The 244,309-nt window shown below is 36.0% G+C and overlaps 2 protein-coding genes and 1 long non-coding RNA gene across 35 annotated transcripts; 2 read left to right on the top strand and 1 right to left on the bottom strand.

Annotated features, from left to right (window-relative positions):
• Window positions 1-4,035: 4,035 nt before the first annotated feature.
• LOC124171618 lies at window positions 4,036-7,108 on the top strand. The gene is made up of 3 exons (XR_006867875.1): window positions 4,036-4,138; window positions 4,704-4,779; window positions 6,738-7,108. It is a non-coding gene; the product is annotated as an uncharacterized LOC124171618 (long non-coding RNA).
• Window positions 7,109-11,633: 4,525 nt separating this feature from the next.
• On the top strand, window positions 11,634-18,551 carry LOC124171463. Its single transcript, XM_046550636.1, has 2 exons — window positions 11,634-11,843; window positions 17,749-18,551. The coding sequence occupies exon 2, from the start codon at window positions 17,753-17,755 to the stop codon at window positions 18,128-18,130; it is 378 nt and encodes a 125-aa protein (XP_046406592.1). The 5' UTR covers window positions 11,634-11,843; window positions 17,749-17,752; the 3' UTR covers window positions 18,131-18,551.
• Window positions 18,552-33,863: 15,312 nt separating this feature from the next.
• On the bottom strand, window positions 33,864-241,721 carry LOC124171601 (twitchin). Of its 33 annotated transcripts, none has more exons than XM_046550781.1 (157): window positions 241,291-241,721; window positions 239,265-239,286; window positions 214,247-214,409; window positions 208,940-209,081; window positions 205,209-205,362; window positions 204,261-204,464; window positions 196,907-197,208; window positions 196,101-196,327; window positions 193,982-194,293; window positions 192,844-192,934; window positions 192,587-192,759; window positions 191,089-191,280; window positions 187,582-187,661; window positions 185,626-185,792; window positions 184,636-184,652; window positions 181,813-182,421; window positions 180,194-180,247; window positions 178,725-178,778; window positions 177,356-177,403; window positions 175,415-175,462; window positions 174,191-174,238; window positions 173,715-173,762; window positions 171,668-171,730; window positions 168,700-168,756; window positions 168,562-168,618; window positions 168,419-168,469; window positions 166,726-166,797; window positions 166,463-166,531; window positions 163,952-164,023; window positions 162,386-162,472; window positions 161,958-162,032; window positions 159,721-159,777; window positions 159,367-159,447; window positions 154,122-154,181; window positions 152,803-152,844; window positions 151,271-151,390; window positions 149,753-149,938; window positions 146,180-146,230; window positions 142,539-142,686; window positions 142,343-142,407; window positions 139,408-139,579; window positions 132,610-132,746; window positions 127,353-127,478; window positions 127,018-127,162; window positions 126,774-126,913; window positions 126,523-126,667; window positions 126,165-126,306; window positions 125,963-126,087; window positions 125,556-125,694; window positions 123,987-124,201; window positions 122,563-122,769; window positions 120,258-120,398; window positions 119,894-120,061; window positions 119,647-119,771; window positions 119,350-119,527; window positions 119,121-119,271; window positions 115,670-115,806; window positions 114,948-115,111; window positions 114,700-114,841; window positions 114,288-114,590; window positions 113,579-113,863; window positions 112,534-112,845; window positions 112,322-112,451; window positions 112,055-112,227; window positions 111,838-111,965; window positions 111,602-111,755; window positions 110,884-111,183; window positions 110,624-110,790; window positions 110,301-110,436; window positions 109,524-109,805; window positions 108,793-109,098; window positions 108,585-108,689; window positions 108,132-108,329; window positions 107,650-107,774; window positions 107,036-107,192; window positions 106,615-106,914; window positions 104,747-104,921; window positions 103,171-103,298; window positions 102,931-103,075; window positions 101,967-102,103; window positions 101,414-101,598; window positions 99,737-99,851; window positions 99,002-99,137; window positions 98,386-98,552; window positions 98,001-98,282; window positions 97,762-97,902; window positions 96,571-96,729; window positions 96,109-96,411; window positions 94,207-94,488; window positions 93,774-94,073; window positions 93,066-93,201; window positions 91,547-91,713; window positions 91,197-91,329; window positions 90,889-91,069; window positions 90,178-90,322; window positions 89,603-89,725; window positions 88,920-89,501; window positions 86,789-86,929; window positions 85,287-85,451; window positions 85,063-85,198; window positions 84,764-84,930; window positions 84,366-84,647; window positions 82,779-82,962; window positions 79,878-80,029; window positions 79,679-79,778; window positions 79,301-79,464; window positions 75,984-76,265; window positions 74,762-75,061; window positions 74,051-74,232; window positions 73,486-73,606; window positions 73,105-73,383; window positions 72,395-72,500; window positions 71,640-71,845; window positions 66,693-66,865; window positions 66,405-66,534; window positions 64,465-64,622; window positions 63,910-64,147; window positions 63,342-63,638; window positions 62,966-63,160; window positions 61,948-62,135; window positions 61,583-61,855; window positions 61,187-61,462; window positions 60,952-61,099; window positions 60,679-60,865; window positions 59,986-60,101; window positions 59,612-59,896; window positions 58,302-58,444; window positions 57,322-57,605; window positions 56,256-57,025; window positions 55,879-56,157; window positions 54,759-55,061; window positions 53,773-54,075; window positions 53,512-53,623; window positions 52,333-52,505; window positions 51,585-51,754; window positions 51,377-51,494; window positions 50,841-51,006; window positions 50,267-50,427; window positions 48,831-48,896; window positions 48,430-48,727; window positions 48,211-48,344; window positions 47,920-48,127; window positions 47,621-47,773; window positions 46,993-47,219; window positions 46,593-46,883; window positions 43,104-43,300; window positions 42,555-42,732; window positions 41,199-41,255; window positions 40,851-41,014; window positions 40,483-40,603; window positions 37,850-37,995; window positions 36,388-36,544; window positions 35,914-36,039; window positions 35,245-35,442; window positions 35,038-35,151; window positions 34,699-34,930; window positions 33,864-34,612 (listed from the first exon to the last, which is right to left on the bottom strand). In XM_046550781.1, the coding sequence occupies exons 1-156, from the start codon at window positions 241,601-241,603 to the stop codon at window positions 34,728-34,730; spliced, it is 27,114 nt and encodes a 9,037-aa protein (XP_046406737.1). In that variant the 5' UTR covers window positions 241,604-241,721; the 3' UTR covers window positions 33,864-34,612; window positions 34,699-34,727. The 33 variants fall into 33 exon arrangements, with proteins under 33 accessions (XP_046406737.1, XP_046406736.1, XP_046406764.1 ...); XM_046550780.1 differs by lacking the exon at window positions 239,265-239,286 and adding an exon at window positions 239,430-239,451 and having other exon boundaries at window positions 241,291-241,699; XM_046550808.1 differs by lacking the exons at window positions 146,180-146,230; window positions 239,265-239,286 and adding exons at window positions 147,238-147,282; window positions 239,430-239,451 and having other exon boundaries at window positions 205,209-205,344; window positions 241,291-241,699.
• Window positions 241,722-244,309: the final 2,588 nt, after the last annotated feature.

Raw genomic sequence — 244,309 nt, 5'->3', positions numbered from 1 at the left:
TAAAATTTTAAAATGCTCCGTGAAACATGAATGATTGATTTCAAATCCAAAATTCCTGATAACTCAATATATATAAATTTAGCCAAACTAGTGCGTTACCAATGTCTTGATCGCGTGAAGGACTATCAAAAAGAAGAGGTAACTCACTTTTTGAGAAGAGAACAGAGACATATGAGGAGATTTAAATCCTGATGTCTTTCGCCATCTTCGATGGGAAGACGGGAAAATACTATCCCGCACTGCTACTAATTTGTCGCGTATTTGTTACAAAGAAAAGGTGAAATCCATATTTATTTATTTGTAATATCTACCTGAGGTTAAACAAATTGCAAACTAAGGAAGTATTCATATCATTTTTTTTAAATTTCACATATCCACCTTAGTTCAGACAAATATTACCAGCAGTTGAAAAGATGAGATTTCTCCTTCACAGTGAAGGAGGTGGAGCCAATTGGGGAGAATTAGGTAAATATCGGGGTCTGATCCGTAAGGTCATGGCCTCCTTGAATACAGGCCGGAGCATGCAATTTGGCGACAGCACTTTACGTGACGTCAGTGGTCTTACTTCACATCGCCTGGGGTCCAGAGGATCGGCCTCTCAGCTGTCAACATTGCGTGATGTTGAGACGGATGGACCTCCGTTCACCTTACGTAAAGTTAAACTAAAAGCTACCGTAGGGTTGAGTTATTCGAGTGGTTATATTTCGAATTAAAATAGCTATTTATTGAAATTAATTGTGAGAACTAATAACAAGGCAAGGGATACGAGAGAAAATGCACGGAAATATTTCTAAGTTCTTAGATAGACGACCCAGAAGTTCATTCAGGCCAAGAAGGAAATACCGTTTAGTTTACTACTTAAGCTATTGTTGGTTTGTATAGAAGAGCACCCTATAAAATTTATTGACTTAGAAGTATAGATCGCCTCTAAAATAAACACGATTTCACCTACCTGAATGCACTTCCGTGAAAAACCCAAAAATTAACATGTTAAAAAGTCTTGCGCTATTTTCCAGCAAATTTCGCCGCGGTATTTCAGGAGAGAAAATTTTTTCACAGTTTAACAACATTTATTTAAAATAAAAATCAGATATAAACATTTTCCGGTAAAAATTCCATGTTGAAGAGGTCGCATTCCACTAAATTTATCAAACATCTTCAAAATGTCACAAGACATGGCCATCAAAGCGTAAATATTTCTCCAGAAAGTGGAATAAATGAATCTGCCGAAGATAATTAATTTTAATTTCAGCCGGAAACAACCTCCATAGAATTGCGATTTGAGGTTCACTGATGAGCCGATACCAGCAACAGCTTTCAGAGTTTCACAGGCACCACATTATCTGAAGGAAAAATTTATTGAAAAAAAACATGATCAATACAAATGTAAGGGCTAATAAGAAAAATTTGTGAGATATTAAAAAATAGTCTTAACATCCTTTAAATTAGACAAAAAAATTTAAAAAATATGAAGCTAGAAGGAAGATAAATATATTATCAATCTAATATTTTTAAACGCCAAAATCAGAATAATGAAATAAAAATTACTTCCGAATTGGATAAATATCTCAATAAATAACATTATCCAATAACTCAAGACTGATTAAAAGAAAAGAAAATTTTACAAACGAGAGGAAATTATTGAATTAATATGTATAATGGTAGCCACAACAGGTGCTCCATAATTAATTATATGAACAAATTATCAAGGTTCTCTAATCTCAAAAAGAAGTTTTATCTGCAGAGAAAATTATTATGTTGTTCCAAATACGACATATAGATATGATTACACTCAGCACTCATGGATATACCTACTGCATTGGATGGCGGCTAGGCGTCAATTTACTAAGTATTTTCAATTTGAGAACATATATAGTAATTTCCTCGGCAGTTCTTTCATGGTCCACTAATTCATACAATATAAGTTCATTTCATATCCAAGAAATTCTTCATCTTTAGTCATTTTCACATATATTCATGCTTCACTGATCGCAATAAGTTTTTCCTGCAAGAGAAAGATGGATTAGCTCAAAAATACCACGTACGGATATGATATCACTCGTACCCTTGGATTTTCCAATCTACCTACAGTTTTGGAAGGCGGCTTGATGTCGATTTACGATGTCTTTCGGAAATACGGACATACATTTTCGTTTCATCAGCAGTTCTTTCACGTTCCACTGATGCATACAATATCAACTGATCTCATTTCTTAGAAGTGCAACATATGGACTTATGTTCACAGACTTTCACAGTTCACTGATCATAATAAGAAAATTTACCTGCAAGACAAAGATGAATTAGTTCAAAATACCACGTATATATTCCATTTCGCTCAGCAGCAATGCATTTTCCAGTGTACCTTCAGTATTGGAAGGCGGCTAGATGTCAATTTAGGATGCCTTTCGGATATAAGGACATACATAGTCACTTCATCAGCAGTCCTTTCATGTTCCACTGATTCATACAATTAAAAAAAACTCATTTCTTAGAAGTAAAACTCCATATGTTCACAGATTTTCATGGTTCACTGATCACAATAGGAAGCTTTAAGAAGGGAGGGACTGAAACGCAGTGGGAGTAGCACCAGGGGACAAACTTTGGGCGATCTGACAATTTTTCACTTCACCGTTCTTATCAGTGTAAGTTACACAGTGTAAGATATCCCGCTTAGAAAAATGCTTGCCGCAAACTACTGGAAAGCTTGAAGAAGGATTCCAATCCTTCGAGGTATATTCTTCAGCAATTACTGTCTACTACGTTTATCTTTGGTGAACTGGAACACAGTCACATACCCCTTGTTCTTGGTGGATAGGTAGTTGCTTCTGCAATATGGCACACAAGAACGCTTGGACATCTTAAATGAAAACAATGGAAAATTGCATGAATAAAAATAATTCCGCTGATCACAGCAAAAGTAGTGCACTCATAATTAGTTTGAAAAATATGATAAAAATCAGTACTTAGAAACATTAAAAGAGTTAATTAGTAGCCATTCTTCCTTCAGTAATATACGACCTTATAATAAACACAACTACACGCGGCTATTCATAAGGCACACCAAATATAGCAATCACTGTTAACCCATGAATAATAATATTACGAAAAAGATATAGCATTCAAATGCCCGACAAATACTCTTCGTTTCATTTGTGTACTCTCAATGTTCCTTCGTGGCCGGCCGGCAAGACGCAATGCTTTGGATGAAATACTTGTAAATTTCCACTCACAATTCACTGGGAATATCTTTAAACTATTTTACTTACCTTAAGGTAAATCAAAATACAGAAAAATAATTCCTTTTCTGCCTTTTACACAGCATTGTTGCGCTCTCGATTCCCCTCCATTAATGGCCGGCCAGCATGTGATCGCAACACTTTTGAAGAAATAATCGTGATTTCCCTCCTTCAGCTCCCAAAAATTATCTTAAAACCATTGTACGTACCTTTAGCCAATATGATATCAAAAAATAAGTCCAGCTCTGCCATTTTAACAAGAGATTTAATGCTTCTTTAGTCACACGGATACGATTCACGCATAAGTCGCCATGCTCTCAAATAAAAACAATAGGACCCCACACAACGTTGCCAAATTTTCATGTTCCGGCCTGTAAGGGAGGCCATGGAAAATAGAAGAGATATGTGTGATTTTTAAAGTGTTTCAGATGGTCATCATCGCGTCCATAAACTCTATGGTCACGTCATACAAATGTAACCATGGAATGAAAATTACAACCAAATGACGGATGAAACGACGGTATAAAAATCTCCCGCCAAAACAATGATTTGGCGGGAATCCTACTGCTCCCGCCAAAACATTAACTTGGCGGGAGATCGAGAGGAGAAAGGTCTTAATTGAATCAGTTAATACACAGTGAATCTCTAGAAAACTGCCATTTCATTAAATAATTTAATAAATAGCAGGTAGAGACGTAGCTAGTTGCAGGATAAGGAGTGCAGGATATTGGAGTGAGGCGTAACGACTTTTGCCTACGTCACTACGGTTTGAATGTATAAAATTTCTCAGTGCCATCTACTGAGCTAGCAAAAAAAACAACATTATCTATGTTATTCTAATTATTTGATCATTATTCCTGTTGGAACGATCAGTCTTCCTGTTCACATTGAAACGCAGTGAGGTATGTAAATTCATTATTACAATAATTTATTGGTCGTGGAGTTTCATTATAAATTAATATTAAAAAATATATTATAATAAAAGTTAATATCACAAGGGTTCAGTGAAAAATAAACCCGTCATGTAGTAATTATGAAAAGGAAGTATGTATTCGGTTTATTTTTATAAGCTTCTTTATGTCATATACTTAAGTGTATTAATGTTCAATGCTAGTCTTCATTTTTAATTATTAATAACACACCGCATGTGCCTAATATGAATAATATACCAAACGTTCAATATTCTGGATGCGTTTTCATTTTCCTTAGTTATGTAGGTAACACTATTGCCACAAATGGGAAATAACTTAATGAAACGAGTAAATACAATTCAATAAATTTAATTTCGGGATGTGGATGATTTCTGCTACAGTTATTTCGGGATAAAATAGGAGTTGGAAATTAAACGTGAGAAAGACACTTGATCACATGTAGTGCATTTCTGTTCGGACGACACACCATAGGTGTAGTATTTTTTTCAATTTTCGAACGTATTTTATCTTTATTTTTCTTGATAATTCTATTCAGTCGAACCAGAGGCCAGCGGGAATTACAATTTATTGTAAAGTGAAGAGTTGTTCTCTATCAAGTGGACTGCGGTGAGGTATGTACTTTCACTGTTACAATACTTTATTGGTCGTGGAGTTTCATGTATACATATATCTAATATTAAAAGTGTTCACCGAGAAGGAAATCCGTCTATGTCACATATTTCTTGATAATTCTATGCAGCTGATCCAGGGGCCAGCGAGAATTACTATTTACTGACAAGTAGTAGCAAGTTAACTTTTATCAAGGATAATCCATTTTAAATTTGAAGTGTCTCTTCAACATTGGTAGGAAGTTCCTGAATTTCAACAATCGTGAACCTATTCTTGACAGCACGCAACATGTACAAATTGGTTTTCATTAGTGGTATATTATTAACGTAAGTGATATACGCTAAATCCAAGAGGTGAATTCCTAGGTTGCGTTGCCTTTTCATTGTTTATTGAAATGATTGATAGCTGATAGTTTTACGAGGCTAATGGTTTTCGACCGCTGGATGTTGACCTATGCATACGTTACTAGATGTTGAAGTACGAAATGCCTCATCGCCATTTACTGAGGAAACAAAGAATAAGAACAACAATCTCATCGCTGCGATAGCATAAATTTTTATATTAGTTGAAGGTATCGCCGCTGAGCTTTTATTCTGTATGATTAATTAGATCGTAAATGTGTGTGTTTATTTCCTCGTTGCAACATTTTAATGTTATTGGATTTTATATGTAAGTAGTTCTTACAGCATTCAGTAAAATATAAAATATCCTTCACTTATTAGTCATCAAAAGGAAGGACACCATGAAATAAACATTTTTAGCAGTTTTATGCTTAAACTGTACCTGACGTGAATAGGTGAAAATAAGGACAGAAATATACATTGTGTGCCTATCAATCGCAATCCTCTGTATACCAAGCGTTTGATACTGGGGTAGCTGGTTCCCTTCCCGTTGTAATCCCCATATAAGTATACCTGTAGGGAATCAACTGCTATGGTATGGAAGTTATAACCCGTTCAAAATTATTGGAAAATTAGACGCAGCTGTAATGGAATATATTTTTAAATTAGCGAATGAATAAGCAGGATTTCTTCTCGTGCATGACTGTGAAGTTCGTGAAGACATGTTTTTGTCTAATTTCTAAAATAAATAGCATTTTGTGTATTTAAATGCACGCATGTCGTAAACCATAACTAGTCCAATTAAAATAAGAAATATTGTTGATAAATAATCATAAAAAATATGCTAGCCTCATGCAAGTCAAGTTAGTCGCGTCACCACGTTCAAGGGAATTTATGAGTCAGCGTCGCTCGCCATGTTGCAATGATTCACAACCCATTGCGGCCGTAGAGGAACTGTAGAATGAATAATTACGAGATATAATTATCATGGGTGTTTAATATGTATCTAATAGTTGAAGAATTTCTATGCTTTAAAAGTCATCTAAATCTAATTTGTGGTAATATTCATTTATAATTGCATTTTAAACCTTTCTGTCATAACCAATATTCCATTAACTCCCAACTCCTTTCCTTATATAGAAGCATTAATAATTATCTTAGAGACCATTAGATGCCAAAGGATCCTGATATTGCATATAGTAGACGTTCTCCTTATTTTCTTATCTCTTTGATATCACCAATGAAGAGAGAGACTAATCCTTAAAGATATAAATCATTAAATGCGTTTTTTCTAGGAATTCATTCATAGAATTATTAGGAAATTCATTCATATTTAGTTTCATATTTCTATTGGTGGATAGAATCATATCCTAGTTATTAATCTCTGATAACAAAGTTTTATAGAATCTAATGCATACCAAAAATTACATATCTGAGTATGTTAACTTATCCTTCAGGATGGTAGGAAAGAATTGCAATGATACATCGGCCAACATGAACCATCTGTATCGGTGTATTGCCCGAGGATTGTTCATCAATTTTTACCCAATTTTAACCGTTCATCGAATAAAAACGATTACACGTTAATATCGTGAATCTGCCTACCGTCTTCAATACAGAGTATGCTGCAACCGGGAGGTGGCGGTCTGCCAGGCGAGCCACCATACCTGCATGGCATGGGCCAGGTTCGTCAGTGGAGGAGAGCTGTTATGGGCCGCCTGGCCTTTAGAGCCGGTCGGCCCCTGGCTGACGTCCGTCTGCAAAACCTGGTGATGCAGAACCCCGGCGTGGGTCAGGGTCGTGAGGAGGAGGGAGGAGGTGGGGCGGGCCTGGCAGAAGCCATACAAGAGGCACGTCTCGAAGAGTGGATTGAGATGAACAACTCGCCTATTCCACAGGAGCGAGGAGGGTGAACGCTAATGGCTAATTGAATGTTTGATGTAAGGCAGTACGTCATAAATAAATTCAGCCCCGATTCAATTCCTTTTCACCTGTCATTCCTTTCCCGATGTATATTTAGTGATAATGGTTGAGGTGAAATGATGAACGCGTGTATTTGGGGCAAGAAGGTATTCACATCCGTGCATTGGGGAGACAAGGGAGGAATGGGGCAGCGGGAGGTATGGGACAGTTCAAATTTCACTCTCTTGATTTAAGTTTTTCAGCTCTCGCTTTTCTCACATGTATGAGAAGCAGTAGCTGCATTTCCTCCTAAAATGGCTCCTGGCTCACATCTCTGATTGTGAATTAAGAAGAGGATATTGGTTTTCACTCCAATTTTGGTAACTTTCGTGAGATGCTTTAACTTTAAATTTCTATTATTTTAATCATGACTTTCTCTCGCTGGAAGGACTGATGAAAATACATGTCCTTAGAGTTTACAACTGATAATTTTAACAACATCTAGTTGCTTCTTAAAACCTAATAATACATGTGAAATACAAAATGGAAAATATAAGGGAGGCCTGGTACAGCAGATATGTGGGAAGCATGGGACAGTGTCCCACTCCTTCCAAGCACTATTATTTTTTTTGAAGTTTTACTTTATAAGGCATTTTAATTTTTAGTATTAGGTAATTATGCCTCGTAAGTGTTCCAGAATGGCAACAGTGAAAAAAATCCAGATATGAGTCCAGTACGAAATTGTACCATTTTGTACCAAATTGTACAACAGTGGGGTGAAATCGAAAAAAGCTGGCCAAAAATCGCTGTAGTCTTAAGCATTTCTAAATGAATTAAAGTTTTTGTCAATTGGTTATCCTATGGACACAATGAAACTTATTTAGGTAAGTATGCCTCATAAGTGATCCAGAATGGCACCAGTGAAAAAATCCAGATGTGGTACCAATACCAAATTGTACCATTTTGGAAGCTGTGAAAATGGTTTGTGATAAAGCATTGGCGGATCTAGGGGGGACACGGGGGCACGTTGCCCCCCTAGAGCCTTAAATAACATGGAAGTTTTTTATACGGTCCCATTATCATTGCGTTCGTTTTGTAGTACGAGGTATCCTTGTGCCCCCTAGAACAAAATCCTGGATACAGCCTTGGTTGTATCCTCTCCCCCCCCCTCCCCCCCCCCCAGAAATAAATCCTGGATCCGCCCCTGTGATGAAGTCAAAAGAGTGAGAGAGGAAGCAAGGGTAAAGAAATCATCAAAATCTGTATTATCAAGAAATGCAATGAAAGCATTTGCTTCGAAAGACAATGACAGTGTAATTTTTCAAAGTAGTCTATTATGTGGAATGATTTTCCTCTTTTGCACCTACTAAACAGGGAGAGGTTTTAGTAATGAGTATGATGATGGATATAATGTAAAAATCACGTGAAAAGGGGAACCAATTGAAAACTTTTCTTCCCTCAACAAGAAGACATTAGTTTCATAGACAAAAAAGAAATTGCTCTGAAACTGAATATTCCAATTTTGCTTAAAGACGCTGAAGGAGTGAAATCCTTGCTTACATTTACTGCTGATGCCGTAAATCGCATAAATATGATCAGAAATGATTACAATATCTATAATTTACCTATTATGAATTAATCATTTATTTTTTCTTACCATTTTTGCACGCATACATTAGTGTCCCATTCCTCCCAGAGCGAGGGAGTAGGTACTCACCCATTCCAATTTTTCGAGGAGTTTTCTATGGAATTTAGAAGAGTCAAGGCAAGTATGAATTGCAAAAAATTGATTTAAGCCGCTAAAATTTTCACAAAAAAATTGTATTCCTAAATGTGTCCCAGTCCTCTCTAGTCTCCCCTAATATCTTCAATGCACAAAATATCTTCAATGTGTTGGATATTTTAAATAATTTTATTACCTTTTTTAATTAATTCTTTTACCTGTTTTATTAATCTATTTGTTGAGAATAGTAAGAGAGCAATAAAAGTAATTTGAACTTACTCAGATATAACATGCAATGGGGGCTCCAAAATATTTCTGCCTCAAGAAAAACTATTCCATGGGCTTGATGCACAGGACCTGATTTCTCCTTTAGCGAGAAAAAAGAGATTTTGCTCGGGAGAAATGTAAGAGGAACGGTCTGTCTCGAATCATGTGGGTGAAAGAATAATTTATATCATGGAAATAAGACTGATCTTCATCGCAACGCAAATACAAAAGTAGAATGAAAATCATGGTATTATAAGTAAATAATAGATTACAAACCCTAGGTACTGCTTCACAGACAAACTATTGAGCTCCTCCTGTGAATAAATTTTCAAAAGTTCAGAGGAGGACTTATCTTGTGCCATGTGGAATTAGTGGATATTTTTGGCGGAGCAGAAGGTGATGGTAAGGTGTCTTCTCGGGATTCTTCCTGAATACTGAAACCTAACAGGCTGATGGGGGTTTCCTCCTCCGAATCCAAATTTGAAGTTCCCAGAGCAGCTTACAATTTTCTTTTAGATTCCTCAAAGGAGTCTTCAACATTATCAATGAATGTTGATTCATTGCCTTGCAATATAGGTCTTGAAGAATTTTAAATGCAAGTTTTTGTCAACGTATTTAAACGCCTTCATCAGGGATAATAATGGACATGAGTACATCACTGTGATACATGAACGGTTACGGCAATTTTTGTTACGATGGTAAAAATATTTAGTTGTAAACTAATTAAAAAGCAGAGACTAAAATTTTGACATACCTTTTATTCCACTGAATTGGATTTGTTTATTTATGGTAACTAAGCGGAGACATTTGATAGGTACCTATCAAATTTGATTAATAAAATAATAATACATTTTTGCTTTAATGGTCGATGTCTGCTCTTACATCACACAATTTTTGTTTTTTTGAAACATGCATCATTTCTTTAAATAATCGTTTTGTTAAATAACTTTCAGCATCTAAAATTCCGGCATTTTTGAAGGCTAATCTGTGGCCATACTTTCATAGAATAAACATTTTAGACATCTAATAGATTTTTAAAAAAGAAGCTATCGTAACTTTAAACCGCTCTTATAAACATTTGCCAGAATAGTTGCATTTGCTTTTTTAGTGCACTTCCTTACATGAATGCTACTTTCGCTACCAGACGCTACAGACGGAAGTGCTCCGGAGCTCCGGTCCATAGGCGCTACGAGAATTTCTTTTCGGACCGGTCAGGAGCGAAGTCAAGATGGCGGAAATGAACGAGGGCGAGCAAACTGGGATTATGAAATCGAATATATGGTTTTAATTGCGAATTGAGGTGATTATGGTAATTGAATATTTATAAATATATTCGAATATCATTTAAATGAATTATATTTTCCAATATCGAGGTTCCACTAAGTAAAGCAAGAAACTTTGGACCGTATTTCTCGCACCTACCCTCGCCTACCCCTTCTAAATGAAACTCATTACCCTAGAAAAGGAAAAAGTAGGTACTCTACCGTTTTCTCAGTTGAAACGTGTCAACTTATTATGGCTAAAGACTATTAAAAACATTAATCCATTTCATGTAAATCCTATTTTTCTTCAGATTTTAATTTATGGCATGAGTTGATTTGTCGTTATGTGTTCTTACAATTCTTTCTTATATAACATGCCCCTTTTAATAATTTTTTGTTGCCTTTTGTATGTTAAGGCTGCTTCCAGAGACATTAGAGTTCATTTTGGGGGAGATACTAGAATGTTTGCGGATAGATAGTTCTTGCTATATATTTATTTAAATCACGATTAAATTTACATCTATTTACTAAGTGCGTCTACTCCGTTACTTCGTAGTCACTTTTATAGGAGAAAGGCGTCCACATTCAGCGTCCAACAACTGCAACGAGAGTAAACTCTCCATTGCCTCAGTGCATTCCCTTCGAATTTCCACCAAAAATTGACTCGCTCCACCGCTGACTCAAGTTTTCAGGGGAGCGTCTGGAGCTGGTTGGAGCGAGTCGGGAAACGGGTGTATGACGTTTGCCGTGACGTCACAGCCTAACCTGTAGCGCTCCGTAGCGACGGACCGCTTGGTGGCGCTCCGAAGCATTGGTAGCGTTCAACGGACCGCACCCTAGATATTTTGTGCAATGTGGGACCGTACCGACGAGCCATCCCTAAATGTATCTCTTTCCACGAAGTTATTTACAGCAAACGGTTGCAGACTGTTTGGCTAGTACCCATTCAGTACCACGCCCAACATTAAGTGATCCAAATCTACCAATGACATGCAAATAAAAGAACGATGGACATCAAGCAATTTCTCCCGCCAAAACATTGAGTTGGCGGGAGATCGATTCTCCCGCCAAAGCAATCAGTTGGCGGGAGATTTATGTGCCTAAAAACATGGAATGCCAAGTTGCGTATTGAAGTTGACAATAATTGCTGGATAAACATTTTGGCGAATGGGTTTCTTTTAATAATAATATTTATGGAACTCTAGTGAAAAATTTTTATATCCCATCTTATCTTACGGGAGTGTTTCCTTGAGTTTGGACGGCTTACACACTAGAGGAAACAACCGTACGTTTCTGCACGCCGCCGACCGGTTCGGCAGCGAGCTTCAGTCGGCGCAAATCTCGAAATCGTGAAAATAGATGAGAGGTGGAGATTTTTCGAGCCGAAGGATAAGTTTTTGTTGAGCGGATTTACCACCTTTTCACATGTCGCCAGAGGTGACAGGTATAAAAGCTCTCAGCGCCACCTTCTGGGAAATGCAAGAATAATGACAACATTATCATATAACTTGAAATTAGTACAGGGCATAGCCGTTAGGTATTTCTTCGTCGATTACTTGAAGATCACGGAGGTATGTCTTTTTTCTCGTTATAATATTTAATTATGTTCGGAGAGTAATTTATATCAAATATAAATAGGGTTCAATAAAATAGGAAATACTGCATGCTTTAATAACAAAAAAGAAGTTCTCCAACCGTTTGAATCGATTTAATTTAGCCACATATTTAATAGGATTTAATACTCAGTTCTTGTCGCCATTTTGTAATGGATTCGAAGGGACTGTGGCTGGTTTCAAAAGAATTGCGGTACGAATTATTAACATATAAGTTTTAAGAATAACATTTATCAAGTATTTCAAGTAATATATGTTTTAAACATGCCCTTGGCGTGAAAAGGTTGTAATTAATGACAAAAAAGTGCTTATTGTAGGTATTTATTAAAAACGGCCAATTTACCAAAGGTTAGATACCTATCGTGTTAGCTGGTTCCCTTCTCACGGTAGTCTATCTCACTTTTCAGCAATGTGAAATGCCAATTTTTCGTCAGTTTTGATAATATATTGTATTTATATCCCAAATAAAATGTATCTGGCGAGGAAATTATCATGTGTGGGAATGTGGTAGGTAATATCTAGTTACGTTAAAAATGTCTTTGGCAATGGATCTCCGTTTGGACGATACTGAATAAGTTAACTATTTCCTACCATTAACGATATTTTTTTTTAAGTATACCGGGACTAGCCGCGGTGATAACTATTACGGGAGTCACCCGCAACGCACAATCGTGCGAAAGATCCACAGAGAAAAATTCCATCCACCATGACCTTCACCAGTCCTTTGGTCAATACATCTGCCACCATATCGCTAGTTGGACAATATTTCACGATCACCTTGCCATCCTCAACCAATTTTTTAACAAGTGGTATTTGATGTCTATATAGATGATGTCAAAGAGCGATCGATTGACATAAGGAGAGTTGGCATTTTTCACAGCAGATCAGTGGCGCCGACTCCATGGGGCCTGAAGGGGCCCGTGCCCCCTCAAAAATTCGTTATGCATGTGAGGAAAAAATGCATTAGGCTTGCGGATTTTCCCCGGAGAGTCGAGATATCGATATTTGAGCTATCGGAGTTCTAATGTTGATCATATGACTCTTCTAAAATGCTTAAAAAACTTAAAACTCACCCCATAAACTTTCCTGTGACAAGATCCTCCGCTTGGTCCCCCCCCCCCCCAATATTTTTTGTAAGTCGGCATCCCAGTAGCAGATTGATTATATCATTGAATAGTAGGTACCAACTTTCCACACAACTCTTCAATAGCATTCAGCTCACTGCCGTTCAAAACAGCTTTTTTTATTCACTTTGCACATATGTTCTAGAATATTATGGAGAACAATAGCCTTTTTGGCACACAACTCAAGGCTAACATACTCTGCTTCAGCTGTTAATGTGGCAACACAGTCTTGTTTTCTGCTAGCCCAGGCCACTGCACCTCTAACAAATTTTATCACGTAACCAGAATAGGAAACTCGCTCTTCTTTTTCACTAGCCCTGCCGTCAGCATCCACAAACCCTTCAATTGGCTTTCCACTCCTTTTGTACACAATACCATAGTCAATTGTTGCCTTCAGGTAACGGAAAACCCTCTTTGCATACTCCCAATGTTCCATGGTGTAGCAGTTGTTATATCTACTTAATTTACCCACAGCAAATACAATGTCAGGTCTAGTGCAAACCATTGCATACATCAAACTTCCAATTAACATTTGGTAAAGTACATGTGGACGTTTTTCCAGATCACCTCTCTGTAAATTGTTTAAATTTACCTCTACAGATGTTGAAATGGGGTCATAATCTAACATTTTGAACCGAGTTAACATACCCTTCATACATTCCTGATCAATAGAAATTTCATCACCATTCTTTTGATTCTCAGACCAAGTACATTTTTTGCTTCACCAAGTTCTCTTATTTCAAAGTGCTTGTTCAGTGCATTTAGTAAATTTTTGCAACATTGCTTTGACCAAAAACCAAAAAATCATCAACATATACAGCAAGGATACACAGAGAAACATCATTGCCACAAATACTCATAACAAATAGACAAGGTTCAGTCAAAAAATATTAAATCCCAAATCAGTTAATACCCTTTTACACTTATCCCACCATGATTTTGAAGCCTGTTTCAGTCCATAGATTGCTCTTTTAAGGAGACACACTTTGCTCTCTACCCCTGGTTTCACAAAACCCTCAGGCTGTTTCATGTAAATAGTTTCCTTTAGCTCACCATTTAGAAAGGCAGCTGTTACTTCAAAATGGCATATCTGTAAATCAAGCTATACTGCTAAGGCAATCAAAAGTCTAACAGTATCATAACTTACTACAGAAGAAAATGTCTCCTTGTGATCTTCCCCATACTTCTGTCTACAACCCTTGGCTACTAGCCTAGCCCTGTATCGCACAATTTCCCCATTTTCATTCTTCTTCTCCCTGAATACCCACTTACAGTTTACAGTGGATTTCCCCTTGGGAAGGTCAACTAGTTCAACAACTCCCTTTTAAATCAAAGAATTCCATTCATCTTCCATGGCCTCCAACCTCTTATCTCTATTCCTAGAGAGTGCCTCTCCAACAGCTTCGGGATCCATACAACTATAGACAGGGTCACAAGATTCTCCACCCATTGTTGTCAGATATAGAATGAAGTCAGTGTACTGTGTGGGTTTGATAACTCTCTGAGACTTACGAAGTACACCTCTGTCTCTGACTCCTTCAAACCCTGTATTGCCCTCACTAGACTCAAATCCTACATTTGTCGTTTCACACTCACCTTGACCCTCACTGAACATGCTATGGTCTACACCATCCGACTCATTGGGTTGTGTCAAGAAAACATCAATACTTGCACCTCAATGTTCCACCACTGAGGTACTTAGGGGCATTAGCACAGCATTGCCAGAAACTCTGGTTTCTGTTTCCTTAGGGGACCTGAAAACATTTTCAAAAAATACAACATTTCGATACTTTTTAACTCTGTAAGCCTTATCGGGGTCCACAAAAAGATAACCCTTGGACTCTTCACAATACCCTACAAAGTAATGCTTTTTAGAGGTTGAATCAAATTTCTTCCTAAACTGTTTTGGAACATGCTCTAATGCAACACATCCAAAAACCTTCAGGTGACTCAAATCAACCCGCTTTCCCGACCATTTCTCTTCTCGTAAAGCATTGACCAAAACCTTAGTGGGGGACCTATTCTTCAGATAAACTGATGCCCTACATGCCTCCACCCAGAGACCCTTAGGCAAGTTAGCACCCTGAAGCATAGAGTGAGCCTCCTCAACTATTTATCTATTTGCCCGCTCTGCAAGACCATTTTGCTGAGGTGAGTGTGGAATGGTAGTTTCATGCCTGATTCCCCACTTTTTCAGCTCATTTAACATTGCATCATTTACATATTCAGACCTATTGTCCGTACACAAACACTTAATTTTTTCATTGGTCTCATTCTCAACCCTCATTCTAAAAATTTTAAAGGCTTTGCATACAGAATCCTTGCTCTTTAAAAAAATAAACGTTTTTCTGGTAAAGTCATCAATAAATGTTTAAAAATACCTATCACCGTGAATTGAGTCTACACAAGTCAGAATGAATTAATTCAAGGACTTTGGATGTCTACTCTAGACGAGGACTGCTAACAGGAAATGGTTTCCTCCCCTGCTTACCCTCTACACAAGTCACACATGGCCCAAATTCACTATCTTCACCCAAATTCATTCCTTCATCTAACTTTTCCAAGACATATTCTTGTGTCCTAAATGGCCTAGCCTTTCATGCCACAACTCAACGGGGTTCTCATTCTGAAATGCTGTAGCAAAACAATTTTTATCGGGCTCATTTTCAGATTCTTTCCTCCCTTCACTGACATCCAAAGTGTAAACACCACCATCAACAGAACCTGTTGCAATTAAATTTCCCTTCACACTCAAGTTAACAGATTCATAGATTTCTCATCCCTTTTCAGTGAATAAAACTGAGGCCTCATTGTTTGTCAGGCAACTCACAGACAAAAAATTAGCTGACGAATCTGGCACATGAAATACATTGGAAATGCTTTGCACTCCACCTTGTGTCAGTCTTGCAATAGCAACCCCTTTGCCTGCAACACCAGTCTTTGCATTGTTTGCTACAGTTATTTGCATGTCTGTCCCAGCATTGGAATCAAAATCAGACAGCCAATCTCTGCACCTCATCATGCGAGCTGATGAACAAGTGTCTATGCACCATTTTACAGGCCGTACTTGGCATGACATGGCTGTGAGCCAGGCAACACCTTTCTCTCTACCCTCAGAATTTGAAGATTTCGAGCAACTCAAAGTATTTACATTTTTACTCACACTTTTATCTGGGCAATCACGGCCAAAATGCCCATATGTACTCGTGGCATTTATGACATCTGACCTTTATTCTGTCGAATCCCAATTTCTTTCGACAACCTCTTTCAGACTTCTCCCCACTAGACGACGGAAAGGTGATCTTGTCGTCCTTGTGCTTTGTGGCAAAAGCAACAGTTGATGCCTTCATGTCAGTTGACATTCTGTATCCCTCTTGGAGAAGCTTATGCTTCACTGTCTCCACCTTCAGCTTGTCCGTCGCAGCGTTTTCCACAGCCATCCGGAATGGCCAGTAGTTCTCCGTTAGGCCTCTCAGCATCGGGACTGCGAGGAGTTCGTCATCTATCTGCTTCCCCATGCTCTTTAATTTAGTGTCTATCTCCGTGAATTTATTCACGTATTTCTCCATGTCAGAGAAATTCACTGACATAACATCGAACAACTGATTGATAAGGGCAATATGCTGGTGAGCACTTTTTTTCTCATACGTGGCTTTCAGATGCATCCACATAGCATAGGCCGTCTGCTTACCCGTCACCTCCATTTTAGGTCCAGACTCGAGAAGCATACAGGTTTTAGCTCTCGCTTCTTGAGCTAGCTTCTTTTCTATTGCCGAGGCACCAGCAGACAACTCTTCACTCACGAAGTCCCACATATCCTCATAGATGAGATACATTTCCATATCCATGGCCAAAGTCTCGTAAGTTGCTGCTCCTCGCAACTTCTCCATCTACCGCAACGAACTCGCGCCGTAGTGAATGTTCGTGATGGATGTTGCAGTTTCTTTGCCCATTTTCAACACTTTTTTCGACATTTTCGAACTAGAAACACTTAGTTTACCACAGGGTGGTCTCATGACGCAGGCTAAAAAAATTAATTTTACAGAAATGTGCACGAATTACTGGGAATAAACATACCCACAGACTTTAGTCCAATTTTCGGCCTGAACCCATTAACCTGTTGGGATCATTAAATTCGCAGTGGATAAATGTGGACTTGTAAAGGGGAAAAGAAAGAACTTTAGAAACCATTACCGGAAGACTACACTCTATATTATGGTAAAACTAATGGTACATGAAATGGTACATTGCAGGCGAGTGCGCCAAAATTCATATAACTTATTTCAGCTCGATTACCTACAGAAATAACACTCTGCATTACAGAGATTCCATTGTGTCACATAACATCTAAATAGGCCTCTCACACTGAGTCTGTCACCATTTCGATTCTCATGCTTTCCAGCATGATATATGTTTTCATATTTGGTATCAGTTTGAGTTGATGTTTATTTTAGCGAGCTAGTCTAACTTTTATATATAGCCTAAGCTCTGACCCTCCTCCTGAGTTTCGACTTCTAAACCCAGCAATGCAGAGGCATGATAACTTAAATTTTACTCTCACTCCACACCGTTGAATAGTAAATAACATACTGGATAACTTATTTTGAATAAATAGTGCATCGTAGTATAAGTCAGCCAAAAAATACTGATGGCAATACCATTATTTTTACTATTTTACCATATAGGTACCATGCCTGAAAGATGAAAAGTTATTATCATGTATCTCCTTACTCTTCTAGGGATATGGATGGTAGAAGAAATCGGCGCAGAGCGCCCTCAAACTCAGTACATGTGTACAGTCCGGCGAGATGGCAAAGATTGCGGGAATTCGCGGCGGCCCGCTTACGACACCGGCGCCAGGCCCATCAAATACAGCAGCTTCTCGTAGACCAGGCAGAGGCCAATCGCCCAATCCATGTCCCAAATGCATCTGGTGACGATGGTGATCTTCAACCAGAAGGTCCTCAGCCCCAAGGAGTTGTTGAGGAAGGTCAGGCGGCTCATCAAGCAGAAGGCCAACAGCAGCAAGCGAATGGAGAGAACGAGGGGGGAGTGGTGGTGGTGCAGCGCAACACGCCCAACAGCCCAGGGGGAGACCCTGACAGACAGATCCAGCAGTAGAACCGACAGATTTATGTAATATTTTCCAGGCCACATGCAGTAAACCTCATTTCGCCATGGCATAGTCAATTCCTTTGACTCAGTTTTATTGTGCATATGTTAGAAACATTTTTGTTCATGGATAGTGCCAATGTGAAGATCCTCTAAGCCAAAATGGATCATTATTTATTAGTGATGGAGTGTTATGCCTCAAAATGATATTATTAAAAATAATACAGCTTAAGGGACAGCAAAATACACAGAAAAATCTGATGTGACCAGTGTATAAAATATTGTGGATATGGTAGGTAAAAAATAGGCATTCGGGCACCTAATGGTGAGGAACTATGAAAATTGACCATAGATAAATATCCTGGAAAAAAGGATTAAGGCTACTGAAAAATAAGTACACTGTCTTCATGTATTAAATATAGAAGATAAAGCTTGAAAAATGTGGAATTTATTTTAACTTAATTCTAAAATAATGGTGATTTTCGCAATTTAGGCATTTGAAGGATAAAGTTTTAAAAAAACCTTCTAAGTGGCATGGCAACTACGTTACCTTGCAATTACATTTTTTTTCATTCAATTGGTTATTGCCCATTGACAAAACTGTCACAAGACATTTAATTAGGTAGTGTCATGAAGAATATTAATATCAGACCCCTTAACATCATATATCAGTCGGCAAATGCAAGGAGCTCTCAGCAAAACATAATTATATATAGGTACCTATATATAATTTTGTTTTGCTGGGAATTTGTATGTGGAAATAAATAATATATTGAATTTGATCACTAAAATATGTGAATAGAGCACAGCAATTCTCTTACAAAGGACAGGTGTACAACCTTGGTGTACAACCAACCAACCTCTTAGAACAACAACCTTGTAAACCTCGGCACATGAGAAACATATTCTCTGCCTCTTCAGACAAGATGACCGAAACGATGACTCTCCCATTCTTCTGCATTGATCAGTATGACTGAAATATAATACATAACTATTGCTGCATGCAGAGTGCTGCTGGTCCTCTTTGTGGCATTGCTTTGTAACATACTTGACCAACTTGTGAAAGCGTATCATATAACCACATAATGACTTGCCTTAACTAAAATGAATTGGTGCAAATCAGTCAGTATTGAAGAATATGTTAGCCTTGAACATTTACATAGTATTTTTTTTTCTAGTTTTCTTTGAACATAGTCTGCGATTTTAAAATGGTCTCTTTCTGCCTCTGAAGAGGTTGACCCATCTTCAACTGAATTCTCTCTTTTTTTGCTGCTTTAGAATAGTTCCAAGGTTTAATCCCTCCACTTCCAAAAATAAGCATTTTCTTCTATTTAAATTCACCTTAACAGACTGGTAAAATGATTGATTTGTATATCGTTTAGAAGATTCTCTTTCCTGCACTTTTTGTAGTTTTTTTATGAGGCTTTACTGCTTAGGGAAGTAAATAATAGATTATGGTGGGAAACCAAGGAGGGAAGAGAGGCTGGGAGGAAAAGACAGTGTGGAGACACGGAGAAATATCGCAAGGAAGGAGAGATGGGTGGACTATCTGCCAAGGTAAAGTTATTATGGGGAGGTGAAGGAGGGCAAGGCATGCCAAACATTAACCCTTTGGCTGCAGTAGTGTATGATTTTTGCTACCAGCCTGTGCGAGAGAGTGTCTTGCAAGGAGTGAACCCTTATAAAACCAGGGCGACCGCTCTTTCATTCTCACCAGCGGATGAGCCTACATTTGGGCACTTGTTGTAGGCATAATAAGAGCATGAAGGAAACAATACGAAATGGACACAATGATAGGAAATGTGGAGAGGCGCCCCCTGCACTAAGGGATGGCCGGGCAGAGTTAAGCAGCTTTAGTGATCCCTACAGTGGATCCTAAACAGGTAGCTATAAAATTTTTGGGAAACTGGGGCAGGTAATTGATCAATGATCAAACATTTAAAAACATTTTTCATGCAGTCAGCATGCAAAACATTTTAAAACATTCCTGCAGACTAAGGGTTAAGCTAAGAGTGGAAGGATGCTTACAGAGTGAGGTGAGATTTACACTAGAAGCAATAAGTGGAGGATAGGTATGACATATACTGCTCCTGCATCATGATCCAAGCAGTCACTGATGATGCAAAATCTCATGGAAGACACATTATCATCAACTTTATGATAGATAACAATTGGATGAACTGTTGCCTAACTGTTATCCCAGAGAAATCCTTAAACTGAATCAGGTGCATCGAAAGAGAAATTCTCTGCAGAGTCAAGTAAAATTATGAGCCAAGTGATATTCAATACTTCATAAAAATTTTGCCTGAGATACAGCAGTAAAATGATAAGTAGTAAGGTGATCCACCATATAGACTAGCTGGTGTATATAATCATGTACATTTGCGTGTACATTCTCAATTGCTGTAAGATCTGTATGTGTCCACTGAGAATAAGTATGGGTTACATCATCTGATGCCCAAATTACTCCATACCCAAATGTTTGCATAGCAATTCACGCAGTTGATTTTTACCAGGGCACTGCTCACACCTGTGAACCATACACCGATTGTCATCTATGTCACAAACTAGGCACTTCATTGCATCTTTGCATTCCATTTTGACTGAAGGAAGTACATCTAGCATAAGCTTAACATAATGGAGTTCCATATAAACACATACTGAATGGGTAGCTCTTACTCCAACTATCACACACTATTTGGGATGCATTTGGCAGAATTTTGACTAATGTACTTTTAATTGGGGGATTTGCTGCCTAAAAATACTGTTTGACTCTGAGAGGTTACACAAAGTAGTCTTCTCTGTATGTTCGCTCCCTGGCCTTCAATAGCAACACTCACTGTGCCTTTCTTTCCAGAAAAAATGTGTTTAAACTCATCACTTTCATAAAATTTAATTACACCTTTTTTGGCATCATCAGCTTGCTGTTTTCCTTTTTTCTGGGTCACATCAGGAAGTATACCTTTCCTTTTCCTCAGATCTTGAGCTTGCTTCATTTGGTACTCAGTTATATTGAATATATACTTCTGCTGTTTTTTATGTAGTCTAACTTGTTGGCACCAGCATAAAAATAGACAACTGCTTTTCCTGGTTTGATTCTTTACTTTTCTTTATGAGATTCTCTATCATTGCATCGAAATCAGAACAATTATCACATTGCGACTCTGTCTAAATCATGGAAACCATTCCCTGGAGCATCTGAGCATGTGCTCACTTTTACTACCAAAAGTGAATTGACTGCTTTAATTTTGCTCCTGGCATAACTTAATCTGTTAGTTTTACTCACTTTTGAAATTTTGATAGGGGGACAGCTTAGACTTTCAAAACTTGAATTAATACACTTCAAAGTATCTTCATGCTTAATGCACTGTTGTGGGCAGTATGCATCTTCAACCTTAATGTCCTCTAAACTTGAAACCAAAGCTACACATTGAGGGCATAACTTTTGACCAGGATTAATAGATTTTCTGCCATGCATTTCAATTTTTCTTCCTGTCTGCACAATAATTTTCCTTAGCTTTTTCTGAGTGGTCTAGAATGTGCCTCAAACGGGTTGCAGCATTATCATCGTAAGAATGTGTAAGCACTGAGCTTAACCTCTTCCCTATGCAGGGCGTGATTTCACGGCCTGAATTTTCTTATGATAAAGAAGATTATCACGGCTTGACGTTTTCGAAGCAAAAGGCCAAAGGCCGTGTTTTCACGATTTCGCGGTCAAGCATGCCAAGTGGGTCCCAACCGCCATTAGGGTCTCTCGGCGTGAGAGGTCCGACCCTTTCCTATTGTCCGCGTGGGGATTATCTCGGCCCATCCCGGCACTTAGTGACCCACTCAAGGAAGGTGCTCATGGTCACTTATTTGTTTATAAGTTAAAATAACTAAAAACGTTCATGTTGCATTTATTGAAAATCAATGCAAGGAATTACATTCTGTATGTTCTGCTGATTGGTTCCAAATTTTAAACGGAATTCTAGCGTTCATATTAATGGAGTTGATCATCACCTAGAACAATTTTTGGAGACGCTAAGGTTAGATGCTTAGCGCATTAATGTTTAATTGTTATTTTTACAACTCACTAGCAAGTTTGTAGGAGCGATATTGTAATGATTTACATCTAAAAATATACGTTATTTTGTTAGCTACATTTTAGATGTACATTTGCGGTGAAATTCGATAGAATATTCGATTTAACTTCTATGAAAAAAAGCCCTCGTAATGTAATAAAATATGATTCTCTCAGTTCTTTGTCGTTAGCCAAAATTACAGTGACTATTTTTAATAACCTCTTACCAACCTTTGAATACAACGGTATTATAAACGAATTTCGCTATAAATACTGATTAATGCATATCCTAAAAATTCGTAAATTTAATGTACGATAATGTATGATAAGGAATGTTTTACGTAGACACATGTTGTGAGAAGCATTCCATACCATTGCAGGAAAGACAACTGCTCTACCCAGGTAGTTACTCTCATATCTTGGATCTCTGGTCAGGTTGCACCTCACAGAGTTAGTTCAGGACACATTAGTGCATTAATGTTTTCTTGGAAAAACTTATTATCCTCCAACTGGAAGACCCAAGAGTATATTGGTGTAAGTATTCTCCTACTGAAATATGTACAAGGAAGGTGATAACCTCACTCTTCTCGGAACAGCTCATTTTCTTTTCAAAATTTTCTTGGCGTGTATTCAAATTTAGCCGTTAACTATCTGTACGCATTCTGCTACCTATACCAGGGATGGTTTCTGTGGAACCCTGCTGTGCGATGCAGCCCATACCATGAATGAAAGAGAACTGCACCACCCAGGTAATTACTCTCATATCTTGCTTCTCTGGTCAGGATTCTGGTGGTCTGCTTTGTGCCCCTCATGGGCTTATTTCGGGACACATTAGCGCATTAATGTTTTCTTGGAAAAACTTATCATCCTCCAACTGGAAGACCCAAGAGTATATTGGTGTAAGTATTCTCCTATGGAAATATGTACGTGGAAGATGATAACCTCACTCTTCTCGGAAAAGCTCATTTTCTTTTCAAAATTTTCTTGGCGTGTATTCAAATTTAACCGTAAATGTTCTGTATGCATTTGTATGATTCAAGTAGTTTTAGGAGAATTTTTCGGGAAAATATTCTTCTGAAAAAATTCTAAATGTATCATTCTCATGTTTTCAGAGAACTGGAGAGCAGACGCAAATGAGGAGTGTGGATTTTGGCATCATGGATCTAAATTATGTTAATATCATAATTCGTAAATACCTAGAAGTAGGCTAGGAACATTGAAAGATTTCATTCCCTTTAAAGTATTTGTTGGTCTATGATATAATGCCGTTTTGCTGAAAACCCTAAAAATAACCGTAGAACTTCGTTTAAAAGTTCTACAGGCATTGCAAAATGAAAGGAATACATTGATGAACTGACATTTAATGCAACAGTAACAATTAAAAAAAATTAAAATTGCACTGGTAACAATTAACTGACCGCAAAAGTACGCCGGGATGGGCTGCTCTCGGGGAAAAGGGTCGAGGATTATCCCCACTAGGAAAGGTCATTAAGGGGAGGAAGCGACTACCTGGTCAGTCCCGAGCCGAAAAAAAACTCCGTACGGGGCGAAAAAGAAAATCTCAAACCCTTCGTAGAGCCAAAAGCAACTTCCCACGAGGGAGCTCGGCGCGAAAAGGTTAATAGTAATGGCCAGGTTTGGAGAAGGCATAGTAAGATAACTAGTCGGACGTCTGGTTTAACACCTTTTAATTCGCACACAGCACAGGTACATTGTTCTCTCTGACACACAGAGCGAGACATCCCCAGGTTCCTTCACACTCCAAGCAGCCTACAGCACTCGCATCGTCTCTTGACCCTCCCGCCATCTTCCTATTGGCCGGTATTGTTTGCAAGATTTTGCATTACCCCTTTGAATTGCACCTTCCCACGATGACCACATCCCAAGACAACATGTTGCAGCATGTTAAATGGCATAGAGGGGTACCGGAACACAGAGACCGGTCGCACACCAAGAGGTTGCAAGGTATGAGGGGTGTCAGATATTAGACTCTCACCTGAATGTGACTTGGTATCCGTATCTACTGTCACTCCAAAAGCAAAACCAAGCTGATGCGAGAACAGCGAGCGGGCACTCTTACAAATGCATATTTTTCCGAATATGCACACTGGTGGAGGAGACAAACCTGTGAATCTGGTGAGACAGTTACTGTAGAGGAGATCCCACTTCTCCATAGTACTTCCAATTCCAATGGAAGATCACTTATGTAGCACAGTCCTTGTTCTTGAGTGTAAGAGAGGCATTTGTCATCCAAAAGTTTCCCAATAAATCAGATATAAATACCCTCAATTACATAAGACACAAAAATTCAAGCTAAAAGATTTCACAACTTCCAGGGATGTCAAAATTCATAGTCAACACACCAGAACTCTATCCTTCAATCTCAAAGGCTGAAAGTCTAAATGATGTCTACTTCGTGTTGAGAGCTAAAGCATACCAACATTGTAGTCTCTGAAACTTGGGAGTCCAATGAAGGTATCAAACACATTGATAGTGCTTACAAAGTGTAAACTTAAAAGCAGATTGAACTCCTAATCAGTCTAAATCTCTCAAGTTCCCATATATTCTCATCATACACCTGGAAATTATATTGCAGCTGTTTATGACAGCAGATGGTATATTGGCTGCATTGTTCAAAGAGTTGAGGATGGTAATTCTTGTGAATTTCATGACGCCTGATGGTATGGCTAAGTCATACATGTGGCTGAAACATTTGGATGAGTGCTGGATACCGTCAAATGACGTGTTAATGCATGTACCAATGCCTAAGACCATACCAGGAAGGGAGTACACCTTGCCAGATTGCACAGTCACTGCAATTGAGTAGGCCTGGAAAGCTTCATCAGGCTTAGAGGCCAGAGGTATGCATTTATTCTTGAAATTTTTAACCACTTTTTTGCCTAATTGCGATTATCTAGTAAATCCATGTATGTCTTTGCTGAAATGTTACCATTTTATGCTCTTTGGAAATTAAAAAGAGATTAGCTGCAAAAATTAAAGAATGATAGGAGTTTACAGGAACCTCAGCACTCAGAATCAACTCACCTTTTGGGGGAAGCCCTGAAACATAAATATCTTAGCCCACTATTTTACAACCATCACTAAAATAAATTGTAGAAGCACTATCAATCATGGAAACAACTTCAAGTTTAATTTTCCTAAAAGAGGAAAGTTAGTGCAAGTTATATAATAAAACTCAGTCTCCTAATTGGTGTCCCTTTTTTGTAATTAGAAGTTGAAAAAGTGACATTTTGCCACAAAAAAATGGTGATTGTTAACAAGTTGGTGGTTTTTACCATGTCTACAGATATTTTTATGGTTTGCGTGCAATATATGTGAATTTTACATGTGTCTGCAAATGTCACTTTTTATGGAAAATGTTCAAACTGCAATTTTTGAACATTTACGGAAAAAATTTTCAAATGGAAATCATTTTGATAACATTTTTGAAAACTATAGCTGTATGTTTATAGCCTCTAAAATTTTTACCAACTTTGCTACTTTGATTTAGGTTTTACAGGGGCACAAATATAGCAGTTTTGAATAATTTGACTGCTATGCAGAATTTTTTTGTGTGCCTCATTGAATTCAAATATGTACTCATATCTTGGAAAATACTTGCAATGGGTCTTTAATAATTTGGATTTTTCTTAACTACGGTTAAAACTAAAAACAAGGAAAAATAATCAAAATCTGAGATGGTGGGCGTGGGACCCTGGTTGAGTTGTCATAGTTGACTATGTCATAGTTTGACCCATAGTCGACTGGGCAAAATCAATAGATATTTCCAAGAAAGTAGATATAGACTGGATGCTTGGGCATCTCATTTGTAACCAGTGCATATACGTAAGTCCCAGACAGCTTAAGTGAGGGCAGCAAGCAGTGAGTGAGGGTGGGCAAACATTGGTGAAGGTGTGAGTCAGGGGTGTCCAATGCTCCTGTTGGATGGACTGATATTTAAATCAGGTTCGCAATCAGATAGGATGCAATCTTGACAAGAAAGTGCCCTCGCAAAGGGGAAATTTGGTATAGGGTGGTCATAAATGCATGAGTGTGGAATCATAAGAATAACAATAAATAGGTACAGGATTGATGGGATAATAATTGATATGATTTTCAAAATTTGATACTTCAGAAGCAGTCTGGTCATATGTGCACCCTCACCAATTGACCAGTTACAATAGTGAGGTAGTGGATGCTCAGTCTAGGAATAATAAAATTGATATGTATTTGGAGGGGAATTGGTGTGAAAGTATTTTGGTAAATCCCCAAATTGGCAATTTGAGAATTCTGTTTCTTCGTAAATATGCCTTACACCAATTCTGAATGGTAGAAATGAAGAGTGAATATTGGAATACATATTTATTACCTATTTACTTTTTGAAGGACCTTTTCCACTACTAATTCTTTTAGCTCATCCAAATGTAGATGGTAATGCTGTAGTTTATTACAATGGCAAAAAAATTTAAGGCACAGTTTATAACATGCCTGTCTGAATGCAGCCACCTAAGGTACCACTTGATGAAATCCATTTTTTTCTATGCATTTCTTTTACTCAACTCCAGCATGCCCCTGAAAACAGCACACGATGGCCCTCGACGTGCGTGGGAGGTATAACTAACAATGATGGACAGCCAAAAACACCCATGCACTAGGCAGGGGTCACCTTCCCTGATGGGACTTGAACCCAAGACCTTTGGTTTGACAGGCAAGGACTTGACCCCATTGCACATAAGGCTGCACAATTGTCGTATACAAATTTGCTCAGTTAACGTTAACATGCTTCTGGGAATTTTCAAACTAGATACTGTTTCTTCCTGTGACATTCATTCGATTCATAAAAGATCCATTTATGAGTTCTATCTCCAATTTTTTCTAGTCATGTTTTTACCCATGTTTCACCAGAATGGGATTTACTGCCGCTGGTGTATTTGTATATGCAGTCCACACACTTGGCTTTGAAACAGCCTGGACTCCTTACTTCAGATGTGTGGTGGAAAAAACGCCAAAGGATCTCAAGGTCTACATATCAAATGCTAGTGATGGATGATTGGATGCTGCACTCATAATGGGAACATTTTTATGGTCATTGAGATCTTTAGCTATTGTTTATTTGCTGGCAGTCAACTCCTTCAATGAAAAACCATTTGAGGAATTAATAGAACAGTACAATTTGAATGTCAATGACAATTTGCAACATCCATCCCCACTTCAGTGCCCATAACCATTAGCTGAATGGGTATTATATCATTGCCCAATACTGCCTTAATTTTATTTAGACTCAATGTTGAGCTGCTAAGTTAAGGCCGATTTGTAGAAAAATTTGCAACAAATTATCCATATGAAGCACTTGCGTGAGATTCCAGTGACCATGTATCAATGCATACACAGCACACTCAAAATTTATACTGTATAGAAGTTGCATAAATGAATTCGCATAATATGCAAATAATATTTTGTCGATTATGAACATAATATGAAAATATTATGCCATCAAAAACTTTAAATAATATTCAGATAATATGTACATATTTTCTCATGGATAATAATAATAATATTTATTTATCTCGAGATCTTGGTACATACGTGTTCCATGATATACAGCACGTCAATGTTTACTTACAAAAAAGAAGTAAAAAATAAAAAATACCCATACAGAACATATTTACAGAGTTAAATATTCATCAATGGAATAAAATAAATTTATCATGAAGTACTCCTTCACCTTAAATTTAAAACTTGTCATTTTTTCCACACTCTTACTGTTTCTAGGAAGCTTGTTATGTACTAGGAGTCCCATGTCATTGGGGGAAAGGCTGGTTTTACTGATTCTGATGAACTTAACATGTAGATTGCCACAGTTCCTGGTATAGTGGTTGTGGATGCTATCGTTGGTAGCATACAATACAAAATTGCATTTGGCACAAATGATTGCACTCAACATGTAAACACACGGAATTGGAAGAATGGAGAGTTCCTTGAAAAGAGGGCGTCATGGAGCCCTAAGGGGTACACTAAGCTTCAGTCTCACTATTTTCTTTTGTATTTCAAAAACAACATGAGCACAGGGTAAAGGGCCCCAAAAAAGGATGCCATAAATTACATGGGAATATAACTCTCCATAATAGATTGAGATTAGCACTTCATTTTTTTTCTTGATTGAAGCTTTCACAGCTCATTTTGATTAAAAACAAGTGACGTATGGGTGTATGCCCCGTGTCGTAATGGAGATTGCCCCGACGTTTCGCGACCGACTGCTGGTCACTTCTTCAAGGGAATGATGCTGGGATTTGGTTTTTGCTGCCTTTTTTTTATGTTTCAGGTGGGAGGGGTGGGCGGAAGGTGTGAAGAGTGAGGGCTGGATTCCATGTACAGCTGATTCTCAATCCGGTATCTCTGTTATAGTTGTTCTTCTTTGTTTCAATGGCTTCACGAATGAGTCTTTAAAATGTTTTACCCCCGTGATGACTCTTGATTTTTCAAAGTCAATTGATGTCCGGTGGCTTGGTGCTCTGCTACGGCGTACTTTGAAGAGTAACCCAGTTGAATATACAAATGCTCTTCTGTACGAGGTTTTGACCCTACGTTTCTCCGATGTATTTCTTCTTGCACGTTCCACAGGGCATTTTGTACACTCCTTCAATTTGTAGTGGCGTCCTATCCTTGCCATTTCCCAGGAGGTGTCATACTTGGGCGTGTGGTTTAAAAATGGCTTTTATGTCAAATTTCTGCTAGATTTTGCCGATTTTATCTATCGTTCCTTTCATGTAGGGGAGGAAGGCTTTCTTTTGGCTAATGATGTCTTCTGTGTCTTTGGAATTGTTCCTGTTGTCCTTGTTGATAATCTTTTTAAAATTGCGGGATATAGCTCCGTTGTTGTAACCATTAAGACGTAGGATGGATTTCAGCTTAATAGTTTCTGAAGAGAGATTCTTCGGGTCACTCAGCCGGATCGAACGCTCAATTAGAGGGGTCATCACAGCGTTTAATTGAGCAGGGTGGTGATGAGAACTGGCATGGAGATACCGATTTGTTGACGTCTGTTTTCTATACACGACGTGGCCTAGGCTTCTGTTGTCCTTCTTTTTCACCAAGACGTCGAGAAATGGCAGTTTTCCTGATTCTTTTATCTCCATAGTGAATCCGGATTGAGAATCAGCAACACTTGGAACCCAGTCATCCACAACATTTCGTCGTTTTCCCCCTCCAGCCCTCACTCTTCACACCTTCCGCCCACCCCTCCCACCTGAAATATAAAAAAAGGCAGCAAAAACCAAATCCCAGCATCATTCCCTTGAAGAGGTGATCAGCAGTCGGTCGCGAAACGTCGGGACAATCTCCATTACGACACGGGGCATACACCCATATGTCACTTATTTTTAGCACTTCATTATTAACTGTTGACCTAATCAAGCGAACCAAAAAGCACACTGAAAAGTTTTTTTTACATAGACTATAAACATGGCTATCCCAGCTTAGTCTACTATCAAGGGTAACCCCCAGGAAGGAGGCATTGTCGCTCCTTGGAATCTTTGTACCCTCAAAAGACACTGAAATATCTGGTAAAGGCTTATTTTTGTTTACAAAGTGAAGTCAATTTGTTTTTTCTTTATTAACAAGAAGAAAATTATTACTACACCATTCTTGCAAGAGGTTAACAATACTGTTAGCCCTTAACACGGGCTATCGATTGAAGAGGCTGACACCAAGACATTTTTGTCATCAGCATACAATATGGAGTGTGTATTAGGCACGGAATGCAGCACCTTATGCCAAGTTGCTGAAGTTTCGACAGTAATATGTGGTGATTGATACAATCAAAGGCCTTTGAGAAATCGAATAATAAAACAAGAGATTCTAGTTTACTGCCTAAGTCGGACAATATTTTGTTGATGCTATGATAGGTAGCGGTTGATGGTTTGATAGGTAGTGGACATGGATTTTCTAAATCCACGCTGTTAGGTTGTGAGATTCCAAGTATGTATAAAAAGCTGTTTCAAAGATTTTACCAAATTGATTCGGTATAGATATTGGTCTATATGAGCTCATATGCTGTTTATGTACTGCCTTTACCTTTATAGAGGGGGATGACTTTGGTACTTTTAAGGGGTGATGGAAATTGGCCAAGCCTTAGAGTATTATTATTATTATTCATTGGCTAAGAATAAAAGAGGGTGTTTAATGGCATCAAATGATTTTGTAATGATGATGAGAGGAATGGACCAGTGGTGTATTTATTCACCATTTGTGAAGGATATTAGCTAATTCACTGTCAGAGCATGGGAGAAGAAATAAAGAATTAAATTGGCTTGATGATTGTCTACAAGTGCTTTATTGAGCCTCAATGAAAAACTGATGAGATGTGAAAAAGTCATTAAAAGCCATGGCAATTTCAGAACTGTACTCAAGTATGTCACCTTGGGAATTCAGTAATTTGAGATTAGTGGTTTGTGATTTTGGAAATTTTGACTCATTGATAATTTTCCAGATTTCTTTTGATCTGTTTCCCGCATTACATATTCTGTGATCATTAAAAGTTCTTTAAGCATCTTGAAGAAGACGTTTATATTTCTTTTTTATTGACTTGTATTTGAGCATTTCAATGGGGTCCGAACAGTTTTTGCAAAAGTGGGCCATGTTTTTCATGAATCTAGATGCATACTGGATTTTGTCAGATACCCATGACTTTCTGCCCACAGATAGAGACGAGTTTTTAATTCTAACATGCAATACAGGAAAACAATAATCAAAATAGGTCAAATAAATAAAATAATAATATTGAATAAAAACAATTAAAACCATCTTCAAAGGAGCTCATGGAGTAAACATTGGACCAATCATGTAACATGAACAAGTTACCGAGGGTATTCATGTTCTCATCAGAAAAATTTCTTTTGCATTGCAATATCATCTTGTTTGAGACATTTAGGGAGAATGTAGAGATTAATGCATAGTGGTCCGAAAAATGAGATATTATAACATCAGTTTTCACAAATTGATATTCAATATGTGAAAACTGATGTTATAATATCTCATTTTTCGGACCACTATGCAACTTTATTTTTCGTGTGAGTGTTTCCTTTTTTTATTTCGTGTCTATTTTTAGTGACTGTGTTTTTAAACATTCGTATTATGTGCTACGTTGCATCGCATTTCTGCAAAACATTGAATATGTATAACAATCCATATACATATCTCATATACATATGTAGCAAAATGTATCCATAGCAATCGATGTTTATACATCCTCTGTGTCATAAAATGTGAAAATTTATATTTTAATATCACCAAAAGTTTCCTATCGTTCCCAGTTAACTCTACAAATAATTTTTTTTCTTATTTTCCACATGGGCATATTGTGGCCTAGAGCAGTAAGCTTCGTACCCATTTAGCCATTAATGATTGTGGTGAATTGAACGTCTCTTGAAAAAACTAAGATAAATGAGGAAAAAATGGGTTCATGGAAATGTATTGAGTCAGGTTACTCATCTGGAAACACATAAACAAAAATGAATGATAAACTTCAGGGTGTGAAGAACAGGACTTTATTTAAAACCAAAGTAAGTACACGTGAGTAATTGTCGTCTGCCATTGCGGTTGCCAGCAAATCTGAAGTTATTATGCTCCTACTTTTGTGTGTTAATTCCCAGTATTTTAATTAATTCTTTAAATACCAAAAATGTATATATTATGACGATGCTTTTTCAGTCAGAGTCCCAGCTTGAAAAATGGAGGAAGGCTATTCCAAGGAGGGATGAAGTTTTACTGTTCAAGTGTGTGAGCTACACTTTCACCCTGAAGATATCTCGGATATCACATAATTGATCATTTACTCATAGTGAGGTAAGCAAGGAGGGGGTGCGAGCAGCCTCTTTCTAAAATCCATTTTGTCACAGACATTATGGAAGAGAAGCACGTGTCCATAATTCGCACACCTATCTAGCCACTTGAGAGGCCTTTTCATAGACTAAAGAAGGCTCCTTGCCTGCATTCTCAGATCTAAAAATATCATGATCATTACAAAAATTATTCATCACTTTTCTAAAAGTTGGAAATGTCGATTTTTTCTAACGCCGCCGAGATGCCAAAAAGTAGTGGCAGTGGAATTGATTGTTTGGGTGTGTCGACGCTTAAGTGATTCTGCCTCACTGCTCAGTCATTTGATTCAAGTCGTTTATTCAAAGGGTCATATATGCGTAATTAATTTACATAAAATAGATAGGAACTTTTATATTTTACTAAACAGGCCAATTTCCCTGAGAAATAATATTACATTATTCAAATTAGTAGGGTGGTCTCCTAGAAGGGATTCCCCTCTATTGAACCGTGTCCACTCGTCACAGTATTTATCACACATAAGGATATGTTGGAAACTTAAGGAGCACCTACACTAATCACACTGAGGAGCTTGCTTCTCTTCGGTAAAGAGAAAGACATGAGTCAAAGGGCAGTGCCCTATCCTTAGCCGTGTTATTACTACTTCCTCTGTGTAGTGCCTACACAACAGAACTTTTCGCAACTAAGATGGCTTTGGAAGCTTTAATTGACTATGATGGCTCCTTCGTCACATGCATTGACTCCCTTAGCTCACAATAATGTATTTCTGGCTTCTCACCCATGCACCCAATTGTTCAAGGCATTCACTCCATGCTGCTATCCCTCATGAGAAAGGGAGTAAATGTTTGTTTTCTCTGGGTTCCGGGACACGAGGGCATAGCTGGGAACGAAAAAGCAGACGTCTTGGCCAAGGAAGCTCTAAGTGATGAAGAGTATACATAAACGCTAGTTCCCTACAAAGACTTGAGAGCGTCACTAAGAAAAGCTGTACTTGAACAGTGGAGGGAGTCGTGGAGGACTCTGAACGATGGCAAACTACAAAGCATCAAGGCAACAACGTCAGCTTGACCCTCCTCCGCCAGGAACAATCGAAGGGAGGAAGTAGGAATTACACGGCTAAGGATAGGGCACTGCCCTTTGACTCATGCCAAAAAAAGGGAAAAGTTGCAACACATTCTTTTTTTTTACCTTCTACCATCTGCCGATTTATATTATCAAAGATAAGTGCCGTTCTAACAGTACATGCAGGATGAATTTTGCAGTATTCGGGGGGTGGGAGGGATGGGCATTTGGAGAGGGGATGTGAGCAGCCTGCGTGGGCGTTTGAATATTTTCTTAGCGGACATGCAGTCCAATTTGGCATTTTGTAGCTTAACGGTTGCAGATTTGTCAAAATGCACAAAATTCTTGTAATCAATGGCAGTAACTCGGCAAAAACTATAGGGAATCCAGTCCATACTCATTTTTACTATGAATAAAGTAATGATGCTAATTTTACGGTTCCTCCTAATTTATTTTTAATTTTTCTATTAAACTGGCCTTTAGTGAAATGAAATGTACCTACCATGCTTCATTACAGTAAATTTAAGTAGATGTAGTAAGAATGATCTCCATAAAGAAAAATAAGAAAATAAAAAAGGTCTGGATATCACAAGTTGTTGATGGACAGTCCATTGAAGAGAAGAAAGGAGCAGATTGAAGAGATCATGAAATATTGTATTCCGTCATCATAATCAAGGCACTTTAATTACTCCTATTCCTCTTCAATCATCAATGTCTTCCATTAGACTTGATCAGTCATTTTGCACCAAAAACTATTATCAACTTTAAATAAAATATGGCTTGTTTATCACTGTAATATTTATTATCAGTCATTTACCCACAAAAAATATTGAAAACATCTTTTTATACATTAAAAAAAGGTATAAAGGCCAAATTAAAAATTCATGAGTGATAACAAAAGATGCAGGTCATTATTTTGATGCTTTCATCACCAAAATAAACCCAGGCACTTCTTCACATTGATCTTATAAAGATAATGAACACATGAACTGAAGTAGCCTCATTATAAAAAAATTAATTTGCCTGCAATGTTACGAAATGTATATCATTTCATGGCTAGAATATACCTTCTCAAAAAAAATATATAAAAATTTTATTTTCATGACAATTTTGAACAAGCAACATTCATGAAGGCATGAAATACATTTCAATTACATTAACAGTAACTTATTTTGCAAGATAACTTACACGAATGACTCTAAACAATTAGCAAGATTAACAATAGAGATAGGCTTCCAAGATTTGAAATAGATCCCCAATGACAATTTTGATCTTGGTCGTACTGTTACTGTTGAGGATGCTATTATTTAACAATTGCCACTGAGGAAATATTTTGGACTGGAAGCCACAGTTGAAGAAACAGAGTTAATATATGCATTGCATTAGAGATGAAATATTGAGAGATAAAACAAACATTACGTGAATATTTATACATCACATTTTTTACAGAACATCCTGACTACATCCATTTCTTTTCTGTACAATAATAGATTAGATTTTCAAGTCAGGAAGCCACTTCTTTGGAGAATCTGAAATACAAAAAATATCAATGACAGCAAGCAGCATTGAAAACCATAATAACCACTGCAATCAACACATGAATATGAGAACAGACCTTTTTTATGGGAGGACTTTGCCCATCCTTCATTGGTCACCAGAGGAGCTTACATTGAGAGCAAAAGCTGCCATCGTTTCACCTTTCTTTCCAATTGCTTTGGCAGTGTACTGTCCAACATCAGTAGCAGAACAGTTTGTGATTTCAAGTTTAAATTTCTTCTTTCCATCCATTGTGAACTTATACTTCGAGCTTTCTTCATCTATGGGTTTCCCATCCTTCAACCATGTCACTAATCCAATAATGATTCATTTAAAAATTAGCACGATAATCACAAGTGTTGAGAGTACAAAAATGGAGCACTGGAAAGCACTAAGGATAGTAAGGATTAGTACTCACCTTTGAGTGGTACCTTCTCTATCTCACATTCAAATTTGGCACTTTCTCCCTCTTGCACAGTGGTGGACTGGGGGAATGTTTTAAATACAGGGCTCTTTGGTTCTTCATTAGGAACTGAAATATAAGTTTGATTACGTAAGCAAAGGATTCAAGCACCATAGACATGGTTGCATCCCCTGCAAAGAAAACCTACACTAGATAACTTACCAAGAACATTCAATGTGCAGCTGCTAAAAGACTCGCCAGCATCATTGAATGCCTCACATGTGTATGTTCCTGAGTCTTCAGGGAATATTTCAGCTATGTTGAGCTTGTAAATATTAGCCTCATTGTCATACTGGAAATCTTTGCTAGGCTTGATTTCCTTGTTGTTATGAAGCCATATGACATCAAACTTCTTAGCACCTGCACGAATTTAATAAAAATATTAGAATGAAGGCAAATTAAAACAAAAAGAACATCCACATCATGTACCACTTGCATTTCAACTATCACAACTTATCTACAATTTAAACAGAAAAAGGCCTATTAGATTAAATTAATATGATGAACCAAAATTTCTAACTGTACGAAAACTGACACCATGAAAATTGTGGCTGCATTGTTGTTTTTATTTAATCTGAATCCATCTCTCAAAAAACCCTATTCCTCAGAATTTTATCTACATTTCACCTTCCCTTCATTGGTATAGTTTTTCAATAACTTATTCTTCCTCATCTATCCTGAATTTCAACATAGTTCACATTGAAACACACAGAAATAGATTGGTTATAAAGACTTTGCTATTGCAAATAGAACTAGCAGTAGCGGTATTCAAACCTCTGATCCATGAAGTAAATCAAATGAGTGATTGAAGAGTAAAATATTGTAACTTACCTATGATTCTACATGAAAGGGTAACAGGTTCCCCATCCTTGACAAACATAGATGTAAGGTGGCTAACTATTTTTGGAGGAGGATCTCCAGCTTTTCCTTTGGCAGCAGCTGCAGCTGCATCCATAGCTGTTTGCAAAAAGAAGGAGTTAGGTAGCTCAATAAATCTTGCATAAAATATTTGTAAACATTGGCAGCCATGACTGCAGTCAAATTTTATAACTTAGAGAGTGGACAGGACACCCGTATACAGTAACTGCATCAGCAGATACAGAATTGAATGTAATAGTAAAATGTAAGCAACATCAAATTTTACAGGGATTTACAAGCCTTACACAGGCCCCTTCCATGCCAACAATCAGGTGGGTTATTACAACGATGGATGACCTCAAATTATATTTTAAATATTTGCATTTGAAAACAATATCCCAGCATTTAAATATCACCCACAACTAAGTAGCACTTGAAACAACTTACGTATTACTTTGAGGTGGCACTTAGTCTCAGCTGATCCTTTAGTATTCACTGCTTTGCAAATGTAATCACCCTCATCTTCAGGGAACACTTCACTAATTGACAAGGTGGCAATACCATTTTTGTACTTAAGGTCTATTACATCAGATGAGCTCAGTGGCTGTAACAAATTGTAAAAATGAGTTATTTTTAGTAATTTAGGTTCCAACATGATTAGTTACACACATTATTTTTCACCCCTAAAACATAGAGCTATTTTAATAGTTTTATTCTCTCATTAACCTTGAAATGCTTAGCATACCCACATGGCCGCAGGAAAAAAGCTCCACTTGGTGCCTGGTGTGCCCCTATGGGCACTCTAAATTTAAGGGTTTCAATTACATCTGCCAAGAAGGGCAATCAATGGGCATTAAAATGCAGCAGCTAAAGGTTGAAGGGACTCTCATGGGTTAAATTTGAAAAATATTCCCGACTGCAATTTTCGTAAACTGAATTTAGGAAGGACAATTTAGAACTTTTTCTAGTGAAACAATATCTTCATGAATCCCATGTTAAACCAAGAGGTATTTTTAATTTAAATTAATATTTTCTTAACTCATCACATCATTCACAAACATTTATCACTATGGACCTTGACTTTTAACTTTCCAGTCAAGAAAAAATTTACAATACTTCACAAGTGATTTCGAATAGTAACCAAATGATCCACAAACGCATTCATGTATGTTAGCAAGAAATAGGTATTTTGTAATCAATCCTAATCTACTTCACACTAAGCACACACTTCTTTGATCATATCTCCCATCAACTGGAATGTATTTAAAACACATTTTTATGAATAACAAATTGAAAAACATTATGACCAAGTATAACTCAACCTTTAATGATATTCCATCCCTATTGATTTAAATATACACCAAACAAGAACCATATTTCTCTTAATATAGTTCCCCTCTGAATAGCGGCCCCGCATCCATAATTTTGAGGATTCACTTTAGGGAAAAAATGTTTAAAAAGTGTAGCAATATGGTCCCCTCTTTACTTTCACCACGGGAATTTTTGAAAAAAAAGGGGGACACTATATTCACATAAATATTGAATACTACACGACATTCTGATAATCTTACTTCCACATTAGTCTTCTCATCATTCTGGGAATGTCTTCGAACAACCCCTTTAGATAATGCAATGTGGGCATCAGTGTGAGATTTATAACTACATATTTGGTGCAAACAATTGGCATTTACACAATGCACATAATTTGAAACAGCCATGATGTGAGATGAGATAACATAACGGAATCCCAATATGCTCCAAAATCAAGTTATCATGGTTATGGACAGATGCAAGGTATACAGAGCAGCATAGTATGATCAACCTAAGCGCTATCAATCTCTCACTAATGGCACTAAAAAGCCTATTTTAATAGTAAACAGATTAAATTAAGATTGTAGAAAGAGCTTACTTGGGCATTCTTAAACCATGTAACTTGGGGATCTGGGTCACCCTTGATCACACATTTAAGGTTAAGCTGCTCTCCATCCTTAACGGTCAAATCAGATAACTTTTCGGTGAATGAAGGAGGGCACATGAGAGAGTCATCTGGAGGCACTGTAACAAACAAACAATCAGTGATTTAAAAAATAAAATTCTTCAAAGAAATTTGCTGGCATATCTTTTCAGTAGAGATGGGTCCAATAGCAGATTTCTCGAACTCGAATATCGAATTCGAATATTAAACCATTGCTCGAATATTCGAGTGCCTCGAATTTCGAATATCTCGAATACTAAACGATGAATGCGGGAACGTTTGACTCGGTTGCCTATGCAGTAGGAAACACACGATTTTAGGGAGTAATTTTGATTTCCTTTAAAGGATTCAAACAGGAATTTAGCTGATTAATGGAATATTTTAATTTTATGGAATCAATTGGGCATATAGTTGATTCAACTAACATCTCTTTCAAATTTTCTAAGGGGACACACCACCTCGCAAAAAATGATTGCATGCCGTCTCGGCATTTACACTGCTACGATGGATTTCTGTCTGATTTATACATTCTTATCTACCAAACCCCATTTCAGCAGCATGTCCAACTTCTTATTTTCAACAGGTAGCTCGCTTTACCCCCACTCCTGCTGTCAAGTGCTAGCGGACAATCTGAGGCGTTTTGCAAAATACACTCGCTTCTCCACCGGATTTTTTTCAATTATTTTCAGTCCATCTTTGGAAGTTCTCATGAGATAAGAAGATGCATTTGAATTGCTATCAGGGAGAAACCAAATATCCTGAGAAAATATCCCTTCGTCTCTGACTGTAATAATAGAGATTTAGAGCACAACTCACAAATTATAACTTGATATATGTTTTGGAAAAAAAATACCACATCAACTTCTGAGAAGCTCTGCTGCTTATATCGAGTCTCGCCAGAATGCTAAGTCCCCGTCGTATTGTGACATTTATTTCCTCGCATAAAATGCTTAAATAAAGTCAGAAATGCGTCGCGTTTGGTCTTATTCTTTTTTAAATTACGTGCACATTACTAATATTTCAATCCAATAAAGGTGCCAAGGTATCAATTGCCAAAAGTCATTGTTAGACACCTTTTGGGCTTATAGGTGATTCTTGCAGCAGTTGACTTCCAGAAACTGGGAACTTTGAAGCAGGTAGGCTGAAAAAGGTCAGTGGGTGGGAAAAGGGGGAGCGCGAAACACGTTTCTATTGTTCTCGTGTAACTTGATATTTTTTTCGAAGCTAAGGTCTTCATAATACGCTCCCTGTGCAAGCTGGGACCTTTTTTTATTTCAGAGAAGAGGAAAGCCTCAGAGGGGGGGTAGTTCTGAATGGAGGGGGATAGCGGATCTTGGGAAATGTGCTAATGTAACTATCCCACGGAACTCATGCAGCAGTTGACCTCCAGAAATGGGGAACTTTGAAGCAGGTAGGCAGAAAAAGGTCAGTGGGGGAGAAAGAGGGAAGGGTGAAACACGATGCTATTAATCTCCTGTAACTTGACATTTTCTTTTGAAGCTTTTCATTCATGGTCATCATCATATGAACCCTGCACGAGCTGGGGCCTTTTGTTTGATTTCGAAGAGGAGGAAAGCGTCGGAGGAGGGGCCGAGGGCTGATGGATGGAGGGGGAAGCGGGTTTTGGGAATTGTGCTACGTAGTTACTATCCCTCGGCACTGAGGTTCTCCTGGTGGGGAAACTGGGGACTTTCGGATTTTTTCACCCGATCATTTTCGGTTCCCCACGTCAAACTCTTTTCACCACTCTAATCCACGAATTTGATATAGTTCGTCAACTTGCCTATAATGGCGCTGCATGCACTAAACGGCTAGAGTTCTTTACAATTTTCTGAGTCAACTACCAATGACAGAGTGCGACAGTGTACGGCGCAAAATTCAAAGTATTCGAAGTATTCAAGAGCGTACCTTTAGCATAATTATTCGAGACCTCGAATATTGAATACTTTCTAGTATTCGAGGTATTCGAGTATTCACGGATACTATTCGCACATCTCTACTTTTCAGCAACATAAGTTTTTGATGTCGAGACGACCTTAACATATTTTAGATTATGTCATTGATATTTTTCAGTCAAACTGAAATAAATGTGTGATTGAGGTAACGAGTTGTATAGAAATCAATTCTATAGAGCAAACATGACTTGACCATCACACCTCTTAAATAACTTGTTACAAATTATTTCATTAACAATCATTCATTCTCTTGAGCTTTCTTCCAAATTCTGGGGCTAAATGTATGAATTCCATGAATTCACACGTGGAAAACAGGATTGAATAGTTGAAATAAGCAAAATACATAAATAATACAATAAGGAAAAAATTATACAGAAAATAATTGGTTCCCATGAATTTTACAGCGGAAAATGGATCAATTGGCATACATTTTTAAGTATGTAGGGCTTTATGTGGCATTATGTTTTATTTTTGAATGACAAAATCATGTGAAAAGTATTTCCAAATTAGTGCTGTTATATTTATTCTTCAGTTTGCAATGATAAATAGCTACAGATGACTTTTGCTGAGCAAGACTTATTAAGGGGGAATATTTACAGATGAATAACTCACAGATAAGTTCCTTGGTGGCACTCCTTGACCTTGATGGGCTTTCTGAGGCATCAAGCTTTCCACCATACTTCTTAATTGGTCGCCTCTCTGACGTTTCTAAGGCTTCAGCTACACTGGATGACTACAAATAAATAGAATCAAAGTGAATCATTAAAGCTGAAGGAAAGATGAATATTTGAAGATAATAGGGAGAACGATGGTAATAGTCAATATAAATCTCAATGGTGTGAACATGAGAGGAAGGTGGATGTGGCATTCAAATAAAAACTACCGTAAGAGAGGATTTTCAGTAGAAACTTGAATGATATGGGCCAAAGAGCAGTAAGTGCACTCCTACAATAGCATATCATTTACTTTTCTCAACTGACCTTTATTGTGGATTGCTGATGGGTTGACGAACTGTACTTTGATGTGCTGCTACTGGTGTGTGAGCTGCTTGTGTGAGAACTGCTCTGGTGACTGCTGCTGGTCGTTCTAACACTTATGGCAGGAGGTGGAGCTGGACGGCTTGGAGGCTCTATGTATCGCCGATCTATAAAAAGCTCAAAATTATTGTTCTGCCCAAAAAGAATTAAAATTTATTGTTAAAAATCAGGTGTTCAACTACTCTAATTTTTTTGATAATTAGACACTAAATACAGTGCAATTCAGCAGAAAGTGCAAAATATCACAATCGGTCTTAAAAAGCACTAAACTAAGGTTAATTTGCGAGTTACCTCCAGAATACATCAAGTTATGAGCAAGTTGAGCCTGTTCAGCAGTTTCTCCAAATCCTACAGACAAAAGAAAAGTGATAAAAGCTTCTACTTAAAGCATTGAAAAATCTACAGAACACACTGTGAAATAAATGGTGCTGGATTAAGTTGAAAACACTATTTCCATCTAAATATATATATATATGTGTACTTGATCACACATTTGTAGAGACTCTGAAAAGTGGCAAATGAACAGGTGGTAGAGTAAAATAAAAATCACATCCAAAATGGATTAAAACTCTCAAATTTCATGGACATTCATTAACTTGGTAACATATGAAATTTCAGTGGATTTTGCTAACATTAGAACACAAAATGTTCTAACACGTTCACTCATAGGTTCTTCAAACATCAGAATTAGTGCTTTCACTCTTCTAAATCATTCGCAGAAAATTCCATTCATAAACTTTCAGAGTCCCTACACAACAGCAAATGACTACTTGAAGCCATACCATGTTATGTAGAGAAAAATGGAAGCAATAATACTGTATGCAGATCAATAGTATTCATCCCTCCAGAAGGCAATGTTGATAAAGTAGTGTTTTCCTTTCATCATTCTTGTAAATTAATATTTTGTAGTCTTTTGCTAGTTTCTATTTGCTATATGCTTTGAGGTATCAAGTGAGATTCACATCAAACTATTTTCAATTTTTTTATGCAGAAAGAAGTATCGTTTGAAGATTTCCTCTTGTAGATACATATACGTACTTTGAATAATAAAAAGAGCTAAAAAAGACGTGTCAGCATTTAGCTGTAGTGATAAAAATAATAACCTTTATAAATAGTGCACGATCATTCCCTGGAACTCTTCTGGAGGGTAGTATGCTACAATGCAACAATCGAAAAACAGTGGGCTGGCTCTACATTGCCAATACCTCACCATCCAAATGGCAAAACAGCAAATCTCTTAGCACATTCAAGGCAGGACATGATCCTCCTCAACACAACTCCTGAGCACACGCCCCCCTTTTTTCATTATCCCAAAACTACTCCAAATCTGGGTCCTAAATAGACCACAAGCAATGACAGATGGGGGAGCTAATACAAGGTCAAACTGATAGACAGCACTCATCGAAGCAAGTTTCTCAAGCATATGAGCAAGCTCTACATCAATGGAGTGGAGAAACACATCCCTTGATCAGATCTGCACTGAATGTGATAACTATGTTTCACCAATTTAACCTAATACAAAAGTAGTTTGCGTACAAGAAAATATCTCTAGAAAAGGCTTCAATAGCAGACCAATAAAAGAGAATAAAGGACAGCAATACTGAAGATAGCTACCTACTTATTCACTAGTACTTATCCACACTTTACCTTCTACAATGACAACACAATTTGTTTCATCAGTGCCATGAACGTTGGTTGCAACACAGCGGTATTTTCCGGAATCTTCTGGTTTACAGTCAACAATTTCCATGGTTATCACACCATCCGCATGAGTCATTGTGTACTCATATCGGCTAAGCTCCCGTTTCTCCTTGAACCATTTTACCTTATTTAAAAGAAAAAAAATCAGGACTATCATTCAAAATTTCATTAACTTGATTTATTAACATAGCACCAAGATATACATAGCAGTTTTGGGAAACTGTTGTATTTGATGCGAATAAGAAAGATAATGCTTGTAACTTAAAGGGAAAGCAAATGAATTCAAAATTAGCCATAGGATTCATTGAGAATAAATCCTTGTCAAATTAACTCGTAGTATAGGTACCAAAAGAGTAACCAACACATGGGCAGGTATTCATTAAAAATGACCGATTATAAATTTCCCATGAGCAGAGTTATAATAGACTTCCATCATATGACACAAAAAATTCATCTTCTTTGAGCCAAACATGGAATAGAACAGAAAACACTCACGGTTGGCGTTGGCTTCCCACTGAGACAGCACAAGAGTTTGCAGGTCTGATGGATCTGCATGACACGTGGCCTAAGAAGGAAGGTGAAGCATGGAGCACACTCCTTCTCCTCTTGCCACAACTGATATCCCAAAGCCTCTCGCCTTCTAATCGGTGCTGCAGCTTCAGGGCGGTATTGTGGAACTGCCTTTGGAATAGCTGTAGCATGCATACCAAGTAATACGTAAATTACTATGCAACAGAAACATGAAGCACTGATGAGATATTTTCACCCCATAATCTCATTAATAAATAGCAGCAAAGAAATGACCTCAAGGAAAATAAATTAAGTTTGCAGGGTTTGTAGGTCAACACAGATAAAGTTTTCTTTATTGGAGTGGTAAAAAAGATGTATTCTTACATTAAAGCGTAAGTATGAGCATTAAAACAACAGTCACTTGATAACCAAAATGATGCATTGCTTCAGCCGTAATGAGAAAGAACTTGTTAAAGCTCAATAAGGAAATAATAATTTTCCAATGACTGTATCATCTCCATAAAAGATTTCATTGCAAATGCAACATTCTTACTGTTAATTATTTCTGCTGAAGAAATCTCATTAAAATAAAATATTTAACAAGGTTATGCAATATCTTCATAAAAAAACAGAAAATCTAACACTCCAAAATTTTTTAGATGGCTGGAAATTATGCTTTTACCCTCTCTTCTGGATTTTGAGAAATTTTCTCTTGACATAGGGAAGGAGTATGGCAAAGGCAGTATGTATATCTACAACACACAAGCAGCCAATGGGAAAAGGCACTGAATCGTGTCTGGATGATGCATAAATGGAATTCGAATGTTACTGCCCTCCATACGCTCAAATGGTTATTCAACATTGGAGTTGGATTTAAGCAAGTAAATAGGAGCATGGTCAATCTTTCTATGGACTGCATGATATATGCAGATGACACCACTCTGGTGCAGAAATGCAATACTCCTAGCCAAGTCAGACTTCTTACAAAAAAGGCAATAGAAGAATCTCAACTCTGGTTTACAGCCAATAATCTCTTTCTGAACAATGGTAAGACACAACATCTTACATGCTGTCTTAAAAGTACTGAGCTAAACAATGATCCTGTCAGGCTTCTAGGCTTCAATATTGACGCTAAATTGACATGGAATTCACATGTTTTCCTAGTCAGCAAAAAACTCTCTAGGGTTTTGTACTTATTGAGGAAACTTAAAACCTGTGTCAATGAAAAGTACATGAGATTAGCCTATTTTGCTTTTTTTCATAGTATTCTTGCCTATGGTGTTCGACTCTGGGGACATGCAAATGAAACCAAAGAAATTCTAAAACTGCAAAAAAAAGCAGTGAGGATTCTGAGTGGTGCTGGGCCCCGTGACCACTGCAGGCCAATTTTTAAAAACTTTCATATCCTCACCATCTACAGCCTCTTTGTGTTTCGCAGCATTATGCACATTAAAGATAACTTAGATACCTACCCCATACGATCCACCATCCACTCTCACGACACTAGGGCTAAAAATAGCCTAAATATTAATTACTGTTGGCTGTTTAAGACCAACAACCAGTCTGACAATTTGGGAGTAAAATTATTTAATAAATTACCCAGCAAAGCCAGATCAGTGAGCATCACTAGACTGAAAAATGTGCTGGAAAAGTGGCTGTGCAATTATCCACTGTACTCAATTCATGAGTATTTTGAGCTGGACTTTTCTTCTCTTTTATTTTAAATGCAATCTTTGTAATGTATGTGTTTCTAATGTTTTGATCCAATGTACATGTTTTGTATGTTTCATTGTATCGAATGTTTTTATAAATGTGTTGTATACAACATCCGCGAGGGCCAATCCTCGCCGTGGATGAATAAAGAATGTATGTATTTCATTTTCTGGACTTCCTGCTCTGGGTATTGCATCAAGTGATAAACAGCCAATTAGTTAACCAAATTCTATAACTGACACTGGTAAACATACACTTCATTAAGGCAATATCTTTTAATCACAACATTTCGTAATTTGCTATTTTGCTAGTGCACCAATTGGTTAATCTTGTAATATGATGAGGGATGCTACGAAGAAAGTACGAGTATTACATATCTCCCAATTAGCAATAATTCAAAATGGTTGATAAATGCTAAAAAGCAGTTTACAATTGATTTAATTGCTCATGCCTTTTGAGTAACAATCTGTCAAACAATTTCATTACATGTTCCAGGGGCCCTACGTGCAGCCTGAGTTCAACCTATAGGTTTGATAGAAATGTTGTCAATCACTTGGTTTTTGTTGCAGCTACTTTCTGAGAAATGATCAAAAAGATTCTTCTGCTTTCTGAGCTGCTTGATGGCTTCTATTGCCAAAATTTAGAGCCTACTGGCATCCACCTTACGTGCTGCCTGAGTTCACATCATTAGTTTAGATCAGAACGTCGCTTACCAAATGTTTATATTATAGTTACTTTATCATAAATTATCCTTCAATCAATTCAACCATTTGAACAATTACATATTCTATTAGTTGCCCAACAGCCAACCAGTTTTTATAATATATTGCACAACTTGATTTGAAAGTTCTGGCCATTATATGTCCTAGCTTTTTTTTTATCATTAATAAAGTTTTCAACCACTTTCAAAGATTTTCAGGACTTTACCAACCTATTCCAAATACTGCACATTTGGCAATGAATAATTCTTCTTTTCTACTAGCATACTACATTATTTCTAGCTATGAGATGATGGTTCAAAGAATTATATGTGCTCATAATAGCAAGGTAGGAGATACATCTGTTAATATATTTCATGGTTAGTAGATATTGCAATTATGAAGTGTCGGTTTCCTAGATGTTGCTTATGGGGTATCGTTCACAAAGAGGCCAGTTACCAATTGCCATGGCACACCTGCTCTATTCTGCAGTTTTAGTAAACAGAAAAACAGTCCACTTTTCGAGCAGAGCATCCCAGAGACTATCACCAATCTCGCTTGATCTGTGGACTCCAAGGTTTCTACCCACACACCCACAGCTGCATTACCCACTTTACCACTGAAACAACTATGAGCTCAAACAATTCATATGTCAAATATGCCCACTGCTTTCGTACATACTGCAACAATGTTAATGCCATTCCAGGTGAGACATAGGCAAAAACATAATTCAATAAAATTGGAGGAGGAATTCAATGTTGTATATTTCATGAGTTGCCATATTGTGATGCATTGATTGAATTTCACCTACAGAAAATGGGATGAAGTTTCAACATTCCCAGCTGAGAACCATAGGAGAGAACATTTTTTGAAGACAGTTCAAGTGGCTCCCCAGCTCGTCACACTTTGATGTCAATCAGCTATGGATGAGTTAATTTTTTTCCACCTCAGAACAGCCTTGCACAAAGCTGTTTCAAGTATTTCATCCATGCTTTTTGTTAAAGAAAATTAATCCAGCCATAGTAAATGTGTAAAATATAATATTGCTTCAGCATATACTTACGTTGAACATTCAAGAAAACAACTTCTTCTCGGTAGCCATAGTGATTTTCAGCTCTTATCACATACTCTCCTCTGTCATCGAGTTTAACTCGATTGATTATGAAGGTATAGTCATCACCATTATACCTCTTCATAAACTTGACACTTTGCCTAAGTTCAGCATTATTATGGAACCATGTCAAAGTAGGAGTAGCAATGGCAATGACACGGCATGAGAACTTGGCACTCTGGCCTTCATAGGCAAAAGTACTTTGAGGTTTGATGACAAACCTAGGAGCAGCTTGTCTACGATCTGCAAACAGCCATAAAATATCATTAGACAGAACTTAGTATTGTTTTAGGCATGAAAGAAAGTTTATGATTAAGAAATAAGTTGGTTGAAATTGGTCATCTTGACTCACCGAAGTAAGTGTCATGAATCCTATACTTTTCAACCATGAGTTTTCTGAGAGAGCTATACTCAGATATTCTACCAATGGGAAGAATAAATGCATCCCAATCCGGATACTTGGCCCTAATCTTATCCCTAATGTTAGCGTAGCGACTCTGGCTGATGACCGTTGTGCGGTTGCTGTGGTCTCCCGTCAACCATGCATGCTGGAGGCATTCATGGGCAGTCATTCTCTTCCTAAAATATAATAAAGAACATGTCTTCAAAGGCTTAGTTCAATGTATCTTTGCATATTAACTTTTAGGAATTGCTCCATAATGAAAATGAGCATAGATACTTAGCTGTTCCACATAAACACCCCGCCCTACCATCAGTTACCACAACATACGCCCCCAGGCCAGAACTTGCATGTGATAACACACCCTCCCCTCCCACCCCTGACCTTGCTCGACTATTTCAACGGCAAGAGACTGAACCTAATGATGCTGATGCTCAATAAAAACCAGGTGATGTGATTTTCTTAATGGAACAACTAAGAATCAATGCCTACTGTCTTTTTCAATGATGAAACTTCATAACAATAAATGCATGCTCGCGGAAATGTAAGAAATTAAATTCCCCAATAGAACAAAACTCACTCTTTGTTTTTCACGAGTAGCCTCCGAATGAAGTCCTTTCCTTCTTCAGAAACAATGGAGAATGCTTCTTCATCAAAGTCCCAATCACATGCCTTCACATTCTTCAGAGTTTCAATGTCATTTTCTCCAGCAAATGGAGACAAACCACTAAGCCTAAAAGAAAAAAATTGAATTAACTAGAGGAAGACCATTTTCTTTTATAACAGGAGATGTTAGGAGGGTGATAACAGAGAAATTTGACAAATAAAGAAGATGCGCACACTTATTGAAAACTTTAATAAAATTAAAAAGGTACTTACAGGACATAAGCTAACACACCAACAGCCCACATGTCAGTATAAAAGCCAACTGGTTCTCGTTCAACAATTTCAGGAGCAGCAAATTCTGCCGTGCCAGTTGAAATCTTGACTACCTCATTGGGGTCAAGTTTGGTGGCCAAACCAAAATCGATGAGTTTTACATTGGTGCTGTTCCTTGTTTGGCACATAATATTTTCTGGCTTGATGTCTGTAATTTTCAATATGAGCCATTAGTTAAAAAGAATCATACAATTTTGAATGAAAAATTATCAAAATACAAGATAAACAGACCTAGGTGGATGATATTTTTCTCATGCATATGCTTAACACCCTCACAAATTTGCCTCATGTAGTTGATAACTTCACTCTCAGACATCATGTATCCTTCAGCAGTGATGCGCTCAAATAACTCTCCTCCAGATAAACTAAAAATAAGATTTGATGATAAATTAGTCTTTTAATGCAACATGCATGCAGCAAAAATGTAACCAAAGTCATTCAAAAACCTACAATTCAAATATGAGGACCATTTCATCATCATCTTCAAAGGCATCATGTAAGTTGATCAGCTTGGGATGATGCAATTGATTCATAATGTCAATTTCTTTCCTAATCAGTTCTTTCTCCATCATGTGAGAAACTGGGATGAACTTAGCTGCAAAAATGTTTCCAGTCTTCCTTTCTCTACATCTATGTACGACGCCAAATGCTCCAGTGCCAATTTCTTCTAGTATATCATAAAGATCATATACACTACTAGTCTTGATATCAACTGGTTGAGGAACATACTTGGAATAGATGTCAAATACTGGAAAAAAATTTATTTTATTCATTCATATTATCATTAAATCATATTAAATGCTACCTCTTATTTACCATTAATAATGAAAGAACATTGACCATATACTAACCATAGTTGTCATAATCCTTGATTTTGTCATCTGGCTTTCCTCTGATTTTCTTTCCATGCTCATCAACTGTAATAGAAATAAAGTAAATATTAGAAAAGCTAAGAAACATCTGAGGAGTGATATAAGCCTAGTGCAGATAAAATTAATTTTGAATACAATGCGGACAAAGGAGAAAAGGATAAAATTAAGTCATTTCTACATAAAATAGGTCACATAAACAACATTTCATTTACTTCATGGTATAGATCACAACAATATAATGTAGATGAGAGAGGTCATCACCTTTTCAAACCTACAGATTCAAACTGGCATGCACATGTGGGTCACAAATAATGGTTATTCTCCATTCCTTTTTTATTATATCATGGATAGTACTCTTAACGCCAGTAATGTACGCACTCAAAGTGCAATTTCATTGCTCTATAAATAAAATTACTTTTAACTATTAGCTAGCCAGCCCATGGTCTGAATATGACTGACCCATGGTCTCGTTGAAATGCAGTTTTAAAGACACTAATCATCCGTATTTAGGCAGAGACAACAGAAAAGAGAAAAAAACCCTTTCCTGCCAACACCTACTAGAGGAAGATATTATCTGCGCTACAAGTAGCATAAGAATATGTTAAAACCTCTTTGTACAGAGATCTTTTTTGGGGAGGAGTAGCCCAGATATTCTTGTACCACCAATTCGGGACCCAACTCAACTGGATGCCCAGTCAATATCCCGGCCACTGAAATACGTTCTGCCACCATATCTTAGCACAAGTCCACAGTCAACTTAATGCGTTACCAGTGTTTTTTTAAACCATATATTGTGTTTGAGTTTCAGTAATTTACAATTCTATAAGAATAACTAACATTTTTCAAACATTGTAGACTTTTAAACAGATTTCAAGCGTTGATAACAAAGTTAGTTAACACAATGTACTATGATTCTAAATCCAGAAGTGGGTTATAAGTAACACTAAAATTTTGTTTAATGATTGTACACACACAGAACAAATAATTCATTTCAAAGTATAAAAAAATTGTAGTGTGCAACAAAATGTATCATTGCAAAAACCACTGAAAATATAACCACTACGTAGCGAGGATGATCATTTATGAGTGGGAGGGTCGGGCTTAATTGCCAAGGAGTGGCTCTAGGGTCTCATTAAGCTGGGTCTCAGGCAGGGCCTAACCATTGCCACTGACCATTGCGACCTCAGCAGTCACTTCCCTTTCCCTGCAGCAGCCGTATCTGACACATCTGGTCTTTTATGTTGAAAAATGCACGTCCACTACACCTGACATTAGGCCTTCTGCAGATGAAAATGCTCATTGGCTCTTCCCGATGTTTGGTAAGAAAGGCTTAAAACCCTTATTTTTTCTCTCCACATTGAAAATGATTATAAAATTGGTAGTACGACATTTTGGGTAAGATAAGTTCCACATACCTTCATACTGCTTTTTCTTGGCAACCTTCTTGCCAGTATCCTTTGTGGTAATAAGGTCAGAGACAGTGCTGGGGTCACTTCGTCCATAAACATTTTCAGCATACACACGGAATTCATACTGGTGTCCAGGGCTCAAGCCAGTGATAGCCATGGTGTTGAACCTGAATAGTCAGTTGATCAATCAGCATGCAACTATTCAACTCATGTATTGACTAAAAATTGCTAACCATAGACAAATGCCAGGTTCTATTTTAGTACAATTGTAGCAATAAAATTGAATTATAAATGTAATAATCTTTCTAGAGTTTCCATTTCAGGTATAGCACTGATGATTGGAATTGATAATGAAAAGAATACATTTTAAAACTCCTCTCTTCACTGATTTATTTGTTCCCATAACTTCCCAAAAGCATTCATTATTTGAGCACTGTTTATGTCAAATTTACAAAACAAAAATTTCAGCCACATTTCCAAAACATTGAAATCATTTCTCACTAGCAAATTATAAATGCACACAGCAATTCATCATGTTTAGGCCCAATGCAGTTGAATCTCCCACAGCCCCCCCCCATACCTCGTGTTTCCCACTCGTATCCAGCTGGTCATGGGATGCTCTCTCTTCTCAACCAAATAATTAGTGATGTTGCTGCCACCATCCCACATGGGCGGTTTCCAGGTCAAAGCCAAGGAGTCATGTCCTATGTTTTCAACAGCTGGGAACCTTGGTGGATCAGGGCGATCTGGAATTGAAATCAGGAGTAGAATGTATAACGAAATGTAGTATGAAAACTGTTTACATTTTTTTATAAGCTGAGAAATGAAAAGAAAAACAGAAAAAAGTTGAGTGCTTCAGAAGTGAGGTAGAACAAATTTTTTACAAAAAACATTACACCATGAAACACTCCAAATACCTAATTACAGTTGAAATCGAATCATAGAACAAAATATTATGCCAGAGAATTCAAGGACATGTGATTACATAGATTGAAAATTAATGTTTTAGTCAGGCCTTAATAGAATATTCTCCATTCACTTACAATGAATATTATAATCATACATGAACGCAGTTGATATTATTATCAAAGTATTTTCAGTCAATAAATCACTTACCACTAATTTGAACCTTAATTATAGCTGAATCCATTCCTAGGTCATTTTCAGCCGTTACTCTATACGGCCCGCTGTCAAGCTTGCTACCATCACGGATTGTGAGAATAGCATGTCTTTCCTGAAAGACAAAATTGGCAATAAGTATATTGATTTTTCAGTTAGGTTCCATGTAGTAAATGTTCTAAGAAAATTCAAAGTCAAATGTTACCTTCACTTCCACAGCGTAATGACCACCAGACTCAATCGTTTCTCCCTCCCTAACCCATGAAATCCTTGGTCTTGGCATGCCAGTGAATGGAATTTTGATAATAACATTTTCTCCCTTGTCAAAGAATGCTGTATCACGGAACCTTGGAGGCACATTGAGCTTGGGAGCAGCTGAAAAAATATACAACCTTGGTCACCACATATTTTAAGAATACCATTACTGCTAATGTTAAAAGCACGTACAATAATTGTCAGTGACAAAAGAAATATGAACATGCTGAGAAGCAGAATTAGCTGTGAGTAAATGCATATACCAAACAAAACCACACGTGGTTGAATAGAAATTAATACAGAATTAAAGATATTCAGACCCTTACTGCAAAAAAATTATGAATCACTTTATTGAAGTAATGGATGCTTTTTGAGAAGCAGTGTGGTAATTGAACAAATTCCCCTGACATGCACATGCAAAGAGAAGTTAATTTAAGGGCAGGAGCCAATGCTCTTTCAATTTTCATGGACCATTTATTACCTCTAAGAAGGCAAGATACCCATAATCCCATTTATAAAACATTTGGGGAAGCAAAACATCCAGGCTAACATAAAATTCAGCCACATCAAGTAAGTTTTGATTGTAAATTCATAATAACACCAATTTTACTGAAAATAGCCTTGATTCCATCAGGATACAAAATGTGAAGTGAATCTATACATGGTGGACCAACATGCAAGTTGACAACAAAACTTACTCATAATCACTAGTTCTGCTCTCGTAGACTTCACTCCAGCCTTGTTCACAGCTCTGCACACATACTCATCTGCATCTTCACCAAAGACATCATTAATGACCAATGAGTATGTTTCTCCTTCTTGGAGCATATTATATTTAGATCCACGAGTAAGTTCCCTAGCCCCCTTGTACCTGAAAGCAATAAGGTAAAAAATTCAGAGTTGCTATGTACTAAATCCATATAAAGTAGTTTAACCCCTTCCTGCCGGCGCCTACGAGAGGAAAACAAGTTCTGTGCTACGAGTAGCATAAGAATATTTTAAACCTCTCTGCAGGGAGCTCTTTTTTGGGGTGCACTTATCCTAGTATTCTCATCCCTCCAATTTGGGACCCAACTCAACGGCACCCGTCCCTTACTCCGCCCACTGCACTAGACCCTCTAACCCTATCTTAGCCAAGTCTTAGTCAACTCCACGGTCAACTTATTGCGTTACCAATGTTTTTTCAACCATTTATTGAATTTGATTTTCAATAATTTACTCTTCTATTGAAATTACTAACATTTTTTTAAGCATTGAGGAATTTTAAGCTTATTTCTTGCATTGATAACAACAGAGTTAGTGAACACAGGGTACTAAGACTATAAGTCCAGAGGTCCGTTATTTGTAACACTAAAATTTTGTTTAATAATGCTTATGCACAGAACAAAGCAATGAATTCATTTCAAAGTATAAAAGACATTGTAGTATGCAACAAAATGTATCACTACAAAAACTACTGAAAATATCACCACTTCATAATGGATTCCTGCAGTGAGGATGATGATGATTGAGTGGGAGGGTCACGCAGGTCAATTGCCACAGAGTGGCCCTAAGGTCTCGCTAAGATGGGTTCCAGGCTGGGCCTCAAAGTATCCAACAAATGAAAGTACCTCAGCCGTCACTTCTCTTCCCTTGCGTTGAAACATCCATGACGGCTATAGCCAACATTAGGTCTCCTGCGCATGAAAATGCTCGTCGGTTCCACCCGACATTCAACACGAAAGGGTTAAAAAATGAAATACACAAGTTTATGTATATTGAATGAATGCAAAAAAAGGGACGCTTATCACACAGATAAGCCAATGCTTTCAGGTGTGATCCTTAATACGAGTTTGCCTATTGATGCTGAAGACTTAGCCCAAATAATTGTTTCCTACCATGTAATGGTTGGCTTTGGAGAACCAGTGACTTTGCACTGGAACTGAGCATTCTTGTACTGGACGGCCATAACCTTTCTAAGAGGAGTAACAATCTCAGGAGGAGTGGCAGCTGAAATGAAATTAAAAATACAACAATAGAGTACAGCACAATTAAAATGCAATGCAGAGCATAAAATAAATAAAAATAATCATCATTAAAAATACATATTATTACATGAAGGGATCTAAATTTAAGATATAAATGTGATTATTTTTTACCCTTTGGATCCTTAATCTTTACTGAGGTGGATGCGGTTGATGGTGGACTGAGGCCAGCTTCATTTTGAGCAAACACACGGAATTCATACTGCCTGTCCTCAATCAAATTGCTGATATTGATTTGAGGTGTGATGCAGATGACTTGGTTGACACGCTGCCATGCTTGTGAGCCAGCCTCCCGCTTGTCCACCCAATAGCCTTGGATGCGAGATCCTCCATCCGACTCTGGCTTGTCCCATGACAGATTAACAAAGTCTCCGCCAACTTCAATGACCTTAGGTGTTCCAGGTGCAGAAGGTGGATCTTTGCAAGAGAAGATATTACAAAATAAGTGTTACTAATTCACTAGCTTCATGACAGTCAGAATGCATGGTCAATGACACAAGGAATACATAGGGGTGAAAAATAAAAATAAACACTGCAATCAATTTATTATATAAAAAGATACACTATAACGGTATTGATACTCATCATGAATGCATGAAATCCCCCAAAGTAAAGAGTAAATATGTATTGAAAACACAAAATTGCAGCTCTAAATTCATTATGTACATACTTTCTGGAAACTATGTCCACAAATCTCATCAAGTAAATCTAATTTTCAATAGAAATAAATTTTTAATCACTCATTCACTCAGTAAATTAACCCTACGGTTGGTATGGATAAATGAGGGTAGACTAAGCTCCAGACATGTGAAATCACTAATTCAGGGTAGGGGTCCAGCTCCTTTCTCTCAACCACATCGCACTTTGAGGACTTTTTTTATTGTGGGGTGTGCGAAGGCTTCACCCGGGACTTGAACCCAGGACCACTCAATCAGCAGCCAAGTGCTCCACCCTCTACGCTACCTAACTACCCAAATTTTTAATAAATAAATTTGAAAACTTAATTATGCAATTCATAAACTGATCTTTCATTTCACAAATGTAAGTAAGTGAGTCAAGTACATATTTCACTACCACCCACGTAGACATGTAGAACTCACCGAAAGGTGCCTTTGCCTTGATGGGATTAGTGCCTTCCAGAGGAGGTCCCATTCCATTCTCATTCACAGCCATGACCCGGAACAGATACTCCTGACCTTCTGTCAAGCCCTGCACCACAAAGGTGGTCTCTTTGCAGAAGCTTGACACAATGATCCAGTGGGTAAGGCTGATGTCTTTCCTCTCGACCACATAGTGCGTGATCCTCATGCCACCATCGTACTGAGGCGGCCTCCACGAAAGGGTACATGTGTGCTTTGATATGTCAGATACTTCCAAAGGCCCTATTGGTGGTCCTGGTAACCCTAAAAAATAATAAAATTGAATGTACACGTGTAGTTTGTCAAAATAATTATCTGAAGCCAAAACAGACTAAAAGTTATTCCATCATGAATCCCAGCAAAATATTTGTATAGAATATTGAGCAGAAATATACTGCCTCTCTTTGCCATCCAATGTGAAAAAATAATGGCCAAGCATTACGAGTAAAAAAAAGATAAAATTTGCTATAAATAATTTTCCATTAATTATGACTATCTCCATCATTACAAGCTAACTTCCCATCTCATACATAAAAGATGCATACTAAGCTAGTGAGTATGTGAAGAATACCCTCTGGTCTCATGTCAGAGGCACTAAAAAGAAAGACTAAATTCTGAACTTGCTCTTATTTTATGAAGCAAGTTGGAAGTTGGAATCAACAAAATAAAAGAACTTCTCACAAAAGACTCATGGCCAAACAGACAACCAGGTACATGACAAAATTAATAGAAACTGTCAATAAAATCGTAAACCTATTTACATTTTTACAAAAAGCCAATTTTATATATCTAATTGACAATCTGTACTTCTTGTTCCTGGCCAATGATTGCATCTGTAGCTACCCCACTATAAAAGTTACCCACTTCTACCAATGAATCCTAAGCTAAAATCAAAAACAAAAATGAAAAAAATGTGATACCAATCACATATTCTAGTGAAAGACAGCACTGAAATTTTGGAACCTAACAATTTATTTGACAATATATTTAATGAGTGTTTCTTTAGATTTTCAATCAACATTAATACAACCTGAGAGGTAACAATGCCAGGAATATTCTATTTAAAAAATAACAAAATTACCTGTTATGTGAACAGTAAATGATGCAGAAACACTTCCACTATCATTTTTACAAGACAATGTGTATGCTCCAGCATCTGCTTTGGTGATTTCCTTGATGAATATGATGAGGTACTCATCAAATACTGTATACTTAATGTGGGTTGATTCAACGACAGCTTTGCCATCTTTGGAAAGAACCACCTCCATTGGCTGGTCTCCAGAATAAAATATTTTCACCTTAGTATTATCTCCCTCAGGCAGGTATAAATCGCCAGGCATTCTCTCAATTCTTGGTGGAGCTAATGGCAAGAAAAAAGTATTTTTTTGTGAAACAAAAGAAATGAACCTTAACCAAATAACACCGATCGCAAATCAATATCTGATTATGTTAACTTACATCCTATCTTGAGTCTTGCAGAGCAGGTGACCGAGCCCACAGCATTGCTCGCTTCACATACATAGTCACCTTCATCTCCATCTCTTACGTCTGAAATTACCAGCCTGAAAACTCCATTTATCTGTTCACTCCTAAATCTTCCACCCAACGTGAACTCTCGTCCATTCTTCAACCACCTTGAAGTGGGTGTTGGTCGGCCAGAGGCCTCGCACTCCCAAACCAGCTGCTTGCCCACTGGCACGGCTACCGTGTTAAGTGGCCGTACAAATTCAGGTTTAATACCACCCTCCACTTCACAAATCTTAACAGGGGTTGTGCAGGAGCTGGGCTCACTCTTTCCGGCAGCATTCACAGCAAAAATGCGGAATTCATAGTCACCTTTCTCGATGAGATTAAGTACAGTGTATTCACAGTCAGTAACATTATAGTCATTGCACTTAACCCAAAAGGCACCTCCAACCTCACGCTTTTCAATGATGTAGCCTGTAATCCTACTACCTCCATCAGATTTAGGAGGCTCCCATTTAAGGTCTACATAATTCTTTCCGACCTTAATGACCTTTGGTGTACCAGGGGGTGAAGGTACGTCAAACTTTCCTTTGAGCTTGAATTTGGATGATGGTGGGGAAGGTTTGCTGAAACCAGCCGCATTCTTGGCCTTGACTCGGAATTCATATTCTCTGCCCTGGAGCAGGCTGTGCACAATGTAAGTGGTATCTTTGACCAAATAGTCATTGGCGGTTCTCCACTGTTGGTCCTCAACAACATCCCTGAAAAGATCAAGAAAGCCTATGAATATAAAATAGAATGACCACCAATACCATAAAAGACAACAGATAATGTCACAAAAATACTACCCTATATGAGAATATAGAGTTAAGGCAAAAAAATAATTTGGGCTAGTGATACTAACACTATGATGAATTGATGGTGGATTTCTATAAGAATCCTTTATTTAACTTCCTTCCCAAACTCCTTTATGTATATAACTGCAAATGATTTATTCCAATTGATCTACTAAAAGCTTGTTCTAAATGAATACAAAACATAATGCTCAAAGAAGTACCTATATTCAATTTTGTATCCCTGGATTCTTGCTCCTCCATCGTGACGAGGACGATCCCACGTGAGCGTGATGTTGGTGCTATCCCAGTCGGAGACATGGGGCTGCCCAGGAGCATCTGGCACTGTGAATGGGAATTTGGCCATGATGGGCGAGTCCGTCTCCAGAGGATCACTCACACCATACTGGTTTTCTGCCCGGGCACGGAAATTGTACTTTTTGTTGGGCTCCAAGCCTATCACATCATAGTGACAGCTTCTGACAAAACTGCTAACCTTGAGCCACAACTGAAAGTAAACAATATTTCATTGGGAAATTAGACAAGATAGGGAAAATATTGTATACTAATACAAACATGAATTTTTCAATTTCCTTCCAGTAGGGCATACATAATGCTTGAAGACTTCATTACCAAGGCTTAGTAAAAACATTAGACCAATGCGATTGTTCACTCAAGCCCAAAAAAATTCACTATAGGAATTTGGCACGTGAAAGAGAAAGATATGTAGCAAAAAAATAGAACTCTCCTCATTCAGCCACTCTTGAATTCAAAATAAACAACTTCAAAAGTTGATGCCCACTTTTCATGGTGTTGTCATTGTTGCTCTGGTTCATTGACTGATTCAAGGAGAAGCGCTCATTGAGAGATGGAATTGCTTGCATGAGTATAAGCAACAATGAATGACGTGAGGCCGATAAGTGAGCCTGAGGAGTACTTGAGAAGCAATGACCCACTTGGTAGGAGTATGAAACATCATCAACTCATCAGAAAAAGAGTTGAGGCTATCAATTTTTTACAGCAAATAGCTTGAGAATCGGGTGCCGGGTCAAAAGAAGGTAAATTGAGGGTCTATATTTTTTTAACTCTATCACAATCAATATTGAGAGAAAATTGGTGAGTGAGTTCATCACATCTGTAAAGCACAGATGAAATCCAGTCACAGTGTGTAGAAAAGAAGTGAGGCAATGTTAAGATGACTCACTCCTGATGATGGATCTTGTCTTTCCACAATGTAATTTGTGATGGGTGAGCCACCATCGTCATGAGGTGGCCTCCAGGACAGGGAGCACGTTTCTGGGGTGATGTCTGATACATCCAATGGACCCAGAGGAGGTGACGGTTTGTCTGAAATGAACACAAGAGAGTGCAATTCATATGATATTGATGTAATTGATACTTATACTGAAGCCTCCAAAATATATTTTTTAAACATACGGTCAAGTTTACAAATGGTTGAAAGGAGTTTAATATGGATTTTTTACGCAAGTCAAAATAGCCAAACAAAATGGAGTACGATCAGAGAGAATAAAGCATGGAAATCATCAAGTTATAGCTACTATGAAGAGGCAGGCAAAATTATGGCAAAAACATAGTATGTTACAATATGTCACAAGAAAATTTCATTTTTTGTTTCAGCTCTCAATCATATCTTGGTACAATATGATACATATTTCCTTTCATTCTTAGCTACAGTCCTCGGTCAAATGAAGCCAAAATCCAACAGAATGCTCAAGAACCCAAATTTCCCACCCCTTCATTATGAGCTTGGCTAATTACAAAGAGCCAAAGAACATAGTCCAAGACAATAAAAATGACTCTTTTCTTTCGAACCCTCTCATGGGCTTCCTGGAAATTATGGACGACCAAACAGCACTGCATGCAACATATGACTTTGTGCACAGTCACGTGCACTGGCGCCAATTTATTCACACTCAGGATATGGATAAGAAAATGCCATAAACCAAAAAAGCTGCCAAGACATATGCTCCACTGCATTCCCAATGATATATATCTGGCTTCGTTTCGATACTTGCCAACGAAAACTCAATCAACTTTTACTAACCCTGATATTTCAACTCCAGCCCCCAAATAATCAGCAGATACCCAAGACACCACATTCAATGGCATAATGCACGCTAGAGTAATTATAAACAGGAGGAGGGGAGGGAAATTCGATCGAGTTGCCCAAAAGCACACGATTGGTGTCCGGACCATCGCGTGGGTTTCACCCATTAAATCGGCCGTCACAGATCCTCATCCCTCCTGAGGTGCGCTACATGAAGGGTGACTGTATTTAGCAATGTTATGCAACATTTTGCTCGCTAAATATCATATTTCAATTTTTCAAGAATGTATTCGATACTCCATCTAGAGTAGAGAAGTAAACTGCCAACTCTATTCTGACATCATGTCTGGAGCTTTCATGAAAAATATAATTGTATACCAAAGAGCTAAGGAGACCCATGATGAGTAACTAGTTACATTCCATGAAGTATTAACTGAAGCTCTTACCAACAACAAGAACTTTGCATGTAGCTGAGTCTGATCCTTCACTGTTGCTAAGTTGAATGGTGTAGCTGCCGGAGTCGGAGCGCTTGGCACACTTATTGAGGAAGACAGTTGTGGTTGCAGAGGTATCGAACTTGATTCTATCACCCTGAATGACTTCTTCTCCATTTATTGTCCATGTTGGCTTTGGCTTTGGAATAGCAGTAAATGGAACAGTAATGGTGAATTCTTCCCCAGCAATGACAGTCATATCACGTATACTCAGGTCACTGGTAATTTTAGGAGCACCTGAATTAAAAGATACATATAACCATTAATTTTCATAATAATTTAAAAATATTGTTTTCAGTAAGTCTTCAGCAAATATAAACTCTTACATGGTGGAGGTCTGCACCAAATGGAATCGGATGATGAGCTGTAAGGACCTTGTCCAGCAGCATTCACAGCAGCCACCCGGAATTCATACTCATGATTCTCAATAAGGTTAATTACCCTATAAATAAGAAAACAAGATAAGATGCAATAATGGGATGATTCAAAATAGATGAGCAAAGCTTGTATGTAGTTGAATACTGTGTCCGGAGGATTGCCTAATATGAGTCACCATATTCCTATGCAAAATACTAATGTCTGAAGAAGTTAGGAGAGAAAATGGCCACAAGATGAAAAGAAATTTGCAAAGATGTTAGTGGAATACCTACTCATATCATCATTTCAAGAGGTTAAAATTTCTACTCTTAAACAATGCAAAATAAATAAAATTATTGACCTGATTCCCTAATGACTTTAAAAATTAATTTAATGTGAATCTCTACATTATATATAGATCATTAAGGCATGTGGTACCATATTTCATAGTTCCATTTCATGCTCAACTATATGGTCATTAGATTCTCAATGATCCCACTATAATTATAATCCTTAATTACTGCTAAGAGGCAAGCATCTTCTCCTAACTCATAATCCTCCTTGCATTGACCTGTGAATTTTGGTGGTATGTGCAGACAGTTGGTCACCTATTTATTGATCTATTGAGAGCAATGAAATGACTGACGAAGCATTTCACTTACTTCATAACAGTGTCTGGACAATGGGCATGAGAAGCTTTAGTCCATTGGTCATCGCTGATCAGCCTCTTTTCCACAACGTAGCCCGTGATTGGAGAGCCTCCATCGTGCCGGGGTTTGCTCCATGAGATGGTAATGGAATCTTCAGTTGACTCAACCCCTCTCGGAGCGCCAGGAGCCCCAGGCACGTCTATGCAATAAAACGACCACATCATAAAGTATTCAAGAATACTTATAAAAAAACTATGGAGTTGAGTAATAACCTTCAATACTCACCAAATGGATGCCTAGCTCTTACAGGATCAGATGTCATGGCTGGATCTGATACACCATATTGGTTCTCAGCCATCACACGGAATTCATACATCCTTCCAATAACCAAGTTACGTATTCTACAGAACGGAGTAGTGATATAACTACTCACCTGTTGGCAAAAATTTATATAGGTAAGTCATTTGTTCAACTCTAAACACTAAACTATGTATTTTCATTTTGGAAGGAGCACCCTTACCTTCGACCAAGTCGGTGTTCTGGATTCTTTCTTTTCAACTATGTAATTAGTGATGTCTGATCCTCCATTATCCTTTGGTGGATTCCAGAAGAGAGTAAGAGCGTCACCTGCAAACTCATCCGCTCGAAGATTTTCTGGAGGTCCAGGACGATCCAGAACACGAACATTGATGGTTGCAGTGTCAAAGCCAGATTGGTTCTTGAGCTGCAGCCTGTACTGCCCAGTGTCAGATCGCTTTGAGTTCTTCACAACAATGCTGGCATAGTCATCAGCAAGCTGTGGAAATATAGAAAGAATAGTAGCAATATTCATCAGTAGTAAATATTCCCACCTTTTTAATAAGAATAGGATTTGAATACTTTATAAGAGGAAGAAACATGGGATGTTTTGACAAACCTTCTGGAACACTCGGTCGTCCTCTTCCAGCAAATTGTCGTTGGCAAACCAAGAGGCCACAGGCTTGGGGAAGGCGGTGTATGGCACATGAATGGAGAAATCTTCACCAGCCCTGACGGTGATGTCGCGGACACCTCCCAAATCCATGCATGGTTTATTTGGTTGCTCTTCAATGAGAATACTTGGGCTGGGGCGACTTGGATCAGAGGGGCCAACATCATTGACAGCAATGACTCGGAATTGATATTCATCACCTTCTTTCAAGTTAGGAACCTGCAAGTCAGAGAATCATCCCATAATCTCCATTCAAATGCCAAAACTGAGGATAACTAGACATTTGCTCAAAAAAGAGAATTTTTTATTACTTTGAACACATTAGCTGGGACAGGAGTATCGTTGACATTTGACCAATCAGCGTCTCCCTTTGCTTTCTTCTGGATGAGGTAGCCCTTAATTTTAGAGCCTCCATCACTGCGTGGGGGTCTCCATGAAAGTGTTACACTGTCCTTGGTGATTCTGTCGGGCTTAGGTGGCTCTGGAGTGTCAGGTTTGACTGAAATATGATGGTTAATGAATCACTCATGGCAATCAAAGATTATCTGACAAATTTAACAAGACAAGAAGAATGCTGGGAATTAGGGATGGATTAGTTCTGCTCTTTGATTCTCCATTCAATCAGTATGTGACGTTGGAATTGAAATCAATGCCAAACAGAATCAGTGCCAAAATACATGGCGGGAAAACTTGTTTGAGCCTTGAACACGAGTTGAAAGTCAATGTTTTGTAAAGAAATTGTATAGTGACACACCAGTTGACGATCTTAAATGCAGAAAGCAAAATTTTTCTAATAAACTAAAATTTTCTGGGATTCTGTATACTTGATTTTTAAAATCACTCAGAGAAGGCAGAACAGGCATAAGAGCCATTAAAAAGCCTCCTCTTTGTGCAGTAAGGCTTCAAAAGTCATGCAAAAAGAGAATCGTATTTCTAGCATGCAAATACCTATATTCACAGGTGATTCTACACAATGGCAACACCAACAGGCCTAGTCTTATTTCTTGAGCTTACGCCCTTCAGGTCAAATGGAGGTGGGGAAGTTACATTGCTCATGTGACTCAATGATCATCACTGACTCACCTGTATCCCGAGCGATATGGGGTTGAATGAAACAAAGGAGCATTCTCAAAAATGCAATTAAGATTTTCCAAGTTAAGCATAAAATTAGAAAAAAAAACTCCTTTTGCTACAGAGAATTGAGCGATCTGATGGAATCAGAAGAATTAAGAACCAGAACTGAGAGTGATACTGGAATTAATACAGAACGGAACTGACCCATCTACACAGGGAATAATTAGCCCCAATCAGCATAAATATATTACTCACAGCGCTGTGCTTGAGCAGTTATTGGCTCAGTGGGTTTGCTTGGTTTTCCAGGTCCAGCCTCATTCACTGCAATAACCCTGAACTCATAACGAGATCCTTCCCTGAGATCTTGAACAGTGAAAGTTGTATTTGGTGTAGGGTAGTTATTGCACTTGATCCATTCACCGCCTCTCTCACGTTTCTCAACATAGTAGCCTAGACAAATGCATCAGAAATTCATCAGAGAGTGCTTACAATTGAAGATGATAGTGAATATAATCTCAGAAAAAAATATTCCGACTAAATATAAAATACACATGTATTTTGTTCACGTAATATAAATTTACATTACAGTAAGGCATCCTATACTTCAGTATCAGAAGGTGAAACTGCCTACCAGTAACGGGTTTTCCTCCAGTAATTGTAGGAGGATTCCAAGACAGACTACAGCTGTTAGGACTATATGCTGTGATTTCTGGGGTTGATGGTGCATCAGGTGGATCAAATGGACTCTTAGCAACCACTGGCTTTCCTTCAAGAGGTTCTGAGACACCATAAATATTCTCAGCTCTGACACGGAATACATATCGCTTTCCATCGCTGAGACCTTTGACGGTAAACGATGGCTTGGGGCAGAAACCAGGAACTTGCCTCCAGCTGTCTACTCCAAATTCAGTCATTTCCACTATGTAACCTAGAAGAACAATGTGATTTCACATTAAATATGAAGAAGAAAATGAATCCACCTACAAGGCATTTATAGTGCTATAAATTTAGAGTGCTGGTGTTTTAGTGCTAGGGAAGATAACAAAACCAAGGAGAGGACAATGAGCAAGCTATATATTTCTAACACCGCATTACCAATTTTACTAATGAATTGTTTCAAGTGAGCTTCCCATATAATTTAAATGTCGGTTACAACCCCTTCTTTCAATAAAAAGTTCCAATAAGTTTAGAATATTTACCAGTGATATCACCACCACCATCATCCGATGGAGGACTCCAAGACATTGAGACACTATCTTGGGTAGTATTTGTGTAAGTAATAGGACCTTTGGGCATTCCAGGTTTATCGACAACAATAACTTCAATGTCAGCTGAATCTTTTCCAAAGTCATTCTTGGCTGTAATGGTATACTTTCCAGAGTCATTTCTGTTTGATGCTTCGACTCTCAAGTTGGTGGCCTCACTATTTGTCTCATACTGTAATAAAAAACATGTGATCAAATTTAAGAAACCAATAAACTATAAACATAAATTTTGAAGAGGCTCAGTTAGAGTAAGGCAATGAATTAGAATATTCAAACGCCAGATGGTGCTATAAAAAGTTATTTCTTATCTTTTAAGACACAGCAGAAAGTTAATGCCCATTCAGTATAAAATTTTCAATACATTCATCTCTTGTACTAAAAAAAAAAATCCACCTAATTTCAGTTTTTGACAAACAAAGAATATGAATAAAATAGATGAAAACAGGAGCATAAAAATGCTAGATAGGTCTCTGAATGAGAAATACTTACTGATACTCTGTTTGAATCAGGCAGATGGAGGCCATTCTTGGTCCATTCCACAGTGGGTGTTGGGGCACCAGTCATTGGAATATTCACAATAATAGGCTCTCCAGCACGAACCTTGATCTTCTTGCCAATAATTCCATCGAGATAAAGCTTGGGCTTCTCTGCAATGCGAATTATTTTTAATGAATGTAAATCAACAAAAACCAAAATATCAATTGAGCTACCAAAACAGTCCCAATAAGTCCATTGTGAATGGCAATAGCTCATCCATGAACCAACTTTTTCCATTGACTACATCATTGATGCATAGAAAATAGATTTTGAAATGCTAAGCCTCATAGTTAAAATTTTTCTTAATCTCAATTGACCACATTTACATTGACAGAAATGGTAAGCTAATTCCCAGAATTTTCAGTCGTTTTCTGATTCCACCCACAAATAGACTATACTTGAGCATTTTTGGAGCCATATAAAACACTGAAGATTAATACAGTTTAAAATAAATACCCATTGACTACAGAATGCATATTTTCCTCTAACTGATGTTTTCAAGTGATAATTTACCAGCTAAATTTCCATACATAGGGTGTTTTAGGATCTCTTCAAATTCATCTTCACAGAGGGGAATCTTTTGTGCCTGGCAATCACCATCCTCTGATGAATAGTCTTGAAGTCGTGAATATTCATTCCTAATGAAACACTAGCTCAGCAGTATATGATGCAACAGATCACTTAGCAACAAACAGTGGATAGTTCAATATGAAAGGTATAAATGTGTCTACCATGATCACAATTACATTCATGGCACAGTTCCAGTCAAAAGTAAATAACCACCTCTGTGCAGCAAAAGGCCAAGAATTTCTCTGAACCAAATCCTGTTCACCATAAAAATTTCCCCTCCAAAACGGTTGTCTTCCAACCCAAAAGAGAGCCATTTCCTTGCAGGTGCATTGTTCAAGGTGCAACCGCTCCTCCACAGATAAAGGGTGGGGATGCAGCATTGTAGCGTTGTGGCCGCTAGCAGAGATTTTAAGAGTGGAACCCTCAGCCCTGGCCCAAATGATTCATTATTTTTTTGAGGAGGGACTGAACATCCATGAATCCATGAGGGACAGCCATGAATCAAATTTCCACAAATGCATTGAAAATGAGCTCATGCAACTCTCCAAATTTTTAACATTATACTTTGCTATATTCCTCATCACGCTGCCAAAAATGGTGAGCCAACAAATGAAATTCAGTATGAAAAGTATATATAAAAACTGACACAATTATCTGTGGAATTTATTTCAGCCACTTTTGAGAGATTCACCTGAATTCTTGATGATGCCAAATAACTAAATTAAAGTAACGTAGAGCTCAGACTTTTGTTTCAGTTTATATATTATCACTCCCTCTATGACCAAGAAATTTGATGTCTCTTACAAAGGAAATGATTTGTCTGAGATGGATTATGTCTGTCACGGATGCAAACATATTTTGCCCACGGTACATGCAAAAAGTAATAGATGCAGGTGCACGACAGCATTCTTCCATCAGCTAGCACTACTCGTCATATGATTATGTCAGACAAGAGACACCAGAATTTGGTAAAGATTACACAGGTATATTGTTTAAAAAGGTTTGACAGAGGATTCAGTTTTACTATCATAATGGCCCAGCCCATCTTTGCATGAACTCCCTCCAAAATTTGCACTTGCTTTTATGACTATGATGGTATTTTCACATCAGAACACCCAGATGAGGTAAAAGAAGAATTTTTTCATTTAAATTTCTTCTTTATCCTGACCAAAGTATCTTCCATTCTTAAATAAACAACATTAAAACCAATAATATGCAGTAAAAAGACTGTAACTCATAAATATTTGTGCATTAATTTAGGGCAGAAAAGTTGCCGTTAGAATACATATAATATCACAAAAGGGGGAGTGAAGAGAACCAACCTCGCATGGGCTTGGCAGCAAATGGATGTGAGGTGTCGCTTGGCTTTCCAGGACCAGCAGCGTTCACAGCCGTCACTCTGTACTCGTACTGATGTCCCTCAGTGACACGGTCATCAAAGTATTCCAGGTGCTGAAATTAATAACCAGATGTTAACCCCCAAGCTATAGGAGTATATGTACCTATTTTCAACTGACTACATATGTATCCCAAATATTTTTAACATATTTATACAGGCTTTTCAATAATGAATAGTAATTTATCTACTGATTGAAAATATTATTCACTACCTTTGTAGGATCCTTGGTGAGCTTCACCCAGCGGCCAGTCATGCGCTCACGCCTTTCAACTTCATAACCAATGATTGGAGATCCACCATTGCTGATAGGTGGTGTCCATTTGATCTTAATGTGATCCTTATCACTGTCCACTGCATCAGGTCTGCCGGGACGTCCAGGAACATCTTTAAAATAATGCAGGATATCATGGTAAGAATCATGGCATGACAGGAAAATATACCAAAGGAAAACTTTATGATACATACATAAAGTATCAAAAATATAATGCATTATAGTATTCTACCGATTAAGGTAGGTTTCCATGGAGTACGCAAGAAGTGATCTGGGAGCCTCCCTTTCCTTCCAGCACAGACGTCTTTAACTCACAGTAAGGCCTACTCTCTTTCAATCTATCTAAAAATCCTATTCTTCTCCTTCCCCTCCCTCGTTTCCCTAACATTCTACTCTCTAGCACCATTTTCAACATCCCCTCACCACTAAGCACTAACTCCATCCATACCTTCTGTCTCCTCCATATCTCATCTCCGTAAAAGCTGCCTCTCCTCGCCAACCATATCCAGCACTTCGTCGTTCCTTTTCCTCTCCGTCCATTTCACCCTCTCCATTCTTCTCCATACCCACATCTCGAATGCCTCCAATCTTCTCTCGTCTTCTTTCCTCAGTGTCCACGTTTCCGCACCGTAGAGAGCTACACTCCAGATCAAACTCTTCACTAACCTTTTCTTTAAACTCTTACATAACGATCTTCTTAGAAGCTCCTTCCTGTTCATGAACGCCTCCTTCGCTAATGCAATTCTCTTCCTGATGTCCTTACTACTGTATCCATTTTCCTCTAACGTACTGCCTAAATAGTTGAATTGCTCAACCTGCTCAAGTTTTTCACCACCTACCTTTATCTTAAGTCTCACATTCCTCGCTCGTGATGCTTTACAAAACCGCATTACCTTAGTTTTCTTGTGATTAATCCTCATCCCATATTCCTCGCAACGCTCGTATAACGCATCTACTAGAGCCTGAAGCCCCCTTGCTGACTGGCTAATCAGCGCCTGATCATCCGCGAATCTCACTGATTTGAACATCATTCCTCCCACTTTTATTCCAGCTTCTAACTCATCCCATGCTTCCCTTACCATCTCTTCAGCGTACACGTTAAAGAGCAGCGGCGATAGAGGACAGCCTTGCCTCACACCTCGGCCAATGCTTGCCCACCCGGATTCTCCATCCGCTACCCTCACTTGCGCAGTCTGGGCCATATACAGATTACGAATCAGTCGTCTATCCCTCCAATCTACACCTATTCTCTTGAGAATATCCATTAACTTTACCCAGTTCACCCTATCAAACGCTTTTTCAAAATCCACGAAACACGCATATATGTCCTGGTCGTATTCTAGGTTCCTCTCCATGAGGGACCTCATTATTGCTATTGCATCGCGAGTTGATTTCCCCTTTCTGAAACCAAATTGATCTTCGCCCAAATACTCGTTTGCCCTCGCCTCCATTCGTCTGTTCAATATCCTCAGCACCACTTTCGCCGCGTGCGATATTAAGCTGATAGTCCTATAATCTCCGCATTCCACAGCTTACTTCTTTTTCGGAAGCGGAATTAAAACCGTCTTCACGAAATCTTCCGGCCAGCATCCCTCCTCATAGATCCTCCGCACTAGTTCGAAAAACCTTTTCTTACCTTCCTTCCCTAGATTCTTCAGAAGCTCACACGGGATATTGTCTACGCCTACTGCTTTCCTAGCCTTCATATCACGAAGTGCTCTCTCTATTTCCGAATCTAATATCCCCGGCCCAAGATTATCCTCCTCCACTGCACTTTCCTCCTCTAGAGTCAATCTCTCTGGTCTGTGCATTCCGTCATACAGGTCCTCCACGTATTCCTTCCATCTACTCTGTACCTCTTCTCGCTCGGTTAGCAACCTCCCATCTTTCGCCTTAATTTTAGACATGGCTTGTCCTCTTTTGCAGCCCGATAACGACTTAACTTTGGCGTACAACGCGCCTATTTCTCCATCCTTCTGGAACTTTTCCATTTCCTCACACTGTCTTTTCCACCAAGCCTCCCTTGCCCTCTTAGTTTCACGTCGTAATCGATTATTCAGTTCCCTATACATTCTTTTTCCCTGTTCTGTGTCTACGTTCTTCCACTTCCTCCTCTCCTCCATTTCCCTTATCATGTTCTCCGTTATCCACGGCTTCTTTATCCTTCTACAGTCAACGTAACCAATTGACTTCTCCGCCGCTTTGACTATTCCCGTTTTAATATTATCCCATCTTTCCTCAACAGTCTTAGTACTTTCAATCTCCCGTATACTAATGTCCACTAGTTCCTGATATTCTCTCCTCATACTCCCCTTCAGGGCTTCTACGTTCCATTTCTTCGCCTTCCTAACTTTCATAAGTCTTTTGAATCTTACGTTGCATTTCATGAGCACTAGATTGTGGTCCGAATCAGCACCCGCTGCGGGGAAGCTGCGCGAGTTTTTCACACTATTCCTAAACCTCTGTCTTACCATAATGTAGTCTATTTGATATCTCCCCGCATCCCCTGGACTTTTCCACGTGTACCTTCGCCCTTTATGATGATTGAACCACGTGTTTGTGATGAATAATTTGTTTCTCCTACAAAATTCTGCTGCTTTCTCTCCCCTGTCGTTTCGTATTCCTAGACCAAAATCTCCTATTTCGTGCCCATCCCTCCCTTCCCCCACTGAGGCATTCCAGTCCCCCATCACTACCAGATTTTTCTTACCCGGTGTGTCTCTAATTATTTCCTCGAGCTGTTCATACACCTCATCTACTTCTTCTTCCCTATGATTGCTAGTGGGCATGTAAACTTGGACCACCACAAGGTTGGTGGGCCGCGCCTCAATTTCTACCACCAGAATCCTATCGCTTACCTGGTCTATACCTACCACATGCTTACCCATCTTCCCGTTTAATACTAAAGCTACCCCTCGCTGACTCTCTTCCCCTCCACTATATAAAACCCTATACCCATCACTCCAATAGTCCCCGCCATCCCTCCACCTCACCTCGCATAATCCTAAGATATCTATCCTCCCTTTATCCATTTCCCTTTTGATATTTTCTAACTTCCCCGCCCTCATCATAGTCCTCACATTCCACGTCCCTACATTAATAGCCGACTTCTTCTTTTCCATCTTCTTGGTCTTCTTTTCTTCCTTCTTCATTGCTGCTGCAGCTGATGATGATGATGATAAGTCTCTGCAAGGATTTCGCATGTTGGCGACCCCGAGGACCTTGCCGACCTCGCTGCCGTCCCCGACACCCGCCCTTTGCGGACGGGTCCCGGGCGATGAGATTCCGAGGCTCATTTGGTTGTACTCCATGTGTTCAGGGAAGAGATAGTTGGTAGGGTTTCCCACTTCCATTCCAACAGTGTTTTTCACGTGACACCATCACGTGGACTACCTTTCGTCTGGCTCCTACCCTTCGACCTATCTGGCATGGGTGGCCCTACCGGGAATAATTTAGAATTAATCCCGCCAGTGCAGCTCTAGGGGTCATAGGAACGCGCAAGCCTTTCCACCGCGACAAGGTTGTAGCCCAAGGGAAAGGATATAATGCATAGTAAGTAGTAAATGTCAATATGAGATATTGCATTGCTTGAAAAAGTAGAAAAAATATAAAGACCAACAACACTAAGCTCTTGACATATGGTGGCAAATTATTTTTATGTATGTATGGATGTCATGAAGATAAATTAGGTGCTGATTAATTTTTCTAAAATTCCAACAAAATTATGGTAATAGATAGTCAGTATTGGACCTATTTGGTCATTTATAATTCTTGACATTGATAAGTGATGAGTATCACCAGGTACTTTAAGTTCTACACATATATTCTTGGTTTTGTAACTGAGGCAAGCCAAAATACTGGCTTTTACGTAGTGAGCTAAAGTATAGTGAGGTGATCTTTTGACTCCTTTTAAAACTATGGCAATGCATTATCAAACAAAAAAAAAATGCAGTTAAATTTCAGGAAATGTTAAATAGGTGCCTCATTGTAAACCGATTTAATCTCGATAAAATAGAAATGAAAACAGATGACTAAAATAATCACTCAAAAATATCATACTTTTCTAAGGTCCAACATTTTCTTAAACGCTCTCCATATTTATGTTAAGCATCCCACAGGAAGATTTGGCACTTAGAGGGTTAAGGATTATGCTACGGACATGGTCACATTAACATGGTAAGGGGAGAATGTCTAACAGCATCAGTGGATTACTTAAAATAGCATGTAAATACATACCATGTCATTTTGTAAGGGTTACATAAGTATTTTTGCACCTTAATTTCTTCTTCATCTTTACCCAAGTATTTTCAACTCATTTAATATACATTAATAATACTGCCTATATACTGTAAACAAACAGTGAAAAATTATTTATGTAATAATTTAGGGCAACAAAGTTGCCATGAGACCCCATGAAATTTTTATGATAATAATCACATTAGGGTTCACATTTTTCCCTCAAAAATAAGAAAATGGGTTCTGACAATATTTTGATCAAGATAACTTGGGAACAGAATACATAATACCAATTTACATTCCTCCAAATGACATATAAAATCCACAAAAAGTATTCCCAAATCATGCCTAAAGAATGACTCAGAAAAAATATAATGCTACCAGGATATCAATGATTGAAGGTAATTACAGTAAAGCTTTTAAGCTGACATTGATTCTTTTAGCACTAAATAATGAAACATCATATCAGAATGAAATCCCATGCCTATTGAATCCCTATCTAATTTACATTCTTTCCTTTCCCCTGCTTCCCTCTCCTTCAAAATGCAATTGCAAAAGATTGCAAACTTTCCTTCCATCAAAGCAGTGATAAAACATAATTGAGCAGGTAATTACATGATGAAAAAGAGAAGAATACAAATAAATGCATACCGAACTGGTTCTTGGCAACGACGGGCTTGGATGTGACAAGAGGATCAGATCGGCCCTGAAGATTTTCAGCAGACACACGGAATTCATACTTTGTTCCTTCAATGAGGCGAGGGACCGTGGCATGGTTGTACTTTGGATTGACATAAGCCACAGCTGGAACCCAGCCACCACCATGAGTGAGGTCCCTCTTCTCAATCACATAAGCACTGTTGGAAGAAATTGTTTAACATTTAAAATTACACTTGCATTGGAACCTATAATTTATGGAGTCAAAGGGACCAGAAATTTTTAATTTTGTAAAGCAGAGGGTTTGTAAATGGGCAATTTGAATTCCTGTGCTGTGGGCTGCACACATTTTCCACCTGGTGGGCCTGTGATTACCGAAAAAATATCACACCTCTTACAGCAAGTATTTCAGTTCAAATGAGGCAAAATGAGAATATACCTCATGCAGGACATCAATTGAAGGTGATAACTATGTATACTTTCAATGGAATTTTTAACTGTACAATGGAGGCATTGACAGATGAAGCCGATTCAAATACAGTACAGCAATGACGACTTGACATTTAATTAACCGAAAATGGGATTATCAACAATGGGTTATTCAAGCAATAAACTAGCCCTTATCCCAGTTTCCCTTGCTACCCTACCCTTCCTTCCTCACATTGCTAAGCCCCAATAAGAACCCTCTTACCATTAGAAACTCCATAATGTCAAATCTCACACACAAACTTAGATAAAATTTCACTCACGTAATTTCACTGCCACCATTATCTTTGGGTGGTTTCCAAGATAAAGTGACACTTTGAGATGTGATCTCTTCATACTCCAGAGGAGCCTCAGGAGGTCCAGGACGGTCTGAAAAATATACACATTTTGCTCAAGATTAGAATTTTCACTGTAGATGACAGCTTGAATGTATACTAGGGGAATTACATTATAATCAACTGAATGTATTAAAAGGTTTGAAAGCTAATTTCATAATAAATTATGTAATAACTTCATAATAATGGACTGAATCCAATCCCAAATCCTTAAATTTTATAGGGATCTGATAGAATGGTTAAAATCCCACGCCTTTCCCTACTTGAAATTAAGATGTGATGAAGTGCTTTTGATTCTTCATAACACATTCCATTCCTTGTTTGTTCAAAGAGTAAATAAATTCTCCATCAATTGCAAGTACAACATACAATATTCCTCGACTTCATGGAATTAATAACATTCAATCAAATCCTTGGTTCCCTGCCGCATCTCAAAATACCAACTGGACCTCGGGTCACACGCAAAATGGATGCTTGTGAATGTTCAACAGTAGCTTGTTGCTAAACCCCGACATAAAGGCCAAAATACCACTGTTATTGGTAGTGTGTCAAAAAGTTGATATTCCATCTCTCACAGAGATAACCAGTACTTGGTGCTTCAGGAAGAACAAAGTGTAACCCAAATCCATGATACTCACCTAAGACAATGACTTGGAATGAGCCCTCATCAATGCCAGAGCTGTTTCTCAGCATCAAGTTGTACGTTCCACTATCAGTTCTCCTGGCGTTGACAGTATGGACAATGGTGTGGTAACCAATAGATGTCAGAGTGGTCCTCTCATCTGTCTTAATTGGATTACTGCCAACAGTCCAAATAACTTCAGGGATAGGCTCTCCAATGAAGTCAATGTCAACATGAATAATTTGGCCAGACTTGATGCGTACATCATTGAGAGGTGTCTTGATTTTGGGTGCCACTGAAAGAAAATTTTCCATTAATCATAAGAATCCTGGCAAGAGTAGGAAAGTAATCCAGTGAATTACACTTTCAGGTATATAAAATAGTTCCCTTCACTCACAATATCTTTCCTTGGCAGTGACAACATCAGATGGCTCACTTGGCTCACTTTGGCCAGCCTTATTAACAGCAATTATTCTAAATTCATAGTCCTGTCCTGGAGTGAGATCAGGCACCGATCCCTGAGGAAAGAAATAAAATTACTTATGAGCTTTTCCTAAGCACTAGGTGTCTAAGCACCTTGGTAGATGAAGTCATTCAATTTGTGTGACAAGTTACCATTGGTTATTTAATTGTGACATGAAAGAGTCAAGATTGGTAAGCTCTATGGGGCTGTTATTATGCTTCCAAAAATAAAAAAAAACTGCATAATAATATCAAAGAAAGATGTAAAATTGAGGTTTCACCACTACAATTCCCAATGCTTCCCACCCAGACTTGCATTTTGCTGAGTAAAATAAGACATGACATAAAGTCAAGGTATGAAAAATTGAAGTTTTCTTTGTACCTTATAAGAACACATATGATGCTTGGAATGGAGTAACAATTATTTTCCCCATGTAAGATGACCTTGAAACAAATCCCTTCAAAGTTTTCACTTCAAAATCTATCATAATGCCACTTACACTGGTCTTTCCAGCAGGTGCACTCGCAGCATTCACCCAATACGGACTGCCCTTCTCCTTCTTCTGAATGATATATCCAGTGATTGGAGAACCACCATCAGACTTTGGTGGAGTCCATTCGAGATCAACATGATCTTTATCCCAGTCTGTGACCTGTGGTTTTCCAGGTGAGTCTGGTTCATCTATAAAATAAATAATCAAAAAGTCAAAACATTGTGTTTTTAGGTGTTTAAAACACCAGAAGGTCATCAGGCACAATATAATATTGTAGTATAATATGTAGTACACTACAATCATTGAATGGTCTATCACAAAAACGCATCTCCTTGCCGTCAATTAATTCTAGCTTAAGAAAATTGAGATTAAATTTTTATATCTTAACAGTGAATAAGTTAGAGTCAGAATTCATAGAATTAATACCAAATTGAATATAAAGCTAATTCATGCATACGTAAAATATTTGAAGTCAAGGCAGATAATATTATTTGATAAGCAATGATTTCAGGCAAACCAGTAGTAAGCCTTAATGGAGTAACATTCAAATTTAATCAAAATAAAAAAATACACAGATATTTATTGCTTCCTTTTACTCACAATAAGTTACTTTATTTACCAGAAACAATATTTAAAACATGCAACAATAGCTGGGTTCCAGTAAGTTCTGAAAATTTTTCTTTTGTCAAAAAATTATAGAAACTATAAATTTCATACCGAATTCATTTTTAGCAATAATGCTCTTGTCAGCCTCCAGAGGTTCTGATTCTCCAATGCTGTTAACTGCCTTAACACGGAACAAGTACTCCTTACGATGAATCAACCGCGTAATGTCAGCATTCAGAGACAGTGACATTCCAGCATCAGCCCATGTGCCTCGAGTCAGGTCCATCTTCTCGATGACATAGTGCAAAATTGGACTGCCACCATCGTCAAGTGGGATCCTCCAGCTGAGGTGGGCACTCTCCTTGGTAATATCTGATATAGCCAATGGTCCCTGAGGTGGTGATGGACGATCTGAAAAAATAACATTCTCCATCAGAATCAAACCAATGAGTGTCAATCAGCACAATAAATAAGGAATGGCCAAAAGTTTTAGCTATCTCTGTAACTCCTTGTATTTGAAATACATAAATGACACAACCCTTAGGATGATGCTGAGCACAAAGTAAGTACTTTCACAGCAGGTCACTTAAAATGACCTTTAAAGCCTTCTCACATTGTTTCAGCTGTTCGTAATTATGAAGAATGAATACGTGCAGAAAATCAGTAGTCCCCATAACATCCCTGTGGTCCTTCATGATGTAATATATGTATCTGTTTCAAAGCAGAAGGTTTAACAATGTGATCTAATCCCCCTCCATTTGTTCACAGACAGTCGTATATCCCCCCTGGAGTCACAAATACATTATTGCACTTCACAGCATACTAGATTGATAGGGCATGATATTTCATTAACTTGTTATAACATCTTTCATTCAACTATTTTTAAAGCCTCACACCCCATCCAATAAAGCTGTAAAAATTTATTTCTCCAAATGCTTGGACTAAATTAATATCCTTAAACCAGGAGAGGGTGTGCGGCAAAATGTAACATTAGGTGCGTGGGGTGTTGAAACACATGAAGTGCAAGAAAATAGCAGAAAGCTTTCTTGACACAATACAAGCTACATTACTTCATGTAAACACCCCCCGTCAAAAATCATGTCTTGAGAATGAGAAAAGTTCATAAAATTTACATAAAAGTCAATAACTTCAACAGCTAATGACTTATCATAAAATAATTATTGGTAGCACATATTTCAACCACACAAACTAGCCTTCACTGTCATTGGGGAGACGACAATGCAGAGAGTTTTCATAGAATCATCCTAATACATCACCACAATACCAGCTTGAAAGAATAAAAGCAAATGAATTAAATAAATTTGCAGCTTACCAAGGACTGTGACATGAGCTGAAGCAGAGCAGCTTCCAAGGTCATTCTCCAGCTTGATGGTGTACTTTCCAGTGTCAGATCGGACAGAGAATGGGATTTCAAAGAGTGTTTGCTTCTCAGTCACCTGAATGTCAGCTCTTGTTCCAGGCAATATTTGCTTGCCATCCACCGTCCATGTGACTTTAGGTCGTGGTGAGGCCTCGATTGGTATTGTGTAACTGATTCTTTGACCAGCACGTACCACCAAATCTTGCAAGAAGGTTGTGTCCATCACAGGAGCCTCTGTGGAATACAGATATTGAGCGGTTAGTTCAGTTTTAAAGTTTCATTTTGAAAGCTACTCATATTTTTTTCCCCTAAAATGAGGCAAATGCTTGAATTCTCAAGGATCAAAATGACATAAACATTAATGATCTTAACACATCTTGGTCCGGCACCCTTTAAACTAGACTAGCCATTGGGGCCGGTCATATTTTATGCCATAGGCCTCAATATATCTTCAAACTATTATAACGTCGATAAAAAAGACGTCAATAAGAAAAAAATTTCACAAAAACAAACAGTAAAGCTACCTGAAGACGCACAAACCAGAACTAGGTCGAAATAGTTCCAAATAAATCCGTAGAGGTCAGCAGGAGACTGCACTGCATGAAAACGTGAAAACGTAAAAACGCGTGATCGGCACATAAGCGCTGGCGGCGGAAACACGTAAAAACACGTGTGCGGACCATAATGTGTTAAAACAGCCGATAACATATAAAGTGAGAAATTTTTAGGTCAAGAGTTCTTTAGGGGATACTTTTATCAATTAGAGCAAATCTAACTCTTTGTGGAATAAAAAAAAACTAATACAGAACTATACGATACAATAAACTATAAGATACTTAAGAAAAAAAAACTTGTACAGGATGAAAGCAAGGATTTTTTGAAAAGTTTTTTTTTCCCAAATAAGGAACACCCAATCGCAGGCATTTCCAATGAAAAATCTAACTTTCAGATAATCCAAATAAGCAAGCTCATCCCCGAAGTATCTGTTCTGTAACGGCATAATATTTAAAAAAATACGTTTTTTACGATAAATGACCACAGTTGTCAAGAAAAAGACAATTGTAAGATGACCAGGAGAAAACAAATCCCCCTGCATTTATGCCACCCACTGTGCGCGTGTGTATTACGGTGTTGCCTAATGTTAGGGATGTGCAGCCAACTCATAAGTCTACATCTCTTTCGCTGAAGAAAAATCTCAACTAAACCATTTTTCCAAAACTGAAGTCCAGTCAATACAGATAGCGGTTGAAAATAGTACTATCCACCCATTAAAAACTCTGCCACCCGATTTTGAAGACAAATATCTTTAAGGCTGTTCATCCAATTTTAAAACAGAGGTGCATTACATTAAATGTCGCTTATTTGCTGATGGGACACAAATTATTTCGATTCTAGTAGCAATTTCATTGTAATCTCAATGCAGAATTTCAGTTCATTTCTCTAGTTTTCATGGAGATGCATCACATTTACAGCTTTGTAGCAACAAAGTTGAATGAGACAAAAATTTCCTATCTATATCTGTAGATATTTTTTATGTTATATCAATTTACAATATGTTAAATCAAATGGTTAGATTTCCTTTATATTTTTTCAGAAAAGGCACCAAATTACTGCAAGGGTGGAAGTGATCACTCTTAAATCTTCTGGTGGCCTCTTCAATCAAGCTGCTACCAATGGTCCCCAGATTCCATAATTGATTACATCACTCAGATCTTAAGCGCCACTGATGAGCACAAACAGCACTATGTGACACCATTTTGAGTCCCACCGACTAATGCACAATGAAAAGGTGACTGGTTTTTATCCTCTTGCAGTGAATAGTAAGCCTCAGACTACACAACAGTGCACTACTATCCCTCAGTAAACTTTCAGCATCTCAGCACACGTTAACTCCAAAATAAACTCTAAATGATATCAACTTGCAAACAGCTTGCATAAAGATATTATTAGTGGATTGAAAATGATTAACCAGAGAGCAAAAATATCACACAAACAGCGATATTATTGGGTACATGGAAGGGAAAATAACACAGTTTAACACTTAGAAGAATAAATAAAATACCATTAAGGGTAATAGCATGATGAATTATATGATAAATTTTAAAGCCTTTAGCTAAATACAAAAGAAATTATGGTATCTGAATCCGTTTTGTCACAAAAAAACTGTAAATGCAATGCACCAGAGTGGAAACCAGGAAAATGCCTTAAATTCCACTTTGAACTACACAATGACATTATTATAACCAGTCAAATAGTTTGAATGCTATCATTCTCCACCAAAATAAAATCTTTAAGATGATTGCCTTTGATTTAAAATACAATTAGCAGTCTAATAGATCCTGAACCATAAACTTGGTAACAGAATTGTGCAGCTGATAGCAAATGCCTAGACAGTAGACAATATTTCTTGTAAAAATGTCCATTTTTTTATTTAGAGACATTTTATTTTTTACAGGAAATTTAACTCCATTTCTGTCATACTGACAATGAGCCTTCTTTAATATACCAGACTTTTTCATGTTTACCAGACAAATTCGAAATGCTTTAGTTTTGTAACAGAATTTATTCCCCCAAAGTATTACTAAAACACTTTTGAGGCATGATACACACACAAAAGTATTTCATTTCTTTCTGCTCATTTCAATTGTGTGATGAGAAATCTATATTTCCAACAAGTAGCGCAGGAATTACAGAGGATGATATTTGAAATGTAAGCTATTGCAACACATGCGATCCTTTCGCTAATACTCCCAAACTTAAGAACAATTCATTTAAGAGAAAGGAGGAGAGGATTGTAATTACCGACTGAGGTTAGATGGATTAATGGGTCAACAGTTTGATGGTCTGTGATGTTAGCTTTCACAAGGTTTCTAATAGTTATTATTCAGCAGTATAACTAAGAGAAGACAAATATTCAAGAGAAACACTGATGTCTACTGATGGTTACTACTTTCAATACTTTGGTGAGGATGCACCAATTATAACAATATGTTCATTTATCTCTCATTGCCTTTAAAAAATACAGTGCAAAATCGCTTATGACTCTCAATCATTACAAAATAAACTGCAAGAATTGCTAAGTTGAAAACACAATATGGCTATGAGAATGGCATTAAAGTGATATAGCTGTTTGTAATGGTTTTATGTGGCTGCAAGCAGAGATAGTGTGGAGAGAAGATAGAAAATAATGCAGTCATAAAATTAATTCAAAAACAAGTTTCACAGCATACTAACAACGAAAGCAAAAATATGCAATAAAAATAACTTACGGAATTTTGGCTTTGCAATTACTGGTTTTGAGGCTTCACTTGGCTCTCCAGGGCCTCCCTTGTTCACAGCAATGACTCTGAATTCATATTCCTCTCCCTCAGTGAGATTAGGAGCAGTTCCCTTGGTAACATTTCCAGGGACTTCAGCAGCCTTTTCCCATGGACTGTGGATAATATCAATCGAGACATAACTCAACAGCCTTAGGTAACAGAACTTAATTCAGAGATAATTCTCAATACTCCATTGTAATAATGAAAACTTTGTATAATATTACTCGTATAAAAGAGAGTAATGTATATGTGACTATGTTCAGCATGTTAAACAAGCGCAGCCAAAAACAGACAACATTCAAATTAACACGGAGTATGTTATCTCACCCAAAACGAGTCCTCTTCTCAATAATGTATGATTTAATGGGAGAGCCACCATCCTTCTTTGGTGGAGTCCATTGCAAGTCAACATGATCTCTGTCCCAGTCTTTTGTGGTCCATAGAAATGAATACAAAATATAATTTGAATTGGAATTCATACTTTTGGTTCATAAATCACATAACCAAGTATTCAATAATAACTTACCAATAGGCTCTGGAGTTCCAGGCTTATCTGGCTTTCCAAATGGATCCTTAGCGGTAATTGGTGATGTTCCAGTGAGTGGCAATGATTCTCCTTGCTTGTTAACAGCCTTAACTCTGAAGTTGTAATCATGTCCTTCAATCAAATGGTCCACTCTATAGAGGAAAACGAAGCAGGAATATTGGTGCACGTCACATTGAGTATTTTTCAAATGAAGATGAGGAAGCCATTTTACTTTGTTACATCAGGTTTAGTCATATCTTGGCCCCATAAATAAATTAATTTCAATGCAGAGTAAAAACTCAACACAAAGAACTCCCACACAACCAAATTTTAGGGAAACCTCCCTATTTTGAAGTCCAATGAAAAATACATGCAAATAAAACAACTTGAACAAACCTCTGAAGTTAAGAATACCTACCCTGTACAATGAAGTCTGAACTTGGGCCAAAACAGGAAAAGAGTGTCTATGTACGGAATTTTCATAAAACAAATGCAGTGTATTGGAAAGCAGGTAATTTTTAAAGTAATCATTGGTGTAATAAGAAGGGGGTAGAACCACAATGGAGGGAATTGCATTTTCACTGCTATGCTCAGAGCTTTACTACCCGCAGCACTTTGCTGGTATGCAATACCTCACAGTAATACACAATACTTCTGAAGTCTGGTATGGTTAGACAAGCGGTCGTTAAATATTCAGCAATAACTTTTAACATTTTTGTTCAGCTAGAGAAATAAAAACTTAGTGGAAGAACCACCTTAAAGATTGGCATCTTTTCTATTGATCTACAAGTGATGGGAAGCCACCGCTCCCAGCCCCCCACTTAATCCACAGCTGCCTTATGCCATCTCTCGGCAGGAAAAATGGAGGAGAGGGAAATTTATGTTATCAATTTTACTTTCAAATTGCAATAATTAAAGCAGATAGTAATTTATTGCATAATGGCAATGCATTAATTTTAGTGATACTTTAATTTCAGACAGTAACTAGAGAAAGCAATGAGGCCGGTTGGATGCAGAAAGCAATCATTGCAATTAGAAATATGTATGCAGATTCAAAATACCCATGGTATTTGGTTGTACATATTAACAATCACTGTAGGAAAAGTTCTTGTGGTGAATGAAACAAGATGAAGAAATCTACTCATCTTTCATCGAATAACTTTTGGAATAAACTAGAGATGGGTCCAATAGCAGATTTCTCAAACTCGAATATCAAATTTGACTATTAAATCATAGCTCAAATATTTGAATATCTCAAATTTCGAATACCTCGAGTACTAGAAATCGCCAAAGCATATTAAATGTTATTCTTCTATTTCACTTGATGAATGTATAAATAAAAAGGTATATATCAAATAACTTTTTTATTTTTAATAAAGTCCCCGCATTGATTGTTGTTGCTTTACATTAGCTCTTTTTGGTTGCACTTTTCCTATAGTATCTGTTTTTGTTGGGTGACACTGTTTAGACAGACTTTTCATCTCCAAAGCCAATTAATTTTTTATCATGTCAACATTATTTGAATCTTGGAATACACTATTTTGAATCATGGAACAAGAATTGTGGTGAAAGTGAATGCATAATTGTGTATAATTAATGCATATGCAATGCATAATTAATGTTTTTGCAGAAATTCATATTTAATGGATAACAGCAAATCATTGACGAAACCTTGTAGATGACTATGCGAAAACTTCTTAAATTTTAGGAAATTAATAATGCTATTCACAAGGGGGATAACTGAGAAAGAGTGTCTGCACTTCCACTAGCAAGCAATGTTGCTTCTTCAAAAATATCCAGATTAAAACTCAGGTTAGAGGCAGCTGATATTATTGCTTGCTTCTATTCCAGAAGACTTCTCATCATTTGCAAAAGGGATTTCCATCCTGTGGGTTCATCCTGGATGAGCTTAGAATGAGAAGTGGTGAAAATACTTTTTTGAATGTTGATGGTACCTTCAGCTATGCTCGCTAGGCTAGCGCCCGCTTATGCTGTCGTTGAAATCACCAACAAGACCACATGTTTTTTTTACCACTAAAATCAAAATTTCGATCCTTTTTCAACTTTGAATCGTCATTGCGGAGCCTTGTTTGGCATGAAGAAATAAACCCAACACTAGGGGAAGCCTGCATTCTTATAATGTTCGAATCCATGATGACATTTCTGATGAGTGGAACGGTTTGGGAGCAGTAGCTGAATGCTTGACGGTAGATACCCCAAAAGTCGATTTCCCCCCCGATATTTTCAATTTTTTTGAGAGGGAAACCGGGGATTTTTGCATTTGTTCCCCTCACCACTTTTGGTCCCCCACATCGAAAAATATCTATTCACCACTCTTATCCGTGAATTTGATTTAGTTCGTCAACTTGCCTTAAAGGGCGCTGCATGCACTAAACGACTAGAGTTCTCTACATGGTTTCCAAGTCAACTACCAGCGATGTGTGTGCGACAGTGAATGGCGGGATGTATTCGAGATCGTACTTTTAGTAATATTATTCGAGATCTCTAATATCAAATACTTTCTAGTATTTGAAATGTTCGAATATTTGCAGATACTATTCGCGCATCTATAGAATAAACCTACATCTGTACTGCCCCACAAGCCACTTCAATTGGTGATTGGCAATACTTGGGTGACCTTGAGAATATACAACCCGATCATCATATCCCTACACTTAAGCATTTATTTTTCCAGTTCCAACAAACTCATTGTATGGATATTTGACTGAATCTCAGAATAAGATATTTTTAATGCTAACATAGCTTACTACACACAAGCTCCCTGACCGCAAAGAAACAGATGAAACACCTAGATATTCTAATCTGATTCTGGGGTCATACCTCTGTAAATGCTATTATTGTAGTGCTTGATTCAGCAAAAACTTGATGATTGCAGCTTACCTCATGGAAGTGGCATTGCACTCTCCAACTGGAACCCAGCGCATATTTTCTGTGTCCAGTTTTTCAACTGCATAATAGCTGATTTCAGATCCACCATCATCTTTGGGTGGCCTCCAGTAGAGGGTGCATGAGGATTTGGTGATATTTTCAGGTTTGAGAGGGCCTTCAGGAGGCTGTGGCACATCTATAAGTTGAGAAAGTTCAATGTGCAGAATGAGTAAAATGCAGGGATTTTTATAATGCCTTTAACTAGAAGGAAAATTGAGTAATTGTAAGTCTGACTGTAAAAATGTAAGTTAACACAAATAAAATATGTAATTATGAGGCCACAGTTTTCATAGAAAGTTAAAATAAGGCTATTAAGGACCAGTTAAAATCTTCACACGACAAATATGATCCAAAAAAGACTAAATACTAAGCCACTTCAATGCAATTTTTACTCTTTTTGTGTGGAATTGGCTGGGCAATAATAAATGTTAGTAAGCAATTGGAGAAAACTATACAATAAAGAAATTTGCCTGAGAAAGAGCAATATTAAGGCGACAATGACATGGATACACGTCAGGTGATGGATGACAATCAGCCCAGTCATCACAAGGTGTCAGGTACTTTGCCGACGTACAAGGATAGACGCCCACAATATGGGGTCATAACCAGGGGGGAGGATCCACTGGGGATCCAACTTCAGTACGCCAGGGACAGCAGCAAGATGAATATCCAGTTAAAAAAGGATCACGAAAGATATTGAGGTAAAAGGGACGGTAAGGACTCAGAACCCAAATTTTTAAAATGCTGATTGGCCTAACCTCCCTACAATGACTGATTGCAGTGCTTCTGGCAGACTGAAGCTGAACTAGTTGAAGCAGATATTCTACTTGGACACTGGATATGATGGCTAACACTTTCGCTATTAGGATGATGTTATAAGCGATAAATGGGCATCCCAACAGCTCCACTTTCATACTCCATGTGTTTAATCAGATATTCATATTTTACATAATATACTATATGAGATTTTTGAAGTCACTGTCGTAGGATATTTTACTCTAAAATGGTCAGCTCAATCCAAAAAAAAGGTAAACAAGTATCGGCCATGACAGAAAATGCTAGCCTGGTTTAAATCATCCATCTTATGCAGAAAAGTAGATATATTTCCATAACAACACTTATTACAGGTTTTTATAAACTGTGCTATCATGGAAAGATTGAAAATTACTTTGGCTATGCTCTTCAACTTTGAGCATGACGTAGATAACACTGATATACTTGATATCCTCAGTAGATCCCCATGGTACTAAAAATTCTGTATCCCTTATGCTGGCTGGGAAATTTGAAACATTTGGAAACTAAGTACAATTTTCCAACAAGATGCATATCACTTAGATTCACCACTCATGTTACTTTAATCCTACTACAAAATGGATTTATTGCAGAATAAATACTTTTCCTCTAATAGATTCAATTAAAGCGATCAAAACATATCCATTCATCAATTAAGAGCCAGAATAAGTGATTTTCTTAAGATAGCATCCAAATAAGCATATAAATTTATAAATGCAAAATTTTTAACCATTAATCTACACTTACCCAAGACTGTGACATTAACAGTTGCAGTGTCAACACCATTGATGTTCTTAGCTGTTAGAGTGTAGGTACCACTGTCAATTCTCTTGGCATCAATTACTTTCATCTTTGTGTTGTAGTTTTCATTGATGATCTTGATGCGGTCAGTGTTGATGACCATATTGCCCTTGAGTGTCCATTCCTTTGATGGAGGAGGCTCACCAATGACGGGCACATCAAAGTCAAAGTTCTGGCCAGCACGAACCTTGATATCAAGCAAGGCATTGCGGTCGATACGTGGAGCCACTGGACAGAGAAAATATGTGATGATTAAAATGAGAGAAATCAAGGCACAATACCAACTCATAAATCATGCTTGAAATAAATGATATTGACAAAAAATCTGAAGAGAAAGAACTTACAGTTCTTTGGTCTGGCAATGTGCGGTTTTGTGGGATCGCTTGGCTCTCCTGGTCCAGCCTTGTTCACAGCACGCACTCTGAATTCATACTGGTTACCTTCAATCAGGTCAGGAACTTTGCCTGTTGTAATATCACCATCAACTTCTGCACATTTCTCCCAGCTGGGACTGTAAAAGGTAATTAATGGTGAATATGAACAAAAGGTATCATGTGTCTTGAAAATTTTTATAAAAATTGCAGAAATAATCATAAAATCCAAATATCTATGGCGACCACCATCACTGTGATTCAATACTCACTTATACTTGTCCTTCTTTTCAATAATGTAGCCAGTGATTGGAGAGCCACCATCCTGTTCAGGCCTGGTCCAAAACAGTTCAACAAAGTCTTTGTCATAATCCTTGATTTCAGGTGTACCAGGTTTGCTTGGTTCATCTATAGCCAAAACATATGCAAATTAATAAATAAGTCTTGCCACAAAATTGTTCAAGAAAGAAACATGATGACAATATACTACACTTACCAAATGGATTTTTGGCTTCAATAGCTTGAGCAGTGGTGAGAGGATCAGACTTTCCTTGTTTGTTGACGGCTCTCACTCGGAATTTGTATTTGTGTCCCGGAGTCAGCCCATCAACATTGAGCGAAGTGGTTGGTCCCTCAGTCTCTCCCGCAGGCACCCATCGCCCTTAATATCAATCAAATCACTTACTCATGAATTTTTTTTCACAACAAGGAGACAAAACCTATTCTCTGCTAAATGGTATGCCTTAAAAAGTAATCTAACAACATGCCTGATCTTAAAAAAAATACTACATATAATTTGCTCATTATACATGTATTGAACATATAGTCTTAAATGATATTAAATGAAGAGTAGACAGGAGCTTTGACCCATTCAAGCCCCTGAATGCCCAGGATTTCAAAATTATTTTTTTATGATACTTATGAATATTTAGCTTAGAAAATTTATTTAAGCCACAAAAAAACATGACACTCATTTTAATTGCTAAAAATATTTTTTTCATTGAGGTCAAAAACAACCACTTGGGATAATAGGGTGTGAAATCACATTCTTCTCTTTATTTTCCCTAACATGTTTCATTGCAGTAGTTAGAAAAGATGTTTAAAAATTGATTCTGTAATGCATTAATAACTGTTTCCTAAATTCTAAATTACCTCTGCGATGAGAAATTAATAGCTAAAAGGATAAATATCCTGAAAAATTATTTCTCAAGTTTTTAATTACAGATAATAGGCAGCCTCGTTGTTTTCGACAACTTGGGCTTAAATGGGTAAATTTAAGAGTTAATAATTACAAAACTTTGTCACCTACATTCTGGATACAGAGTTTTTAAGTAGTTTAAGTAAACTTCCTGTAATTCCTTGTTACCGGCAATGATTATGCACGATAAAAGGAAATAAAAGTTGATTTCCAATGGACAGAAGATTTGAAATTGATATTTGATCACCAACACATCAATGGGCACCCCACTGCCCTCTGTGCACCATGTTTGGTATTTTTTAGCTATCAAAGAAACTTGTGGGGTGCACTTCCCATTAGTCTGGAAATGTGTACTTCATATTGTGCGTGCACCGTAAGGCAGCTGTTATACACAAGATATTGTATGATTAGTTCCATTAAAGTGATAAAATTTGAGCTGTCAGGTTTTGGCACAATCCTTGGAGTGGGAGCCCAAGGTGGGCACTCTATGTACCATACCCAGTCATTCCTGATTTTACCATAATTAGGTAGTGCAAGTTAATTGTTCATTTGATGCCATTAATTCAACTTAGAAAACAGTTTCCTTCAGTGTAAATTAAGGTTAAACTGCTGCATCAGTCATGCTGCACTATGCATGTGTAGCCAATGCCCACCCGCATGAACTCACAGACCACACCCAACAGCCAAAAACCCAAATGCCCAAAATAATGATAAGAGTTTTCAACAGCACATAATATTTCATGGAGTTTCCCATTCACAGGCTGTTTTTACCAACTAAAGCAACACAAGATAATGCATACCAGTAGCTTCATCCATTTTTTCCACAACATATTTCTCAACTGGCTGGCCTCCGTCATCAGCTGGTGGGTTCCAAGAAAGCTTGCAGCCTTCAGCAAACACATCAGACACCTTAAGTGGACCACCAGGTGGACTTGGTTTGTCTGTGAAGTAATTCATACCATTTAATTAATAAAACATTCCAAATGGCTAAAGATGGCAAAGCATGAGGTGATGGCAGATATATTGTAAGAATATTATCATTAATATTGGTCTGAGGATTATATCCCTGGCCTTATTTGCCCCTGAATTCCTACAAGTCATAGCTTGTGCAGTGGCGGCTTGCCCATGAGGACTACTGGATGCCACTCCTGCCAAAGATTTGATAAAGGAAAAAAATTAAATACCCATTCGATTATAATTATACACCTAATTAACCAAAGTTTTTTTTCAATTGCATGCATTGAAACTGTAGGAAAAACATGCAAAATTAGCGTAGAAATTTGTATTTGTAGTCGTGGGGCACTGGCCAGAATGTCCCACCATGCAGTTATAAGAAGAGTGGTAGTGGTGGGGGCTGCTGGTGCTGTGACGCGTCTAAGCTTGTGCCTCATGGAAGTCTTGGAAAGCATGTGCAGAGTGACGTATCTAGTGAGTTGACATCGCCACCACAGCCGAATCATCTTGGTGTAGTAGAATACCTTGTTTTGGTGACCAGTTGACTTATTGCGTGTAAATTATTTTATCGACTCAGTGATTGGTATGTAAATAGGCCTAGTTGTAGTTGAGTTTATCGAGTTAGTGATTGTTAGTGTTTTAGAGTTAGTGATTGTTTTGTCTATTAGTGAGTCATAATGGTCTCGTGTGATTCCAACAATGTGAATTTTATTATTAGTAATGGAATTAGGACCTGGAACATAGGATCGAGCTCAAGAATTACGCCCCCCTAGGCCAATACTAAATATAATTCAACAACGAAAGGCCTCTAGAGCACAAAACAGTTTTGTTTCGAAATTTTCCAATAATTTGTACAACTATGCTGATTGGTTGTGTGGGTGCACAGTTAAACATTCTTTTTTTTTCTATCCTTGTTTGGTAATGGGAGTTGCATACCGTGCATGGATGGTGGATGGTGTTCCAGATTTAAAACATTTAAATGATAAAGTCAAAAAACATTAATTGAGTGAAAAACATGTTAATGCTAGCATTGAGTATGCCATGTTGGGCAAAGTTGACATAAGAGTGCAATTAGATAGTGTGTACAGATTAAGAATTCAAAACTAAATGAAGAAGGGTAAAAAAAACATCACATATTAAGTAAATAGATAGATAACAATAGTATATTTAAGCTTTAGTATATCTTATAGTATTTTTAATCAAGCTTTATTAGGAAAACTAGGTGTTTTTGTTGAAAAACAGAACACATGGCATCACAAATTTTATACCTAGATTGCCTTAAAAACTCACTAAAATACACAAAATATTTTAAAAATTTGACCCTCCGGTGGCGTGTGCCCCCCAGCATTTGACTCATGAGCCGTCACTGAGCTTGTATTTGGGTACTTCAGGGACAAGACCAGCAGAAATTTACACTTTTACAATTTGAAATTTGTATTTTTAATCACTGAAAATAATTTATTTATATATCTAATGTGCATCATCAAAAATAATTCAAGAAACTATTAAAGAGATGACACAAAATCATAAGCTTAATAAAAGAATCCACCCATTAAAATGATGGCTTCAGTTCTTCTAGTGTTAAAACGTCATTAGATCCATGCTTCCCTTCAAAGGCTCTTGATCACATTACGTGCAAAGAGCATATCTTAGCAGATTACATATTTCCTCAGCAAACTGAGTGATGCATGATTCAAAACTCTTCAATCAAATAGAATTGTAGAGTAAAGGGAATGTTTTTGATAATTAATTAGAAAAAAATAATAAGCAAGTACTTTTTTACTCATACTTAAATGGTGCTCATTAAAATGACATAATTATCTCAGATAACATCAGCAGAAAAAAGGCAAGAACTAATTACAAAAAATAATGAGGCAGATTGGAAAGATGTTGAATTCTGATCATCAAATTCAATTAAGTAATACAAGTAAGATTTGGTATGGAGACAGGACAAGGCTTGTGGATAAATCAACTTACCCAAGACAATAACATCCACTTCAGCTACGTCTTTGCCATTGATGTTCTCAGCAATGATGGTGTACTTTCCAGATTCAGCTCTGGTTGCCATCCTCACATTCATCTTAGTGTTGTACTCAGTATGGAGGACTTTGACACGGTCAGTGGTCTTCACATCCTTGCCACGCAGCTGCCACTTAGTTGTTGGAGGTGGTTCACCAGACACCTTGACATCAAAGCCAAAGTTCTGACCAGCCTTGATTCGTACTTCAATGAGTGTGCTTCTATCAATCTTGGGAGCCAGGTTACGAGGCTTAGCGATAATTGTGGGCGTAGGATCACTTGGCTCTCCAGGACCAGCCTTATTAACAGCACGTACTCGGAATTCATACGCCTGTCCTTCAATGAGATCAGGGACAGTTGCTGTCAGCTGATCAGCAGGTACTTCCACGGCCTTTTCCCAAAGACCATACTTATCACGCTTCTCAATGACATATCCAGTAATGGGAGAGCCACCATCTTCTTTGGGTGGAGTCCACTTGAGATCAACATGGTCCTTATCCCAGTCGGTGGCCTTGAGATCTCCAGGCTTCCCAGGTTCATCTGTGAACATTATAACATCCCATTACGTATTATATTGAAATTATGTTATAAGACCATGTTGCACTAAAGAATATAGGAAAGGTTTCAGGAAATGTGCTCACCAAATGGATTCTTGGCAATAATTGATGTGTCCGCCACCAAAGGCTCTGAATCACCTTCAGAGTTGACGGCCATGACTCTGAATTTGTATTCTTTCCCAGGAGTCAACCCGGTCACCTCCATACCTGGGAAACAAATGACACAAATGAGTCAAATTTGACAGATTTGTAATTAACAGACTAAACATGTGACAAAAGAGCACATCACATTACGGAAGGCCAAACTCACCACTAGCTATCATAATATCATGAAATTTATCAATCTTAAGATAAAATAAAAACAACAATCTATGATGACACTCTTTCCCTCCAGGACCCATGTCCACCAGACAAGTACAATGTGTTTGCTTAACAAATAAAAGTGAACGCCTGAACTACAATTGGTTTGCATGGTCAGGAGTAGGAAAGAAATGTGAATACAGGTTTGTAGGTTAAATTTAATTTTTTGTACTATACTTTAAAAGTATGAAAATATTTTAATTAAAATGGGAGTAATGAAAATCTGTTACATAATAAATTACAAAGTTCTCAATTTAGTAAGCCTGCACTATGCATAACAAACAAAAATTTCCAATTACCTGGTTCCTGAGACCTTCCACATGGGACCCATAATCCAGACTCTGGGTCCATTTTCTCCACTTGGTAGTACTCAATTGGAGTGCCACCATCATCCTTTGGCCTCTTCCATTTCAATTTGCATCCTTCCTTGTGGACATCTGAGATCTAAATGCCAAACAAAATGGGATAATTATAAATGAGGAAATTTCCTAAAAACAAGACCATTTTACATAAATCATACTAAAACATGAATTATTATTATTCATAGAAAATAAAATTTTTAAATACTAAAATTCACAAAGAGAGAGACATCTTATAAGCAAACATCTCTAAAATGTAATGGATGCAAGGTTGAGTGATTCTATTTTGAGTCCTGGGTAGATCTCAGGTTAATAGCAATTAACTTTATCAGACACAGACATGATATTTTAGAGAAGTTACTTGACAAATATTCAACAGAAAAAAGATTTCTGCAACAAAATGAATAAAAGATGAACCTCTAGCATTCATCTGGTAAGTCATGCCAGATTGAACATAATATTTAGCTTGTCATTACATAGGTACTTCATCATTAGATCTGCTACACGGATTAGTATTTTTTTAAATATTCATACTCTTGAAACTAAATATAGCAATAATCTGATACAAATTTTAATTCTAATATCTCCACTGAAAAACTATGGCAGAAGTTGAAATATGTATTCAACTCCATGATGAAAAATGCAATTCACCTGTAGAGGTCCCTCAGGAGGAGTGGGTTTGTCAGTAACGGTCACATTCACAGTAACTGTGTCCTTTCCTGAACTGTTAGAGGCAATAATGGTGTACTCTCCTGAGTCGCCACGCTGCACAGGACGAATGACCAGTTTGGTGTTATAATCAACATTATCAATGTGAACAGTTTTAGATGACCTGAGAAATAACACAAATACAAGCATTAAGGAAAAATCAATGAATCATCATCATTAAATCTTATTTACTATCATGCATAATTAAAATTAGTTCTCCCGAAGAAAAAACCTATGCCCAGAATAATTACCGTAGAGTCCCACTGCCAGACCTCCACTCAATGCTTGGAGGTGGCTCTCCACTGACATTGACATCATACTTGAGGGTTGAACCGGCAGAGATTGTAACATCATGCAAATTGCGCCGGTCAATCCTTGGAGCCACTGAGGAGAAAAGCAGAGAGATATCAAATTATTTCATGAGATACTGAAAAAAGTCTAATTACTCATATTCAATGTATTAAAAATGCAGGCATTAATAAGAATGTATCTTTTTTATCATTAATTTAGTATGCAAACGAGATCAAAGATTATAATGATACATTCGAAGATTTGGAATAAAAATAATTTCATTGCATAATATCATCAGAAATTGACTTACGGAAGCGAGGTTTGGCAATTATGTTCTTGCTTGCATCACCAGGCTCACTCTGGCCAGCCTTGTTGACTGCTATCACTCGGAACTGGTATTCATTCCCTTCAATGAGACCACTCACGACAGCCTGAGGAGTGGCACTATTTGTCTCTACAGCCTTTTCCCACATCATGCTGAAAGGAAAGGACAATCAACATTTGTCACCAATTATTTCATTTTATTGATTATTTTTTTTCTAAGTAACGATCATTCAAAGGAGTAAATGAAAAGTATTGAGTGAAGAATTTGATCACTTCAGTCTGGTGCAAATTCAAACAAACATCAATATTATAAGAATACAAGGGAACGGTATTTAAGAAAATTCTTACCTGTCATTTTCATCATTGGAAAATTATAAGCCATACATTTAGAACACATCTAGATGAGCACAAATAATGATGTGTAACAAGAGTACACAAAAGGTTTTCAATGATACGTGCCATAATTTTTACTGACAATTATTATTTAATGAGCATAATTTACAAATAAATTTAGGCCCTCAAATAAAGGATTGATTATTGATGAGCTTCCAGTTATTAAAAAACAGTGAGGACAATCATATTTCATTAGGATTAATTTTTCAGAGCTCATTTAATTATAAGAGAGGACAATTATGCACTACAAACATATATGCACAAGTATTAGTAGATACTACAGCACAACAATACTTTTTATAAATTTTGAGTATACAGAGATTGGTATGACTTCCTTCACTGAGTATACATGTATCTCCGAGTATTTCCTTTTTCACCAATCTTTATGGTATAAAGGCAGTGACTATGGAATAAGGGGACCGGTAAGTTCACTGCCACATGGCTGCCTATTCATTTCATTTGTTGGTGTGAAGAGACAAGCCAAGGAATTTTGCTATACTACCTCTAACCACAAAATCTAACAATGCCTGCCTTAAAGTCACAAAGATAGTTGAAAATGGTAATAATTAATCTTAGTTAAATTAAATGATGTTATTTAATGGAAAAGGAAAAAGTATGGCATTCAGAAACATTTATAATCCCAACACAGGGAATCTGTATTCAGTGAATTTTACAATCAACATTGCATACGCCAGGCTCATCATCTCCCAAGCCCCAGACCCATGGGAAACTTTGGGAGATGAAAATCTGAATGTCAATCAGAGTTCCACTCAATTCATCAATAAACCTTAATAACAATGCAATCCAGAAAATAGTAGACCCTAATGATCATTTATACATTTTTTATAGATCTTAAAATCACAGCCTCCAAAGAAAACATAAATATAGTTGAATCTAAAGATCAATGTATTAATTATGTAACTATCCCATCATAGCCAAAGAAATGTCCCCATGTTTCTTTATAAAAGAATTTCTATTTTATCTTATAAAATAAATAATTTTTGTTTCTTACTGATGAATTAATGCTTCTGCACAAAAACTAGACAGATTCAATATGATATTCATACGGACCATCCTTTAAACATTTCCATGCACAAAATTCAAATTCATACCTGTACTTATCCTTCTTTTCAATGATATAACCAGTGATGGGAGAGCCTCCATCAGATGCTGGTTCTTTCCAGATGAGATCAACATGGTTCTGACTCCAGTCAACGGCATCGGGAGCTCCAGGAGCACTGGGAACAGCTAAGACAAAATTTGACAGTCAATTTTTAGACAGATATAATCCTCATAAAATATCACAAAAGAATCATTAAAAAATGGTATAACCTCACATAAAAATTATGTATTAGGTAGCGGTATCTTGCTGACTGAAGGGATTTACTTTGGCAAACAAAAGTATTCCTATCCCAATTTATGACAAAATGGGAATTGTTAAACTTAGGGATATGAGAGCATTTTTTCTGAGAAGGAAGTACTTTCAACATTTTTTAAAAGCCATAGGGTAGTAAGTTGTGTCCAGACTATACTATTTACAAGCAATGGAGGGACATATTTAAAAGAATATCAGAATTATAAACCCTCTATTTCAACTGTGCATTAAAAAGGAAAAAATATATGAATTTTCTAAGAGGAGATATAATGGCATCGACATAGGTAGATGACTTCTCTAATAACATTCCAGAAGAGAGCAAAAGGACTTATCACAACAGCAATCCACACAATTGAGCCGGAATGCGGCAGAAATATATGTACCATTTTATAGAACTACTATCTACAAAGACTAGAACACAATCTATCTTTGTGCTATCACTTACTGAATGGATCTTTAGCAATGATTGAGGATAGTGTCTCCAAGGGTTCCGATTCTCCTTCCTTGTTGATTGCTTTTACTCTGAACTGATATTCATGTCCAGGAATAAGTCCCTGCACTTCCATTTCAGGATCTTTAGAGCGTCCTACTGGCAACCATATACCCGTATCAGGATCAAACTTCTCAACAAGATAGGTTTCAATTGGTTCACCACCATCATCCTTTGGTTTCTTCCACTTGAGTTTACATCCATCTTTGTGAATATCACTGACTTCCAATGGACCTTCTGGTTTTCCAGGCTTGGCTATGGAATAAAATTTAAATAATAAAGCTTTCGTTCGAGTAAATTTTGAATAAATGGCAGATGGCAGAAAAAATAGCATAAATTGGGTCTCTGAAATCAGAAATAAACACATAAGGTAAATAGGAATACTTACTGACGACAATTACTTCAATTTCCTCTGAATCAGATCCCCATTTATTCACAGCCTGGATCTTATATAATCCACTGTCTTTCCTCTCTGGATTGTCATTGTAAAATCTGCTATTGTAAGGCACATTCTCAATCCTCCTGACACTAGTTTCTTGGATGCTCTTATTGTTAATGGTCCATGTCACATCTGGAGGAGGTTCACCAATTATCTTCACATCAAACATGATGGGCTCACCTTCACGAACAGTAATATTTCTGAGATTTCTGCGGTCAATCTTGGGAGCCACTGCACATAGAAGGAAGTAATTCATCATTGTCATCAAATACTCAAAAACAGCATTATAAGAGTTCAGTCAACCATTTAAAAGCCACAGTTGCCCTAGGCAACTCTTTTAAAAATCTTTACTATCATAAAATAAGTTTACCATAATGATGCTTTTTGATTTCTTTCATTAATGAAGACTTCTCAGTAAAGAAGAGTGCTTTTCATACCCTGTAAAACTTTCAGACACTTATCATAAGGATTTCTTTTAATAGTAGCCTGCCAATTTTTGCATGAAATTAGAAAATTTTGCATTGCAATCACAGGGTTCACGTGAAACAAACTAACAAATAATTGGCAGCGAATCATTTGGCAAGAATAAATGCAGAAAACAGCTCAAAAAATTAAGATATGACACAATTGTCATCTCACCTCCAATTATTGATCAGTAATTCTACATGAAGTAAACCCACTATTTTGTGTGCATGGATTACCCATGTTGTGGATTGTGAGTGCACGAGTTTCACCTTTCTTTGATTTTTTCCGCAATCTTTATGAAGAATAAAATAGGATGCAAAAACACCAGGATTATCGCATTTTAATGCAAACACAAGGCTTTTTATTTTCTTTAATTGCTGACGAGGAATGTTTCAAGCTGACTCACATGTCTGCTCTAGTATAGCAGAAGATGATGAGGGGTGCAAAAAACTTGGTTTATTCAGTAAAAAATAATTCTTCAACAATATTTCTTCAATGGATAACAATCATAAATTAATAAAATTTTATCTACAATTTAAATGAGTATTTTTCATATTGCAAAAGTGTAATTATTGCCCAAGCCTCACATGCAGTTGAATACAGCCCAAGGGAACCAAGGATTTTGTACACTCAGGTATATTTATGGCACAACCAGTCAAGGAGAGGAAGAGGGTAGTGGAAGTGAAGTCAGTAAGGGAAGGGGAAGCAGACACAAAGGGAATAGAGATTACTTGAGTCACAGCCAGGTACAAGCCTGAGTGGACAGTTTGCTGAGGTATATGGAGCGGTGGAAATACGAATACAATGACATTCACCACTGAAAAGATCAGTGGTCACATGAAGAAACCTCTCAATGAGTCCTTGAAGCAATCTACAATAACATATTATGTGCCTAAATAATAACATATTGTACACTCAGGTATGTTTATGGCACAACCAGTCAAGGAGAGGAAGAGGGTAGTGGAAGTGAAGTCAGTAAGGGAAGGGGAAGCAGACACAAAGGGAGTAGAGATTGCTTGAGTCACAGCCAGGTACAAGCCTGAGTGGACAGTTTGCTGAGGTATATGGAGCGGTGGAAATACGACTACAATGACATTCACTACCGAAAAGATCAGTGGTCACATGAAGAAACCTCTCAATGAGTCCTTGAAGCAATCTACAATAACAAATTATGTGCCTAAATAATAACATATTGTTTTACTTATACAATGTATGAATATTATAAGAAATAAAAGTGGAAGTTTGGTTTATCTGAGCTTTCCAATTATCCGTGCCGCCTCCAACCATCACTTTCCCAGATAATTGAGAATTAATTGTAAGAGCATCGGCCCAAATTTCTGCTCCATAAGAAAAATATTAGAACATATTTTGGTGACTTTCACTTACATTTCCTGGGTTTGGCAGTGATTGGCTTGCTCGCTTCACTAGCCTCACCAGGGCCGGCGGCATTGACAGCTCGTACTCGGAATTCATACGTCTGTCCATCTTCTAAGTTATCAGCTCGTCCTTTGCACTCATCTCCTTTCACTTCACCAGCCTTTGTCCACCTCGGGCTTCCCTTTTCCCTCTTCTCAATGATATAACCAGTGATTGGAGATCCACCATCTTTAGTTGGTGGAGTCCATCGAAGGTCAACGTGATCCCTATCCCAATCAGTGGCTTCTGGAGCTCCAGGTGCACCGGGTTCATCTGTGTCCAAGGAACATTTAATCATAAGTTAACCGAAATCCACCAGCAAACATCAAGTATTCAAATCCCAAAGGGAAGCAACCATCATGCATTCAGATCCCAAAGGGATTTGAGGTTTTATGACAGCTACGTTTCATTGATCAAGATAGACTGACATACCAAATGGATTTTTGGCAATGATTGCCTCATCTGCATCCAGAGGTTCAGACTCTCCTTCAGCATTGACAGCCATCACTCGGAATTTGTACTCTTGTCCTGGCTGTAAATTCGTGACATCCATTTTTGGTTCTTTCGTTCGGCCAACTGGAACCCATCGCCCTGTTAGACAAAAACATAATTACATGAGCAAGAGTGATTTTATGTAGAAAATTATTTTTAGCAACAGTAAAAGCCACATGAAAACGGGTACCACTGATGGAATATATGCATCTGTCAGCGATATAAGAATTCAAGGTAGTGCATGAGTGATACTTGGCATTTTGGTTGATAAACTATGCTGTGTAAACCATATTACATGGTGAGAAAATTACTAAGATACAATTATGTAAACGTAAAAATATTATTTTTACCAAATATTGACTAGACAGGCTGCAAAGGTATATTCAAACATATGAGAAATAGTCATTACAGTGGAAGAAAAATAAAATGGAAATGAAAAAAAAAACACAAAAATAATTTAAAATTGTTTAAAATTAATTGTTAATCATATGATTTTCATTTCAAATTTATTTTATCAGTGGTGAATATTAAGGGCATAGCAGGTACATAGTTGCTTCTTCAACTTTTTGGACACTCAGTAGTTGATTCATAATAATGACAATTAATGACGAATTCTAAATAAGCATGACATTGGAGGATATAAATTCATGAAAATTAAAAAGTTTAGCATGCTGACAAGCCTCACATTAATTCTACTCAAATTTCATCATGCTACCTGCAATTGATCTTTCTGAAATGTTTCAGTGATTTTACCCCTTCCTAATCATTTCCATTCATATTTCAAATCACTCATTTATACTCAGAAAGCTGTCAAAATAAAGAAAAATTTTGAAAAAAAAACTGATGCCAATGAGCATAAATTTCAGACACATGTCTTTGTGTGTGTGCATACTAGAAATAATGGAAAATCCCAAAGACCTTGAACAGATCAGCCCTATGTCCATCACAGCAAAGAAACTTTTCTCTCACACACATCCAAGCATCCTGAATAGTTAATAAACTGATATACTAAATGAAACTGCATTATAGATTTTCCATCAAGTTAGTAGCTGTAATAGATTTAGTAACAATAAGTTATCTAGACCTAGGCCATTATTAATATTGTCTCACTGGCAATAGTTCTTCTCTCACCTGTTTCTGTATCCATTTTCTCAACAGCATAATGCTCAATTGGACATCCACCATCATCCTTGGGAGGATTCCATTTAAGACTGCATCCCTCCTTGTGAATGTCTGATATCTTGAGTGGGCCTTCTGGTTTTGCAGGCTTATCTGAAGTAAATTATTCAATCATGTTCGTTGTCATTGTCACCAGTTTGACCTTCACATTTTAATTACTATAATTAGCATAATTTAACATCAAAACTCACCTAGCACCGTTACCTCAACAGTAGCCTCATCTTTACCAGTACTATTTTCTGCCTTGATCATATAAGTTCCAGTATCTTTCCTCGAGGCAGCTGTGACTATCAATTTGGATTTGTAATCTTCATTTTCTATGCTTAAATTGCCCTTGCTGTCCAACCGAGCTTTGTTTAAGAACCATGACTTAGATGGAGGAGGTTCACCAGTAATTTTGACATCAAACCTAATGTTTTGTCCAGCCTTTATGGTGAGGTCCCTCAAGGTACTACGATCAATATATGGAGCAGCTGGAAAATTAAAAGGAATATATTTCAATACAAATTTTTATTTTATTCACTATCACAATCTTCCCATGCTCAGGGAGATCAGTGTATATATGTATATACTCACCATATCTTGCCTTGGCTGTCATTGTGTCACTTGGGTCACTAGGCTTACTTTGACCACCTTTGTTCACTGCTTTCACTCGGAATTGATACTTCATCCCTTCCACTAAATCAGGAACTTTAGCTTCACACTTGTTACCAATGATTTCAACTGCTTTCTGCCACTTGGAACTGTAAAGACAATTATTTCAATCAGTCATGCCTTTGAGCCTCAATTGTACAGGAGAAAAGCCACTCTACCGCATATTAACACCTTGAGAGACTTTATACTCAGTACCAAAGAAACTCAACTTAATTTTTCATCATAATAGAAATGTGACTGAGTAATTATTTACACCCAACAAATTTTTACTGATATATTTATCTTCTCATAGGCCAGTAATCAATGATCCCTGTTGAGTGGTTAAAAATACTAATTCACCACTTAGGTGCAAAATAAATGAGCATATCTGCAACATATAAATGTACATGTAAGTATATTCTATCATGTGATATAACCAAAGAAAATGAGAGATTAAATCCTCAAGAGAGTAATTTATGAAGAATATTTCAAAACAATGAATGAATAGCTATTCAGATGCCACAACATGCTTGAGCATGAAGTTTAATCACTGACTAACCTATATTGGTCTTTCTTTTCAATGACATATGATGTGATGGGAGCGCCACCATCTGATTTTGGTGCTGCCCACTTCAAACTGGCACTGTGCTTATCCCAGTCAACAACATCTGGTTTTCCAGGTTTGTCAGGTTCACCTGAAAAAGATTAATTTTTATCATTGCCATGTTCAATGATAACACCTCATTCTACACGAATAAAAAATACTGAGTCCCATTTCCTACGATCTCCCAGTAATTTTCACCAACTCAAATCTTCTTTCAAGAAATAACTAATTTTTTTCTCAAACAGGAGGATTTCATGGTGTGCTTGACTGGAGATCATCGTAAGATGAAGATGATAAGACCAATAGCTGAGGTTATCGACAATGAGAGAAGGGAATCAACTTAGGAGACAAGGCTGGAATGGGCAATCCCTTGATGAGAGGAGCCATAAAGCACAGGATGTGGTCTAACATTCTCTCAGGCAGACAGAACTTCAAGGACTTCAAGTACTCTCCACAGATCACCCCATTAAATATCAGGATTCCTCAGGCAAATTTATCCCATTGCCAGGATTTGCACCCACACCCTGGTGATAAAGTGTAACCGTAACGATGCAATACTCGAGAGACCACCACACCAACCTGATAATCATTCAACAGCTTAGAAGATATCATGATTTAAAAAATAACTAAAAATATTCTTCAGGCTGGTTAAGAATTTTTAGATGCAAAAATAAGAAAAATACCACTTACTGTATGGGTTCTTAGCCAACACTGGAAGGTCAGTGTCCAAAGGTTCAGATTCTCCCTCCGAATTAACTGCTTTCACACGGAAGAGATACTCTTTGCCCTCATTCAAGCCTGACACCTGAAATTTCATGAAAAGAATGAGCAATTTTTAATCATACGAACAAATGAAACCTATCAATTTCTAAGCTTTAGGACAATATATGTACTGCATATACTTTAATGCCATAGAAGGCAAAATTAGATACTAAAGTAAACTCTCATTAAACAACTCTGGTATGGTATTTGGAGAAGGCAATCGACAGCTGCGTTCGCTTTGACCAAGAGGGGGGAGTGGGGAAGAGAGAGTGGGCAAGAGAGAGTGGGGAGAAATCTGGCAGCAGAGTTAGCCTCATTTCAACAAAAGGTACCAATGGGACTGAGGCTTTAAGTCCCATCCACAAATGGACAAAGTGCTGTGCTTCAAGTGCCCCCCACAAAGCACTCAAGCAGATTGGGCATTCTGTGAAAAATCTATGCATCCACCAGGATTTGAACCCAGATCCACAGATTGGGTCGCCAACAGACTCCCTACCACACCAACATGATCCCCTTAAACAAGGTTTTTTGAAATTTTTGTTGTCTCTGATTTTTTACTACCTTTGTCTACATGCATCTTTGCGGTGTGTAGGCTTCTTTTTGTCCAAAATTATATTTTTGATGATGTGCCACAACACTAAGGGGAAATAATTACTGCCTAAACAATAGAAAAAATGTCCTTAGGAATGAGATTTGCCGATACAACTTTTTAGACAAGGAACAATGGAGTACACGATTTTCCCACAACCCCTGTGAATGCATTTATTGGCATCTGCCAGTTTGTTATTTGATTGGCAATCATATCTGCGAACCATAATTTATCCCACATCTACATCTGTCATAAATAAATAAATAAATATATATATAGCATATAAATAATTTATAATAATAAAATGTTAAAAATCATGAAGAGCAACAAAGTATTTGACTGATAATTTTTTGAAACTTGGTTGATTGGCAATCATATCTGCGAACCATAATTTATCCCACATCTACATCTGCCATAAATAAATAAATAAATATATATTTATTTATTATAGTATTCTACCGATTAAGGTAGGTTTCCATGGAGTATTCGAGAAGCGATCTGGGAGCCTCCCTTTCCTTCCAGCACTGCCTTATAGCATATAAATAATTTATAATAATAAAATGTTCAAAATCATGAAGAGCAACAAAGTATTTTGACTGATAATTTTTTGAAACTTGGTTGTTTTTCCAACATTTCTGAAATGAAACCAAGTTTGTTCGCAAAGCCTTTGATTTTTTGCACCCATGAACTTCATAAGAACAAGACTCTACTGAAGGTTTTAATCTTAAACAAATTCAGCAGCAAAGACTATAATAGTATTTCAAGGAAAGATAATATCAGATAAAAAGGGAGATAATTTAAGGAACCATATACATATTTTAGTGTTTTCATCCATTTTTACTGTTACTGACTATTTTTTCGAAATATTGGTATAACCAAAACAACTTTGCAGGGGGGGATACCAAAAATGGTGTGAATATACTTTAGGGTGCCTAGTTATTGGAGATAATTAGAAGAAAGAAGCACACAGCTTCAAATTGTTTGATGCATGATTGTGTTTTGGATGTTTCACTTGCCTCAGCCTCAGGAGTCTTACTGGTACCGCAAGGCACCCATCGGCCAGTTTCCGTATCCATGCGCTCAATGAGGTAATGGTCCACAGGCTCACCACCATCATCTTCTGGTTTCTCCCATTTCAACTTGCAGCCATCGGCCTTGACATCGGAAACTTTCAATGGCCCCTTTGGTTTGCTGGGTTTACCTGTAGATTAGGAGTAAATTACCAATACATATTTTCAAGAAAAGTGATCATATACACAACAATGTAGCCTGATGCTTAGTAAGGGAGTATCAGACTATCAATGTGAAAGAGCATTCAGGTAAAAGATTTCCAGGCATTATTTAAAAAGATTATATTTTCTGGCAAAAAAACGTGTCTTTACCATAAAAGATTGTGCCTTAGAATGGGAAACATGAATATAAAATAGGACAAAACTCAAGGGTAAGTTGTACTGAAATTTCAGGTAGCAAAATATTTAAAATGATTACTGATGCTAAGTTAAGGGGTAAAAAATGAATGAATGAACTGTTTTTTAATCATAATGTTATCTGGATAAAAACAATCCTTACTTAGTACTGCTATTTCAAGTTCTACTTGGTCTTTTCCTGAGTCATTCACAGCTAAAATAGTATATATTCCAGTGTCTGATCTCTTGGACTTTTGAAGAATGAAAGTTGTTTTATAATCTTCATTTTGGATGCTCAATCTGCAATAAAAGTCAAGAGTGCATTGGTTAGGATTACTAAGGCAGAAAAATTAAGTTTTCAAAATAAAATGACAAAGTAAGAGGCTGTACAAAGTGTCTTTGCTAGACTCATTAACATGTCTCATATAGATTTGTGGCAGGACAGACAAAAGCTACCCAATTATGTACTCAGCTAAACTCGATGCTTCCCACATTTTCCATTGCTTGAAGTAAATAATCTCTATATCATTTTAACCTAAAATGAATAAAATGCTAAAATATTGCCTTACGGGTAACAGGAGTGAAATGCCAAAGTATATTAAGCCACAAGGGATATTTACTTCAAATTCCGAAAAAAAAAAAAAAATTGGTCCCAAAATACATTACATACTCTGGATTCAGCTGATAGACTGATGAGCAAAAAAAGTAGAAAATGATTTAAGTTAAGATAAGCAGTCACTGATATTGAACCAGGTTATTACTTAGAGCATAACAATGACTTTGATCAAGTGGCATAACTATGGGGGGGACGAGGGGTATAGATGCCCCCCCAAAGCCTCAAAGAAATAAAAAAAATATTTAAAACTATTGTCTAATTTTGACATATAATAAATTTTAATCTAACCTCTTAATGAAATCTAAATTTTAAGTGCCAATATGATGTAAAATGTATTTCCAGGCATGTCATTCTTCAAAAATTTTCCCAGACCCCTCATCCTTCCCGAAACATATTCCTAGTCATGTCACTGCTTTGATTCATATATCGATTTTATATGAATTGCTTAAATGTTATACATAACAGGAGTCCCAGCTGTTATTTTAATTTAAATTTCAAAATTCAAGTTTACCTTTCATGAGAGCGCAAAACTTGATCCTTCAAGCTCCAGGTAACCTTTGGAGGAGGTTCACCCTTGATGTCCGCTTCAATCCTCAACATTTGACCACTGTGCACAATTTTCTTCTGCAAATTCTTCCTGTCAATGTATGGAGCCACTATTTTGGCACAAAAAGAAAGACATTAGCCAATAACATACATAAGCAGGGATTTCAAAATGAAATTTTAACATCTTTTAATGGAAGATACTTACGGAATCTTGGTTTCGCAATGACTGATTTGGAAGGATCACTAGGCTCACTGGGTCCAGCTTTGTTGACTGCAACAATCCTGAATTCATATTCATGTCCTTCCTGGACACTTGTCACTTTGGCAGCGGTCCTGAATTGAAGAGCAATAACACTTGAAGGTATAGTATCAATATAAAACAAATCCAAATGGACCCACTAGTAGTAGTGCTCCTTTTCTGCGGAAACCACAGTTAATACCACCAAAAGATTTTTCTGAGTACACAAAAAGCAAGCAATTTAAAAATTTTCAATGAATACAAAGATTATAGAGATTGATCAACTTACACAAGCCATATTCATTTAAACACTTTCTTCACAATGCCCAAGCAGAGTTTGTGTGGGCCAATTTACAAAGGGCTCATGCAGCCTGAACATTTTCTCACCAAGGCATAGAATTCAAATTTTTATATCCACAACAAGAATTCATATCTTTCATAACCTGGAGGAAGTCTGGGAGTATTGCTCCAGTTTTTCACATTCAGCATTCTGAAATTATCTTTATTTTGACTGACTAAGAATATATCTGTCTGGAATACACTTGTTACAACTCTAAGAATCACAGAAAATTTTCAGACTCATTGATTTCTTCTAGAGCCTTGCAAAACTGCCGCTGTACTCAGATGTAATTAGTCAGTCCAAAATGAGTCATAGCCTTTGCTGCCCTTTTGATGGAGAAAGACATGAAGTGCTCTCACACACAAACTGAGCAATGGAAACTCAGGGATGAGTGTATAATCAATGATATATTAATACTCGGCTGACTACATAAGAAATTCTACCTTACTTTATTTGCTATGAATATTCCTTTTTGGATTTCATCTCATTCTATCCGTACTCACAGGCAGGAAAAATAAATAAGTGATAATCTCTCAACAGGAATATGCAAATGTACAGAAACAAAGTATGTGGTTTCAAACATATCCAATGAAAGTAAGAATATGATGCTGTAGACAATATGAAGCTTAATAGGATAGGCATGAGTATACATTAAGCTGAGTGTACTAACAAAGCATTTTAAAAATAACCATCTAGCAAAACCATCTTATAATCCGCTCAAAAGTTATGTTTTCCCCAATTCTTTCTAAACAAATTTATGAATAATACTAGGCAATGAATAAATTTGTTCCTTCACATTTGAATGTAAGTTCAATTGGAACCGAAGCAAGTATTCATTACAGAAGTGCAGTTGAATACTCATCAAAAAGGATGAAAAATATTGTCATTCAAAATATCTGAATATTTTATCCAAATTATTTCACAGCAATTGATGTCAGGTGCATACATACAACATTTTTAGTCTCAGACAAATAGAAATCTTAAGTAGAGAAACTGTGAAGTGAAGTCACTATGCTCAAACTAGCCAAGGTGGACACCCAAGCAGTTGGCAATGGTCTCAGGCAGACTGAGATGGTAAGCTCAGCTGTTGACTCAGGACTTGACACTGGATTTCAAAGGCAGCCAAAGAGGATGAGTACAGAGAGCGCTTTGTGGGGCTCTGCTCACAAACATTCAAACAAACAGACTTCTCTTTTGGCATACCTATCTCCAGGAGTTGTCATGGCATCAACCCAGTTTCGGCCTTCCTTATCGCGCATCTGTACAATATATTTCTCAATGGGAGCACCACCATCACTCTTGGGCGGATTCCATTCCAAGTCAACAAAGTCCTTGTCCCAGTTACGAATTTCAGGTCTCCCTGGTTTGCTGGGTTCATCTGCAAAGCAGGAAATGGAGGAGAGCATAGTAAAAAATATGCTATGCATTAAATTATGGAAGATGATGGAAGACATTGAGGAATGTATCTTTCATAAGAGAATGATAATTAAAACTGGGAGATTTTAATTTAAATTGATGATAAATTTGTTAACATTTTTTAAAAATTGGTTTATCTTGACTGGTTTGTTTCACTGCCATAAATGATATTAAATATTGTATTTTTATAACAGTACATGGCAGAAAATGTAAGTATAAACCTATATAAATAATGATTGAAGAAAGTATTTTCAAAGTCACATTTGATACATCTAGCATACACAGCTGAAAATGATACTTTAGCAATGACGTTGATAATCATTATCCTTAAATTAGGCTTTTAATTTACTTTAACCAGTGTTAGAGTCTGAATGAGACCTAAAAAGTATTAAGACACATGGTCCATAATTTACTAAGGCAAATAAAGATGCAAAATCTCTGCCGAGATCTGTCGGAATAGGACGAGGGTTTATTAACCCTTGAGAGGGCGCACTGGCATATAAAGTATGCCAATCTTCGAAAACCAAGGATTTCAACATTGTACATACGCTCTGGTCTAGAATGGCCTCGTGCTTTCTTACATTGAACTTTGATTGTCAATAGTGCGACTTTTCAAAGCTCGAAGTATTGTAGCTAATTAATTTTTAGACCAACAAGAGGAAGCGACACCTGTGGCATACAAAGTACGCCACGCGACTGGCCCTGTCCGTCGTGCTTTGCTTTTCCTGAATGGCTATAGCTTGAGTTTTTAAAGCACAAACTATTGTAGCACATTTTTTTAGATCGCCAAGAGGAACCCGCCAACCCGACACCTGTGGTGTATAAATTATGCCACACGATGAGCTGTGTACCACCTGTGTACCTTTATATCTTTATTGCCTATTGATGTACAAGCTTGAACTAATTTTTACAAATAAAGATAAATTTTAACAAAACTCGAGTGTTATCATATAAATGCATATATATCATAAATGTATCCGTGTATCGCGGACAAAGTACGCCACACGCCCGGTCGTGTAAAAATATCAGGCTCGAGGGTAAAAAATGAATAGTATGCAACCAGCGTTTTACGAATGTCCTTGCTGGTTGCATGACACCAAGGATTGAAGCTGTGCTCACTTTCATGAGCGGCACCAATCGTTGATTATCGTGAAACGCCACATAAAGAAAGTTTTGACCCTTTCAGTGCCACCTCCTAGTCGTAGTATTATCGAGAAACACCAAGGCTATTTAAATAAAATGTAACTCCTTTAGGAAAAAAAAACTTGTTTTGTTAATTTCTATTATGTCAATATGATGTTTCTTTTATTTTACTCTTATAATATTATTTGTCAACTATAAAATTTATGCTGATTTTTTATTCAAAAGGGAGGTTACTGCATAATAATAAAATAAACAATAACCTTTCAACAAATTCGATATATTGGCTAGTGGCAAATTTTGGCTGAGAAGCAAAAGTCAGTATAATGGCCCAGGCCACAAGAGGGTTGAGACTAAAGATATGTAATGGTAAGATGATAATGGAAAAGTACAAATTTAAAATATTCATTGAAATTTTCATGAAATCCTTATCCACCACTAGTCTCATCAATGAAACCCCATGCTATGATAGTCGTTGCATATAGTAACCAGAATACAGGTTTTCCATGACCTACCAAATGGATTTTTGGCAATGATAGACTTGTCAGTTTCAAGCTCTTCCGACTCTCCCTCCTTGTTCACCGCTTTCACTCTGAACTTGTACGGCTTTCCTTCCTGCAGACCAGTGACGTTAGCTTCAGGCTCTGTTGACTTTCCACATGGAATCCATTGGCCGGTGAGAGGGTCAAGTTTCTCAATTTCATAGTACTCAATGGGAGAGCCACCGTCATCATCAGGTTTCTTCCATTTGAGCTTGCAACCATGCTTGGTGACGTCTGCAACCTCCAAAGGACCTTTAGGCTTTCCAGGTTTTCCTGTGACATTAAGAACACATGAAATTTAGTTCAATTACAATGCTACAGACATTTCTCCGTGAAAAAGGGCACTCATTGGGCATTTTTGCACACACTGCTTGAGGTAAAAATGAATACATACCAAGAATAGTGATTTCAACCTCAGCAGTATCTTCACCAACTGAGTTCTTGGCATTAATTATGTATTTGCCTGTATGCTTCCTCTGTGCTCTCATGATGAAAAATTTGGTATTATAGTCAATGTTATCAATTCTCAACTGGTCTTCAGTTTTCAGTTCCTAGGCAAAGAAAAAAATGAGTGGCATCAAAATCATTTGATGGAATTAATGCTATCGATAGCAGTCTTCAAATGTAAGGAAATGTGAAACACATATGCAAGAATAATTTCGCTCGGAACATGCATCGACCTCCAGCCTTCTTATCCGAACTTAAACATACAATCTCTGAGAATATAATTTCATGTCTACATTTAGAAAAAAGAACATAGGATATACATAGTTCTGGATAATTATGTGAATTTGAAAATCACATCATAATTGAATTAGTATTGAAACACAAAACCTCACTATGTATTATGGTATATGTAATATAGGAGGCATACTTATAATTGAAAATTACCTTTTCATTTAATGTCCAAGTTACAACTGGACACAATTATACAATTATACAATACATACAATTATAAGTATGCCTCCTATATGTAATATAGGAGGCATACTTATAATTGAAAATTACCTTTTCATTTAATGTCCAAGTTACAACTGGAGGGGGTTCACCGATGATATTGATGTCTAGGGTGACTTGCAATCCAACCTTCACAACAATTGGTTGCAGGTTGGTGCGGTCAATCCTTGGCTTCACTGTAAATGCACAAAACAAGTCATGAACATCATCATATAATCATCTTGATAAATATTCAAAACCAGTATCACAAAAAAAGCTCTTTAAATATTTCTTAGCACAATTATTTTTAAACAAGGACATAAATGAGGATTCAGTGATCTATTGATAAAAAAAGTATAGCATGTCAATTGACCAATTCAATCAAACATTTGTAGCAGCAATTGCTTGAAAGCAAACTATTGGTTTTAATTTCCAATCCTACTGCCTGTTCCAGGGCATCTCAACAGTAAATTCAATACCATTAAAGAAATATACATTGAATTAACATTCAAGAGTATTAATAAATCTTAGATGGCATAGAGTAAAATACTTACAGAATCGAGCCTTAGCTGTGTGTGGATTAGTGGCTTCACTAGGTTCACTGGGTCCAGCTTTGTTCACAGCTCGTACCCGGAACTGATACTGATTTCCTTCCTCAAGCTTATTCACTTGTCCTTGGCAAACATTTCCTTGCACCTCAGCACATTTCACAAAGCCACCTCCATATTTATCCATCATTTCAATGATATAGCCTGAAGTTGTGAAATTAAAATATCCCAAAATCAAAACAGGACTCTAAGAATTTATTAAAAAAACCAAGCCCCCATTAGGGCATGAAAAAGGTTTGATTCTTTTGTCATTTAATTGAATTTCATTAAAAAAATTGTATCTGTTTGGATTTGACAATCATCATTCCCTTCAATTCATCCGTGTAAATAACATTAAGAGGGTGATTTCTCCAAGGTACATAAAACAATGTCTTTAGAATTGTTTACTTGTTAACTTACCAGTAATGGGAGCACCACCATCCCTAATTGGAGGTTCCCATTTCAACTTGACCATATTTTCATTCCAATCCACGAGCTCAGGCAATCCAGGAGCTGATGGTGGATCTGCAAAGGAAGAATCCATTTAAGTGGGGAAGAATAGGGAACAAAGCCATCGGGCATTAAAGAGAGTGGCTTGTATTTTGAAAAAAGTGAGCATAGCACTCACCAAATGGATTCTTAGCCAAAATGGCAGTGTCTGTCTCCAGAGGCTCCGATTCCCCTTCCTCATTGACAGCCTTGACACGGAAGTTGTACTTATGGTTTGGCTCCAATCCCTTCACCTCAAGCTCTGTTTTGTCAGGGTCAACGACACCAGCAGGGACCCAACGTCCAGTGGCAACATCCATTTTCTCAACAACATAGGATGTCAATGGCAGACCACCATCATCCTTTGGCTTGTTCCACTTGAGTTTGCACCCTTCTTTATGCACATCACTCACTTCCATAGGGCCTTCAGGCTTTCCAGGCTTGTCTGTGAACAGACATTTTATCACATCAACACTTGGAAAAGTTTCACAAACTTTGAAAGAATACAGTAATTATGTAAGATTTCAAAGTAGGCCTGGAGCAAATGATAAAGACACAAAATTGCAACAATTTAATACCTACTCAACTTCAGAGAACCTAATCAAGTAGTAGCAAGCATCATCAAGGACAAAGTATATTCCCAACAAGACCTTTTTGAGCTAAAAATTCAAAATTTTTCATTCCAACAAAGGTAAGAATGGGGCTTGGGTGCATTCAACTTGAAAATAAAACTCACACACCCACCCAGTAAAAGTGATGCCACTATACTCAAAGAGCACATTTTCATCACACTGAACAAATGTCACGGCACATTTCAATGCTAATCCAAATTCAGGATTGGTCTATGATAATAAACAAACAAAAACTCACCAAGAATTATTATTTCAACAGTAGCTTCATCCTTTCCAGAATCATTTTCAGCCAAGATGGTGTAAATGCCTGTGTCTTTCCGGGTGGTGTCAGACATGGTAAATTTCGTATTGTAGTCTTCATTTTCTATCTTGTGATGACCCGTAGATTCCAATGGCTTCCCACCAAATATCCACGTGACCTTTGGAGGAGGTTCACCCTTGATGTCAACATCGTACTTGACAAATTGTCCAGCACGAACAGTAACTTTCTGTAGTTTTTCTCGGTTGATTATTGGCCTCACTGAAAATGAGTGATCAATCAATCAACCAATCTTAACAAAGGGAACAAAAGGATTACAACAGGTTACTGGAATACCCTGATCCTCATCAGTAATTTCTAGCTAAAACGTTTCAAACTTAAAAACTAACAGAAGAAAACATTTCGGGTATTAATACGATAGTATCATTAAAATATAAGAACGATACTGAGACAATATTTTTTGGAGCAAACTATGACTCAAAATATGAAACATAATATTGTTTCTTGTACATTGCTTTGTAAATTTATCCTTACTTTTAAGGTTAACAACACTGCAATTTTTTAAATTCTGAATTTCATTTTGACTTTGAAGCTTTCGAGATTCCAAATCCAATCAGTGAATTTGCTTTAATATGCCAATGAAACCAGAATATAGGAAAATCCCATCATAATATTTTATCACATTTGAACATGCGGAGAAAATTTCATGGACCATGACAATTTAATTTAAAAACTCATAAGTGGAAATGAACTTACAGAATCTAGCCTTGGCAATATGAGGCTTTGTTGGATCACCAGGCTCGCCAGGTCCAGCTTTATTGACCGCCCTGATACGAAATTGGTATGTGTTGCCTTCTTTTAGACCAGTGACACGTCCAGTTGGGTCAGGAGACTAAAAAATGCAATAGTCATTAAAATGAGGAAACCCATGGGAAACCAATATAAACCAGGATGAAATACAATTGTCCGGTAGTCAATAATGACAACAATATAGGTATTTCACAAACCCATATAATACCACAAAAATGTCTTCTCACACAAATAATAAAATATTAGCTATCATGCAAATGAGAACTTACATTTGTGACAAGTACTTCATCCCAAGAAGTGCTGAACTTTTCTTTCTTTTCAATGATATAGCCAGTGATTGGAGCTCCACCATTGAACTTTGGTGCCTCCCATTTTAAGTCCACACGGTCAACATCCCAATCGACTAACTCTGGAACACTGGGCTTTCCAGGAACATCTGAACACATAGCATAAATCAACATGTTTAGAACTATCTCATCAAAAAGATATGATAGCTATAGCCTTGAGTATGCAAAACAGTGTGACCTACCATATGGGTTTTTGGCAACAGTTCCACGCTCAGTCTCCAAAGGCTCACTCTCACCTTCCTCATTGACAGCCTTGACTCTAAACTGATACTCATGTCCTTCAGTGAGCCCGTGAACATCCATTTCAGGCTCTGAGGAGCGACCAACTGGCACCCATCTACCAGTGGCCTTGTCAAGCTTCTCCACAACATAACCGGTGATTGGCAATCCACCATCATCTTCAGGCTTCTCCCACTTCAATTTACAGCCATTCTTGGTAACATCAGACACCTTGAGTGGTCCCTTAGGTCTAGATGGTGCAGCTGCAAAATAAGCACAGGTATGAAGCAAAGCACACGAGGATTGCTTTATAAGTGTAGTCATTACTACAGCCACATCAAATGACAGTTGGGAGTCAAGTCCAGCTGGTGAGAGCACCAGGCTGAAAAGCCTTTCCACTAGCTGCGGCAATGATTTGTTAGGTAATGTGAACACAAAATTTGCTCTGATCCATTCTAGGCATACAAACTGGATGTAATTTTTTCAGGATTTCATCAAGGTGACCCATTCCATGATTTTATTTGTCCCTCATTATGAGGGACATAAATCTTGAAAGAATTTCTATTTTTACTCTCCATATTTTAGGAGGAGCATATTAAGAACACAACTATGACAATCCATCAAACACTGGCTATAATAAATAATGAACGTATCATCAATCTCACAGAGAATAATGCTTACCCAAAACAGTGATTTCAACTTCAGCTTCATCCTTTCCATGAATGTTCTCAGCAATGATTTTATACATTCCAGAGTTAACCCTTTTACCGTCATTGATGATCAATTTTGTGTTGTAATCAACATTGATGATTTCAACATTGCCTTCCGTTACAACCTGTGAAAGGAAGGACAAACTTATTCTCTGTTATTTTCAGGAAAGAAACAATGGGCGAGTGACAAACAGACCAATCACTCACCTCTTTCTCTTTCAGAATCCATTTCACCATCGGAGGAGGTTCACCCCTGATATTAACATCTAATTTGACAGATTTTCCAGCACGTATGGTAGTTTGCTTGAGGTTGGCACGGTCAATCCTTGGTTTCACTTTAAAGGAAATGCATTCAAAGCAATTTAATAATATGCCCCAAAATATATAAATAAAATCCCAATTTCAAAACAGGTAAAACACTTACAGGCCTTGTGCTTCACCATGTGCATATTTGTTGGCTCAGATGCAGGAGATGGACCTGCTTTATTCACAGCAATAACCCTGAACTGGTATTCGGCTCTTTCTTTGAGATCAGCCACCTTAGCTGCAAGCTGGTCCCCAGGAACTTCAATTGCCTTTTCCCAGTCTGGCTTATACCTTAATTTCACAAAATAAAATTTTGCCAATGAATCACTCACTTATGACGTGAAAGCATTGAAGATCACAAATGGGCATCAAATTTTATACTTACTTGTCCTTCTTTTCAATGATATATTTCTCAATGGGAGCTCCTCCATCATTGTGTGGTGCAGTCCATTTGAGATCCACGCTTTCATTATCATAATCGGTAATTTCTGGTGTGCCAGGCTTGGAAGGCTCATCTGAAAAACAAAACACAATCAGAGTAATTTCCTGTCCCACATGATAATCTGCATTAAACAAAGGCGTGACAAAATTCCTTACCAAATGGATTCTTCGCAACAATGGGGATTTCAGTCACAAGAGGTTCTGAGTCACCTTCATCATTTGTTGCAATGACTCGGAACTTATACTCCTGGCCAGGAGTGAGGCCAGTTACCTCAAGCTCGGGCGGCGCCCGGTCACCAGGCACACGACCCACACGCACCCACTTGCCAGTGGCCGTGTCCATTTTCTCCACCTCATACTCCCGGATTGGAGTGCCGCCATCATCCTCTGGCTTCTGCCACTGCAACTTACATCCCTCCTTGTGCACATCAGAGACCTTGAGTGGGCCCTTGGGTCTACCAGGCTTGCCTGAAAACATCAAAGACAATTCCAGGTTACCACCAAACCATTTCTCAATATTTTCTTATTGCACAAAAAAACCTTTAAGTTTTATTTTTTTAAATTATTCTAAAGTTATTATTCCTGCATATTCCATTGAAGGGGCTTCCTTCACAACTAGGATAACTCATGATTATTTTAGCTTTTTCTGCTGCATGAGTGCATGGTAGCTTCAAATTCGCAATAAAAACATAATTCAGAAGCACATCAAATCTGTTGATTTGAAAAATATAATTAAAGCATCAGCTTTGCAATGGTTTAAGTAGGGGTCTATCATGCTAAGACAGCATAATTTCTCTAAGTTACCACAAAAAACAAGAAACTTCTATCAGCTTTTCAAAATACATGCAATCTAGTTTCTCTGTGGTGATACCCTCTACAACAATATTTTCTCTTAAATACTATGCCTCTAAAGTCTTATAGTAAGTATGTACAACGTTGTTTTATGATAGTAATTCATTGCTTTCCAATAACAATACATACATTCTCTATGATGAAGAAAAATTTTGTCACTCAAAAATCTTGAATATATAGCATCTTGGATGAGGATGTCAATGGAAAGAGACTAATAAATAGATCGGAATATGTCACCAGATGCCATGCCATATTGCGGATTCTTACTTGATAGCATTATTAATAAAATATCATCACTATCATTTTTTCAGGTAATATTGTCATAACCAAGTTATATTTATTTACATACCTAGAACAGTAAGTTCAATGGTTTCTTCATCCCTTCCGGAGGCATTTTCTGCCACTAAAGTATACTTTCCAGTATCTTTCCTGACAGCATCCTTTACAGTGAAGTCTGTATGATAGTCAACATTTTCTATCATTAACCTTTCTGTAGAGGTAAGGGGAATATTATCTCGCCAGACCCAGGTGAGTGTTGGAGGAGGTTCACCAGAAACATCAACAGACCATTTATGAGTCCTTCCAGCCTTAATGATAATGCTCTTCATTGTTGTTCGGTCAATTCTTGGCTTCACTAAATTCAGAAATGGGATATTTTTCAAGGTTTGCACATGCAATGCACAGTGATTATAAATACATGTCTTTTATTTTAACAATACTCTTAAATGCAAGAATAATTGGAAGTGACTCGAAGAAATGAGGATAAAAATAGTTTTATGAGGACCACAAAGTTTTACTTCATAGGGAAGAAAATTTAAATTTTTGGCTCTTAAATATAGGAACTTATATTTCAAATGAGAAGCAAGTCTATTTATTGCTTCACAAGTTGCACAAACAAAATATTTCCTTCTTACATTTCATTACATACTGAATTATACACTTAAATAGAAGCAGGATAAAGAAGAGAAGCTAAACATAAAAGAATGAAGTAAATACACCTCTAAGTCTTTCTGATAAAGCGACACATATATAGATGCTGGATACACAGGGATACTCACAGTTTCTGTGTTTGCAAATGTGATTATCAGTTTGTTCACTTGGTTCGCCCATTCCAGCTTTGTTGTGAGCACGAACTCGGAACTGATAAACCATTCGTTCCTTCAAGCCTTCCACCTTTCCTTCACATGTAGCATCCTCTGTTTTAGCTACTTCAACCCAGTCTGGAGAAAACTTATCCTTCATTTCAATAGTGTAGTGAGTAATAGGCCTTCCACCATCACTTTCCGGCTTTATCCACTTCAAGCTAACACTCTTGTTATCATAGTCGAAAATCTCAGGTTTACTTGGACGGCCGGGCTCATCTATAAAATATGCCAAAATGTGATTGTATTCTCACATGCAGAGTTCATAAAAATGCTTTCATAGAGAAATTATTAATCCAGGAACATGATTCACTACAATGAAACTTACCATAAGGATTGCGAGCCAAAATTGCATCTTCGGTTTCAAGTGGTTCAGATTCACCCTCCTTGTTAACAGCTTTCACTCGGAATTTGTACTTCTTTTTAGGAGTTAATCCATCAACTGTGAATGTGTCTTTGTCTGGCCCAACCTTATAAACAAATCAACACATCATTAAAACAAACTCGGCAATTTCACGATGAAAGATCAAGAAATTCATGTCCTGCATGAATTTAATTTCATTGAGAGAAAATTACCTCGCCTGCAGTAATCCAGCGGCCAGTATCAACATCCATTTTTTCAATGACATAGCCAGTAATTTCACTGCCTCCATTATCTTCTGGTTTCTGCCATTTCAGTTTGACATGATCGGCACGAATTTCCTCTGCCTTCAGGGGACCCTTAGGCCTGGAAGGCTTGTCTGTTGATATTAATAATTGTATAAAGAATAAGGAATAGGATTATATTAAACACAGAGCCTCACATTATATTACATAAATTATAATACCAGTAACAAGTATAGTACTTATAATTCTTATTTTTAAATGCAAGCAGGGAAACTTGCAGCTTGAATCATCATCGTTTCTTGCACTTATGACATGAATGGTTTTTTTTCTCTATAATGAAAAGCTTATATTAGATTTGGTAAAGAACATGAATCAGTGCAATCATACACTGCTTTGTTACACTTGAATTACTACAGACAAGAAAAGGCTTTCATTTGATGATATCCCATCTTAACACAACTGTAGCTGCAGCTAAATAAAAAAAAGAAATTTCAAAGACGCATGCTATATTTTACTGATTGCAAAATATCTAACCAACTAAATACATATTCTCTAATTGATACAAACGATAAATTTACCACCTAGATTATCATTAGACTGAATTTGGCTCACAGTGAACATGTCAAAAATAATTTTTAACCTCTAATTTCACAGATGCTACAGTTTATATGCAATGCAGAGAGAGTCCTTACCTAAGACAACAACTTCGGCCACTCCCTCACATACCCCAGAGCTGTTCTTGAGAATCAACTTATAATATCCACTGTCAGCTCGAGTAGTTCTGCGAATTGTGAGGACTGTATTCCTTTCATATTTGTCAATAGTTATCCTGCAATTACATGATTAAAAAAAGAGATTAAAATAGCAGTTATTAGCATGAGAGATTTCTTCACAAAACACCTTCTTCTTCTTTTCAAAGGAAGAAGCTGCTTCAATTTGCATTTTATAAAATGATTTCCACTAGTATACACAATGATGAAAGTAACAAGAATTCCCTGTAATAATTAGAAGATATATGTATGTGAATATTTCGTAATATTTTAATGTTAATGCACATATTATTGCACGTCTTATATTTTCGATTTCCTTCCATTTATGACACTTAAAAAGTTTACAGATAGTGATTTGCAATAAAATTCTGACATGATCGACTAAAAGTAAGGCCATTTTTGGATTCAGTGCACAATAATATATGGAAATCCATCAACAGAACTTGAAAACCATGGTAGAACCGTAAAAAATCAAGCCTGTGTTATAAGTGGTACACCCAAAGAAGACAAGATGGACTAGAAAACCAAACTGAATAAATGACTTAGCTTGTCCGTTTCTACCTTGAAAGTAATGACATAAAAAAATAGCAAGGTCAGACGTGCTCATCCCTTGACTCTCTTGTCCGAAACATCTCCAGTGCCTCGCTGCTAGGACACTCCTTCCCCTCCACGGCCCCTCTTCTTCCCATGCCTCTGCTACCAACCCCTTCCTCTCGCCGAGCAGTTGAGTTGGTCTAGTTGCCCCAATGCATTGCATGCAATGCCCTCCAAAGGGTCATATTTTTGATATTCTAGTTATTTATTTCATTACTTAATGCATACATATATCTTGCTAACAAACCTCATTTGACAATTAAAGTAGTAAAAATATTCTTTCTTTAAGATTGGTATTCACCAAAAACCATGTGTTCAGTTAATGCCAACATGTTAAACTCAAATTATTATTTCTATCAATTTGGATACGACAGTAAAAAAGAATATGCAGTGATTTATGTATATATGCGAAGGGTTTATGTATATGAGCGAAGGGTTCATGTTGATAGTTTAACAATCATCACAAAAAATATGAAAATCGTTAGCTGAGCAATCACCTTTTGCATTAAGGAAAACTAAGTAACTCGTGCGAAAATTTCGCACTTTCACGCTACCAGGGAATAAATATGTTAAGGAAAAAAAAAGGAAAAAAGGTGAAAATGGATTTTAAATAGAGAAGAAGGGGTATCATTAGGTACTGTCTTCATACTTGTTTTCTTACAAAAATATACAAAACATATGAATACAATACAGACAAGAGAGCTTGGTACCACTAGGAACAGTCATGACGTCTGTTATGGAATAATGGCATGTAATTTACAAAACTTCTTTAAGGCCAATGTTAGAAGTAACAATATTGTCGTCCGTAATTTTTTGATTATGAGTTTCTTCAACACAAACATAAATATCATGGAAAGAGCAAACTCTAGAAAATGCTACACTGCATTTCGTACTATTTTCATTTTTTGTGGTCAATTCCTGTTGATAATAATTCTTGAATACTTTCAAGTGCTTACAGTATTTTTATTTATTTGTGACACACATTACCTTTTAAGTTCCTTGCCCATTATGTCTCTTTTAGAGAACGTTAAACATTCTTCATACTTCTTGTACTTTATTTTAAATATTTTTGCCAGCTTGTGTTACATTTCTTTGGTTTATTTATGGATTAAATGGGTTTTTGAACCTTACTGTTGAATTTTAGAATAAATAAATGTGTGGAGTTGAAATACCTTGAGCGAGTAATCAACATAGAAAAATCAAAACTTTTGAGTCAAATTAATGGGTAAATAGTGAAATTTGAGATTTAGGTAGTATTTTTAGTTAGAAGTATGTGATTCAACATTTTAAATGATACCTCATTTGTCATTGTAGGTGCAGTATTAATGGAGCATATACTAAATGACAGAAAAAGACCTTTCTGTAATTATACATGGTGCATTCCATAAGTAATGCAACCTAATTTTTCCTGACATGACTGTTTGCCAAAGGGTGTTCTAACCTACCGGGCTAGGTGGAGGGGAACGTTCGATTCAAAACGCACCATATCTCATTCGGTTGTGAGCTGCAAGAGAATCAGGACGTGTATTCCTGTTAACCCTGTTTTGGGTTTGTGTTACACAGCACAATGAACGTTGTTCTGTGGAGCAACTATACGCCATCAAAATTTGTGTTACACATGGGAAGTCCGCCACCAAAACGTTTCCATTAATTTGACAGGCCTTTAGGAGTAATTGCTTGTCCAAATCACAAGTTTTTCATGGAAGGCCGAGGGGAGATCACCAACGAACCTCACAGTTGACAACCATCAACCTCAATTGCATGGATCAAACAATGTTCAAAACCATGCTCATTGTCTTCTTTGACGTCAGAGGTATTGTCCACCACGAATTTGTACCTACCAGAACCATAGTGAGCTTAGCTTTGTGCTCATGGAAAGAGCACAAAAGACTGAGAAGGAGGGTCGCACGCTGTCGTAGCAATATCGCCGTCGCGTGGAAAGTTCATCACAACAGTGCACTGAGTCACAGCGCCTTCATTGCCAACGACACCCTGACCAGGGCCCACACCCAATTGGTTCCCCAGCCTCCCTACAGTCTTCACCTGACTCCCACTGACTTATTTTTGTTTCCTCGGTTAAAAGGAGTCATGAAAGGAAAACATTGGGATATGATTGAAACCATCCAGGCACATGTGACCTCGGCTCTAAGGGCCCCTGCGCACTGGCAACTTTTGCAAAGCAACTAATTATGTAGTTGCTTTGTGGAAGTTCAAATGAGACACATGAAATTAATTGAGGCCTCGTGCACGGGTGACTTTTTAGTTGCCACAACTAAAAAGTCGCCCGTGCACAGGGCCACAGTCAATGCCGTGTGTTTCATTGGGACTTCCTCAAAACAAATGAATAGTTGCTTTGTAAAAGTTGCCAGTGCGCGGGGACCCAAAAGGACATTCTGGAAATGGTCTTCCAGGATGCTTTCCAGGCATGGAATCTATGCCTCCAGAAGTGTATCCATGCAAGAGGATGCTATTTTGAAGATTTTTGATTATTTGTACGAATGTATTTGATAAATGATTTTTTATGAATTTGATTGCATTACTTATGGAATGCACGCTCTTGTATAAATGATTATTTAAAATGATAGAGTCTATGTGTGTAACATAAACATTCAGAATCATTACATACATCCTATGGGGAATTCATACCTGTTTTTTTTTAGCCTAAAGTTAGGTTTTCAAATAATATTTGATAAAAGAAACAAGGTTTTGATAGTGATTTCTCTTGAAGCTTAATTCTAAAAAAATACTATGAATGCATAGTGAAATAATATTTAGTTACCTTTCTGCTTCATCCTCCTTCACTTCTTTGCCATCCTTGTCCCAAATGACTTCAGGTTCTGGCTCACCACCATACTTGATGTCATATTTAATTACCTGTCCCTTCTTGATGACCATATTTTGCAAGTCATCACCAATGATGAATGGTTTAACTAAAAGGAAACATTTAGATGTTAATTACTGTCTCAAATATGTAGAAAAAAATGCATGCGATCATTAAGATGTCTCACCAAATCGAGCCTTAGCAATAATTGGCTTGGTGGCGTCACTTGGTTCTCCAGGTCCAGCCTTGTTGATGGCACGGATTCGAAATTCGTATTGAGTGCCTTCCTTGAGACCATCAATAGTGGCAGATGTCACATCCCCATCAATCATTTTGCCAGGCATCCAATCCTTGCCAAACTTATCCTGCAAACACAAATGCAGTTGGCCATTCAAGGTGTTTTCATAAAGCTCATACAAATTAACTCAACCATTAAATTTCTGATTATGATATTTTAAATTCAAAGCACCAACACTTTGCTTACCTTGAATTCAATAATATACCCAGTGATTGGTGCACCTCCATCTGATTCAGGTTTGGTCCATTTGAGATCTGCATGATCTTTGTCCCAGTCAACAACTTCAACATTATTTGGCTTGCTAGGTTCATCTGTGGCAAATAAGACCCCAACTCCGTAAAAATGTCTATCAAACCATCCATGACACAATCAAAGATAGAAATGTGTAACATTAGCGTTCAGATTATTTTTTTTTTTCAGTTAAATAACTTACCCCAAGGATCTTTAGCAAGAACAGTCTGTCCATAAAGAGCTGGTTCAGAAGGCCCAAGTTTGTTCACTGCACGCACTCTAAATTTGTACTCTTTTCTATGAACAAGATCCACACATTTGAAAGTTGTTGGCTGATTAGATGGAACTTCAGCAACACTCTGCCATCCACCTATTATAACAGGATATATCATCATACAGTGAGGTAATGCAGACTTTAAAAAAATCCTTTCACAAGTAAACACAATTTACATTGTATTAAACAAGTTTTTAGGTTTTCTCGAAGAAAATAACTGCCACCTATAGTTAGCTCTTCAACACATAGGCTGAATGAGAATATACTCAATATTATCAAACATTTGACTCACCTTTAACACTAAGATCTTGGCGTTCTATCTGATAGTGGATAAGAGGAGAGCCACCATCATCTTTTGGAGCCTTCCATGTGATAACACAAGAGCTCTGGAAAATCTCAGAAACTTTGAGATCAAGTGGAACTGATGGTACATCTAGAGAAAAGAAAGAACAAATGGTTTTAGCACAGCCTAACATCACAACCAATTTCTCCAAGCATCCCAATTTTACAAGCATTACAAAGCAAGCTTAAATCCATTCATTTTAATGCAACTATGCAAATATCATGAATGCAGGCTCAAGAATTTAGAACAAAAATTATAATCAGTTTTGATACTACACTGACTGCTTAGCACCTTATTAGTCACCAAATATTGCATGAATCATGTGCCATAGTCAAAATCCCACCTCTCTTTTCACCATTCTTGAGAAACAAATTCAGTATTTTCTGGTTATTAAATGTGAAGGATCAGGTACAAAGTTATTATGAAATCAATAAATAATTGAACATTGGCTAAGATAAAAGGCCAAATATAATTCATATCCCAACACACAATTTAAATTAGAAATATTGCAGAAAATTATCAGTATTGTTTCTTCACCAGAGTTTCTTTAATGGTAGACCTTAACTTACATCAGAAAGTTTGAATAAATATTCTTTCAAAATGGGCTAAGATCATTGTAACATAATAAACCTCAAATTGTTGGAATTCCACATCATATGTATCTTCAGAGTTAATATTAAAGCCATTACATGCAATACATTTTCATAGTTAAATAATAATTATAACAATGGCTGGTTTTTTTTAAATAAACAGGGGGTTTCAAGTGAGGAGATCCACCATTGGGTGCATGACAATGAAATAGAAAACTGTGTGTTGCTCGCAAAGAATATACTTATCGTAAATGTGGCATTGAATTCTACAATAAAATTAATGGGTCTATTGCATTTATTGTCACTACCAAGATAGTAAAATTATAAATGCCTATTTACCTACACTCTCCCTAGGACATTATGAATCGTATATCAGGTGTATGACAAAAGCAGCAAAAAATAAAGTCACTCAGGCTGCTTACAGGTTTCACAGAGGTGAACTCAAAGCAAATGAAAAGTTCTTTGTTCTCAGGAAATACCTACATAATGGTTCTACTACTCACACATTACTCCAATTAGCACTTGAAGTTCCTATCTTAATTATGGCCTTCTAAAATACTTAACCCATAATGCTAGCCAAGAAAATGAAAGGACAGAAGGATTTTGCAATTTAACTGCAGTAAATTACAATAAGAAGTTAATTTAAATGACAATAAAACCATTTTAGGACGTACGTAGCCCCACAAAGCTAAATTTTACAAAAAGCTTCTCATAAAAAAATCCTAGTCACAGTCCCAGGCCCTTCCCATGCATGAAGAAAATCTCACCATAACAATACTCTATAGTTATGGAATCTCCCAATCATGTATTCTGCATGTGAGCTACAATTAGGAAAACAACCTTCCAATAAAATTTTTCGATTAGACATTATTTTACCATATGTTAACATGCAACTTTACTTTCCAATTCCACATTATCCCATTACTTTCTATTTACAGTGACCTTTAGCCTTGATTTCACACATCTAACTCAGCGTTGCCATCAAGCTTTATAGCTTAAAGATGTCAGAGCTCCATCATGGCCTCTGTTGCTTTTAATTCGCCATTTTTCAACCTACCATGGACATTGGAGCCATCAGTGGACTTAAAGTGTGTAACTGAGATTTATGACTTTTTTTATCCCACAAAATTAATAATTTAGGGGCTGAGGGTACATAATCTGAATATGTTAGCAAGATTACTGAAGAAATGCTGTTGCCATAAGACACACTAACACAGATGAAAGCCATGGGATGGGCCACAAGCATACTTTTGATGTTAGATGAACTGAGATGAACGAATGAATTCAATATTTGCACAATAAAACAAATATGGTAGGCAGCTTTTCCGCAAAATTCATAATTTGTGGCAGAATCTGGAGTTGCCAGCAAAAATTATAGCTCTACAGCTCTTCTGGGAATGATTGGCAATTTGTACCATCAGTGAGTCAGTCAGTCAGTCACACAAGGGGCATAATATGCTATGGACATGCTTTACTAATTAACACAGTCAGATTTTATTTTCCTCTCAAATGTCCCAATAGGAGTCCACTGCAGCTGCTACATTGGAGAATCACATCTTCAAGCCAACCCACAAAGAACATCCATATACCGAACTCCCTCACAACAAAAGTCACCAAGGGGTTTCTTTGCAGGATTTATTGCACTTTGATAAAAGACTACATACCTTGCATATTAATTTTGATATCCTTAATATCCTCCCCTTGGCTATTTGACAGCTTTAGCTGATATGCACCAGATAATACTCTGAGAGGCTTCTTGAACTTGAAAGTTGCCTTATCTTCAGCAACAATAATCTCCACTTCCTTGAGGGGCAAGGACTTACCATCCTTGATAAGTTTTGCTTCAACTGGAGTTTGACGAGTACCTTCAACTGCAAAAAGGGGATATTTTTAGGATGGGTAGAAATACAAGTATGATTTATAAAGATGAGGGTTTTTACTACAAGTAAACACATCAGTCAACATAAAAAAATAATATCAAGGCCTGTAGTACTGCGATTTCACATTGAATATGAATCTTTTAAAGTTTGTTAACTCGGTATAGTAAAGAATAGAAAAATAATGCCCTGCGGCACAAGTAAATGAAAAGATAACATGCTAAATTACATGGGGTGTACAAGAATGGGAACAAGAGTAAATTATAGAGTAATTGCCATTAAGACAAGTTATTTTGAATGAACACCTTTGTCGTATGAAATGGAAATTTACAGTTATATTTTCCAAAAGTTTCCTCATCTCCAAAGCAAGATTACTTTCCATAACTCCATTTCTCATTCATTCAGATAATTTTACATCCAACAATTTAGTAACCTAATCATAAAATATACAGGATTTTGCAAAAATTCACGTCCATCATGCATATGGTACTGCTTTCTGGGAAAACTTCAGGGGCTACTATTTTTCATCGCACAAAAAAATACTAAAAGCCATGGTCAGGGTATCTATTATACATTCAGGCCAACAAATATTTGGAGACCTCAGCATGCTTCTTCTTTCCTGTATTTATATTTTACAGTTTTCAAAATTTGCAAATAATTATCCTCCTCCTTTTCCCATGAATAGTAGAATGGATATCCATAGGAAATGGGGAAAAGAGAATGCCTGTACAAACAGTCATAATTTCATGAATGCTAAATGAGGCTCTCACCATTCTACATCATAAATTCATAATAAATTGTTGAAATATGTATTTAAAGAATATAGAATCCTTCACAATCTTCAAGCAGAGACTCAAGTAATTTTTTGTTAAGCTATTATTCAGTGCAGGATTCTTATAATGACAAATTGTAACATTGCCCTAAGTCATGTGATTCTGAGCTTCTTTTATTGTACTTTGTTTCATCAAAAAGATATAAGTTACAATTTCATTTCATATTGCCTCCTTTTTGTCCACCTTATTAATCACTTTGTTTTGTTTTCAGTGCAAGAGCTTTGTATTTGTATATATTGAACACTACATTTATGATGACCATATTCTAATTCTTTCTTGAGTGACAGAACAATAAAGAAGAAATAATACTAATCGTACAAAAAGAAGGGAAAATGACAATAGGCTACTAGGAGTGAAAAGACACAATTAAGCACTTGCCTGTGTATGGTACTTCAAATACAATTGGTTTACTGCAAGGCCCTTCAACATCCCCAGCAAAGTTGATAACAGGCTTTTCTTCACCTTTCTTGACAGTAATTTTACAGGATGAAGAGAGCTTTCCAGATTGGCACACTATCTCACCATCATCTGTTAGCTCAGCATTATTGAATATCAGCTGGTGTTTACCACCACCAAGATTTTTAATCACAACCCTGAAAGATAAAAAATATAATAAACCAACTTCATGATGCACAAATCTTCACCTACATTGGGCATCCTATTTTAACAAATTTTTACAAAGAGACTACATTCAAGCCTACATATTAAATGGGGAAATTTGAAAGGCTATAAACAAAGAGACTCTGATTTAGTTACATCTATGTAGTTGAGAGCATATTATAGTGCACTAGACACAACTAAGCTACCCACAGGCCTACACCCATCAAAAGAAATCATCATTCTAAAGAGTTGATTTATTTTGATTGAAAAAATTAAGTTATTTTTCTTAAGCTATCAAAAGTAGCTTTAAATAAGCTGAATATTTAACTTTTTCCTTCACCACTAAGACATCCCTCATACAAACATGGTTACACAAATCAACCATATTTTTCAAATTGAACCATTATTTCACATTAAAAAGGAGCATATCATGCATACAAAGAAGATCCGCAGACTCATGAAAATATTTTAAGTTATGACTCTATAAAGAGAGTAAAAACATAAATAGTGAATCCCTAAAATAATCACTGTATAAATTGTTGGTATAGTATGTATGGACATTAAATTTTAGAGAAGGTAATATAGCAAAGGAGTTTATTGGTCAAACCTACTCACTAGGGGAAGAAACAAGGCTAGGTGAGATTACTCAATATAATATTGGAGAAAGAGTTAAAGAAAGCACATATGTAACTGAAGAGAGAGAAAAGAAGACACCCAAAAACATTGTCAGTGGAAATTAGGAAGGAATTGTGGATGAGGCTCACATGTGCTCTCAAATGAAAGCCAAAATGAGTACAAGATGCTATTCAAATAGAAATTAAGGCTACACTGAAAAGGAAAATAAAATGATGGAACATTGCACACAATACCCTTTGAATTGATAATGAAGAGAAATGTTAAGAAGAAAAGCCTATTAGATGAGGAAGAGAGAATGTCAAGTGATTATCAGTAAGAACTTTTTGTTGGTTAGGCAATAATGGAATGAAATGGTTGGACAGAAAAGGAAACAAGAAACTCGTGAGTTTATGTTGAAAAGAAAATAAGAAACCGATACCAATAACTGGTTCTCAGAGAAAGAGAGATTTAGATATAACAGCAAAATAAGCAAAAGGAGCCATTAAAAATAAATTATCAAAACAGTTTTGTAAAGCTGGCACATGCATAACAAATTGTTTTGCTCACATCAGAAGAAATTAAGGCAGTGGTTATTTTGTCGGTAATTGAAAAAAACAAAACAGAGAAAAATGGAATTTTACGGTAACCTATATGTACAATTAAAGGAGAGAATACTAAGTGAGTAAAGTTAACATTTCTAACACATATCCACAAAATAATATATCAATTAACCTTTCTGATTCTTTGATTGGTTCACCATTAAATGACCAATCAGCTGGTGCTGTCTGATCTTGCAATTCCACCTCCAAAACAAGCTTCTCTCTTTCAACAATGGTTGTGTCCTTAAGCTTCTTATTAAAGCGATTTTGATCTGTAATAGATAGTTGATGTAAAATTAAATCAGGAGTGTCATCAACATAACCTTGATACATGAACATGTTTAGCAATAGGATGAAAAATAGTGCCTTAAATAATACAATCAAAAGATATATTCTTAAAAAGAAGAAAACTTTAACTTATTTTTTTTTAAATACCAAACACAAACATTTTGTGAATTAACTATACAGAAAGATTAAAACACTACATTCTGGAAATGATAAGGTGATAATAGATGGGAGACAGTAAATAACTATACTCACAATCCACAACAAGTTCAGCCTCAGTTTTATCAGCATTTGAGACGCAAGTATAAATGCCTGCATCCGTGACCTTAACATCCTTAAACACTATCTTCCTTTTCCTTCCATCCTTCACCACTTGCACCCTGAAACAATTACGTATTATAAAAATCAAGAAAATTATTTAGCATCACAGCATATGTTATACCTCCACTTTTTGTACCTCTTATCGGGCTTAAATGGTTCTCCATTCTTTAACCATTGCACTTCGCCACCAGCATCATCCAGTTCACAGATCATATTGACAGCATCTTTCTCGGTCACATGCTGACTCTTCAGCACCTTCACAAACTTGTAAGGATACTCTGCAACATTATTATGAGATGAAAAAAAATTATTTTAGTTCAAAGCAATTCACTATCTAAGTAAATACCTATCATTCCTGAAGTCTGATAACAAGTGGCATTCATCTTTCATTATATTTTACCAATGTTACTAATAGAATCAAATAAAAAATATCAATGCAGAATATAGCGAGTATGGAAATGTATAGTTTTGTCACTCCTCAAATATTTACTGACCTACAATGGTACAATGAGTAGATGTTTTATCTTCCTGCTTATCAATTCGGCATGTGTATTCACCAGTATCCCCTAGCTCAGCACATTTGATTGTGAGCTTGCAAACTCCAGTCAGATCCTTGGATATTTCATATTTCGGCCCATCCTATGACGAAATTTGATTCAGTGTAGATTTTAGAAAAGCATTAATATGGAAATTAAAACAGGTAATGATAGCATTTAATTAATTACACAATTAATTTAAGTAATACCTCAAGTTTATCTGATCCCTTGTACCAAGAAACAACAGCCATACTGTTGCTCACTGTACACTCCATAGTGCATTCATGGAGAGTAAAGCCATCAGTCTTCTTGGAAAGAGGCCTTACAAAATTGTAGACTGGATCAGGCTCTGAATAAGTGAATGTTTAAATTCACATTGAATACATACTGCCATGAGAGAACAAGCACAAAAATTATCTTAAAAATTTACCCTGATAAATTGTGTCAACTTACCATCAACAGTAAGATATGCTGTGCATGAAATACCAGCAATTTCAACTGTATATTTCCCAGTATCTTCCACTTTTGGAGTACTGATAATCAACTGGTACACATCATTCTCATTCTTGAACTTATACTTTGAGCCAGGAAACAGTTCCTAAATACAAAGCGAACAATGAATAGCAATGTGAAAGATATCAAGTGATAACAGCAAAAAGTGAACTTCTGAAAGAGTCAACTTGGCACTTCAAAAATTGTCTTCAAGTGTTGGGTCTAAAGCCATTAGAGCAGGACAAAAATATAGAACAAATTTATAGACACTGGAGAAATAATTAAGTTTTACTCACATCTTTTCGAAGAAACCATTTTGGTTTGCAGTTAGGCTTAGAAAATACAGCTTCAAAAGTAACTTTCTTCTCTTTCCCTTCTTTTGCAAATTGATCCACTAAGGGTTTCAGGAATTGTTCTTGCTTCTGTATTACAAACATGAGATAAATTTCCATTATTACAAGAAATACATAAAAAGAGAACAAATGTAACCCATCAATCCTACAAGGATGGATAAAAGACTCTGGAAGAACCTGCAATTTCATTTACATGTCCATTTTCGCAACTGTAGAAAAAAAATGAAATTTTTCGTTGAAGACAAAAAATGGGAGAAAAAATTGCACAATTAATGGACAGAGAAAGCAAGGATAGATGACAGGTGTAGAAGATATTTTTTTCAGTTTAATAACTGCACAAAATAAGAAATGAAAAACATATAATTTTTGGAAGGCCAAATTAATTTTTTAAAAATTAAAAATACAATATGAATACATATACAGGAATGGGAACCACAAAAAGCAAACAGAAAAATACATAAGTTTGCAAAAAATGCATGTTCTAGGGAATTTCATCCAAAATTATACCTTACTGGCTATAAAAATAATCTTGATAACAAACGTTGGTGGTAAATTCAGAGTCACTAGTAGGAGTATTAATTTTTAAATAATAATAAGATAATGAAATGCACCATGTTATTTACTCTGATAGGATATGACTCTTATTTTTGGAATAATTAATTCATAGAAGCCTACTTGAGTAATTCCTTTGCTTTGTGAAAGCAAAGCTCTCAAAAGCAAATATTTTTTCAATCAATAGAATATAAAAATATGAAAGATTCTGATACGTTGGGATGATTAAATTTACATCACATATATAATAGTGGTGACCAAGTAAACTACAAGAATTAAAACAAACTACTGAAGAGAAAAAGATTCACCAAACATGGAAGATGAAAATGTACAATCATGCAATATGGTCTCCATTTGAAAGAAAGACGATAGAGCATTTACTATAGTAAAAGTTCAGATACCATAGTGGCCTACAATTATAGCACATGAAAAAGTTCTAAAAGAAAAGGCTTTTGTAGAGTGAACAACAAATTACAAATAAGAATATAAACAAATAGCAGAATAATTAAGAATAGTAAATACTTCTAAAGAAAAGGTGTTCCTTAAACATCAATTTCAGTGGGTACTTTAAAAACTTTGCCAATTTTGACCATTATTACAAAAAATAATTTCAGTGGGATAGCCAGTCACTGCATAAAGAGTAGTCAGATACCTAGTTAAGACGGCCATCCTGTACACTCAAGCTAACATGACTGGATGGCAATCAGAAATGGGAGTGCCAAATAGGCATGCTAGAAAAAACCACAGGAAATAATAGGCAGAGGATTTTCCTCCATACCCACACATGAAATGATTGAGGGACACCAGAAGTGAAATGAAATTTTACATCAGACATGCTTTCCGATGAAATTTCCCAATGTCTCCGGTCTGAAAAATACAAGAGTGCAATAAAATAATCTCTAAATAAGACTGAATGTGTAGAGTAGATGCTACAAAATTAATTATGAAGGAACAGATTCATTACAAACATATAGGACGTTAGTAGACAATAAAACATAGAAGGAACCATACATAATTCACAAAGCACATAAAACATGAAACAAACTGAAAATGACAAACAATAGAGAGCAACGGCATCAGAGGAGAGAAATAAGTCCCAGATGAAGAGCAGGAATAGAAAATAGAATGACAAGAAAAAAAGGTCATTTTAGTCCAACCTCCTTCTTCTCAAAGTGATGGAGAACCGGCCAATCAGGAATAAGTTCCGCTAACGATGGCCTCCTCGATGGTGGTTTCTCACTACTCTAAAACACAAATTAGAAATCTGTCAAACAAAAATTCAGGATATGAACAAATGGGAGAGGAGAATGCGTTGTTAAATGTAAAGTAAACCAGAAAGGCTGAGCTATTTCAAGCTTTTCATGCATTTAACAGCGGTTAGTAAGCATTAAGCGAGTAGGAATGAGTAGTGCTTTGGCTTGTTTTCAACAACAAAAGGTACTAGGTGTAAGGAAAGTTTGGCTAATTATTCAATAATTTCCTGAATAGTCTACATTCAGAAATGAATAAAAAATGATATTTATTAAAATAAAATGTATGGAAGGTTTATATTTAAACAGGGTAGTTTAAAAATTTTCACCAGCAAAGAAAAAATCGTAAATATCAATGCAGAGTTAAACGAAAAATGGGATTCAAATTTTTGAAATAGTTAAGGTTTCAAGTTTAAAAAATATTTATGCATGTTTAACAAAATGAGAAAGCAGTGCGAACCTTCAGTAACTCTTTGTCCAACATTTGAAGTTTGGGCCAATCTGTAATTACATCTTGCAGAGATGGGCGTCTCCTGATCTCAAATACATCCTATGGGATTCGGGTACAGAGAGAGCCTTACTTCAATTATTTAAATCAACCATATTTATAATGGAATTCTTTAATTCATGTTTATTGTCTCCAAATTTATGAGTAGAGCAGTAATATTTATTTAGGAGAATATCTCCAAAAATTATGACTTCATTCAAATAAAATGTATTTGAGTATATTACCAATCACACTAAAGTTGGAATTTAATTGATACTGTAAGTTAATATTGATAAGAAAATCGCCACTAAAGTCCCTTCATTTGAAGCAAAAGACAATCACTTACTGTCAGAATTTATGTGAATTTCAGAGATTTATTTACAGAAAATTTCAAATTCTTTATGCAATATTTAACAGAATTTATAATATTTAGGAATTGTTAGGAGGGGTAGAGAAATTAGGACATTAAGGAAGAAATTGTGAGAAAACACTTTTCTATTTAGAATGATGGATTTTTTATTTCTTATCTAAGAAGCAAGGGTTTAAGGATGAGCCTCCCAGGAGGGTATGGGTCAGAGGTGATTAAAATTTACATCAGGGCAAATGCTATTAGTAGAAAAAATTTAAAAAATCGCAAAGGCTGTAAAATTGTACACCTAATAGAAGCAATTTTCACAAAGCAGAAAACAACTCACAACAAAAAGTTAAATAAAAATATTAAAATTAATTTTGCTTCAAATTAACTTCAGACCTCTGCACTTCAGGAATCTGACTGGCAAAACTATCATTTTCTCCTTTATAGATAATCTTCTTCCAGGTCATGAAATAAATGATGGGTAATGCTATGAAGCATTGTCGCATCAATATCCAGATCCCATACTTCCAAGTAGTACAAACAAAAACATAAGTAGTGTAAAAAGATACAGATGACAGATGGTATAAGACAATACACCACAAAAATAAACAATTTGTTAGTACATGTTCATAACAGAATACAAACATGATTCCTTTTTAGTGAAAGTCCAGAGGGACAAAATTCTGAGGCAATATCTCTTGTGGAAAACCTTGCCTAGGTTGTGACCTATGCTGTTTTGAGGGCTTTAAAAGAGGAAAAATTAGACTATCAATGAAATGAAAACAAAAATTGCAAATACTATTATGGAAGATCGAAAACTTTAACTGACATAATTTAGAGTTTTTACGGTCGCAGAGTTAAACGATTTTATATGCCAGACCCTAGCAATACCCAAAAAATAATTAAAAGCAAAATAAAAAAAACAGAGGTTGAGTTTTAAAAGACTACTGTGTGTTACAAAATCCACTTGGACTTTAAACATAATTAATCTAAATGTTTTATTAATGTAGGTATACTAAATTGTTCACAAACCAGAATTACATATGGGTTGTTGGAAAGTGGTTTATTTGGTTTAAACCTCTACTGCAGACTTGAGAAAATAACAGAATAGACAAGTATTAAAGATTTCATTTTTATGGAGATTATCAGAGGAACAATTATTTAATGATTTCATTCCCTGACACGGATCCATTTTCTTATTTTTAAGATATTTAAACTCCATGGAAAGTTGTAGCCTAAATACAATGCTTAATACATGAATAGGGGGAGAAAATTATATGCCTCATTATTTGACACACTGTATCTTCCTGCAATTATTTAGTGTATGTCCATTTTAAATGATAATTTTTCCCAGCATAGCAAGCAGTCTGCAGTGGAGTCAAGATAGGGTTTAGCATGGAGACTCATCATTAAGGCCCTTGTCTCTGATATTACATAAACAAATTAGGCTTTACAATCACGTCAATTAAATTTTCAGATTATTTGAGATTTATAGTTAATTAATTTTATATTTTAGAGCATAAAACCTGTCATTTTGTAATTCAGAGACAGAATAAACTGTTTTAAGAGGATGATTTGTAGGAGATTTATGAATGTTTAATATCTCCCTTTTCTACCTTCAACCAACTCCAATATGAAACACCTTTCTTAGCAGCAGGGATTTTACAGATTTCTTCACCTTCCACTCTCACAACAATCCACCCCTGCTCTCCATCTTCAAACCAACCCGTTTCTACGTTTCCTGGGAGCTGTAAGGAATCATTTAGATGTCAATTGAGCATTTAATTATTCGCCCTACTAGTTATGAACCACTGAAATTTTTAGGAGCTTACCGCAGACAGAAGTCTACCGCCACACTATTTTTTAAATGTGAATCGACTTACTTCAGCAAAGTTTTTATTTAAGGTGTCCTAAATTTTTTTCACACATTCAATTTACACGGACCACACTGAGGAGAAGGACGATAATGGGCAACGAAAGACAGTATTGTATTATTTCAAGAGAGTATTACTTTAAGACAGAAGAGCTTTGAACAAAGCATTATCATGATAACTGATTCATATTGTACATGCATTAGCAACAACATAAACTAAACCCTAGGCAAGGTTCTTTGAAACATAGTGTTCTCTTATTAACAAGGAGACAAACATTTATAGAGAGTAGTATTAATTATCAGAGACATAGAGGCTGATACAGCCAACATTGATGAACTATCACATATTTCAAGCCACGAGTTTAGTTGTATGATTATATAGGTATTATTCTAGGGAAATAATAATAATATACTTGATTGTTGTTCCCTTCAAGAGACCTTTTTATTCACAGCTCCATTACTACCTGAAGAAAAGACTCAGAGCACTTTTAGATAATCATAGGATACATTTAGTAATACTTCATTCAGAATGAAAAGATAGATAGCATTTCTACACATTAAAAGCCTATGCTCAAGATAACCATTAAACTATTTCTGAGGAGTAAATTCTTAACATATACGTGAGACTTATCTAGAGTAAATGTCTCAAATAGCTCACGGAAAACTGCGAATTCTACACTTACCCTCTCCACCTTCTTTAACTGAGGAACAGGTTTTTCCACTTCTTTCAAATCAGTCCAGTCAGGATCTTCCTTGTCCTTGCCCCATTTGGCATATTTACGCTTTTTGAGCATGGCACGGAAATCCATGCCACTTGCATCTATAGTTCACGAGTGAATAAACAAAACAAATAGGCCTGTCATCATGATGGAAATAATAAAAATTATTTTAAAAGGGAGCAATGTATCATGCATAAACACTCTCAAATAAAGTCAGCATTGATACACGAAGATGGTTTCATGAGTCAAAGAAACTGCTGTTCCACCACCTTTGTAAATAGGAAGATTTTTCTCTCTCTCATTTCTCTCTCTTAGAAGATCTCATCTTTTGAAATATCAGTAAGAGAAAATACATCCTTGAACGTGGGCTACACTGGGACTATTCCCTTTTCGTATTTTTTAAATAAATAATTTATCAGTAAGGAGTAAGTAACTTAATTACTTGGACATTTATTTCCATAATATTTTGATTAAACACTTTATCAAACATAGACTATTTCATATCTCACTTCAATAGGAAATAAAAATGATTTTTTTATGCAAATTGTTAAGGGATATAAAATTTTTTTTTGGCTTAATGGTGATAAAAATGCTATGGCAACAGGAAAAGGTACCTCTTCACCACAAAGTACCTCTGAATTGGAAGTGGAATTTCCTCATTTTTACATCCCATTAAATGGAAACTGAAGATATTTAATCCATTCTACAGTTACAAGAATTAGGAATATATGGTGAGTTGTTTCAGAATGTTTGGATGAAGATGATGACAGGCCAATACAAGGAGAACTTTTTAATTTCTAACCACTATTTTTTATCGGTAGAAGTCTATTTTCTCATTCCCAACCTATTATCAAATCTCCCCAACTAGTCATAATGTTATGTATCTGGAATATGCATGCGTTTCTGGTTTATTCATATAGCAAAATGTTCTTGTTTAGGCTGACCACACATTTCTTCAATAAAATTTAGAATCGCCAAATTCTACGTAAATTATTTAATCCAAAAAAAATATTTTCTCAACTGCCGAGATCCTTATTTCCAAGCCACCACCAAGCACACACCGGTGGACTGTGGGCTACCTAATAACCAGGGGTAACCGAAAAGGAAAAATAAAAACTCCTATGACAACTATTCATTTCTTATTACAAGATAGCTTCAATATAGCTTCAGACCTCAAATGAAATATCAAATCATAACAAAAACTGATTTTCCGCAGGTATACATTATGATTAATGTAAAAAAAAATGCTTAAAGGAGCATATCAAGATGAAAGTGGTCCCAAGAGGAGACATTTTTTACTTAAACTAAGATTTTTATGGTAAAGGGAACACAATCATTAAGTGTATTGTCACAAAAAATCAATGCACTTGTTGTAATTAACATTTTCTAACGATAATATCAGCATTAGGACAAAATTAATGCAAGATTTCTGATTTTAAATGCAATTTCCAGAATATACAAAAGGGAACCAAATTTTTCATCTTCACAGGATGAATAACAATTAAAAAAAGTGTATTTTGGATGGATCTCCTTCATTGAGGGAAAAATGATAAAAGTGCAAGACTAAGTGAATGATTTTTCCTGGCAGCAATGGAGCCAGGGGAAAGTTGCTCACATGTCAAGCAGATCAAAACTGACTCACCTTGTTTCTAAGCAGGCTTAAATAAAACATGGCTGGGCCTTGAATAACTATTAGCTTAACTCTGAAAAGTGAACAGCTTTTATTTTCAAAAGAAAGGAAATTAATGTGAAAATTTGTCAGTGCCTTCAAAGTTAAGAAATTTTATTGGTTTTATGCTATCAGAGGTCAAGTTAGACCAAGGAATTCCTGCCAGATTTTTGTATTTTTTGGCAATAATCTAGTTAACTGTGAATATGCGGTGACTTTTTTCCATAATGAGCCAGTGATTTAGATTGATAGATGGTGATTCAGTCGATGGAGTTTTTATTGTCATTTTCTTTTGACATTCTATAGCACCAGATAATTATCCTTTGATCAACACCAGTTCTAAGAGACATCTGCATGTTGTTATATGGTATCAGTGATATCTACCTTACGATGTCACATGATGTTTATTCGCAGAGAAAGAATACTCTCGCTCACCAATCAAAGGCATGTCAGGCAAAACACTTCCTCTGTTATTTCCTGATTCCTCTGAGGAAACTGACCTTGGAATGTATTACATTAAGAATATTTGGGTGAACTGCACAAAAAATACTGCGCCTTCTCTTTTGAAAAGGGAAAGTAGCAGACTGGATAAACATTGGGCACACAATAGACTGCCCTCCAAGAGTTGAAAGGGGCACTATCCATAAATGGAAAACATTCCAAGAAAACATCGTAGTACTTGCACTTGGAGGATAAAGCGTACCATCAGTTGACACGTAGTCATTGAAGTTAAATTCAAAAAAAAGAAAAAGAAGGTAGTCACTGGTGATTAAGGAATGACTTATAACAGCACCATTAGATCTAATTTAATACAAAAGTGACTGGAGTCACAAAATTGACAAATCACCCAGCTTAAGAGTCAAAGGTCCTGGCACTGCATTCGTGGAAGAATGCTGATGAAGAAGCACTACGTTTCTTGCTAAAATTTCATTTCAAAATATCATTTCAAAAAAGTAATTCAAAAATTTGCATGTTCATTTGCATGAACCATCATGAAAAAACATTAAATTGGATAAAAATCGTATGGCAGAAAAAGTTTTACAACCTAAAATGTGGGAAAATGCAAAATGAAAAAACAGAAAATAAGGTAAATTTTGAAATTTCTTTCATAGGGAATGAATCTTGAATTCAAAAGATGAATGTTAAAAGTGGAAAAGCGTTAAAGGTGAAGACTTTAAAACTGGATCCAACTGTATATTCTTTAATATTATTCAAGGAATAACCTGTGGACTGGCCAGCAGTGTATCTTTACAGAGCCAGCTGCAGGTGCACATGAAGTACAAACATTCTGCAGAGGATAAACTTAACTCATTATTTAAGTTTATTGCTGATTACCATCCTATGATATATGATTCAGTATGCTGTTAATTTAACATTGTTAGTGTTAAATGTATAGGAGTCGAAATGCCTACTATGAATGAAACCATCAGCTTTGGTATGTATCACCAGGATTTTAAAAATAGCATTAGCCATGAAAGTTTTCATGTACCATTTTCCTAAGCTGAGAATTCGTAAATATTGATGTTATTTACTTTTTTTGAGCATAATCAGTAATATTCCCTAAATCAAACCACATACACTGTACTGAAGGCAATAAGGGTTTTCTTTGCCACCATGCAGGTTGTGCATTGTGAGTGTCATATTTTCTGTCATCTGCAATGACGATCCTTTGATACCAATGACTTGCTTCAAACATATATGTATCATTTTTGGCCAATTTTATGCAAGATGGTAATTTTTAATTGCATTTAAAATACTTTTCTACACCTGCTTATGTGTGAGAAGCTATTCTAGTGAGCTCACACAGGGTTCCCACTCTACCTAAATAATGAAATTCACGGTTTTTTCCAAGTTTTCACGTTTTTTTTTCAGGTTTTCACGGTCTCAATGTCAAATTCATGGTCCGCTTATAAGTCAACAATAGGACAACCAACGGCCGTATATTAACTAAAAATTAGCGTACCCGTCATACACCGTGAATGTAAATGCAGCAATGAAAAGTGATAACTGTTATGACGTCAACGTTTGGAAAATTCAGGGCCAACTAAAGGCCCAACCCAACTGCGCTCTCGCCCGGACGCTGAATACCATGGCCTCCTTTAATATGCGAATGCCCTTCTTCCGTCTGAACCCCAGAAGTCCTTTTTTAATTCCTCGCCGAGAGATTGTTTTTTTGCGCTCGTTGTTATTACCGCACATTAACCAAATTTCCCTTACCCAATCTTTCTGAGATCGCGGAAATTATTTATTAAAAATGTTTATAGAATATAATAAATCAATTTCATATAATTACAGTGGAACCTCGATCTATCGTTTTTTAAGGGGGATGGGCGAAAAAAACGATGAATGCGGGAATGTTTGGATGGGTTGCCTATGTCCCAGGAAACGCAGGATTTTTGCGAATTATGATATTCATTAATGGATTCAAAGAAGATTTTAGCCAATCACAGAAATACTACTACTTTATCAAGACATAAGGCCATATTGTTGAATCGAATAATATCTCTTTCAAATATCCTAAAGGAACACGCCACCTCACTAAAAATGTTTGCTCTCCACTCGGCATTTACCCTGCTATTATGGATTTCTCTCTGATGTAACAATCCATGAAACGCCATTTCCAGTAAACGTATTCACGAGAGCCACGTGCATGTTATGCCTAAAGCAACCGCTTTCGCCGGCGCAGCGTTTGGTTGTGAGATGGATCACATAGGCCAAAATTAGTCCATTATTTGTAATGTTCCCGTCTAATAAACATATTTTTCATGTAATTTAGGCAATGTGTAAAGCGTGAACAACGTTGCATCAATCGTCAGCGGCACACCCGCCTGAGCCTCGGCTTCATCCCACTTCTTGTTTTCACTGGTAGCTCGCTCTACCCCCTACAATCATGTGCTAGCGGACAGCCCGAGGCGTTCTCCAATATTCACGTGCTTCTATCCCAGATGCTTTTCTTCATATTCAATTATTTTCAGTCCATCTTTTAAAGTATGTACTCACTTTTTTTTCGGAAAGGCGATAGTCCGAAGACGGATAAAAATAAAACTAAAAAAAAAATGAAACCTTACTTTATCAAACCCTCATGAAAAATACTCCCTAGTTTGAAGTCAACCCACATTGAAAAGTACGGAGCCATTTGTGCGAGATGAAGTTCGGAACTGATGCTATCGCGTACGTCTTACGCAAAACATACTGCAGAGGGTGAAGCATAAACATATGACTGCGCCATGAAATTTTTTGTTTTAAAGAGAAGGCAACTTACACATTCTTTTCTAATTATCGTAGCGCCAGATGAGTAGATGAATTCGGATTGTTAGTAGGGAGAAACAAAATATCTTGAGAAGATATCCCTTCCTCAGTAACTCTTACAACTGAGACTTATAGTATAACTCGCAAATTTATAACTGATGATAACCTGATATCCTGTTTTCGGAAAAATGCCACATTAACTGCCGAGAAGCTCAGCTACGAGGATATCGAGTTTTGCCAGAAATCATCATTGTATTTTCCCAACTATTTTCTTGTTTTAAATGCTTAAATAACATTAGAAATACGTCGTGTTTGGTCTCATTCTTTTTTTAATTACGTGCACTTTACAAATATTTCAATCTAATTGGAGTATAATGCCAATTGCAGAAATTCATTGTTAGATACCTTTTGGGCTAATAGGTATTCTCCAGAAACTGAGAACTTTGAAGCAGTTAGGCTGAAAAAGGTTAGTGGGTGAGAAAAGGGGTGGGGGCACGAAACACATTCCCATTGTTCTCGTGTAACTTGATATTTTTTTCGAAGCTAAGGTCTTCGTAATACGATCTCTGCGCGAGCTGAGACCTTTTTTTTTATTTCGGAGAAGAGGAAAGCTTCAGGGCGGGGGGGGGGGGAAAGGCGAGTTCTGAGTTTTTTTTTCAAGCGAATTTTCGTAAATGGTTCATTCTGGGTCCATTAGAAATGCAAGTTATTTCATTCGTCCTTTTTCGAATACACCATCCCAAGCTATCACTGAAATTGAAACACTTAGACAAAATAGCAGACTTCCTCCATTAAAATGGAAAATATCGGTCAGTGTGTCGTCATATATTACGGACCAATTACTACACTTCGAATATTCATGTGTAGAGAAATGCGTAGACTAAGAGTCTCCGCGTGCCTGACCATGAAACATGATTAACATATCAAATTTGATCAGTCAATCGTAGTATTATTATCAAGATTGAGATATTTTTAAGGTTTTAGGACGAAATTCACGGCTTTTTCCAGGTTTTTTCACGGTAGACGAAATTCACAGCTTATTCACGGTTTTAAGGTTTTCACGGTTGAGTGGGAACTCTGTCACAAGTGGATTATTTGATGATATCTATGATTTTATTCCTCACTCAAGATGAAAATAGCATTGCTTTAATTATATAAATCTAAAAGATACTGCATTGCTTTTTGGTTTCATTTTAGGCATTCAATGAAAGACGCACTTGTATCCAAAAATATCTGATGATCCAACAGCTGAAATCAAGGATCTGGTCCGTATCTGGATCCTAAAAAATCCTGTATCTGTCCATCCCTAATTGAGACATTAAGTTGCCATATGACAGTCTCCTTTTTTAGAGGAAAATAATTATTAAGATATTAACAGGCTTAAAGTCATGAACAGTTTTATTCTATGGTTTCTCCCCCACCTCATCCTACTTCGTCTTCCTTAGTTCCAATTTTTTTACCTAGATACTGTGTAGTAAAAAGAATATACAAGCATTTCAGGAGGACTAGCAATAGGCAAGCCCTGAATGCTGCTAGCAAATAGTTTTGCAACCAATTGGTCATAACCAATACAGATGTATAGGACATAAATGATAGAATTTTTGTTCTCAAAGATCTAGAGAAATGATGACACTGAGAACATAGAAACTTTAACTGTCCACAGTGCAAATTCATCTATAAAAGTCGACATTTCATATGCACATAACATTTGCACCAAAGATACCCCACTTTACGGCATAACACCTGATGAGAGTACTTTTTCAGCATCTTCACTTACGTAAGTATTAAGTCAAACCTTGAATTAACAACTATCGACCTCTCACATGTTACATGAAAGATCTTACCTGAGACATAAAGCTGCATTTCAGCAGAATCTTCACCATGCTCATTGCTGACAACAATTTTGTACTTCCCTTCATCATTAGGCTTCACTTTCCTAATACAGAGGGTTATTGAATTAGTTTCCCCATCGGTAAGAAACTTAAAACGACCTCCATCAATAATCTCCGTCATTCCCTGAAAAAACAAAGCCAATGAATATTTCTCTTAGGTACAAAATCTCCCACCACATTTGTTACACAATGTTACCCAAAATAGAATGGACACTGTGAAACTGTTAGAATTATTAGACAGAAATCAATAATTAGATACAATCAGTGATTATAAATGAGCACTTTGGCTCGTTCTAAACCTAAACTTAAAAAAAAGTGGTTAGCTCCTAGATATTATATTATGTAGTTTGTTAGAATAGCTGGTACGTACGTTTACATTTATCTAAGCACACAGGTAATAGAACAAATACTATCTGATGGTTTCTAGCATAAAATTCTAGCCACATACTAAATCTGAATTTAGGAATCATAGTTTGCTCCATTCACCCACCTGAGTAGCATAAAAAGCTAATAATTTGGTGATAACATTTTCATAGGTATCCCAAATATAAATAAGATGATTAAAAGTATTCCATAGCTAAGTGAAATGTTCAGCATCATCATACCACAACCAATTATCACACTAAAAATACAAGTGACACTGAATAGCATTTTTGGAAGTGAAGCAAAATGCAAACATAGCATTAGTAATACTGATTCACAGTTAAAGAAGGCTGTTCTCAAACTCACAGGATATATACTTGTACAAGCACAATTAATTATTTTCAGATACACACAAAAACTTCTAATACCTTTAAACCTGACTAAATTTTCCCCTTTTCCACCCAAATTCTTTCGGAGAGAAGTATTTAAGATTGGGTCCAATATTTGAGCACAAGACTTGGGTGACTAATTAGGACACCTGAACATCACCTTCAAGGTAAAGATTAGGGTGAGGCAGACATAATCAATAACTATTTAACTATTTTTGATGCTTACATCACTGTTAATGCCAACCAGTCTACTTCAGTGACGTTATGTTTGCAATCCACTAATTTTGAAGGTGTGACTTCAATAATTGTAAGTAAGCCCATTGTAATCATGGCAATTATTTTGCTTCTGTAAAATAACTTCTTCTAAATAGGTACTTTTCAAATTTTTCAAACCACCCCAAATCATACAATCAATTCAGCTAGTCATGATTTAAAAATTATTTCCTTTTTACAATCAAATTTAATCCCAAGACCAGTCTTTCTTGCAGGCAGTCCAAGACTATTCTTTATTTCCAAGCTCTTGCTACTGCAGCAGCTGGCATTAGAAATATACTGAGTTGTTCTTTTCAACTAATTTTTGTAATTAAGCCCAAACTAATAAGAACTTTCTCCATAAGACAGATTATTTATGGGGAGAAAACACTCCCATTTAGATCAGCTACTGCCTAGCTTCAAGTCTCTCAATTTAATCTGCAATGTTATCTCTCATGCCCTGTTTTGTTAAACAAAAGAATAACCAAGTATACATCTATTCCCAATATAAAGCTGATGCTAGTTTAAAATCAATGTAAAACACCTTATTGTTCCTATAATTTCCTATATATATATACTGTGAGTTCCTATTCTCAAGAAAACCTTGAGACGATAGGACAAGCACTTCTCTGGAATGTTACCATGCCTAGAAAATGTTACAGGAGGACAATGTCAGCTCACATCCAATCAATTAAAGTTGTAAAGTTCAGCATTTGGAATTATGTTTATGAAAGCAATATCTAGCTATAATTCTGTAAACACAGAGAAAGTGGTGGAAAGGAGACCAATAAAAAAGAGTGCTCTTCTCTTCTTACATAAATATTACACCTTTGAAACCAGAAAAACAATACGAATTTCTGGTTTTTAAGGCACTCAGATAAGTGATTACATGGAGTTAGAGGAGAAAACAACTACTTTTACTCCTCTCATCCTCAAGACTTTACTGAGAAAATTAATAATAAAAATATTAATTTCAGATGCTAAAAATAAGATGAAAATGACCGGAATTAATTCAAAATGAATTTATTAAATGAAACTCCATTTAAAAACATCAATAAACAAATAAAGCACTGTTTATGTTGATATGATAATAAATTTATTCAGATACTCAGTATGGGCTCAAAAACTACTGAGTATCTAAATTTACGGCTTGATTTTTTTCTAACGAATTTTTTCCCAAAAGCCTAGCCTCAAAATGTAGGAGGAAGGTATATTTTGTAAATACAGAATTAACAAATTTATTTACCCTGAACTACTTTGGAGTCAGTAGATTTTAAATAATGTGCACCCTGAATTTAACAAATCTTGTCCAATGAGCATTTGGCTATGCATAATGGTTAAATGAGTAAATATTTTATAAGATATCAAATAAATTGACAGAAACAACAAATGAGAGGATCCATTGAGATGGCAGTAGGAACCATAAATTATTTTCCGAGTCAAATATGTAAAAGGGAATGAAAAGGGAGTGAGTGCTAGAGTTTTATAATCCACGACACACTCAACAGAATGCTAGGGAGATGGATTTCCTTCTATCACCATCAATGCCTGGAAGATGTTCCAGAAGCCAAACCCAAATTCCACACTTCTGTGAGATGGTAATTTTGAAGAATTGTACAAAAGCACTTTCTGCCAGATACGAAGTGCAGCAGCTGCAAGGAGCAATGGAGAGGGAGCACAAGGAAGGGCAGGAGAGGAAATATAGAGCCTTGGTAAGAGGAGTTGTGGAGGAACCATTAAAGATAATCGATACAAAGAATGGCTGACAGAAAATCGGATATTAGGCTTTCTGCTCTTTCTTGGCCTTATCATTTCAAAGAAAATTAAGAAATTACCAGAACACCCATCACACAAAAAATAATACTATGAACTGAAGGACTAACCTTGTAAAATTTGAATGTCGGGGCAGGATTACCTTCCACCTGCACAGTGATATATCCTGTTTGGTCTGAAATAAAAATAGAATTCATGCCTGAATATGAAGACTGTTTCCATGGGATTCACCAAAGATAAAAGAAGTATGGGAAGAAATGAAAGTTGATCACGTGGAGTTGTTAAGATTATGAGGGCTAGCTTTACCTTCAACGGCCTGATAGTTTTCTTGCACATCAACAATAGCTGGGGGTCCAGGATTACCAATATTTTTCAATGGGGTACATGGCTTGTCTATCTTCTCCTCAAGTTCTGCTACACTTGGACGTCTCATGTCTGTACTTGGTCTCCTTCGCTGTTTTCAAAATAAAAATATTTCTGACTAATGTGGCCTTAAAACACAATAACTGCCTTCATAAATTAAGCCAATATAATCAATGATAGAAGATGAGAAAATTTAGAATGAATATAATATCATCATTAAATTTTAATTTTTTCAATTTTAAAATGATTTCAGAATTTTTACTCACATGCATTCCATTGTTCATGTGAAATTTGTGATAAGTAAAATGAAAATAAAGGTTGATAACAAAAAAATAGGTTCAAAATTATAAATTGAAGAAAAAAACGATGATTTGATGAATATTTGGTAGAGATGGGAAAACTTAAATAGGGGTTAAAGAAAATGTGAGGAAAGAGAGAGGCAAACGACATAAATCACACCAATGAAAGAAGCAAATAAATTAAATAGAGATGGTAAACAGAAAAAGTAAAAGCAGAAATAAGATATATGTCCAAACACAAAAGACAATAAATAAAAAATAACTTAGGTAAAGAAAAGCTGTGGAATATAGTTTTAATTCAAGAGTAGAGTAACAATAGTGTGTGCCATCATCATTTGGTGCATCTCCTCTGCTTCACTTAAGCTGCATCTAGCAACAGTGCATAACTGCTGACATGAAATAGGCCACTTGCTCTTCCCCACACACAAATTTGTTTAATCAATCACACCTGTGTAAGCAGATAGTTATTGTTAATTTCAAAGTGATCCCTAATAAAGCAAGGTTAACTGTTCACCCCAAAAATAAACAATATCCACCTTAAAATATACCTCTGAATTACATCTCCTTTGAAAGGCATGGCAAATAAGAAAATGGAGTGCAATGAAAAGAACAGATTCAAAAATATAACTGAAGTCATTCAACCCATTTCTTTATGATGACTTGGAAAACTAATGATGAAACAGAGTGAGAAACTATACCGACTCAAACAGCTGATAAAGTTGCCCACATTCATTTCAATCAAACCTGCAAAAATTCTTAAATTAGGCAGCTCAAGAAAGGAGAGTATTTAATGCCAGAATTGATAACAATCACTAAAACTAGCTTCACTTAATGCTCAAATAGTTAAACCTTAAGAAGAGAAATTTATTTTACGGTATGAGAAAATTGTAAGTATAACCTTTATATATGTATATATGGAAGTAAAATCTTTCAGTTATGCCTAGCACTTGATTAACAACTAATTTTTGGGCAAAAGCCTTTGTAAAATATCTCACTAGCCAAATGGTGAACAAATCTTGCTTTCATAAGGGTTCAACATTAAATTCAGAGAAAAATAGTTACAGGACCTGAGCATGCAAAAATAATTCATGAAATGATAAACTCCGAAACCTGTAGTAAGAAACTTAAAGTATAACAGGTTCATTAAGCACTTAGAGGATTATTATTTAGTATTAGAAATCAGCTTGGAAGGGCTATCATCCAAAGCCTTCAGAAATAGCAAGTTGAGTAAATAGTAAACATATATATTATTTATACAGCAGTTTAACACAAAAATTTAAGTTTACCAGGGCACTTAAAAATTACTGTTTGAATTTTCATTATTTCCTCCAACAACACAGGTCAGCTGTCTCATATCTATAATGATAGGTGTCTCACTTTCACAGTATATATCTCCTTGGGCATTAATGAGCAAATTTTATTTATCAGAATTGCTTGATAACGCAGTTTCATTAAGAAAAAAGATAAATATAGCAATAGGGTAGTTTCCTTCATCAAAGAAAACGAAAGGTATTGATTGCGATTCATTACCCACCATTAGTGTATTCATAATACACAAATTATTTGGTTTTTGAAATACCGGTTTAGACGAATGGCAAGGGTCAAATTTTATCCTCATTTGAAAAAGGCCAGATTGGCGCCCATGCGATTCCACTCCGCATGACGTCACAGGGACCTAGTTTCTACACGAGAGGATAGGAGTTATACATCGTCTGAGGTTACCAATGCATGCATGAGGCACAGAGCTCAGGGAAACGTGTCTTAATAATCACCTATTAAAACTGGCTAAGTTCGGAAAGTTTTCTTCGTTTGATAAGGTATTAATAAACCTTTTTTAAGCCAAGCGCTACCTTTCAGCAAGGTACTCAGCTATCCGCTAGCATCCTGCGACGTATCAGCGCTAAGCCTCGCCTCAAGGTCACCTCACCGGGCGGGAGGGGGAACCAGAAATACGACGTACGGGGATATTTCCCGACATTCATACTTAAGCGTCGCGTTTTCGCGCGCTTGAAAATTTTCACTTTTCATTTGATCGCGAAAAATAGATGTTGTCGTTTAAAAATCTAAAACCGTGAAATACGTACTCCAGGAGTAATAATCTTTCGATTAAAGCAATAAAAAAATAATAGGAAACCACCCTATTTTGTGTTAAAGGTAATTTAGAACAATCTACACTTACGAAAAATATATGGAGAAGATAATGGACGTAATTAACTACGCTGACTGCATGAATAAAATATCATGTTCAAGCACATATTCCCTACAGAAAATTTCAGGAATGTATACTTAAGCATGATTTCCGATGGACATAAGTGCATAAAAGCACATTACACTCATTTTATGTCATTATAACCCTGCCATAGTTCAAGAGAATTATCAAAATTGTGAACTCAACTGCAGAAAACTAATAGTCATACCATCATCCATACAAAAAATAATTTTACATGGGTGAAGGTGATTCAGTTAAGTTCGTCCAGAATGAAGCCATAAATATTTTTGACTGGTACAGAAATTTATTATGTGCATTTTAATTATTTTGCCATTTTAAACTTCATCCTCTAAAAAACATATGTTGTAATTTCGGTAAAATTTTAGCGTCATTTAATTTTATTGGCAGACATGATAAAAAGGCCATTGCAGATGAAAAAATACCACTGCTTATTACTTTTAAATTAACTTCCTACTAACAGGGAAAATAACAGTTTTAATTAAAAGGCAAAAATAAGGGATATTTTCAAAGTTTAAAAGTTTTAGCTGAGAGATAAATATAAGGGATGGATTCAACATTATGATATCTGTTCAAAGACTTGATATGCGGCTCTTCATGCCCATTAGTAGTGCTGCCAAAGACAGCCAAATATTAAAAAAAATACAAAATTCTTCTCTTGCATGTGAAAAAGCAATTGAAAAATATTAGTAATGACATTCATGATCTTAAAAATTGTAATGTCATGATAGAACACAAGCAGTTTTGCAGCCAGTAAAAAATGAGCATGAGCACTTAAAAAGTTTAAAAAAATCAAATGGTTAAGTGCTTTTCAAAAAAAAAATCGTTCAAAAAGCAATATTCAAAATCATAAAAATAACATTGGCAAAAAAGCAAGAAAAAAGTCCTTTGACCGACACAATAAGAGAAAAAGTAAGACCACACATAATGTTAAAAAAGCTTTTCAGCCCAAAAAATTGTGATTGTATGAGGATTGCAAGTGACATATTCATTAAAGATCTAGGCAATGTAGCATGTAACCCAACCCTGCAGCGAGAATAGATTCCCCAAAATCTAACCTGCTTATTCTTCTCTTCTTCAATCAATTCCCCGGGACGTGCACCTCTCTTCTGTTATTTTGTGAAGAGAAAAGCATCAAGGTAAATAAAAAGAAAAATCAAATGAAATCAAATGGAGAAATGCAAAACAGTAACAAAATAAAAACAAATATTAAGAATGAAAAGAAATCAAATGAAATAAAAACTTGCTGTAATTCTTTGGCATTTATTTTTTGAGAAAGAAGAGGATTCAACCATTCAATGCATTAAGATGATAATTATTAGGAAATTATAAAGAAAAATTGAATGCTGTTCTGAGCATGTAAAAAAACAATAGTATTAGCAATGAGTGCAATCTGCAATACTTTAGTAATGTTTGAGAGAAATTTGCAAAAAAAAAGTTACATTCATTAGATAAGGAATCAGAAATTGACAAGCAATGGAATGAAAAGAAAAAGGTAGAATCAAACGCAAAACATTAAGTTGGAAAATTAGTGAATATGGAAAACATATTTACAGATTACTTGTATTACTTTGTTAAGGAAAAGCTGCCATGTGATTAAATATTTTCCAAAATAAATGCCAAAGAATCAGGTCAGCTTTGTGCAATTTCACACAAATCTCACCTTTGAATCTAATACCTCACCAGGCCGCAATTTTCCAACCTGCAGGAAAATAATGAAACAAAAGCAATTTAAATGAAATAAGAAAGCAAGCAAGATGAAAGAAAAGCCCTTAGTAAAGTGTTGTTGTCCAAAATAAACATTGTGGAGCACGAAAGAAACCAATTATAAAAAACACACAAAAAAAACCTGTAAAAATAAAGAATAAATTATGCAACTTTAAAAATCAGAAAATGAGAGCAACTAAAAAATAAATGACAGAAATAAAATACTTACATAACAGTTATTAAGTCAGCAAAATAATCTTCAGAAAATGTTGGACAAAAAAGAAAATTTTCGTGCATAAAAAGAAAATAACTGTAAGTAAGATGGGATAAAATTAAAAACAAGAGTTGAAATAATACAGCATAGAATTCTGGCTGAAGATGAAATGTGCGTCACTGTGTTCTCTCTCACCTTTTTCTCTTCAAGGACTTCACCAGGCCGTAGCTTCCTATTTTCCTAAAAAGTAGAATTAAATCAATGAAGCGGTTAAATTGAAGTCACTTTCATTAGTTTTGGCCAGGAAAACCCTCATCATAAATTTTGCAATTCACTGATGGCCTAATAAATAAAATAGCTAAAAAAGGATGCTGACAGAACTAATTATCCATAAATACATTAGGTAACCTCAAAGCTAAGGTAAAAATACTCCTAAACATTCTACATCTTCCAGATTTTAAGAATAGTATTGGTCCAAATATTAAAACAGACTTTATCGAGTATTATCCTCCATTCCCTTAACTCCAGTCTAAGATAACTTGAAGGGCATTTTAGAAATATTCAATAATCAAGTTAACTTGATTTTCAGTTCACTTGAAAGTCAAGGATAGCCATTACATACACACTTTTTGAACTCCCTCCAATCCATGAGACACCTAGCAGCCATTGCCACATTGAAAAAATGAGTATCCAAGTGCAAATTAGATATTTTCACCACTGGATGGTTGGAAAAAACCACTAAATGTGTCCTCTGCGTGAGGTACCTATTTCAAAAAGTGTTATAATGAGAATGTTGCCCTAGATTTTCAAGTGAGCTTGATTGTTAGCACTTTTGAAAATACCCTCCCGTAAGGTATTAAAAATTTGCTCTTCAACATCATATAAAAAACAAAAATTGCAAAGAATTTTATGGAAATAATATGAATTTAGGTGTACGGCCAAATAGTGCTGGTAATTAAATTTAAGTCATTAAAGAATATGGAAATGCTAAATAATTTGATTAATACAAATGTTACTTCAAAATAATTTTATCATTTTTAGAGAGAATTCAGTCAATAATGGACCCGAGGAGCAAAAACATTTCTAGATTACTATTTAAAACAATTCTAGATTCTAGTTTAAAATGATCAAAGCAGAGAATTTCTTGCAATGAATACCCATTATAAATGAGCTTGAATCACACATGTGAATATTCTTAGATATTCTTATTCTTTAATACACATAATTTTCAGGTCAACCATAAGAAAGTCCGTACGTATGGTTTTCTAGCAACTTTACACTTAGTTTGATTGACCATAACAATTTATTTTAGGATTCCTAAGTAATTCATCAAAAGTCTTTCTGTAACCATTAAAAAAACTTTGTCTGTCCTACACAAATTATCTCGGAATAAAGAGATGCCAAGAGCACCTTCAATAATAAAAGGTCCACAAATTGACATACAAATTAAATAAAACTTTTTTCATAGTTTCTTCATGGAAACACTTGCCTTCAATGTTTGTAATTCACCTTTGAACGAATAAAAAAATCAATAGAAATGCTTCAGCAAAAAGCAGTGCAATTTTAAACTTACACAATAGCAGGTTAAGGAGCATAATGGCCATAATTAAAGAATTAGGCTTTGAATCTATGAATAAAAGGCCTAGAAAAGCCAGCCTTTACCCTCAAGCATTGCAGATACAAGATCACTAGCATGACAGTTTCCTGTCCTACAACAGTCAAATTAAATTGTAAGTAATGCCACTGTCATACAACTGCAAAAATCATAATAAAAACAGGAAGTTAACGATGTATTTTTCTTCTAAAACTATCGAAGAGTTCAATGGACAAAATATTAGAGACCTTTTTAAGGTGCACCACCAGTGACACACCATTCCAGTAGATGACTGGCCAGGTAGCATAGAGAGGTTAAAATTGAAAAGGAAACAGGGATAGCAATGGCACAATGTCCTCCAATTCACTAAACCTATCTTCAACATCTTCCATCAAAGTCCTCAATAAAAAAATCTGAAATTCAATTTAGTTTTAAGTTGGCTGTAAAATAAATAATCAACATCAATGAAATACTACATCAAATGTATCAAACAACAAAATATTCATTTTTAAGGCAAAACATTATGGTGATGAAACCTAAGTTTAAGGATATCCAATGTGAATGGTAAATGTCGCTATCCACAAACATGAGGCCTATAAGTACAATTACTTGATTAATGGGAACTGGTGCAGCTAACCAGGTACATCAATACATAAAACGATTGGTTTTTCTCAAAACATTTTAAGTAAATGTAAATGATTAAGCAAGTCATTATCAAGAATAAACAACTATAGGAGTAAAAACAATAGATATGAAGAATCAGGAAACATGAGTGAGATATTTTGAGTGTCACACCGGCATGGTTCACTGAAATCAATTGGAGACATTAGCAAATGGAGCTTAGGATAGAGAAAAGAAATTATGAATGTGGGATAGGGACTTAAGCTTCAATAAGAATATGAGATTAAGGGAGAATAACTATGGGAAGAGAATCTACCTAAGTCCATTAAATGCAAACAACAAAATAAAGATTTGAGCGAATGGCAAATATCACAGGCAAAATGACTTAAACTTCCCATAAGAGCTGAAAAAACTAAGAAGATGTGAAATTCTTAGGTAAAATTTCGGAGCCAGAATGTTTGCCATATGGATTCCTTGATAAGCATATTCCATTACCTCATCACTAATGATAAGACTTGGCCGACGAGGCTGATCTTCAGGTGGAATTAGGGAACCTCTCCTGCTTGAAGTGCCAGACCCAGGAGCAAGAGATCCCTTCCTATCTTGGGCTGGAGATTTCTCTCGGATAACTTCAATCTTTGGCGCCTCAGGTGCTTTGATCTCAGGTACTTTAATTTCTGGCTGCAATAGAAAAAAAAAAGAATATTTGCTTAATGATATGTACAACAATATCAATCAGTGTGAAAAAATCCAATGTAAGTTTTCCATCCTTTTGTAAGCACAAAACTTTCTAGTACAACTGACTACACCTTATCACAAACCTGATACTGTATGCTGTACTAATGCTGTACTGATGAGGTATTTGATTAAGGACTCAAATACAGAAATTCTCATATGAATACTAATAATCACCGATTTTGAAGAAAACTGATTTACATGAGCACAATGGACAGTTAATAAACAATTACAGATAACAAAATTTGAATTTTTTTAAATATAAGTAATTTTAATTTAATTTTCTTTCATTTGATGCAGTGAATTATTATGAAGAGTTAAAATTATCATGAAATAAAAAGAACACAACAAGGAAATGAATGAACTCAAATAAAATATTAAGCCCACTAACACATCCAGCACATTCCAAATAATATAGTACAGCTAAAACAACAACATAAAAATAACAAATATTGCAGTAAAACTTGTTACACTCATTATAACATTTTATTAAATGACTTATTGTTTATCTTACCACATAGCACCTAAAACACAAATAAAAAAATTATAAAAATGAAAAATAATCAAATGAAGCATAATAAAACATGGTGCATCATTCATAAAAGAGTGACAAAGACATGGAAACTAAGATTTGTGCTCAATAAAACACTGTTCCAGGCACTAATAACTTTGGAGGGACCATGGCTTTTCTATATAAGTCAATATCCAAAAGTATTAAGGCATTATAGCATGCTATAAAAGAAAATTTTAACACGAATTTTGCAAATACATTTCAAATCAGCTAATGATGGAATCCTGACTCAAAGAGAGAAACTCATTTGCAAAATTAATAAATATCACTATATAACCTGATTGTACAATGTCACAAAATGTGAACATTGCATTTTTCAAAGAATATTAACAGTGAACTCAAAACTGAGATATTACATGAGTTTAAGTACTTATTTGGGCTAAATAAAAATAGGTATTTAAACAGAACTTGAACTATTTTCCTACCATTAAAACAAAGATTCTATGGGGAACAATTTATGATGATGATGGCCTATGGAACAGAAACAAATAAATGGTGCATAAGATGAACTAAAATAAAGAAAACCATAAACATAAAATTGCGGAACTTAAAGAGTAAGCAATAATAAATGCGAACTAATGCAATTACCGATGTTAATCTGCTTTCATAAGTCTGATGAAGCCAAATTAATATAATTTGCTATATCAGTCCAAAATGCCAACTTAGCAGCTCAAAAACTACGAAAATGCTGCCAACCACAACCTCACCTTCCGAGAACCAAGTCGCATATCATTTACATTGTATGTGTCAATTTCCTCTTCCTCCTCCTCTTCACTCTCTTCATCATCACTTGGCACAAAGGCCAGAGGATTGTATTTAGGTTTCTTCTATTCATAGAAATGTAAAAACACATCGTGAAGGTTTTACATGTGCAGGAAAATAAGCAATTTGCAAAAACCAGCTGCACATCAAAATACTTGGGAAGCTCCATTCAAAAATATCCTCATCATAAAAAAATTAACTTCCAAAACCAAATCTTGGATGGTATTATTACAACAGGCGCTCTCTAAATCAAACACTTATGATGCATGTGAAATTTTCCCTAGTTTATCATATTTAATTAAGATCTTATGACGGAAACCTATGATCGATGATTGGTGAAATTTGGAGACTCAACCACAGCTACAAACCTAATTCTGCTCCTTGTTTTATGGAAAATAAACCAACTTTAGTCTTAGATTACATGTAGGAATATCAATTTCTAGGTATTTTAGGAATTTCTGTATGAGTTTGAATAAGGCCCACAAGATAATTTGATAATGTGAAGGCCTTATCAGTTATTTCAGTGATGATATTAGTTGCCCTATGGTACCTAGATAGACGCTGCCACAAATCCAATGTTAGTTCTGTAGTTATGCAACTAGAAATTTCACTATACAGATTAGTGTAACATTGGATATGATCCACACACTTCAACCTCTTCCACTATAATCCCACAATTGAGCAGAATTAAGGAAAATGTGATCAGGCTGAAACTAATTAGCATAATTAACATACTAGCTGAAGTCAAATGGAAGTAAAATGTGATAGCTTCACCCAAATGAATAAAGAATATATCAACCTTAAGTAAAACAAGTTAAAACTATGAAATGGCCATTTAACAGAAGCTCAAACTAAAATGAGGTGCATCTTCATGACTTCAGTTACATAGAATATAATATGCCAAGAGGAAGAGAGTGACATTATACAGTTAGAAAATCTTACAATAGCAATAGACACAAGGTATTTATAATGAGATGAAACACATAAAATTAGAATAAAAATAAGTCATAAGTCACACCTTATAAAACAAAAAAAATAAACCAACTGGTAGTCTTAGATTACATGTAGGTTTAAAATATTTCTAAGAAATAATCTTATTTCTATGTGCAAAAAATTTAATTGAAATTGTTGAAAGTGGAACCATTCAATATGTAAAAATATCATTACATAAAAAATTGAGTGGATTTGTTATCGTGCTTTTGTAATTGTATGCAATTTTCTTTGAATATAATTTACATAGGAATCATTTGAAACCATGAGCTAGGTTTTCCTAAATGATAGTAGAAAACTACCACCAATAAACACTTTGCTAAAAGAGACATTTGCCTATAACAAAGCTAAGCTTTGAAATTTCTTTGATATTTTTGCATGAAAATTTTTTCAACTGAAAGTAGGAAGATAAAAATTATAGTACTGAGCTGAGCAAAGTTAAAAATAATCATAAATTGAGATATTGATTGGTAATGGATATTTTTACCTTTTCAGGCTTCTTCTCAGGTTCCTTCTTCGGAGGCACCTCCTTCAGACAAATAACACAAATAATTAATAAAGTGTAAATATGCATGTAATCCAAATAAGCTTGACTTTTAGCAAATTTCAAATATAAAAAGATATCTATATATAAATTACATGAATCAATTTTTTTGATCTTCCCTTTAATGCTTCGTTTTGCAGTCAACAATCTCTAGTACAAATGCAGTGTTTCAGATGAAAGTTACAAAACCAGATAAATATTGCTCTATTTTAATATGTTTAATAAAATCAAACAAATTGGCCAAAATGGAAAAAATTAACCATTTCAGGTTAAATCAAAATGTGAGAGCTAAAGATTATATTGGAGATGTTTCAATGACAACACCTCAATTTAAAAAAGAATTGCAGCTCTCTAATTAGCATTTTTGCAGAGTCATTACAAAGGGTGGGTGAGAATTTGAAAATGTGGGTCATGCAAGGTGGGGAATTTTACAACCCCTCTTTTAACCAATTAAATTTAAGCTCTTGCATTTATGGTGCAAGCTGTTAAAAGCACTCTTCTCTGTTAGCCACAAATAAAATGTATGGCTACACAGAAAACAGTGCCTGAATGATTTCAAAAAACCTCCACCCATTCACATCAAAAAGATCACGATCAACCAACGCCACGAAAATATTCTAGCATTCTTAATAAAATCAGAAATTCTATGTGGTCATCATTTAAGTTTAATTAGGAATTCTGAGATTCCTCCTCATTCTGGTCACTGATTCAATCATCTAACCTTCTATTCATTTGCCCAAGAACTTTACTTTGAAATTTCTCCAAGCACCAACCATGGTTCCTGAAAATACTAGTCATTACCTGAGTTACACAAGCACAACCATAAAGGATGTAAAAGGAGTATTTGGTGGAATACTTGAATGCAGTGATTGCTTTTCACTTTTTAAAAGGGTATCAACATTAAACAAAAGGTACAGTTATCTGCCATAGACTATCTCAGCAGTACTACTATTAAACATACAAATTAAATGACAAGATAAAGACTGCTAAAAAAAGAAATTCATGTTTCTAAATTTTCTGCAGTTTTAGCAACATAATGTGGACCACTTAATCATCACAAGGTATAAATGTAGATTTAATACATAATCGGGGCAGCAGGAGGAGGTAAGGGCATGAGCTGTAATGCCATTAAATCCATTTATAAACTAATAATGAATACCTATGCAAATTCCAAGGATGACATATATAGACAATGAAATAAGAGCATGAACAAACACAGCAGTTTTGGAGAGTAATGACGACTTAGTAACGGAGAACCTTACCTTCAAGGATGCTTTTCGAGGCCCAACATCATTTTCATCTGGTTTCTGAATTTCTGGGGTCTAAAAAATAAATTACATTCAAGTGTTACCAAACAAACAATTACAAACAATTTGGACATGTAAAAAAATAGAAACAAAAAGGAGCCATTTAAAGTGGCAAAACATACAGTAACATGCAACAGAAATAACATACCTACGTAACAACTTACTACATAAAATATTAACAATAGTTCCATTGTATTAATATTAAATTGAAACAAAACTTACCTTTTGTTACAGAGAGCACCAATTGTTTATTTATACCTTAAATACTTCAATTTCCTATGGCCTAAAATTCTAATAATTTAATCATACCATTAAATTATGACTACTACACTTATGTAAATGAAGTAGTACCTAAAGACTAGGTTACCATTGTGTATAGACCAAATAAGTTTAAAGGATTAGCATTAGTGTATATAAGTACATAATAGCTAACTAAGAATGACCTTAATTATACATAGATATACGACAGCTTAAAAATACACATAATTTCAGAAAAAAGGGATGAATCTTGTTGCTTCAGATTAGCTAAAAAATAACAAAAAATAATCAAACAGCATTAAGAATGAATAAACTTCTTTACCTTAATACCATAAGAAATACGTATGTGCTGAAAGATATAACTGATAACGGCAAATGCATAAGTGGTTAGGTATCTTGCAATCATTCATTTTACATATGAATGGTCACAGTCACACCTGAAATCAAGAGTTTATCACATGCAAATATGTCACTTCCGGTCAAAATAAACCACACCTAAGATTCCAAACTCTCTTTTGAAAAATATTATTGATCTTGATAATTGAATAGTTGACGATTTTTGAATTGAATCATTCAATGGATGGATTATTGTTGTTATAAGAAACTACTTTGTACTTTCCACATAGATTCTAGTTATTGTTTCAAGGTGAAGCTTCATAGCAAGCTACAACATAAAGCTTCTAAATTCCACGATTTAATGTCAAAGAAGGATTTGTTCAGAACAGTATCATGGAGATGTGGTATGAATCTCATGGCATTGTACTGCAGTAAAAAACTATGCGGTCATTATACCAATCCATACAAAGTTACAGAGTTTGTTGATTATATTCACATCTAAATCCATCTTCTAACCTATGAGCCGACTCAATAAGTAAGTGGTAGAAATCGTTACGACAACAGCCTTAAACCTGAAAGAGAATACTATAATAATTTTGGCAATTGGTTTACAGATGTTATATTATACATTCACTTTCTCATGGTCAGTTTTTGCCATTTAAAGACAGCAATTCCTGCACCTGCCCATTCAACATGTATCTATCCACCTTACTGCTATCGAGCCTGGAGGTATAGAGCAGTCATATGTGAATGAGAAAAAGAAGATAGATGAAACCGGCTGCATTAGAACAGTCAAAGACAATCAAGACTCATGTAAGACAATGAGAGTATTGATGATACAAAACCCTGCATCTAAGAGACAGGCAGACTCTGGATAGCTCATAGAAAACAATTTATGCAACAAGACATTGTTTGATCAAATTGAGTAGCCATGATGTGTGATCTACTTGCACTATTCACTTATGCACTGGTGTTAAAGATGTCATTTATGGGATTAAAAATTTAAATGCATCAGTAAAATTAACATAAATAATAAGAAAATGAATTTGTAAAAATATTGCACATTTTCTAGAACCAAGTATTCTTTCTTGTAGCTGAGTAATCCTAACTATTTGATTGTATCAGCATTTTATAACTGGTTATACTGTTTTTCCTATGTACTTTATTGTTATGGCTAAAGATGATGCTCGCCATAAGGTATGTGTATTATCCTAATTGTAATGGAGTAAGGATGTGGAGAAAAAAACATTTAAATAAAATGGTAAGGTTGTGAATGATACGAACATGTTGGGACATTCAAAAAGAGAAAACGTGAATCGCAAATAAAATGAAAAACTACAAACAGGCTCATCTGAAGCGAGGGTTTTACAAATACAAAGTAGTTATTTATATTAATTAGTATAAAATACATGATACAATAAAATATCTATGGTGGCATGCAATACAACATAAATTGAAGGTTAAATACAACCATATAAGTACAATTTTATTCTAACAACTGTCTACATTTTTTAAAAAACTTCTAGAGGTGAAATTACTAACAATGGCTATTGTACTTTACATTACAAATGGGCCACTACCATTACTACTACGATGCACTTAGTCCCAATTCCTTAATTATCTTCTGCCGCTTTCAATAATGGCATCCTATGATGCCAAAATAAACATTATTAAAGTGCAGAGAAAATAGATTATCCATCCAATGGACTTTTAATGTAACACATTTTCATAACACATGAGCTAGGTACCTATACTACCATTTTCCATTTGATCAATGCATTTTGATTTAACTACAGGGTTACTTCATCAATAGCTTATTGAAAAGTACGGTGAAGTGCATGTTTTTTTTTCCATCAAGAATCTTCAATTATCATGAACATCAGATACTTTTGGTCAAAATGAGCATGTGAATTCCAAAGAAAAAATTCGAGGGCTACATTTTTATTAATGACCATTGCCAGGACAGCTAATACAGAGAAATATATATTGTACATTATATTATGAAAATTTCATTCCCTTTGTAACTTGATGGATCCTCTATAAAAAATGCACTGAACATAAAACTCAAATAAAAATTTGCCAAGCCTATGAGGTATGCAATATTGACTCTGAGCTCATACAAATATTCAAGGTCCTATGATATATTTTTAAGGTAAATTGTACATATTATATTATAAAAGCATTATTAATGCTGAGTTGCTACTTATTTTCTTACTAAATATTGGAATTTGAGAATAATTTGAAAGTAAATTTAGGGGCATCTGAAAACTAGAGTAATGCATAACATAAAAGTTTACACCCACTATCAGAAGTGCCTGGTCATTTCCAGTTCTCTGGTAAGAAAGAACATTCATTCATACAAAATATAACAAAGTGTTTGAAAATTTAACCTTAAATATATTTGAGAAAGGATTCAGCAAATGAAAGAACTGAGTCACTCCTGATATATTTAATTTTAGTTCCACATTAAGTAGATTTCTATATCAGTGGTGATGAGTCAAACTTCAGGGACAACAGGATGATCCATGACTTGCTTTCAAAACTACCCAAAGAAATAAGCAAACACCTAGGAAAATTATTGAAAATGAAGTAATGGTACAAGCAAAATAAATTTATGATCAAGTATAAACTGATCATAATGACTGAATGATCTATAATTCTGATTATTTTCCAATATCAATAATATCACTTGATTCCTTTTGTCATGGAATTGAAGAAAACTAAACATTGAGTTGGAGACCTGGCAATTCTACCAAGCAGGAAAGAATTGTGACAAACATCATGTTAGCCAATAGTTCAAAACTAATCACAAACTACTTAACCATAACTAAAATGGAAACAAAATTGGTGCAATAAACAAAAAGTGATAAAATAAAAAATACCCAAACAAGTTTAAAATTGGATGATAATTTGCTTTCAAATAAACATATAACAGTAAGACTAAACTAAATAACTTTTAAACAATTGAAAAACTAGACAACATAAAAAAATAAAATTGATGCAACCAACAAAAAATACTGAAATGTCTTACAAATTAAACTCATGTAATAAGTGCATGAGAAGTAGAAATAATATGATGTGACATAACCAAAACAGTTAAACTAGAAAGAGGGTGGTGCTACAAGAAACATCAAAATATCCAAGCATGGAATAAAAAAGTTCATATCAAATATAATCCTGAGCTCGAAACATGTAAATCTGCTCATAAAAAATAAAACCATTCATATTTTCTAGCTTATGATCCAAATCAAGGAATCTCAAAGAGCGCTACTATCACATGAAAATTTTAGAGTGGAAAGAGTGAGTTTCTTTTACCAATAATCATGGATATTAATGAGCTTTGCTGGGTGTCAATAGGCGTCAAGTTAGGAAGTCTACCAAATCTGAACAATTCATGATCATGATTGATAGTATATTGATATAAAAGATAATTAATTGTAATAGTTTACAATTGGTTCGAGCTCAACAATTCTAAACTAGAGTAAAAATTCACATGTCAAATAAAAAAATGAAAATAAAATTTCTGCAAAGAAGTGAAACAGAAAAACAGAATGAGAAACAAACAACACGTGATTGATGCATCAAAATCTTAAGCATCCAGACTTTAGTAATGGTGTGATAGATGACAAATAAAACAAAGATTTGAAAAATATGTATTTATAATGCCATTTGCCTACAAGTATTCCATTCTTGAAAGAAGAGTATGCCAATAACAATACTATCTTCTCATCTTAGATTCCCTAATATACCTACATTACAAGTCTCTAACAAAATATAAAAGCAATGCATACATGTGTTGAAATTTCACAATCAATGATTCAACAAATATTTACACTGAATTTCATTGGAAAATTTTTCATCCAATGCAAAATATTTTTCCATTTTATTATTCCAATGATTCATTTTTTCCACTAACTGCATGCAGACTTAGGAACTTAATGAGTTACTCTTTCCAAAAAATAAAGTACATCACACACATGTTCCTCAGGATGAAAAGATTTTGATAACAACAATCATGACACCACAAGATACACAAAGCAACAGAGATAGAAAAGAAGCTTACAGAAAGATGCATAGAGTCAAGGAAATGTTAAGGGAACAAATAAAGTGGAAAAAGTAAAAGGAGGAAAGGGAATGAAAAATTATCAAGGAAAAAAATTTGATGATATGAAAAAAATCAAAAGGAACGAAAAAAAATTTGGGATAATGTTGAGTTCAGTAAAATTCATACGTTAATTATGTGTTTCTCAAGTTAATGAGAAGCATCAAAAAGTGATAAAAGGTTTCAAAAAGAGATAAGTACTCAATGAATTCAATCTGAAATGATCTAGAAATAAGTCCATGTTCTCCATGGCTTCAAGAACACTTATTGGAGGAAAAAAATCAAAATGGCACAAAATGTTTCTCATTCCAAATATTTTGTTGAAGAGGCTTGTAAAGCTCATCAGCTACTGCTGAAATAAGTAAAGAGGGTAAGAAGTCATGTTCCACAGAGAAAGTAGTCAAAGCATCCCAAAAGAGGCTTTCAGAATAAGAATGGGAAAGAGAGGAGAATAGAAGACGAATGTAAAGGCCACAAAGATCTGTAATGTTTTAAAGCTGTTACCTTCAACTTATCAGCCTTCACTTTTTCTGCTTTCTCTTTCGTAGGTCTCTTAACAGGTTTTAGGGAAACTTCTTCTGGACCCTGGAGCACAAATTTAAGTCACTAGGTCGCTCTCACTAAATTTTCATTAAAACTATGAAAGATCAATGAAAATTATTTGCAAATATGAACTCAAAGAAGTTCACAATGGAACATAAAATAAAATAGAAACAAATCCATTTTTACCAGAAGTAAAAATTGAAAGATTTAAAAAAAAAATTGAGATAACCAAAATTATACTATTTGGGAAAAAGTACATTATAAAAATTTTTGATCTGAGGAATTGAGCGAGAAGGATTTTAAAAATCTCCAAACCTGAGGCTCTTCCTTGGGGCCAAGTCCACGCTTCTTCAGTTCAAGTTTCTTGTCATCCTAAAGCACAAATATGATGAGTTATGAATAGATACATATTGGTGTGAGGATATGAAAATAAGAAAACTGGCCCATAAAGTTGAGATGGAAAAAGAAATCAGAAGACCAAGAGAAAAAAAATAGAAGTAGATAATGCTCAAATAGAATGTATTCCTGCCTATGACTGCATAATGGGTAATGCAAGTGAAGTAAAATATTAAATTATACCCTAGTATACTATTTGACAAAAAAAATGAAAAAAATGTAATAATAACTCAAAATTTGTTTTTTTTTTCACATAAATACTAAAAAACAGATATGTGCACCTAAAATTTCTCACCAATTTCCATGCTGAGAATCGCTTGAAAAAAATATATTTTCTTCATTACGAGCACTGGGTGAAAATTTGTCAAAAAATCAGAAAAAAATCGCTTAGTTCCCCAACTAGATACACCACTAGGAGAGCCATTTTTTATTAAAAACCAAATTTTTATTATGCATATACAAAATTAAGGAAATTAATCCTTGGGAATCAATAAAAACCACCCCCTATAGTAAGAGAGAACAAAAAATAGTTGCTCTTTCAAATAACTATTTATTTCAATGGAGTTGGAAAAAATTTCATCCTATGTCATAACACCAATATTGAAAAACAATGACCATTTTCTACCACATTTTAAACTACATTACCATACAAAAAACATAACAATTCTAAGTAGCCTTCTCCTAATCGGCAAACATTCTAATATTATCAGAAAACACCAAAAATCAAAAACAAAATTCAAAACTGATACCAAACAAGAAAAAAGTTCTCCAAACTTATGTCAACAACAAAATTTGACATATTCTTAACAATAAAAGTAATGCTTAAAAATATGCATTACCAAACTAAAAATAATCACTAAGGTAGTAAAACAATTATTTCATAAAACCAATCATAAAATTAGTGCCTATAATTAGTTAAGCGCAAAATAAAAATAACAGGAACTGAATGGAAAAAAGTTGTAATCCAATTCTTTGAAAATACCAAAAAAAATTGATCAACTTATGAGATAAAAAAAGTCATCAAAAATCCTAAGACTTGTTCAAATTGAACCAATACAAAAAAGGCACCTAAACCATGAAGATTTCCAGAAAATGACAATCCACAAAATAAAAATTGGCATTGATTTAGTCTATTTGTAGATTCCAGTTTTTAAAAATCAGCAGTCATTCCCTAAAATGAGCAATAGAAGACTTAGCAAGAATAAACAGGAAAAGGTTCAAATAAACCTTTGAAATAAGTGAGAAAAGGTGAAGAGATAAGACAAGTCGACAGAGAAAAAGTTGATGGAAGAAGAGTGACAGCAGAGGAGAGATAGAGAGAAGAGCGAATCACAGAAGACAAGTGTCCAAAACAGAGAGTCCACTTGCATGATGAAAAGTCCAGTGGAAAGTTGACGAAAGAATGGGCCCTCCAAAACAAGATTGATCAATACTTTTTTTAGGACTGAGAGATGATGCACTCAATCACAATTCATTTGCTAAAATTTGGTTCAAAGATTTAATTACCATGGCTCAAAGCAATAAATTCAAAATGAAATTGAGCTGTGATGTTTTAAAATTATTTACAAATATTTCACAATGTAAAAGAAATTTTCAAATATGTCAACAGCAAATAATTTTCTACAGAGGAAATCAAGAGAGGATTAAAAGATAAAATGGAGAACTTTCTTAACTAAGAAGAGGTAAGATGAAAAAAAGAAGATGACAGAAAGGAGATGAAAGAAATTACATAGCTTAATAATTCCCAAAAAATATGGTATAAATTGTCAAAAAATGAAAAAGAAAAACAAGAAAAATTCAAGGCCATTGAAGGCCAAAAAATTAAAAATCACAATCAAAATATCAAGGTCATAAATTATCCAAAAATATTCCTGATTTTATGGCAAGCCAATCCTTTGAATTGTATTTATGGATGACAGACAACCAAATCAAAATTCAAAGTGAAAAAAATCCAATCACAAAATGAGAATGGAAATATAGAATCAGAATATTGGGAGAAGCAAAAGATATGCCAGAAGATAGATCCAAGATATATTGAAGCAACAAAAGATCTGCCAGAAGTGTGAGAATAGCCAGAAAGGTGAAATGTTTAACTGAAGACAGAGAAGACTCCATAACAAAGAAGGAGAAGAGTAGGAACCCGAGACCAATTTTACCTTTTCTGCTTCGGGTGGCTTGATTTCCTTCTTTGCTGGCCTTTGAACAGGCTTGAGCACCACTTGACTTGGAACCTAAGGCACAAACATGCTTAGAATGATGGCAACTGACCACAGTAAACTATGAAGCATAACGAGCTATTGAATTTCAAAAATTCATCTGTGAAGCAAATACATTATGGATCTTTTCGTCAAAGTCTAAATGAGGTAAAAAGAGATGTTTTCCAAAGGCAACCATTAAACTTGCAAAGCAAAAATGCTTAATGCTAAACTTTCAATTGTGAGAATGAAATAAAATGGTGACAGACATAGACATAGTCTACTTGAAATACATGGAAATGATAATTTCCTTTATAGATAGCTGCTCAGGAAATTCCAACAAGGATGATGATGACAAATCTGATAAAGCTATAGAGACGGAGGCAAACCTGAGGTAAAGTGTCCCTTCTCTCATTGAATGATCTTCTTTTAGCCACGGGCTTTGTATCTGATTCTGGATTTGTCATATCTTCAGCCTGAATCAAAAGTTCGACAAAGAGGTATATGGAGATAAATATAAAAAAAATCGCAGGCAGTACAAAACAAAAATTAATCATCCTATCAGCTATGAGTCCCTGGGTATTCATAGAAGCCAATATCTATTTTTACATTTATATCCCACCACAATAAATGGGTGAAAGATAACTAGCAAAATTATATATACATCATATTTTATTCATTCAATTCCTGAGAGAACAATTATTTTGAAGTGTCTTGAAAAGCACTCTAAAACTAGATTGATAGAGAATTATTTTTAGAACTGAGAGATGATGAAATTCCTGAACTTCTGTTTCTGAAATTTTAACTACCAAGTACAATGTCAAATTCATTCTTTAAGTAGTAAATTGATTATGAAGAAGTCATAATTTGATTATTTAATAATAAAAAGGATAGGACAAGCTTAATATGTTAAACATGGAAGAAGAAGAAGTGAGAAGGCATGTAAAAAGTTAACATGCATGAAAGAGGTTGATAGGAATACAGTAATTTTAAATGGATTTAACTAGTATCAAAAAAGGAAATGGTGTAGGAATTATTTGCAAAAGTTTTGACTTTCACAAAAAAAGGAGTGCTTTTCATGTTGAGGGTAATAGTAAGAACCAGTACACAAAAAGTGGGTCACACAAGACTAATTACCAAAAAAGTAAGCTTCATGAGATTTCATTGGAGTAGGCTCCGTGATTGCATACAATAAGATGTATGCAAATATATTAAACATGTAAACATCTGTGAGAACACAATGGAAGTGATATTTCCACAGCAAACCTCTTGAATCTCATGACATACCAAAAACTATGTATTCTAAAATTAAAACTAAGCAATAATTTTATAACTAGCCATAAGTTAAACTTATCCTATAGTAATATCCTATAATACAGCCTAAAATACTTTGATTGGAGTTCTCAGCTTGTTTATGGGGTAGAGTCACAAGCAAAAGAAGATTTAGTTCTTAAAAATGATAATACACTGTTTCCCTGCCATTCAAAGACTCAGTACAAAAAAATGGCAAATAAATCTGTGAAAAAATCTAAAATATATGAAAAATATGCCCAAAAAATACTCATGAGGAAAATACTGGAAATAAAAAATACAAATGATAACGGGTAAGCATGTATTTTCATATTTCAGAAGCCGATGATAGAGCATTAAAAAATACCAAAGAAAAAATAATCTTCACTTTGGATGGAGGGCTCATCACTGAAGTGCTTCTTATAAAAAAAGTATAAGCACAAGACAAAAAAACAAGGAGACAAAAACCTAAGGATCAAAAATTTCTCACATTCTCATTAAACCATCAACAACAGATGCAAAACAGATGATTTCTAAGATATAAGAATAATTTATTATTCATGAAAAAAATAACCAATAACTTTTTAGATACCATAAACTCTTATAAATACCATGTTCATAAATTTATATATTAAATTTAAATAAACAGCACACATATTCCCAACCTGAGATAGAGAATCCCTTTTTCCAAACTTAGTTAGTTTTCCTGGTTCAGGCGGAGCTATTCCATCTTCCTCCTAGGGAATTGAATTTAGGCATTAACTGACTTACATAAGACATACAATTTAATTCAAGTTTGCAGAATAACTATTGAAATTGATGAAGTAAATTATATACTGCTCCATGCTTTGCTAATTTTTATATCAAAAGAATACTTTGATTGTAAGAACAAATAATGCTTCAGAAGAATACAGCCAAAATATATATTTCAGCATTACGAGAATACCAAATTCTGCAAATAATTGTCAATAAAAATAGTATATTGAAGAGTAATTAACATTGTATTAGTAAGAAAGAGAAACAGAGATGAAAGAATAGAATCAGAGAGAAATAAAAGAAACAGATAGAAATGTATTAGAGACAGAGAATTTCACAAAGTACATTGTTGATGATGAAAAAATCCAATCAGACATTGATGGCACAAAAAATGGGACCCGGCAAAACCTGAAAAATAGGCAATGCTTTCAAAAACATATAGTGGGGAGTTGAAAAAATACTTAAAAATATGGTACAAAAATTGTTGCAAGTAAAAAAATCAGCTTGCAGGAGAAGAAAAAAATCAAGGAAGATACACAGCCTCCCCTGAACACGACAAAAAATTAGCTGGTAAAATAGAGCAAATGATGCATAACTTGTATTGAAAAAAAAGTGATAAATATGTAGGTAAATGGCTTAAAAAGGCATTAAGTAATTAACAATAACGTGAGTTGAATCAACATTAACTTTTTCAATAGCCTAACACGCATTTCCAACAGAAGTAAAAATGCAAATATTTCATTGGGTAGAAGCCAACTATTAAGCTTTTATGGTCCTAATTATCAAAAGAGCAGATTAATTACACAAGATCATTCACTGCCCCCTTGGAAAGTTTAGAGGTACAGTAAATTCATCCAGAACACGTATTAACTTCCAAAATAAACATTTCCTTCATCTTCTTTCAAAAAAACTAGCAAAAAATAATTGAACAATAATTATTATTCTATAGAGGTGGCTAATTATTTTAATAATTCATTCTCAATAATTGTTTATCCTCAAAATAATTCAACATACAGAAAAAATGAACATAAAAAACTCCCTTCCACAACCAACCAGGAATGAAGGACAATTCAAAAGAAACAATGGATGATTTAACACGGAGCGTGAGCCCCATGTCCTCAATTGCAATACAAAAACGTTTTTATTGATTTATTTTACGTGTTCCTAATAACCCAAGAGAAAATATTTTTTTTTAACTTATTAAAAAATCACTTTACAAAAGATATACCAGAAAACATAAAAATAAGTTATAAACACACTGATATATTAAACTATTACAATAATCTTCCAAGAAATTGTGACTCCATTGCTGCACTGTTTTTACCTCATCTCTGGTACAAATCAGTTCACTGTGTTAGTAGGCAGAAACAGGATTATTCCCAGTAGTGACCAACCCAGCCCCTCAACCAGAAAATTTTTTGGTTGATAATTATCCAGTTCACTGCTGCAAATTATCCTGTTCCTAAAAAAAACAACACAGTTGACTGATTTGTACCCGTGAAGAAGTCCCAAACACATTATTGCAAGTGGACTATATCTTTGCATTACTCAAAAAAAGAGTATTTAGGAAAAAAATACTGAATGATTTGACTAAAGCATGGTCTCATATTTGTACATATTGACATTTATTTCTTGATAGTCATCTGACTAGATTCCCAGTTTGTGGAGATCACAATACCCTATATGCCATCACATGTAATCCTAAACTAAACGCAAATGGGTTTGAACTAACTGACAAAATGGGAGTAAGTACATTTTTAAGGGGGGAAAAAATATGATTTCCTGCTATCAATCATTACCAGAAATTTTAATCTCTTCTGCTAGCAACGTACTTCTCTAAAGCCGCCGATTTTCCTCAACTATGTACTCAAAGTTATATTTTAATCCTTTAGCGAGAGCAATCATAGATATCTCATACAGAGGAAGGTACCATACCGATGAAATAAAATAGCTCAAGTACCTCTAGTTATACTTAGCAGCCATTTTTTATTAATAACTACACTCCCAACCCATAAAATTTCATAGTTTGTTTTCACTTGAAAATATAAAGATGACCATAATAAGGGTAGGATTGGTACAAAATATTTTTAAAAATTCCTTAAAAAATTTCATTAAAAAATGAAATGGCAAAAAATCATGATGCAAAAATATTTAAAAAAAAGTGAGATACAAAAAAGTCTCACCTAAAAAATAAAGACAAAAAACATCAACACAGCCAAAAACCATGAACAGGCTGTCACCTTCAATAAAAAATTTCAATTTGTTAAAGAGAGAGATGAGATAGAATGAGAGCGTGGCCAGGTTCCAAAGCTAAAGAAAGAAAAGAATTAGATGGACAGCAGTCTGTTCTGCCCAGTGGGAAAAGAGAAAGAATTCAGAGAGAACAGGTATTAATAAATAATGAAATACACCATTCATACCTTAGTTTCAACAGCTTTTTTAGGTTTCTCCTTTCTTTCAACAGGCTTTAAAACAACCTCGCTTGGCAACTAGAAAAATGATTCTAAATGAGTGAATTCGGCGTACACAAAAAAGAATAATTATGACCAAAATAAATACAAAATTTAATTTAAACTGTTGACACGATGCATGCCAAAGAATGGAAGGCTATAATGTACAGATCAATGGATAGAAATCTGCATCCATTAATTTTCATTTTAAAATGCATTAACAAAGGCCAAACCTGTGCTTGGATAGGTCTTTTCTCAGGAATTGTTGTTCTTTTACGTAGTCCAAATTTATTCAGCGGCTCATCCTGTGCGGTTAAAAAAATGAAGTAGCACATCAACAAATGCTTTACAAAAGTAGCTAACATAAATTAACACCTTTATTTCAATCCTAACTATCAATGAAAAATTTTTTCTCACCATAAAAACCAGACAAATAATTGACATACAAAAACAGATTAAGTAGTAATGAAATAAATTCAAACATATTCAATAAAATCTATTTATTATGAATGATATGTATTACCAAATTGTAGCTGGTCATCTTCAATAACACAAATGCCATAATTAAACACTGATAATGTACTCCTTTGTGGATAGCAGTACATATCAGTAAGTCTCAACTTGAAGCTTACATAAGAAATCTATCACTGATAAAAATTTATTTCTTAAACCTATAAAAATACATCATAATCTAGCTATGGAGAGGGATACTGAATAAATACACAGTGCTTCAGACACTGATCACACTGTATAAAGTTTCTTAAAGAAAGAAAAACAGTATTGCTTTCATGCATAGCTAATTATATTTACCAACAAATATATGTAGTTAAGTTTGCAAATACCCTACAGAATGAAACCAAATGAAAATTGTACCAACTCATTAGACTCTAGAATGAAACAGTTTATAGGGCTATTCCCTAATATGGTAAGTAACAGCCACATTTAATACTTGGCAGTAATTTGCAAAACAAGATCTAACTATACAATGACCAATATTTCTCTCAGTTTTACCAGGCATCTGCAGGGTTGTTTAGTCAATGCCTTACCATACATGTAACCATTACAATCTTATTTCCAATATCTGATATGAGTTTTGATATCGGAAATAAACCAAATTTGATATTTCTTCTCCTCATGTAAAAATAATCATCAGCACTGCTATCTAGGTAAAGATCGCCTGTTTAAATGAATTTGAACACACAGTTTCTACAACATATTGCTGTAAATTTAACTTTAGTTGCAGGTGTTTTAAAGTAATTAACCTTACAATACTGTCTATTATTTTTGCATAAATATAACTTATATAATTCTAATTTCACCTTAAAATTTGCTTAGCATAGCTACCGCTACAATTAAAATTAGGATATCACAAATGAGAGATAAATTTGTAGCAGCTTACTTAAAATATAAATCACATGATACAACAGAAAATGATACACAAAAATAAAGAAACCACATTCAAATATCATGCATAGCACTTTACAGTACATGTCTAATCATTTTCCGTTAATTACTCCTCTAAAAATTATATTCTTACTCCCTTAAACTAGCAAGGTTAGTAATAAAAATTAAGCTCCTCCGTACAGCATTTTAAACCAAAACATAAACATAAAATGATAGCTTAAATGCTGAAGAAAATTATACAGCACTTATGAACAAAAAATTCACACAGTCTGCAAACCAAATGCCTGAACGCAAGCTGGAAGCTAGTGTCGAAATTTCTCATACAAAAATAAACAGAAAATTAAAAGGCAAAGATAATGCGAGCTCTGGAATTAAACAATAATAATGCTTAAATAATAAAAAGAGAAAATGTGCAGCTCAAATGGTGGGAGTCATTGCCTGAATTTAAAAGCAATCTAAGTGAAATACAGCATCTATATAATATGCAAAAAAAGCAGAAGCATTAAAAAAATGAGTGAGTACCTTCTGTGGTAATTTCTCGTCAGCTGGTTTCTCTGTAGGAATAATTTCTTCCTAAAAAATTCAAAGGTAAAAATGAAATTTTGTAAAATTAGCCTTGAGAGCATTGATGTGCAAATACAAGAGTACCATTAATGCAATAATACCTTGGCTGATGACACTCGTCTTCCTTCCTCGGGTTTCTTGCCAGGAAAACTTTCCTCCTAGGAATCATTCAATATAAAATTAGAAATTGCTAGGTAGAACTTCCTCCATTGATAAAATAAAATTAAGCAAGCATATACCTTAACTGAAGACCTCCTTCTTTCTTCCATTGTTTTCTTTTCTGTAATAGTTTCTTCCTATAAGGCAAGATGAATATTATGATAGTGAAAATAAAGTTTTGTGTTTCACATTTTATCATAGTGAATGAATACATCACCGCCAACTTGTGAAAAACCAAACAAAATTAACAGTTACCATGCTATTTTTTTTAAAGGGGAATCATTGTAATTTTATGATGCCTACAGAGCTACAAAACTGACGTTTTCAGTATTTAAAGAGTGAATAGGTGCATTGAGGATGCTTCAGAAAAATTGTAGGAACACGGAGAAAATAAATGAGATGTGTGTAAAAGGTTTTCACCGGGAAGAAATATGGACTGATGCACAGCTAAGCCAGGAAGAGTTATACCTTCAAATTTCATTATTATGTTGTCTCTCCTACAGTAAAAAACTACTTCCACTTCTATCCATATCCCCAGAGGCATCGGTAGGCTCCCTATAGCGGTGGTGCCTTTTATACTTCCCTTCATCTTCCCTTCCTCTTAGGGTACAGGGGAAAAATGTGTTGCAGCTGCCCCCAGAAGAGTAGCTCTTCACGCCCCCTTTGGGTTTCTTTTGCCATTGTACAAAAACTATGTCCTCTACATTCTTCTCTGCTCGATTAATTGCTGATATTCCAATACTAATACCAAATCATGGAGACAAGAATCCACATAAAACCTCACTCGTATCAGTTTTTGATGGGTTGAGCTACTCTTTTTATACTACATATATTTATTAAGTATCAATGTGCCACAAGTGTGTTACTATATCTATCCTACAATTCTGGCCGCATATATACTCATATAAAATGCGTGTAGTATAATTTGCAGGATAGTAACTCATTCTTTAACTCGTAAAAGACCATGTTTCTCACATTTTTCTCTGCTCCATCAATTGCAAAAATTCCAAAACTACAACCAAAACATGAAGACAGAGATGCACCAAAATCCATTTCTATACCTCAACATTTGAGAGAGGAAAGAATAAAATTGATACAGAAGTGTTTTTGCCAACCACAAAATAAAATTGCCCAGGATTTTGTACCCTAGTCTCAGATGAAAAATATGAAAAACCAATTCAGTGCGCTGCCATATCTTCCAATGGTGGAAATTATTTTCACTAAACACATAAATAACAGGAAGAGATCATCACTTGGGCAGGAATTTGTATTATTTCCCATATGCTGCATCTTGTCAGCAGATGAAAAATATTAAGACATGATTTGGGATACTCATTCATAAATGGAAATTGGGTTAACAGTATGTACCAGCAAAGATCGAGCAATATTGTTTGAAGATATGTCTTGATATTGGTCGGCTATGAAAATAATTAAGGGAAAAATAATGTGTCACTGAAATGAGGGCAAAAATGAGAAGACATACCTACAGGCAACAGCTGATGAATATTTACAGCCATATTTTTACCAGCCAAATGCCTGATCAAGGTGCATGAGGGTTTTCTCTACTTGGATTCAATACATATATCAGATGGAATTGGATGACCCAGTTCGCATTGTTCATTATCAAATATGTACTTCGTTTGAGCTGATCTAACATTACTCATTATAGATGGGCACTTTTTGAAATGTAAAGCACTATAAAGGCACTTATTGTAAATCTTATTTTTTCTGTAATTTCTATGAGCTTATACTTTGTCCATGAAGTTGGTCATGGATCCAAAATTAATATGGCATATTTGACATATAAATTTCTACACTATGGTTGCAAGATGAAACTAGGTCCTCCATTGTATAACCTGAGAACAGCAATGAAATTTTAAAATTAGATGGAGAAAACAGTTTTAGTGATCAGAAAAAAACAATTCAGTCTGCTGCCATATTCTCCAATGGTGAAAAGTATTTTCACTACACATACAAAGAACAGGAAGAGATCAGCAAAAATTTTAATTATTTCCCATACGCTACATATTTTCAGCTTGTGGTAATGGAAGTCCTTATCAATCTAACATTACACCATGCAACCATATCAATAAAGTCATCTACAAGAGTCCTGCAATGTTTTAATATTATTATGAATCACCTACAACTATATATTGTAGGTATACTTAATAATTTAATAGGTTACTTTATATTGTGCATTCACTTTTAGATACCTCAATAGCATTTGTATAATCTAAATAAGAAATTTGAAATATGATAGAAGAAAAAGACTAGAGAAGAAAAATCTACTTCAAAGTAGTACACTTAAAATGTAAGTAGAACTATGAACTTCCTTCTTTGGATCACTATGTTGGAAGCAAAAAAACCTAAGGGATACCAATTATAAAATAGTGGTAATCGAAGCTACAATAAATACAAGCACCATCAACATTCATCATATTCCCCTGAAAGATTCCGATAATTTTAAGATGAATGTTAGTCTCAAAATAAGAGTAAAATATTATTGCAACTTTAACTGCTTACAGAACTATAATATACAATTTATGAGTAAAATAGACCAATTATTTTTGCTCATAGACACCACTCAAATACTCCCACAAACAGACACCTTTCTTTGCCAAAAGAAACTAATGGCACTGCTGACAGAGCTAAGAGATGTGTCCTACACTCAAAGAAAAATTTCAGCGTTCTCAATCACTCAGGTTGCTCACCGTGCAATAAAAAACAGCTATTGCACAGAGAACGATGAGAAAGAATGCTACAAAGTAACAAACCTGATAACTGCAGCAGGCCATGTCACAAAACATGTTCTAGCATTAAAGAATCATTTGTACATCTACTGCCAAAACTTCTATCACACTAATAATCTAATCAAGAGCAAGAGATACAGAATACATACATGCTACATAAATATAGAAGGATTGGGTATATTTAGAAAGAAAATCAGAAAATCTGACAGACATATAACATTAAATAAAATAATCTAACATGAAATAATCTTTCAATTTTATACTAAATTCCTCATGCAATGATAATAAAGTAACGTACCTTCTTCTCTTCAGGAGGTTTATCATTAACAAGTTTCTTTGCCTGTTTCTCTGGTTCCTTAATCTAAAAAAGTAACACAAAAATAAACAACAAAGGATATACAAAGAAAATTTAAAATAAAATGAAATTTTACACATGAAAAATTAGTTAAATGTAATAATACATTTACTGCATGAACATGCAGAAATTACAGATTTTCAGAGAAAGAGATCACTGAAACAGTCACCATTTAGTATAGTGGCATAAGTTGCTTCAGTTCTACCACAAACAATTAATACATATGTCCAAACTTACAAACCCCATCAGACCTTGGTTAGTCAATAGTTAACCCAACAGAAGTTAGTCAATAGATAACCAAACATATACTGAAATATTTTTTTCAACATATTTGGATTTTTCTTAAAACAGAAAGAGAGTAAGTATTTCTTGTTTATTTCTGATTATTTTACAGTTTTGATTACTTGGCAATGTTAATAAATACACAGAGAGTAATTCAGAAATCTTGTTAAGATAGATCCTAAGGTGTCTTAGTTTATCACAAAACTCTTGATGGCACAGAAGTGTGTATAAAATACTGAGCGGTAATATTTCAGCCCGATTGTTCAAATTCAGCCTCTAGAACTACTTACATATCCTATGCAATAATAGGAGACTCAAATACAAAATTCTGCTTGCTTCACATTGCAGTTGGAGCGAGAAATGCATGAGGTTCAGTGTTTATTCCTAGAGTGCATAATCTTTCATCAAAATTTATATGTACTCTTTGATTATCTCCCCATGAGATTGAACTAGCCAATCTCTTTTTAATCAATCTACGGATATTAATGATCCTAGCTCCTTGCTAGGATCATCATTATCTGTAGATTGATGTCTGCTAGCTCCTTGATAGCTGATTTTTAGGTGCCATCCTTAATTCTTTTGCAAAGTTTGCCCTCCCTACTTTATTCCAAGGGACATTTCAGCCTTCTTTTGTTCCATTTTATGCTTTGCAGTGACTTTCACTACCAGCAAAAAATGGTGGTGATCAAAGAAGGAAGATGAGTGCTGGGAACTCATCCAGAATGAAGTTAGTCTTATTCAGATATCATGTTGGTCAGGGTTGTGACAGGAAAAAAAACAAATTTATGCCCAAATAAAGTAGCATGAGAACACAAAATGAACATTAATAGAAAATAACATTGTAACTAAGATGATATAGTTAAAACAAATTAAATGACAAACATCTAGGCTTAATGAAAATATTCTTTGTACTAAACTTGATGTGGGTAATAATTAGGGATGGACGGATCCAGGATTTTTTTCGGATCCGGATACGGATCGGATCCTTGATTTTCAGAGCCGGATCTTTTGGATCGGATATTTTCAGATCCAAATACATTTTCAAATTCCAGACGCTGTGATTCCCCCGATGATTGTTCAATTTCTTGGGAAGAGTCACACTATGTGCCAGTCGTATTTTGCCTTTTTTATTTTCCACGGCTGAAATTCTCCTACATAACCTCTGCGAGAGCTTTAAAAAAAACGGTTCATGAGTAGGACACGAATCGCATGCAACGGTGCATTCAAAGAGAGAATCGGAACTCTTTCCACCCTTATTGATTGTTGAAGTTGATTCCACCGAAGCTATTATTTAAAATTTTGGATCCAGATCCGTCATCTTCCGCGACTTTGGATCCGATGTATCCGATGAAGGATAATATTCGTGGATATTTGGATCCGAGGTATCCAATCCGACCATCCCTAGTAATAATTACCCTTTTCAATTAAGAACTGGCATCTTTCATGCAGAATTGACTATTGAGAATACCAGAGAAAATATTACAATACACATTAGCATGTTTGGCACAGAATATCTAGACAAGACAAAACGTGATGAGTAAAAATACAATTACGAAAAATATCCATTTCTACTATAAAGCATTGTGATATAGCCAATTTTTAACAGCATTCCAAGATATGATACTATTACAAATAGCTATTACTTGAGCGAAAGGCAAAAAGAGTAACTAGAGTGGGAGGGGATTTAGTGGTCCAATGAAACTCTTACCTTTTCTGGCTCCACTTTCTTTGCTTCAGGCTTTGGCTCTTCCTTCTTCTGTCATTGGGATTAAATGGGAAATTACATTGTGTTACTAATATGTAGCACATGATTGGAGAACTTAATCATCGCCAATGGATATGACAATGTCTAAACATAGAGCATACCTATATTAAATGCTCTCTTCCATAAACTGATAGACATCATTCATGCAGAATTTACAATTGAGAATACCACAGGAAATATTACAATGCAAATAAGCATGTTTGGCACAGAGTTTCTAGACGAGACAAAACTTGACAAGTAAACATACAGCTACAAAAAATATCCATTTCTACTATGAAGAATAATGTAATATCGCCAATTTTTAACAACATGCCAAGGTAACGATGCTTTCTCAAATAACAATTACTTGGGTGGAAGGCAAAATGAGTGACAAGAGTAAGAGTGGATTTAAGGGTCATGGTGTCCAATGAATCGCTCACCTTTTCTGGCTCCACTTTCTTTGCTTCAGGCTTTGGCTCTTCCTTCTTCTGTCATTGGGATTGAATGGGAAATTACATTGTGTTACTAATATGTAGCACATGATTGGAGAACTTAATCATCGCCAATGGATATGAAAATGTCTAAACATAGAGCTTAACTATATTTATTGCTCTCTTCAATAAACTAATAGACATCTTTCATGCTATTGGGTTATTCCACCTCAATTCAACAAATGTTTAACCGTTGGGATATCAGATTTCGATGAAAAATTCTGAATGAGTGTATATGTATCTACTTAATATCCTGCCTTATATGTATGTACTTAATATTCTAAATTTCATATTATTGCACCATTAATGGCCACAATTATGGCATGAGTGTACTTGAAAATTTAGTCCTACCGAGTGATTGTGAAACCAAATCTCAAGCTTAGGGACTTCTATTACTTTTACTAAAACCATTCTGTTAATAATATCTACAACAAAAATTGAAGGCACTTATTGTACACCATTGAAACTATAAGAAATAGAACTATTGTATGGAGCAATTATCATATTCACCAAGTGGTACTAAAAGCCTACCTATGTCAAAGTTGTAAATAAATTTTTTGGCCGATTCTGATACAAATTTTTTGAGAAATTTACCCTAATTTTTCACACATATGACAATGATAGGAGATGGCTTCTCTAGAATTTTATCTGCATTTAATTCTGCGAAATCTAGGTTTTAAAATAAGCCATAAATCATGGTTCCACAAGGATTTGATGGAGGGAAAGAAGAAATTATGTACGTGATCAAAGGCATGTTTTCTGGGCAAACGTGACACAAAATGGGAATGAAGAGAAATCAAACATTTTCTTTGACAAACGGTTACGGGTTACTAAGTTTTATTAGGTAAAAATAAACCCACACAGAAATTTTCATTCAAATCTAAGACATCAGGGGGCATATGCTTGTTGAATTGAGGCGTAATGAACCATTATGAATGCCAAACAAAAGATAGCAAAGCACACGAATATGTTTGGCACAGAAGATCTAAACATGACAAAACTTGACAACTTACAAAAAAGTTGCAAAAAATATGCATTTCTACTATAAAGTTATACGTGATATAGCCAATTTTTAACAGCATTCCAAGATATGATGCTATTACAAATAACTATTAAAAGAGTGACTAGAGTAGGAGGAGATAGAGGGGTCATGGTGTCCAATGAAACTCTTACCTTTTCTGGCTCCACTTTCTTTGCTTCAGGCTTTGGCTCTTCCTTCTTCTGTCATTGGGATTGAATGGGAAATTACATTGTGTTACTAACATGTGTCACATGATTATAGAACTAAATCATGGTGAATGGATATGACAATATCTAAACATATAGCATATTTATACTAATGGATATTATACACATTCAATTTTAATTTTTAAAACATTAAATTAATTACTCTCTTCAATAAAGGATTAGCATCTTTCATGCAGAATTTACTACTGAGAATGTCTCAGAAAAGATAAGAATTCACATCAACATATTTGGCACAGAGGATCTAGACAAGATAAAACTTGCAAAATAAAAAAATAACAAAGATATCCATTTAATACATAAATAATGATGACATTTAGCCAATAGTTAACAGGAGAGATGGGTCAGTTCAATTCTCTGGTTCTTGGTTCTACCAGTTCTCGAGTTGGAACTGGGACTGATCCAAAAAGGACAGTTATGGCAAATAAATGGCAGAAAAACCTGAATGAACCCTCTTCACTCATTTTAAGTAAAGGCATAGCAAAAAGAAATCGTAAAACAACATAGAGTTTAAGATCTTTTCGGCAGAAATAAAAACCATGAAAGTATCTATATTACTATTATGGTTTTTACAATATTTGAGAACTTAACTTTATCTGTTGCCTCAACAAAATGACAGAAATATGAGCCATTAAAAAGCTTCATCGTTGCAGTCTGGCTACCAAAGCCATCCAAGAATGTGACACTATTAGTGGAGCTACTTTGCGCATCTTCAAAATTGGAATGCATGACATCTGCAGTACAAGGTCACAAAACCCACAGAGAGAGAATATGCACGCTCACCAATTGCAGTAGCGTTGGGAGATATACTACCTAGGCTCTTCCAGGTTTCCTCTGAGGAAACAGACCTTTAAATGGATCAAAGAAAGGATCATCAGCTGAACTGTGCGATAAATGTTTAGCTTCCTTTTAAGAAAAGGGCAATGGGTAATTATTGGACGAATGAGAGTCTGTCCAATGTGAGTAGCATCACAAGGAGGCCCACATCAACAATGTCTTCCCAGCAAACCATTTTAGTAGCTGCCCCCAGAGAATAACTATGTAGTATTGTCAGTCACATTGTAAGCATCCAAATCATAACCACGCTGAATTTAGCATAATAAGGTATCCTATGCAGACTTAGGAATGTCTTAGCACTATTTGATCAAATTTTACACAAAATGTATTCGGTGTTGTGATCAGGAAGGGATGAACGATGTATTACATGATGACATAGGAACCAACAGAGTTGTAGTTTCCAGCACTGTTTTCTCAGAAGCATGCTGATGAAAAAGCTCCACCTCGTAGACTCACTCCACTCTTACTAATTCATTCATAAGAATATTCTTGCTGTCATATTGTCATCGACGATCGAGAAAAAGAAACTGCAACTCACCACAGTGCATGTCCACAGTGATAAAAGGTAATTTCTAATAGTTCTAAGGTCCCTTACCCCTCTTACTTCCTGCCTTCTCTGGGAGTAACCATGAACATTTATTTTCCCTGAGAGGGATCGTTCTAGCAATAGCTTTTCAAAACTGGATGATGGCTCTTACTGTCTTACAATTTTTTCAATGAAAGAAAAAGGAAACTTAAAGATGCACTCATATTATCCTAAATTATTAACATAATAATCAGACAACAACCTCCTTTTGCTATTGAAAATTGAGTATTTTGAGAGCTAAATTAAGAACTGGATCTTAGAACCAGAACCCAGACCCAAAGCCAAGAATGAAACTAGAACAAAAAAATTCAAACAGACCCATCCCTAGTTAACAGCATGCCAATATAATGGCGCCGTTACATATAACAATTACTTGAGTAAATGGCCAAAAGAGTGATGAAAGAAGAAGGAGATAGAGGGGTCATGGTGTCCAATGAAACTCTTACCTTTTCTGGCTCCACTTTCTTTGCTTCAGGCTTTGGCTCTTCCTTCTTCTGTCATTGGAATTAAATGGGAAATTACATTGTGTTACTAAAATTTAGTACATGAGAGGAGAACTTAATCATGGTGAACGGATATAACAATGTCTAAACATAGAGCATATTTATGTGAATTGAGATTATACACATCCTATACAAACATATATATTTTTAATGATATAAGTTACAAAAACAATAAGATTTTTAAAAATCCATCCACAAACTATTATGCTACTATATGAAGAACAGGTTCCCAACTCCATTAAGTAATGACCATGGCTAATGTTGCTAAGGATAATGTGGTGGCTCAGAGACAGAAAAATCCAGCATAAAATATCGATTTTGAATCAATTTTTCAATCTATTGCCACCTCGGCTATCAATGAAGCCATGTATGTAGTTCAAGTAACTAAATTAAAAATCTTAAGAAAATTCACTTTAGCCATGGGCCACTGAATACCAATAAAATGAGAAGAACAAAAGGCTGGGAACCTGCGGAAAGTATTTATCAGGTTTCCATAAAACATAAATTTTCAAGCTTTTAAAAGACAAGTAGAGTTAAATCACATGTATAAGATACATATAATAACTGCCAGAGATTTATTTAGACAATTAACTAATTTGAATTGTATTCTCCATTTAAACTGCACTAAAAACCTTAGCCAAGTTGTTAAGTGAACTAAGAAGGAAATTTAACATTGATAACTACAAGTATTTCTTCAAAACTTAGTTAGGGCACTATGTACTACACAAGAATGACCTTAAAACATTATTTAAATTAGTATTCCTATAAAAAATGAGTATTTACCATGAATTACATTAATTGCATTCTTTAATTGGTTAGGGTTCTTAAATCCTGCCCAAATTTCAATATGATGGGAATAAAACATTACAATAATACAAAAAACATAATAAAGAGCATCAATGCATGCATGGATGCTCAAAAAAATTAGAGGTTCACAGGGAAAACAAATGATTCAAAACAAAAAAAGAGGGGAGAAAACAGAAAAATTTGAAAAAGAAATCGAAGATTACATGACTCCTGGAACCCCAACATCAGGAGGTTGATTTTTTCCTACATACATTGACCAACGGTCAATAAATAATTAGAAGTTCATGGGAAAAACAAAATGGGCCAAAACACAAAAAAATAATGGAAAAAATAGAAATATCAAAGACTATTCGACTCCTGGAATGTTAAAATGAAAAAAAATTGAGTTACCGTACGCATAGTGACCAATAGTTTTTTCATGCAAGGATTAAAAAAGGAAAAAAATTAACCCCATAGAGAATGAATTTGGGTGGACTATAATTAATGTATACAAGCCATTAAATACCTTCTCTGGCTCCTCTTTTTTAACTTCTTCCTTCTTCTTTTCCTCCTCTTTTTTCTGTAAAGGAATAAAACAAGAATACACAATCAAATTAACACTTGATACAAAAAAATATACATACTAAAGTAGCTTCAGTTTTTAGCACGAATGAGCAGAGTGATCACCAAGTACCAAGTATGCATTGATGCTAAGAAGAAATAAGAAAAGTACACTAAAATTCCATTAAAAAAATAACGGATGAAAATAACGGATAAAACTATGCATGCATAAAATTTGAACACAGGAGCCAATGAGATACTTCATTTATATGCCTCACCATTAACAGCAAAGGACATGTTCAATAAGCAACACACCTTTGAAAGAACCAGCTCTCTGTTGAGCAATGAAGCAATACCTCCTTCCAATGAAGTGATTAGTTTATACTAGGTAACCAACCTTCAAGCTCTATCCTGTGATCATATTGGTATCTATGATTGCTACAAATTCATCATCAGGGAGACTTCCATAAATCTACACCATTTATATGAGATCAAGGAACAGTGAAAAATCACCTCATTTGGTATCGCAAGAATTATTCACAGTAACAGCGGAAATATATATTAATGAGAATGAAAAAATTAAAACCGTAACAGCGAGTAATAGAATTTTCATACATTATTCTGCAATAAAAATAAAATTTAGGCTCAGAAAAATAATGATAATGGCAAACTATACCATACATACCGTATTTATCTTAATAGTTTTTCCAAAAAGGCAAGCCGTGGTAAAAGCAAAGGGGGGGCTATATTCAAATGTATTTTTTAATTTTTTTACCGAAACTGAAGTCTCAAAATTATGGAGGGTGAAAATATTCAGAGGGTGGCTATAGTTGGAGAAATACAGTAATATAAACACATTTCCCAAAATGCCAATTATAAAAATGGAAAATCACAGATATATTCACTTGAAAATAATTTCTGGTCAACTCTTGATAAGATGCTTCAAGTAAGACAGAGAAAAGCAGCCCATTGAAATGAATAATCAATTAAACGCCTTAAAAGACAAAAAAATTGAATTTTCACACAAGCACAATGCATTGTACAATATGTATTCATGATGAAAATAACTCTGTTTGAATACAAACTTCATTTCAAACCAACCCACCATTTCCACTCACGTGTGCCATCATCTCATTTCACTGCATTGACATTTCAACTATGTCGGTTTTAAATATGGAGCAGATTTGATTCAAGTTATTTTCACAATCAATACGAGTCACCTCCACTAAGTCAAGCCTCAGGTGATTACTTACCAATGACACGAAGGTGAATTAAAGGAATAAGGAATTGTCATGCAACCAAGAAAGAAAAGCATAATAAAGCCATGCAAGGAAAAACAATGCGAATATGTATCATGTGGATAATGTACGGAGAGCCAAAGCTTATAAAGTAATAACAGCGCATGGAATGATAAGTAGTTTTGGTAAAAATTACCTTAACTTGAATGGGTTTCTTTTCTTCTGCATCAAGTTTTGGAACTCCTAGATCCTGTGATTATGGAAATTAAAGTTTGAAAGTGAGTACACAATGCATGTATTGTTGGAATTTATATTTAGGTTTCTAAATATACATTTAATTCTGTTTTTATTTTGAATTATAACCGAATGAATGATTACCATCATGATGATTTAATTTAATATGAAATTTGTACTTGTAGTGCATCTGTGAATTTTTTTGGATAATGTGTCATTAAGGCCTTATAGGATTGCTAAATTTTTTATCATAACTATTAATATTAAAGTAATATTTATTATGCAATGCAAAATATTGTGATTTGAAAGTAGCTTTATTAAATTTTACTTTAATTGGAAAAGTATTAATAATGGTAAATATGTATGCAAGCATGAAAATTTCTGTTTCTTCCAGATAAACCTAAATATTCTGTTTCATAGATTCAAAACATTTAATCATCCTAAAATTTATTCAAGACAATATTAAAAATCAATAGTTATTTAATTTTATACAAATCCAATAATTTTAAAACATTAATTTGAAATTATAACACAGCAAATAAGAAGCAGCATTGAAAACTTTTCTTTCAAATTAAAAAAAACTTTGTAAATAAATTATCAGAAAGATAAAAATAACTTTTGAATATTTAAGACCTGAATGAAAATGTAAGACCTAGAGACCTCAAATGAAAATTTCGATAATTAGCGTGATATTTTAATAGATGTAAAATTTAGCTAAATCATTAGCATGGAGAAACTTCCTGACAACTTAATTTAAAGCGAAATACTACACATCTACATTTTATGCCTTGATAATTCAAATCAGATATATTTTGGGGTCACAGAAAAGAATCCTGACAATGGATTGAAAGATATAAGCATAATAATAAATGCACACTGGAAGATAAATGGCAATTGATATGTTTACTGGGCTTCCTTGATACAAAAGATAAAGCTCGAATTCACCAACCACAAAAGTAAGGGATTTGAAGGGTTTGTATGTGTAATGAGTTATTAAATCCACATTAGCACTAGCTAAATTTCCTGCAGACCTAAGGTGACTCATATGCACCTACATGTAGGAATGCATTCCATTTTAGCAAGGAAAAAGTTCACATCCATTGTTTGTGTGTAGCATTTCTTAACTTTAATTTAATTTATGATTCAATTCCAAATGAATAAATATTTTAAATTCATTAACAGCTATATGCTACCCAATACATATGCTACCCAACTTTTGAGATTTCCTTTGCCTTGAAATTTACAATAAGCAATGCTAAAGAAATTAATTCGTAATGAATATTATCATGAATTAAAATATGGATCAGGTATGATATCACATCTTTAAGTTTTTCACATACTGCTTGACTATTTATGCTCAAATGTCATGAATTAAAAGTTTTAGTTTCAAAAAAATACCATGACAATTAAAATTATGCATTTAGATAAATACATTCCTATTTACTCATGACACAGTAAGTGTGCGTGTAGAGATAATATTATTTCAAGTATTAATTCCTGTTATATGCAAAAATGCTGTCCCTTATTTTATAATAAGTGTATAATTGATAGTTTAAAGAGAGTATTCAATGTATGGTGTACCTTTTTCTGTTCCAACTTTCTCTCTGGTTTAGCTTTGATGTCCTCCTCTTCTGGTTTAAGAAAGCCATTTTCTTGCCTAGCTTGACTCTTATCCTTAACAATTCCATCTTTCTCCGGCTGTACAGAGTTTCTCTCCTGTTCTGCATCTTTCACTGGCTTCACTTGATCCTTATCTGTTTTCTTCAAAGCCACTTTGACTTCATCTTTGTCCTTGACCACATCAACCTTTTCTGGTTTAGCCTCAACCTTTTTCAGACCTTTCACTCCGTCCTTCTTTTCGGGCTTCGGCTCATCCTTCACCGCCTTCACTTCATCTTTCTTTGCTCCCTTTGCCTCAACCTTCTTTTCTGGTCTAATTTCCTCTTTCTTTGTCACCTTCTCCTCAATTTTCTTCTCAACTTTTTCCTCAGCCTTCTTTTCTGGCTTGGCCTTTGGCTTCTTCACATCCTCCACATTATTGACCTGTGCCACACCATTTTTGTCCACCTCATCTTTCCCTTGATCAGGTTCAGCCTTTTTCTTCTGCACCACTTCTTTTGGCTCCTCCTCCACCTCTTCTTCCACTTCTTCCTCCTCTTCCTCCTCCTCTGAAACCTCTTCCTCCTCATCCTTATTACCAATGAGACGGAATTAGTGTTATGTAGATTGTGTATAAGTTTTATCACAATGTATCATGGGGTAGTCCGAGTATGTGTACACAGGTGTGTATCCATGACTACTCTTGCATAAACATGACTATAGACTCATTACATGATACGCTTAATTGGAAATTAAGTTGTGTGATATAACTGTATGCAGCAATTTTAGTGTAGGGGAAGTCTAGGGAGTCAATATAGTTAGTCCACCATAAAGATATTACTGAATTGGAAAATGGTATAGAAATAATGAGGTCAATGGATGGACATTGGCAAAATTCAATCACATTTTCACATGCTGTGAAAACCATAGGTAACTTTCATCAGTTTCGGTGATTTGAGGGGAAAATACATAAAATAAAATAAGGACTTCAAAAATTTGATTTGTCAAAAAAATTGAGGTAAAAACAGGTATGAACATAACATTTTAAATATTACCATGTAGAATAACAAAAAGTGACAGTACAAAAAACAAATATATTGCCCACAGTCATATAAAAGGTTAGACTCAATATTTGCACAAAATTTTCCTGTATCCTAGTTATCAATCTCCACTCAATAATTGACCAACTATTGGCATTCAATACGGACTGAAAGTTTTGATTCGAGGAGATAAACGAGGGCAAGATGATGCCCAAGGGTTTCCAAAATTAGAATTTAAGCAATGCAATAGGGTGTATTCCTATTATTTTCTTATTGCCTAAATCGAAAGATTATTACTGCTGGAATACATATTTCACACTTTTAGATTTTTAAAGGACGATATCTAGTTTTCGCAATTAAATGAAAAGTGAAAATTTTCAAGCATGCGAAAACGCGATGGCTAAGTATGAATGCTGGGAAAACTGTGTGATGTTGTTCTGGTTCCCGCTTTCTTTCAACTTTCCAACCATAGGCAATTTTAATAGGTGATTATAATGAAATATTTCCCTGGCTCTGAGCCCCATACATGTATTGGTAATGTCAGACAATGTAAAACTCCTATCTACTCATATGGAATCTAGGTCCCTGTGACGTCATGTGGAGTGGCATCGCATGGGCGCTAATCTGGCCTTTTTCAAATGAGGTTAAAATTGACCATTAACATTCGTCTAAACTGGAATTTACAAAACCAAATAATTTGTAAACTACCCTTTTTACAACATACTTTTGATGCAACATAAATAATTTTACTTCATTTTGATTCATTAGAAAACAGAAGAAGCAATGGGGAACTTCAAGAATGCCAAAAACATGTAAATATTTCTCAAATGTTTTTCTATTAAAAACCCCATGAAAGTCCCGTTACATTAATTACGACTCTCTCTCTCTATGTGTCTAAAAATGTGCACCTCCAAGTACCATAAAAACCTTTACGACCACTTCATTGGCCACTGAGTTAATTAAATTCAATACATCTTGATTCAATTATATTTTTTATATTTTCTGAGGCACCCAAAAATAGTTATTGAATAACGGATTGCTCCATGCTATTCAGTTCTTCACTTCATGCATTACATAATAATTTTCACCTTTTAGAATGAAATTTACTGTATGGAAGCAATTTCCATGTACTTTGGTATTCTGATTTAATATCACAAGCTTCATGACAAGTAGTATTATTTATTCTTTTAAACTAAAGGAATAATTCTTCTTCATATCCAAATATAATGGAAACAAAACTTTCAGTCAAATACCAAATAAAAAAGATCACCAATATTATCGTTCCTTTATTTTTTCTCCAGCTTTAGTGAAACTATTTCAAAGCGATATGTCTTCCTTTTATATAAATATGGCAACCAATATTATTACTAGAGCAAAAAACTAATAAAAACCATGTATAAAACAGGTTTCTCAGTTGAATAAAGCCTCAAGGCTCAAAAATTGAAAGAATTAAATCCTTAAATCAGGGAGAGTTAGCAAACATTATATTCAAACACAGTTCTTTGGTGCAAAACACCATTTCAAAAGTAACAAATAAGTAAAGGTAACTTCAAAGGTATGATATAGGCAGGAAATACCAAATGTTTCATGGTTTACACACAAGAAGAGGGAAATTGATCAAAAAATCTCTAAAGAAAGCAACTATCACTGCAATTTTAGGAGTTTCTGGCTAGGGTGAATGCAATTAGTATCAATTTCAAAAACCTCTTCCTCTAAGAAAAGTTGAAATATGAAAGAACTCAAAAAAACAACAGCATGCTCTTACCTCCACCTTCTTCACTTCTGTAAATAAAAAAATAAAAAGGTATTAGAAACTAAAATAAAAGAAAACAATTCAATGTCACCTCAGCTTTACCTTTTACGAGCAAAAAAATAGTGGTTTACATTTAACAATGAAAATAGTTGCAAATGCAGTATGTACAACGGTAAGAATGGAATGACAACAATATCACCACTCGAAATCCCATTATTTTAAAATTGAGAAGCATTTTCAGCCACATACTAAATTCTATTTCCACCCATGAATTGGTTGTTCTACGTAATTAGGTAACTTGTCCCCACATCACTGAATTTTTTAGTTAATCTCATTTGCCTCAGCAGTCAGATTTGTTCATTAGCAGCAAAGTCCGAAATTTATCAAACTAGACTGCTTCTTCGTATCTACAATCTTATTTAAATTAATTAAGCCATATTAACCCAGAAATTAAAAATAATTAGGAAATGAATTTAAAAACAGGAAAGTCTGCAAATATGGGGAGTGAATAGAACAGTTACTACACTCTGTGTAGTCTATTTATGAGTACTTATTCCAAATAAGAGTGAATCAAGGATATAAAATTAATTTTAACCTTAATTAAATTTATATTTAATTCACGCAGACAACCAATACCACCAGCCAGACATCATTGTGAAGTTAATGACCATGAAAGAATTTATCTTCATGAAAAAATGGAAAAATTAATCACTATTGCTCATATCATTTCTCTTATCTGGATACTTCAACACAGCCCAAATAAAATCAACTATGTACATTTCTCCTTTCCTATTTTGATGCATCAAAATTATATGCTAGAAAAATAAATTTAAATTTTCCAAAATATTGAGGTAATAATGTACCACAAATGCTTTTAAATACTTAAACATACCATATACTTAAATTGAAACTTTCTCGTAGTATATAATGCATAAAAACCACCAAATAAGCAGCAAAAGAAAAGATATATTATGAGAATATCAATGCAAATGGCTTACGTACCACTGACTTTGAGCACAGCAGTTGATTCCTCTTTGCCAAATTCATTTGAAATCACAAGTTTGTAGGTACCAGAGTGCTCCTGCTTACATGAAGAAATGCTTAAACGAGCGTACGTCCCATCAAAAGTAATCCTGGTTTCACGAGTTTCACGGATGATTTGAGTATTTCTGGAAAGAATATAACGTAAGGATGTCAATAAACTCATACTAGGCATCAAAATACACATAAATGTCAGTCTAATTGCTTCGTTTCCTTTTGATTGAAAGCACACTTCCCTAGTCTTCCTGAAAATCATCAATATACCTCAAAAATTACGAAAAAGTATGGGAGGATACACAAATACTGTTTGCAGCACAGAAAACTAAGATATCTGAGGATGAATGCACCAAGAAAGGATGAGGCAAATTTCAATTCCAGGTTTTCATAGTGGTCCATGTCTTGGCAGGTTTCAAGATTCAGCTGCATCTTGCTTTAGAGACTCAAGAAAAACAAAGGCAAAAGTTTGAGCCCCTACAAGCAAGAGACAGCAGAACTCATAAGCCTGCCAAGGAAATGATGTGGTAGTTAGAGCTTGTTTACATATTATGTATAATCCCATGAACTACAAGCTCAATATGAATTTGCTAGTAAGCATTTCCATTCCGGATGACTTGCTTCTGTTCACAATTCCTCCAGTTCTTGAGGTTAGAACACAAACTAGAACAGATGCAAAAAAGAATGGGTACCAGAATAAATGGTATGACAAACAGCATTAACCCAGTTAACTTGCTGGAAGCAGAGTCTTTGCTATAAAACCATGAAATAACATACAAGGGGGCATTAAGGTTCCAGCTAAAGAATCATATTCACATGAAAAATAATCATACAATACTCTATAGTTTAAAACTTTGATAGGGAAAATGAGCACCTCATTTTAATAAGGCCCTAGCCAGAAAAATTAAGTAGGGGAGGGGAAGTTAGTCACAGTAAAGGGTGCATTTTGTCCGTGGTATGCTTAGGATTGTATATCCCAAGTATTTCCGGGGAGGGCTATAAAAACTCTGTCCCCTACGGCCTTGAATTCTGTTATATTTTCTGATGTATTATATGGCCATCTCTACCTTCCAAGGAAATGAGCTTCTCCATTCTATTTTCTGAATTAAATTGAGATAGTTCATTTTTGCATTGAAAATAACTTTCATTAGGTCAACCACCTTGCAAATCATTCTTCCTTCATAATGTATTATCCACTGCAGTTACAAAAAAATTTCACAATTTTTTCTCCAAGGAGGGCTCTAATTCAGTTTATGCAGAAGTAGGTAGCAGACAACAGTCAGTTATTTTGAAAATAAAAGGCACCTGAGTGCAAAGAGAGATTTAAACATGAGGTATGTGCAGCACACTGTCTATCTCGATATGCTAACTATAATTTGGAATATGCAGTATCTTTGGCTAGAAGGACAAGGTTGTGGAAGATAGCCAAAGTTGGAAAAAGAGAAAGTGCTAAGTGTTTTTTTCTCAACAATGAGAATTAATGACATTTATTTTTAGTTCACAATATTCTTGAAAAGTGCGTCATTTCATTAAAGCTAAGAAGCTAAGCCCAGTGACGATTAAAACATCGATTGCTTGACTCTTTACAAAGAGGTGTTCTCAGATGAGAAGTAATTACTTTAGTGAAATAGGGCAGGTCCCAAGAAACCTCTGGAAATTTTGATTTCTGGTGATAATGAATTTATAAAATGTTTCATTGCATTATTTTTTCCCTTCTTCCAACAAGTATAAAGGTAATTATTATGGAAGTGACCACTGACATAGATTAGAGCATTATATTAAATATGAAGCACTTCATAAGCACTCTTCATGACATAGTTCTAAAAATTAAGACCCAGCATTAATGATTGCCCTGAACTAGTGTAATTTCTTGATCTCCACTCTCTTGGGATACACACCATGCGTGACGTATAAAATACATACCTGTACCAAGTGACAGTAGCTTTTTGGTCTTTCACAGCCAACTGAGCAGAAAATTCGGCTGTTTTTCCTTCCTCCACAGTCTGGAAAGTAATAAAAAAATCTTTATAATATGAATAAAAGCTAAAAATTGAAACAGCTAAGAGGACAAATTACGGATAATTAGCCCTGTTAATAATAGAGGATTTGAAATAATACATCTAATTTTTTTGGCATTAAGTAAGGAGTTGTTAAGTAAACTGGCATGGAAAAATAAATTTTCTAACGAATATATCCCAATACGACACTATTTTTGTAATCCATAATTTTTACTGGTGCAATATTGCCAAAGCAGAGATTAAGTGAACTTATTTTAGCATAGTTTACAATAACTCATGCACTCATAACTCACTTTTTAGCCTAAGAACTGCATTGCCAGAAAGTTTTTGTAATTGAAGTTTGCAATTAATGCATGTACTAGTGGTGTGTACTTAAGTTTTAAATAAAAAATAGTTCATATGATATCATATAAAACAGAATAATTCACTCAGATTCATAAATTGTATGAGAATCAATGTTACACAGGAAAAGCAGAATTAAGGGAGGTATATGATGTATAGGCGATACAAAATTTCCATAATCACACTCATTTGGTTCATTATTGGTAGGGCTCCTTGATTTTTGCAAATGCAAAATATTGCAGTTTTTTGGCAAATTTTGGCACATTTTCAGTTCTATACAAAATTTGATGTTTTTGATTTTTTTGCAACTTTTTTTGCGATTTTGAAACCATTTTTGATAATTTCGCTACCTTTTAAATTTCACACAGCCAAAAAGCGCTTGCTTTTTTTTAAATCCGCTAATAAAGTTGCAGCCACGAATTCAAATTATGGACTCTCGATGCCGCCGCATTACCTCATTCCAAAAACTCATTTGAAGCGTTTTCATCAACATCGCTGTGCTGCCAATATGTTCTTTTTCCCAACCAACTAAACATTGCTTGTCCTAGCAAGTGTCATGAAGAAGAACTCGCAAAGTGGCCAATAGTAGGTTAAAGACACAGGTGAATTCAGGAGGAGTGAGCACTAGGCCGCAAATCGCATTGGAGCCCGCCACTACATGAACACCTCTGACTGCGTGAGCAATTCAGTAGGGCACCCAAGTTTTTGCTTTTATACCTCATAGCAACATGCCCCTAGCACTAAGGATTGCTTCAGCAGCAACAGGCGCTTGGGAAAGAAGCGGCCTGTTGCTGCTGCGATCAAAGCGAATGTTCCGAAAAACAACTCCACCCTCGAAGCGAACATGTTCAGGGCTGTGGCTACTACTTTTGCACTCTGGGAGCCCACAATAACCCCTGACTGTATCTGAACAAGGTGGTATGGTGGCACGTTTGGAATCAAATGCACATGTGCTGCGACATATTTCAATTAAGATCAAGTATTTCAATTAGTTATCAACACGATTTTTGTAAGATGGCCACTGTGCACAACAATTCCTGAAGCTCCTTTTCCGGCAGACCTCGGTTGCGTACAAAACTTGTTTCAGGGAAATATCTTGATTTTTGTTAATGATCAAGAGGTTAGCACGCAGGTTAAAAGTGAAATTCATATCGCTAAGGGTGATTTTTTGCCATTTCTAATGCCAAAATTCGTTTACGTGTTTACGAGTATGCTGGCAAAGGATTTTTTATGTTTTTTGACAGACAAAACCAAATTGTCATGAACAAATTCTGCAATTCAAATATATACAATTTAAATATATTCAATATGGACAACCAAGCTAGATAAAGAGCAGTTCAACTATGACTTAAAGGCTGTTATACTACTCGAAAAATAGAAAATCTTGCTCTAAGAGGTTTCCTCATCAAAAACTGCCCTCGTTAGTTTTCCTCAGGAGTTAAAAGAAGCATAAAAGATAAGCCAGTTAGAATAATGTGCAAAAAAAACTACTGACCAAGCTGAGAAATGTGTCTTCATTGTTATTATAAAGCCACTTAATTGCTCGAGTAAGCAGTACATAGGTGGAGTTAGGGTTTTGGATGAACGCAAGTGATGCAGTATATTCCTGAACAATACTGTAAGTGGTTACTAAGGCTACTAAAACTGAGGTATTAAGTTTAAAAATGTAGTAGCAATAGCTACATATTCTGATAGGTATATGCTTACATGTGTTGGCTCTTAAACACTCTGAAGCCCATGGTATTTTTACGTGCAGGCTGTGAGAAACCCAGGGCTTTTATTGTTTCTTTACAAAATTATTTCCTTATCCGAAAAATTATATTTAGGAGCCACCAAATGACAGCTCCTGCCATACAAGAAGACTACATAGCTGTAGAAAGAGGCTAAATAGTTCAGTCTTGAGAAATACGTACAGTATATTTTTCCCCGGAATCGAATATGAAAGCCTGAGTTCTATTCAGGCTCAGATCCGTGGCAGAAAATATACATCCCGAGGAATATTCGTAGCTTGGGCTTCAAAGTGTTAATGGTGCCATTCTATGAAGATATGGTACATATACATTGCTGCGCCTACAAGCTCAACTTGGTAGCCAGCATATATGGTCTACACAACTTCAGGAGTTCAACACGTGTTACACCACGCGAACTTTTCTTCTTGAAGAAAGCATCGATACCTGTCACACTTAAGGAATAAGTACACAAATGGGGAAAAATGTACCAACTTGTTCCCTATTCCTGTACTAACGAAGTGGACAAGCTAATGAGGTCAGCAGAACACATTAAATAATATTGTGAGGACTTAAAAATGTTGGTAAACTTTGGATGAAGAGATTATGTAGTTATATGCTATAAATTTGCATGCATAAGTAGACTGTTCATTATTTTTTTATGTTAAGAAGTTGCTAAGTTAAGTTTGAAGTTTTCACTAATGTTTTTCCGTTGATGTCATATATGAAGCATCAATACTGTGCATTACCTTGTGATCAATATTTCCGTCTTCAATATATGTTGGTTAAGAGCATTTGGCTCCATAAAAGTTTATCTTTGAACTTGGAAGAGGATGTTTATTCAACGACTTTTTTACCACCTTTACCACAAAATAGATCTTTTTACCAACTTTATTTACAGAATTTAGGTCCATTTTTATACCAATAAGTGAAGCTTTTATTTGCCATAATCTAGGAGCCCAAATTATTGGTGATTTTATTGACTATTATTTATATTAATACTATTATAAAAAAGGCATCATACCAAAGATAAATAAGCCTAATCTATTCATTAAAGTCCCTGAAATTCATGACTTGATATGGAAATGGCTTCTTGTGAAGCATACTTTTGCCACCACTTAGGGCCAAAATCATCTATTTTATAAAAATCTGAGACTTAGGAAGACTAGATATCTGACAATGAAGATGGAATTTTTCTCTTAAAATTTGATTGATGAATGCCGCTTCATGGAAAATAAATGCACTTATTATCCAATACTAAGTTTTATGCCTACTCAGGATTAATAGGGTACAGAAAGATAGAAAGGCTAAGTCACTTGGAGGAATGAATCAATGACATTTACCACAGCTGTTAGCCCACGTGCAAATTTGGGCTTCTCTCCCTTGGGCTTCTTCTCTTCCTCTTCCTCAGGGATTTCTGTAATCTCCACAACCTGGGATGTTGCCTCACCCTTCTCGTTTTTAGCCACCAACTTATAGGAACCCTTATCTGCTTGAGTTGCTTTCTCAATTTCAAGTTTCACCGCAAATTCACCCTGAAATATAATGGAAACCAATCATTTCCCCACTCCAATGGGCAAATCATACACAAATGCAATGTAACAAAAGTTAATACTCAATAAAACATTGGTATTCCCTTTATTTGTGACCAGATTCACTCATGGTAAAGATACAAAAAATTATTTGTACATTATTGTACAGGCAGAAAATAAAATTTATACACAGGGACTGTTTGAACATGTATTTTTCATTTCTAAGGTTTCTTGGTTAGTTATCTGTTGCTTATACCACTACTTTTTCACATAAAGCAACCTGGGTTTCAATGAGTAATCATCACCATCATCAGGCATAAACTATTATGTGTTTATCTTATTGATGTACTCTAGTTACCAAATGGAGGAAGAGATGAATTTTGACCTGGATGCCAAAGCATGGGAAAAGGACAAGTAAAGATGTTTGTGTATGAGTGTTCATGATTGTTGGCCTGGCTTTCAATAATTTTTAGAATTTCTAACTGTTCTCTAGAATCTAATTCGTGGCGGTCATTGCATGATTTTAAAATACTCATATTCATATTAAAACCACTAATCACCGTATAATGATTTTGAAATAAAATGATTATCTAAAAATTATGCAACGACCGCCTTAAAGTTTTTTAATTAGCCTTTCATGCAAATTACTTAGTGCAGATTCTTTCTGGTTTTTATTCCAATTCAAACTCTGACCTCTATAATTGGTGGAACAATGAACCTAAGTACCAAACTAACCAGCAGTAAATATTATTAACACTTACGAAACCAGAAACATCATTACACTTTACCCTGGCACATGCTCCACCCGCCCTACATACAAATAATTGGGGTTGCGTTCAGCCTAGGAGGAAGGAGCAATTAATATGTATTTACATCAAATTTATCTTACAATTTACCACAATCCACATTTTAAAATAGACGGAGAGAATATTTCTTTGAACTACATAAACATGATATGAGTGAATCCATCAAGTTTTTGAGTTAATTAATTACAATTAATAGGATCAAAAGTGAATTCATTGCAACTCAATGGTCCATGAACATTTCAACTTGCTACCTCACGTGGTATGTTGTACATGAAGTTGAAAAAAATTAATCTGGATAGAGCACATTACGGTCACTTTGAGAGAAGTATTTTATGAAAAATATTAAACACTCTCATTGAATTAAAAAATTTTAAATTAAGAAGATAAAAAAATTAAAAATTCAGACCAGATAAAAACAAATAACTTAAAAATACACCAAATACTTTTAAATAAATTTCAATAAGTCATCTCTTGTGTTGCATAGTTAAGGAAAATGAACCCACCTCTTTTATCTTTTCTATACGCACAGACCGCCTTGAGTCTTGTTTGATAGCTGTCTGCTCCTTGTACCATGTACACTCTGGCTCAAATTTGGAAACAACGATGCACTCAACGATAACAGTTTTCTTTTTAACCACCTTAATGACCTTTGGTCTTTCCTTAATGACTGGTATTACTGCAAAAATATTAATCAAAACATTTAGGAACAATTTTTTTCAAACCCACATTTTCATATGAACTAGATTAATTATGCACTTACTTTCAATGTTGAGAGTCAAATTAGCATTAAGCTCTCCAAATGTATTTTTAATATTGCACTTGTATAATCCTGAGTCTTCCTGTACGGGATCCTATAAGACAATAATAAGTTGTATAATCATCAAAGAGTTAGGTAATTAGTTGCGCAATATAAGGAATTGAGCTTTTGAATTAAATGCTGCAATATCGACTTTCTTCACAAAAGTGAATATTGACATGAAATCAAAATAACAATTTCCAAATATTCAAGGAGTGAAAGTTCAAAACATGACCACACCATTATGAAGGAACATCATGATTCTAGTAAAAAGATAAATACTTATAAAAAAAGATACATACAAATTTTTACCCACACCAATGCATTATATCTAGAAAATGGTGAACTCTCTTATCATATACATGGAAAGAATTGCTCTCCTTTTATTGCATACCCTTACGGAGACGACATTAGTAAAATCATCTTGGAAAAAAAATCTCTGAATGATGAAAAAGCATTTATCCTATCATTACAAGGAGATGGTTAAAAGTCAAATATTAAAGGCAATTGAACTTTTTACAGACAATTTTGAACAGTGCATTGTCAAGAGGAAAAATCGAAAACTAAGTGATCCATCAAATGGATATTTTATGGTGAAAATAGGCTTCAAAAGTTGATATACATGAAAATATACAACACAATTTCCAGAAATTTAGAAAATAATTTGAGAAATATAAACGATAATATGTATTGTCTTTAACGTTCAATTTATTAATGCTAGAATTCCTAGATATAAAGCATGAAACACCTCTTTATAGCTTAGAAAGCTGTTCAACAATATTAAATAGATAAATTTTTCCAAGAAAACATAGAGCAACAACAAAAGCCTTCAGAAGGATTGAAGAGTTACAGTTTTATTTTTCAACTTAATTAGGTGAAATCATTTTTTTAATGTACTAATGGCAACAGTGTACAAGAAATCTACAACATACATTGCCCTTTCACCAAGAATAAACAAAGAGGCAACCAATTTCTTTCCATTCAGAGCCAGCAGAATGAAGCAATTAAATTACTTCTCAAATCTACTTTCACATGAATTCCATGAATTCAGACTGAGAACAGTTAATACACATATCCCACCTACTAGCAGCTACATACTAACCTTAAGTTCTAGTTTGATGTGATACACGGATGCAGTCTGCTGAATGTGTATGGCTATTTTGGAGGATTCCTTGATCACCACACCGTCATGATACCACACCACCGTGGGCTTTGGATCAGACTTAACCTTACACTCCATGACAACTAACTTGCCACTTCTCTCAGACACGATTCTGGGCTTCTCAACAAATGTCGGACCTTCACCCTCAGGCTCTGGCTCTGACTCAATATTCAGGTTCAAATTGGCATTGCTCTCTCCAAATTCATTCTTCACATGACATCTGTAAGTGCCACCATCGGCTCCAGTAGGATCCTATAAACAATTATAACAGTCATTAATGAATGTATCAGGGAATTTGTTAATGCTATTTGGATATGATTTTTTTACTACAGTGCCATGACCATAAGACCATATGAACAGCACAATTATGCTTCGTTCGCATGAGAAAGAATAACACAAAAACTCATAGATAAAATTTTAAAGAAGATCACAGGGTCATCATAGTCAAAATAGCAAGTCCACACCCATTAGGTACTATTGAAATGTAAAAACACACGAGGACATTTGAAAAGTCAATTATAATTATGTTGCTTCCCTAAGTAGCACAAGCATCTCAACTCAATAGAATAGATATGGAATAACCTCTAACAGTTAAAATGCAAATTACTGATTCATGAAATAAATTCTGAACAATAAAGAATGCTACCTAGTTTTATCATTACTATATGGTATTTTAAATATCAGTGACCTGCATATGAAAAAAATCAGATTGAAATAAATTTTTTTTGGAGAAAGAAAAGTGACATAATATATTCGATTTTGACAGTTGACAAAAATTATAAAAAGAACTCAACGAATGAGACATCTGAGACATTTCTAATGAAAAGAAGCTGTGTGAAACTTACAATGTTGACACTATACATATCATGCCCTATCCATTAAAACTAATTTCAATTTCAAAGTCAAAATCTTCAAAAAAAAATTTGCAATTCCCACAGTTTTACATCCCAATGAATTAGTTAAGAGTGATACATTTCTTCAGCACCAGTGGCAAACCAAGGATACTTAATGTACCTCCTCATCTATAAATTAGGCATACACATCAGGGAAAACAATTCCCATCAAGTTCTTCAATAACAGGTACTGTTCATGCTAAGCATGTTTTACTTTTCTGAGTAAAATAATTAAATGATCTAACACTGAAAATGACAGTAGGTATTTTGGCAGCTTAGTCAAACTTTTCTATCATTACTTCCTTAAGAAAGTCCCCAGAACAGTAAATACAAGGAGTGAAATTACTATAAAAATGAAATGGAATTATATACAAGAATCACTTATCTGCCGTTCAGCTAACTATTGCGGCTTAAGCTGCCAATCACTTTCCCCTAAATTTCCCCACTCCCCTTGCTACCCTCTTCCATTCTTCTGCCTTCCCTACCCTTTCCTTCCCACCTTAAAAAACGAGTGTTTCCAAAAAATGGCCACCATGGATGAGGAGAAAATATAATATGAAAACCGAACTACCAGAAAGATGGCAGTAAATGGTTTATCCATTTGGTCTACCACTCCATTAGGATGGATGATGAAAGCTATGCGGTCATTCACTTATACCATATTATAGCTCATAAAAAGAATCTGATAGATGGAGGAGAAACAATTTAGGGTGAAAGAAATTCTTCATCATTCAGCCATTTTCTGATAAGTTTAAAATAAGAAAACCCACAAATTTCCACCCCTATTTATATGAGTTGCTGAGACAATTACAGATCTAGCTCATTTACCCATTCAGAGAGAACCTTTCATCGAGGGAAGGAATCACTGACAACAGGAGTGTAAACAACAACAATGAACCACGCAAGGCCTATACACGAGGCTGAAGAGTAGCGGAGAAATAATGACCAGCTCAACAGGAGCTTGAGATATCATCAACTCATCTGCAAAGGGGTTTTGGCCACCAATTTTTATTTACGAATAGCTCAAGAAGTATGAGATGAATCAAGAAATGGAAAAATAAGGGCCCCTCCATTGGTCAAACTCTCTCACAAGCAGAGATTAAAAAAATAGCAAATGAACCGATCGCATAGGCGCATTATGGTTTACTTGTGGCACATTTACTCACTGTGATTTCTAAGGTCAGTTCATAAGTATCTTCTTCTAGTTCCACTGTTCGTATTTTTATTTTCGCTGATTCTTTGACAACAGTTGTCTTCCGATACCATGTAACGACTGGCTTCGGTTTGGCTTTACACTTACACCTCATGGTAATAAGTGTTCCAGTTTCATTTGGAATGATTTTAGGTTTCTCAACAAAGGTAGGTGCAAAACCTGCAGAGGAATCATCCCCACCTGCAACAGAAAAAGAGTGTCCCACTTACGTTCATAAAATCTAAAATACATGATCATTTCTCATACACTTATCATGGGGAAACAATCTTGGTGAACACAAGTGGATATAACACGTGAGTAATCCTTAAATCTATTCCTGAAAAATAATACACAGAAGGGATATTACAAATAAAATACACTCAGGTTAAAGAAAAGAGATAGATATATACATATATACAAAGGCAATGCATTTATCTGACACTGGAAATTAGAGAAAAAAGGATGTTCCATGCAGATGATGAACATGTAAAACCGCTGGTTCCCCTGGAAGAGCAGTCCATTGATGGATAAGGTATGGCTGAAAACTAAAGAGATAAAATGGTCTCAATCAAGAAAATAACAAAAAATACACCTCCAAGGGGACGAACATTTTGCCAAAAAATATGCAGCCCCTTCAGTTTTAGAAGGAAGTCAAATGTAAAAAACCACAGCGAATGAGGGGAGGGTGATTCATTTTCATGGTATTTCAACTGTGACTTGAACTGAGAAGATTCTTATGGTCCTACATGCAGAGTCTTCCAGATCTAAATCATATCATACCTTGGAAGTTAAGGGCAATATTGGCATTGCTCTCGCCAAAATTATTGAAGGCATTACACCGGTAGTTTCCCCCGTCTTCTTTTGTAGGATTCGATATTTCAAGTGTGAGAAGATAAGTGTCCTTTGTGGTAGCCTTCCTTGATATCCTCACTCGATTACTATCTGAAATGACCTTGACTCCCTGGTACCATGTTATCTCTGGGACTGGATTAGCCTCTAGAACGCACTCCATCACTAACACATCCCCATCCTGTCTAATAGTTGGCTTCTTTGGAAACCGAGGAGCCTTCCCATCTGGAATCCTAGAAAAGAAATGTCATCAAGGTTAAACCACTAAAAAAGCTGAAACTTTTGGAAAAATGGCTAATTTTTCTGTCAAAGCATTCTTATAGAAAATTATTAATTAAAGACTTTCCATTAAGTTCGAGTTTAGGCAATCCATTTGAATTAAAATGACATTTGTCAGCTGATTTGGGATCTAAGCAGTACATATTTGGTAGTCCCACGTGAGCGTTATATAAAAATGAGGATTGAAAATAGAGGCTTCAAAATTTATCCCCTCTTTCTCGGGGAATTATCATCACCACAGCTGTAGTATTTTATGACTTTATAAGGTTTTCACAGAGCAAATTAGGAGTCGGGCCATTAAACTTGATTCATAGTTTAAATTAATATTTTACTTTCACATTTAATTATGTAAAATATTCACAGAAAAAATTTTATGCTAATTTAATCATGGTTTGTCAAAACTAGGATTTCATCCCAAAGCAAATAAAAGAGCAACTAGCCCCAAAAACAATCACAGCATGTTAACATAAAAGGAGAAGTCAAACACACTGACTTCCTACTCTAACTACTCTGAGTCAAAATGGAACAAGCTCACGGAGAAAAAACGAAATTCAGTATTATTCCCAAAAAAATGACAAGGAGATTTATATTATAATTGGGATTACCTACCAAAGGTGTTTATCTTCAACAGATAGCAATCATTTTTAACGGATTTAACTGCAAATTGCAATTTTATTTCTCAATTAAATTTTTTTAAAATAAGAAGTCGTGTTTTAAGAAGATAGAAAGAATTCTTGATTAATGGAGAGGTTTCAGCTTTGGAGGAAATGAAGGCAGTTTTATGCTCAGATCACCCATTCCACAAGCAGGAACAAAACAAGTAAAATCATAAAATTATTCGAAAGTAATAAATGTTAGAGTCTAGAAAAATTAATGCAGACTCAATATTAGTCCATGGGAAATACATAACACTGTTTGCCAGGTGGAGTGTTTGGATACCCTAGGAGAAAATTTTTAACTGTTTTTCCAAATTTTTCTATATTTACAGTAAATTATATTTTAATTTTATTATTATTCCTGAATGACATTTTTTCCCATGACAAAATAAATAATGCTTGTACATTAATATCACCATTCAACTGGGTTTACTTCCTTCATCTTCATCTACATCATGATATCTTCCAGGGATTGGAAGCATATGCCCAATAATATTCCAAGTACCACACTGATTATTCTTTAGTAATTATAATTCTCAATATGCTATGCATGAACTGCTGGTCCAAATATGACATTAGATATGGAAAATTTTCAAGGTGATACAGGAAATCTAGGGCTCATGTAAGAAATATAAGCACCGACACACATAGAGCCAAAATTTTGCCTCGAGTTTGGATGGCATGCTGTCTCCTGTATTGGTACTTTTTTTGAAAATTTGCAAGCACCATGAGTAAATAAAATTTATTAAATAAGCTATACATTTTTTAATGCCACGCTGAAAGTTATAGCCACCATTTGTTACTGCTGAAATGGCTATAGTCATTACATTAATTAAAAATGTTTAATGCTGAATATTTATTTGTGCAAGGTGCAATTCTTGAATTCACTTGCATTTAAATTATGGATACTCTTAATGCATCCAATGCTAAAAAATTTGGGAGATATTCCTTAAAAACATTTGTCTTCAAACCACACTGCTTTCAACAAATATGAATTTTTTGCATTGTGGAAATAGGAAGATTGTAGGGCTCTTGGACAGAGGATAAGCGTCCCAGGGCTAGCCATCTTCACTCATCAGCAGACTCATTGCAGGCAGTCAGCGTAAGGGAAACATTCAGGCTAAGTGCTGGAGTATAGAACTTGATGAATGCAACCCACCGAGGAAATTGATTGTAGCCTTTATTATTATTATTTAAGTTTCTTGGGATGTAGAAGAAATCTCAGGTGGATTCTTTGTGCCATTAGATATGGATACAATTAATAAAGATATATTATTAATATGCACCACCCTAAATGTGTCAGCATGTGTTCCTATAGCAAATACACTTTTTCATGGGCAGATTCGAGTGCTTACGTCACAAACAGCATTTTTGTTTGATATCCTGAACGATCATCTTTATATCAAGAGAGGGATCATTTCACAAAGAATACGCCTTTTCTACAAAGGGTCACCTTTTCTTTCCCACCACAACCACTAACATTTCAAAGACATAGTCATGGCTTCTCATATTTAAAAGAGAGAAATAATAGTTTACATTTGCCACATTACATTGCGAAAGAGAGCCAAAACAATTTTATTTTAATAACCATCATAATCTAAAAAATTTGATACACCGATTCGATAAAGGGCTCTGAAATTCGATGCAGATTCTGACTCTAATAGAGCTTTGTCTAACAACATGGATGCAACTATTACTATGCATAATTTCTTTATAAGGCATTCTTTGACGAATAAACCACTTTGATATTTATTGAAACTCAGCCATAAAAAATAAATTTTCTATCAGGTTATCAAAGCAGTTAAGTCTTTGATAAACCTAAAATTAATCCACAATATCTTTACTATAACATCTCCCCACTATTTTGGCCCTAATTTTAGAACATTGCAATTATTCTAATTCCCTGTACATAATAAGTTTAGAATTTTCTAAACATTGAATTCCTTTTCTTTAAAGGATCTATTCATGCAAAATTCCAAATCTCTTCACCGGACAATATGTTTCAAACTATGTAAGATTGATATCTGAAATGCATAATATTGCTTCCACGTGATATCTCACCTCACATAGAGGAAAAATGAATGACAACCTAAAGAGTGCCAATCCTGCATCTCAATGCATGCAAATCCATCAATAAACATAACAAAAGAATTGTCTCCCTACTTAGGTCAGTCGAAAATTTGGCAGTTGCATTACAGCATCTTTTTATATATGATGTCTCTTGAATAAGGCTACATGCCCACACATTCATGCAAAAAATTGCACGTAAGTACACCAATACTAACACACAAAAAGTGAGGTGAAGGTGAACATGCAATATTGGTATACATACTATATTAGTAAATTAGCAGGATAGTAGTTGACTCATGCCAATAAAAATATTTCCTAGCCCTCTATACAGTTCTACTCTTTCCTTGATCACATGACTTCAATCAGTGACCTTAACAACAGCTGTTTGCATAAAAAGGTGGCTCCAAAAAAATGTACTAACTAAAGTGACATAGGTAACTATAAACAGAGCCACATTTGCCAAATATGTCGAAAGGCAGAATTAAAAAAATCGAGTCTCAATACATCTTGCTATTGAAACATGACCTTATCATTGACCACTAAGAAGAGAATAGTTAATATTGAAGTGAAAATTTCATATGCATTCACAGTCAAACATTCAGCAATACAGGTGGAAATACTCTTACCATTTTTCAAGGTTGGATGGAAAAATTGAGAATTAGATCAAAATAGGCATGGAATTTACCATATCTGGTAAATGAGGCCCAAAGACAAAGTAAGAATTATGACATTGCAAGCAATGAAACATCTGACGTAGAAAAACAACGATGAACACTTATAAACAGTGCAGACTAGGAACGTAGGAAAAAGGAAATCTAAATAAAATTAAAACATGTATTGAGATATTCTGCATTTAGATAAAGAACTAGGTAATCTCTGCTAAAATTTGCTGATGAATTAATGAACAATGAGATGGAGAAAGTACACATAGATAGTATTAACGATGCTAGAAACATATCAGACAGACCAGTAATCAAAATATAGCTGGTTGGCAACAGAATACTTATGGCGGAGAAAAACACAGACAAATAATAATGGGAACATGTTTGAGAGAAAATGTTTATGATTGATAATGGACTAAATACAACAGCCTCTAAAGAAGGAAATGGTTCAAAGAAGACAAGTAATTTGAATTGAAGATATTTAAACATCAATAGCACTTAAAGAAGATTCACAGGAAAAACCTAGGTCAAAGTAAAGGCAGTCCATGAGAAACAAGGGGATGAAATTGCTTAGCAAGGAATATAGCTTCTATGAACATTTAAAGCAAGTGTGGAGCTAGATAAGACTGTCAATTATCACCAGAATTGATAAGCTACATTGCAGAGCAAATAGGGATAAATGCAGGTGGGGCAAATAGGCCAAATTAAGGGGAGAATTGGATTGTTCACCTAGACTGAAAATCACCATTTGCCAAAAGAATTCAGTTGAGGGAGGGGAGAGATAATTGTTACGACGAAAAGCAAGTCATCTTCATTCAGCCAGAAGTCAGAGGTTAAAAACAAAAAAATGTGAAAGTTGTCACCCACTTTTTATGGGTCCTGAAGAAGGAATCCTTTGCAAGAGCATAAACAACAACACACATGGACAAGATGTGTGGAGGTTGCATGAAGCTGAGAAGCAGTGACTCAGTCGGCAAGAGATTCTTGCATCATCAATTTATTTGATGAAGGGCAAAGCCCATTGATTTTTCCTCGCAAATAGCTTGAGAAGTAGGCAGCAGATAAAAAACTGGAAAAATACTAGCTTAGATATTTCTCAATCTCTATCACCAGCAACAATTAAATATTTGGTGAGCATTTTAAGAGGGGTGAAAGCTTCTCAGGTTTCCAACTGGGTCAGGGTCTGCATGGTGTAGGCCCTGACCATTGATTGTGAGACTTTCCCAATGAAACGTTAGCCACGCACCACTCACAACCTGACCCGGTTGGAAACCCATGAAGCTTTCATCCATGCTATCCACTGGGAAAAGCTCAGTTTCTTCATTTAAGAGGGACTGAGCTTCGTCAAGTTACTGATATCACTTCAATTGCACCTAAACCTGCACAGAGATTGTGAAGAAAAACCAAGAGTGACATAGTGCTAAATGAACCAAATACAAAGATGAAGTTTAAAAAGAAGGTGAAATTAAGGATGAGCGTAGGAAGACATAAGCATAAGTAGGATGGAGTAATATACTATGGCCCTAAATTTGGGTTTGAATGAAAGCAGAAACAGAGTATGGAGAAGAAAAATACAGCAGCAAAATAAGTAAAAAAGCAAACTATAACCAGAAGAAAAGAAGTCTTGCCGAGAAAATCAAAAGCAGTATATGCAGATCTAGCAGGTTCTGTAGACGAGAAGGTGATGATAAGTCAAAGAAGACACAACAGTAGTTGGAAATGGAAGCAAAATGATGAAGTCGAGAAAAATCTACACAGAAAAGCAAAGGGAAAGAGAGAGAACAAATTCAATATTTGGATTACCTCTCTCATGCTTAAGTATCCATTTTAACATGGGTCAGCAACCTTCAGTCCACATACTGCCCCCACCAGGCATACAACCAGGGAGGGGGGCTCAAGCACCCCCTAACATTTGTATCAGCTTTCCCAAAAAAACTTTTTGAGTGAACAACTAAACATAATGAATGTCAGTTGGCTAATTACCATTTGCACAAAAACTAAATACATTTGTTAATAAGTATATACTTATACAATTTTTATAATTACATAAAAAAATGGTCCATACAACAACTGTATTTGTTCACTTTTGGCATTGCAAGTACTAATTTGTATTAAGCTCAGCTCTCATCTCCCAAAAAAATTCCTGTTTATGCAGCTAGTCCCTACCATTTTATTGTACTCTTACAACTATTAGCAATAAATAGTAATTCACTCCAGATAATGAGAGTATTTATAAAGAGTATTGCTGACATTCACACACACAAATTTTTCCATAAAAATAGATAAACATATTTGTGTCCCATTTTGCTAAGCCGATTTTAGCATGTGGACTTGGTTTCCTGAATAACAACATGTATCATTAGCTTTGGATTAGAGAAAACAGCAGAGGTAATACAAATCTACAAAGATACACATTAAGGAAGGAAGCATTAGGGTTATTAAACATTGAAGGATAAGTGGGGATAATGTAGGCATAAATCTGCTCTAATTGAAAGGTACAATGGCTTCACTTTATTTCCAATACACCAAATTCTGTGACTGAATTGTCCTTGGGTGGCTTCTTAAGAGTCAACAAGAGCGTCACTGAGCAATGGAGAAGAAAAAAAGATTGCTTGTACATTTTGAGCAATTGCTTATCTTAAGGACTGGAGCTCATATATAATCAAAAGAGATGGCTTGGCCACTGCTAAGAATATTTTGATATGCATCAGGCTAGCTATGTACAGTGAAACCTCGATATAACGACACCCCACGGTGCACTAATAAACACTCGCTATAGCGAATTGTCGCTTTACCGGAGGTGGAGCAAATAATAGCCAATATACCTCTTGCGAACAGATATACAGGAACAGGAGTGGTGCGGCGACAGATAAACATCTATCCGATAAACGTAAGCATAAATCCAGACGAAAGGCGATGTTTTTTTGCATCACTAAATTTCCTTACTCAAATAACGGCTAACTATTCAAACAATTTATAAGCGCCGCACTGAATAAAAATCATGCAGAGCATTGTTTCGTCAATCATTATATTTATCGAACGACAGTTTACCACATAAATTTGAGACTGAGCACTCCATTAACTTCATTTCTAACAGATCGCTAGCAATTACAGAGGTTAAGGAGTCTTGATGAAAGTCCTCCGGCGGTGAAACCTTCGCTATAGCGAGACCCAACACCGAAAGGGTCTCGTAAAAACGAATTTTTTAACACGCTTATTATAGGGTCAGTTGACGGTGCATCGGCTATATCTCGTAATAGCGGGGGTGTCGTTATAGCCCGTACTCGCTTTAACGAGGTTCCACTGTATTTGTAAAATTAGCAAACAATGTGTGGTCATGAGCATTTCATTATATTATCTTACTGCCACGAACTTTTCTGAGAATATTTCATGCTATGACTATGCACTCCAAATGGAAAACCATAGGAGTTCTAAAAAATATGCATCCCAATGATAATATCATTTAGCCACAGGAAATAATACGAAAATAAAATCTCAGTCAAAAAGGGGTGAAAGGATAGGATATTGCTTTGAGGGGAGAATTAGTTCACAGACTTAGCGACACAATGATGCACATTCCAGGGTGTGATTGGATGATGAAATGAGAGCAGTACTTACTTAGGCTTGCCACCACCCTCAAAGTTGAGGTTGATGGTGGCCACACCTTCACCGTGCTCATTCTTGGCAACAGCCTTGTACTCTCCCCCATCACCATTTTCAACATTAACAATATCGAGCCTAGCCATATAATACAATTTCTGATCTTGAGTTAGAGTCATTTTAAATCTTCCACCATCACTTATCACTTTACTCCCATGGTACCTGAAAACAAATTTTCTCATAAGAAAGTGTTTCACTGCACAAATATGTAATTTTTCATATTAAATTATGAGATTTGAGTATCACATTAAAGATTATTTCTCAAATTTAAAAGTTGATTTCTACATCTGTGTGACCTCTTGATAAAAGACAACAGAAAAATTTAGACTCATCTTTCTAGAGAAAATAATTTCTCTACACTATGGAAAATAACATTAACAACATATATTATGTTTATAATCGTAACAACATGAAATTTCCTTACGCAGAATTCTGAATGTCTGGGACAAGGGGACTACATAGAGGAGGCCTCAGCCCATCCCTAAGAGGCTTGACATATACGGCCACTTTGCTGATTTGTGAACAGGTTTTCAAAACAGTCCACAGCTTGGCGATGAGTGCAGAGCAATCCATTTATTCTTTACATGTACGTATGTGCACTCTAAAGGAATATTTGCTCTTGGAAAAGCATAGCATAGCTTTGAAAGGCAATCAATTTAACAAATATGGATGAGGAACATAAATTTTGGTCAACTATTTCCATTTATTTCCTTTAAAATTAGGATAAATGTACAATCATAAATGCAAGTGGCTTTTATAAACCCAATGAAATTGGCTGGGGGGAATTGCAGATTTAGTAATATTCATTGGTTGAGAGGTGATTTTACAAATAGCAATATTTTTAATGCATGATGCAATCTAGAAATAGGCAACCACATAATAGCTGATTGAGTTAAAAAAACTTACCATGTGATTGTGGGTTTTGGATCACCCACAACACGGCATTCGAAGGTAATTTTGCCTCCATCGTCTGACTGTCGTATAACAGGACGTTCTGTAAACGTAGGCTTGATACCATCTGCTGGTACGGGTGCCTCGTCACCTATATTAAGAAATGAACCTACAAACGGCTATTTTTATGAGAAATTTGTTGAAAGATGGCCAAATTCAGGATAAGAAAATAAAAAGTCCACATCACAATGAAGGAGAATAAGCATGAAGTTGTTTAGCCACCTTTTTCTACCACTTCCTTAACAATCAATATTCCTTCTTTTGAAAAATAATTCATATTTCCAAAACATTCAATGATTCCCAAATCGATACCACAATTTCATGCTATGTTCTCACAAGTAGGGCATTGGGTAAGGATCTTTGTGTACATTGACATTCATCAAACAGGTTGACTAAGGGCACAGAGAGAGGTAGGGAATATGAGGACCGGATTGCCAGAATCTGCTGAAGAAAGTATATTTAATGAAAAAGTAGTGTCAAGTGAGATAAAGAAGCTTGCCTGTGAATAAAAGTAAGAGAATGTGTGACATTTAAATAAATGAACCACTGCAGCTTGAGGATAAGTAGAATAGCCAATAAAATCTCCAGTGCAGGACTGAAAGAAGATGAAAGATACAAGAGCAACTGAAAGTACAGATGCAGACAAAGAATCTAGCTTAAAGTATACTGAATTGTGTGCGAGAGACTTTGAAATAAAGTATAAAAATGCAAAATATAATATTAAAACTAATGCAGCTGGTGGCTATGATACCATAATGCCATTCAAGAAGAGATGAAGTTCAAAATGGAGGAACCGCATGTACATATTTACATGCATACACTAAAAACTCATTCTAGAACAAAAGTGTTCAGCTTAGCCAGATGTGTACTCATAACACAAAAAATAGAAATTGAAGGAGTGAGAAATAAAAGGAACAGATGAATAAAAAAATAAGTAGTTTACAGTGAAGGAATTGCATCATTCTGCCATGAATACTCTCATCACTGATCTATTAAATGGACTTCACAACTCTTATAAATTGTACTTTTCACACGCCTTTCTATGAGTTCATCCAAGAGATGTCACCAGGGATCTATTTCACTCTCTAAAGATGAAACACGCACACGGCAGGAAATGCTTACGGTTCAGGCACACCAAATAATGTATACACACATATATATATGTACATATGCAGTTCCTCCCCTATATACTCCGTTAAATAAGAATAGATGACCATGCAAACATGACAGGTTGCATTATTCTTAAAGATAGGTCCATTAACTCAGCCATTCAGACATAATAATGATTATATATGCATATTATTTAACCAAGTACCTATTCAGTCAACCCTTATCACATTCCAAGAACTTCCTGAAGGACTGCATTTGAAAGATAAAGCTCAGGGGAGAAAAATAATTTCTGGAATTTGCTGTACAGGAAAGATAAATGTTGAGAGAAAAGTCTTACAAAAACAAGCAAGGAAGCAAAGTTATTGAAATATTCTATCTCAATCACTTAAATCTGAGGCTGATGCTCAAGCTGTCACCATGCATGTGATAAAATAAGCCAAAAACCAGCATAAAGCTTGTGATTAAAAATTGCATCTAAAAGGGAAAAGCAGTAGGGGGCCCACCTTTCCTTTCTAAGAAAATTCTAAGTAAATAAATGAATGAAAAATAACAAAAGAAATTTAGAGGTATTAACATTTAATTTCTAGCAAAGCTTTCTCTTTTCAAGCAATGATATAGAGCCACAAAGGTGCCCATTCAAAGACTACAATAACAATCCAACAGGATCTCAAATCTACTCAACTATACTCACAAGCACAACCTGAGAATTCACATACTTCAAAAAGTCTTGCAGGAGTGAAGTATGGTTTAATTATGAATGAAAGCTTATTTGTTCATAAATTATTAATCTAGAAAATGGACTAAACACGAACATACCTGAACTAACTCTATATTCCTCATAAGCTGCGATAATTCTATATTATTACATCAGGCTCTACCTGTCATTCAATTGGCCTGTTCATATTGCATATTATCCACCAGCCAGAATGCTGCTTATGCATTTCATTTGATTTATTCAACATCCCTTCAACTACCAACAGCAAGTCATAAGGAGACTTCTATATCTATGCCTGAACAAATCTGAAGTGGGCTGCAAAAAGGCACAGTTATTGCTGAAATTTACTAAAGCATTAAAAAGCCAAACCACACAGTATGTAGTAATCCCCAGGTAGCACACATTTCATGGCATGTATTCAGGACTTGATGAGTTCTCAATAAAAAGGAATAGAAGTGTGAGGTTTTATTGCCTCAATTTGATTGCGCAAATCTATTGCTAATTCGAAAAAAAAATGCTATGCAATTTTCTCAGCCAATAAGGAGGAGTTAAAAACAAATCATTGAGACGGGAGGCACAAAATCTTCTTTACTTTAGATTTTAGATGGCTGGCATCATGCAAAATAGCTCCCCCTTTGAATTCATATTTTAATCAAATAGGCAAATCTTTTCGGAATTGTATTTTCTACAAGGACATCACCTCAATCTCTGCAATTACCACATTTCCATGAACACTCATTATGAGTATGCAAAAATTTGACTGAATCAATCAAAACACAAAAAACCACTGCATCCTTCCAGCATTGACATTTTTGTCATTGTATCAAGTTATGTTGCTACAGCATTGAAGAAAAAATCAAACTCTGAACATCTTTCTTACCATACATACATTGACAAAACTGTTTTCTCTATTCGGATGGATCAGCTAAGCAGAAGATAAGAGGGAGACTTTCACATCTAATGTGTTACACACCTCCATCAATGATAGTCATAATTATAATTCCGATATAGTCCATAAAAAACAAAGGCAAGAGTACCAAGCACAATGTGGAAAAGAATTTATTTTGTGATTTGATGTAATTGCTGCAACAAAATGCAGCTTAGTTCAGGGAGATGCTATCACCAATGTCAATTATTTCATCCTTTACAACTTGAGGATAGGGTTATTTGATTTCCGTACTGACATATTAGTTGCTAAAAGTGTTCCACAAGGACAGTTTAATGACCAAGTAGATGCTGCCGATTGCTGAGCATAAAAATATAAGTGCTATCTGGGGTACCACTCCGTATTATGCATGTTAAATATGTGATTGAGGTGTTGGAAATATAAGGTAATGAGTTTCAAAAAAGAGAAAAGATGAGAACAGACAAAATATAATAGAATGGTGCGTGACAAAACAAGTTAAACCAAAATATAAAAAGCTCACAGAAATAGTTATCCCCTCGAACAAAGCTTGAGTTGATGGCAGGAAGTGCTTAAATGCCATACTCAAAATTTAAAATATTTTACTCATCTTGTCATTGTCAATGGTATACTTTTGATCCCTGGTTTAATAAAATACCTAAGCGAAAGAATTAGATCATTATAGCCAGTACTTAGAATTGTACTGGTCATAAATGATTTTCATGGCTCAAAAATTATTAATAGAAAAAAGCAAGCAAAGCTCCTTGTCTTCAGAAAGAAGTTATTTTTCATGAAGAAAATAGAAGTTGAAAAATCCGAGGGGGATGATAGGGAGGTGCAATGGTAAGGTCAAAACAAAGGTAAAAATGAAAACAAAAGACAAAAAATAACATACTCTGCATTTTTAAGAAGCCATCTTTCTACTAAAACAAATACACAATTCAGCAATGTACTTACTGTCAAAATTCAGACTAATTGTCGCATTACTTTCCCCGAGTTCATTTTTGGCGGTCACTTTATATTTGCCAGCATCCTCAACAGTAACATTTTTAATTTCCAACGTGGCAAAATAGGAATGACCATCTTTCTCCACCACCAACTGTAAAGTAAGTGAACCATCCAAACAATGCTAAAAGCTGCAGAATAAACAATTACTTCATTTTCTTATGGTAAAAATGTATCAAAAGGAAATAAAATAAGAAATACTCAGGATTAAAAATTACACTGTGAGATAAGAAGCATAGGCTCTTCTCATTGTAAATGCACAATTTTAAAACTGGCCATGCAAATAACTAATAATGAATCTGTACCATGAAGATTATTATTATTTATTTAGATAGTTGATTCAGGAAGTCTTTAAATTGCATCACTTCCACATAGGATGGACTAACCTGGCATAATTTAGAGGCTATAAGCTAGTGCCAATGTTCTTATAAATAAAGGAATCAACTTTGATCCCTTTCTTCAAAAGAAAATTGCCACTAAATGCACTCAGCACTGCTTTGGTAAACTGGCAAACTCTAATGCCAAAAACTAATCTGCATAAAAATTGTCACGATATTTTTAGTCATAGCATGATTTCCATAAGATGCACAGAATAGTTGACAAAAATACATATGTCAACGTGAAAAATAAGTCATATGCCCAGTAATATAAAGCACTGTCTTTACACTCACATAGTAATTTAAATCAATACATTCATAAGTTTAACTGACAGCTTGAGTTATTAATACAAAAATTAGCATGTACATTCTTCTCAAAAAACTAAGTAAAATTCATCAATTCCACCAATACCTTCTCCTTTACTCTACAATTTTAATATTTTGTAAATATATTTGTGAAGTACATTTCAGCCCCCAAGATGAAAGCAAGCAGTAAAGCTAATCCCTACTTTCAATTTTAGGTCACCAAAACGAAGGATATCAGAATTACACAGAAAAAACCAAGACATCTTTCACTTACTCACAACTAAGAAGCCACTAATTTTGGTTAAAATGCATGTTTAGTATTGGAATGAAAAAGTTTATACTTGGCTGTAATTAAATATATCAATTCACAAATAGTTACATATTTGATAAGTTCCCATTGTTTCTCATAAAAGTAAGTTATCTCATGTTGCTATCATAAACCTTTACAGGGGAAGCATGGTAGCCTAGTGGGTAGCACATTTGGTGGCAGCGGCAGGAGCTGATCGAGAAGTATCGGGTTCATATCTCGTGTGAAGCCTTCGAACACTCCCAAACAAATTCCTGAAAGTGAAAGGGAGAGGAACTGCCCCCCCTACCCTAAATGAGTGAAATTCACATGCCTGTGCCCTAGTCCAGTATGAAGTCTACCTTCACCTAACCAAACTAACCTTCAGGTTGAATCAGTGAGTGAGTGAATCTTTATAGAAATTTTCCTATAAGGGCCTAACACTATTATATGGTACCAATTGCATATTTGTAATATTTTACCATTAAATCCAATACTATATCACCAAAATAAGTTTCAAGGTAGATTGATTTGATGCATTTTAAAGCTTTCCATTTGGTTGATTATCAATGTTTTCTAACTATAAATCCAAACAACGTGTAATTTCATGCACAACAACATTCTCACTTATTTATGAGTCACAAAAACTAGTACAATGTTAGCAAAAAAATCAACTTTGATGAGAAATCACAGTCTAAGGGAAAGACATATTCAAAGCAATTAGGAAGAAAAAATGGTAGCCAAGGTCTGAGTCATTGGTAAAACATTGAATGCAAAAAAATAAAAATGCTGTTTATCACATCACTTCTTATGATATGTCCAGGTGAAACCAACTTCCATAATGATGAAATCAGAATTTTTATATTTTCATGGTTATTTGATGATAGGATCAACATTCATCCATTAATGCAACTTGCCAAAACTTAATATTAAAAATACAAAGATTGAGATCAATTTCACCATGTAACTCATTTTGTGGTACATACACATACGTTTTATACTCTCCTGGTTCTCATACAGGAAAATATCAAATTTTTACATAAACCTGGTTCCACTAAAATCAACTGTGATTGAACAAATGCAAAGGATCACCCTGAATGAGGAAATGCTCTATTTTTGGCTTAAGCCTGTACGACAATATATTAGAGCAAGCCATCTTTGAGTACTCTCAGTCACATGACCATAGCCATGAAGGACTGTGCCAGCAACTAACACTGCAATTTCTACCAAAGAATATAAGATAAAATACTGCAAAATGAAGTATGTGAGGTATTGCCCAAATAAAAGATAAAAAATCACTGAATAAATTCATGTTAACAGCATTTGGATTAATTCTTCACAAGATAAATGCAGTCTTCAGCAAATCTTTTGCATCCACGCAAACTTACTACGTTAAAATAGGATTAAGGGTGGTCCTTTCTTCAGAAAAATATTTTTAATATTTTGGATGACAGTTACACTCCATTCAGTAGGATTTTAAACATTATATCATTCCTTAAAATAGTTGCATACATTTATTCATAATATAAACATTGGTATTTATTTACAATAATTTACAGGTCACAAAATGATGCCTCACTTCTAGCGTCTTTTAATTGATTTTAACTGAAATATAACCTATCATAAGAGCTTCACTTACACCAATGCAATTATGTTCAAATGAAAGTAACTATTACCGTCAAAAGACAGTTGACAATAATGTTGAGTTATAAGACATATTCAGTAACCAAGCCTGATCACACCTTAAAATAAAAATATTATGAGTAGGTATAAATTATATGGAGCATCAGGCACAATATGTATAACCATATATACAATAAACACTGTGGGGAATAAAGTTTTAAACTTAAAAAAATACAAGGTTCATTGGTAGCTTCTACAAGTCTCTGCTCATGTAGCAGCTAGCAAAATCAGTACAGCAATTTCTTCTCTTATTGATGATCATTAATTTTCCTTGCAAGAAGCCTATTTTACCGTAAGTAATCCTTTAAAATAACATAGTTATTTGAAGCAAGACAATTATGTGAGCATTAAAAAGTATTGACAAAGAACTCTTCAAATAAAAAATATGACAAAAGTCACTCTCAATTCTTGATGCTCTCACCCACATTGATCTAATACTTTCTCCAAATTTGAAGATAGCCTCAAAGCCTTAATGAAAATTAGTATTCTATAAAAAATAACTAAATGAGGGCCATGAGAAATGACTGTGTCATTGATTCAAGGATGACAATATCTTAAAATACCATGGATGGCTGCTCTTTTTTTAATGCTCACATGCCATTGAATTCTACACATGATAGGATAAAAATTAAACAAAATTGTAGGCATACATTCATTAACACAAAAATTATGAAATCAAAGCAATAGTTAAGAATCAATAACCTTGATTAATATCAAAGAGGGACGACACAATGAAACAAAAAAATGAAATATAAATCTTCAATCTTTTTATATAACATTTATGAACAAAAATCTTGTAAATATTTCACCTCATATCAATGTGCATACAAAACATTGATGGACACTTTGAAAGCAGAGTAAATTCCATCTGCTGCAGCAACATAATGATGTCACCTGCGGGCTGATAGGGAGAATTTTCCCTTCAATGCAGGGTGATTTGCATGCAGAGTGTTATTAAGTCAATATTTAGCAAACATTTTAAGAAGAACTTTTATCAGCAAAATATGTTTGCAGAAAATCTTCACGAAAATCCTCACACTGATACATATGATTGCTAATAAATAAAATAACATGATTACAAACCTCTAAGTTAAATAACAAATGTGATACCCAAATAAAAAAATGATCCCATCTTGCTATCAGAAAACATGAGTGATACACCAAACTGGAAATTAAAGCTCTTTCAAAGGTTGGGTGAAATCATTTTCAAGGGAAGTAAAAAAAGTTTTCTCCATGTCTAATAAACCTGTCTAAATCTTTTGCAAAAAAAAACTAAGGAAGCAATAAACTAGTTTATGGGAAATTTTCAAAGGAAAAAATTTAAAGTCCAAAATATGTCAAATTACATTTCATAAAGTAAAAAGGAATAGATCTGATGTTGTAGACAGATCTATTTTAAATGCCAAGCAATAAAATCTCCTTGAAACTTAAACAAAATAATGTGATCCTGAAATACAAAAATACTTTTGAAACCAAACAGTCGAGTTAAAATAAACACTTTAACCTTATCACTGTGGTGGTCATGCTTTGAAACTTGCATTTTGTAGAGAAAAAGTAATAATTTTGATTATTCTCATAAAATCAAAGGGATGGGCAAAACTTTACTCACATATAATTTGCATTATTTTTAAATTCTGAAGTAATTTTTTTTATCAGAAGGAGAAGAATTTCATCCTGAAATAGTCAGTGAGAAGGTTATGGTTTAACCGATTCAGCCACATGTATGTGAACGATCACAATGGTTAAACTTTAAAATGCTGAATTCAAATTTGCTAAAATTATATTTAGCTCCATAGCCACTACTCAGTGTGGATATTAGTGGCATAATTCATTAGTCCAGTTCCCTGCCATTTCAATATAGGGATTGGACTAATTACAGAAATAATAAAATGTAATTTGACTCAAAAAGTAAAATTCTAGTCTAAAAGATAATGACCATGTAACGGACACATCCATTGAAGAGGTCAATGGAAGTGAATGAATACCAAAGACAGATTTATTAGACATTTCGTATAAAAATGACCACAGATAAATATGTGGAAATATTAGGAACTGCAGAGCATTACATAAAGAGTATGTGTATGACACAGAAATTTAAGCCATTATTTATGCTATCAAGAGTAAAACGACACAAAATGTTGATAAATTTTCACATACTCAAGCCTTAAATTTGGTAGTCACTCTGCCAGCAGGGAATTGATGTCCCAGTTTGACCAATGGTTTAGATATTTCGGGTAATCCATACATAAATCATCATTCGTAACTCATGCAACATATATTTAATTGGTTTATCAACAAAAACATCCTGAAATGTTAAATATGTTACTCATTATTCCATACAAGTATCTTACAGCAATAAGACCACCTATATAGAAAATAATTGATACAATGAGATAACCTCTTCAATCCCTGAATAAATGTTTTCTTCTCTTGCGGATGAAAAACATATCAACATTTATCAGCTGTTGCACAGCAGGATAAAACATTGAAAATGGTTAGGGTAATAGTGTCTAAAAACCAAGCATCATCATGCACACACAATAAATCACTTTATACAAAAACCTAAAGTAAAATAACACAATTTCATGTTCAATTACGTATGCGTACCCGGTGGCGTGGTGAATCCGTAACTGGATTCCCACCATGAGACCATGTAACCGAGGGTTGTGGATCAGCCTGAATTCTGCATTCAAATAAAAGCCTCTTTCCATCTTCTTCTTGACGGATAGCAGGCTTCTTAGCAAATGTTGGTGCTATACCATCGATTTGTCTGTAAGAAAAGAAAAATACCATGTATGGTGACAAGCAATTTCATTTTAAACATAGTATGGATAAATAGAATTATCATGTCAAGGTTGCTAAGAATCAAAAATTAACACCCAGCTTCATACTCTCAATATAAGCCCATTAAAAATTTTATGATTGAAAAATGAAGGAAAGTCAAAAGCTACAGATGATATGATAAATATTGAATCCATAGATTTTCCTTGATTAATGGGAAATAAGATACAGGCAGCATGAAACTATAAACAAATTGGAAGAGTGCTAATATTACTATTAAACCATGCAATTCAATCATTACGTTTCAAACTAAATTTCCAACTTGCTTTTAAATATTTAACCACAATACGCACATACAATTTAAAAGAAAAACACTACATAAAAATGAGAGTACAATATACAATTATGCATAATATTAGCTTAGTAAATTTTTATTTTAGTAGTTATGTCATAAACCAACACACAATATTTTTCCAACCACACACTACTAAAACAAGTGAAGTAACATAAATGTTGATAAACTCCATGCAAAAGATATCTCTCAAATGCCATTAAACCTAGTTTGAGGCTTAATTAAGGCTTGATTGTGACAAAAGAATGATATCTGACGGAATCAAGTGGCCTGCAACCTTGTGTTGCAAGTGCTTTTCCTCCAGCTATGTTGGCCCACTGCGTGACTAAAATACGCGTACCTTTTCCTCCTAGTCCTACTTGTTCAAAAATTAACTATGCTGCCCTGCTCTAATGCTCTAACTATGCTCAATGCATGACGGAATGTGTGAGTGAATTTTCTGAGTCATTTTGTGTGCAAGTGTGAAAATAGCCAGGCCCTTGCAAAGGATCCCAACTGGGTGGGTGGGTGTGCACGCCCCCATTCCAGCTGAGAGGCTCATGTTTGGTCCCTGAGGTGAAACTCTCCCCTTCCCGCTTCCCCACACACTGATTTACTGTGTAATTGGGATGAGCAGTGAAGAAAGGATTTTTATCGCAATATGAGTTTTCCTTTCCTATTGATGGGGCAAATTACATTACCATTTAATGGCAACACTTTGGTGATAAAAGGAAATATTAAGAAATGAACAATAGAGTAAAATATAGCAGCCATCAATGAGTGCATCGTTTGATATTTTCAATGATCATCATACCCATAGGATTTTTATGGAGAAGAGACGAGAATTCAAACTATGCAATGGATGAGGGTACTCTTTATTTATGCACATATTCCCATATAATTCCTAGGGCTACACCAGCCCCGAATTTTGGGAGCCTCAAAACTGTTCTTTCTAAGAGGAAAGAACAGGAGGTGGTTGCAGGGTTTCAAACAATTTGCTATTGACTGGGTAGTTGATACAAAGGAATTAAAGATATGCAAAAAAAACCTGTCTTGGAAAGTAGACAAAGAAGGGGTCTGAAATGTGGTGATGCTAAGGAATTTCAAGATGGGGAAAACATGGATTCACAATTTGGTGAGGGGATGACAAAATCACCAAAACATCACAAGCAACCAAAAATGGAAGAGCAGGGTAAAAAGCATAAAACATAGTCTAGTTTAATTTCAAATTTTCAGCTGAAAATTGACCACATCAAAGGAAATGAAATTTCTACATGAAAATACTATCTGACTCAAGAACTGAACAGGTATACAGCTTCACCAACCAACATGCTGAAAATTACACAATCAAGTATAGAGATTCTATTGCTTTTTTAACCCCCAAGCCTATAAAGTATGCCAATCTTCGAAAACCAAGGATTTTAACATTGAACGTACATTCTGGTCCAGAATGGCCTCGTGTATTCTTACAGCATACTTCGACTATCAATAGTGTGAGTCTTCAAAGCTCGAAACATTGTACCTAATTTATTTTTGATCAGCAATAGGAACCAACACCCATGGCACACAAAGTATGCCGTGTGACCGGCTGCGTAACTCGTGCTTTGCTTTTCTTGAATGGCCTCATGTATCCTTACAATGTCATTTTGACTATCTACAGTGTGACTTTTAAAGCACAAAGTATTGTAGAATTTTTTTTAGATTGGCAAGAGGAACCCGACACCAGTGGCATACAAAGTACGCCGTGCGACCTGCCGTGTACCAACTGTACCACCTGCGTACCTTTATAACTGTATCACCTGTAAATGTACAAGCTTGAACTAATTTCTACAAATAAAGATAAATTTTAACAAAAATCAAGAGTTATCATATAAATATTACATCGTGGACAAAGTACGCCAAGTGCACGGCCATGTCAAAATATCAGGCGTGCCCACTCAAGGGTTAACAGATGCAACTGGCTTCAACAAGAGAAATAAAACATGAACTGATTCTTTCAGAAAATCTATTATGTGGTCTATTTCTTCAATTTCTTTGCATTACATTCATATGAGGTCGGGGTAGCCACCTCCCTAGGCTTGACCACTCTTCTTCCCAGCTATAAAACCAGAATAAAGCCCCTCAATGCCCTTACACACCTTTACATACAACCTTTCTATCGTTTCGGTGCTATTTCACAAAAGAATAAGATCTGAGTGACTCACCTCATCCCATCTGAAAAAAATTCTATCCAAATTTCTTTAGGATACTATTGTATCATAAGGCACTTCCAGACCATTTTGCTGTAATTTCATATTGATTTATAATGTTATTTTTGTATCCACCTCCCCAATTGCAGGTGAACAAGCTTCCCCCATTGATATTCAACAGCACACAACGTGCTGTCATGGTTTAGGCCAGTTATGGCCCATAATACCTGAGAAGCAACAAACAATTTGTGACCAGCAGCCTCTATTTTGGGGCAAGAAGGAGAAACTGACGCAGAATACACGAGTGCTCATAATCCCTGGAGAATCGTTCGCTATTTCGGGTGCTCGTTACCTACATCCTAAGGTGTAGAATAAAGCCCCTCAATGCCCTTACGCACCTTTACATTCAACCTTTCTATCGTTTCGGTGCTATTTCACAAAAGAATATGATCTGAGTTTCCCTTAACCCGCGCATTCGCAGATAATTTTGCAAATGGAATATTGCGCAGCAATTATTGCAAAAAAATACGCAGCCGTGGCCGCGTGCCGCACGATGTGTAGCGACGTTATCACGGATCTGATATCGTTCGGAATTGGAAGACGCGTCAAATCGCGACCGCCGAAACCATTCTCTAGACACTGGGATAAACAGATGGATCGCATAAAGTTGCACGAGAGGCATAAGCGGCGGGTCACGGCTCTGTGAGCATACAGTACAATCGCGTCTTCCGCGACAATCTGAAACCATATACAAAGAGCTCCCGTCAATCGCAATCGTACCATCACGTATCATGCAGCCACAGTTCTTGGATGCAATAGCTTAAAGCCGCAGATATATTCGTAATAGAGGCTGTCCTCGGCAATTGGCCACCATTACCATCGGCCAGTGTCGCACAACTTTTCTTTTCGCCCTTAAGAGAAAGGAAGGCCAGACAATCTGACACAGAGACACCTTCTGAAATAATTATATGATTACGTCACTTCCGCACTCGTGTTTTATGTTAATCATGGATAACAGGTCCGAATACTTGATTTCCGAGATATAATGGTACTGCAAGTTAATTTAGTATCATTAATGACACGAGGTGAATTCACACGGAGATGGAATGGACAGAAGACGGAAAGATGCAACTCAATCAACGAAGGAGATCGGTGGTGTCGGAAAGGTGCGAACTAGTATCGACTAAATATTTCCGATCGTCCGCTTCCTGACCAGTCCCCCATGCAAACCCGCCACAAACACGAGTTAACTCCACACTTTATCCACACTCCCGCTCTCCACTGACTTTTAATTTGCTAACTGCTTCTCCGAATTCCACCCATTCCACACCGTGAATTAGGATAAAAGAAACAGAACTGTAATACACTCGCATAAAATGTAAAACCAAAAACATGCCAAGGAAGGCCATAAGGATTCAGTTAGAGAATTACCTCTGCGTCTCGACGTATTTTTCACGCCTGAGGCATAACTCTGGTGGATTTATACAGCAACAATTGACTGACGACCATGAATTAGGTATATTTCGATATATTGGAAAGAAAAATTAATATCCAATAGATGAGATGATTTAGTGAGCATCACTACCTAGGTTTGAATACTACAACGCGGTGGTAGTCACGCCGATGAGCAGGCTTGTATCGGTGGCATGGCTTAGAGAAGTTTTAAATACTGAGGCGATGCTAGAACTATTCATGACGTAACCGTGGCACATTTTACATTCTATAAATATTTTTAAAGTCGTCGTTGCCAAAAAATACTGATTGAAAACACATCATTTTGTGACGAGATCTCTGCCAACTTCCAGCACAACGTTGATTAGCCCAGCGTGGCATCGATCAGTCCGGCGGCCTCGACACCGCCCGCGATGAAAGACAGTCAGCCCCGCGCGCAGAGTTCTCTTCCAGCACGAAGCTACGCCGCGGCGCGCCGACCTTAGCGTTGCGCATCCTTCGTAAACTCCGTGCCCGCAAGCTGAGTAGTAATTCATTTCAATTAAGCCCAACGATTTAATCAGTGCTTTTACGTGTACTGTATTCATGATACTTAGGCATTTACAGAGCTATTATTTTCGCCGTCACCGGTAAGATGGGTGATCCCAATATAATGTCAAATTAAATAGTCCGCACAGCTCTGAAGATACATTACCCATTATAGCGAGCGCATGCCGCGGCAGGGGCTTATGGGCTGCGCTATACACGCCAGCAACTCTAATAATGTAAAAAAAATCATACTAATCGTAATATTAATGCCTTTTCTATAAAAAACGACCTGCAAACAATTTCACCGACCACAAACCATTTACAAAACTTTTGCAGAAATACTCATTTCCTCCATATTTGTCTCTACCTGGTTTCATAAGAGATTAGTAGGCCCTTCTACAGCACTTGAAGCATCTCAACTTTAAATTTTATGGCAATGTAAGACTTATTTTATGGACTTAAGACGTCCCTACGTTTCTGCATGGCATTTAGCGCTGCAACCCTCTCAACACACAACAACATCCTCTGCTCATCCCGCCATCTCCATTCAATTATGAAAGTTGGAACTTGAACAACGGCTACTTGAATTTTAACCACCCCTGCAGCAGAGCCTACTACAAAGACAACCTGTCCTAAGTGTACATAATCGGGAATTCGGTGAAAAAAGCAAGAATCAGAGGCAAAAATCTTTTGAAAAAAAAACTGGAAAATTTATAAAGTCACTGAGAAAATATTTCAAATATAATGGAAAAGTTTGATGACTTACTTATCAAAAATTTACTAGCTATGACATTTTTCGGCAGTTAAAATATTCCCTCAATGTACTAGACCTTAAGGTTGCATTGAACAACAAAGCTCAAACCGCTCTAAACCCGCGACAGGCCCAAGAAGTCTGACACATTAAGTCTTGACATATACACGCACATTAAGTCTTGAGATATGGGACACTAGGCATTTCTCAAGTTTCACTATTCATGAATGTTCAAACAGTTTGGAAATCACACTTTTCTCCTTACAAAATTAAGAAAAATTGCTTCGGCAGTTAAAACTATAGTTTTAACTGCCGATAGTCGGAGGATTATAGGAGCTTATAAGCTCCTATAATCCTCCGACCGGTCAGTTATCTTCAGGGAACTTTATCACGCTATTACGTATACTATCGACATAAGATTTCAAGGTTACATTTATAATTAAAACCGAGATTTCATCAGGTGTTCCTCGACACGGTTCAATAATTCTTCATGCCTCTCCAATGTGTTACAATGAAGAAAAATCTACATTAGCGCCTTTTCCTTCGTCGACCGAGCGTGCATACTATTGGACGCTAAATGGAAACTATTAATGGATTACGATAAATGGAAGGGAGATATTAGTTACGCCGAAAAAATAACTTCCTTATTCAGTCATCCTATTGTAAGTTGAAAAAAACGCGAAAGCTGCCGCCCACTTTTTAGGAGTTGGTGACGTCATTAGAGTTCTGGTAACTCGTTCAAGGAGAACCAATCATTGAAAGGAAGAATCGCTCACAACGGGGTAAACAACGACGAACAACGTGAGTGGGATGCGAGGAAGGGAGCAGTAGCTGAGCAGTGGTGACCCGCTCGGGAAGAGCGCGTGACATCATCAACTTCTTTGAAAAAGTTTAGGCTGTCGAATTTTTTGCAGCGTAAAGCTCGAGAAGTTGGCCAAAATAAACGGAAAAATGCTGGTATATTCATTTGCAAGCTCTATCGCCATATTAAGCGGTAAAAAATGGTGCAAGTGCCATTTTGAAAGACTACTCGGGCGGCAAGAGCTTACTGTGCACACTATTCTGCTCATGAGTTTTTTTAAAAGACGGCAAAATTAAAAACAAGTATCACTTCAGCTAATCGATCGACCGAATAAAAAAGGTTTTTTTCGTAGATAACATGTTTCTACACCAAATTGTGGAATCATGGGACACAGAAGGACAGCCCAACAAGTCAATGCATATAGGTTTAATAAACACGTTTTCAAGCCGTTCCAGTTAGCTCTACTGCTATTTTTACGCTACTTACGTCATTTAACCACCAATTACAGCATTCATGATTAACAAAAATATGGAAGAGGGATAGAGACGATGCGCATGCATTTCACGTTCCTCGTGGCCTCTAAGCTTCGCCTCCCATTAGTCACCCGCCAAAATGACATTTCTATTCTAACCACGAATATTACAAAAAAGGATCCGCAAGTCGGCCCCTAAATGTGTTGTTAACCACCGCGCATTAAAATGGGTTTACAAAACGCGCCGCTCGCATCGCTAACAAACAAATTGATCCGAGTTTCACGGGGAAATGAGGCATGATTAGCGCTTTTAACCGAAATTTATATACATGACGATGAGATCTGTCATATTCATTTCTTTTCAAAGCTACTCCTCAAATTTAAAAACACCATATCGTAAAATATTGGAACAAAGTGGATCGCATAGCACTCACCACTGCGCCGCGGACATCTTTGTAAACCGATTAAAATGCGACCGACGTGGCATCAAAAATCACCCTACTATGTGATGGAATTGGGGCTTATCTATGCTGTCCCCTTGATTCTAACTTTAGCCCGAATTTCTTCAACGAACATTCGAGTACTGCAGTATAAAGACACAGAAAATTTCGACTATGGAAATTATTTTTCCCGCAATAATGACGCGGAAAGACTACTTTTAATAATAATTAATACATTAAACTTAGTGGAGCATGGTTAGTCATGACAAAGGTATCCATATTGTTCCCCAGTGGAGTAATCTTGAAAGTTGTCCCGAACGATATTCACTGAGGCGTATGTTCTCCATTGAGTCACTCAAATCAGTGGCGTAGCCAGGAATTTCGTTCGTGGGGGGGGGGGGGGAGGGGGGGCAAAACCAGGGGGGGAAAATTTTTGGAATATAGGGTACCAAGTAATAGGTTTTAAACCAATTTTAACACTTTTCACAATCGAAAAAACTTCATTTGTTAAAAAAATTACTTTGTACATTTATGATTTTCCAATCATTTGTTTTCTTTTATTAAGGAAAATAATTGTGATTTTATATTGTTGAAATGACACATTGCAATATTTCCACTTATAGATTTATTTTACACTACGCGTTTCGTCGTTACAACGACATTTACACCGTTGTAACGACGTAACACGTAGTGTAAAATAAATCTATAAGTGGAAATATTGCAATGTGTCATTTCAACAATATTACGAACTTCCACCACATCGTGCCTAACATCATACAAGATATGTGATTTTATATTTCGGGGGGAGAGAGGGGGGGGAGGGTCCAGACCCCCTCCGATGGCTACGCCACTGACTCAAATGTATTCGACCTGCCTTCAACTTCTCTTCATACATCAGCCCTTCCTGCATTCCACTTTCACACTGTTCTCCTATTCATTCCTCATCCTTCTCTCATTTTCTTTCAAGAACAATTTCTTTCAGAGGAAAATCTCTTTCATTGGGACTTTATTCAAAACATTCTTCTTCCATTATAAATTAATCACTAAAAACTTGCGCTATCATCTTGAAATTTATGAGAGCCTGAATTCAACACAATAAATCCCGCAGAATTCTTGATAACAGCATAATTGTTAGAGGAGTAATAGTCACCAAAAAGGAGCGGTTGCGCGGGAGTGAAGTGTCCTCTGTCAAATTTGCCTGCATCTCAAGTTCAAAAATTTTGCCGCATTACCCTCTCGGCTGTAAAATTTTTGCATTTGGGATACAAATATATGTTGACAAAGGCCAAATCTACACACACCAAAAATCTCCTGATAACAGCGTAAGTTGGTACAAGTAATGCATCAAAAATAAGGAGCGATCGATGATATGGTATGGTATTTGGTGAAGGCGACCGACAGATAAGATCAATTATGCCCTACAGAAGGGTAAGGAAGGAAGACTACAAAGAAAACCAGCGTTGGCATTAGCTTGCTCTTAACTATAGGAGCAAAGGTGACCACGACTTAACGTCCAATCCGACGCTGGACAAAGATATTTAACGCCACTATACTTCATTTGCCCTTATCCTCAATGCCCTCTCCTCCATTATACAGGTTGACATTTGAAAATCCGGAAATCAGGATTCTTCAGACTGCGGCCTCATCACAAGGGTATTTTTAATTTTCCTGCACTGACACGCCGACAGGATGGCGTCACCACGACCGGTTGCCGCTCGTTTAAAAAATTCCGTTTTATTTTCTTTTAGAGTTTATGTTTGGTTTAAGACTGAATTTGGTAATTTTTAATTAGCCATTTAGAGCAGAAATGCTCCTTCAATTGTACATCGTACTCAAAAATGCGCCAAGTCTCAGGTCCCAAGCTGCCGGATGTTTGTTGCGAACCAGTACCACCATAAGCGTACACTCATATCAAATATTATTATGGACTCGTTTCTATGATATGCTGCCAAAACTACACCAGCGAAGTAATAATTTATCCTTTTCATACAATGGCATCAGACAATGTTTTTCAAAACCACTTACTTGCAGAAAATGAATATCGGTTCCTTCATTGCATTTAAACAGCTCGAAATATCTACGGAAAATCGTAGAAATTTCCTTCCTCACAGGAAATTTTTTTCCTTTCTGTAGAAACATTAAATCATGATTTCGCTAGTAGTGGGCCCTGGTCGCTTCCATAGCGGCGGGGGTATTCCCTATCCCACCCTTCCATCCCTATCCCTACCCCGGAGGCGTCGACGGGCTCCTATCGCGGCGGCGCCTCCATCCTTTTTTCTTCCCATTCCACTCCCCTCCCCGGAAGCGCGGACTTATCAGTTGTGGTACTGGGTTACGGCCCCGGTGGTTGTAACCCTGAAAGAACTCTCCTGGGGTTCTCATTGGTGATCAAATTGTATACGATTCTCTTCCTAGTCGCCTCACACTACGACTGACACGCCCTTGGCTCAGCTTTCCTTTCTCCTCCTCCTCCCAGAAAATAATGCATTACTAAAGAAGAATTGGCAATTCCAGACACTTTCATTGAAGAGTATGGAGTATCCGCAGTGAGCTGTGGTGGGCCACTACGTAGACGGACGAATAAATAAGAAATATGAATAATAAAATAAGGAGAAATTTCAAAGATATCAAATTAATAAATCCAGGAATTAACTCACGCTTTGACTGTGGGTGGACCTAATTCCTTGAGGAAGCCACCGTTAAAAGAACGTAAATAGTTAAGCATGTTAAAAGAAATTATTTTGCACTGTCTACAAAGCTTTTAAATTACTCCAAGATATGGATATTCCCCTTGAAAATTAAACGTTGTTGAAACCGATTGATGTAATTAAAAATCTGTGTGGAAAGTAAAATTAGTTTCTCTGAACAGGTTTAACGCACAAAAATTCCACGAAGTATCGCCTTCATCCATTGATTGCACGTAAAAGGTGTTGACAAGGATGAAAATTTAGAGGGAAAAGAGAGTAAGAAAAGACGCTGTTGCAAACAATGCATTTAGCGTATAAGTCAAGGGCATTTCGGAAGGGGTGTAGCGCTACGATCCGGAACTAACACCAACTCATCGACAGCAAATGAAGGAGACGAGGTGAATGGCCCGCGCGGATGCCAGCCACACGACCAGAATGCCTCACATGAACGACACCCGGGTATGATAATCAGGTATTGCTCCGACGTTTCGTGAACTCTGCTGGCCACTTCTTGAGAGCGATGTTATATCATCCTTGATGACGGTAAAGGGTTTCGCACAGGGTGGAGATAAATTGCGTCACGAAATTTATCCCTGGATAGTTGATGCCAGTAGGAACCAAAATTACCAACGGTGTTTAGGTCGAAAACGCACAATTTTTGAGCGACAATAACTTTGAGCCAAACGCTACGATCAGCCGCGAGTTTTCCCTGTTGACGGATGCCTTGGATGCATCGTGATCTCCGGCAGGCAAAGCATTCCAAGTCATGAGTTGTGCAGAGCATCAAGGAACAGAGCAAACTCGCGGCCAATCGGAGCGCTTGGCTCAGAGTTCTTGTGGCTTAAAAGTGGTGCGTTTTCGACCTAAACATCACCGGTAATTTTGGCGCATACTAGCATCAGCTGCCTAGGGTTAAAATTTCGTGAAATTTTTTTCACCCTGTATACCTTTAAATCTCAGTTGGTAGGGACTATATATCTTTATTTAGACTACGTGACATATGTTGATTCTTATAGTTTTACAACCATTGGCTTTTGCCTGTCCTTGGCGTATTATCTATCCCTACATTGCAACTCCTATTTTTGCTGGAAGTCAGAAATGTTTGATTGAATCAAATGTATACATGTATTGTCCGGTATGTATAATCAGAAGATAAGGTCATTTGAGGGCGAATTATCAAATAATAACAGTAGGATAACAAATTTGAACTTATTTATGTTGCACGAGATACCAAGCGGTAGGCCAATCAAGTAGGACTTCTTTATTTTTGCACGAAACTTTTGTTTTGGTACGAAAATTATTTCTATTGAAAATATTCATAAAGGATTACGCATCAGCCGTATCATTTGTAACACGAATCCATAATTCCTAAAATTCCAGATTGTTTATTGTCAGGCTTACGTGCAGTTGTTTCTGATTTAGTTGCAGTTGTGTAAGGGAAGTATTTTCCGTATTTATATAACGATTCAAGCTGGTGTCAAAAAGTCCAAATTTAATGCCTTTGTATTTAATGCGTGGGTTCTCTTTACGAAATTCACTTGTAAACCAATTAAAAATAGTATTTTTCGTCAAAAATGTTATTATCTTCAAACTTATGCATTCAACATATCCAAATTCTCATATCGTGTGGCTGTTATCAGGAATATTTACACCAATTTGAAGAACTCAATCTTTAAAGATAAATTATGGTGAGAAATGAAAAATCTCGCTTCGGTAATACGGGGACTCTATGGTAAAGATGTGAAAGATGGGTGGGAATGATAAGGAATACGTAGGTGTGAAAGGATTAGCTGAGAAGAGGATTGAGTGGAGAGCTGTGTGAAACTAATATTAAGATTGTTGATCGGTGAAGATGATGGTAAAAATAATTATACCTAATTGGTAATGTTAATTATTCAACGATATGGTATCGAGACCGCCAACATTACATCGTCTTGAGTTGTACTGCTTTAGGTCGGAAATGACAACTTGAAGATAAGGAAGATCAAGTGGCAACACGCCAAAAACCACGCTTTCAAACCTTTACGCTTTATGGCAGAATATGAACGACATCTATTTCGTCGTCGTTCCTTTCAGGACTGGGTTATTTCCTGAGGTTCTTTTTGATAAGACCGAACGCAATATGTATTCGCAAACTCTCTCAGAGCATGTAATGCTCGTGTTCCGTTCTGCCCTCATCATTAACCTCGCAGTCTCTTAGCCGGGATCCGTTGTTGTTTCTGTATTTCCACTGCCTGATTCCGCCTCTTTCTTCCCCTTATCACGCGAAGAAACTCTCGACCGGTTTGTACCGTGGTATGATTGATAGATGATGCATTGGCGCTAGTCATTATTTGGTCATTCGTTAACAAAACGTAAGTCGTGCGGCTGTAATAATGGAGCATTTTGTGGTGCTTTCGGAGGTAAAATATGGTCCCTACAATTGTTTGGACTACCGTTTGATATCTCGTGCTACGGAAATAAGTTCAACTTTGTTCTCCTAATGTGATTATTTAATAATTCGCCCTCAAATCACCTTATCTTCTGATTATACATACTGGACAATACATATATCCATTTGATTCGATCAAACATTTCTGACTTAAGCCTTAAAAAGCCTAAGGATTGTGAATACTGACATAATAATGCTAACGTTTAAAAATACCGCTCCGATCATTAATTGTAAGCCCCAATAAAATGTAAATTGGGAGAGGGAACAATGAAGTTTTATATCAGTGAGATACGTTATGTAACCTAGTTTCCTCATTTTTATAGCCACGTAGTCTAAATAAAGATATATAGTCCCTACTAACTGGGATTTAAAGGTATACAGGGTGAAAAAAATTTCACGAAATTTTAACCCTAGGCAGCTGATGCTAGTATACGCCCAAATTACCGATAATGTTTAGGTATTCATGTTATAGGGATTGGGGTTAGATGACAGGACTTCGTGATGGGAAACCGTGGTCCAGCCATCGAGCAAATGATATCGAAAACTCTGAAATATTGCGAACGTAACCTAAGTTTCGAATTTTCCGCAGGGATGGAGAACGAATAGATCTTCGAATTATCGGAAATGACTGATTATTTTATCTTCAATGAGACCCCATAGGACTCATAACACTCCGTCGCATATTGAGCCAACTATGCGATAACAACCTAGTTTGTATATATACCCACGGATGATTGCGGAGATGGATCATCACAAATACCCGAAGATATAGAAACAGACAGTTCCCAACATGATAGCGGACTATTCATCAAGAATATCGATCACCAAATCCTTCATCATCAAGAATAGCACGTAATATAGCCATGGCGCTAAGTGAAGGCTGGCGTATAGAAAAAAATTAGCAATAAATTAGGGGTACGGAGCATTTAGCATGTGAGTCCTGTACCCGTACTTAAATGGCGGCATTCATAGAAAAAAGTAGCGTGGAACATGGTGAAATTAGCTTGCAAATTTGCGTAGGGTTTGGTCGACTTAACGAATTAACGGGAAAATTAGCGTGAAACTGTGAAACGCGCAGTGTAGCATTAATTTTTTCGCGCATTGTAACCGTGTTTTGTTAGTTCTAACCATGAATATTGATTGAAGACACTTCGGAATGAAAAATAACGACAAATAATAATAATATGGAATAAAAGACTAACTCCGGAAGTGTAATCGATGTGGCTAAGAAATAGATCAACTCAATTTCAACACCTTATTTGCAGCAGTTAACTGCTAGATTTCTGTAGAAGAATAATGGGTGGCGTCCGGTCCACGTAATTTATTCCACGAAGCTGTTACGCTGCTTTTTTCGTTAATCCTAATTTATATTTATTGCTATTATTTAGTGAAAGCAGTTAGATGCGATTGCAAGAGGTTTTGCGTCAATAATGATAATTGAATAGTAAATATTCGGGATATAATCTTACAACCGAATCAATAACTGACCATGGAATCCAAGCTGGCTTTTTCACATTGGTAAGAGCTTTCGGGCGTCCCTCCCCGCACGCTTGTCTAAAGTGGACGACAGTTTATCTAGAAATCCTGCTGGCGTTTTCTGATCAGAAGAGGCGACGGAGATTTTAATCCGAGGGAAACTTCTGACCTGAAGACGCCAGCAGGATGGCTGGAGAAACTCTTGTCGCCTTCAGACAAGGCTTCGAGGAGGAACGCCCGAAAGCCGTTAGCTGCGTGGAGAAACGACGCGGAAACCTCATTGGAAGTTTGTTTAAGATGAGATTAACAGCATCACAGAGGTCCATAAAATCATCAGAAGTTGCAATTACACACATTAGTTACTAAATTTTCATTTCCTTAGCTAGAGATGCTAAACAGATAAATTCAATGGAAAAGGACGCGTTTGCCTTCCGCGGTCATACGTATGAGCTGGCCGAGGCAAACTTGATAATGTTATGTTATGTAAAATTCCATCCGGCTTGAAAAAGCGAAAGATGTGAGGGCCTCCATATTATGGGGCCTCCATCAGAGGAACTCGGCCACAAGAAAAGAGGAAGGCAGTGTCCCAGGCGATGTAGACCAGAGCGTCAACAGTAAAATTCTATCCCGGAAGCGTCCGGGGCTGTTTTTTTAGGGCGCGCGACGGCGTCCACGCCGATCGTCTCCACGGTATGCAGTGGTCGCCAACGATTAAAAATGTTGAGTACCAAAAATTAAGACTTGCAGATATAAGATTAAATATTGAGTATGCATCCAAGTTCTGATACGGAGTTTATATTCCGGAGGATCCACGACCTTATTTTCCGCAAACTCAGCGCGGACGCCGCAGCGTGGACTGTTTTTCGGCGGTGGTGGCAGGCAGCTGGAGTTTAACCTAGGAAAGAGCGTTTGATTTTCATACACTAAAATGCAAATTTAAGTCAAGTCATCTACTCTTTAAATGAAGTCGATACCAGTTATATTCCCCAGTCTGTTCCATGACTACGGCCATTTGATTTCCAGCCTAATTCAAGAGCGAAGAGAGGACAGACGGGCAGATGGAATTTTCCTCCTAATGGCACAAACTACCGAAGAGAAAAGCACACAAATAAGTGAAGTTTTACTTCGCTTACGGCTGGTTATGCGATTTGAAAATTGACCTCAGCAAATATCTCTGAAAGGAGCACTGATTGTTTCTCGGGCTTCCGCTAGGGTTAAAAAAAAACATCGTTGCCAGCGTTTCGAAGAGCGCGCGGCTCATCGTCTTTCAGGCAGTCTTGTGCAGGGATGGAACCACTGGCCGATTGCAGTTTTTTAACCGAGAATCGTTTGGAGGTCACATACACCAGGAAGAGCTTCTTCATACGTCTCTGAAAGGTTTTCATGTAGCTAACCACTTGCGTCCCTCCCGAATCGTAACTAAGAAACTCGAGAACTTGGACCATGAATTTGAAAGGTAATCAGCCGCGAAGCAGATTTTTCTATGCAACCGTATTGGGAAAAATACATCAATAAATTTATTGAGACTGACGGCTCACTTCACCTTTTCAAGCAATCGCTCAAACAGTCACATAAAATAACTTTTATCGGGTCTGCTCGGATTTCCAAATTCACGTCCAGCTTTTCCAGTTTTAGCATCAAGAGCGCCACATGACGCAAAGCATCTCCAAGAGAATGAACAGCTTGGTCAACAAAAAGTAGAGAACATCTAGATTAACTGCCCCATTGAACGACCCGTCAAATATTTCACATGGGGCCAATCGGCCAAGGTCTACCACTCTAAACTTTCCCGTACTCGCTACAGTAATAAGCAGCTCAATTCACTAGGTTCAATTGGATATTTCAATCATTTATCCAGGGAAAAAGATAAAATATAACGTTAATAGGAATACTTATGCCATGAATATCTTTTACATTCAATGGACCACTTCCCTATTAGCGCTATGCCTTCTAATGCTATGCATTAATCGCATAGGGTTACACGATGTACCGCAAAAGAATATTGCACAGAATCTAAACAAAGCACCTAAACCACATGAATAATAATTTGTTGCACCGCTGATACGATTCGGATTTTAAAGATAATTTCATAGTGATCTAAGGATTATCACTCAAAACTTAAAATTTCGGAATCCACGTAATGTTACCAGACGTGACTCGGGGGAAATCGTTCATTTAACGTTTGCACACGTTTGTCAGTTTGGATTATTTCTATACGCAGTGCGCGCGGCTAGACGAAGACTTCGTTGCGGCAAAGCATTTTTAAGATGAAGTAACTTGGCAACTCAAAAGCACACAGTTTTTCTATGCAATCCGTCTCTAGACCTAGAAAATTACACACGAAACCGTGGTTGCGCCTAATTACTTCCTGAATGACTGAATAAACAGAAAATTTGTACAAACTTCGAAGATAAGACTTCGCGACTGACTGGGAAAATGTAGGTTTAAATGCCATGAGCTCCTGATCAACTACATTATATTGTACCCAATCTCCTTATTTATACAAATTATCAACCAACAACTTGATGAGTAGTGTAAGTTAGAGAATTATGAGATACTGAAGATAGGCAAAATTAACTGAGCTTCGCTACAGTGACTGTAAATTTTTATCCATTTATGAGGCCCACTAATAATTATTAAAATAAACTTTTTACAGTTACTTTCCATACAATTATCAAAAATGTCATTAGAGTGAATATTTGGTGCCATAGTTTTTAAGCTACAAATTTAACACACTGCTTTAAGAATTGAAAATGGAACGCAATGGTTATACACTACCCTAGTGAAGTAATGGTAATGTTATCCTCGATAGCGTTAACGACGAAACGATATTTTTGGTGATTTCGCGCCACTAAAAAGATGTTGGAGTAACGATTACTTACATAAAATGATACGATAATAAGGAATAGTCTGATACTTAACAATGTACGAATTACTGGTAAAAATTGCGTAAGATTCATCCGTTACTTTGAACTCCGTCACTCCCCATTTCTGGAGATGACTTAATGTCTGCATCTCGTGATAACGTAATATAGCTCAGGATCCGGTCATTAAGAGGAAAAAAACGTTTCAATTCGTTTTTACGAGGGCACCTACTTGCACGTGAGTCCACGAGCAGAACCATGAATGTCAAGCAGGACACTTGACCGTGAATTGTGGCCGTGACTGACCGTGAACCAACTTTTTATCACTGGTCAACTGCAGGCAATGGTTTAATTCTGCTTTGCCTCGCAGAATTACTAAAGAAATCACTCCACCCCCTTAATTCCACAATCCAAATTAACTCAAGTGTTGGTCAACCACTCGAAGCACCTCTTACGAAACGCATTAACTCGCCGGGATTACGTGGAGAGAGGAATGACTAAACGTTGGCAGTGACTTCAGCTAGCCTTGATCTCGAATCGTGAGGAAACTGAGGGCAGACTTTCAGTATAACGCGACTATGAGTCAGCAAACCTGTTTACACTGCGAGAGCTAAATTTGTGTGGCATGGTTTCTGGCCAAGCAAAATTAGGAAATACGCAGAAGGGTGAGAGCGAAGAACTTGAGGAGAGATAGGAAAATTCTGACTTAAAACATTTACCGGAATGCAAACGGAGATTGTTAGTCTAACGAAAACTAAAAGCACCATGAAACTAAGATGGAAAAAATTCCTAAGTATTCCTAAGCTGAAGCTTGTAAAGTTGATGATTAACGCCCTTTAGACCCTCGCAGTGAGCATAGAAAGGCCTAGACTAAAAACCACGGATACAATTTCTCGATGATAAAATTCCAATTTTAGTAGCTTACTAAGCAGCCTTCCATATCGCTAAGTTAAATTATTCACAGAATTTAAAGCAATGCATGGTTGCAACTGAGGATTTTTTTTATTGAAGTCCCTCTAAAATTACGCGATGAAGGGCTATATCCAATAACTCGTGGATGATTCGAAGGAGATAAATTCAGTTGACGATTCCCAGTCTTTTCTGCTTCAAACTACCATTCCTTATTTTAAAGGGTTCGATACATTTGGTTTACATAGCACAAAAATTTCACCATTTAAATCACCTACAGTACACGAATTCGATAAAAGGCTATAGCAGAACAATTTACTGAATTGATGATACAAGACTGAATATCAGAATCCTCAAGTAAATCGAAACATGAAAATCACGAAAGAAACAGTGCAACCAAAGAAGAGCGAGTGAAATGATAGCATGGTTTAAACAAGATACCCATCCGCTAAACCACCTAACCTCTTGCAAAACCCTAGCCCTCTATTTGCCATTAAGGGAGATAATGATCCCGCCATTCCTTCTCCAGGGCACACCCTAAACCCTGTTGCCGAGAGAAGGGCCAGTGAACAATATTTGTCCTACAGGAAATCACAAATAGTGTATTTACCATTCCGCGCACTACTGTCCTCAAATTTTCACATAACCCTGATATCTATATAGAATTAGATTTCAGAACCAAGTGCAACTCCAGCCAAAGAAACCTAGAAAGGGATGGATGTAGTACCCCTCACTGCACTGGTTAAGTAACACTTATTGAATTCCCATGAATACGACACAAATTACCATCCTAATATTTTAAGGCTAATCTTCTCTGATAACTCATACTTGAATGATTAATATATTAGAATACCATTAACACCTACGGTCGAATAATTTTACAATAGGTTACTACGGCATACATTATTTTATATCCACATATTAAACGCGGTAAACGTTGAGGTGTTCGGATCAACTCGGATGAGGGAGAAGGTGCAATGCACATGCTAATGCGATATTGCAAGCCGAGAATTTCGAAAGAACTACGGCCTTTGGAAGGATACATCTATTTGGAAGATAAGCGACAGAGAATTAAAACGACAGGTGGTGTATATTAGGAATATCCCTGAGTGAAAAAGACAAGAATCTATGCCACATGGGTTGGGATTCAAACTGAAAGGCGAACTCGTTCGGCTCCTGTGCTTGAACAACGCAAATGAAAACAAGCAACGATATGATGATTTCTATTCCGAAACACCCTAAAATACTATTATCCATTTACATCAGCCAATACTAAGATTCAAGTAGAAAAACTCACATTGTCGTCAAAATATATATTGGGTGCTTACATTCTTGGAATGATTGGGCCGTAGAGCTCAATTTTCCTAATGCATTAAAGATTCACTTTGGTGTTCCGACTTGAAATTCTAAAATAAAAGCTTTCGTCGAACGGTCTTGAAGAGCTGAACTGAAAGTTGAACAGCCATTTTGACCTGAAGAAGCAAGCTGCTACGCTTGTGAAAGGTCTCCGCTAATTCGACAAACGTATGTAGCATTTTATGTTACGATATCTTGCGATACGCTCAAAAACTGGCGTTCTTTATAATGCGAACGTTACAAGAGAGGATTCTCTATTCCTCTCGAGTGTAACTACTCAATTGCAAACATTGGTAATACGTGGAATGCCACACAACCTGAAAGTATCCTGGATCGAGCATAGCAATAAATCTTAATCTTGAATTACAAGATCATTTTTACCGTCACTTTCAGGGTTAACTACAATAACTGCTCACGATATCACTAAAATTCACCCTGCTTAATCATCCCACGGATAGCGGTCCAAATGAAGATTACTGTACAATTTTTCGTTATTTGAGAAAGCCTGTTTGTCCATCTATTCAGAAAATTATATTGCAATGTCAGCAGCAATGAAGAGGATGAAGTAAAATTATGGGAAAAGAGAGTGCTCGGGGTTCGAGGGGTGACATATAAGACTGAGCGATCACTTTCACGGTCCTGCCCCTAATTACCTTTAGCCTTAACGCATGATGACATGTGTATTTCCTACGGCTAATTCCTAACAATACCATTCATCGCTTACGCTATGACGACAGTGTAGATATTTCATAGGAAATAAGAACGATTGATTTTCCCGCTATAATGATTTTGAAAATTATTGATGACTGCAGCTATGATGACAGGCGAAAGAATGGAGCTATCTGTTCTCTCCCAGCTATTTTACGAGGTCTCACTCGTGTTTCTCCATTTCCGTTAATCCATCTAATCTGCGTCATTCAATTTAATTCATTACAAGTGAGTATTTAACCGATATCAGCTTCAAAATTTACTTCTTGATACGAGAGTCTTCCGAGTAATCACTTGCTGAAATCTAATCGCTAACACATAGTGACATTCGTACAAACCATACTTAGTCTTAGTTTCAAGTATGGTTATTACATAGAGAGAAATTAATATTAAAATATCACCGCGCATAATTAGGAAAAAATACGATTTCTATTCTCAGCATATATTTTACATACGTCAACAAGTATCTTTTCAAATCATGGTAGAGGTTGCCAAATTTTCTAGATTAAATCACCTTCTGTAGAAATAAGGATACGACACTAAATGAAACGTGCTAAGCATCATAGAAAATCCTAAAACGATGGAAACGCCGCCGGTTCAGAAACTGGAGGTATGCATCGCGAGATTCAACGAGGGTTCGATGGGTCGAAAGTCTAATTGGTGCGAGCGCTCCCTTCCCTGAGAGCAAGTTGCAATCGCCGAGCCGATACAGCACACTCATCGGGACGACCTCTGCGCCGATACTAACGAATCAATCCCAGACATGTGACATTGGTCTTCGACTCAACTAAGCATGCAGAATCATGATCGGACTTCTACCAGTCACTAGCGATAGAATCGCACGCAAAGGTAACAATAAACGGGAAAGCAGTTGGAGACTTTTAAAGATGACTATGGTTAATATAGTTCACAATAAAACGACATGAAGGAGTATAAAATGGCTTGGTGAACTATTAAAATACAGTATTCAATGAAAAATTTTGTCTATCTGGATCCCTTCCCATTTTGTCAAGCTTTATCGTAAATGTATGCTTTTCTATGTTAAGTTTATATAATACAGTTTATGCTGTTAGGGAAGGATTTAAGCAAGCGTAAAAAGATTAATAAGAAAGCGGATGAGTGATTACAATAACGGCGTGAAAATTGGACATCTTTGGACGAAAATCTATATTTTATCGTTTAACATCCTATTTTAACGATGGAGTACTTAACTTGAAAAATCTTCAATGTAATATTTCATCATTGATAAATATTCCACAAAATAAATTGGCGGGAAGGGAACCCTAAAAAGGGATTCGCTTCTGCACTGAATCGTACCGTAATGGACAATGCACTTTTAAACATCATCCTCAGCCTGTGCCTTTATTCCCAAAGAGTGCCACGGAATAAGTTAATAATATGATTCAGGAAAGTAAAGCAGATTACACATCTTTCTTTCCGAAATTTTTGTTCTAGAATATTCGTCAATTAATAAAATTCAGATCCAAGAAAAGACAGAGCGTAGTGCAGTACAGGCATGTTGTTCATCTCAATATGCCATTCAAAGATGTTTTTAGACGCTCAAAATTTTAAAAAAGTAATGAAACTAACGTTAGGGAAAAATTTAAAATACACGTTCATTGAAAGAAAATAGAAAACACGACAACATTTACGTTTCTCAGAATTAAGTAAATTATTCCATCGAAAAGCTGATGACAACATGGAAATCTAAATCTATTGCCAGTTACAATAAATGTGAATAAATGTACTAGAAACTTCCACATTTGAAGGAAAATCTTAATGCATAGCGAAAACTTGTAAGTTTCCCTGCAATTATTGTCAGATACGTACAAGGTAATTAAATGTATAGGAAAACCCTGCAAAGTTCCCAAATTTTCTACCTAAGTTTAGATTGTTTGCTGCGATACACAGTCTGTACTACCCTCAGGTAAAGCCCTAAATATTCTCTTCCATACTCCTTCCCTAAAAACACTTCTCATGTATACTCATCCCTTCGAAATAGGACCTCAAATCTTGGTCGCCTCCCGTCATAACAAGATGACCTACATTTCCAGCCAAGGGAGCAATTAGGTAGCTTCTGGCGAGCGAGTCAACCGCGTAATTATTTTTAACTGACAAAGTTTATCTCACATTTTTAAATATAGCGTCATTAAATTATACCTGATGAGGGTTTAAAAATTAACAAATAAATGAATTTAAGTATTTAAAATGATTTAAAAATTAATAAAAATAACTAAAAACAAGAGTTGCATACATTTGAACTACGTTACTTTTCAAGTTATAATGCCAGAAAAAATATCCTGCAAGTATTAAAACGACGTTCATCTCAGTGATAAACAGGTTATCATAAAAATACAAAGAATCACCCAAAGTTACTAATAACGATGTTTACTTCAAGAATAAAGTACAGGTGCAATAACTGCAACTCTCGCGCATCTACTGAAAGTAAGATGCGGTCAATGCAACGATGTTAAGCCTCTTTGTTAAGGAAAATCTAAATCATTCATTAATTCGGAAAAGGCAAATTCCCTAAAATAGTAGTCGCTATTTTCGAAATTCCAGCCTTTCCCTCATGGAATCATATTCCGATGGAAGTGAGTCAGCTGCTGCTCCCGGAAGTCTTTTATCAATAGAACACTCAAAAAGTCATTCCTCAGACGGCCATGCCTCCCTCAAGAGCTTTGAAGCTGAGAGGTCATCAGAAATATTGCCGGCACGGTGAATCCGTCGCACCAGAAATAAAACAGCGGCTTGCTATTTCGGGAGTGGGTCGAACAATCGAAGGCCAATCACTCCGAATTGGCGCATTTTTAGACGTCTCATTCGCATCATGGAGAACTCTTACGAGGATGGATGGATACCTCATCCCTCCCGCTCAAACTGGCGAATTTCGCAATTTTCTTTTGTACTTGTTTTAAACTAAAGGCATCCTCTCGAAAATTTTGAGTACACGGAGTTGACCAAGAAATGAGTAAAATGGACAGATAAAGTAGGAGGTAAGGAAGAAGAACATGAAGGAACTAGCAACGGAAAAGCGGTAATGGAGGGCTGCCGTACACCAGTCTTAAGATTGTGATACTTCGAATGATGAATACGAGTAGACAATTGTAAGCATTAACCTGTATCACAATTACAACAATACGAGTAGACAATGAATACGAGTATACAATTGTTAGCATTAACCCGTATCACAATTACAACAATAGCATATCTGTGAAAATTAAGGCGAAAAATATTGGAATTTTAGACGCAAGTACACGCTACAAAGGATCCTCAGATACCCTGAAAATGTTCAATATGACACCTTTTGTTTCTAAAAAATAATACAAGTTCTCCTACTTCAGCTACGTGGCAGCCTAGCCGTTCCATCTACTATACCAGAAACTTGAAATAGTACAGTGACATGATTTGATTCTTTTTTGCATTGCTTCAACACGAACTCAAACTCTTTTGAGTTCGTGTTGTAGCAATGCAAAAAAGAATCTAATCATGTCACTGCACTATTTCCAGTTTCTGGTATAGTTGATGGAACGGCTCGGCTGCAACGTAGCTGAAGCCACGAAAGAACCACAAAATTGTGTAAATTCGCTTATTGGCCAGCTACGGTGAAACAGGATAGTGGGAACGTATACGAAGTCGAACAAGCTAGTGACGAAGATTCACTACGGGTACCAGAATATCTAACTCAGGTTAACAAAAATTTGACTCAGGACCGAAATAAATGTTAGAGGAAGAGAGAACTTAGTGCCGCTTGATTAAATGCAACCTAATTCGTAGAGCACGAAAACACGCGCCATTGGAATACAAATAAAAGAAAATATGACGAAGCAGTGAATGAAAATCGTGAGTTAAATATAAAAAGCCTATACACGCCATCGAAACACCAAAACTCAGTCATTGAAATCGCCAGTAAGTAGCAAGAAGAAAGAAGCACAAGTTTTTAATATACGTTTGAAAAATGATTAATTTAATTCTATCAGGCCTAGAGTTAATTTAATAATAAAAAACACTCCGGGCAGGAAGTCCAACTCAGTAGAACATAAAGGGGGACTAATTAGGGATATCTCTCAAATCGAAACTACGATACCCTATCAACAATGATGGGTTACCTTTAACCTGTTACAACCAGTACAAGATTGAGTAAAGTGACATAGGGTACCTACCACTATCAAGTCCCAACTCAACGCTAAAATGGCGAAATACTCGACGCTCGATTAGAGCATATTAGTTTCCGAATAACTTTCAATTCTGCAAGGCTTCGTAGAATCCCGATGGAAAAAATTCATTTCCACGATATTTTCGCACAAATATTTGATGCCCTTACTGACACCAGTGCATTGGTGTATGCCCATGAAAATTATGTACTTTGAAACCGCCAACAAGATAGTGACGCACGCAATGCGTTCATGGGGACTGGGGACACCACTTTCCATTCGTGATATAAGCCATCAGGAGATATTTAATTTTGGAGATAAACAAAATCACGCATCAAACAGTAGCATAAGGGGGATATAGCAATTTATTTCAGATCTTCCACTTGAAATAGAAGCACACATGTTTTATCGGGAATAGGTACACAGATTTTCTTAGGTTTTTCAGTCGTGGAATGCAGATTTATACGAGAAACGCTCACTCCCGAGCAGAAATCCCGCGCTTGCAAATAATACGGACTAATTATAACTAGGAATATTTGAAATGCAAATATAGAAATATTTTATTCCACAGTAACAGAATAAAAATAAACCTTTACGTAGAAGCTTTAATTAGAGGGAAACCAAAAAAACACGTATTTCCATACTTTGCATGTTGTTAACTCTTTTTACCACACTAAGACTAGCAAAATGTAATAAACATGTGGCTGCTACCAAGGGTACACGATGCTAGTGACGGTAATAACCATGGAGACCTCTATTTCATGGAAGACGAGAATTTGGAATGAGAATTTTCCCTTTACTTGCTCTTCACCCAGCGACAAAATGAGGTCTAACATAGTTTCCAAAAATAAACACTATCACGAGTTTTTCTCAAGGAATGAACGAGCAAAAAAAGTAAATTACTAACGCAAGAGAGGGGATTGGTTGATTACATCCGATGCTATCTGCAGGGGTTGAGTGCAGCATGCACCAGATATAATTGCAAAGCAGGGATGTGCTATTGGATAATTGCGGGAAAATCTTCCGACAGTGCGCAAGCTTAAGGTAGAAATACAACGTTTGTCTGAATCGCATGAAGTGTTTTCTTCAGCAATAAATACTAAATTAATTGAAAGATAAATTTGTTATGAATACCAAAGTTAGTGTACACACGACACACAGAAACAGTGTTATTTGTCCCTTGAGACTTAACAAAACCGGGGAGAGGGGAATGCGCTAAATAAACTAAAAATGTAAACAGCAGAGACGAAAAGAAAAAGAGAATTAGTTTGATTAAGATCATGAGTAAACTCACCGAGATTTCTCTGCTTCTGCAGCTGCAAAATATTAAAAAATAGGAAAGAAAGAAAAAGATGAAGAAATTGCAAAATAAAGAGAAAAAAGCTGTTTATGGTGTTTGGGTCAGTACATTCTTGTGAGTGTAAAACTTAAAACAAATGTGTTCGTGCTAACATCTTACCTTTCGTGTGGCTCATCAACCGCTGAAATGAAGGAGATTTTGATAAGTATACGCCACAATCAACGCACAATAATTTCGTACCCCAGGTAATTATTAATATCCCGTATGGATTACTAGTACGACCAAAAGACTCAGGAAATCAGAATTACAAATTAACAATCTTCAGCGTAACAATACCCCTCGACTCCCATCGATATTCCAATTACAATATAAGAGTAAATATTCAGCAAAAATTACTTCAAATAGATACAAATATACGTTTAAGGAAAAAGTAATGGTAATCATGCGAAATAATTTTATTTCCGAAGCAAACTCGTGATAACCCGGAAACTAAGACGAAATAAACAAATGTTTCCAAACTGCGCGTCTATTCAGAGTTACTTTTGTATGAAAGAACTGTTAATGAATGGAATCAAGGAGTCTATAAACGTGGTAATTGAGTAGGAGGTAGTGTTACTGAACTGTAATGGTATATGTCACATCTATTGACTTATTTTTAATGTTTACACTTAAAAAAACTAAATTGAGTATTTTGTATCAACAGCGTTGCAAAGGGAAAATTAGTGATGATAACAAATAATCTGAACAATGCAGATTGCAATCTTTAGCATCAATTGAAAAATGAAACCATAAAACTGAATTGGGAGAAGGAAAAATCAAGATGCATTACATGAAACACGGTTGTATGGGAAATTAACGGAACTCATAAATTGAAAGCAATTAGAATGTCCCAAACTTGTAAACACAGTCGCTGCTAAATTTTCGCATTTTTATTCCAGCTTTAATGATGATTACAACTAATTTCGGTGATATGTATCTATATTAATAAATACTAATATTGCCTCAGTCTTTCTTACGGTACAGGACGTTTCGCGTGGTGAAACATAGTAATCATTTTTTTCCGGATGATTCCCGTGACAATCGAAAGTATTATAATTATATTTCGAGGCCTCAATATTATTTTTATGACGCGATTTCTGACTAAATGAAACCACCATTTCCACATAAGGCATTTATATTCCGACTTATGCAGATAACATGGTATTTTAAAAGAGGAAAAAATTAGACCATGATCAAAATCAATGCTTCAAATAAAACAACGAATTCAAGCATCAAATTTGAGGAACCACCCATTTAAAGTATTTATCAGAACAATTAAACAATAATTAAGGTTTTGTAACAAGTATTGAAAGTAAATTATATTAAACTACCGATAAATATCATCTTCACAATACTGAAAACATAATATTTGGCTCACAATGAAGCCTGAGATGTTTACATTGGAAGCCCAAAAACTACCTCTTAAACCCACTCCAATTTCAGTTTCAACGAAGCCACAACTACAAGGTTGGGCTTTCACAACATAACCCACTTTTAGCATCTTAGGGAATGCATGAATTTCTGGAAAATACCGACGATGAACTCAAAAAAACTACGTAACTTACATAATTATATCAACAGGAGAAACATAGAAAGAGGAGGCTTAAGAGGCCACAACAGTTCCGCTCGACTGTTTTTTTCGTGACGCATTACTTGTTGAAAACTCGATCTATCGTCTTAAAATTTTGAATGTACGTAGAGAAGACACCTGTCAACATTTTTGCCTGTTTCAAATTGAAAGCTTTCTCCTTAAATGTAAAACTTTACACTTGTCATACAGGTAAGTTTGCGCAAGGATCAGCTTTATGGGGCCGGAAAATTTTAAGAAGACAGTTTTGAAGGAGTGATTAATCAGCAAAAAATGAATAAAATACGGAAGCGGCAGTGATGCGTCCTCTTAAGCCGGAAATTCAACCCCATTTCCTCGACTGAAGAATGGCTACCGTTCTACGATAGAGAAATGAAATCAATGCACACTTACGGCTGAAGTTGAGGTTGATGGATGCAGACACTTCACCCATCTTGTTCTTCGCCTTCACCTTGTACAGACCGGCGTCGGTTTCGATGACGTCATCCAACTCGAGGACGACGACAAACTTGTTGGGCCCCAGGGGCGAAATTCGCATGACAGTCCGCCGATCCTCGGCCAGCTGCGTGTCCCCGCGGAACCAGAGGATATCGGGTTTCGGAGATGCCAGCAACTGGCACTCGAAGATAAGGCGATTGCCGTCATCTTCTTGCCTTAGTTGCGGCTTCTGCGTGAAGCTTGGAGCGAAGTCGTCGGCCACCCCCATCCTGCTGCGTGCGGTGGGGAGGCCCCGAGCGCCTCGAGAGAGCTAGCCGCGAGAGTGGGGATTATGGGTGACTCCAGCCGCACATCCAACGGGTCTCTCTCCCGCACTTTCCCTGAACCTGCGACGAGACAACGAGCACAAGGCGCATGAGACAACGCGGACACCGAACGAGGCGACTCAAACACACAGACAAAGAGAGAGAGAGAGAGAGAGAGAGCCGCTGGGGGCGCGAGGGCACCCATGCACGTGACCATCGAGGAAGGTGCGCGCGCGCAAATCCCGTGCTAAATATCGTCCCTGACGTACACGCCAGGTAAACCTACGTAGATTCGCAAATGAGTTCAATCAATGCATTCACAAACGGGAATTGAATCAGTTGATCATAACCGTATACAAGCAACCTTCAAGAAAAGGAATGGAAAAAAGATTACGTGGTCGTGGATGGTCCCATACGCATGAAAAACGTCCAGTGGATTGATGTCAAAATTATGGCGATGAAAAATATACTTAAAACCATTAACATCGGAAAAACCATGAAGAGTTACAGCAAACGACGTCTTATGTAAATTTTCCTTAAATTCGAGCAATGATAGAGCCTTCTTTAAAATTTCTTTAGCAAGATAAGTAATGTGAGCACTCTGCACAATTAATAACAATGAAGCCTACAATGACGGTACAACAGGAAGCCTATCATGGGTGGTACCCTCGACAACTTATGACGTTGAGAAAGAATACAGATGCTAAAAGCTAGAAACACCTCAGTCTCCCAGTCTTGTCAAAGATCAAGAGATAAAAACGGTGCCTGCCATAAGAACGTATTAAGAGCGGGGCAGTTAATGACTCAAGTGCGTTGAAGTTTCAAAACCATTTCATTAGAGGCACAGTGCAATGCGTCACTTAAACCGTACTTGGTGCCAGAAAAAAGTGAAAGCACGCGAAAGAAGTGTTTTTATCACTATTTTCTATCGTGACGTATGAGTGAAAACCGTAACGGCAGCGTTTCATCTAACAGCAAAAATACTTCGCTGCCGACTCTCCGCGCGTTAAGTTAAAATGCAGAATTAATATACGATCAGCACTGCCCGCGAAAATAAAAGACATAATGCGAGGATTACACTGCACGGATGATCTTTTCTTAATATCTGCTCAAAAAACCACAGATAAATGAGCAATTCACTTCGCTTGAGCACCAACCTCAGGCCCGCGAGCGTGTGTGACTGCCACTGAGCTACTTCGCCTTTTCCGTAGCATACCGGTGAATTATGAGGGTATCTGATTTCGTCATCTCCTCCTCCAATAATGGTGCCAGCAACAGAGGCACATCCACAATTTCCCACTAATTTACAGGAGTTGCTTACGAATTTCGTTAGATAGTCCCTCCAAATTCTTTTTTAGTGAATCCAATCCACTATGACGAAGTTGAACTTCTAAATGCACACCCAGTAGCTATTGAAGAGGTAAACTCAGACAACTTCCCTGCATATCATTTATCAAAGAGCCTTTCCTTTACACTCCGAAAAGTAGGATTATGAAATACGCCGAGGGCAGACCCGAACGCAGATTTTCACGAATGCTACGGACCAGAGTCTTGGACACATTAGTAAAATACTGCAAATGATAAACCTTCTGAAAACCAAGCTCTCGAATCAACTTCAAAGCAAGAGCACTTAAGATAGGCAACTGACACGACCTAACTGTACCCATGGGCAGTATAAAATTCAGGCGCCAGTACCTCGTGAATGGCTTATGAGCTCAAAGCGCAATTATTAAATATGAGATGGATTTTGACACCTAAATTTTTATAGAACTAATTTTTTTTAAATAATGTTACAAAATTAGAGATAAAATGAAAAAATAAAAGAGATGAAGAATGAAATCAATTAAATCAACAATAAATATATCAGCAAATAACCCTTTTTTCCACAACCACAAAAATAATCTCATGGAATCAAAAAGAAACAGTCGATTAGAGGCGCACAATTACTCTTCGGATTAGGGGATTACGAGAAAATCTACTTCCACTGAACACTTTTGGCGAAGACCAAACCAATAAACGGAATATCCAAGAAGTGGGCAAAACCTTTCACCTTTCAGATTAATGCACAAATTTCACTCGAGACTGGGAGAGGACGTCCATCTAGCTTCTAGACAATTACCATCCCTGATAACTAGCATGAATCACATTATAAATCGAGCATACTCGACGTAGAACACTGAAAATGGTCACTACTACCTGACCTTCTAGACGGCAGTCTCACATATGTACCAGCCAAGCACTGCGTATTAGCCTATCGATGAAACGACACCTCAGCCTGAGAAAACTTGAGATTGTTCCGAAATAGCACAGCACTAGGGATGTTACTTTATACAGTTTTTGAGGCAGAGCAGGGTGGGCTATAAAAAACTCTACATCACCTGCCTTGCCGGCCGGCTGGGACCATTTAAGCAAAGCGATCACTCGAGGCAAAGATCAGCTTCTGAATGCATCCGAGTGAGTAATCCGAGATCGAGCGGGATCGCATGAGAGAAGCAGGCACACAGGGATTCACAAAATGGCGGGGGGGAGAGTAAAAGGCGAGGCAGGGCCACCGCCGCGACTAGCCTTGCACCCTCCCCGCGCACTCGAGGGCATTAGGAGGTGGGTGGGTCGGGTCGTTTTGGCGGATAGGAAGGCCGAGTCTTGACTCCACTGCAGGCAACTCCCCG

Source organism: Ischnura elegans, chromosome X, assembly GCF_921293095.1.
Source record: "Ischnura elegans chromosome X, ioIscEleg1.1, whole genome shotgun sequence".
Lineage (NCBI taxonomy): Eukaryota > Metazoa > Arthropoda > Insecta > Odonata > Coenagrionidae > Ischnura > Ischnura elegans.
Note: the sequence above shows the minus strand (reverse complement) of the source record. Positions and strands in the feature narration are given on the sequence as shown.

Coding starts and splice junctions, on each gene's coding strand:
- LOC124171463 (XM_046550636.1), top strand. CDS start 17,753: ATGGATGGTAGAAGAAATCGGCGCAGAGCGCCCTCAAACTCAGTACAT.
- LOC124171601 (XM_046550781.1), bottom strand. CDS start 241,603: ATGGGGGTGGCCGACGACTTCGCTCCAAGCTTCACGCAGAAGCCGCAA. Junction 75,062..75,983: donor AGCTCATGTCACAGTCCTTG/GTAAGCTGCAAA, acceptor TTATTTTTTCAG/ATCGTCCATCACCACCTCAG. Junction 56,158..56,255: donor TGCAAGACTCAAGATAGGAT/GTAAGTTAACAT, acceptor TCTTGCCATTAG/CTCCACCAAGAATTGAGAGA.